This window comes from Schistocerca gregaria, chromosome 5, assembly GCF_023897955.1.
Source record: "Schistocerca gregaria isolate iqSchGreg1 chromosome 5, iqSchGreg1.2, whole genome shotgun sequence".
Taxonomy (NCBI): Eukaryota; Metazoa; Arthropoda; class Insecta; order Orthoptera; family Acrididae; genus Schistocerca; species Schistocerca gregaria.
In genome coordinates, this window is record NC_064924.1 from 326682275 (window position 1) to 326970632 (window position 288358).

General features: G+C 42.4%; 1 protein-coding gene across 1 annotated transcript; it reads right to left on the reverse strand.

The window, feature by feature from the left end:
* Positions 1–17632: 17632 nt before the first annotated feature.
* Positions 17633–218799, reverse strand: LOC126272415 (uncharacterized). The gene is made up of 8 exons (XM_049975254.1): positions 218571–218799; positions 148045–148149; positions 138853–139316; positions 101106–101319; positions 83280–83442; positions 55418–55557; positions 33820–34023; positions 17633–18025 (listed from the first exon to the last, which is right to left on the reverse strand). The coding sequence occupies exons 2-7, from the start codon at positions 148121–148123 to the stop codon at positions 33848–33850; spliced, it is 1236 nt and encodes a 411-aa protein (XP_049831211.1). The 5' UTR covers positions 148124–148149; positions 218571–218799; the 3' UTR covers positions 17633–18025; positions 33820–33847.
* Between the last annotated feature and the right edge of the window lie 69559 nt (positions 218800–288358).

The following is a 288358-nucleotide window of genomic DNA, read 5'->3' on the forward strand; positions in this document are numbered from 1 at the left end:
AACGAAGTGTTAGCTGTGATTAAGTTATGCTCTGTGCAAAATTCTACCAGGGGGCTTCCTCTTTCATTCCTTAGTCCCATTCCATATTCACTCAACACGTTTCCTTCTGTTCCATTTCCTACTGTCGAGTTCCAGTCACCCATGACTATTAAATTTTCGTCTCCCTTCACTGTCTGAATAATTTCTTTTATCTTATCATTCATTTCATTAATATCTTCATCAGTTGCGGAGCTAGTTGGCATATAAACTTGTACTACTGTGGTAGGCGTGGGCTTCATACCTGTCTTGGCCACAATAATGCGTTCACTATGTTGTTTGTAGTAGCTTACCCGCATACCTATTTTCCTATTCCTTATTAAACCTACTCCTGCATTACCCCTGTTTTATTTTGTATTTATAAATCTGTGTTCACCTGACCAGAAGTCTTGTTCCTCCTGCCATCGACTTTCATTAATTCCCATTATATCTAACTTTAACCTATCCATTTCCCTTTTTAAATTTTCTAACCTACCTGCCCGATTAAGGGATCTGACATTCCACGCTCCGAACCGCAGAACGCCAGTTTTCTTTCTCCTGATAACAACGTCATCGGGAGTAGTCCCCGCTCGGAAATTCTAATGGGGGACTATTTTACCTCGGGAATATTTTACCCCAAAAGGCGCTATCATCATTTATCCATTCAGTATAGCTGCATGCCCTCGGGAATAATTATGGCTGTAGTTTCCCCGTGCTTTGAGGCTTTCGCAGTACCAGCACAACATGGCCGTTTTGGCTAGTGTTACAAGGTCAGATCAGTCAATCATCCAGACTGTTGCCGCTGCAACTACTGAAAAGGCTGCTGCCCCTCTTCAGGAACCACACGTTTGTCTGGCGTCTCAACAGATACCACTCTGTTGTGGTTGCACCCATGGCACAGCTATCTATATCTCTGAGGCGCGCAAGCCTTCCAACCAACGGCAAGGTCCATGGTGAAACATAGTATACTCATAAATATATTAAAGTTTTATGGGACTCATGGTATAGCCAACTAATGGATCATGCCATATGTAACCAAAAGAATGCAGAGAGTTGCACTTAGTTATAATTTAACCACCAGAATCCAGGGACTTAATTCTGACTCGGGAGAAATGACTTATGAGGTTTTCCAAGGCTCAATCATAGGTCCACTACTGTTCCTCATACACTACCGTCTAATGTGCAACAAGCTCAGTAGTTGTTTTTGTATATGACACCAGTATTGTAACCACACCCAGTATACATACAGAAATGGACGAAACGATAAACTAAGTTCTTAAAAGTATCATTGATTGGTTATCTGCGAATGGTCTCACCCTGAATTTCACAAACACACATCACATTGAGTTCTGCACATCTAGGGGTACTGCAGGAGTAATAAGTGTAACACATGGTGATGAAATAGTACATTGGATGGAAACTCCATGTTGATGAGAAATTAAATTGAAAAACACACTTTGTAACTCCTAAGAAGACTTAGTTCTGCCACATTTGCACATGGGATCATAGCAAATTTTGGAGTGGGAGAAATCAGTAAGTTGACGGGTTTGGCTAATTATCATTAAGTAAAGTCATATGGAATAATGTTCTGAGGTAACTCATCGTTTCTAAAGAAGGTCTTGAATGCCCGGTGCTCACACGCCACCATCTTGTAGACATCTGATTAAGGAGTTGTGCATTCTGAGTACTGCTTCACAGTATATTTATTCCCTCATGAAGTTAGTTGTAAATAATCCACTACAGTTCAAAAGGAACAATGAGATACATGATGAGAATACTAGAAGGAAAAATGACAACCATTACTAAACATGGAGGTTGCTTTAGCGCAGAAAGTGATGCACAACACTGCAAGAAAAGAATAGAAATGCCACTTACCCAGTGATAAAAAAATGTCTAACACACAGTAAGGCAAATTTTGAAACTAAACTGAAAAAGTTTCTGCTTGACAACTCCTTTTATTAGGTACAAGAATTTCTATGTTTGTAACGAGTTCATTTTGGGGAAAGAAAATAATTATATGGTGATGTTTTGAGTACGAACAGATATGCAAATTATTTTGCAATATGAATGTAAAATGACTCGTTCCACATCATGACAATTTATCGTGCAAAATGATCAGTGGAATATGAAACTAACCTTCTAACTCACTCCAACAGCTGCAGACATTACAGGTGTACGTCCTCGTCCGGTAAATCGACCCAACGTCGTCACAACGCGGCGGCTGCTGCTGCAGTAATAGCAAGCCCTTACATGGTCGACATACCTGGACACTGCAGGGTCACATGCGGCGGCTTTGTGTCACTGTTTCCCTAGTGTTGTAGCGGCTGCATCCTGCCCAGCTGAGGCGAGTGAACTGCCACGGCAATTGCTCCCGGCACGGTCACTATCAGGGCATTCGTTCGACCTCGGTAGTAGCAGTCTGCAGCAGGATGAACGCTGGGGACCTTAGGCGGAAGTCAACACACAGTAGACACAGATTCGAAGTCTAGCTGTGTCGACACCCCAGCTTGGCCTGACGAACTACAGAGGGGCGAGTTCACGTACGCGGCCAACGAAGGGCCGTCGAAACGTCTCGAAACGCCAGATATTGCCCCTGCGCGGGTTGTTGATGGGGAGCCGTTCGCATGGCGTAATTGTTGAACTTGCAGTTTTTCGGCAAGAGTTCGCTTTTCTGCCGCGGGCCCCAGTTCGTGTCCACGTACATATCTTGCGTCTTCGTCATCGTAGAGTGGAGCTTTAGACGGTGTTGGGGTGTGTATTAATATAAATGTTCATGGAATTACGTTGTCCTAATATTATCGTAGCACAAAAGAACTTTCTGTCATATACGAACAGCAGAAAATCCACAGTGAAACTACCACAGTTTGCTGAAACCAGCAACCCCTTCGTAATTTATGATGGTTCTTCTTACAATCGCTCCTGTTTGTACGCTAAGACCTCAGCCACGACCCACTCTTAGTTTTTATTTATAATACAGATTGTTTACGATGTACACAGCGATATATATTGGTGTTGGTTTCTTTCATTTTAACATTACTGTTACAAGTGTCTAATTCCAACATTGATCATTAGACAACCTTCATGTTTTTATTAGGAACATGGTACATTGATAAAGGCATGTAGGCCAACAAATGAAAACTGCTAAATTATGGCAGGTGGTTGCTGTACGTTATACATTTTATGTATAAAGAAACTGCCATTATTGATCAACACCATGAACTTGAGATCTCATGGTGAATATTTTGAGTTTCCGTAGCCTAAGTGAATTGGATCACTCCAAATCTCGTACTGATTTCCAAGCTAAAAATGCATACAAGATGGACACTAGATGAGGTCTTAGTGTATGCAAAGATATCGGCTTGTATTATTGCGTAGGCTTCTGTGGCCAGTTGATATAAAGGTTTTCTGGGTATGGTACCGCGTCGTATTGTATAAAATTACTGCTGGAGAAAACCAACGTTTCGGCTACGGTTGCAGCGGCCTTCTTCTGGGCCTGCTGATGCGTTTTAGCTATGCAGTGTCCTATCGTAGAGGCCTCTTATCAGTCAGACGGCCCAGACAACAAAAAAGCAAAGTGGTCTGCCGACCTTCCTTCTGGAGCTCAAATTGAATATCGCCAGTGAATGTAAGCAGCAACAGACTTTCCGCGTAGACATGAAACTACTTCTTGAAAAGCCATGTGACACAGGTTCACCAATTGAAACTAACGTGACTACGTGTAGCACTCCGCCGAAATCGGCGTTATAACACGACAGCAGAGTCAGACCGGCAGTGGACGGCTCCAGCATCTTTGTAATTGCGTAGGGTAGTATTTCGTTTATTGTTTCCTGTACATTATCTTGTTCTCTTATCTGGTTTTGCCAGCACAAGAATTGTTGTACTTATTGTTGTTCTTCTGTTGGGAAATTAGTGCATGCCAAGAAGGCTCTATGTTTATAATAAAGTGTGCGCAAAGTTCGTTTTTTCCTGCCGACCGTAGGATACTATAGTCAAAGGCGACGAGAATGGGATTTTCATTTTCGGACGGAATGGTCTCCTCACAGGAACTTCTTCAGTCCTTGGTGGAAACTCTAAAACAGATTCAGGCAGCGCTCACACGGTCAGAACATCCCGCCCATTCCCCAGCGTTGCAAGAGGTAGCTAATATAATTGATTCCACTGCAGGGAAACTGAACACTTTGCACGTGGTTTCACTGACGTTTCCGCTTTTTGATAGGTCTGTTGACCCATGGTCAAATTAAGTCAAACGGTTGGAACAATATTTTGTGGCAAGAGGATCCACGAAGAAAATCGAAGTCGGGCATTTTTTTTCCGCAATACTTGGTCAACAGGTGTATACTTCAACAACTGAACCCTGAGCAGTCACCTCGCGATCTCTCGTTTACTCATATCAAGGGCTACTTTTTTGAGTACTTTGACGCACACATACACGTCACCACCAGCCGTCAGTCTTCGTTTTCTTGTCGAAAGTCCCCAAGTCAGACATATAGGGAATAAATTACAAGACTCCACGGTCTCTCCCGCGATTGCAAATTCTGGTGAGCCAACGTTGCCTGCAAGTAGTCTTATGCCTCTTTGTTGATCCGTGATATGCTGGGTTTTATCCCACCAGACGAGGGTCTTCGAGCTGATATTTTGTAGTGACAGACCCGTCCCTATACACTTGTCTGCCGACATTCGTGCGTTTGAACAGTCTCACCGGCTACAGCCGCCGCGTCTTGGCCTGGCTGTTTCCGCGGGTCGCCAGTTGCCTAGGGCCGAGCGGGAGTCCCGTCGGTCCGTTGATACATCCCGAGACAGAAACTCTTTCGTCAATTTTCCATCATGCCCGGACTATTTCCGAACTCACCAGCAATCGGAGTGCCCCCACCTGCGAGCAACGTGCACGGTTTGCAGCCGACCGCGCCATATCGTCGTTGTACGTAAGGCTTAGCAGAAACATCGCATAGATGCCACACTTCCTGCGGACGCACAGGCTCGTCAGCAGTCGTTACCTCAGGACGTGGAAACCACGCATTCCGGACAAGTATTCTCCTTCATTTCCCAACCGGGCCCCCGGTTTCTCCTTATCTTGGATGTCGTGCATACTCCGGTGGTCTTCCAGATTGTGACGGCACCATCTCTTTCTATTGTGGATGGTACCACGTACCGACGCTTGGGCTCGCCAGCTTTGTCTCCGTACACTGGCACCTTGGGTAGTTTCAGTAATCACCCATATAAGTCGACAGCGTTTTTTCAACAAAAATCTCCTACAACGGTCTCTCCTTCCCCGCTCAGTTCCTGGTGATCAGCTGTCCCGGCACTACTGACCGTCTAGGTGTGGACATTTTTGGACGTCTCTGTTTTTGCCAGTGCTCCGTAGCTGACCGAATAGGCAAACACCTTCACCGAGTTGGAATGCAGCCTGTCTTCTATAGTGGTCCCAGGATCCAGGACGTGCCAGTCTCCACTACGGACAAGGTCGACGCATTATACACTGCAGGCGTTTACACGGTGGAATGCGAATATGGAGAGGCACACATCGGCGAGACTGGCAGGCCAATAGCAACGCACATTCGGGAACACGAGCGCTATATTAGTCTAGGGACAAATCTGCAGTGTCAGAACATCAGCAAGATGGCGGAAAAGAAATTAAATTCAGCAAAGCCTGTGTGTTGACCAGGCAGCCGGTTATGACGAAACGCAAAGACAGAAAGGCTGTCAAAGTACCTAAACACCCTAAGAACACGAGTAGAGAGGATGGACTCAGGCTTGCCCTATCTTGTCTGCCAGCGATCAGAGCCCAAAAGACCGCACTGTCAAAAAGAGGTGCGAGCTCTACAGGCGAGTAACTGCCGCCGCGCGGCCTATGTCCAGCACTTCGTAAACAGGACCAACTCCTCATTCGCCGGTGACCACCAATCATGGCACATAATACAATAGCCAATAAACAGAGGTTACACTCTCCCTCCACCATAGTAACCTATTAAAATAAAGTTCCCTCTCCTTCTTCCTTAAGTGACTAATGAAAATAACTATCTTTTTAAAATTATGAGGAACGGCATGTGCAGTAAACAGTAATAACAAAATATATGGGACACTACATAGCTAGAACGTACCAATAGACCCAGAAGAAGGTCGCTGCAACCGTCGCTGAAACGTTGGCTTTCTCCAGTAGTCGTTTTATAGAATATGAAGCGTACCATACCCAGAAAACTTTTATGTCGACATCGGCTTCGTTACGTCAATGACGTACTGCACCTCTAAAGTGAAAGAGGCACTATGCTTTCCAGTTGTCTCTAATTGTGATCACATTGTTCTTGATGGAAACGGCGTCACTCGTACTGTCTGCTTCAGTTAATGTCAAACTGAGGACAGAAGGCGTCATTCAATGCTATGAAATGAAGCATTTTTTCATGTACGATAATATGCCAGCGTGATACTACTTCGAACCAAACCTCCGCTATAAATATGAGAGATAAGTGTGACAGATTGTAAGATTTTCGAGACCTCCATAAAGAACTGACTGCTTCTTTCGGCAGGCATTTACGGTCAATCAGCTCAAGGCATTTGTTCTAGATATCGTTCTGTGACGAAAAAAAAAATTGCACACAACCTCCAAGGACCGTAAGTGGACCGGCAGACTTTCACTACGGATAGCAACGCCATCAGCGGGCCTTGTCACTGATATCCTTTCACACAGAATTATAATGCTACTGCTGTACGGTGACGCAGGGACTGGCATATTTTCAACAATTAAATGAAGGATTCGAGGCAAGCGTTACGCTAAGAAGGGATTCGTGATGGACCGAATCTAAAACTCAGAAGACTGACTAGAAAAAAGTCCGTATACATAGTGGTAAATCGTAATATGACAAATGTTGCTAGCTTTCTGTTGTGGGATCGTCACTTTCCTAAGTTCGATGTTTAACATGCCTATAGAATTTCGGCCTGCGTGTTTTTGCACCTAAATTAACGCTGTTATGCTCTGACGGAAAAATCACAACACCAAATATTAGCTGTTGGTAGATGTGTTTCTACATCTGAAAGGTGATGTCAGTTAAAATTTCACAGTAGTTACATAAGAGTGGCGCTAGATGCGTCACTATGAGGAAGCAAATCAGGTTTGTTTTAAATGCACACCGTATCGGTTGTGAGTGTGGGTTACGTTTGAATTTGGACGTGGTGAGTTGATGTTAGACAAAAATGATTTTATGGCGACAAAGACGCCATTGTCAGTTCCTCACTGAGTTTGAAGTGGGTGGTGTAATGAGGCTACGAGAAGCTGAGTGTTCCTTAGGCGATATTGTAGAAAGACTTGGCAGGAATGTAGCCATTGTACTGCTTGAAGCAGTGGCGCCGGTAATGTACGGTCGCAAGAAGACGCTCCGGACGGCCATAGGCACTACCGATAGGGAAGACCACCTCTTTGCTGTATGGCTCTGCCGCATCGTACTGCGCCTTCAGCAGCAATTTTAGCAGCAGTAGGCACCACAGTCACACCACGAACTGTCATAAATCGGTTACGTAAAGGACAGATCTAAGTCAGATGCCCTGTAGAATACATTCTGCTGACACCAAACCTGCCACCTTTGCTGCTACATCGTATGAAGTGAGAGCTCATGGAGGGTAGAGTGAAGGTCTCTTGTGTTCTCTGACGAAAGCTGTTTCCTCTGCGGTGCCAGTGGTGGCCGTATGTTGCTTATAAGGACGCAGGTTGACGGCCTACAACAACCCAGCGTCTGTGTGTTAGACACGCTGGAAATACACCCTGAGATCTGGTCTGGGATGCGATTTCGTATGTCAGCAGGAGCACTACCGTAGTAATCCCACGCATCCTGACTGGAAATTGTACATCTACCTTGCGATTCGGCCTCTTGTGGGAATAGAAGCTTTCGATGTGGTGCTACAGAAGAATGCTCAAGATTAGATGGGTCGTTCACATAACTATTGATGATGTACTGTATAGAATTGGGGAGATGAGGAATTTGTGGCACGACTTGACTAGAATAAGGGATCGGTTGGTAGAACACGTTCTGAGGCAGGAAGGGACCACCAAATTCGTATTGGAGCGCAGTGCGAAGGATAAAAATCGCACCAATCCAGCCTCTAGACTAAAGACAACTACAACAACATCTACTTCGTAACCACCAGTCGTAATGTTAAGTTTTTCACTGTTATCATTTCTGCTACTTTTTACTACTTTCGACTTTCTTCGATTTAGTCTCGATCCAAATGAGATACTTATTAGACTGTTGATTCCATTCAATAGATCATATAATCCTTCTTCACTTTCACACGGGATAGCAATGACATCAGCGAATCGTATCATTGATATATTTTCACCTTGACTTTTTATCCTGCTCGTGAAACTTTCTTTTATTTGCGTTAGTACTTTTTCGATGTACAGACTGCACAGTAGGGGCGAAAAGATACATCCCTGTCTGACATACCTTCTAATCCAAGTACTTCGTTCTTGGCCGTCCACTCTTATTGTTCCCTGTTAGCTCTTGTACACACTGTATATTACCCGTCTCTCTACCTGCAGTTTACTCCTATTTTTCTCAGAATTTCGAAGATCTTCCACCATTTTATATTGCCGATCGCTTTTTCAAGCTCGACAAATCCTATGAACATGTCTTTACTTTCTATAGTCTTTCTTCCATTACCAACCCCTTCTGTGCCTTTACCTTTCCTGAAGTAAAACAGATAGTCATGTAACACATCCTCAATTTTCTTTTCAAATGGTTCAAATGGCTCTGAGCACTACGCGACTTAACATCTCAAGTCACCAGTCCCCTATAACTTAGAACTAGTTACACCTAACTAACCTAAGGACATCAAACACATCAATGTACGAGGCATGATTCGAACCTGCGACCGTAGCGGTCGCGCAGTTCCAGACTGAAGCGCCTAGAACCGCTCGGCCACATGGGACGACTTTTCTTTTCAAATCTTATGTATATTAGTTCTTGTTAGCTACTTAGATGCATGAGCTGTTAAACTGAGTTTGTGATAATTCTTGCACTTGTCATCTCTTGTAGCCTTGGGAATTATGTGGATGATTTTTTTCTGAAAGTCAGACGGTATGACGCCAGACTCATACTCCAAACCTCTCATAAATTCTGATTCTAACACTGGATCCTCTATCTCTCCTAACTCCATTATTGTTCTTCTTTTATCACATCAGACAAATCTTCCCAGTCATAGACTCCTTCATTGTACGCTTTCCACCTTTCCACTCTCTCCTTTGCTTTTAACTGTGGAATTCCAGTCGCACTCTTAACGCTACCACCCATGCTTTTAATTTCACCGATGTTCGTTTTGATTTTCCTTTATGCTAAGTCGGTCCTTTCGAGAATAATTTATTTTTAGATTTCTTCACATTTTTCATGCAGCCACTTCGTCGTAGTTTCCCTGCACTTTCTATTTATTTCATTTTTCCGTGACTTTTATTTCTGTATTCCTGCATTTCTCTTAACATTTTTGTACTTCCTTCTTTCATCGATTAACTGAAGTATTTCTTTAGTTACTCATCGTTTTTTCTCTATAACGTTCGTTGTTCCATAGGTTTGCCTTTCCAGCTTCTCTGATTGTCCTTTTTAGAGATGTCCTTTCGTCTTCGACTTTACTGCCTACTGAGTTTCACACTTGTCTCGTCATTCATTAGTACTTTCGTATCCCACTCCTTTACATATTGATTCTCCCTGACTAATCTCTTAAACTTCAACCCACTCTCCATCACTACTAGATTGTAATGTGAGCCTACATGTGCTCCAGGGAGGATGAGCCTTACAATCTAGTATCTCGTTTCAGAATCTTTGCCTGACTATGACGTAATCTAAAGGAAATTTTCCTGTATCACCTAGCCTTCTCTAAGTGTGCCTCCTTCTCTTGAATTTCTTGAAAAGAGTATTCGCTACTACTAGCAGAAATTTATTGAAGAACTAAATGAATCTTTCTCCTCTCCCGTCCCTTGTCCCAACCCAATATTCTCTTCTAACCTTTCGTTCTACTCCTTACCCTACGAATGCATCCCAGTCCCCCATGATTATTAGATTTTCATATCTTTTTATGTACTGTATTACCTTTCCAATATCTTGATATACTTTCTCTACGTCTTCATCTTCAGTTTGTGACGAATCCTACTGCCATTATATGATTTTCTGATGCTGCTGATATTATCCTATACTCATCTGACCATAAATCTTTGTCCTTTTAGCATTTCGCTTCACTGACCTCTACTATATTTAGATTGAGCCTTCGGATATCCTTTTTCCGATTTTCTAGCTTGCCTACCAAGCTGGTGACATTTCATGCCCCATCACGTAGAATGTTATCCTATCGTTGATTGTTCAATCTTTTTGTCATGGTCCCTTCCCACTTTGCAATCCCATCCCAGAGATCCGAATGGGGGCTATCTGGAATTTTTTGCTAATAGAGAGGTCATCATGACAATTTTTCAATTACATGCCACATGTCCTGTGGTTACACATGTTATTCATCTTTATTGCTGTGGTTTCCATTGCCTTCTGCATGCTCGTATCGTTGATCATTGCCGATTCTTCCACCTTTAGGAGCAGTTTCACATCCCAAGGAAAAGAGAGCGCCCTGAACCTCTGTCCGCCCTCTTTGACAAGGCCGTTGGAAGAATGAGGGTGACCTTTTATGCCGGAAGTCTTCGGCCACCAATGCTGATTATTAGTCAAAATTTTAGCTGCGGTGGTTTCCGATCCAAGGACTTATGAAGTTTTGATTTCAAATGAAACACGCTACCTCTTTTTTATCTCATTTTGTTAATTACGGTTCGTTGCATTTGTTAAGGCAGACATCCTATGAAACCCATTCAGATTCATCGTTGATCCTTTCTCTAAGTTTTTTTATGAGAGAGGATGGTTAACCCTTCTGATCATACATGCTGAACTACCGTGCCGGCAGATCCCTAGACCACGAGTGAACGCTACACGAGTTATTATTGTACCAGCATTTCACACTTATATCACCTAAACCGTACTTAGTGTGGCCTCTGATCTTGAAATGTTAACCACTTAAATATGTTACGTAGATAAATGTATTCCCGAAGTTTCATTTGTCTACACTGTTTTCTGGTGCTGTGAATTTTTCTGTGAATGTCTATTTCTATTTACTTATTTGGTCATAGTTTGTCTATTCAGTTCGTCACTATCTTCTGATTCTAAACTCTTATTCATTCCTTTCCGTGCTATCTCTCTGGTGAAAGTAAGCGGTTGGGTCCATAACGACGTTCTGAAGTGATGGCTGTGTTGTGGTGTCTCCATTTGGTGTGTTTTGATATTCATGTGTTGTTACAGATCTCTCCTTCTAAGCCTGAAAACCATTTCCTTTGAGTGAGAAAGAATTTCGTAATAAGTTATTTCCAGTCCTGTTCCCTGCATAGTTCCGCCTACATATTTGAACTGAGAGGCTCTCTATATTTTCTCATAATATAGTGCCATTTTACGTGAAGGAATATTTTATATTTTCAAACGGTATTTGTAGTCCTTTCCTCTCTGCCGATTCTTTAATAATTACAATTTGTTTTTTAGTTGTTTAATTGCTCTGACCTAGAATCGCCAGGTCGGCACATAAGCTAAGCAGACTGTCCCAGTTTCACTGATACGTCCCTCGTAATCTCTGATCTTTATTTCTGCTGGTCGAGTTCGTTATTGACAATCAGGAAATACGAAATTTGTTGTAACTTTTTATGTATGTTAAGGATTACTTTTCAAAAGACACAGGTGAAAAGTACTGAAACGTGCAGGCTCCTTTTGATCTTGTTTCCCGACGGGAGTGGTTATCTTTGACGCTGAGTTACGCAGGGGCGGTAGGAGGGTATGAGCGGGGGGGGGGGGGGGGGGGGGGGTGAAGTGAGAGACCAAAAAGAGGGTACAAAGAGTCCAGAGTGTGTGTAAGCAGAAAGTGTGTGCACGGTTGACAGTCGTGTTGTGGTGGCTCGGCCAGGCACGAGGAAGTGGTGAAGAGCAACAACGAGAACAAGCGCGGGAAGCCGGGATTAGATGTCGTGGCGTGGCTGTCGGACTTGATTTTTTGCATGGTTATTGGGATGTAACATCCAGCCTTGGTCGTAGCTACGTCTTTATCAGGATTTCATGCACAATGCTGCCAACTGCCTCTACCGGAAATTTACATGTGTTAATCCATCTGTCTATTTGTCCAGGTTACAGTTGATCAGATGAGTAGTCGCGGCAGTGTATGTGGTTCGCCGCCTTGTGGCAGTTTTAGGTTGATTGTAAAACATGCAATAACAGTTTGTTCTTTTGCATTATTGGAAACACTACAAATTTAAGTGGTGATTGATTCTCCTCGTGCTTGTGTTCTGGTGGAAGTTCTCAGTTTCGGTGAATGCAACACAAGATTTTCGCTTGATTGTCTTTGTGTATTCGTAACTAACATTTGAATGTGAACTGAAGTCAAGCCGTAGAGAGTTCTTCCTTGTGTTTGTGTTCAGGTTTCAATGTGCTTCATAAGGGAAATTAAAATAATTTCCCATAGAACATTTTGGAGAGCAAAGCTGTAAAAATCTTTAGTTATCGTAATCTTAAGAATTATGAGGCTTCCCCATATTGGGCAGCCTTTAAACCTTTATGTGTTTCTTAAGTTGTAAAGGTATTGAGCCGTCTGTGTCATTTTTGGAGTCATTAATGCGAATTGTGCTGTGAATTTAATACCTCTTCCGTCAACTATTTTAATTCACAAACGGCAGTTTCCGCAAAAGGGCTGTTACGTGGATTTTTTGCTTAATTGTAGTTAACGAAATAGGTATGAATTTAAGGTTTAAATTACTTCTGGCTGTTTATGCAACGCCAATTTCAGTATCCAATTTTTTTTGGTAATCTTTACACGACTTTTGTAGTGTGACATGTTTGAAGATTTTAGACTATTTTAGATCTGTGGTTCAAAAAAATAGTATTGGGGCACTGTTTATATCTGAAATGTAATCTTAGTTTTTAGTCTGTTGTAGTAACGATTTGCTTGTAGCCATGATTTTACCCGTCGCTGTGGGTCCTGTGACCAAGCAATGATGACTGCATCCACCAGATTTTGACTGTCTGCGATGGCACCTAATTAAAGTTTCTTATTCTAAATTTGATTCTGTATTCCTCTGGATTAATATTAGAATCGGGAGCTACATAATATAACTATAATTAATGTGTGAGTAAGCATAAAAGAGAAATGTTTATTGAACTTCATTATTTCACTGTGAATAGCGTTATTGTTTACTTGTAGTGTCCTGGCCCACCCACCCAACATTTAATTACACTGACACCAAAGTGACGCACAATTCCAAGCATCTTACGCATTTCTGTTACAACTTCAAAACATTCCCAAATTTCTCCCTTCAGTTTTACCTTCGATTTTCTACCATTTAGACTTACACTAATAACTGCAGATGTTTCGTTTATGACAATCTGAAAGTGAGATTTACGGTCCACTGAGTCACAGACCTCTTTAAGCACTACTTGTTTACCAATTACTTTCTTATTGAATTTTTTTAATTGCCTCGAATTAGTTTCAGAACTAACATTTCATCTCAGACAGGCTTATACTCGTCAGTGTTGTACTCAGATTGTTGCTGTGATCCGTACAGGAGAAACTGAGATGACTCAGCATACGATTCGGGGAGGCCAACCGCCTGAAATCCAGCCCCGCAGGCACGCCACAAAAACTGTCCCCTGCTTGCGGCTCTTGGTCTCGGTGTTACTATTCACTTCCTGGTGCCTCACCGAGCAACCGGGAGAATAGTAATCCCTCTGTAATTAGTACTATCCGTTTTGCATTCATTTTTTGTGGTGTATGTATCAGCACAGTTTTCGAGTCATCCCGAGTTTTCTCCGTATGTCAAGTCTTTTGCAAGATTTATTTCCAAATTCTTGGCACAGTCGACTTCAAGAGTTCTGTAACATCTCCACCTTTACTAGGTGCTTTGATACATTTAATGTTTTGAACCCCTTGTCTCGAAAAAACTGAGAATAAATGTATTTTCAGTACCTGAAAGAAACACACTGTCACTGAGCAATTTACGTGCTCCAAGTCAAAAAGTGATAGCTCATAGCTATATACAGAATGCAGGAATTGGAGAAACTGAAATGTGTTTTTGGCGTTGAAGAGATTGAGGAGGTTTTTATTAGGAAGAAGATCATTAAAACAGCTATACGAAAAGACATAAATGGGAAAAGATTTGCACTTACTAATGACATGTGTGAAACACGCCACACGAAGATCACAAGACGATAATGCATATGAACTATCAATTTCATTTTATTAGTTGTTATCTGGCTACCACTTTAGAACACATTTCTCACAACTAGACACCAGTTTATTGATAACCTCATTTTCGAGTGTTTGGTTCTGTTGACGGACTCACCACCTCATTTCTGCTTCCATCGTCTCATCATTATCACACTGAAGTAATCGAATGAGTTCATTAAGTTTTTCAGAAAGATACAAATTGAATGAGGCCAAGTCGGGACTGTATGGAGGATGTTCCATGGCAGTGAATCAAAGGCGTAGCATTGCTGCAGATGTCATAGCGCTCGTGCGTGGAAGGGCACTTTCATGCTGAAGAAAAAGATACTCTATGTGTGAACGAACTTTGCTCATTCGAGAATCGATTACAAAACGCTGTTTCTCAACCACAGACGTGGTCTAGTTACATACTACCATGTTACACGCTACAGTTTGGAATCCTCTGGCGGCTGAGGGCTGCAAATATATAAACATGAGGAATAGAGATAGGAACTGTTAATAAGTCGCGGATTACCTAAAACGCTTTTAAGAATTTTGACTCATTCGAGAATCGATTACAAAACGCTGTTTCTCAACCACAGACGTGGTCTAGTTACATACTACCATGTTACACGCTACAGTTTGGAATCCTCTGGCGGCTGAGGGCTGCAAATATATAAACATGAGGAATAGAGATAGGAACTGTTAATAAGTCGCGGATTACCTAAAACGCTTTTAAGAATTTTGACATAAAATATTTGGAGACACTGCTTTCCAACATGCCCTAGTATTTATTGTAATATATATCCATAACAGTTAATTAATCAGATAATTAATTTCGGTCAACATGCTGTCCCTCAGGCCTGAGTGAATACAATATACTACATAATTCGTGTCACTGCATGTGTAGAAGGTACAGTCACATTAAGAGTACACTCTCCTCAATCAGCTCATAAAGTAAGAGATTTTCACAATTATTTCGGAAAAACTAATGAAGGAATCTTAGTAATGCTTTTTGCACATTCTTTATTGAAATACAGTGTATCTTCGTCTGACATAATGGATTGCAGGCACACTAAAAAAGAAATTTGGCTGAATTACTCCTTTGCCATGTTTGCAAGGAGTAACTGGAAAATATTTTTTAATTTTAATTTATACGTTATTTACTGCAGGAAACGTGACCAAAGACACACAACAAAACTTAATCATTGTTTCAAACGTCCGCCACTTTATTGTTTTGACGTATTCAAAACACTGTGCTATTACACAGTGCGCAATGTCCTGTATATTAGAAAAATGGTTTTTTCTTTAATTTTGGATATCATTGGCTGACTGAAGGCCTTCCGTCACAGACCCGCCTCATTTTGGAAAAAGGAACTTTAACTCCTCGGATGGGGCGCTTAATGAATATTCATTTTCTTCACAAAATCAGAATACGTTGTCCAAACATCAATACACAATCTATAAGGAGATTTGCGTTTATTGCTTCAATAGTTTTCCTAAAATAGTCGTGAAAATCGCTTACATCGTAGGATAATTGAGGAGATTGTACCATTAATCAGTCACACAAGGTTCCGTCACAAAATCAGAAAAATTTAATACTGTGGATATAATTAGGGACTACAAGTTGACAGTTTCCGTACACGGAGAATACTGCCGCACGAGTTGCAACATGTTCGTAATAATTTTCCACAGCCATCCAGCAAATATTTATTTTATGATATATTCGGTCACGGATCACTTCGTGTCTTGAATGTGTGAACATATGGTGCGTAATGATGTCCACGTACACAAAAATATTTCAATTTTGTGACGAAGCTTGTAAGGCTCATTAATGTGACTGTACCATCTTTATACATAATGACACGAATTATGAAGAACACTGCATTTACTCAGGTCATCGTTGACCGTAATTAATTATCTGGTTAATAAACTTTTGTGGTGCGTGAGCGGATATGTAATAAAATAAATAAAGCTACACATAGAAAGTGTGGAACGTCGATTATCAACAAATAATATATGTTGATAATTTGAACTCAGCGAAACACAAAGTCTACAAGGTATTTAGGAGCTCTGCAGCTTCGGAGTGGTTAGCTTTATGTTAAAGAAACAAGTTAAGTATACGGCTGTAAAAATTTCGGGAACAGTGAACCTGAAATTATATAACGTGGAGTGTTTGGGGCACATTAGGAAATCACTAACACAGAAAGAGATTTAAAATGGACTATTTTACATCCGTCACTTCCAACGGAGAAGGTAACTCGATAACTTACATCACTTTTGCAGAAGTCAGGTAATGCAGGCTGTGACTTGGGCTGTATGATCGGACTAGTTACTGAACTCACCGTAATGTGATGTTCAAAAAGAAAATGGAATTCAAGAGATTAGTTCAGCTTCGGGAACAATTTCGTCTCTCTTAACCGGTTTTGAGTTTTTTGATTGACGAATTAACAAAGTCAGTTTATTCTCATAGCAGGTTGAACGTTTAAAGACATGCAAAAGCCACGAGGACGGAATACACTAGCTTAGGTCAAACTTTTACTGAAACCAAAAAGCTAATGTTGTTTCTAGTGAGAGTCACATAACTATCTATAATTTGTTGTTGCTGAGTAATATTGTGACAGACTGATAATGATAGAAAAATTATCAGATGGTCAAGGAGGAAGAGAAAAGATCGTATTTACGGGAAGGGATACTGTGGTGTCACATTTTCTAAAGCATTTTGGTACAGTTAACTGAACCTTGGATAGAGTAGTAAAATGGAATAAAGTTGTGTACTGTACAATAAGGTAACCGTGGTTTTGTACGTCCATCCTTGTGCTTGGTTGTCTGCGTGACTTTGGGCTTTCACTTACGTTATAAAAGGAAGCACCTGCAGCCGTTGTTTTGATGTTATTTTATTACATTGTATCCGGTTAAGATGACTCAATACGCGATCTTGAAGCCTTGCTGAAGTTATGAAATTCGATCTAATAAACGATTCCATCATTGGCCAACATCTATGAACTGGCTTCCGTAGAATACTGTAACAGTGATGATGTGCCTGGAACCATCAACAACTAACCGACTCTCAGGTGTTCTAAATTTTATGTACTCACCACACCAGTGCACAACACGTAACATACTGCTGAGCTGGACATTTCAATGAAACATGTAGGGGATAGAAACTCTCGCCTGTCTGTTCACAGCATTCTTTCTTGTTCTAAATACAGTGCGGCATCTGTCCGAATAGTACCACAATAAATTACTCAATAATTTCAAGGGCAACTTTGAGGTATACTGTGTGGTATTCGCAAGATTTGAAGAGCTTGTTATGAGAATGACAACCATTATTGCACAGCAAATCGGAACTAAGATTCATACAACCAGGATTACTGTAAAATATGTTGATTTATTATAAATTAGAATCGATTAAAATAGTCTCTTAATCACTATTAGTGACTACTCTGTTAGGTTGTTATTGCGCTATAGACATGCTCTAGTTAGATTCACAGAATTATGAAAAATAACGAAGTATGTTCGATACGCGTGAGGTTAGTCTCTGTTGTACAAAAATATTCGGTGGCGTGCCGGCAACGCCTGTAGTGTGCAGGCATCACTCGTTAATGTCCACCACGATCTGGTCCCGAAGCGTCCTGCGGGCAGCACACACTTTGCAGCACAGTATGGATCCGGGCGCCGATCCAGCCGACATCCACAAGGTGAATATTTTCTCATCTGTTTCACTCCCAACGATGAGCCTGACAGATATGTTCACAGCAACGTCCTAAAAAGGAGAAAAAAATTTAAGTATAATTATGAATACATTACAGCAAATTTAAAGTCACTGCTATCATTAACTACTGGATGTTAATGTAAATGTGGTTAATTGGACTACATATAGGCTAACAATTGCCGTGAAATGAAACGACATTCAAGATTTAGTTTCACATAAATTGTGTATCTGTGGGAACAATAAGGGATTTAACCTTCTCATTGTGAGCGTACGTTATCATTAACAACCAAGGGAACTGTCAGTAAAAGGTGTGTATTTGGCTACATAGCTTTCGCAAATAACATTTTCACTTGCATGTTTAAAGTCTTATGTTGTAACTAGTTCCAACACTTGGTCTCTTCATCTGACACAAGTAAAAACTTAAAATGAGAATACCGAATGTCCATTATTGTACAATAGATAGTGTTCATTAATACGTTCTTCAGCTTAAGCTGAGGCTGAGCTGAACATTCCGTGGTGGATTTTTTCACGTGAACGGAGTTTGTATTATAGCACAGGTAACATACAAGTTTTACTTTAACATCGGTTATATTTCATAGTTGACCCGTTTACGTATTTATAGAATTTTCCCACCAAAGAAACAATCCGCGATGACGTCTCGGCAGCCTCATAATGTTTTTGATACACAAACTAATGCGGGATGTTCACGAAATGCATTCATATAGTCTGATTAAGAAAAGTATGAAACGTTTGTAAGATTGTTTTAGGGTAGGCTGTTCCGGGAAATAACTGTTAAAGAAAACATTGCGCCGTTATGAATTGAAATAGCATTTGTGTTAGCCAATGGACCCGCTGCGCACGAAATTCAAGCAAACTGCCAGAGATGGTATTAACAAACGTGTTCCTCAATTTCTACAAGAGAACCACACAAAAATTGGACATGGATAGTAGTAAGGATCTAACCCGAACCAGCTGCTGAACTCTAGCATCTACGTTGTTGGAACAACTGCCACCAATCGCATATGGCAGACCTCTCATCCTACTTGACTAACGTCAATGATAATTAAATCAGAGGTGGCGTAAAGTACCTAATTTGTTTCTTAACCGTCGTTTCGCTGCACAAACTAACCTGCAAAATACTTAGAAACTCTTTAGACCATTTATGACCACCTGGTATATCGAGTATCAAAAATAATTCACCACGTCACTGGACATAAATATTCGAATCATATTTAGAAACTTAGAAACAAGCCAATCCTCTTACACAAATTATAATCGGCGGCTAAATCAGAGGAGTAAGATATACAATAGGCTCAGTTCCACAGTTTATACAAGCTGTCAAAAAGGAGGCCACGTCCATTAATCCTAACCGCAATGAAAGAAACGGTGTCTGTGCTCATTGACGCAGTGTGCTGGTAGTGGAGGCAGGGCAGGATCAGAGGAATGGTAATTGACAAGAAAATAAAGAAACAAGCAAGGAAGACAGCTTAAGAAGTAATCGTGACTCGAACGTGTTTTTCTGCCTCTCGTTTCCCTAATTATGCCTGCGAGACAAAGTATTTCCATCAGCCGCTGACAGTAAGGGGACTTCGTTGTGATAGTGTCATTTCTACAGCGTCATTTCCGCCTAGTGGTTTCTTAAAGAAATGACTCCCACCGAAGAGATGTCTGTTGGTAACAAGGATTATGTGACAACAGTGGGCTTGGTTCACACTGTTGCAGCCTGAGCAGGTGGTTCATGTTCAACAAGAGAGTTATTGCTGCTGCTTCTATATAGTATAGTAGTTCTGAAGGGCGCAGCAGCGGGTCGGTACTGGCGCAAATAAACTATTTTTCTAAACTTCTCTGATTTTGTTGATTTATGTCGAATGAGGATTGGAATAAGAGTGAGCTAGAGTCCGACAAAGTGTTTGATACAATAATATGTGAAACGGGGAATGGATATCATATCATGCTATCTAACCTCAATTTTCTGCCAACAAACGCCTTCAATGAAACTTACGCATGTTATTTTGAAAAAATATGAAATTGTTTTTTGTGCCAACTACAGCAGAGATAATGAAACAGTGAAGCGATAGAAGACGCTTGCATGAGTAAGAATTTTGAAGAGCACTGACACAGCTTCCCATTAAAATATTGAGCAAAATTTCTGAAAATGTGGTTTCAGAGATGCTTACCCAAACATCGAAACACCTTTGAAGCTATTTATAACAATGTCAGTGACTGTACCAACTTCTGTTCGCTGTTACAGCCAATTTAAGATGACAAAAACTTCTTAATGATGAATACGAGAGAAATCAAGCTGTCAACAGAAAACGAAACAGCCGCTGAAAGCAGACACACTAGGCAGGGATATTTAGTCAACTAGTAATTATGGCCACTATTTTTTTATTCGCAATTAGTAACTTATTCACTATTAATAAATGTTTGGGAAAATGAAATTTGTTCTTTTTTTATTCATTACACTAAAACCAAGTAGCTGATGTGAACAATAAGTTAAAGACTTTGTTTCACTTTTAGGTTCTAAATTACTAACACAATGGTAATTTAATTACTTTTGTGCAAAATTTTATAAGTTCATGTTCGTAATCGTTTTCAATTATGGTAAAATATAGTGCGCCTACTAATACAATTGTAAGATTAGCTTGAACTGCATTGAAAAAAATGTAGAAAAGTAGCTTCATGGCGTGGGACGAGGCGGAACTGTTGTCTGCCAGGGTCGTAGGATCCCCTCGGTATGGCTTTGCGTGAGAGAATATTCGTAAAATCGCAGCTGCGTGAAGCAACTCATATGCATTTCTCGAGCCATTCGGAGTGTGGTCTACATGAAGAAGAATAGATTATGAGGTTTTACCATTACCTCGAAAATAGTACCTGCCAGTCACCACGAAACTTGGTGATTCCGTCGGACGTTCGCTACCTCTGCCCTATTCAATGTTACAGTCATTTTCCCATAATGACCTGACAGAGACCCATAGGTCGAAGAAGTCTGAACTGGGCAGGTAAAGAAACTTTCACCCTAATGTTCGCTTCGTCATAAATCTGGAAATACCAGTCACACAACGACTGCTTCATCAGAGGAAGAGAGAGAAGACAGTGGGTGAATGTCTCAATGGGGCAAAATTTCATAACTCAAAGAAGTTGCGCTTTGACTGTGTCGTGTGCGGAGTCAGCAGGAGCTTTGTCATGGGGCGAAAACACCCCAACTGAACGCTTCGCATGTCTCTTCATCTCAATAGTCTCCTGTAAGGTGTTATAGAGAACTCGGTCTTATATTCCTGTGACTGTGTGTCGGTTACGACCATAATCAGTGAGTTCATCACCATAGCAATTCTTTCCAGAATGAGATTTTCACTCTGCAGTGGAGTGTGCGCTGAATGGGGAAGGTAGGAGACGAGATACTGGCAGAAGTAAAGAAGTGAGTACCGGGCGTGAGTCGTGCTACGGTAGCTCAGATGGTAGAGCACTTGCCCGCGAAAGGCGAAGGTCCCGAGTTCGAGTGTCGGTCGGGCATACAGTTTTAATATGCCAGGAAGTTTCACATCAAGTCTTGCTCAGGTAATGGAGCTTTGCCGTTTTACTCGGAGAGGAACCAACATGTCTTCACTGCTCGCTTTACTCCTTAAGCTCCAGGTCATAGTCATACACCCAACAAGTGTCCATGGCGATGATGTGGCTAAAGAAGATATGAGCACTGCTATGACACAGCCACATTATTCTCGGCTTTTCTGTAAGTGTGATCAGGTGCAGGAACCAGAGGATGCTGATCAGTGAAATTTACAATTCGTGGGAGACTGATTCATAGCTAATTATCAGTGTTCTAATATCACGTCGAATAAGCTGGAAGTGTGGCTTTCTCTTGCGTCTTCCCGATTTTTCACACAGAGATGGTCTTTGTCACTAAGACCTATTTGACCAGTGTGAAAGTGTTTGTGCCATATAATTTACTGTTAAATGTCAACGGCCTTGCCGCAGTGGCAACACCGATTCCCGTCAGATCACCGAGTTAAGCGCTGTCGGGCTGGGCTAGCACTTGAGTGGGTGACCATCCGGTCTGCCGAGCGTTGTTGGCAATTGGGGTGCACTCAGTTCTTGTGGGGCAAACTGAGGAACTACTTGATTGAGAAGTGGAATCTCCGGTCTCGGAAACTGACATAGGGCCGGGAGAGTGGTGTGCTGACCACATGTCCCTCTATATCCATCGAGTGACGCCTGTGGTCTGAGAATGACACGGTGGCCGGTCGATACGTTTGGGCCTTCGTGACCTGTTCGGGAGGAGTTTAGTTAAGTTTTAATCACTGTTGCATATGATGGTGCAGTATAGCTGTACACTTCAACCAGTTAAGCGCGGAATGTATCGACTTTCCTTCATTTGCAGAAAAAGAATTATTGCATAATCCCATTTTAATATAACGTGCTGCACCACTTTGAAATTGCTTCAATACTGGCGAACTATGGTACTGTAGTTCGGGATTTCTACGTATGTCAGTATTAGAGACATGTGCCTGTAAACTAGCATATAATTAATTACTTGATGCTTATCTTTTTGGTCTGAGAATAAAAATTTTGTGATTAATGAATGTGCTTTGTAGGATAATTCAGATCAATGTGACGTTCCCCATTGTGGAAGTGAGTAAAGAAACATGAACCGATGGAAACATTGAAAAGGTGAGGACCGCTTTCTCAGAACTCAATGTGTTGTTGTTGTTGTCTTCAATCCTGAGACTGGTTTGATGCAGCTCTCCATGCTACTCTATCCTGTGCAAGCTTATTCATCTCCCAGTATCTACTGCAACCTACATCCTTCTGAATCTGCTTAGTGTATCAATCTCTTGGTCTCCCTCTACGATTTTTACCCTTCACGCTGCCCTCCAATACTAAATTGGTGATCCCTTGATGCCTCAGAACATGTCCTTCCAAACGATCCCTTCTTCTGGTCAAGTTGTGCCACAAACTTCTCTTCTCTCCAATCCTATTCCATACCTCCTCCTTAGTTATGTGATCTACCCATCTAATCTTCAGCATTCTTCTGTAGCACCACATTTCGAAAGCTTCTATTCTCTTATTGTCCAAACTATTTATCGTCCATGATTCACTTCCATACATGGCTACACTCCATACAAATACTTTCAGAAAAGACCTCCTGATACTTAAATCTATACTCGATGTTAACAAATTTCTCTTCTTCAGAAACGCTTTCCTTGACATTGCCAGTCTAGATTTTATGTCCTCTCTACTTCGACCATCATCAGTTATTCTGCTCCCCAAATAGCAAAACTCCTTTACTACTTTAAGTGTCTCATTTCCTAATCTAATTCCCTCAGCATCACCAGAGTTAATTCGACTACATTAGATTATCCTCGTTATGCTTTTGTTGATGTTCATCTTATATCCTCCTTTCAAGACACTGTCCATTCCATTGAAATGCTTTTCCGAGTCCTTTGCTGTCTCTGACAGAATTACAATGTCATCGGCGAACCTCAAAGTTTTTATTTCTTCTCCATGGATTTTCATACCTACTCGGAACTTTTCTTTTGTTTCCTTTACTGCTTGCTCAATATACAGATTGAATAACATCGGGGAGAGGCTACAACCCTGTCTCACTCCCTTCCTAACTATTGCTTCCCTTTCATACCGCTCGACTCTTATAACTGAAACCTGATTTCTGCACAAATTGGAAAGAGCCTTTCGCTCCCTGTATTTTACCCCTGCCACCTTTAGAATTTGAAAGAGAGTATTCCAGTCAACATTGTCAAAAGCTTTCCCTAAGTATACAAATGCTAGAAACGTAGGTTTGCCTTTCCTTAATCTTTCTTCTAAGATAAGTCGTAAAGTCAGTATTGCCTCACGCGTTCCAGTATTTCTACGGAATCCAAACTGATCTTCCCCGAGATCGGCTTCTACTAGTTTTTCCATTCGTCTGTAAAGAATTCGTGTTAGTATTTTGCAGCTATGGCTTATTAAACTGATTGTTCGTTAATTTTCACATCTGTCAACACCTGCTTTCTTTGGGATTGGAATAATTATATTCTTCTGGAAGTCTGAGGGTATTTTGCCTGTCTCATACATCTTGCTCACCAGATGGTAGAGATTTGTCAGGACTGTCTTTCCCAAGGCCGTCAGTAGTTCTAAAGGAATGTTGTCTACTCCGGGGGCCTTGTTTCGACTCAGGTCTCTCAGTGCTCTGTCAAACTCTTCACGCAGTATCGTATGTCCCATTTCACCTTCATCTACATCCTCTTCCATTTCCATAACATTGTCCTCAAGTACATCGCCGTTGTATAGACCCTCTATATACTCCTTCCACCTTTCTGCTTTCCCTTCTTTGCTTAGAACGGGGTTTCCATCTGAGCTCTTGATGTTCATACAAGTGGTTCTCTTATCTCCAAAGGTCTCTTTAATTTTCCTGTAGGCAGTATCTATCTTACCCTAGTGAGATAAGCTTCTATATCCTTACATTTGTCCTCTAGCCATCCGTGCTTAACCATTTTGCACTTCCTGTCGATCTTATTTTTGAGGCGTTTTTTATTCCTTTTTGCCTGCTTCATTTATTGCATTTTCATATTTTCTCCATTCATTAATTAAATTCAATATTTCTTCTGTTACCCAAGGATTTATACTAGCCCTCGTCTTTTTACCTACTTGATCCTCTGCTGCCTTCACTACTTCATCCCTCAAGGCTACCCTGATACTCTGTCCAACCTCTGGTTCTTTCAGTTTATCCAGGTCCCATCTCCTTAAATTCCCACCTTTTTGCAGTTTCTTCAGTTTTAATCTACAGGTCATAACCAATAGATTGTGGTCAGAGTCCACATCTGCCCATGGAAATATCTTACAATGTAAAACCTGGTTGCTAAATCTCTGTCTTACCATTATATGATCTATCTGATACCTTTTATTATCTCCAGGGTTCTTCCATGTACACAACCTTCTTTCATGATTCTTAAACCAAGTGTTAGCTATGATTGAGTTGTGCTCCGTGAAAAATTCTACCAGGCGGCTTCCTCTTTCATTTCTTATCCCCAATCCATGTCCACCTACTACGTTTCCTTCTCTCCCTTTTCCTACACTCGAATTCCAGTCACCCATGACTATTAAATTTTCATCTCCCTTCAATATCTGAATAATTTCCTTTATTTCATGATACATTTCTTCACTTTCTTCGTCATCTGCTGACCTAGTTTGCATATAAACTTGTACTACTGTAGTAGGTGTGGGCTTCGTATCTATCTTGGTCACAATTATGCGTTCACTATGCTGTTTGTAGTTGCCTACCCTCATTCCTACTTTCCTATTCATTATGAAACCTACTCCCGCATTACCCCTATTTGATGTAGTGCTTATAACCCTGTAGTCACCTGACCATAAGTCTTGTTCCTCCTGCCACCGAACTTCACAAATTCCCACTATATCTAACTTTAACCTATCCATTTCCCTTTTTAAATTTTCTAACCTACCTGCCCGATTAAGGGATCTGACATTCCACGCTCCGATCCGTAGAACGCCAGTTTTCTTTCTCCTGATAACGACATTCTCTTGAGTAGTCCCCGCCCAGAGATCCGAATGGGGGACTATTTTACCTCCGGAATATTTTACCCAAGAGGACGCCAATATCATTTAATCATACAGTAAAGCTGCATGCCCCCGGGAAAAATTACGGCCGTAGTTTCCCCTTGCTTTTAGCCGTTCGCAGTACCAGCACAGCAAGGCCGTTTTGGTTAATGTTGCAAGGCCTGGCCAGTCAATCATCCAGACCGTTGCCCCTGCAACTACTGAAAAGGCTGCTGCCCCTCTTCAGGAACCACACGTTTTTCTGGCCTCTCAACAGATACTCCTCCGTTGTGGTTGCACCTAAGGTTAGGCATTGTAATTGCATAATGTTGAACTTTCACATCAACCCTTGATCCACGTTTTAGCAAAATCCAATTGCTGCTGCGTGTATAAACACTCCAAATCACAAGGCTTTAGCAAAACTCGATATTAACATTTTTACAATTACAGAAAAAGTCGGCAAATGCAATACAACTTCTCTCTACTGTCTCGGCTTTGTTTTCGTAGCAGGCAGTTAACAGTAATGCAGTATATTTATTACCTTAAGCGATGTTACTCATTGTTTTATGAATATACGAGGGTCAGTCAAAAAGTAATGCCTCCTATTTTTTTTCTACGTTTAATTGTCAGGAAATTTAAATGCAATTACATAGGTTGAAAACCACAACATTGAGGATCATTTTGTCATTTTTCAATGTAATCTCCGCCAATCTCTACAGTTTTGGTCCATCTTTGAACAAGGGCATGTATCCCAGCACGGTAAAAATCACAGCTCTGCTTCCTAAGCCATTGACGCACGGATGTTTTGACGGCCTCCTCATCTTCAAAATGAATCCCACGATGAGCTTCTTTTAGTGGCCCGAACAGATGGAAGTCTGATGGTGCCAGGTCAGGGCTGTATGGGGGATGAGGCAAAACTTCCCATCCAATTTTGACAATCTCGTCAGAGGTGTGACGACTGGTGTGTGGTCTTGCATTGTCATGCAAAAGAAGAACATCTGCCATTGATTTTGTTAGGCGAACTCGCTGAAGACGTGCTTTAAGTTTTTTGAGGGTTGTGACGTATTGAACAGAATTTATTGTGCATCCCTGCTCCAAAAAATCAACCAGAATCACACCCTCTGTATCCCAGAAAACTGTTGCCATAACTTTCCCTGCCGATCGCACAGTTTTGAATTTTTTCTTCCTCGGCGAGCTTGTGTGACGCCACTCCATTGACTGCCTCTTTGATTCGGGTTCAAAAAAATGCACCCATGTTTCGTCCCCGGCCTGCCGCTCCGCTTTTCGTCAGTCAACGGTGTTTGCCCTTCAGCTTCCTTACAACGACGAACCCATCGTCTAACAGTGCTGACATCCACTGTCACAACACCATACACCTTCTTCAGTCTTTCATGAATGCGTATGGGCGTTTCACCTTCTGCATTCAAGAATTCAATCACACAACGCTGTCTCAAACGAACATCGATGTCGGCCATCTTACAAACTTCTGCTGTGCTGCCACCTGTTGACACAGAAAGTTACTACTGCAGTGAATTGCAGAAGAAGGTTTGAGGAATGGCGCCAAATTCAAATTTTTCACTTAACTTAATTTTTTTAAGTAGAAAAAAAATGGGAGGCATTACTTTTTGACCGACCCTCGTATACTGGCGGGAATTGTTTTGCAACCAGACTTCATTGTCGTCGAAATACCTGCAGGTGACTTTTAGGCAAATACTCACTTGACGCTAAGTTGTACTTCTACAGAGTACTGCATCCGGAAGCAGAATGGACGATGATACTTGCGAGTTTGAAAATGGTATACAGGTCAACAAAATTTTCGGATGGAAGAAAATACCGATTCAAGAACTTAAAACCATATAAAAGAACCTATCATTAAATGCAGTTTCACATTAAAAAGCTAAAAGAATGAAAGAAAGCGAAGCTGCTGAACTCTGCTACAAAGATGTTTCTCACTTTCATTATCACATGACATCATTAAATAAAATGGTTCAAGATATGTTTCTGTAAAAATTTCTTAATATTTCTTCACTTCAGCGCGGAGTAGTGGACACCCAGAAAGCAAAAACGAAGTAAGTGTGACAGTGAAGTATACTACTAGAAAAAGGTGCGCAGGAATCATGCCTGTTTGTGCTGCCACTTTTCAAGAAGTATCCGACATGTAAAAGGATAGGTTATCCTGTGTATCAAGCAGGTTCCATGGAAGAGGTAGGTTGCCGGAGGAAAGAAGAGGAGGTGACAGAACAGGAAACTATTACAAGGAGATAATTATTGCCATTAAGAAAGACACAGAGAGCCACAATGGATGGGAGAATCTACGAGATGTTATTTGCCTTCAGAGCTACGTCAATAAAATGTCGAAGAAATTCTGCGAAGAAATAAAATACTGAGGAGTCGAACATTGCGCCTTATCAAAAGACGAGCAGATAGTTTTCAAACCTTTCAATCTATCGTTCAGCGCACCTCGTACCGACATCTACTCCAGATATAACTTTTATTTAATGTAAATAAAGACTCAAACATGTCTGCAGAAGAAGAATGAACTATGAACTAGCTACAGATTGCATGAAATTCGTGCAAAGCGGTTTTGTCATATAATGAAGAAAAATAATCCAACTGTAATTAAGATTTGCTTTGAAATGTAGCAAAACCAGCCTATTCCTAAACTATCATTCAGTGAGGTTCGCTATGCCATACAAGTATGGTTACACAATCTGTGCATCACGATCAATACTAAGGAGCAAAAAAAAAAAAAAAGTAAGAAAAGCATCGTGGTCTACAACTGATTGGAGACAGAATCTTCAAGAAGATATAATCAAGATGCTTCAGCTTTCCTGGACTTTCTTTCTGACTTATATAAAAAAAAACTGAATGATGGCACCAGTTCTATACATCTGTTCTCAAGTTCTTGCAGCAGCCAAAATAAAAATAGTTTTATGATCGCGATCCTTACAGCATTCTTGGAAAACAGTACAAAATTGAGTAATGTTCGTCACTTCTTCCCTATTAGTGGATATAGCTACATGCCTCCAGACCGAGTGTTTCTTAGAACTGAAAAATTACACAGAAAAAGAAAGCATCTCGTCTCCTAAAGAATATTATGATATTTTAGAAGAGGATAGTACTCTCAGAATACTAAACAAAGACTGAACGGTATAAAATCTGAAAAATAGTGCACAGAAAATTCCAAAAGCCAAGCTACGATTCAAAACAAAAGCCAGCGTGTCATTTCATATAAAGAGAAAAAAAAACATTGTTACTGTGTTAATAAGTGAAGCGTACTCTAGAGACCTAGAACTAGTTTACATCCTGAGACGAAAGAAACTGTTCCATCCAATAGTAATAACAACAATCCTTTTGGCAAAAGGAATATGGTACGCATAGAAAATAAAAAAGGTTTGCCCCAGGATAAAGTATTTTTAAATTACACATAATGGAAAGAAATTTTACAAAGTCGTTTTAGACGAACAACGTGGAGATATGTGAGGGAAAAATTGACAGTAACAATGTGATTGTAACATGCAACATATTTTCTGTTATTCCCTTTATACTTCATGTAATACTGAGGATGGTCATGTAAACTAAACTAATTACACTCCTGGAAATGGAAAAAAGAACACATAGACACCGGTGTGTCAGAACCACCATACTTGCTCCGGACACTGCGAGAGGGCTGTACAAGCAATGATCACACGCACGGCACAGCGGACACACCAGGAACCGCGGTGTTGGCCGTCGAATGGCGCTAGCTGCGCAGCATTTGTGCACCGCCGCCGTCAGTGTCTGCCAGTTTGCCGTGGCATACGGAGCTCCATCGCAGTCTTTAACACTGGTAGCATGCCGCGACAGCGTGGACGTGAACCGTATGTGCAGTTGACGGACTTTGAGCGAAGGCGTATAGTGGGCATGCGGGAGGCCGGGTGGACGTACCGCCGATTTGCTCAACACGTGGGGCGTGAGGTCTCCACAGTACATCGATGTTGTCGCCAGTGGTCGGCGAAATGTGCACGTGCCCGTCGACCTGGGACCGGACCGCAGGTCTTTTAACTTCGAATTATAATTCCGCTTCTCAAAGTCTTTTTTATTTGTGTCATTTCTTCTTCGACGTACAGATTGAACAGTAGGGTCGAAATATAACATCCCTTTCTTAAACCCTTTTTAATCGGCGGTCTTCGTTCTCGGTCTTCCGCTCTTGTTGTTCCCTCTTTGCTCTTGTACGTGTTATATACACCCGTCTCTCCCAACAGCACCGCGGACGCAGGTTCGAATCCTGGCTCGGGCATGGATGTATGTGATGTCCTTAGGTTAGTTAGGTTTAAGTAGTTCTAAGTTCTAGGGGACTAATGACCTCAGATGTTAAGCCCCATAGTGCTCATAGCCTGCCGGCCGCGGTGGTCTCGCGGTTCTAGGAGCTCAGTCCGGAACCGCGCGACTGCTACGGTCGCAGGTTCGAATCCTGCCTCGCGCATGGATGTGTGTGATGTCCTTAGGTTAGTTAGGTTTAAGTAGTTCTAAGTTCTAGGGGACCGATGACCACAGATGTTAACTCCCATAGTGCTCAGAGCCATTTTTTGCTCATAGCCATTTGAACCATTTTTTCTCCCAATAGCTTACCGTTGATTTCCTCAGAGTTTCGAACATCTTGCACCATTTGATGTTGTCAAAGGCTTTTTACAGGTCGGCAAATCCTACGAACGTGTATTGACCTTTCTTTAGTCTTCCTTCCATTATCAACCGTAACGTCAGAACTGCCTCTCTGGTGCCTTTATCTTTCCAAGACCACACTGATTGTCATCTAGCACATTGTCAATCTTCTTTTCTATTCCTCTGTGTATTATTCTTGTCTACAACATGGATTCATAAGCTGTTAAGTTGATGGTATGATAATTCTCATAGTTGTTGGTTCTTGTACTCATCGAAACTGTGTGAGTGATACACTCCTGGAAATGGAAAAAAGAACACATTGACACCGGTGTGTCAGACCCACCATACTTGCTCCGGACACTGCGAGAGGGTAGTACAAGCAATGATCACACGTACGGCACAGCGGACAAACCAGGAACCGTGGTGTTGGCCGTCGAATGGCGCTAGCTGCGCAGCATTTGTGCACCGCCGCCGTCAGTGTCACCCAGTTTTCCGTGGCATACGGAGCTCCATCGCCGTCTTTAACACTGGTAGCATGCCGCGACAGCGTGGACGTGAACCATATGTGCAGTTGACGGGCATGCGGGAGGCCGGGTGGACGTACCGCCGAATTGCTCAACAAGTTTTGCGTGAGGTCTCCACAGTACATCGATGTTGTCGCCAGTGGTCGGCGGAAGGTGCACGTGCCCGTCGACCTCTGACCGGACCGCAGCGACGTACGGATGCACGCCAAGACCGTAGGATCCTACGCAGTGCCGTAGGGGACCGCACCGCCACTTCCCAGCAAATTAGGGACACTGTTGCTCCTGAGGTATCGGCGAGGACCATTCGCAACCGTCTCCATGAACCTGGGCTACGGTCCCGCACACCGTTAGGCCGTCTTCCGCTCACGCCCCAACATAGTGCAGCCCGCCTCCAGTGGTGTCGCGACAGGCGTGAATAGAGGGACGAATGGAGACGTGTCGTCTTCAGCATGAGAGTCGCTTCTGCCTTGGTGCCAATGATGGTCGTAGGCGTGTTTGGCGCCGTGCAGGTGAGCGCCACAATCAGGACTGCATACGACCGAGGCACACAGGGCCAACACCCGGCGTCATGGTGTGGGGAGCGATCTCCTACAATGGCCGTACACCTCTGGTGATCGTCGAGGGGACACTGAATAGTGCACGGTACATCCAAACCGTCATCGAACCCATCGTTCTACCATTCCTAGACCGGGAAGGGAACGTGCTGTTCCAACAGGACAATGCACGTCCGCATGTATCCCGTGCCACACAACGTGCTCTAGAAGGTGCAAGTCAACTACCCTGGCCAGCAAGATCTCCGGATCTGTCCCCCATTGAGCATGTTTGGGACTGGATGAAGCGTCGTCTCACGCGGTCTGCACGTCCAGCACGAACGCTGGTCCAACTGAGTAGCCAGGTGGAAATGGCATGGCAAGCCGTTCCACAGGACTACATCCAGCATCTCTACGATCGTCTCCATGGGAGAATAGCAGCCTGCATTGCTGCGAAAGGTGGATATACACTGTACTAGTGCCGTCATGGTGCATGCTCTGTTGCCTGTGTCTATGTGCCTGTGGTTCTGTCAGTGTGATCATGTGATGTATCTGACCCCAGGAATGTGTCAATAAAGTTTCCCCTTCCTGTGACAATGAATTCACGGAGTTCTTATTTCAATTTCCAGGAGTGTATGTTAAAATAGTTATCATTGCTATTATTCTATTATGCCACTGTATTTCCTTTACTGTTTAAAAAATGCTACATATAATAATACACTACTGGCCATTCAAATTGCTACACCCAGAAGAAATGTAGATGATAAACGGGTATTCATTGGACAAGTATATTAAACTAGAACTGACGTGTGATTACATTTTCACGCAGTTTGGGTGCATACAACCTGAGAAATCAGTACCCAGAATATCATACCTCTGGCCGTAATAACGGCCTTGATATGCCTGGGCATTGAGTCAAACAGAGCTTGGATGGCGTGTACATGTACAGCTGCCCATGCAGCTTCAAAACGATACCACAGTTCGTCAAGAGTAGTGACTGACGTATTGTGACGATCTAGTTGCTCGTCAAGATTGACCATACGTTTTCATTTCGTGATGATCTGTTGAATGTGCTGTCCACGGCAGCAGTCGAACATTTTCTGTATCCAGAAAGGCCCGTACAGGACCTGCATCATGCGGTCGCGCATTATTCTGCTGAAATGTAGGGTTTCGCAGGGATCGAACGAAGGATGGAGCCACGGGTCGTAACACATCTTAAATGCAGCGCCCCTGTTCAAAGTGCCGTCAATGCGAACGAGAGGTGACCAAGACGTGTAACCAATGGCACCCCATACCATCACGCCGTGTGATACACCAGTATGGCGATGACGAATACACGCTCCAATGTGCGTTCACTCCGATGTCGCCAAACATGGATGCGACCATTACGATGCTGTAAACTGAAACTGGATTCATCAGAAAAAATGACGCTTTGCCGTTCGTGCATTCAGGTTCGTCGTTGAGCACACCATCGCAGGCGCTCCTGAACCCCCCCCCCCCCCCCATTCCATATTCTGCTAACAGTCTTTGGGTGTCGACGAACGCGAGCAGCAGTGTCTCGATGCGATAAACCGCAATCGCGATAGGGTACGCTCCGACCTTTATCAAAATCGGAAACGTGATGGCACACATTTCCCCTCCTTACACGAGGCATCACAACAACGTTTCACCAGGCAACGCCTGTCAACTGCTGTTCGTGTATGAGAAATCGGTTGGAAACTTTCCTTATGTCAGCACCTTGTAGGTATCGCCACCGGCGCCAACCTTGTATGAACGCTCTGAAAAGCTAATCATTTGTATATCAAAGCATCTTCTTCCTCTCGGTTAAATTTCGCGTCTGTAGCAAGTCGTCTTCGTGGTGTAGCAATTTTAATGGCCAGTAGTGTACATGAAAAGATTTAAATTTTACGACAATGAAAGCATATATTAACACTATGGCATATAAAAAATTCGTTCTGGTAAAAGTATACTGCATTAAAGGCGGAAACATATTTAATAACAGCAATAATTATAAGCATTTGTCGACTTTTGACAAAAACTGGAAAAACCAAACGTTAATAAGCTGTTATAAAAACTAAATTTTTATTTATTTCATTTCAACGCTTTACCGATGTCAGTGAGACCTAGTAGTCATGAAAAAATTCAAACGATGAAATATATCTATATAGGAGAATACAGTCGGCCTCAATAGTTGAATGGTCAGTGAGACAGAATGCCATGCTAAAGGATCCTGGTTCGATCCGGTGCTGGATCGGAGATTTTTCTCGGCTTAGGGATAGGGTGTTGTGCTGTCTCCAACATCGTCATTCATTCCCATAGGCACGCACGTCACCGAAGGGGCGTCAACTCAAAAGACTGCCACCAGCCGACAGGTCTACCCGACGGCAGGCTCTAGCCACATGCCATTTCATTTCATTACGTGGAAACCGAACAACTCATTTTAGGAAAAGCAGTACTGTTTCATTTAGCCAGTTTTGAAAGAACTCTCCTCAATTACTCTGCAGGTCCCCGTCTAATTCTCGTTGGAGAGTGGCCCTCACCTAGCTCACACTAAACCCTCGTCTCTGACTGATGTGGCTGCTGAGTGCTTGGAGCTAACCTGTTCATCCGGTCTCTGGCGGCCGCTGTCAGCTGCAGGGGGCGGCGCCGCGGGAGACGGGGCCCAGCGGCGGGGCGTCCCGCCACAGTGGCACCAACCGCACCATCAGCAGTGGCACCAACCACATCACGAGCTGCGGCCAGCGCGCATACCAGTGGCCGCCCGACCACGCGCCATTGTGCTGCACTGCAGCCGGTAGCTCGCCTGCGACCCACACAGTTTCCATGATTACAGAAAATACACGTTTCTCATTTGGACTTACCCTCTCGGTAATTAAAAGTCACCTGTCCCAAGCCATTCTTTTCTCACCTTCCATAAACACAACTTGACCAAATCTACGTGCTTTTATGTTTAAAGACACTAAAGATTTTAGGTGATGTCTACCAGAAGAAGTGCATGAAGCTGTACTCAAACACTGTATCTGATGCTTGGTTTGTACTACAATATGAAGCATGGAGGCTTCTACATTAGACACCTAATAATACTTAGTCCCAAAATATAATACAATGTCATTAATCAACACTGTCAGTTATTCTTTGTTTCAATTTATATTTACAGTCCATTAAGTGATTGCATTTCTATCAAAATATATATAATTAAAATTGAGACAGGTAAATGCTCTCCTAAGTAGTAAATGATGGTGGCACACTAGATCTCACTCTGAACCCTCCTGGCAGATTAAAACAGTGTGCCCGACCGAGACTCGAACTCGGGACCTTTGCCTTCCGCGGGCAAGTGCTCTGCCAACTTTTTTTTATTATCAGATTGACTTGGTATATTTCACGAGAATTCAGACAACCATAGTCAAATCATCATTTAATATTAGCTGCAAAAAGAAAATCAACAAATTAGGTGAAACACAAATAAAACATTTCTTCTGAAGGGGAAGACCAACACGTTACCCCACCCGTATGAATTTTGGATGTATATATATACATGCAAAAGAGAGAGAGAAAAAAAAATTACGAAAAAATACAACAAGGGAGGGGACTCGAGCTCAGGGAAGAAACAGGAATCACAGGGGAACTTAACCAACCCCTTGACGGTTAAACACAAGAAAAAGCATATTCGCAAAAAGCGTTCGGTATTGTGGTAACCGCTGCCATTTCCAATGCGCAGTTGACAGATAATGGTGAAAAACGCGGGGATCTGGGTCATTACCGCCTTCAATGACGTAATGGACATAGTAACCCAAGAGCCAGACAATCGTGTTCGTTTTCGTCTGAGGAAAATAAGAGATGTCCGGATGTAAGAAGATGTCGTCTGGGAATGCGGTTTCAGGCCCTCTAGTAAGAAAAGCTAATTGACGGCGGACCCAGAGCCAATGATCCCGTCCGCAAGCAACTAGCCTGTGAAGTAAGGTGTCAGTTTGATGACATTCCTCACACTGATCAGTCGGACGAAGGCCAATACGAAAAAGACGATCACCAGTAGGTATCAGACGGTAAATGACCTTATACCACGTTGAAACAATCTCCATCGGCAAAATGGGAAGACTAAGATGAGACCAGACCGTTTTCCATGACGTTGACGGGGAAGCCAGTTCAACAGAAGAAGGGAAACATGCTGTACCCCAACGGATTTGTAGCATGTTGGTAGTAATATGCGTCATAGAAAGTATATCAGCACCCAGAATACCGACAAGTACAAAGTATTCACGAATGTGCCGCAATTTAGGATTAATCCGTCCAACATCAACAGGAGGGGTCAGACTGGCCGGCCGGAGGCGGGAAAGTAAACGAGAGGTGACTGAATGCGGAGCCCGCGTACAGGTTAAAACATTGCGGCGGGCAAATAAGATGGACGTCTTCACTTTGATATCTGAAAGACCCAATCCTCCAAGTTTCCGAGGCCTGGCCACAACTTCATACCGGACACGGAAGACATGGCGGCGCCACAGAAATCGACTAGACAGCTGTTTCAGCCTGCGAGCCATCATCGCGGGAAGCGGGAAGACCTGCGCAACGTAGTATATTTTACTGAAGACATAGGTCTCTAAAACCCGTGCCTTGTGAAGGAGGCTAAGGGAACGGCGGTCATGTTCAAGGATCGCCCCGTGAACACGACTCGTAACCTCACGCCAATTTAGTGCCGCCATTTTGATCGGATTACGATCCACTATGATCCCCAAGGTCTTGTGGCGATCGACAACAGTCGCCCAAGGAATGACGACATGATCAAAGCCTCTCAACGGCAGGAACGTGCATTTGCGATCATTAATGCGAGCACCAGCAAGACCACAAAATGAATCCAAGGTATCCTTAAGCCGCGGTATATCCTCGGCATGTCGTACTAAAACCATGACGTCATCGGCGTATGCACGGACTGCAAAAATTTCCCCCAATATATTCCAGCCACGTAAGTGCATGGTGAGATGGCGAAGTAAGGGCTCTAAGGATAGAACAAAAAGTGACATGGATAAGGGGCTTCCCTGGGGTAACCCCCGTCTGATCGATATCCGGGGGGTAGGGTGACCGTTCACAATCACCGAGACACTGATACCGGTAAAAAGATTAGTTAAGACTTGTCGAGCATCATTATTAAAGCCGACAGCGGTGAGCACTCTCGATAAAAAATCATGGCTGACGCGATCGAACGCTTTTTGGAAATCAAGAAAAAGCAAAGCCCCTGGGATATTAGCGGCAGCCGCCACCGAGATTACATCGCGACATTCGAGAACGGAAGTCAGTATCGTGCGTCCAGGCACACAGCTTTGGTGGGCGGCAATAATGGTATCGAGCAGCTTAGAGAGACGGATATTAATTGCTCGAGCGACAAGTTTATAATCAAAGTTAAGGAGAGTAATAGGACGGAGGGAATCAATTGCAGGTCGACCTGTGGATTTCGGGAGGAGGACCATTCTGCCTTCCTGAAAAGGAGCAGGAAGTGAGACTCCCCGCATCACTTCATTTACCATTGACGTTAAGGTGTCACCAATGAGCGGCCAAAATTGAACATAGAAACCCTTAGGAATACCATCTAATCCAGGCGACTTGCGGGACTGCGATCCTGCAACAACATCATATATGTCATCCTTCTGAAAGGGACGCAGAAAGGCGTCGTTTAATTGAGGAGTGACGACGCGAGGCAGCAAGGAGGTAAAGCCGTCAAGAGAGGTTTCCGCCGGGACATGAGTATCGTACAGATCAGTAAAATAGGTGTAAACGAAGTCAGAAATGTCACGGTGAGAGGTGAACACGCGGCCGTCAGCGGTTGTGAGGGAGGCAAGGCACCCACGTTTCCGGCGCGATCGTAAACGGACTAGATGGTAGAGTGACGTCAGTTCCTCTTGTAGAAGGGAACGTGGTTGAGACCTCGTCCGCAGGCCCTCCATTTGAATGCGTTTGAGCTGCAGCAATTTGGCTTTGATGCGCTGTATATCAGTAACCCGGAGGGGAGCATGCGTAGCACTATCGTACAGTTGACGTAAGACAGAATAGTAAAATTCTTGCGTTCGTCGATCTTCTGCCACCTTCGCAGCCCCAAAACGCATGAGAGCCCTACGGATGTGTGGTTTTGCATACAGTGTCCACCATGCCACGATAGACGGGTACCGGTCCATAGTACGAGAACAACGAGTCCAAATGTCCTCCAGGACGATACCAAGGGAGGTATCTTGCAAATACGCGATATTGAGCATCCAAGGAGGACGAAACAATTTTACCGGTTGTCGCTCGTAATTAAACGTAACGGCTACAGCGCAATGATCAGTAAAACAGGCTGGTATCACATCAACAGCCAGAAGTTGCCCACACAAGGAATCGGAAAGGTAAAAGCGATCGAGGCGACTGCTAGACGTGGGAGTAAAGTAGGTATGTCGCACAAGTGTAGGATAGCGAGAAACCCACACGTCACGCAGGTGCAAGGAGCGCACAAGGTCGTCGAGTTCTTTACTGAAATTAAAATTAGGAGACTGATCTACCGGCCGTAGAACACAATTGAAGTCCCCACCTAAAATTATCTTTGACGGGGATTTACGAAGCAGGTAAATGACTTCTTCTTTATAGAAACTCGAGCGTGCGGTAGTACAACCCGAACCAGAAGGGGCATAAAGAAGGAGTAAACTGAGATCATAAAACGTGCACCCGATCCCCCTTCCACTGTCGAGTACTTCGAAATTCATCAACGGAATGCCTTCTCTATAAAACAAGGCAGTGCCCGTAGAAAGTTCGGAAGCGACATTAAAAAACGTCGAGAACCCAGGAATGGAAAACTGGTCGAATAGGACTTCCTGTAAAAAAACAACATCTGCCCCAGACTGATAGATAAACTGTCGCAAAGCAGCGAGCCGAAGCTCAGAACATATTCTGTTAATATTCAGAGTAAGAAATGTATATGCTTGCATGGAACTTCAACCTAGAAAGAAAAACAAAGATCGGTAGAGAGCCGTCAGCTGACGGAGCAGCATACAAGTAATCATACCAGAAACAAGCGCTGAACCACAGAGAGAAAAACTACGAAACAGAACCCTCATCTTCCCACTGCTTTTTCTTCGGCCGTGACGCGGCTCTCCGTGGCTGTTTACGGATTCGACTGCGGCTCCGCGGTGCCGACGCTGCAGCGTTCGGCTGCGTAGGAGCATCATGTAGACATTCCGTGTCAGATTGCGAGAGAGAGGCCTCTACATCCCACTCGTCCGCAGACATGGGTTCACGGTGGGACAGCTGGTGAATAACAACGGGATCCACTGGCTCTGGAGAATCAATCAGTTGTTTGATGGGAGGAGGCTGTGACCCAGAGGGGGCGACAGAAATTCCAGAAGGGGGATGCGAAACAGAGTCAATAGGAGAAGTGTCAGAGAGCACCGGAGAAGACACGTGGCAACCAGAAGCAGGTTCCGTCACGGGCGTCTCCGAAGAGGCTGCCGCGGTAGCAGGAACAACGTCAGATAAGGTGTCAGGGAGCTTCTGCAAAGGCGTGATAGCACCTGTGGCTTCCTCATCCACGATTTCCGACTGAGAAAGAGAGTCCTTTACCGGAGGCCCATCGGAAGGGCGAGCCAATAAGGAAGATTCATCAGCCGCATCATCCTGTGTTCGCCGACGCTTGTTGTGAGAAATCAGCGCGGGAACATCGGAATTAAGGGCAGCAACATCCCTACTCAAGGACAACGGGGGAAAATCACGGCCGTTGTCGGACAACGGATCACTGCGTCCCTCAGTAACAGTGAGCGATTCAGTCCGAGATCCTTGCGGGAGAAGATCAGCTAAAGTCAATTTTTTACGCTGTTCGTATGTAGGTTTTAATACCACCACACGCCGCGGACAATTAGTACGGAAATGACCAGTTTCATTACAATAATAACATGTTCCTTCCTGGCCACTGTACGTGATATGGACCCTATAACCACATACCTGTAGGTGAGAAGGAATAGGTTTTTTGACCACCATTTCCACCGACCGAATACCACTATATACCTGCAAGCGGTGCTGAGCAGACCAGCGTTCCTTTCGAATATGGCGTACGTCCCCATAAGGAAGCAAAACGGACTTCAGAAAAGAGTCGTCAACCTCGGGCGGAAGGTTAAATACCCGAACATTCGTATATATCACTTCTGCATTTGCCAAGAGAACCATACTAGTGGAACCATCACGGTGCGTAAAGGGTACCTGAGAACCATGACGAGAAAGTAGCCTATCAACCTGGAGCGGGTCAAGAAACTTAACAAAAAACACATATAATTCGCTGTCGAAATATGCGGTATGCACCTGATCAGTAGTGACCTTAACTGTATCGACTAACCAGTCATGTATCTCCAAAGAACCGGGCTGGACGTGACGCGTGGATTTGTCAAAGGTAAAACTGACTGTACCTGTACGCGGAACTTTCGTGGGAACCATGGTGGACATCACGGCGAGAGACGACGCCGCGACAGGAAGGGCCGCACGAACACCAAACACCAGCCGACAACCAGCGATGCGACGCGCACGGAGACCAACACGGCACTAAACTGACAGGAGGAAAACACGCTGCGCTACGGTAGAGGCGGAACTAAGAGCACGACCTAGTCGCCCGACGCGCGAAGCGAGAATGAACCATGTCAACTGAGCTACCGAAGTACGACTCAGGCCCGCTACTCACAGCTTTACTTTTGCCAGTACCGTGTCTCCTACCTTCCAAACTTTACAGAAGCTCTCCTGCGAACCTTGCAGAACTAGCACTCCTGAAAGAAAGGATATTGCGGAGACATGGCTTAGCCACATCCTGTATATCTCACTTTGATGCCTTAGTTATACACAAAAGAAATATGCCCTGAATTCAGGTGGTTTAATTCGTTTATAGGATAGTAAAGTAATGCACAAAAAATTTTTCTCCCCTCCTACTGTAGCTGGAATGTTGAAATTTCATGATAATATAGTTTAAAGTTTAATCTACACGTGGTATTTTGTTCTCGTGCAGCTCTGGCAAGAGACGTCTGAACTACGAACAGCCACGACAAACATTTTACTGTCGTGAAGAGTAGCGAACTCTTATTCGATGTTTGTGGGCCAAAAGATATAAGCCGAGTGACTTTCGCGGGTACATGCGTGTCGTGTGCGGGGAAAACTCCATGGACTGTACCATTGTCTCCAGGTGCTGTGCATTCTTCGTAGAGCACCTGAGTGATTCGCCACGTTGTGGGCTGCCGGCGGCCGGATCCGGTAACAGCTGCAAACCCACTGAATGGCGGAGACATTCAGGTAGAACATTTGAAAAAGCGGCATGTGCAACCTAATCGCTGCAGTTCAACATTTCCTATGGTAAAGGTGATGTTCGCTGAATGCCTAAGAACCTGACAGACAATCACAACTAGTGAATGACGACAAGCTTGGATCGCTTAACGTGCTATGTGGCAGAAGGTCATGTCTTACTGAAAGGAATCTCCATTGGTGATGAGCCGTTGGCGCGCCACTACAGGCCTGAAACCAAATAGGCCTCTATGGAATGGGAACATGTTGGTTCCTCAGCACGAAACATCAATTGACTCAATCTATGAGGAAAGTGGTTGTGACAATGTATGGGATATGCATGGTGTGTTATTCTTGGATTTTGTTGAACACAGGAGCATTGTGAATGCTGGGGCCAACATTAAAACTTTTGTTAAGTTGCGTCACACACTTCGTGACAAACTCCACAACATTAATACTGATGGTGTCATACTTCTTCATGACAATTATCAACCACATGTAGCTAAAAAAATGGTTCAAATGGCTCTGAGCACTATAGGACTTAATATCTTAGGTCATCAGTCCCCTAGAACGTAGAACTACTTAAACCTAACTAACCTAAGGACATACATGTAGGAGCCCCTGTTCTTGGGAAAATAGACAAATTCGAGTGGGAGTATTCCAATACAGACCTTGCAGCATAGGATTTTCATCTGCTTGGTCCTGTGAAGAAATTACTGGCCGGACAAAGCTTAGCACAGATGTGGAAACGAAATCAGTAGTCGGTAGACAGCTACACTCCAACCAGACGGACATCTACGAACGGGGCATATTGGGAGAAATATGTTGAGAACGTTGGTGACTGTTTAGAAAAGTAGGAAAAATATGTATATCCATTTGTGATTTTGTTGCTTTGTTACCTATTAAACCTTTTGGTAGTAAAGTTACTATCCAATGTTCCCTTCAAGAATTTAGTTTCATCTTCGATACTTTTCATCAAAAACTTCGCCACTTTTCTTTCTCTCTGTGAAATCAAGGTCAACGGAGAAACGATACACAGGAAAGGTAAATCCGAAGTTTAAATAATATTACACGCGTACAACTTTGTAGAAAAGACATCTAGACTGCACAACAGAATTAAAGGATCAACTTTGTGAAACCCCATAACTCTATCCCATCCGTATGCATAAGTTTTAAATTTGACTCAGAGCTGCGTGCATACTTCCTCAGTAATGGTGCAAAAGCCTGGCGCCCTGCAACGTTCTCCTTCTGCTCGACGACACTTCGTACAGCAAGGTAACGACACATGCGAAGAAACGTCCAGACCTCAGAATATCATGTGACGTGTAATGTGGATTAATGATGTCACATTGGCACCAAATTTCAGCGCTATTCTGCCCAACACCATTGTGGACATGCTCCACATTGGGAATGTTGTCACAGCACATTTTTTTCGCATGTCACATATCCTTTTGACATCTCTCCGATGGACGTCAGAAATGCGACGCCCATGGCTCAAATCACATGATGTCTTTCTTTTTAAGAGTGGCCTTATAAGGTGGCACAAAGGGTGCAAAGGAAACCACCGTAGATGAAACCACTCTTTCCCTTGGAACGTTGATTCCCACACACATGATGTGAAACACAAAGACTTTCCTGACAACCTTTGATAGTGTTGACACTTTCGGATGTTGCAAATCTCATCTGTCGACATTATTGGCTGCAGCCCCCTTGAATGTGGTTGCACCCCTCTGTAAAGCAAATACGACCGCAATTTTTTGTATACAGGGCCATTCTAGATCAATCGACGGTAACTGAGCAGTGCTCCGGTTTCACACCATCCTGTGGCATGATCATGGAGGGGTGCTACAATGAAGGGGTGCTAAGACGACACATGCAAGAATGAAAGGACAAACGTTCTGTCTGAAACCCCTAGTTCGGTGAAACCCTCGGTGGCATCCGTCCATATTATCTTTGCCGTTTTATTTACGGATGTGTCCATGGCGTATCACTCCGTTGTCACTCCAAAGAAGGGTCTGAAACTTGACCAGTGATGAAGCGTAAGGATCCTTTGCTGCTTCTGATCACTTTCAAATGTAGTATAATGGTTTGGATCGGTCCCTAGGGGTTCCACTGTGTACACCAGAGCGTAAATTGAGGTCGTACTTCCGCCAAAGGCGTCAGATCACGTCCAGCGGTGTTGCAGCACTGTGACGGCGGTGCAGAAGGGTTGAATCCTGCATGGGGTGTAAATAGTGCCAAAAGCTGTCAATAACATCTCCCGTCTGTTCATCGTACTGTGAACTGTCGTTAACGACCGCGAAATCTGGAAAAACAAACGCCCCAAGGAAAGGGGTGGTTCAACGACGCCCTTAAGGCCACCCTCTCAAGCATTTTCGTTTAGATTCTGAGCGGCGGTGTGTCGTTTTTTCCTCGGCTACCCATAACAATACAGCTTGATCTCTGCGCTGGACGTAGCGGTTCTGACTCACATCCCAGAAGCGTCATAAGAAAGGGTGAAAAGTGGGTAAGAGTGGGTGGAGGTCCTTGCTATCGTGGGACAGGTCCGCGGTGACAATGGTCAAAACTGTGGTGAAATGGTTTTGCAAATGGGACGTCATTAACCAACTTTACGCGTCACACGAACTTCTGAGCTCTTGCCTTTTTCCTGCATATGTCGACACCTTGCTGTTTGAGGAATCGTCGATCCCGAGAGTGACGACGCAAAGAGCCACGCTTTTGCACCTTTGCGGGGGAGGTTTGCACTCACCTTTGTGGCGAATTTGAAGCTTTTACGGAGTGTCTGAAAAGTAATGTTTTAAATTTACTGCGGAATATATTTTTTAAAAAGTTTGCCAGGGAGTACATGCTCAAATAAAAAATTATTTATGATGTATATGAAGCAAATGTCTTTGAGATTTCCTGATATCCATACTGGCCAAACCGTTTATGATATATGGGAAACAAAAGTAAATTACATCTTAAAGGTATGTAAGATTGGTCAAATCTACGGAGTAAAGTGAATGACACAACTTGATATGTTGAGCTTGGATATCACGTGTAGATTACTCTACTCATGGTGCGGAAATTTACATCAAACGTAGGATTTTTCAAGCTGACAAGAGGACAGAATATTAAAAGGAACTGTGCTTCGAAATACAGAGAGCACATTGATACTATTCACCAGATTATATCTTTTTGACCTGTATACATGAATATGTTGCACTGAGAAAGTATACTAAATTCAAATGGCTCTCAGCACTATGGGACTTAACTTCTAAGGTCATCAGTCCCCTAGAACTTAGAACTACTTAAACCTGACTAACCTAAGGACATCACACACATCCATGCCCGAGGCAGGATTCGAACCTGCGACCGTAGCGGTCGGACGGTTCCAGACTGTAGCGCATAAACCGCTCGGACACAACGGTTGGCTAAAGTATACTAGCAGCGCGAAGTGATAAAATAGGTGATGACGAAATATTACCAACTGCATATTGTTAAATGGCTTACTGTTGCAGACTGTTGCGACCTTCAGGATAGACAGATAGTGTTGTCTGTGAACACAAGCAGAATTAATGTTGAGGTAATTATTGAGCCCAACAATTAACATCACTTCTGTCTGAAGGAGTAACACAAATTTTTACGGTGACGAGAGACTTCATGACCAATGCAGCTTCGCAAGAGATTTAGATAACGCAAATTAGCAGAACACGACATTTTGTGTTTGGCTCACATCATCAGCTGACGACGCAATATGGCTTGACGTAAGTTGCTATCAACATACTGAATGGAAACTTCCAAGTCAAATATCTCAAAACTGAGAATAAATTAAAATGAGAATTCAACTAGGTTACAAACTTTTGCAATGTAAACTCCATTTCGCTTGCGCACCCGGTTGTGCTTTATTAGCTCTGGTGGCTCATTTACCAGACTCTGCCTTCCTCTAAACTAACACTCTTCAAGGACAAGACAACAAAAATAAAAAAGGCATTACCATGCATTCCCAGTTGGTATAACACCTATCACATTCCCATACCGTAACCATTTGATTGAAATGAACAGAGCTCTAAACTGAAATGTAAACAGAGATAAAATGTAAAACTCAATCCAGTGATGGATACGACCAATGTTCTCGTCATGGTTCTTATGGTTCCTGGGATAATGTGTCACAAAACATCGGTGAAATCAATTATTACTGAACGTGACGAAATTAGATGATCAGTTGTATTATAAGCAAGTACAGGTAATATAATAGCTTCTAATAACAAGCTGGTTTACTCTGAACGCTGAATCTATATGTGAATACTAGAAAAATATGCTGGTAGGATACTATGACAACGCTAATTTGTCTGAACGTAGAAGATACCGTAGCAAAGTAGGAAAAAGATTTGGAGTAGGTTGTGTGGGTTTGCTTAACTTCTAATCCAAACGTTTTGAATATTTATTGTGTTAAGGACCCATGGTCTACAGTTTCGATCTTTGATTTGAAATGAAAACGTCCACCATCCGGGATTCGAGTCCAGCCACTTCTTAAATTTGGAACAATACTCCTCGTTGGCGGCCGAAGACCTCTGGTACAAGAAGACGCCCTCATTCTACCAACAGCCTTGTAACAGGGGACACTATGTTGCCATTGGGATGGGAAACTCCACCTAAAAGGCGGAAGAATTAGCAATGAACAACAGTATCATGCTGTATAAGGCAACGGAAACCACTGTCTTAAACACACGTAACGTTATCCACAGAACATGTGGCCTGTAATTGAAAAAGTGTCATGATGATCTTTGCTTTGGCGAAAGATTCAGGATTATTCCCCCAGTCGTATCTGAGGGAGCCAAGAGAGAGGTGACTATGAGAAAAAGATTGAATAACGAACTAAAGGATAATTTCCAACGAGCCGGGGCGTGGAATGTAAGAAGCTTGACCGTGGTAGAGAAACTAGAAAATCTGTTAAGGGAAATGCAAGGGTTCAATCTAGATATAGTTGGGGTCAGTAAAGTGAAATGGAAAGAAGACTTGGATTTCTGCTCAGATGAGCACAGGGTAATATTAGCAGCAGCAAAAATAGTATAAGGGAGGCAGGATTCGTTATGACTAAGAAGATGGGGCAGAGAGTGTGTTACTGTAACCAATTCAGAGATAGGGTTGTTCTTATCAGAATCGATAGCAAATCAACACTGGCAACGATAGTTCAGGTATACATGCCGAGTCAAAAGCTGAAGATGGAGAGATAGATAGAGTATATGAGGACATTAAACTTGAAATGCAGTACGTAAAGGGATCTGAAACTGTCGTAGTCATAGGCGATTGGAATGCGGTTGAAGAGGAAGGCATAGAGGAAAGAATTGCGGAAAAAATATTCACTTGGTACTAGGAAAGAGAGGAGAAAGGATAATTCAGTTCTGCAATAAATTTCAGCTGGTAATAGGAAATATTCTGTTCAAGAATCACAAGAGGAGGAGACATACTTGGAAATTCCCAGAAGGTAGAGGAATATTTTAGTTATATTACATTATGGTCATGCAGAGAATTCAAAAAAAAGATTCTGGAGTTTTAGGTGCCAACTGCCTTGCCACAGTCGTAACACCGGTACTCTTGAGATCACAGAAGCCAAGCGATGTCGAGCTTAGCTTACACTTGTATGGGTGATGTTCCGATGTTCCGAACGCTGTTTGCAAGAGGTGTGCACTCATTCCGCAACCGGTGATGCCTATAGGTTGAGGCTGACATGACGGTAGGTCCGTAACGTAAGGATTTTCCGAGACCTGTTCGGAAGGAGTTTAGTTTTAATAAATTTCAGCTAATAATAGAGAAAATTCTGTTCAATAATCAAAAGGTGAGGAAGTATACTTGGAAAAAGCTGGAAGATACGGGAAGATTCCAGTTAGATTATATCGTCGTCAGACAGAGATCCCGAAACTGGTACTGGACTGTAAGGCGTAGCCTACAGCACTTAATACACTCTGACCACAATTTACTAATGATGAAGAGTAGGCTGAAGTTTAAGAGGTTGGTATGGAATCAGCAATACGCAAAGCAGTGAATTGCAGATGTACTATGGAATGAGGAGTTACCCTTAGTATTCTCTAAGGTTGTAGATACCACACTAAGAAGTACATCAGTAGATAGTACAGTTGAAGAAGAAAGGCCATCTCTAAAAAGGGCAGTCACAGAAGCTCAAGTGAGAAGCATAGGTACAAAGAAGGTAACACCGAAGGCACCATTGGAATGGAACTTCTACCGTTCCATATTTTTCTCATTACATTTCCGCTTCAAGAGGATTAATAGCGAGACGGTTTTTACTCTGCAGAAGTATATCAGTTGGTGACAAGCAGGAGAGAATGGACCAAACGGCGTTTGTTTATTTATTTTTTTATTCAGTTTAGTGTGTGCCACAGTTTGCCGCAGCCTTTCTCTTGTGCGACCCGGGTGGTATGAGTGAGAAATTATGTGAAGAAGCAAACAGCTTTAGTCAGAGGCTGTAGCATTGCATGAGTAGAGTGGTTCTGTGCCAGGGTAGTACAAAACCCAAGCGTGTAAACATTTGGAAAAGACCAAGTGTGCAAATCAGATCAGAGAGGTCGCGGAGGCACGGGTATTTGCTCCGTCAGGATGACGAACCACTCCCTCCCGCTTTTGAACGTGCAGTGGTTAAGCTATTTGGCCGGCAGGAAACTTGTTCCTGGGTAGCGGCTCTGAGCAGACGTTGAAGACTTAGTTCTCGATTTCATGGTAATATTATCAAAGGTATTAGAATGTTTCTAATCTGTACGTTACTAAGGTCCAAATGTCGAAATCAAGTGTGAGAGTACAGCGAAACCCCCATAAGGGAGTTTATTTTCGAGATGTGATTAAATTTCAATAAGAGCTTTACATTTGTACCTCGTCTCGCACGCACCATGGGCCTTCAGCTCATGGTCGTATTATTGCTCCGAACGTAACAGAAGTTAATTCATTTTTTGTATTTTAAAGTGGTGTTTCTTTCACAGTGAGACTTTGGGGAATTTTTTGTTTTCTGATGTGTTTTATTGGTTTACTTGGTTTTCCTCCATGTCGTCGGTTGGAGGAACCACCACATTAGTAAAGTGCGGTTTCGTTCCAAAAATGTACAGTAGCTTCACTACAGTTTCGTGTAGCTCAATTCCGAAATCGTAAATTTGTGCGGAGAATAAGAACTCTGAATCAGGAAATGTGCGCGTGTTCACTTTGGTGCGAAACTCTGTCAACGGTCGTTATTAGAAAGGTGGGACACTTCAACAGATACAACGTACGAATAAATAATTACACGGTAGTGTGTGAATGGAAAATAGGGCCGAAATAAACTTGTGTGTCAGAATTTTTGCATTTCTCTTAGCTACTTCACGTTTGTGCACTAGTGTCAAGGTGATAATTAGTAAATGTTTCTTGTGACTCCCATAACTATTTGATTTCTTTATATTGAAGTGCGTTACATAAAATATAAACTTTAAACTCATGTAGCTGTGAAAACTTCCGATTTTAATGCCTATTGATGAAATGGAGACTTGCATAATTTTTCCCGCCGTCTAATAGTAAACGTTTCTTGTGCCCCGCAGTTACTGTGTTTTAAATACAATGACGTATGATACCAACTATGCACGGTAAACTATTGTACCGAAGACGTTTGCGATTTTATTGAGATTTATTCTGTTGGGATGGAGACTTGCAAAACTACCACGCCACATGATAGTAGATGTTCTTACGCCCCCCGCTCAGTAACGTGGTGTTTGTTGCGGAACGCAGGATTAAACCAAAATTCCCATCACAGTCAAGTGGACCACATACTACCCCCTCTTCGGCTCACGTTTAAGTGAAGTTTGAAATGTTTAGGCAGATGGTCTTCCGCCCTGACCGAGTTCACTTGTAGTGTCTTTTCCTGGATTTTTTATGCGTGACCTATAGTAATTAAATGTAATATCAATAGAATGTATGGGATTAGATAAAGTTGTGTGCCTGCATAAAATTCCACTGAAGCCAGGTCATCGCTCCCCTCTCCCTTTCGATAATTCCGTGGAGAATGTACATCATGTTTATTAGAGAGACCCTTTGTCATGATGCATAAGAATAGGCAGTAACTAGTTCCAATAAATACACGGCAAATTGTTCAAAACGTACAGGTAGTCAATAAATATCAGTTAACCGAGATCCTCTACGGCTTATTTTCCTCCCCTTATCAATAACAGCATAAAGAATAGGTAAAACATAAAGTAGACAAACATCCATAGAAAATGGAAAATAGGAATTAATAAAATATCCCTTAGAGATGACAGACACCCCCCAACAAATTGGTTCCTACCTCAGTAGCATGCTTGGTCAATATATAAATAAAGAAAGCTCTATGCTCCCTATTGAGCCCTGTAGTGGTTATAAAGCTTGCGTTATCCGTTACCTTCAAATTTTTATGGATAAGTTGAACCCACGCGCTAAAGATTATTAATTCCCCAGCAGTAGCTCGCACGGTCCAGTAAGTTTTGTAAACCATTACTACAGAGGCTAACTTGCAAAAGCATAATACATGATAAACGACTGTAAATATCGTACCTGGTAGAATTTTATCAGTACCATCGGTATGCGGGTTTCGCTGCACCGTGGGTAAAAGAAGAAATACGACTGTTGGTCGAAGACAGAAGGAATTCAGGAAATTCAGGACTACAGAAACACCAGCTGCTGAGCAATCAAATCAATAGGAAGTGCTTGAAAACTAAGACGAATTGGCTGCAAGACAAATGTGAAGAAATCAAATAGAAATGATTGTCATAAGGAATTACTCAAGATACATAAAATTCAAAACAACGTTTGGTTTCATTAGACGCTAAAAGGAGAGAGTGAATAGGGGTAAAGAGTGCACTGAAGGCTTCTGTAAGAGGGAGGACTTGTTTGATGTGATTGCAGAAGATACAGGACCCGATAGGAAAGAAATAAGGGACCCAGTATTAAAATCAGAATTTAAAAGAGCAGTGGAAGACATTAGATAAAATAAGTTAGAACGGATGGACAACAATCCATCATACCTTCTAAAATCACTGCAGAGAAGTGCCAATAAAATATCTATTAAAGTTGGTGTGTAGAACGCAAGCGTCTGGCTATATAGCATCCGAATATCAGGAAAATACACTCCTGGAAATTGAAATAAGAACACCGTGAATTCATTGTCCCAGGAAGGGGAAACTTTATTGACACATTCCTGGGGTCAGATACATCACATGATCACACTGACAGAACCACAGGCACATCGACACAGGCAACAGAGCATGCACAATGTCGGCACTAGTACAGTGTATATCCACCTTTCGCAGCAATGCAGGCTGCTATTCTACCATGGAGACGATCGTAGAGATGCTGGATGTAGTCCTGTGGAACGGCTTGCCATGCCATTTCCACCTGGCGCCTCAGTTGGACCAGCGCTCGTGCTGGACGTGCAGACCGCGTGAGACGACGCTTCATCCAGTCCCAAACATGCTCAATGGGGGACAGATCCGGAGATCTTGCTGGCCAGTGTAGTTGACTTACACCTTCTGGAGCACGTTGGGTGGCACGGGATACATGCGGACGTGCATTGTCCTGTTGGAACAGCAAGTTCCCTTGCCGGTCTAGGAATGGTAGAACCATGGGTTCGATGACGGTTTGGATGTACCGTGCACTATTCAGAGTCCCCTCGACGATCACCAGAGGTGTACGGCCAGTGTAGGAGATCGCTCCCCACACAATGATGCCGGGTGTTGGCCCTGTGTGCCTCGGTCGTATGCAGTCCTGATTGTGGCGCTCACCTGCACGGCGCCAAACACGCCTACGACCATCATTGGCACCATGGCAGAAGCGACTCTCATGCTGAAGACGACACGTCTCCATTCGTCCCTCCATTCACGCCTGTCGCGACACCACTGGAGGCGGGCTGCACGATGTTGGGGCGTGAGCGGAAGACGGCCTAACGGTGTGCGGGACCGTAGCCCAGCTTCATGGAGGCGGTTGCGAATGGTCCTCGCCGATACCTCAGGAGCAACAGTGTCCCTAATTTGCTGGGAAGTGGCGGTGCACTCCCCTACGGCAATGCGTAAGATCCTACGGTCTTGGCGTGCATCCGTGCGTCGCTCCGGTCCGGTCCCAGGTCGACGTGCACGTACACCTTCCGCCGACCACTGGCGACAACATCGATGTACCTGTGGAGACCTCACGCAACACGTGTTGAGCAATTCGGCGGTACTTCCACCCGGCCTCCCGCATGCTCACTATACGCCCCCGTTCAAAGTCGGTCAACTGCACATACGGTTCACGTCCACGCTGTCGCGGCATGCTACCAGTGTTAAAGACTGCGATGGAGCTCCGTATGCCACGGAAAACTGGCTGACACTGACGGCGGCGGTGCACAAATGCTGCGCAGCTAGCGCCATTCGACGGCCAACACCGCGGTTCCTGGTTTGTCCGCTGTGCCGTACGTGTGATCATTGCTTGTACAGCCCTCTCGCAATGTCCGGAGCAAGTATGGTGGGTCTGACACACCGGTGTCAATGTGTTCTTTTTTCCATTTCCAGGAGTGTATCACTCACACAGTTTCGAAGAGTACAAGAGCCAACAACTATGAGAATTATCATACCATCAACTTAACAGCTTATGAATCCATGTTGTAGACAAGAATAATACACAGAGGAATGGAAAAGAAGATTGACAATGTGCCAGATGACAATCAGTGTGGTCTTGGAAAGATAAAGGCACCAGAGAGGCAGTTCTGACGTTACGGTTGATAATGGAAGGAAGACTAAAGAAAGGTCAATACACGTTCGTAGGATTTGCCGACCTGTAAAAAGCCTTTGACAACATCAAATGGTGCAAGAAGTTCGAAACTCTGAGGAAAACAACGGTAAGCTATTCGGAGAAAAAATGGTTCAAATGGCTATGAGCAATAAATGGCTCTGAGCACTATGGGAGTTAACATCTGTGGTCATCAGTCCCCTAGAACTTAGAACTACTTAAACCTAACTAACCTAAGGACATCACACACATCCATGCGCGAGGCAGGATTCGAACCTGCGACCGTAGCAGTCGCGCGGTTCCGGACTGAGCGCCTAGAACCGCGAGACCACCGCGGCCGGCAGGCTATGAGCACTATGGGACTTAACATCTGAGGTCATTAGTCCCCTAGAACTTAGAACTACTTAAACCTAACTAACCTAATGACATCACATACATCCATGCCCGAGCCAGGATTCGAACCTGCGTCCGCGGTGCTGTTGGGAGAGACGGGTGTATATAACACGTACAAGAGCAAAGAGGGAACAACAAGAGCGGAAGACCAAGAACGAAGACCGCCGATTAAAAGGGTTTAAGAAAGGGATGTTATATTTCGACCCTACTGTTCAATCTGTACGTCGAAGAAGAAATGACACAAATAAAAGAGACTTTGAGAAGCGGAATTATAATTCGAAGTTAAAGGATGTTAACGAAAAAAATCCCTAATGACAATTCTATCCTGAGTAAAAGTGATTAAGAATTACACTATCAGCTGAATGTGATGAACAGTCTCATTAGTACAGAAAATAGACTGTCAGTTGATCTAAAAAAGGCGAAAGTAATGAGAAGTAGCAGAAAAGAGAACTGTGAGGAACTTAACATCAGAATTGACGGTCACGAATTAAAAGAAGGTAAGGTATTCTACTACCTAAGCACCAAAATAACTAATGGCGGAAGTAACAAGAAGGTCATCGAATACAGACTAACTCTGGCACATAGGGCACTCCTGGTCAAGAGAAATCGACTAGTAGGCCTTATTCTGAGGAAGATATTTCTGAGAATGTACGTTTGGAGCACAGCATTGTTTGATAGTGGAATATGAATTGAGGGAAATACAGAAGAGAAGGGAATGGAAGATTTGAGATGAGTTGCTAGAGATGAATGTTGGAAATTAGTGGGCTGATTCGGTAGGGAATGAGGAAGTTCTGCACAGAATCGGAAAGGAAAGGAATATATAGAAAACACTGAGAAGAAGAAGGCGCACCACGTTGTGCGGCCGCGCGGTTTAAAGAGCCGTGTCACGGATTGCACGGCTCCAAACGCTGGAGGTTTGAGTCCTACTTCGGGCGTAGGCGTGTGTGTTGTTCTTAGCAGAAGTTAGTTTAAGTAGTGTGTAAGTCTACGAGCCAACGACCTCAGCAATTTGGTCCCTTAGGAAATCACACCCATTTTTTTTTTTTAAGAAGTGGCGTGATAGTAAGACATCTTGTAAGAGGGTGCTGTAAAGGATAAAAAACACAGATTAAAACAGGGATTGGAATACATCTGCCAAATAATAGAGCACGTAGGTTGCAAGTGCTGCTCTGAGATGCAGTGGTTGGCACAAGAGAGGGATTCGTGGAGGGGGATCACCAAACCAGTCAGAAACGGACCGCTTAAAAAAAACTTTATTAAGCGTAAAATTTATTGCTGCAGGTTTTTTGATACTTGTGTTCTCCTCGAACAACAATTGGATGCTTATTACTGTAAATTAAGGTGTCATTGAGGATACCTAGGCGCCTCCAGAAGTGTATTAAGCGTCAACCATAGTTGGTACGAATCTATACATACAGGGTAACAGTAGAATACAAGGTCGTTCGAAAAGAAACACCGAGCGAGATGGGGCAGTGGTTAGCACACTGGACTTGCATTCGGGAGGACGACGGTTCAATCCCGTCTCCGGCCATCCTGATTGAGGTTTTCTGTGATTTCCCTAAATCGTTTCAGGCAAATGTCTGGATGGTTCCATTGAAAGGGCACGGCCGATTTCCTTCCACATCCTTCCGTAACCCGAGCTTGCGCTCCGTCTCTAATGACCTCATTGTCGACGGGACGTTAAACACTAATCTCCTCCTCCCTCCTCCTCCTCGAAAAGAAACGAACAGAAGACATAATTACAGAAACCAATACCTGTATGTTAGAAGTATTGACCCTAGCTGTTGAGATACTTGTCTCACTGCGGCACAAGGCGGGTAAAAGGCTGTAGCATGAAATTCCCATGGCTGCGATGTTAACCAGTTCCGCAGGTACAGCTGGACCTCGTCGTAGGAGGTGAATGGTTTTGCGCCTCAGAGCCCTTTTAAGGTGACCAAAAATTGCGGAATTACGAAGAGAGAGGTCCGCACTACATGGAGGGTGGCCGAGAACCTTCCATTTGAATAGTTTGCTGGGTGCCGCGACAGTGTTGGCCGTATAAGGCTTTGCATTGTCATGGAGCAGAGTGACCCCACGGGTGAGATTCCTTGGTCGTTTTGGTTTGATCGCTTGCCGAAGGCTGGTCAAAATTTGCAAGTAGCGCTGGGCATTCACTATTGTCCCGTGCTGCTGGAAGTGAATCTGAAGGGGGCAATCTTGGTCAAAGAAAAACGTCAGCATAACCTTTCCGATTCACCTCGGATGATGACATCCAAGTGTACTCGCGGAACTAGTTAACATCACAGCCCCGGGAATTTCATGCGACAGCCTTTAAATGCCTTGTGTCAGAGTGGGACAAGGTTCTCAACAGCCAGGGTCAATACTTCCAACATACAGGTACTGGTCTCTGTAATTGTGCCTCCGGCTCGTTTCTTTCTGAACACCCCTTATATACGGGACGAAACGTGTGTACTCCATTTAGCACTCGTCCTAATAACGGAAAATGGTAAGTAAGTGTTTCGTAGATTACAGTGGATGCGGTTGTAAATACATCTGTTCTGTTTAGTTTTATCGTATTTTACGATTTTTTCTGGGAAAACGGGTTAAAGTACAAAAAAACATATGACAGAAACTTCTAGAGATTTAAACTAGTTGAAGTATCATCGTTAATGTGCATGTCAACATATTTATTTTAAATACAAGGAAGGTTTCCCTTATTCTTGAGAACTATTAACAGCGAGTAACAGGGTGGAACTAAAAAAGAAATTTTAAGCGGCTGTTTTAATTTTTGTCGTTCATGGGTCACTGATGTTGGAATTCGTTTATGTGCAGTTGCTATCAGGGAAAACTGAAGATGCTACAGAATAAATGACGTTACTGCGTGCTGTGACGTTTTAAGTCATTAGAATGATCACATGCGGTCTTTTCGACGCAAGGGCATATTAAACTATTTCATTTGTTTCGGGAAAAATAATGATTTTGAAATAACACATCGTTATAAGATTTAACCGTTTACTTTCCTTAAAAGTCTGCTGCAAAACGAAATTCTATAATATCAGCGGGGAAATATTAGTGGAAAGAAGTGAACAATGGTTGACTTCAATTTTGCAAGAGGAGTATTTCCCTCAGCTGCTGCGTGGACACAAACATTACAGCTAGAATTGTACTGATTATAATACTGACCAAAAATAATTTTGCATGAAGTTATCAGCCCTGAAAAGCGAGATATTGCAGGATTTCGTGTGTAGAAGTAACTGTACAGGTTATCAATATGACATATGGTATGATAAAATTTGGCGATAGACGCTTCCACTATTCCATTTCTATTACAATTCGGGACGTTAAACACTTATGTTCTCTTCCTCCAGTCCATTACACTCGTATATGCGTAATGGTGACAGAATACATCATTACGAGGTACAGGAACAATAGGCCCAAATGATGTTTACGGATGAATTACGACACATTGCATGCAAATGCGATTCGTATGTCTAGAGAAAATGAGCAACATTTGCATGCGCTCTTTCCTGTCGAATGGGTAGAACGTAATCACCACCAGTCAGTTTCATGGCTCATGTGAGCGGATTTCATACCGCGGACTACGTACGCGACTGTTTGACACGCAGAAACACGAGGCTGCCACAAGCAACAAGCATAGCCTCTTCAACTGACTATCAGCGTATAACATTTTGCAATGTTCTTTTTGACCAAATCATGCTATGGTTCAAGATTTTAGATGACATATAAAATTGGTCAGAGGACATAGAAAATAGGTCTGTTTTCCTAAGAAACAGCTACAGTCGGGGAGGTACCGTTTAGAATGTGGACCGCGACGCTCGTCGAAGCCACGCTGCCGACGTCGCAGGTGTAGTTACCGGAGTGCCTTTTGTGCACCCTGTCGATGCTCAGAGTCGACTGCACGCTGCTCCCGTCTGCAGAGGTCACGTTCGTGCTGCAAGAAAACAGTTCACATAACCATCCTGCTGCAGAGTAGTCAACAGCCGCGAAGTGCAAGCTTGAACATTAAAATCTAGGTGCTAACCAAGCACTAGCGAATTTTGTCAACATCGAAACAACATAAACTCCATTAGCAGAGACTTGCAGTACCAGATGGAATCCCAAAACGACAGATACGCCCGTAACTGGAGAACACGGTGCTGCAGCCATAATATCTCTAATATGGCCAGTGGATGCAGCTCATTTGGTCGAATGAGTCTTGTTTCACACTGCTCGCAACGTCTGGCCAAGTTTACGGCCCAAGACTGAAACGCTGTGGGGGTTCGGTGATGATTTGGGCAGACACACCATGTCATTCAACGGGTCGCGTGGTTATTGTGCAACATACTCATTACTGCCAAAGATTATTTACCATTTTGGCTGATCAGGTACCGGTACATCTCAAGGTACAATATTTGTTCTCCAATTGTGATGATGTTTTCCAAGACGACAAGGTCCACAGCTCGCAAAGGACTAGTTTTGTGAACACGTGGATGAGTTGTCGCATCTCATCTATCTGCCAGGTATCAACATTACTGGGCCTTTGTGGTCCATTTTACAGAGAATAGGAACGTGATCTCTGTCCTTCTCCACCATCGGTATCGGAAATTGTCCCTATTTTCAGGAAGAATAGCATAACATTGCCTTGCTCATGGCGGCTGCAGTGTAACACGTGTTAAGTTCGGCTCGCGAAATTTAGTCGAATTCGAAGGTGTTCTCGCAGGTGGTGTTGTCTAGTACAAGTGGAAATCGTGTAAACAACAGTGTTCTGTGCAGTAGTGCTATTTTTTTCTGTGCTCCGCCAATATCTGCGAGAAAATGGTAAACAGAAGAATCAACAGCAGCGCGTCCAGCAGCGGGGAAGCAGCAGGTGCGGCGGGCCTGCTCCTGGCGGAAGGTGCGGCCGCGGCTCCCGGTATAGCGGAGTTGGTTCGCTCTGAGGTAAACGCTGCGCTTCGCGATAAAAACAATCTCGATCTGATAGCAGGCACCATATCAGATACTGTAACGGCAGCAGTATTGGCCAAAATGCGTGAAACTGTTGAGGCCAATACTGCCGAAATTACAGCACTAAAAAAGTCTGTGTCTGAATACGAGAAAAAGGCACGAGAGTTGGAAGTGAAACTATCTGCCGCAACAGACGAGCTAGAACAGTACCAAAGGCGAAATAGTCTACGACTGTTTGGAGTAGCAGAAAATAAAGAAGAAGACACGGACAACCTGCTTATACAGGTTGCGCGTGAAAAATTAGGCGTCGAAGTGACCAAGGCAGACATTGACAGGAGCCACCGGGTGGGACGAAAACTACCAGGTGCTACCAAACCTCGTCCAATAATTATTAAATTTGTGTCGTACCGAAAAAGGGCTGAGATCTTTACCCAGAAGAAGAAGTTAGCAAGGACAGGGATTACAATAAGGGAAGATCTGACACACGAGCGGCTAAAGATTTTAAACAGTGCCATATCCCATTTCGGTCTTCAGAATGTGTGGACTCAGGATGGCAGAGTAATCATTAAGACTGCAGCTGGAAAGAAGACAGTCACAAACATGACAGAACTAAATAGTATTAAGTGAACCTACTCGAGCCAAAAGTCAAACTTAACACCATTTTCAAATTTTAACAGTCCTATACTCAGATATAGTCTTGTAATTGTATTAACTTTTTAATTATTTGTACCTTCAACTAATTGTTTTTGTAGCTTATTAACTTTTCAATTATTTGTACCTTCAACTAATTGTTTTTGTAACTGTATTAACTTTTTACTATTTTTGTGTCTTTAGCTGTAGCCATTGCTTAGTTTTAGTTACTGCTAATACTTTTTTCATTTTCTCAGTTTATTCTCTTCCATTCTGTAATAGTTCTATTGCAATTATTTGTCTCTCCTTTAGTTCATTAGTCAACCATCTCTTCGGTTTAAATTGTGCATAACAAAAATTACTATCAGTATCACTTTAGCAAATTTCAATTTAATTCTAGCTTCCTACGATACTCTATTAAATATTAAGCTTTCTTCTCTCTGCTGGCAGCATCGGCCTCTTAAATCACTCCTCTTTCCCTTATTTCCACCCTAAGCTGTTTCAAATACTCTAATTACACTTTTCCTCTTACGACATAGGATACTCAGTGACACACAGCTGTCACCATTTTGGTCATATTCTCCCTGCACCGAATACCACTAATCCATTTTCTATAGTCCCGCAACCTCAGGAAATCTCTTGCAGTCGCTTTTCTTTCGGCTCTCGCGGAGTCACAAACAGGGCGCGCAAAATCTCGGACACCCCTGGAATATGTCACTTGGCGGAAACACCGGTCAGTGCCCCTCGCGGCAGGTAGTGCCTAACAAAGGGACAAACCAGTCTGCCACCCTACTCCAGGCTGCTCAGCGGAACGCGTCCGAGCTTTTAGCAGCTCACTGCAACATTCAGTCTTTACCTGCGCATTACGAAGAACTTAGCCTCCTCTTCCACCAACTAAACTACCACGTAATCCTCTTATCCGAAACGTGGTTGAAACCACACATATCCTCTGCATCTATTCATCTCCCAGGGTACACATTTCTTAGGGCAGACAGATCAAAAAAGCGAGGTGGCGGGGTCGGCGCATATATACGAACAGATCTCAAAGCGAAAGTCTTATGTACGTCAAATCCTGCTGAAGAAAAAGAGGCTGAATTCATGTTCATTGAAATAAATATACAAAGTCGGAAATTCTTGACTGGCGTCGTGTACAAGCCGCCAAAAATAAGCTCAATGAGTTCTTTCCAGTCGGAATTATATTCACTTCAGTGTCAATACGAACATGTCATCGTAATGGGTGACTTGAACATAGACCTGCTAAGAGACACTCCCTCCGCAATAAACCTAAGAAGATTGTTTAGTTGCAATAGCATGAACATTCTTCCATTACAACCTACACACCATACGGCGCACAGTCATACTCTTATAGACGTGATCGCCACGAAACAGACTGACAAAGTAAGAGATGTTGGTCAATCATCGGCCCCTGGCCTCTCAGCACATGATGTAATATTCCTGGCCTACTCTGTGCAGCCCCCAAGGATCAAATCGCGTTACATAACTTGTAGGAACATGAAACGTATTGACCTTGACGCTCTAACAGCCGATTGCTCAGAAATCTCATGGCATCAAATAATCAGAGAACCTACAATCGACGGCAAAATTAATGAACTTGGTGATAAACTCACTGCCCTCTATGACAAACATGCACCTGTGCGCACAGTCCGTGTAAGAAAATCTCCTGCTCCATGGCTGACAGCTGAATTACGTCAAATGATGACTAATAGGGATGCTGCCCACAGGCGTTTCAAGGCAGATCCGAAACCCGAACGTTTTGAAGAATATAGAAAGCTACGGAACAGAGTGAAACAATGCATTCGCAATGCCAAAATCAGGCACGCTCGCTCCCTCGTATGCAGCGATCTGACACCCACGACTCTATGGAAGAATCTCCGTAGCTTGGGGGTCGGAAAGGCAAAATCGGAAACTACTTTTCATGTGTCAGCTAACGAATTAAATGAATTCTTCTCTGCACCTCTGAATACCAGCACGGCTGATGATTTCCGTCCACAAGAATCCCCAAACAGGATAACTAACAACGATACCTTTCATCTAAAACATGTAACAACAAATACGGCAAGAAAAGCAATAATGAGAATCTCTTCTGATGCAATAGGCAACGACAGTATCGGTATAACCATGATGAAGAATGTTGCCGATATCTTAGTACCTGTCTTAACTGACATATTTAATTTTTCCCTCGTGAACGGAATATACCCCACTGCATGGAAAAGAAGCATAATTCGACCCATCCCTAAGGTCGAAAACCCGCAACTGCCTAGTGATTACCGACCAATTAGCATACTGCCTGCTGTTTCCAAAGCACTGGAATATATTGTTCATGACCAAATCACTGAACACTTGCATGAATTCAGTCTATATGACAAATTTCAATCCGGTTTCCGTAAACATCACAGCACAAACACTGCTCTAATTAAGGTAACTGATGACCTGAAATATGCCATCGACAATCGAAAGGCAACAATATTGACGCTACTGGACTTCAGCAAAGCTTTTGACACTGTTAACTTTGACATATTACTCAGAAAAATGCAACAGCTTAATTTCTCTGATAGTGCAATGAGATGGTTTGAAAGCTACTTAAAAGACAGACAGCAATGTGTTGTCTGCGCAAATGAAAAATCTTCCTGGAAACATGTTTCTTCAGGAGTGCCACAAGGATCAGTCTTAGGACCACTTTTGTTTTCTTTATATGTCAACGATATTTCGTCGGTTTTGTCCTCCTGTAAACATCATTTCTATGCCGACGACCTCCAGCTCTATCTCAGCGTCAGACCTGAAGACGTAAACACTGCAATCGCTCTGATGAATGATGATCTGTCTTCAGTAGTGACATGGGCGAAAAACCTGGGGCTTAAATTAAATGCAAAAAAGACGCAAGTAATCTTAATAGCCCATCAGAAATTAATAAGTTCAGATTTCCGCGAACGGCTACCTCCTATTCTGCTCGAAGGTACTCCAATACCATATCAGAAAACAGTGAAGAACTTGGGTGTAACTTTGGACGAGCATCTCAACTGGGCGGAGAATACAGTCGCAGTGTGCCGAAAAACGTCTGCTTGTCTCTATGCTCTCAAAAAGTTTCGGAACATATTCCCACAGGACTTGAAACGCCAGCTCGTGCAAGCACTCGTTCTACCGAACCTCCACTATTGTGATGTGATTCAACAAGGCATGAGTAGTGAAAACAAAAGACGGCTAGAGCTAACCATGAATGCCTGTGTGCGTTACACCTGCAACATTCGCCGATATGATCATGTTAGTGCTTCATACTCCGAGCTAGGGTGGCTGCGGCCGGACAAACTGCGTGACTACCACACTCTATGTCTACTTCACCGACTCCTCATCGCGCAAGCACCCCAGTACCTAGCTTCAGAGATTAAAATCCTGTCATACCATCATAATCGAAACACGAGGTCACTCTTATCTGGTATCCTAACTGTGCCCACTCACAAAACAAAAACTTTTGCAAACTCCTTCTCAGTTGCCGCTGTCCGCCTCTGGAACAAACTGCCCCTTACCTTGAGGAAAATTCAATCTCCTGTTGCTTTTAAGAAGAAGTTGAAGCATTTCCTACTATCATCCGCATAAAATTCTCCACAAAATTAATGTGCAAGGCAAATCCTCTCATCTGTCAAATAGCAAAGCTAGTGTCTCCTATCATGCTCCTGAGATGCCTTCCTCTTCATCTATCTCTATTAGACACGCAGTCTCCTTTTCCTTTATATTTTCCTTAATTATGTTTCATCATGTCTCTCTATTCTTCTCCTCGCTTCACCATGAGTCTCCCTCATACTCCCTGCTGCCAGCACTCCTATCTTAAATCTTTCTCTTCAATAATGTATTTTTCGAGGTGTACCTTTCTAATTGTTTATCTCACTTTTTGTATTAGATGTAGTTTAACATGCCTACTGAAACATAAGACTGTAAAATAAGTAGAATGCCTGGTTAGATGTAAGAGAGGGCCTGATGGCCCTAATCTTGCCAGGTTAAATAAATAAATAAATAAATAAAAAAAATAAACTACTTGCGTTTATCTATTCCATGACGAATTGAAGCTGCTTTCAATGCAAACAGTTTTCATGCAGAGAATGTTTTGTGTCTTTGTTTATTCCACAATTGTGTCCCCCCCCCCCCCCCCTGTGCATGGAAATTTTTGCCGATACCCGGGTGAACTAAGGCGAAGAGTGAAAGTCACTGCAATTACATGTGGCTTAGAAACTTGTCTAGATTTTTGAGCACATTCTAGACATTTTTCACATTGTGGACGTCATAAAAATGAAATTCTCATCCCAGCTCGTACCTGGTCATCATTGCAGTGCCATCTATATAGCGGAGGCCTATTATAGTAAGTGGTACATATAAGAACGATGAATTGATTGGCCTAAGAGGGGATGCTATCAGAATGTTACGTAAAGTCTGCCAAGTTTGGGGAGCAAGTGTATATGCTTAAGACGTGAGATCAGCTTCATAAAAAACATAAATCCAGCAAAATGTTCATATATAGTATAATAATTTATGGTCAATTTCTCGGAACATATTATCCTACGAATATACTCATAAAATCATCACATTGGGCTTGAAAGATAAAATCTAGTGTTAACTGTTTATCCTGTGCATTATATAACAAATCCTCCAGTTATAATTGTTGACCAATGTGTGTGTACTTACATGACCTGTAAGTGATAGATTATATACAAAATATAAGATAGAGTGTAAAACATAACAAATATAAGAGCTGTAGTACCAGACGTAATGTAATGATAAACATTAAATAATGCCTGGTCAGAGGTCAGAAGTAGAAGGCAATTGCCTTTCGTGTCTTTCATGATACACCATTAGTCTTACACTCTATTGAGAACCAGAAAATTTAAAGTATTTCTCGCTGTGACATTGCTTTCATGAAAACATTGCCTGCGAAGACGGAATGTTTTGGTATTAGGGACATTCCACTGGTAATAACAAGAAAACTAATTCAAAGATACAAATTGAATCAGCAGTGTTCCACACTTCTCTGTTTGACTCAATAATCGTTAACGATCTTTGTTCGCTTCCGTCTATTACGACATTAACTTTGGCAGAACTTTGGCTCTCAAAAAGGAGATTACGGATACTGCACAGTTTCATATTGGAGGAGAAAGAAACAGGGAGTCGGATCAATACTGTCTATGAATAGTGTTCATGTCCTTAGTAACGAAGGTAAACATGTGCACAGATGTCAAAATACAGCACAAGAAAAATAAATTCGTATTTGGAAGTCTCCAAATAATGCTAAACACGAAAATATTACATTTACTGTAGTGATACAAAATAAAGCAAACTGCTTCGTGTTTGGTGGAGCGTTTTCAGTTATAGCAGGGGGCAATATTGACATCTAAATTCAAACAATTCGGATGTGTCTATATATCTCTTTAATGGGTTTTCGCGAAAAGTGTGCCATAGTCATATAGATCATAATCTTTGTCAAATGCTCTCCATCCACGTATTGAGAAAGCAATAAAACAGATAGAAAAGGTCCGTTGCAATTGATCCGTATCTCGCGTAACATTTATATCATTCCAGTGCTTATTTTACGTCAGATACAGATCTTATTTTGATATCACAGCAAACGCAGATCCGATGGACGTTTTGCCGCTCTTATCGTAAGTCTGAATGTCCTTTTTTAAGGGCTTTAAGTAATTGGTGTGTTGTCTGTTGAAACATTTCCCGCACAGCAACTGTACAGTTTTCGTTTCACAGACGAAAAGCAGGGAACCGATACAGTTACCGAAGTTTTACTTATTGATCTTCAGATGTATCTACCACATGACTTAGTCTTTGCAATTGACTTAGTGTTGCAGTTGTACAGTTTCAAATCTCATAATATGTCCCAAACTAATTGACACAAAATGCTACTACTTCAAGATTGTGCCTTACATTTAAGACGAGAGCTATTTCAAAACTACTGTCGCGATGCACTTGTTACTATATGCAACAAAAAAGCATGATGCCGTAGTCTCACATGAACGACTATTTGCATATATTATACCGGCTGTACATACTTAGAATCTGTAACATGCTGACAGATTTTCTCTGACAGCCACATCATCTATGTGAAGTTGAAACTTACAATTAAGAACAGTGACGATAAACGTGAGGTAGGATATCATTATGAGAGACAATATTTCGCTACGCTTCTGACTGTTGGGATCTTTGTTGAACGCCTGTTGCCAGTAACGTAGCCTGGACAGTTGACGCCAGATACTGTGTCCTCCTGTTCCTGGTAATTCCTGGATCTGATGACCGGACATTGCTAGACAGGCAAACGAACTTGTTGAAAAGGGTGTTCTTTTTGAAGAGAATGAAATGCGCAGATCCTGTTTTCTACCGGAAGAACACATTTCGCTGACAATGCAGATAAGAAAGAGAAATATTTTGGTAATTATATGGATGGTTCCTGCAACGTTTAATTGTCTCTTAATCAACAACAGTAATCATTGTTTGATTACACATTGTTCACTGTATCTCATGTATCTTTCTGTCTCATGCATCCTAGTACTTTAAGCTCTCGTTAGCCATGTCCCATTCCCCAACGACCAGTACTGTCTCCTGATAGGTGTAGAAGTTAGAATTAGCTCTAACCATTAAAAACACTACTGTAAGTCACTCTTCCCTGCAAATTCTTAGACAGTTTGCACGCTCACGGGATGCATGATGTCAGAGGCAGTTTTTTACCAAAGTTAGCTTCAGTAAATGATTGTCGTAGTAGCTCTGCTACCCGGATGCACCATTGGTCCGACTTTATGATTTGATTGTGGTGGAATAGCAGCTCGGGCTTGAAAAATGCTCTGCTGTCCCGAACAGGATGACGAGCTGCTCTATTCATTGTGTCATAGGCCCCTAGCAGTGATAAAATGATAACACATCCTACGTGTTGACGTATATTTTGAACAATCAAGATTCATATTTCGTCCTCACTAGGGGGGGAATAGCTATTTTCATCAGTTGTGATCGTGGACGCCATTATAATAACTCTACGTAATGTACCGTTTAACCACTTTGCTCGAAAGAACATACACTAATGATCCAAAACATGATCACTGCTTATCGCGAGGTTGTGTGCTGTGGTAAGAGAAGTCTATGAGCGGAGTAGAGATGAATGGAGAATCATTCTAGCGACACCCAGTTACGCAAATACTGAAATCCGCCGTTTTAAGTGACTTTGACAAAAGTCAGGTTGTTGTGCCCAGTGCCTGGTAGCGAGAATCTCGTAAACGGCGAACCTGATCGGCTTTTCGGTTGCTACTGTCGTGAGTATGTATTGTAAGTGGCTGAGGAATGCTGCAAGTACGTGTAGGCGACAAGAAGTTGAACGTCCGTAATTCATCACAGAATTAAGGGATCGGAGGCTAGCCTGGTCTCTCAAGCACAACCGGCAGCGGCCTGTGGCAGATCTGACAGGATACTCTGCTGGCGTAAGCACAAGTATTTTGGAACACACCGTCCAGCGCTCAGTTTTCAACATGGTGTTCCCATGTTGATCCAACAACATCGTCAGTTATGATTACAGCGGGCACGGGATCATGAAGATTGGACCGCGGATGAATGGAATCGTGTCGCCTGGTTGGATGCACAATGAAACAAATATTTCAGTTGACCATTCCGTGCATTTTACAGCTCCTTTTCTTGCTCAGAGTCCTCACGCACACTTCCGTTGCCCACAAGGATCTGAATCATTGTCTTCACTGTTTTCTGTCAGCATTCAAGCCCAATATGACTCTCCTTGCTTACGTCCATACAGGATTTCCAACCAGTATGCGTTAAAAATACTAATTATTTCATCACTGAGCTGCTCGACACACATTCTTTTACAATAACAATGCGACTTTCTTTGTGTGCTCACATTGAACACTTAACTTACAGTTTTTCACTCACAACGAGAGGTTAGGGATATAATAAGTTACGAGCTACTGATGGCCTTGATGTAGATGTCCTGCACATAAAATGTCTCAATTACCACACCGCACCGCAGCATTAACAACGCAGAAGTCAAAACCTAATTATTAATTAGGCAGTGAGCCATATTTTAATATTATCAAGCAATTGAACGAACATTTCTAGTCAACGACTGTAAGTGTGGCGGTAGAATTATATATCACCCGGTAAAATGCACTGAAATACAATGTACATGATTTCTTTCAGGTATTGAAATTATGAACGTCCTTGGTTCCGTTATTTCATCATTATACCTCTGAAAAAGTTGAGCGTTTACCTTCCTTGTAGCATTTTTCCATGTATCTTCCTACATTTGTACATATTTTTCTCTTTGAAAGTTATCTGCCACAAGACTCCACGTACGACATTCAATGTCAGTGGTGTTGAGATACGAATGAAAAATGTAGCACATCGTTTTGAAATTATGAAGTAACTTGTTTGCAGGAATGTACCCTAGTGAGAAACCGAATAAAGTAGTTCTGTTTTAAAAGTTTTGGTCTTGTATTTGAGAGTATGAAGCTCTAGTATCCTAGCAGCCATCCTGATATAAATTTCCATTGATTTCCCTATAATAATTCAGCCAAATGCTCAAGAACCGGAACTTGTCCCATCCTTAAACTATTGAATCACATAGAGAATAACACGTCATGCTCAACATTCTTATAAAAATGATCCAGAGATAAATGAAATTTCTGCATTTTATTTCGATGTAACATCTGCTGTGGTAACGACGGTCGATATTTAGAACAGTCCTTCTGAGGCTCAGGTTACAATTATAGGGCAAATGTTAACAAATGTTAACGGTACTATGGGAGAAGTGTGCATTATTTCCGGTGTATTACAGAATTATTCATTAAATTTGTTCTCTGTAGTCTGGCTATCCTCTCTTCTAAGCATAATACAGCACACAAGATAATGTATTCAGTAATGTGGTAATATACCTTTAATACCAAAATGTTTGTCAATGTTGACATAGATAATTCTTTTGTCATCATACCTACAGCAACGTATTACATAGTGAACAACACATTCTTATTATTTAATAACTGTGCGAACATTTCGACACAATGTATGGAATTATAACGGTGTAGTTCATTTCCCCCTGAAGAAATGCAGCAAAATGACTTTCTCATAACCCACTGACGACATGAAGCGCATTTCTCCCATTATTTACTGTACCCTAACGCGTAGTTCGCGAGAATTCTCAGAGCATTAAGCGTTTTGCTACTGTGGCAGAAACGTGAAGTCAGTGTATCGGAAAACGATTGAGTTTATCGCACCTCGTCTAAAGGTGTTTTCAGCATACAGTTACGAAAAAGGTAACCACAAGGCCTTCCATAAGGGAAGAAGAGGACAACAGTATTTCTCCTGTAGATGAGAGCAAGTAGCTGCTGTTTTGAATGGTATGATGTTTGGGAAAAATTGACTACGAGTACTTGTATGTGATACTCACATGTTTATATTTACATTTGTCTCGTCATTAACGGGGTAGAACTGAAATAGTTCAATTTTAAGTGGATCACAAACACTATAAGGTACTACAAAATATCGAGGGGAAGCTGAAAACCATAAAAGGAATATATGTCAATATATTGGACGAAATAGGTATTTTTATTAGTACTGCTCATCTTCATAGATCAAACTTGAACTAAAATACATAGACAAATCTATATCGCTCTCAGAAGCATTTCAGGATCTAAGTAATGTTACTTGGGGATAAAAATCACTCCGATCAATACTTATAAATTTTATGTTGAAATGAAATAAATTATGATATTGGGCAAAATTTGTAATGGAAATGAATTCAATGGTGACAAGTGAAACTTTGTGCCGCACTGAGACTCAAAAACTTATCTCCCGTTTAAGACGAACTGTCCGACAAATCCGGTGAGCAATGTAAATGACGGGAGGGGAGCACTAAGTAAGTAGTACACGACGAGATGTGTGTGTGTGTGTGTGTGTGTGTGTGTGTGTGTGTGTGTGTGTGTGTGTGCACGTGCGTGTGGCTTAATGCTTAATGGCCATGAAATCACTGCAGTCGGATGCACTCTCTCATGGGAATCCTGCTTCGTGCAGCGAGCAATGAGTATGGTGGACAGGAGGCGCTACGTAAGTACTGTGTCACGAGATGGGTATTTGAGTCGAACGGAAACGGCGCTTGGATACCCGATGGGGTCAAGGCGACTACTCGTGTAATTCGGAAAATCGACATTCAGTATCAGCCGGATATAAATTTTAATTTTTAGCGATTGAATTCATTTCTGTTGCAAGTTACGACCGATGTCAGAATTCGTTTCATTTCATCATGTATCTGTGTGTCTACGCGATGAAGAATAGCGTCCATTATTTCTCACATGTCCCAAAGAAAAAGACACGACTCACGCAGAAATTCTATGTGTTTAACAGAGCTATGACTGGGTTTGTACCTCCGAAACGTGTCAACAAGTGGCTTTATTTCCAGTATTTCTTGGAAAATTATTTAGTCACGGAGCACTATGACATAAAACACCAAAACAACTGTCCATTTGTGTCTTCCGAAGCTTTTAAATGTGCAAGAATCATTCAAATATCAACTACAAAAGTTCTAAACCAAAAACGGTAACGAAATGAAATACTTGGTATGTCTCATCAAAACTATTTCATTCACCCATTTTATTGTCGTCGATTCGAGAGACCCACAAACTAAAAATTCTATTAGAACGAAACATATTTATAGTGTGGTGCGAATATAATCACGATTTAGATTTCGTAGATGATAGGTGTCTCTCTCTAGGTGAGTTTAAGTTATTGGCTGATATTCATTTCTAACCAACATAGCTTTCGAAGAAAAGAAGAGTATTGATGATAATGTTTATGGTACAGAAGAATACATTTTAGGACAAAATCCTGTTTGCACTTTTGAACACCAAAGATTAGAAGAAATTAACGCCTACTTATGAAAACTGATGAAGTTTTGTGCCGATAACATACATTTCATTTCTCCACATCGCCTGCCAGTATTTATCGTTCCACCTAAGTCATGGTATATCCTGATTACTGCACACAGAAAATTTTGCACATCAAAGTAAAATTTATTCTGTAAAAAATATTTTCCATTCTGGTTCACTGAGTCATATCGTGAAAGTCATAATCATGCACAGTGTACCTGACAGACATAGTATTCTTTGGCAAACATAACTCACCTTCTTGATTTAGGCTGCATAATAATTATATATAATAATGATGTCTTATTTATGCTTGTGTATAGTAATTTGGCGTTTTATGATTCTTCAAAGCGGAGATCCGGCAGAAAATACGTAAAGACTTATTATAGGTCAAGTGAACATCTTAGAGACTTTGACACCTTAAGCCACAATATACGAAAGCGGCCGCAGTCGAACAAGGAGCCGACCGGAGTGGCGGAACGGTTCTAGGCGCTTGAGTCTGGAACCGCGCGACCGCTGCGGTCGTTAGTTAGGTTCCAGTAGTTCTAAGTTCTAGGGGACAGATGACCTCAGATGTTAAGTCCCATAGTGCTCAGAGCCATTTGAACCATTCGAACAAGGAGGCTGATGGCCAGCGCAGTTTGCACAGCAGAAGTCGGTGCTTCATCAGGTCAACGACTGAGCACATGGGCAATCCCTCCAAGGAGAACAACGACCAGCGCTGTTTGCACATATGTGGTCAATACTCCAGGAACTGTCATCATACACAACTCACATGAGTGACTCATCTCACTATGTGGGGGATTAAGACAGGGCAATGCCCGACCACGCTAGTGTAGGGTGTTGTTGTGGTCTTCAGCCCAGAGACTGGTTTAATGCAGCTCTGCATGCTACTCTATCCTGTGCAAGCTTCTTCATCTCCCAATACTCACTGCAACCTATATCCTTCTGAATCTTCTTAGTGTAATCATCTCTTGGTCTCCCTCTCCGATTTGCACCCCCCATGCTGCCCTCCAATACTAAATTGGTGATCCCTTGATGCCACACAACATGTCCTACAAACCCATCCCATTTTCTAATCAAGGTGTGCCACAAATATCTCTTCTCTCTAATTCTATTCAATACCTCCTCATTAGTTAAGTGATCTACCCATCTAATCTTCAGCATTCTTCTGTAGCACTATATTTCGAAAGCTTTTATTCTCATCTTGTCCAAACTATTTATCGTCCACGTTTCACATTTATAGGCAACGGCCTTGCCGCAATGGATACACCGGTTCCCGTGAGATCACAGCAGTTAAGCGCTGTCCGGCTAGGCTGGCACCTGGATGGGTGACTATCCAGGCCGCCACGTGCTGTTGCCATTTTTCGGGGTGCACTCAGCCTCGTGATGCTAATTGAGGAGCTACTCGACCGAATAGTAGCGGCTCCGGTCAAAGAAAACCATCATAACGACCGGGAGAGCGGTGTGCTGACCACACGCCCCTCCTATCCGCATCCTCAACTGAGGATGACGCGGCGGTCGGGTGGTCCCGATGGGCCATTAGTGGCCTGAAGACGGAGTACTTTTTCACTTCCAAACTTGGCCACACTCTGTACAAATATTTTCAGAAACGACTTCCTGACACTTAAATCAATAGGAGTAAACCAAAGAAAGCCGTCATGTGTGTCGCCATTGGTCACGTTTCTACCCAACATGAGAAACAAGGATCAAGGAACGACGAGTCAGTTGCCACCCTAGAAACTTTGCGACATTGTCGGAAATGCCTGATAAATACATCCTACAAACGGGCATGCGGTTGTCCTTTGAGGGGAGAAAGAAGAGACGAAGAAACGTCGGACCGATGGTAGGCAGCGGAAGCCATACTTTGCTGCAACGACCTAGCCGCTACGCTGCTCGGTATCGCACCAATAGATCAATGGAGAAGATGTCAACGCAGATGTTACCAGAAAGAAGTTCGTGTGGTACTAACCCAGGTGGCTGGTGAGGGCAAAGGGGCTACGTCCTCAGATGGTCACTGTGAACCTAGAAGCTAACGGACTCCGACAGAAGACGCCGAACCTGATTGTCACTGGTTCGATTCCGGAATAGTGCAATCAGCGCCACGCCGTAGCCACTTGTTAATAACGCAACGGTCGAATTCACAAAGTGATGACCGCCCCGCCACCGCAGCGGTTCGCGGGTACGGTACTGAATGGAAGGACACCCCGCCCGGAGCTCCACTGCGACACGAGCCGTCTCCTCATCAGCTGTCACTGGAACCGGCACGCTACGATTCCGCACCGCACCGCTGCCGCGAGGAATTGAGCGAGTTCAAACACAACGTTTCTTTAAAGTGTCTATGTGTCAATAAACGTGTAATAGCGGAACCACCACTGTTTCACCCACACCTCACCCACTGAGCTGAGGAAAGTACCCATTCCACCGGCCATGAAGTGTCGCTTTCCCTCCCGCCACCCGTCTCTCTTTGACATTCAATATCTAGTGTCACAAAACCTCCACCCACTACACTGACTTTAATGACGTTCAACAAGAGCCACAGGAGAAAACATAACAGTAAGAAGACAAATTAGAATTTCGTAACACTGATGCAGACGGAAGTTAAGGATTCAATAATTTTTAGACATGAGGGCTGTAATTGCTACTTGGGACGAGTCGAGCACGTGATTAGAGAGAAAAATTTCGTCACGTCGTCCGGCGTAACAGGCACACCCAAAACTATCCTCCATGTGAATGTGCCCAGCATCAGTTCTGCATATCTAGTCCTGTGAAAATGAGTAAAAAAGCGCTTTACGTAATGAGTTCGCAAATATCGTCATCATTTATCAGCTCCCCTTCGATTTTGGACCTCACGGTTCCTATTAGTAACATGAAGCCCCTACGTGATCTCTTAACACGTGCCTATCATCTGTCATCTTTTCCCTTCCTCTAATCAACTACTTCCCTGTTCGTACCCCAGACTAGTATGTAGAGAAGTATTTTCTTTGTTACATCGTCATTATATTTAATTTTTGTCATTCTTCTGTTCAGATTTTCATCTGATCGAAAATCATCACAGTTTACGGTCTACTTCCATCAAATGCTATCCTCATGATGGACGTTTACTGAATTTTCTCCTCCTAATACGGTATATCTTTAAATCTACCAAACATTATTTTCAGAGTGCCTAGATAGTGACAAGCACCGAATACCTCACAATAATGTATCCGGATATTTGTGATCATTGAGTGTGGATCAGTGAGGTTCTTTATACACACATAAAAAAAAAGTTTTGCGTCACCTCGGTTCCGAGAGTTCCGGAACCTGTACAGAAAATTGGAATAAAGATAAACATAAACACCATCTCCGCCCATTTTATTTTTCACGAAAACCACACGTTCCATGTTGTACCACCATACAGCGAAACCTTCAGATGTGGTTGTCCAGATCGCTGTACACAGTGGTACTTCTAATACCCAGTTGCAAGTCCTCTTCTACTGATACATGCCTGTATCCGTCGTGGCATACTATCCACAAGTTCATCAAGTTCCAGACTGGCCTACTTCTCAACGGCGATTCGGGGTAGATCTCTCAGAGTGACTGGTGGGTCACGTCGTCCATAAACAGCCCTTTTCAATCTATCCCAGGCAAGTTCGATACGGTTCATATTTGGAAAACGTGCAGGCCACACTAGTCAAGCGATGTCGTTATCCTGAAGGAAGTCATTCACTCGATGTGCAGGGTGGGCGCGAGAATTATCGTCCATGAAGACGAATGCTTCTCCAATATTCTGCCGGCATGGTTGCATCGGTCTGAGGATGGCATTCACGTATCGTACAGCCGTTACGGCGCCTTCCATGACCACCAGCGGCGTACGTCGGCCCCACATAATGCCGCCCCAAAACAGCAGGAAACCTCCACCTTGCTGCACTCGTTAGACAGTTTGTCTAAGGCGTTCAGCCTGACCGGGTTGCCTCCAAACACGCCTCCGACGATTATCTTGTTTAAGGCGTATGCGACACTTATCGGTGAAGACAACGTGATGCCAATCCTAAGCGGTCCATGCGGCATGTTGTTGGGCCCATCTCTACCGCGTTGCATGGTGTCGTAGTTGCAAACATGGACCTCGGCATGGACCGCGGGAGAGATGTTAGGCATCGTCCGGCCTATTGCAAACAGTTTGCGTCGTAACGTGACGTCCTGTGGCTGCACGAAAAGCATTATTCACCATGGTGTCGTTGCTGTCAGGTTTCCACAGAGCCATCATCCGTAGGTAGCTGTCATCCGCTGAAGTAGTAGCCCTTGACCGGCCTGAGCGAGGCATGTCATTGACAATTCCTGTCTCTCTGTATCTCCTCCATGTCCGAACAACATAGCTTTGCTTCACTCTGAGATGCCTGGACTCTTCCCTTGTTGAGAGTCATTCCTGGCGCTAAGTAACAATTAGGATGATATCGAACATCGGTATTGAGCGTCTATTCATGGTTGAACTACAGACAATTCGAGCCATGTACCTCCTTCATCGTGGAATGATGGAAATCAACGGCTGTCGAACCCCCTCTAATAGGCACTGCTCATGGATGGTTGTTTATGTTTACATCCTTTGGCGGGTTTAGTGGCATCTCTGAACTTTCATAAGAGTTCTGGAAACCGGGCTGATGCAAACCTTTTTTTGATCTGTGTAGTTTAATGAAGTATTTCCTCCGAAATTAAGTGACTGACTCTTGACCCCATTTCTTTTACTTTTACGCCATTCGAAAAGTTAAAGTTTTTATTATTGATTCTGGCATGACAGTGTTTTGTGTTATTTTGGCGGCATGGGTGTACTCTTTGACTTGGCAGTTCTTTAACTGCTAAGAATTTTCATGCCATGTCTCACAATCGCTTTTCTCATTCCTGAAGTGTACTCCCATATTGCTTCCATACAATGCTGCTGGTCCGGACAGTGCCTTTTCTTTTAAACTTTAAATTAGTTTTCATTTTCTTTAATTTTATGTTTTGATAATTTCTTCGCGAATAATGTTAATTCTCGAGAGTTTACTTATAACATGATAGTGTAATTGCATACATTTAGGCGACAGAAGTCATGGGATAGCGATATGCACTTATACAGATGGCTGCATTATAGGATACACAAGATGTAAGAGGGCACTTCATTAATTCATGTTAAACGATTTCCGACAGAGTTGTGGCTGCAGAGCAGGAATTATCTGACTCTGAAGATCGAATGGTAGTTGAAGCTAGACGCATGGGACATTCCATTTTGGAAATCGTTGGGGAATTCAATATTCCGAAATAGATGGTGTCAAGCTTGTACCGAGAATACGAAACTTCAGGCATTACCTCCCACCGCAGACAACATAGTGAGCAGCAGCCGTAACTTAGCGACCGGGAGTAGCGGCGTTTGACTAGAGTTGCAGTGCTGACAGACAAGAGACACTGCGCGAATTAACCACAGAAATCAACGTGGGGAAAATGTACCCGTGAGGACAGTGGGGCGAACTTTGACTTTAATGGACTGTGGCAGAAGACGATGGACGCGAGTGGCTTCCCTAACAGCTAGACATTGCCTTCAGCGCCTCCACTGGGCTCGTGGCTATATCTGTTACACCCTAGACGACTGGAAAACGTTGGCCTGGTCAGATGATTCCCGAAATGACGTGGTAATAGCTGATTGTAGGTTCCCACAGTGGGGCAGACCACACAAGGCCATGGATCCAATTTGTCAACAAGACACTGTGCAAGTCTGTTGTGGCTTCACAATAGTGTGGGATATGTTTGAATGGAATCGATTGGGTCCTTTGATCTTACAGGACTTATCATTGACTGAAAATAGTTATCGTCGGCTCCTTGGAAATCATTTGCACCTGTTCATGGACTTCATGTTGCAAAACAACTATGGAATTTTTGTGGATGGGAATGTGTCATGTCATCAGCCCACAATTGTTCGCGACTCGATTGAAGAACATTCTCGACACTACGAGCTAATGAATTGGCCAACCAGATTGTTTGATAAGAATCCCGTTAACAATTTGGAAATTTTTGGTAAGGTCTTATGGGACCAAACTACTCAGATCATCGGTCCCTAAGCCTACACAATACTCTATCTAACTTATGCTATGAACAACACCCGCACTCATGTCCGAGGGAGGACTCGAACCCCTGACAGGTGGAGCCTCACGGACCGTGATAAGTCGCCTCAGACTGCTCGGCTACCCCAAACGGCAATCTCGTTAGCATAAACTGGAAATAACCGAGAGGTCAGTTTTCTATACAAAGTCCTGCACTGGCAATACTTTCTCAGTTATGGTTGGCTATGGTGGCAACAAGACTAACAATTGCTGTAGGGCACTTCTAATGGATTATTGAGTCTACGCCACGTCGAGTTGCAGCACTAAGCCGGGCGAAAGGACATCCGAAACGATATTAAGAGGTGTTCCATGACTTGTGTCACCTAAGAGAAGATCTGTGACTATATCTTTAACTAATGTTCTCCTGAAATTTGAACTCCTTTGTTTTCCTTTAGGTATAACATCAGAATTTTTTCCTTCTGTTCTACGTACTTCATGGCTATAAGTTTTCCTTTGGTTTCAGGGTTGTATATCTTACTTCTCCTTTTTTGGACGTTGTTCATTCGTGTTCTGAACAACTGTTCTGAACAACTTCGTATTTTATTTTTTGTAGTAATGTTTTACTGTTGTCTGCCTTGAGCCTATTAGAGCTACTGCCGGTGATTGTTTTCCCAATGCTGCGTTCAAACACAAATGTACAAATAGCTCGATGGTCTGCCATTCACTTTAGTGTCTGACAAAGTGCACGAGTTATGAAACTTCCTGACAGAATAAAAGCTTGTGCCGTACCGAGACTCGAACTCGGGATCCTTGCCTACCGCTCGCTGGCAAGTACTCTACCAACTTTTTTTATCTCCTGATTTCATGGTAGACGCTTTATCCATCTTTTGTTCTTTTTCTTTTTTTACTCAGAAAATTGTACACTATCACACAATGAATTAATCATACACAGTAGTTGTCCCTTTTTTGTTTTTTGTTTCGGGAAGGTCAGGTGGTGGTACACGCCGCACTAGTAGTGGGGTCTCTTCACGGCACTGCCATTGTGTCGAGGCCCAAAGCCCTCACACCCCTTTTTTCATGTCCTCTTTTGGGTCATAGCACTAAGTGTGCAGAAATCTTAACACAAAACTCCCATTCTCCGATCTAAGGAAGACAAAGAAAACTATTCTCTGAGTAGAAACTGAACACAGATAAAACTTAACAATTCTTCTTGAATCACACAAATACTTTGGAAGTCGAACACACGTAATTATGAACATAATGTTTTGGAAAAACTCTTCGTGTAACATAGAAGTTTCGGAAGAAAGGTAATAGTAAATTACAATAAGAACACAAGTGACTTAATTATCTTCTGTTCGTTCTCGTTCAAGGTGTTGTAGTGGTTCCACATATTTAACCGACACCCATTCTTTCAAAAATGACCTTCAGCATGTTGCCGTAGTGCTTCTTGTGGTAGCGATACGTGCTGATTTTTGCTTATTCACACTTCACGTAAGCGCGGAATTCTATCTCCTTGTCCGACCCAGGTTTGTTGACGACATAACTAACATATTTTCCCAGTAACCAGCTAATGGCGTTGGTTTTTAATTTCGGAAAGTATGTCATGTCTGGACTCAGGAGGAGCGATGGCGTAATATATTCCGTCAAGAATCTGGTGAGAAACGCGATTTGTTGCCTGATTCAATACCAGTTATTCACATTGCCGCCACAGGTGAATCTGTGGATGAGGGTATCCACGAGATTGCATTTTCCACAAAGGTGTGTCTGGTTTAAACCGATCCCATATAGTCTCTAGTTAGTGTTGATGACATTGTTAACTGTATTGTACCATGCGGAAATAGCGTCTGTAGATAGCCCGGTATACTTGATCTTCCGCCATACAGCTTTCCAATTACAATTAGGGAAGTTCTTTTCAGTTTTGTTTCTGCCCTCATTTAACTTCCTTTCAAGTATGATGTCGCGCCCTGTGATACGTGTGTTGCTTCATATTTCATCACTAAGATAACTTGCTTCGAGGGAAAAGTTCCTCACATACTGCAGATGGACATTAATCCATCGCACATCAATCGGTGCTTGCAGGCTATGGGGTCTCACAGTCTCAATGAGCTTTGCGATTACACATTGTGGAAGTTCTCTGAGTATATGGAAAGTCTGTTTAAGGAACAGATCAGAGGCTTTATTTCGATTGTCCACCAAACCGAGGCTCCCGTTTCTGATATCCAGTATAACGGTAGTCACACCAACACTGAATATCTCTCCCCGCCATAAATAATTGGTAACAGTGGACATGATCCCTTTCGCTACTAGTTTGGGGATTGGAAATACCTGTGCAGTGAAATACCCTTTAGATAAAATGCAGGAGTTGATGAATCTGACTTTTTGCACCTGGTCCATAGTTAGATGGATGTTCTCCATTACAGCACCATGAACTTTCCTCCCAGTTTCCGACCAGTTGAAAGCAGCCATCCTCATCGGACATTCGGTTATTCCCTAAGTTTATTGTTTCTTGTCTTGTTTTGCCCCGCAGATTCAATATTTTACTTTAGTTTTCATTTGTTGTCGCTCCCGAAGCGACTGTAACTGTCTCCTCCTTATTCCTCATTAGAACACCCACGTCATCAGCATAAGCTCGTATGACAGTTCTCTCACCGCTCAATGTTATGCCTGTTAATCTTCCCTGGACAGTGCGGAGAAAGGGCTCTAAAGAGACGGAAAATAAAAATATAGATAAGGCACTGCCCTGTGGAACCCCTCGCCTTATCTGTATGGGTTTAGATGTTCGACCATTGATTGCTATTTTCGCATTTATACCGGTTGCAATACTTCTTAGCATGTTGAAAATCTGAGGGTGGAAAGTCATTTTGGACAGCGTCGCAAAGAGGTATCTATGACTAACGCGGTCAAAAGCTTTGTTGAAATCTATAAAGATTAAAGCACATTTTTTACTTGTCACTGAGGTAATTGCAATGACTTCTCTGTATGCAGATAGACTTTCGAAAATCGTTCTGGCTGGAGAACAAGATTGATGATGACTCAATATTTTGTTGGAAAAGGCAGAGAGTCTTTTGTTGATAATACGCGAAATTATTTTGTACTCAGAATTTAGTAGCGAAAGAGGCCGAAAATTGTTGAAGTATGTTTTGCCTTCACTCTTAGGAATCCGTACTATTTTACTTTCCTTAAACTCTGCAGGGACTGCTTTTCCGTTCAGAACCTCATTCGCCATGGAAGTGATCTTGTCCCCAATTATAGACCAGTATAGCATAAAACTCCATAGGGAGGCCATCAAGTCCCGGAGGTTTTTTGAGAGGTGAGTTACGCACTGCCTCATGCACTTCATCCTTAGTAATTTGTGACAGGATGTCAGCTTTCTCTGTTCTCGACAATTGCGGACCTAAAATAGTGAGAAAGTCCACGAGAGCTGCATCGTCCACTTTGGTAGGGGCATATAAGTTGTCATAATACCTGGGGACCTCGTCCAGTATTTCTTTCTGGCAGGTGACCCTAGTATCAGTATGCGTCTGGACTTCATCAATAAAAGTTTGACGTCTGTTTTTAACATGCCACACCAAGTGATACAGAGAAGCTGTTTCATCTGCTACTACTGATGTGGCTTCCCATTTAATTTTTAGTCCCTCCATCTGTTGCCGTTTAATGCTTAATAACTTGGCTTTTATTTTTTTGATACCATTCAGACGAATTGCGTCATCATGTGCCTGTTGATATAAGTCTCTTAAATCTTTATAATCAAAACCCATTCAATTCCTCAACTTCCTGTGCCTCGCTACACTATACTGCATGACAACTTTCCGCAGCCTTGGCTTTGCCCTCCTAGTCCACCAGTCAATGACTGTTGCTTGTCTGCTGTGCGGAGACACATAGTCCACGCTACTCTTATTTCCTGTTCCAGTTCTTCGTCAGTTAAAACAGAGATATCCAAATTCCATTGGCCTCTGAATCGACTGGTTGTCTGTACACTTAAATTAAAGCAAGTTAAAAGTGTACTGTGTTCGCTAAAATACAAGGAATGGAGACATTACCTGTGTTTCTCGGGCATCTGAACTCGCTCCATCCCAACATTCAGTTCACCATGGAAGTGGAAAGGGATGGCACCTTACCATTCCTCGATGTTTTAGTCAGGAGGAAAGCGGATGGTACACTGGACACAGCGTCTACCGCAAATCAACTCATACGGAGCTATATTTGCAGGCGACAAGTTGCCATCACCCTGCGCAACACGGTAGTGTCCTACGCTCTTTCGTGCATAGAGCACATGTAGTCTCAGATGCCGACAGTCTACCTGGTGAGCTACAACACCTGAGAACGGTATTCCAACAGAATGACTATTCCAATAGGCAGGTACGTCATGCATTCCGTTCCAAGCAAATTCGAAGCAGGGATGTAAATGAAGATGAGGAGGCACAAACTCCAACAGCGTTCTTGCCCTATCTTGGCGGCATGTCTTCGTGAATAGAAAGAATCCTCAAAAAGCACGATATCAAGTGTGTATTTCGGCCACCAGCAAAATTGAGGAATTTATTGTGCTCAAAGACGATCTTGGCCTTAGGAAACGTGGTGTGTATAAAATCCCATGCCAATGTGGAAAATCTTACATTGGACAGACATGCCGAACCGTGCAAGAACGTTGCGTCGAACACCATCGTCACACACGCCTGCGGCAACCTGATAAATCAGCGGTAGCGGAGCATTACCTGGACACGGGACATCGTATGCTGTACGAACAGACGGAAATTTTATCCCCAGCGTCATCTTTCTGGGCTGTGTTGTTAAGGAGGCCATACATATCCGTACAGCGGACAATCTTATCAACAGGGATGAAGGGTTTCATCTAAGCGCCGCCTGGAATCCAGCACTGGCTGCCATTAAATCGAAAAAAAAAGGGAAACAAGAACTTCCGATCCGTCAAGTGACGAAACGCGCAACTGAGGTTTAGTTCGGACTTTAACCACAGGAGCGTCCGGCAGCACAGTCATTGCCCACAGCGCACGCGCGGATGGCCTTTCTGCGGCTCCCAGCATGGGGCACCAGGAGCGCCGCTTTCCTCCAACTACGAGCGTCTTCCCGCGCGCGCGTATTGCCTGCTCCCGGCATGATAAATTCCGTCGCCAGAACCACCTTGCAGCAGTGATAACAGCAGCTACCACCAGCTGATGATGTCGAGCAGTTGCATCAACGAAATATTGTGCGAGTTACACAATACAATCCGGCGGGAAACCCGAGAAGAGTATTTGCAGCAGATCTGTCGGGAAAGCATGAAAAGTCACTACAGCGGAACACTTTAAACGTTTAATAAAAAAATTGCAAATTTGGTGACACGTAAATTCTATTTAGTCTGCTGCGGGAGTGGCTGGTGAAGTAAGTGAACTCGACTGACGTCGGGTGCTGAAGTTCCCACACATCCTTAAGTTGTAGATCACTTACTAACTTTTTTAACTGTGGCGGGTAGTTGAAATTGGGTTGTTGATATTTCTGGTTTAAAACACAGTTAAAATCGCCACCTAGTATAAGAAAACACGGTTTTTTCCTCAATAAATAAATAAGTTCATCTTGAAAAAAATTCGCACGATCCAATATATGGGAATTTCTTGATGGGGCTTAGAGGTTAAGCAAGGTAACATGGAAAATTTTTATTCTTACAGCTCTTCCTGATTCTAGTCCTTCGGTTTCAGTCACCGAAATGCCTTCCCTTATAAGAATGGCTGTACGTATATTTGCTTCCGTAGAAACATTAACAATTTTAAAAAAGCCTGGGATCCGAAATTCCGTTATGGCAACTTCTTGTAGCAACGCGATATCTTTTCCAGACTCGTACAAGAATTCTTTAAGTGCTGCCAATTTCAAGAGTGACTGTATTTTATTGATGTTAATAGTAGTCATGCTATAAGCTTGCATCACAGACTTACCAGAAGAAGCTATTTGGGATGAGGATCGGTATGATTATAGCAGCAACGTGCTTCTCTACAAGTCACGGTCTTTACCAGCTGTGTGCCCATTATAAGTACCAGCTTCCTAGAAAAAATTTTACTGCTTTTAAACAAAGTGCTTGAAAAGAAAATTATGTCCTGAAATCCTGACAATGCACTGCTGTAAGTCACTGTGGTCTTTCTCTTTCTCCTCATCACTGTCGGCCCTAATGACTTCATATTTAATATTCTTTTTCTTGATGTCTTACTTCTCTGGTGTGGCTCTCGCTTTATGACGCGTGACAGCAAGACCTGGTTTCGGTCGCAGCCTCCGACGGTGGCCGTCTGGCGCAACGGCGGTGGCTTGCGAGTCATCAATATTTGGCTCCGGCGTGTTGTCTGTTGAGTTGTCTTGCTGGCGAGGCGGTATTGCTTGTTTATTTCCTCCTTCGGCGCGGTGTTGCGCTTCGGAGTCATCAGGTTGTTTACTTGGTACTTACTCGTACTGTTTGCACTGTATGGGGTGTGCTCTTGATGCGGGTATTTCAGCTGTGACCTCAGACTCAGGGTCACATTTCTGTGAAAGGTCACTACCAGCTGTGTCACTATCTATTCGTGGCGGTATAATTCCTTGTGCGGGAGTGAGAGCCACGTCGACCTGCATTTCATCTCCTTTTTCCACTTTCAACAGATCATCAGGACTTGGCTTCGGCTTCCTGGCAACGGGTGTTTTACAGGAAGAGCCCTCATCAACATTTTTTTCAGTGTCCTCTAGAGGACGCATTTTAGTGGGAAACTCGCTGTCACGGGGCGGAATTTCACCCTTAATGGAAGTTTTAAAGACGGAAATTCATTAACATTAAGTGCAACATTTGCAGAGGTAGTAACAGGATCCTCGACAGCCGCCGGCTCTTATGTGTTACTTGCTGGCAACAAATCGTTGAGTGTTGATTTCCGGCGTTGCGTAAGGTTATTTTTTTAGCACAAAAACACGCGAGGGCAGTCCTGACAGAGGTGACCAGACTTGTTACATACATGACCTGTAGGGGTTTGCCCTCAGTAAATAACATGCGCCTTTTGCCCGTCAACAAAGATGTGGGAGGGAATGTTTGCCTTCACTTCCATCTCCACGGAGCGAATGCCGTTAAAGCACTGCAGCTTTAAATGCGAAGGCCACATTTCGTTTACTATTTGCCTGACAACCCCATACTTTGAAAGGACGTCTTTAATTTTCGAGCTGTCTTCTTCTATGGGAATATTCAAAACCGTAACATTTATAATTACAGACTCGGAATTCCAGAGTTTTAGAGTACTTTTAGTACGATTTCATAACCAAACAGAATCGTTAAACTTTACAAAAAATGCAGTATTCATAAGAGGCTAGCTGCATGGTATGAACAGATTCAGAATGAAGGCCAATTACCTCGGTAATCCAGTCGTGTATTTCAAGTGCAGAGGGCTGTATTCGACGAGTGTACTTGTCGAAGGTGAAAATCACGGCGTTTTTCTCTCACGGAGTTTGCCACGGTGTTCTGCAGTGAAGAAATTTCGGACAACGCCGAAACCCACGCCGTATTGAATTTTGATACGCAGTCATTACTGAACCTCCGACTACTTAAAAGAATGAAAGAGTTACAGACAAACCTTGCAGGCAGAAACGATCACTGAAAGATGTTTTTGCGTACATTTTTACACTATTAATCCATATTACTTATACATCGCCAACATATGAACACATGTACAGTTTACAGTATTTACATGCGTCCACAATCCATGCATATAAATATTTTATTTTGCCATTTATGTATCTCGGTCACAGTCTTAAATGTTCAATTGTATTCACCAACTGTGGTTTCACTCATTTTAGTAAGTAAGAATTATGCCTCTCAGTTATTTTATTATTTTATACAGCCATGTTTCCAAAATCAAAAGGTGAATTAACGTACACGGCTACAGCTTCCCAGGTTCACCTGTCTGACACATATGCCAGTAGGTCCTTCACTCTTTTTTATGTAATGAGTACTACACTTCATTCTTTTATGTTTAATTGTTTGGGGGTTATTACATGAATATTGACAACGTATCGACATAGCAGCAGTTTCAGTGTTCACTTGTACTTAAATTTTAGTAAATTTCGTATTGTGTAATTCGAAGTATTTCGTGCCAAAGATCTTGCTTAGGAATAGTATAATTTGTAGCTTGCTCTTACCCTTTGTACTTCCTAAGGAAGTCAATTTGCAACAGTGGAGGATTCTACATATTGACGATGCGAACACATACCATTATGAATTTTATCGTCTCTGTCTCTACCTTTGTATGTGTTTCATTTGGCTGATAGGTACATTATGAGAGGAATGAATGTCTCATGGATACCAACGAGCCTTACACTCCAAGTATACTGAAGTATTACGATTTTTTCGTTTCACACATCTCGGTAACTTGTGCCTGAATTGCCATTGTATTCGCCATGGCTACGTCTGCTTGCACATGGCACACACAATAATGCTCCTATAACACTTCCGTCAAATGATATGTATCTACATCTATACCCTGCAAATTAATGTGGAGTATGGCATAAGTTTCTCACCGTTGTATCAGTTATTACGCTTTCCTCTTCCAGTTAAGTATGGACACATTATGCATTCCGACGGACTTGGGCAAATCCAGCTGAACAGTCCGATGTTCCACAAGTCCAGAATTGCTACGGAGTGGCTCCAGGAATACTCCTTTGAGTTTAAACACTTCAGCTGGCCACCAAACTCCCAGACACGACCATTATTGAGCACATCTGGCATACCTTGCAAAGTGCTGTTCAGAAGAGATCTCCACACCATGGTATTGTTGCGGATTTGTGGACAGCGCTGAAGGTTTCATTGTGTCAGTTCCCTCAAGCGCTACTTCAGACATTAATCGAGTCCACGCCACGTCTAGTTGTGGCAGTTCTGCATACTCGAAGGTGACCTACACGATATTAGGCAGTTTCTTTGGCTCCTCAGTGTAGTATGACAAGAAAGCCTAAAACGTTCCACACTAATTTTTTACACCTATGACTAGTGTATGACTGTGGCTCGACGCCATCGAAACCTTTTTACACCTATGACGTATAGTCGACCTGTCATGTACCACCTATACTCGGATGGTGGATGTGTACTTAATGATTAAAGTAAACGCGATACAAGAATGCAGCAGTCCAGCAGCCGTACCAACCTGACGCCGGTGGTGAGCGTGGCGTCGCCGTGCCGCCAGACGACGGCCTCGTGGGGGCCCTGCAGGCGCGTCGCGACGCACGTCAGCTCGACGGCGCTGCCCGCCTTGTAGTAGCGCTCGCTCACCAGGTGGCCCTTCTCGTCCGTCACGCTAACCTCCGGCGCTGCAAAACACACAGAGGCACTTTTCAGACCGCGCCAGCTGGAGTCCAGTGCTCGCAGTGTTGTACCTCATAACGAGGCCGGTTTCACCACCACCCCACACTCTCAATGAGATCAGTAAGTACAGAGATACATGGACCAGAGGGCTCACAGTGTTGAAGCACACAAGGTGGCCACTGTTACCCGTCGCACTTATGTTGGGATCTGTGAGACACAAACAAACATGACACCATGCGTTAGCTCAAAGATGGTACATGCCTTTCTGAAAATCTAGATCACCGGATGGCACTTCAGGTTCGTCGTGCTTGCACGTGTACTGTATCAGGTAATTTTCAGCAGGACTTATAAAGATGGCGTTTCCGTACCTCTACATCATCCTGCTCAAATTCAAATGGCTCTGAACACTATGGGACTTAACTTCTGAGGTGATTAGTCCCCTAGAACTTAGAACTACTTAAACCTGACTAACCGAAGGACATCACACACATCCATGCCCGAGGCAGGATTCGAACCTGCGACCGTAGCGGTAGCGCGGTTCCAGACTGAAGCACCTAGAGCCGTTCGGTCACTCTGGCCGGCTCATCCCGCTCACTGAAAGCCTTTACAACCCATCTGGCTAGTTCACACTGGGCCCTGCAAAACATACATTTCAGCCCGCTTAAAGTATGTTCAAAGAACACATTAAGAGTGAGGTCGTAAGTTCAATCTTTACTAAGGCTCATCTTAAAGTTTGTGCTATAAGTTACGACAGAAAAAGTATAAGCTGATAATGACTCTGCATGTGCATCAGTAGGGCTTTAGGAAACGAGTGTTCAGGAGGTGCAGAAACCAACCTTCTATGAGATGTGTGAACTACACTTCGCAAAATGGACATTGTCAACATTCAAGAATTGTTCAAATCATTAACTTGACCACGGACACCGAATGAAGAATGCTGTCCACAAAGTTGACACAGGTTCGTGTCATCAAGATAGAAGGCGAACTCTTTGGGAGTTACAGACCGTGTAGGCCGTTCTTTTAGGTACCCACTCTAAAAGAATCATGTTGCTGTAACGGGGTGATAAGAATTGATGGAACGTGAAAGCATGCAACCGATTGCGAAATAGTCAGTCTTGTAGCTTATCATGAAACTGGAGGTCTCTTAGGGCGTAGTTGTAGATTGTGTGATAATATGTTTTATAAGCAAGGAAAAACCAAACACGGAGAGGCAGAATCTCTCTGTTCGTTCCAGCTGATAAAAATTTCAATGTCACAGGCTTTTCAGGAGGTGTAGTTTGCTCTAAAGGAATATGGTATTTATACGCGGTCTAGGAGTCAAATAAAAGGAAGTTATTTTATCAGCTGTTGGCCAAAAGCTGTGCTCATACCGGAGTTGTTTCCCTTACACCCGTTTTCCCACTCGCTATGATGTAAATATTCCTTACTGTCTTCGAAAGATCACGCAGCACAGTAAATAACTTTCCAGCCAATTTACTATCCTGATTACCAATCGGCGTAATTTACAATAATGCACTAAGGCATTGATGTAAATCTAATATGCATTTTCTAATCACATACCGATTGTTCGGAGTTGATAGCAAATCCCTTACTCAAGGATAAGATAAGTTTCCTTATATCATCTACAAATTTTCGAGCTGATTCCGCAGTTTGCTGTGCATAGTGAAGTTGACGCTTTGTTTGAAATATCGTTATCTTAAGTCTTCCAACTGTGTACCGCTGTTAGAAGCTGTGTGTGTGTGTGTGTTCAAGTGTGTGTGAAATCCTATGGGACTTAACTGCTAAGGTCATCAGTTCCTAAGCTTGCACACAACTTAACCTAAAGTATCCTAAGGACAAACACACATACCCCCATGCCCGAGGGAGGACTCGAACCTCCGCCGGGACCAGCCACACAGTCAATGACTGCAGCGCCTACAGACCGCTCGGTGTTCCAAGCTCTGCAACCAATCACTAGCTCCCTTGAAATCGTTGTAACCCATGTCCCGAGCGATTTGATGTTAATAATGTACTAGATCACTATCATGAACACGCTGTAAGTTGGATCGAATACCCATGAAACGCGCAAGCCCATTTCTTGCAACAAGTTCACCTGGTCCTCCCCCCACCGCAGAATCTTTGTACATTTCTTATGCACTACACGCTCATATTGCTGCGGACTTACAAGAAATCTGTTCATAATTTCTTTTTACTATACTGCGGATGATATTCCATGTACGTAATTATGTTTAGTAACCGCACCTTGTACAATGATTGTCCTTTGCTATATTTCAATGGAGATGGGATTTGTGGAACCCTGTCCGACAAGGACGATCAACTACATGGCTCTATACCTGTTTCGGCGTACTTTCACTTGTTAAGCACTTATCGTCATAGTAATCCTCATGTGCGTTGTTTGCACAATCGAGCGTATGTTGCACCACACATTTTGTTGAATGTTTGAATAAACGCTAATATTTCACCAGTCACTTATTACTGAGTCCGAGAAATACCTTGGGATCCTTTCTGATGAAATGCTAACTTCGGCAATTGTTGTTGCAGATATAATGCAATTTTCGCCTCCTTTGTTGTTGTCACTGCTCCGCTTTGTATCAATAATACTAGTACTACAGCACTGTTGCGAGTTAATCGTCGACCAGCAGCGTGTTGTGCTCACTATTGGATACCGCCGGTCCGCCACCTGCTGAAATTGCCAGCCCATATTGTGGTTGCATGGTAGACAATATGTGGAGTGTCGAATGCCATAAACATCAGTCGCATTTAGCTACTTCGCACTCAACAGGTTCCTTGATAGTAACCAGATCACCTTTCTGATCAGTAACATTTGCTTCTTGTGCTTGCAATGACGAGATACTTGTAGTATGAAAGAAGTGTACGATACCAGAACTAATTATATAGAACTCTACTGGCTTCATATGGCATGTTTATGACAAAGTTAGCCCGTGTGTTACTCTGAAACAGAAGTGCTTATAGCACGAGCCCGTGTTACTAAGTTTGTATTGTTGTGGCCTTCAGTCCCGAGACTGGTTTGATGGAGCTCTCCATGCTACTCTATCCTGTGCAAGCTTCTTCATCTCCCAGTACTTCCTGCAACCTACATCCTTCTGAATCTGCTGAATGAATTCATCTCTTGGTCTCCCTCTACGATTTTTATCCTCCACACTGCCCTCCAATGCTAAATTTGTGATCCCCTGATACCTCAGAATATTCCCTATCAACCGGTCCCTCCTTCTTGTCAAGCTGTGCCACAAACTCCTCTACTCCCCAATTCTATTCAGTACCTCCTCATTACTTGCGTGATCTACCAATCCAATCTTCTACATTCTTCTACAGCACTACATTTCAAAAGCTCCTATTCGCTTCATGTCTAAACTATTTATCGTACACATTTCACTTCCGTACTTGGCTACATTCCATACAAACACTTTCAGAAACGACTTCCTGACACTTAAATCTATACTCGATGTTAACGAATTTCTCTTCTTTAGAAACGAATTCCTTGCCATTGCCAGTCTACATTTTATATCCTCTCTACTTCGACCATCATCAGTTATCAGTTATTTTGCTCCACAAAGAGCAAAGCTTCTTTACTACTCTATTTGTCTCATTTCCTAATCTAATTCCCTCAGCATCGCCCGACTTAATTCGACAACATTCCAATATCCTCGTTTTGCTTTTGTTTATGTTCATTTTATTTCCTCCTGTGAAGACACTGTCCATTCCTTTCAACTGCTCTTCCAAGTCCTTTGCAGTCTCTGACAGACTTACAATGTAATCGGTGTACCTCAAAGTTTTTATTTCTTCTCCATGGGTTTTAATACCTACTCCGAATTTTTCTTTTGTTTCATGTACTGCTTGCTCAATATACAGATTGAGTAACATCGAGGAAAGCCTACAACCTTGTCTCACACCTTTCCCAACCACTGCTTCCCTTTCGTGCCCCTCGACTCTTATAACTGCCATCTAGTTTCTGTACAAATTGTAAATAGCCTTTCGCTCCCTGTATTTTACACCTGCCACCTTTAGAATTTAAAAGAGAGTATTCTCGTCAATATTGTCAAAAGCTTTCTCTATGTCTACAAATGCTAGAAACGTAGGTTTTCCTTTCCTTAATCTTTCTTCTAAGATAAGTCGTAAGGTCAGTTTTGCCTCAGGTGGTCCATTATTTCTACGGAATCCCAACTGATTTTCCCCGAGGTCTGCTTCTACCAGTTTTCTCCATTCGTCTGTAAAGAATTCGCGTTTGTATTTTGCAATTGTGAGTTATTAAACTGATAATTCGGTAATTTTCACATCTGTCAACACCTGCTTTCTTTGGGATAGGAATTATTACATTCTTCTTAAAGTCTGAGGGTATTTCGCCTGTCTCATACATCGTGCTCACCAGATGGTAGAGTTTTGTCAGGACGGGCTATACCAAGCCCGTAAGTATTTCTAAAGGAATATTGTCCACTCCCGGGGCCTTGTTTCGTCTCAGGTCTTTCAGTGCTCTGTCAAACTCTTCACGCAGTATCGTGCCCCCCATTTCATCTTCATCTACATCCTCTTCCATTTCCATAATATTGTCCTCAAGTACATCGCCCTTTTATAGACTCTCTATATACTCCTTCCACCTTCCTGCTTTCCCTTCTTTGCTCAGAACGGGGTCTCCATCTGAGCTCTTTGAGCTCTTGATATTCATACAAGTGGCTCACTTTTCTCCAAAGGTCTCTTTAATTTTCCTGTAGGTAGTATCTATCTTGCCCCTAGTGAGATAAGCCTCTACGTCCTTACATTTGTCCGCTAGCCATCCCTGCTCAGCCATTTTGCACTTCCTGTCGATCTCATTTTTGAAACGTTTGTATTCGTTTTTGCTGCTTGATTTACTGCATTTTTATATTTTGTCCTTTCATCAGTTCAAGTCAATATTTCTTCTGTGACCCACGGATTTCTACTAGCCCTCGTGTTTTACCTACTTAATCCTCTGCTGCCTGCACTACTTCATCCCTCAGAGCGGCCCATTCTTCTTCTACTGTATTTCTTTCCCCCTTTCCTGTCAATTCTTTCCTTATGCTCTCTCTGAAACTCTGTACAACCTCTGGTTTAGGCAGTTGATACAGATCCCATCTCCTTAAATTGCCACCTTTTTGCATTTTCTTCAGTTTTAATCTACAGTTCATAACCAATAGATTGTGGTCAGAGTCCATATCTGCCCCTGGAAAAGTCTTACAATTTAAAACCGGGTTCGTAAATCACTGTCTTACCATTATATAAACGATCTGAAATCCTCTAGTGTCTCCAGGAACCTTCCATTTATACAACCATCTTTTATGATTCTTGAACCAAGTGTTAGCTATGATTACGTTATGCTCCGTACAAAATTCTACCAGATGGCTTCCTCTTTCATTTCTTACCCCAAATCCATATTCGCCTACTATGTTTCCTTCTCACCCTTTTCCTACTACCGAATTCCAGTCACATATGACTATTAAATTCTCGTCTCCCTTCACTACCTGAATAATTTCTTTTATCTAATCATACATTTCATCAATTTCTTCATCATCTGCAGAGCTAGTTGGCGTATAAACTTGTACTACTGTACTAGGCATTGGTTTCGTGTCTATCTTGGCCACAGTAATTCGTTCACTATGCTGTTAGTAGTAGCTTAGGTGTACTCCTATTTTTTTATTCATTATTAAACCTACTCCTGCATTACCCTTATTTGATTTTGTATTTATAACTCTGCATTCACCTGACCAATAGACTTGTTCCTCCTGCCACCGAACTTCAATAATTCCCAACTATATCTAACTTTAACCTATCTATTTCCCTTTTTCAATTTTCTAACCTACCTGTCCGATTAAGGGATCTGACATTCCACGCTCCGATATGTAGAACGCCAGTTTTCTTCTTCCTGATAACGACGTCCTCTTGAGTAGTCACCTCCTGGAGATCCGAGTGGGGGACTATTTTACCTCCGGAATATATTACCCACGAGGATGCGATCATCATTTAACCATACAGTAAAACGACATGCCCCCGGCAAAAATTACGGCTGTAGTTTCCCCTTGCTTTCAGCTTTTCGCAGTACCAGCACATCAAGGCCCTTTTGGTTAACGTTAGAAGGCCAGTTCAGTCAATCATCCAGACTGTTGCCCCTGCAACTATTGAAAAGGCTGCTGCCCCTCTTCATGAACCACACGTTTGTCTGGCCTCTCAACAGATACCCCGCCGTTGTGGTTGCACCTACGATACGGCCATCTGTATCGCTGAGGCACGCCTCCCCACGAACGGTAATGTCCATTGTTCATGGGGAGTGTTACTATGATCCATGATAAAATAAGGTAAATCAGAGCTCTCACTGATATACATAGGTGTTCGTTCCTTCCGCACAGCGTACGAAATTGGAATAATAGAGAATTGTGAAGGTGGTTTGATGAGCCCTCTGTCAGGCCCTTAAATGTATCCATACAGATGTAGGTGTAGACCCCTGCTTAATAATGTTTTGATCCACTTTTCGATAGTAATACGGCGCCGTAAACGAGTGGCTTGGGTTCGACGCGTCCTTCGTAGGTTCTCGGAAGAGTTTGGCCCCAGGTGGCTACGCACAATTCAGCCAATCCTGTATTTCACGGGCCGGTGGTCTGCGGACGCGCTTTGGCGTCCGATAGCGTTCCTGGCGTCTTTCGTATGACATAGTTCCGGACGTACGTGGCCAAGGTTCAAAGTGTTCTTCGCTATGCTCCAACAACACCTGTGCCACGACTTTGGCTTTAAAAACAGTACAGATATCCTTTTGAAAAAAGTCATGTAGACTCGTAGGTGGTACGCAGAAATGTTCACGTAGTCCACAGCATTACTAGAGCCTTAGATTACTATACAGGTTCCATGGAAACCTAGGCTAATGTCTCCGACAGCAAAATATTGCCCTCATCGACCGGTGTCCGTTGTGTGGTGCAGGGTTCGAGCAACTATACGCCTGGATGACGACATATACCACCTAGTACCAGAAGAAACGTGATATGCCAACCAGATGACACTCCCTCATTGATCCGGGTCCAGTCTTAACCATGAGGTACCTTATGCCATTGTAACTAATGGTATTACTGGGTGAGCATGGGAATACGAAAGGGATTTCGCTGTCGAGGACCATGTACGTTAAGCATATTGTTGCCTACAAGTAGTTTGCTTCAACCACTTCCATAGATGTTGACGACAGTAACACGTCAACAGTCGAACAGCTTTGCTGTTTCCGAGATTCTCATTCCCCTGCACTGGGCCACTGTAATCGCATGCATTAGTTGAATCGGACTTAGGCTTAACAATTGCTAATACAATATAATATATAATACCTGGAAACTAATTCTCAAGTTGTTGAAATACAACTCGCTTGAAAACACATTTGCAGGTTCGAGTTAATAGTCTGTTTGTTGACAGTGCGTCCACGAGACCATCGAGATTTGGATAACCGCATTTATGCCACTGTTGACACTAATTCAAATATCAGTCTAAACATCACTTGCTTGTTACTAAAACATTGTATTTTGTTTATCTGTACGCTTAAATCAGCACTAAACACATCTTCCAGAAAAGATGGTCATGAAGTCTGCAGCAGAACGTAATTGCGATTGCTGGACTGTACGTGTAAGTGGCGACATTGATTCAGTAGCCGAATGCAAACGACTTTTTTGTACTATTTTAAAATCATAGCTGAAAGAAATTCTACGACGACCCAATGTGCTCACCAAAGAGTTTAAGAAGAAAGTATCTTTTAACTGCTTTTAACGCAGCTCTTATTACCACATGTATTTACTCATCAGGATAAGTAATAATCCTCTTATGTATGACTTCTTGGAACTCAGACATTAGTGACAGATAAACCTCTGCTGGTTACGGAATATTGTGGCACTGTCGCCATACTATGACGTCGCCAAGCTTTGAATTGGTCGTTGGCGTGGCTATCGCCTCCACGATCTGTACAATGCGTGTTATCAGCGAGTACGATCGCAGCCAGCTCGCAGGTGTTTGACTAGTGGGACACTCCATCTCTGATTTCGTGGATACATTTGGCGTCTCTCGTGACATCATGCTAAGGCTACACCGGGAACCCCTGTTTCGGTATAAACCACTGCAGCAAAACTCAACTCGGCAGCAACATACAGTGACAGGCATCACGGTACACTGTTATTGCTTGCTATAGCGGACAGACGAATAGTAGGGTACATAAATCATTAGCCATGTAGTTGTTTGGGTTGGGTTGGGTTGTTTTGGGGAAGGAGACCAGACAGCGAGGTCATCGGTCTCATTGGATTAGGGAAGGATTGGGAAGGAAGTCGGCCGTGCCCTTTGAAAACAACCATCCCGGCATTTGCCTGGAGAGATTTAGGGAAATCACGGAAAAATTAAATCAGGATGGTCGGACGTGGAATTGAACCGTTGCACTCCCGAATGCGAGTCCAGTGTCTAACCACTGCGCCACCTCACTCGGTCCATGTAATTGTATTGTATTGCATGTTACCCGGGGGCCTAGAAACGACGGAGAGGCTCTGCCCCGCCGTAGCCGTAGTGGTCCACAACCCCAAGACGACTACCACAGTCCACTTCATCCCCACGCCGTCCCACACCGAACCACTCTTTCAGTGTTGCGGTTCGGCCCCCGTAAGGAACTCCCCTATCCTCCCTCCAGGGAACGTCTCACACGAGACGAGTTGGTTGGCAGAGTAACGGTGGTGTACGCGTACGTGGAGAACTTGTATGCGCAGCAATCGTCGACATAGTGTAGCTGAGGCGGAATAAGGGGAACCAGCCCGCATTCGCCGAGGCAGATGGAAAACCACCTAAAAACCATCCACAGACTCGCCGGTTCACCGGACCTCGACACAAGTCCGCCGGACGGATTCATGTCGGGGACCAGGCGATCCTTCCCACTTCAGACAACCGTGCTTTAGACCGCACAGCTAACTGTGAGGCCCGCCATGCATTTACTGAACAATATATTGTAGAACCAAGTGATAATGTTAGCTAGTATATGTCCAGGGTGTCTCTCCTAACAGTCGTCCTCAGCATTTTCTGCGGTGTTTCAGCAGATATTTGCAATTCAGTTTTCCCATTGAGTAGTTGGAATCGGTCAAAACAAAAAAAACAAATAGTGCTCTTCATGTCTTAGATGCCGACGGAAAGCTGCTGAAACACCAGAGAAAATGCTGCTGACGACTGTTAGGAGGGACACCCTGGAGATATACTAGCTAACATTATCACTTGGTTCGACCCTCACGAACACATTAAATTTAGGAACGTCACTGGAAATCAAAATGAACATCAAATTCTGACGGGAATTGTAGCAGAAAGAGTCGGAAGGCTACTGATAGGGTAACACTGATACAAAATCAGAAACTGGTAGCATCAGCCGCCCCTACTTAACGGAAGAAATCACTAATTGTATCCGAATTGTGAAAGACGGCATAGCTGTTGTGGTACACAATGTACATTTAGAATCGCTAAAACACCTTGACAAAAGAAGTACTGACTGGCTAACCCAAAGTGACTGGAAGCGTTCACTATTTCGTAGCTCTGGGTACACACTGATGTTGCCGCTCTACCAAAACCGGAAAGCCGCCAGACGACCCGAAAATGTTTCAGCCATTATCTTTATTCTGCTATCCGTTCGAGCTATTTGAACCACTCAGAGAAGATAAGCTCATTAGAGAGCAAGACAACTTCCAACCTGGGCGGTTTGAGCAGGCCATATACTGAATCTTACCCTGCATATCCAGGACAGCTTCGAAACTGGTCTTGTCAGCGGTGTTGGCTTTCGTTGACCTGAGAGCGGCCTACTACATGATAAACGTCAGAAAACTTATCTAACAAGTGCACAACACAACGAAAATTGAGGCTTTATGAAGATCACTGCAGAGCTGCTCATCAAAAACAGTAGTCAGCGCTTTTCATGTCCGTGACAAATATGCTAACTAAAAGTTACAGCTCTACCCCTAAATAAATAGGATTTATTCTCCGCAGGGGTCTGACATTCAAGGTACATTGTAACAGTGTTAGAAGGAATCTCTCAGTACGAAATAATATCTTTAAAGAGCCAAAGCACAAGTTGGGGAAGAAGCCCTAATGTGAAATAATATCCTTAAAAAGCCAAAGCACAAGTTGTGGAACAAGCCCTAACGTACTTCGGACTTTGTCTCCAACGCTGTGGTACTCGGTGGGAGAATTTGTTTCCACTGTGTGGTACCAATACTGCCCCTCGAAGCAGGTTAATATTGTTCTTCACCAAAATTAGCGCCAGACGACAAGAAGCTTGACACCATCCCAAGAAGGTCCAGGTTCTGGCCTGATGTGATCCAACTAATATAATCGGACAGGGAGAGGGAAATCCGAAAGGAGCACCGTTTATAGACACCCACTTCATGTGTATGAAACTGTTGTGTGACATCTGCGTAGCAGGAAAGGCTTCATCTCAAGCATCTTCCCCTCACTGAAATCAAAGACCCAGGAGAGGCTTCAACGCCAGCAGGAAACAGCTGAAAGTGATTGGATACCACCGAAAGAGAGCTACCCCAGGAATTACACTGTCACAGTCAACAAGGATATATCTTATTCGACTTGTCCGAAGTAAAACTGCCCCGTTTAACTGAGGCCTCTGTGACAACCAAGATGTGACTTTTGCGTGTGATGTTGAGCACACAATGATCTGTTTCCTTCACTTTCCTGCCTATTGCATCTCCTCTGGCAACGTAACGCAAGAGAATATGGCATCAGTAAGTTCAAAAGTAGTACACTTTGCTGAGGTTCAAAACAAGGCTCTGAGCACTATGGGACTCAACTGCTGTGGTCATCAGTCCCGTAGAACTTAGAACTACTTAAACCTAACTAACCTAAGGACATCACAAACGTCCAAGCCCGAGGCAGGATTCGAACCTGCGACCGTAGCAGTCGCAAGGTTCCGGACTGCGCGCCTAGAACCGCGAGACCACCGCCACCGGCCTTTGCTGAGGCATTACACTTCACTTAAATGGTTGTGACCGATACACTAAGAAGAAAATAGGTGGGTGGTGTTTGCAAGATTCATTTTAGGATAAATACATGCACCACCGATAACTATGTACTCCTTTTCAACAATTGCAGACATTTGAACGGGGACGCATTGTAGGCGTGCAGAAAGCCGGGTGGACGTATGGACTGACTGCTGCTCATGCTGGGCACAATGTATTGGTGACGTGTCGATGCTATCCACAGTGGTCTGCAGCACATTTTCACACTTGTTGACCAACTTTTGAATATCCACGTAGAGAAGATGCACGTTAAGTCCGACACATCGTGTGAACTGTGGTGCCCAACTGAACACCATCCAGGGACGAAATTCTGGAACATGTTCCGTCACCTGTACCATGGGCTATTGGGAAGCATCTGCTAGCAGCAGGAGATTGATATCACATGTTCCTCCGGCCGGCTATAACTGACAACACGAAAATTTCAAGAATGGCTACACTGCTGTCGAGAAAGACTTGAGTGGAGAGTGAGACGGAGCTCCGTCGTCTTCATTTCACAGAGTAGGTTAAGTCTGTATGCGACTGATGAACGTACACGCTTATGGTGTAGATCAGATGAGGCGCCTCTTCCGGTGTGGGTCCTTCCACGACACATAGGTCCCATCCAAGGCTTCATGGCGTGTGTTTGGGGGGGGGAGGGGGAGCATCAGTTACTCCTCTAGGTCATATTTGATTTTCCTGTACAGTAAAGTAACCAGTGTCCGCTGCACTGCACTTACTGTTATTCTGTTGTCAGTGCCATATCGTCTACATCTACGTCTACATACATACTCCGCAAACCACCTGACGGTGGCTGGTGGTATGCATGTTTTTAGCAGAACAATGCACGTCGAGATACGGCTGCTGCTCCGACGCAAAGTGCTCTATGTGATGGGCAAACTGCCTTGGCCAGCAAGATCACCGTATCTCTCTCCAACTGAACACATATGGGACACTGGAGCGGGAACGTACTCGCCCTCCAGGGCCTGCTAAAATCGTTGCTGAACTGCAACAAAAGGCTCAAGATACTTGAGATAATTTGTCGCAGGATGTTGAATTGTTTTCGGAAGTGTTTGATTCATGAACAACACGAAAAGTCTTACCTTTTTTTTCGACAAAGGTGTTGTTTCTTCCAGGGGTGGTAGCTTAGTGTACTAACTAAGTTGCACGTCTTGAATAACTGTCTTATCTCGTACAATTTTTATCAAGTACTCCTTCTATGCACCGTAAATATTATCTCGTTATATACTATCCTTCTTGATGTTGTAATGTTGACAGTCAGCAGCGTTCGTAGCAACACCCCAAAGGTGACCCGTGTTTGCACTACTACATTCTACTATGTGTAAGTTCAGTGGGCTTGTCAGGAGACCATGATGCCTACAGAAAGAAAGGAATAGTACTATCAGTGAGTTCAGTGGATATCTCTAGTTACGAGGTGAGGAGCTACGTCTAGGCAGTGAAGTACGGTACGAACTCGCCATTGGAAAAAAACAGTCGAGCTGCTATAGTCCATCGGTTATAGCCGACTTGTCTCAGTGGACAAACATTAAAAAATTTTGACAGAAATAAATATTAAAATTAAAGTCGTAGTAAGGCCTCTATGGGGCGTTTAATACTTTATAAGTTAAGTTAAATTTGAATAAGGGTGACATATTTATAAAAATTAATAAGAGTCATACAAAATATTGATACAAGACTCGTCACTGGATAGCGAAAGGCTATCAATATTTTCGTAGCCCGCAGATGCTATGGATTGTGAATGAACTATACGACCTCATTAATTATTATTTGTAGTATTAGTAATCAAGATCGCTTGATGTGAAATAATTTATTTTATAACCAGTTTCGACAGTAATTAGCTGTCATATACCGACTCTCAGATTACGCAAAAATGTAACTACACATCAGTCTGGTCTACTACTGAGAACATGCGCAAATAAACAATTTTACGTCATCGACCTTGGCTACTGATGTAAATTATAGCATTATAGCCGGACCGGGACTCTAACCTCGGCCCTTAGCACGTGTCCGCCAAAGGCAATGTTCGCAGATTCGAGTCCTGTCCCAGCACACAGTTTTAATCTGCTAGGAAATATCGTATCGGCGCACACTCCGCCGCAGAGAGGAAATTCATTGTGAAATACGGCGCTCGAATTACATAATTTACCGTAGCTGCGACTTATAACTGCTAATTCCAGTCGACGCTGGCTGTAATCGCCGTATCTAACCACTCACACCAAACGGTTTTCCGCCAACAAAACCGGAACTGATTGCCAGCTGGCGGAAATACGCTTAACCGCCACTTCTGTAAGTAGGCTGTTCAGGTTTTTATGTTGGTAACAACACGTACCGCTCTCTATGAAAATCACTGGCTGTGCTGCGTACAATGTGTGGCTGGTTGTCATTGTTGAAATATTCGCTGTTGTAGTGTTGAGCAGTTGGAGAACATAGCGTAGCGTTGGGCAGTTGGAGGTGAGCCCCAGCAGTGGTGGATGTGGGAAGAGAGATGGCAGAGTTTTGAGAGCGGACGATCTGGACGTGTGTCCGTCAGAAAAACGAAATTTCTAATACTGGATGTCATGAACTGATATACTTTTGAACACTATTAAGGTAAATACATTGTTTGTTCTCTATCAAAGTCTTTCATTTGCTAACTACGCCTATCAGTAGTTAGTGCCTTCAGTAGTTGGAATCCTTTATCTAGCTGGCAGTATTGTCGCTGGCTGTATTGCAGTAGTTCGAGTAACGAAGATTTTTGTGAGGTACGTGATTCATGAAAGGTATAGGTTATTGTTAGTCGCGGACTTCTTTTGTAGGGATTATTGAAAGTCAGATTGCGTTGCGCTAAATATATTTTGTGTCAGTTTAGTGTTGATCAGAATAAGTAAAGAGAGAAATGTGTGAGTACTTTCTGTTCTACTCAGCTGTTAGAAAATCAAATAACGTAAGGGGTTTACCAGCACAGTAATTCTTAATTTTCCAAAGGGGACGTTTGACCTCTACTCTAGTGACTAGCGAAAAGAAAGACATTCACTCCTACAATTGCCGTGAGCACCATCGGTCTTGGAACAAGGGACGACCCGGATATTGAAAAAGAAGAGCCTTTCCTTTGACAAAGGGACTGAAATAACACGAGAAAGAGATGGATATTAGTGACCAGTGGTCCATAAAAATGGAGATCACTGACAGGTTTTTAGCCTGTGACAGTTCTGAAGATGTAAGTAACTTAAACACATCCCTGTTACGATGAAACGTAGTGGAAATAATAACCACCCTTCTTGTTCTGCTCATTTTGCTCTCATTTTCTTTATTTTCCTGCCTTTTTTGCCATCTGTGATGTACCGCTGGCCTGTGCATGGATGCAATGCATTATTCCACGGCACTTATTAGCTCATTCATAGACAGAACAGGGTAATACAAAGAAAAAGCAAATCGTGAAGACGAACCAAGTGAGAAAGATACGTGTGTTTTAATGCAATAAAACGAGAATATGTGTCAGGGAACATGGTATAGATTATCTAATACTGTACTCGTACAGTACGTTGTACATACCCAACTTTGTCGTCCCAGACTTGTTTGACAAATCTGTAATACGTTCTTCAAAAATTACACAAATCTTAAGTTTAAAGTACGTGGAGATGAAAACCTTAACGTGTAACAGGAAAACACAGTTCAAGGACAGATCACTCAGAAAATGTTAGGTCAAAGTCAGCATTCATCCTATTTGTATTTCAAACACGTTTCTTTTCACTGGAGCCGGCCGCTGTGGCCGGGCCGTTCTAGGAGCTTCAGTCCGGAACCGCGCTGCTGTTACGGTCACCGGTTCGAACCCTACCTCGGGCATGGATGTGTGTGATGTCCTTACGTTAGTTAGGTTCAAGTAGTTCCAAGGGGACTGATGACTTCAGATGTTAAGTCCCATAGTGCTTAGAGCCATTTGAACCATTATTTTCTTCACAGCATATCCGCAACTGGTACCCAACGTCAGCGACATAACCTGCTAAAATTATTTATTTCTGGGAAAGAAAGCGCCATCTGGTGTCAGGACATACGTCAAATCTTCATGTGCACATAAAAAAGTGAGTCCACGAAGGTTGCATAATTACGGTTAAAATAGGTAAACTTATTTTAACCTATTTTAACCTTAGTATGCATCCTCTGTGGACTCACATTTTAGTATGCGTCTGTAGATGGGACATACGTGCTGAAACCGGGTAGTGCTTTCCTTTTTTGGAAAAAATAATTTTTATAACTCTGTCGATCATTGACTATTTGTATTTAAAAAATACATGGATGAGAGTCAACATTACGGTCATTGCCAATCGTGGCGATGAATGCTGACTGGTGACGGTGCAGGCCTGTAACGCGGTAAGAAATGTACAAGTATATAAGTGGAGTAGAGATGAATGGCGGTTAGCTCCAGCGCTCGTAAGGACCCCAAAAGAGGATATCTACAGACATATGTATTTTGGAAGCGGCGGAGCTTGCCCGCTATTTACAAGGTACTGCCGTGATAATCTATGGAAAGTAGCTGAAGGTCGGTGAAACCACAAGTAGGCGACTAGATTCGGGACATCCACCCCCGATCATAGATCGTGGAGATCAGAGGCTTGCGAACTCGGCTAAAGGGGGTAAGCTGCGACCTGTGGTAAATCTGACAACAGAGTAAAGGAGATTCGCCCGTGACTCAATGGAAAAGTGCCGTCTGCTCACATGAACACCGCTCCTTTCTTCAATTCAGTAAACTTCAATTCAGTAAACAGTAACAGCCGTACACCGTAAGATATTTTATTTTATTCTGGAAGCAACCAGTTTCTGCCATTCATTTCCCATCCTCAGACCCCATACGCCGCTTTTTTCAAATCAATGAACTTATCGTATCGATCCATAAAACTGGACATCGTGAATTCCAATTGCTATGCAGCTGCTTCATACGAAAGCGTGACATCAACTCACCTTTCTTGTTGAGCCTGCTCAATGGTCGCGTCAGGATACTATGTCATCTAGCCAGACGCCCCCTTGAAATACGCATCGTGACACGATCGTACACAGTAAGGAGAGTGGGATTCTTGTGCAATGGGTGGGGGGAGGACATTTACAAGGGTTCCCATGGTAGCTGTGGTAGTAACCAAATGCATCATGGCACCATGACAGCTGTGGTCTACTTGAGCATTATCGAGGGCTAACTGCCTCCCTCATCATCATCATCATCATCATCATCATCATCATCATCATTACAATCATCAGACTGGGCCTGTCTGGAAATACACCTTACCATCTAGTCCTGTTTGCGGACTGTATTTTTGTGTTCACTCTGGTCCAGCCCTAGCTTCTTTTTTCACCAAACGTCTCCACACTTTTTAAGTATGTATCCCGTGTCTTCCTTTCAGTCCTTTCCTCGGATCCTCATTTCATGTAGCTTCTTGGGAATTCGCTTGTTTTCCATTCTCCTTAAGTCCCACTCCATCTTAACCATAATGTTGCTATCCCACTCAGCAAGGTTTCCTCTGTCACCCTTTCTCTCTCTCTTTCATTCCTCATCCTGTCTGCCCTTGCTAGTCATATCCTACTTCCGAGGAACTTCATTTTCCATGCGTTTAATCTGCTTAGATCTAATTTGTTCATTATCCATGTTTCAGGTGCATAAGTAAGTGCTGAGATGTAGTAACTTGTTCATATTACTCCTTTGATGAACATTCGGGATGTCTGTGTTCTAAATCGGGCTTGTAACACTTCAAGTGAATGCTTCTGCTTATCTGCAACGTCCATTGATCTCTTTCCCATTTCCTCAATTTCCGTCTATCACACTTTCCAAGTACTTGCCACTTTATAGCCTGTTCATCTGTTCACCTTCAGTCCTTATTCCGCTAGTTGGCCTATTATGCACACAGGATCTCACTTTCGTTACATTAAATTTCATTCCATATGTCTCACACCTCTTTCCAAAGCGTCCAGCCGGTCCTGAATCTCCTCCTCGCTGTTTCCCCACATTGTGAAATCATCCGCGAACACCAATGCTTTCATCTTGACCTCTCTAACTTCTGCTATCACCTTTGTCACTAGCTCATTCACGACCAGAGGAGGAGAGATAATAAGGCACTGATCCGTTTCTCACTACTCGTAGGCTGGAACCGATCCGACCTTTTGTTTACCATTTTCACACAGCTCAAATTTACATAGTGCTTCTCCTCTAATTTACTTGTGGTCACTTCCTCCATTCCTTCTCTAGTGTTTCGTAGATATTTCCTCTAGAGACCAGCATCCCGCATGCTTGATATCTTCCTTGTGGGTGGTGGTATGTTGTAGCATGATACCTGTTCTTGGCACAAGGCCAGAATAGTGTTACAGTGGTTTGAGGAACATGATATTGATCTCACGTTGATATCAAGCCTACCAAATTGATCTGATCTATACCCTCCGGAACACATCTGATATGCTATTGCTCGCAGACTCCGTGCTTACAAACTGATGGCTCTTAATTTACGTGATTTGCGTGAACTGTGCGTACACATTTGGTGGCACATCCCTCCAGAATCCATGCTAATGTACGGAGTTCCACCGGTACACCAACACACTATTAAGCAGGTGGTGCCAATGTTTTAGCTCATCAGCATATCTCATGACAGTGTAATTTACGAGACGTGGCAGCCTACCTGTGACGGTGAGATAGATCCGCAGCACCCTCGGCGGGTGCGTGGCCACCTGACACTCGTAGAGTCCCTGGTCGCGCAGGCGCACGTACTCGATGCGCAGCCGCCAGTTGCCGGGGTAACGGAAGCTGAGCGTGACGCGCTGGTCGGCGCTGTACTCCTGCCGGCCCACCGTCAGCAGCTGCAGCGCGTCGTGGCGCCGGTGCAGCCACGACACCTGCCAGCGCAACAGATGGAACAGCCGGCTAAGCTCAGGTTTCCTACACCACATTACGAAATAAAACTGAGAACTTCAGCCGGCCGCGGTAGTCTCGCGGTTAAGGCGCTCAGTCCGGAACCGCGTGACTGCCACGGTCGCAGGTTCGAATCCTGCCTCGGGCATGGATGTGTGTGATGTCCTTAGGTTAGTTAGGTTTAAGTACACTCCTGGAAATTGAAAAAAGAACACATTGACACCGGTGTGTCAGACCCACCATACTTGCTCCGGACACTGCGAGAGGGCTGTACAAGCAATGATCACACGCACGGCACAGCGGACACACCAGGAACCGCGGTGTTGGCCGTCGAATGGCGCTAGCTGCGCAGCATTTGTGCACCGCTGCCGTCAGTGTCAGCCAGTTTGCCGTGGCATACGGAGCTCCATCGCAGTCTTTAACACTGGTAGCATGCCGCGACAGTGTGGACGTGAACCGTATGTGCAGTTGATGGACTTTGAGCGAGGGCGTATAGTGGGCATGCAGGAGGCCGGATGGACGTACCGCCGAATTGCTCAACACGTGGGGCGTGAGGTCTCCACAGTACATCGATGTTGTCGCCAGTGGTCGGCGGAAGGTGCACGTGCCCGTCGACCTGGGACCGGACCGCAGCGACGCACGGATGCACGCCAAGACCGTAGGATCCTACGCAGTGCCGTAGGGGACCGCAAAGCCACTTCCCAGCAAATTAGGGACACTGTTGCTCCTGGGGTATTGGCGAGGACCATTCGCAACCGTCTCCATGAAGCTGGGCTACGGTCCCGCACACCGTTAAGCCGTCTTCCGCTCATGCCCCAACATCGTGCAGCCCGCCTCCAGTGGTGTCGCGACAGGCGTGAATGGAGGGACGAATGGAGACGTGTCGTCTTCAGCGATGAGAGTCGCTTCTGCCTTGGTGCCAATGATGGTCGTATGCGTATTTGGCGCCGTGCAGGTGAGCGCCACAATCAGGACTGCACACGACCGAGGCACACAGGGCCAACACCCGGCATCATGGTGTGGGGAGCGATCTCCTACACTGGTCGTACACCTCTGGTGATCGTCGAGGCGATACTGAATAGTGCACGGTACATCCAAACCGTCATCGAACCCATCGTTCTACCATTCCTAGACCGGCAAGGGAACTTGCTATTCCAACAGGACAATGCACGTCCGCATGTATCCCGTGCCACCCAACGTGCTCTAGAAGGTGTAAGTCAACTACCCTGGCCAGCAAGATCTCCGGATCTGTCCCCCATTGAGCATGTTTGGGACTGGATGAAGCGTCGTCTCACGCGGTCTGCAGATCCAGCACGAACGCTGGTCCAACTGAGGCGCCAGGTGGAAATGGCATGGCAAGCCGTTCCACAGGACTACATCCAGCATCTCTACGATCGTCTCCATGGGAGAATAGCAGCCTGCATTGCTGCGAAAGGTGGATATACACTGTACTAGTGCCGACATGGTGCATGCTCTGTTGCCTGTGTCTATGTGCCTGTGGTTCTGTCAGTGTGATCATGTGATGTATCTGACCCCAGGAATGTGTCAATAAAGTTTCCCCTTCCTGAGACAATGAATTCACGGTGTTCTTATTTCAATTTCCAGGAGTGTAGTTCTATGTTCTAGGGGACTGATGACCATAGATGTTAAGTCCCATAGTGCTCAGAACCATTTGAACCTTTGAGAACTTCAGACATTAACACATAACATTATTAACTTTGCACATTTGATAAGGTCAATGGGCGAAATACTGGTTATCCCCTCAGAAGGTCGCACTGGTTGATTTGGTGAGCTGTGGATGCTGCGTAAGTAGTATCAGGTGGTCATGTGAATCTCCTTCACTGACTCAAGCTACGGCAGTTCAGTGCTCCGTACGACAGACAGTCTACAAAACCATCGAGAACATCGAATTTGCTACAACAGCTGGAGACAAGAAGAATCGTATTCCAGTTAAGTCTGTCGCTGCTCAAGCCCTGCTGGACGGTCCTGCTGTTTTCTGCAGTTGCAGACTTAATTTTAGTTTAGATATAAATGATTCTTTTGGTCATGGCAACGGATGGTTTACCGTAGCAATTGTACGTGGAGGTACAGGAGTACCCAATGTACCTGGACTTGAAAGTTTTGTTGACAGAGACATTATTGCATTTCGTACCTATCATTTGGCTGAACTGGCAAAAAGGATTTTGGTAAATCAGCATATGTATCGCCTTCTTCTTTGTCGTTATATACTCGCAACAGGAGGAAAATATCTGTAAATGAGTCTGTATTTATTTGGGTTAAAGGAAAACGTGTATGTGAATATGTAAAGTTTGTTGGTGATTGTACTCTATATTTTCATAAATAAAGTATCTATTTTCAAACTGATTTGTAGCGTAGCTGAGAACCGGACAAGTGTACATCTAGAAACGGGGGGCTCAAGGATGCAACAGCATGCCACGCCACAAAGGCGACTGACGCAATCCGCCGAGCGGCTTACGCAATCTTGGCAGCGCGCCTGTGTTGAATCAGCGCAGACAGAAGTGATCGTGTTCCGACATACCCATAATCCTAATGTAAATTAAGTTACTTGATACGTTGGTGCATCATCGTGGACTGATTAACGCCGCTAGCAGAAGCAGTGATGCAGTCGCAGCTATGTAACACGGTGTAGGCGCGGTCGTGGTATGGAGGACAGCTGAAAGAGGTGAACACAAGCAAGACACCAGGTCCGGATGCAGTCCTAATTCGGTTTTACAGAGAGTACTCTAGGGCACTGGTCCCTAATCTAGCTTGCTTCTATCACAAATCTCTTGGCCAGCATAAAGTCGCAAATGATTGGGAAGAACCGCAGTTATCTCCTGTATAGAAGAAGGGAAAAAGCACAAGCCCGAAAAATTTCAGAGCAGAATACTTAACATCGGTGTTCTGCTGAATTCTTGAACATATCCTCAGAATATAATAAATTTCCTATGATTCGATCAGGGTGGTGTTAGAAAGTATCGCTCGTGCGAAACTCAGCTTGCCTTTTTCTCACATGATATCCTGCGAAACTATGGATGAACGGCAACAGCCAGATTCCATATTCCATGATTTCCCGAAAGCGTTCGTTACGGTACGCCACTGGAGGCTCTTAAAGAAGGTACAAAACATACGAAACAGGTTATCAGATACGTGAGTGACTCGAAGACTTCGTAACTTATGGAACACCGTCGTTTTTCTCTGTATTCGTGAAGTTTGAGGGGGATAGGGTGAGCAGCAATGTGCGAGTCTGCTGATGTTTCTGTGGTGTATGGCATGGCGTCGTCGTTGAGCGACTGTTGGAGGATATAATTTTTGCATTTAATGTGATCAATGGCAGTTTGTTTTAAATGCAGGAAAAATTAAGGTAATGTCTGTGCGTATTAAAAATAATCCTCTAATATTCCAAAGCAGATTGCGGCATTAGTAGTGTGCTGCTTGACACAGTCAGAGACTAAGTATTGAGGGGTGACTTGGCAAAGCGATATGAAATTAAAGAGCACGTTAGGAAGGTATTAGGGAAGGTTAATAGTCCATTTCGTTTTATTGGGAGAATTTTAGAACAATGAGCTTCATCGGTAAACGAGAAAGCGTATGAAGCAATAGTGCGATCCATTCTTGAGTACTTCCAGAATGTTCGGAATTCCTACCCAGTCGGACTAATGGAAGACATCGTAGAATTCAGAGGCGGACAGTTAGATTTATTACTGGTAGATTCGATCAACATTTCGAGTATTACAGAGTTGCTTCGTGAACTCAAATGGAAATCAATGGATGGATGTCGACCTTCTTTTTGTGGAACACTGTTGAGAAAATCGAGAGAACCGAGATTTAGGGGTTAAATCCGCAACAGTCAACAAAGTGACATCGCCAAAATAACAATGTAATGAGTATCACATTGATGTATGGCTTACACTGTAATGTAATCTTATTGCATATTATTCATAGAGGCAACTGTCAGACACAAAGCATTGTCAGCCTGAAGTCTTCCAGTTTGTGCCAATTCTGTTGTAAGGAGTATAACAATCGGGTGGGTTAGAGACAGTAAGTATTGAACAACCAATTAATTTGTGAGCCGTGTTGCGGCTCGATTTGACTCTGGCCCCGATCAGAGATACTCCACATCATTGCTGCACGTATCTTGTCTCCGGTTGCCGTGTGAACACCGGGAGATGTGGCTGTGTGTACTTAGCGCTGGTCTGCCCTATGCAGACGGAGAATCGAACGCTTTTCGTTTAGGATACCGGGGCGGCAGCTGGTGGATGAAAAGATAGCTGGACAGCAACACACAGCTAGCAGCGCCTCTTCCTTGATGTGGAACGAACTATTGCCTGGACGATTAAATGGGAGTTCCTAGTCCAAGCAACCCCTGAGTGCGCTGTAGGTTATGGCACTGCTCATCCACTGTCGCTGCCAAGAGGTTGCTTGGTACTATTACATACTGGGATTCTGCCGACGTAATTGAAACTGATGATCATCTGCCTCTGGGAAAATCCTGTTACTGTGTTCAGACACGCGTGTTCTTGCAACGGCCTGCCTGTGATCTGATATTTATTTTATCCATGTCACTCTGCTTCCCCAGTGAAATAGTGTATACATTTTAAGGTTGGCAAGCGATTAGTTGTCACCTCCTTTTGACTCTTTTATGGCAATATCTCTTTCAAATAGGTGGAAGCAGCACGGTGCCATTTCGGCACTTCGTACAGAAGCCACTTCATTCACCAATTTGGTTCATGCGTTTATTATAATTAAGTTTTCTCACTGTCTAATGGTGTATCAGAAGCTTCACTATTTTTTTACTCAATGTGAAGTAATGCTTTCGGAGTATTAAATTTTGTCTGGTTAAATAACTTTGTGTAAATTCATATTGAACATTGAAAGATTTACTGACGGCCATTTTCGTTAAATCTAGATTTTCTTAATTCTATCTTTTGTTTTAGCGGAAACCAATCTAACATAAAGACAGTAATAACGGAGATCAGTCCATTCGTCCGGTGATTTAATTATTGTTAATGGGTAGTTAATTCAATATAGGTGTTAAAATAGTATCAAACTTCCTTTGAGAAAAAGGAGAAAGGAGATAGGGAACAAAACGACTTTGAGATATAAATGTGTTACAGCTTATCAAAAATATTACTTTTCTGAGTAACCAGCCTTTGCTACTGGCTGCCCAGGACTAAACATTAGAGTTTCAACTTGTTCACAGTGTGGATGAAGCAAGTGCAGCTGCAGAGGGGAGTAGTGCAGAGGAAGGATGTTTTAAAAACGTCTACCCTCAATTTGGATAAACAGCTTTGCGATCTGAGAAGGAGATGTAGGTAGCACAATTCATGGGCAGGGAATTCTGCATTATCTTATAGAAGGAAAAAATTGGCTACTGAAAATAAGCGGTACCTATTCTCTCTTTGACTGATTAGTTAATGGTTAAATAAAACCTACAACAAGTAAGTATCACTTACCTCTTGTTGCTTTTGAAATTAAACTTTTGAGACGACGTTCTCTTTCATTCTAGTTACGTTAGACATAATAGCTAATACTTGAATTAAGTCGTGGGTACTGGCCTCACAAGAGTTGGAACCACTACACTAGATCGTACACATAAATTAGAAACAGTAACGGACCTTTGTCACTCCCCTGCTGTACTCAGGAAATTCCCTTTACATCTACTGATTACTTGCATCAAGGAACAGTGAATGAAGTCACAGATCTTGTCCCACACTGGGTACGTTCGTATTTAGTTCACTAAACGAAAGCGGGGAACTGTATCGAACGCTTTTAGAGCTGTCAGCTGTTGACTTCACTATAAAACGTTTTTACTTACACGAGTGTCCTTTATCGTTGCTTTCATTTCATAATACTGAACCTGAAATCAACAACATTGTCTGCTGAATAGAACAGTAAACGAAACTACTGTAAGAAAAATCGTTTATCGACTAAAAATTAGCTAAATATGTTTACTCCCCATTACTGTAATCGTACGAGACGTATTCGGAAAGTACGTTCCGATTAGGCATGAATTGGAAACCACTGTGACAAAACGACGGAACTTTGCACAGATGTGTTGAGCAGTGTCTTTAGTGTGCCTGTCGGTGGCTTCACGTCACTTTTTTCAGTTCAGAAAGCGAAGTGATGAATAAAACAACAGTGTCTCATGTGATGCATGTGGATCTGGTGAGAGATTTCGCCTGAAGCTACGCAGCCCACATAATATAAATGTCATGCGTTTCTTTCTTCAAGACAATTTTCAGCCGCAATCTGCAGGGGCAATAAAGGCGCTCCAGCAGCGTTTTCGATGGGAAATGTTTTATTACCCGCAATATTGCCCATAACAGGCTCCCTCCGTTGTTCATCTCTGCTCACATGAACCGCTGGCTACGAAGACGACATTTGGCACAAACAACGAAAGGCAGACGATCGAAGGGAACTGGTGGAAAGCACACAGGGCTGCTTTCTGTGACGAGGGTACTTGAAAGTTTGTACAAAGCCACGACAAATGTTTAAGTTGGAGCGACAAGTATTTAGAGAGGTAGCTGGAAGGTGTAGCTAACTGTTCGGAACAAAAAAAATGTTTGATTGTCACTATGGTTTTCTTTTCGCGACCGATCAGACGTTACTTTCCGAACAGCCCTCGTACCTTACGCTGACGCAGAACGCGAGCGAGCTAGCTGATCTAAATCTGATAAATATATGAAGTTCGTCCTAAGAGTACCTTCAGTTACGGCTACACTCTCTGCTATTAGCATCCTACAGTGCCCAAGTTCACGTGACTCTTATAATAAGGTAAACATGCACCTGCGAAGCTTTAGCTTTCTTAAAGACGTTCATTATCTATTCGACTTGTGATTTTCAAGACAGCATAACGCGTGGGGAAGTAGAAATATGTCCTCAAATTTAGGTAATGATGTAAACGCGGGCTTCCGCGGCCATTGTAGAAGTCTAAAACCTTTTTGAGGCCATCAGATCGCATTGTCAATATCTAATATTTTTCTACTTCTCGGCAACTGTTGCAAGTGGCCTTTATCAATTAGCTAAATACCTTGAGGAAGGTATTTGCAACAATGCGATACGACACATCGTTGACGACATGTGGATGATCGTGTCTGATAGAGAGTCATCTTGGATAGCCTATTGATAAGGCGACAACACTCGATTAACAGGAAACGAGCTTTCGAATCACGGTCCAGCACAAATTTTCATTTTCGTCATTGCATTACACAACTGATGGTGGTCCAAATTCGCAACTGCCGATACATTTCATGTATTTGCCACAGTTGTCAAGAGTCAGAAAATTTTACGTATTGACAATGCCATTACATATCCTGTAGTATTTTATTTGCCTTAAACAACCGGCTTTAAGGGCTTGTCCTCTGATATGAACCCCTCAGAAGCAACGAAAACTGAGCTTCCCCTCCCCTGTCACCGCTGGTGGACAAAAGCTTAGAGTTCCTGCTCTCGTATATGAATGGTGTTCTCTCAGCGGACTGACGCGATTACTCGTGAAACGATGTTTCTTGTAATGTAATAACCTCCACCGACATTTTCGTATCGACAGTTCATCGTATAGTCACCACTTACAATGTTTTCTTTGTAAAGCTTGTCAGACTAATGATATCGTGATTATGGTAATAACGTTTCCCCTTTCTGACTTCTACAGCAATTTTTTGTCTCAAGGGTAGGGTGAAACGTATGCATAAACAATAAAATTATAGAACAGAGGACGTTACATTTAATAATGAAAGATGTGCTAATCAGCGATGTGCCCTATTTACGACAAATGATACCTAGCAAATGCTTACTGACTCATTTATTTGGAAGTAGAGACGTAATTTAGCAAGACGTTCATACACATTTTTATTGCGAGGAAATTCACGTGAACACTAGCATGATATTTCTTTATCTGGCTGTGCGCTCATCCTATAACGACTGTAGAAAGTAATTCAACAATTATTACTTTCCTGGTAAGTCAACAGGTTCGTAACTGATGGGACAGACTAAGACACTGATTGCATGAGATACGGAAGTATATTTTTGGTAAATACTAAGGAATTAGGTGGAAGTAGAAACAGTATGGTGATAAGTATGGGGATACACAACACGTGGAGAGTTGTTCAGTAAATAAAATATTCGGTGTATAAGTGCAAATGTCTTGTATACGGTACGAGGAGGTAGAATCAATAATTAATGAAACGATCTGTCAGATAATTAAAGTATACTGAGATGCTATTTAATGATAATATGCATGTGACCAAATAATTATTTTCGTGGGCTTCTTTCAGTAAGCAATGACTTTCGACAGAGTAAGAAGAGGAGCATAACCTAATTGTGATATATCAACGAATGCAGCTATTCGACGATGGCAGATCTCCCCTCCAACAAAACCGCAGCAGCAATAAATGCATATAAAAACTATTTTCTTACTAGAAGCTGTGTACACTAACAGTAACTTTTCGACATAATCCACATGATGGTTGAGGCAATTGTATTAACTGTCGGCCACCAATAAATAGAAATGATCCTTGACGTTGCTTAAGGCCACTCGTGCTGTTGGAAGGGTTGCCGTTACAGCTATGTATTTACGTAAAGAAAAGACGGAAATCAGGTTGGAACTGTCTGGTGGACGATCAAAAATGTCCGACATAAACTGCTGAAATAACCGTTGGGTGGCACTAGTACTGCGAGAAAGGACATTGTCAGGAATCAGAACTATTCCAGAAGTCACATGCAGCACCAAAGTTCATTTTTCATTCTTCGATGAATTTCTGTTAAGGTGGTCCCTTCTGCTTGCAGGTAATGGGTAACACTTTTCAATTCGCACTTCACGGGCGCATGGGCGAATCAGTTGAGGTGGCGACGTTTGTGGCTGCAGCTCGGCGCATACTGATGTCTTGAACTGTGCAGTTAACAGGGCGTGTGGTGCCGGAGCTACGTAGCCGTCTACTGTGCACACCACCCACACGCCGCTGGTGTAGCGTTTCTGCTTTCGCAAAAATGAGCTGATATGCTTCAACATTCTACGTAACTCTCCGAAACACCACAAAACTCTAAAAGTTTAAGTTCAGTCTGCAACTGCCAGGAAGAAACCTTACGTTTGCAAAAACAGACATAATGTCTTATGGGATAACAACAATCAGTGATTTTATAATGTTACTTAAAAACCGACTTGATTGCAAATTTTTTATTCATATGACCGGTTTCGGTTCATTCAGAACCATCTTCAGATCTGATATTTCCTTAAAAACCGTCTTGATTGCAAATTTTTTATTCATATGACCGGTTTCGGTTCATTCAGAACCATCTTCAGATCTGATATTTCCTTAAAAACCGTCTTGATTGCAAATTTTTTATTCATATGACCGGTTTCGGTTCATTCAGAACCATATTCAGATCTGATTTTATGTGACGTAGCATGTGAAAATTGCTGGATTTGGACTGGTTACTCCTGTAACTGAAATATCAGATCTGAAGATGCTTCTGAATGAACCGAAACCGGTCATATGAATAAAAAATTTGCAATCAAGACGGTTTTTAAGTAACATTATAGAAACCTTACGTGTTGCATATATGCAAAAGACATCAATTCTGCGTCAAACGACGGAGACCATTTGTCTAACTTACAAGTTAGAAAAGTCTATTTTTCGAAGAAAACACTTCTCAGCTGTGTTTAAATATGTTCTATTTTTACTTTCCAACGTCGGTGAAAGGTGTTTCTTTGCTCAAGATCAGAGCATCACGCATTCAAAATGTAATTGTTACCTTTCTCTGGAAAGATGTTGTCACAACACACTGCAAAAAAATATTTTCTACTCCTTTCTTCTGCTGGTTATTTAAATTGTCTTAATTCTGTTTGCTAGAGTAAACATTTTGTCTAGCTTATATTACTTTCCACTATCAAATCAAAGTAAAAGAGTGAGTTTATTATATCTTCCTTACACGATTCTGTATATTCCGTAAGTGTTTCAATTACGGACTTGGATACGGAAATCATGAAGTAATAACTGAGTTCCCATATTTCGGAAAAGAATGGTTTCCAATTACTTTACAATGCAATTATAAGAGACCTGATATGAATGGAAATGAAATTCCGATTCTACATGCACAGTTAGCGGTAGACAGCGATATAATTTCGTCGACAGTACTTCGGTGGTACTATGATCGACAGCTAACACCAATATTCTGAATTTCACCACAAGAACATGTTTACATAAACTAGAGAGTATAGATAGTGATGTTCACATCCAATTCCGAAGTTAAATAGTTCTTGTTCTTCGTTCCTAGTAATATTCATCATGTCCCTCCACCTGTGTTACTGGAGAGAAGCGAATTGGGTCATGTAGTGGCCCAACGGTTCAGTGGCCCGTTAAGGGTGTGTAATTAACACTGAAGTGTTTACAAAGGGGAAAAAGGACTTTCCTGGGTAGCGTGCTGTAAAAGAACGGTATATTTCCCACCATTTTGTTTCTACTTTGAAGAACTTCCCGAAACAATGTAATTCCACTCCTTGTGAAGGGGGTCGGGCACTCCACGATAATGGCAGGGCAATTATGTACGAGGGAGGGGGTGGGGTCAGGGCGGGAGTGAGTGAGCCAGAAGCCGGGCACACAGTTTAATTTGCTCCCTCGTCCCCGGCAGCCCGCCGTGTTTTGTCTGCGCACGTCGCCCGGCGCTCCCCTCCTCTCGCACGCATTGTCTCAGGCCACTCTCGCGTGCTCCTCGGCGCATCTTGTTAACACAATGCGCAATGAATAACTCGTCACTATGGTTGCTGCGGAGGCCCAGTTTGTCTAACTAGGGGCAAAGTGAACACGTGCTAACGGCGGCTCAGTGCAGCATCAAACAGCGAGACGCTTCCTGTTAAAAAGGAGGCAAATGTAGCCAACCAGAATCTTCTTTCCGTCTACACCCTGCAAGCCACTGACTAGTGTAAGGCTGCTATTATTAGCCGATTATGTCCCATCGTCTCCATTTGATTACAGTTACATCTCTTATTTTTACAACAATTAATTTCGTCATCTTACAATACTGAATGGGTCGGTAACAATGAAGAGCTAAATCGGACAAACTGAAATTGAAAAGTTACTTCATTTCATCAGAAATATCTGTTGAACTTCTGCTTCAATAATAGATGTGGCTATGGCCTCCCGTCGGGCAGATCGGTCATCTGTTGCAAGTGGTTTTAGTTGACGCCACTTCGGCGACTTGCGTGTCGTTGAGGATGAAATGATGATGAATACAGCACCCCGTCCTCGAATGGATCAATTATCCGACCCAGCATGGAATCGAACCCGGACCTCTCGCATGGTATTTAGCGGCGCTAATCACTTCTCCATCTTTCTGCCTCCTTCTCACTCTCTCCAATTTGTTCGTCATTATTCTCGGCACTTGCTCTGGGCTGACGTCACAGGACATCCCCTCAAGTTCGTCGTTAAATACAGCGTGTTTCAAAACGAACATACCTGTTATAAGGCGTTGTAGCATTTATTACGTTCAACTTACAATTGTAAATAATAAACCAAATGAAAGACAAACTCAAACAGTTTTGTTTGTATAGCTGTGCGTAATGGGAAGAGTATGGACTGACAAAGAGTGACTGAAAAACGTGTTGAACGAGTGCTCGTCATTCACACTGAGCCCCAAGAAATACCGCCGCAGAAAGCTTGTGGACCGGTATTTTCGGTGAATCAACTGTAACTGATGTGTCTTATCTTGATGTGCTACACTTACGGCTCGTGACTCAATGGCAGGAAACGGAACAACACATCTTTATTTGGGAGCAAGATGGGTGCCGCCTCACGGGCAAAAATCGGTAAGCGACTGGTTAAACGAAGTTATATCTGACAGGTAGATTTGGCGCAAAGGACCGGTTGACACGGCATTTTATGCAAAACCTCCACGTTCACACACGATCTGAAGGGATCATGTGTATGTGCCTCCGATACCAGCTGATCTATCCGATTTTAGAAACAGTGTTGTTGCAACAGCTACTCCTGACACATTGATCAAGGCTTCAGAACAACTCGCCTATCGACTCGATGTGTGATCGGTGTTCACACTGAATAATTGTAAGAAAAACTGTTCGTGTTTCTCTTTCATTTGGTGTAATATTTATAATTGTAAGCTGAATGTAACATGTGTTACAAAGCATTAAAACCCATATATTCTTTTTTAAACATCTTGTACTTTACTCAGCTTTTTTTTTATTACAAAGAGCAGCCAGTCCTCGGACCGATCACGATGAGCCACCGTGCCAGAATCACTTGGCTCTGGAGTCGTGCTCTGCTTCAGTTTATACTCCGCAAACCACTCTGAAGTGCTCTGCAAGCTGTACTTTGCACTGTGCTAGTTATTAGACCTTTCTCCAGTTCCTTTTACGTGTGGAGCGCAGGAACAAAGATTGTTTAAGCGGCCCTTTCGCGCTCTAATTAGTCTAATCTATTCGTGAGGAGTGGCCAGCGAAGTGTGGTAGGACGGCTGTTACTATCTGTATACGTGTATGATCTGGCAGACAAGGTAACCAGCAATCTGCGGTAGTTTGCGGATGATGCTGTGGTGTACTGGAATATGCCGAAGATGAGTCACTGCAGCATGATACAACATATATAAATGTGATGGATGGCAGCTGGCTCAAAATATAGAGAACTGTAAGATAGTTACGTCGTTTAAATATTTGGGCCTTAAGTAGCAGAGCGATATGAAACGGAACGATCGTGTGAGGACTTTCGTAGGGAAGGCGAGTAATCGACTTCGGCCTGTTAGGAGAATATTAAGAGAGTGTGGTTCATCTGTAAAGGAGTCTGCGTATAGGACGCCAGTGCGCGACCTATACTTGAGATCTGGTGGAGTGTTTGGGTTCCCCGGCACATCGGGTTAAAGTAAGTCGTCGCAGCAAGTCAGAGGCGGGGTGCTAGATTTGTTACCGGTACATTCCAACAGCAAGCAGCTGTTATGGAGATGCTTCCGGAATCCCTGGAGGGAAGACAACGTTCTTTTCGTGGAACACTATTGCGATAATTTGTGTTGTTGTTGTGGTCTTCGGTCCTGAGACTGGTTTTATGCACCTCTCCATGCTGCTCTATCCTGTGCAAGCTTCTTCATCTCCCACTACTTACTGCAACCCACATCTTTCTGAATCTGCTTAGTGTAGTCATCTCTTGGTCTTCCTCTACGATTTTTACCTTCCACGCTGCCCTCCAATGCTATATTTGTGATCCCTTGATGCCTCAGAACATGTCCTACTAACCGGTCCCTTCTTTTTGTCAAGTTGTGCCACATACTCCTCTTCTCCCCAATTCTATTCAATACTTCATCATTAGTTACGTGATCTACACATCTAATCTTCAGCATTCTTCTGTAGCACCACATTTCGAAAGCTTCTATTCTCTTCTTGTCCAAACTATTTATCGTCCACGTTTCACTTCCATACATGGCTACACTCCATACAAATATTTTCAGAAACGACTTCCTGACACTTAAATCTATACTCGATGTTAACAAATTTCTCTTCTTCAGAAACGCTTTCCTAGCCATTGCCAGTATACATTTTATATCCTCTATACTTCGACCATCATCAGTTATTTTGCTCTCCAAGTAGCAAAACTCCTATACTACTTTAAGTGTCTCATTTCCTCATCTAATAGCCTAACCATCACCCGACATTATTCGACTACATTCCACTTTCCTCGTTTTGCTTTTGCTGATGTTCATCTTATATCCTCCTTTCAAGACTCTGTCCATTCCCTTCAACTGCTCTTCCAATCCTTTGCCGTCTCTGACAGAATTACAATGTCATCGGCGAAACTCAAAGTTTTTACTTCTTCTCCATGAATTTTAATACCTACTCCAAATTTTTCTTTTGTTTCCTTTACTGTTTGCTCAATATACTGATTGAATAACATCGGGGAGAGGCTACAAACCTGTCTCACTCCTTTCCCAACCACTGCTTCCCTTTCATGTCCCTCGACTCTTATGACTGCCATCTGGTTTCTGTACAAATTGTAAATAGCCTTTCGCTCCCTGTATTTTCCCCATGCCACCTTTACAATTTGAAAGAGAGTATTCCAGTCAACATTGTCAAAAGCTTTCTCCAAGTCTACAAGTGCTAGAAACGTAGGTTTGCCTTTTCTTAATCTTTCTTCTAAGATAAGTCGTAAGGTCAGTATTGCGTCACGTGTTCCAACATTTCTACGGAATCCAAACTGATCCTCCCCAAGGTCCGGATCTACCAGTTTTTCCATTCGTCTGCAAAGAATTCGCTTTAGTATTTTGCAGCTGTGACTTATTAAACTGATAGTTCGGTAATTTTCACATCTGTCAGCACCTGCTTTCTTTGGGATTGGTATTATTATATTCTTCTTGAAGTCTGAGGGTATTTCGCCTGTCTCATACATCTTGCTCACCAGCTGGTACAGTTTTGTTATGACTGGCTCTCCCAAGGCCGTCAGTAGCTCTAATGGAATGTTGTCTACTCCGGGGGCCTTGTTTCGACTCAGGTCTTTCAGTGCTCTGTCAAACTCATCACGCAGTATCGTAACTCCCATTTCGTCTTCATCTACATCCTCTTCCATTTCCATAATATTGTTCTCAAGTACATCGCCCTTGTATAAACCTTCTATATACTCCTTCCACCTTTCTGCTCTCCCTTCTTTGGTTAGAACTGGGTTTCCATCTGAGCTCTTGATATTCATCCAAGTTGTTCTCTTTTCTTCAAAGGTCTCTTTAATTTTCTGTAGGCAGTATCTATCTCTCCCCTGGTGAGATAAGCCTCTATATCCTTACATTTGTCCAGTAGCCATCCCTGCTTAGCCATTTTGCACTTCCTGTCGATCTCATTTTCGAGACGTCTGTATTCCTTTTTGCCTGCTTCATTTACTGCATTTTTGTATTTTCTCCATTCATTAATTAAGTTCAATATTTCTTCTGTTACCCAAGGTTTTCTACGAGCCCTCGTCTTTTTACCTACTTGATCGTCTGCTGCCTTCACTACTTCATTCCTCAGAGCTTGCGATAATTTAGAGAACCGGAACTGTATGCTGACTGCATAACGACGTACTCCGCTAACATACATTTCACGTAAGGTCCACGAGACTACGGTAAATTAGGCATCTTACGGAGGCATAAAGGCCACCGATTTCCCCTGGCTCTGTCTGCGGGTGTAACAGGAAAGGAAACGGCTAGCAGTGGTACAGGGCACCCTCCGCCACACGCCGTACAGTGCTTGCGTAGTAGATGTGTAGATATAGATGTTGTCTACCAATTCCTGAGGAGCACATTCTTGGGGGTTGTAGTAGTTTCCCAGATCCATCACTTTAAAGTTGTTTCCTGAAACTTATTAAATAGGCTTTCGCCATCTTGAAGAGTCTGTCATCTACGTTACGAGGGCTATTCGGAAAGTAAGGAATGATACATCGCGAAATTGAAACCACATTGAAAATTAAAACTGTTTTATTTGCCACGGTTAGCAACACTTTCCAGCTACTTCTCTACACAGTCGTCGCTCAGACCTAGTCATCTGTCGTAGAGTTGTACCAACTTTTCGATTCCTTCGTTATGGAAGTCAGCCGCCAGTGCTTTTCGACAAGTATTGTAAGTAGGCTGTTTAGGATTTTTTATTGGTAACGCCGCCGCCACGTAGCGCTCAGTATGAAAATCACTGGCTGTGCTGTGCGCAGTCTGTGTTTAGTTTGCATTGTTGTCTGCCATTGTAGTGTTGAGGAGCGGCAGCTGGATGCTAATAGCGCGTAGCGTTGCGCAGTTGGAGGTGAGCCGCCAGCAGTGGTGGACGTGGGGAGAGAGATGGCGGAGTTTTGAAATTTGTAAGAATTGGTGTCACGAACTGATATATATATATATATATTATGACTATTAAGGTAAATACATTGTTTGTTCTTTATTAAAATCTTTCATTTGCTAACTATGCCTAGCTGTAGTTAGTGCCTTCAGTAGTTTGAATCTTTTATTTAGCTGGCAGTAGTGGCGCTCGCTGTATTGCAGTGGCTTGAGTAACGAAGATTTTTGTGAGGTAAGTGATTTGTGAAACGTATAGGATAATGTTAGTCAGGGCCATTCTCTTGTAGGGATTACTGAAAGTCAGATTGCGTTGCGCTAAAAATATTGTGTGTCAGTTTAAGCACAGTCTTGTATAAATTTTCAAAGGGGACGTTTCATAGAGACCATTCGTGTATAATTGCTCAAAGAGGACGTTTCACATAGACCAGTCTTGTATAAATTGTTCTAAGGGGACGTTTCAGTATCTACTCTGGACTACAGCTCGTTGTCTGTGTCAAAATATTGTCTTCTTATCCAGCCAATTGCTGGATGTATTGTGGGTGATCAAATACTTCCCATCGAAAACGCTGCAGGAGCATCTTCATTGCCCCTGCAGATTGCACCGGGAATTGTCGTGTAGAACGAACCGCATGACAGTTTTGTTATGTGGATTCCATAGCTTCGGGCGAAATCTTTCGCGAGGCCTTCATACTTGGTTGGAGACGCTAATTTGTAGCCATCTTTACGTTCTCACTGCGAGCTCAGAACTGAAGAGATGGACATGATGCGATCGACAGGCATGCTAGACATAGTGCCCAACGCATCTGTGAAAAGCTTCATCAGATTTTCACTGAATTTCCCATTTCGCGAACGACCGTTCCTTACTTTCCGAGTAATCCTCGTATTTCCACATGAACATGGCGCTCTGCCATCACTGGTACAAATCTCTTCTAATTCGTGCTCCCCCTCTGTGTACGGGCTACGTTCAGTCTACATCTACATGACTACTCTGCAATTCACATTTAAGTGCTTGGCAGAGGGTTCATCGAACCACAATCATACTATCTCTCTACTATTCCACTCCCGAACAGCGAGCGGGAAAAACGAACACCTAAACCTTTCTGTTCGAGCTCTGATTTCTCTTATTTTATTTTGATGATCATTCCTACCTATGTAGGTTGGGCTCAACAAAATATTTTCTCATTCGGAAGACAGAGTTGGTGACTGAAATTTCGTAAAAAGGTCTCGCCGCGACGAAAAACGTCTATGCTGTAATGACTTCCATCCCAACTCGTGTATCATATCTGCCACACTCTCTCCCCTATAACGCGATAATACAAAACGAGCTGCCCTTCTTTGCACCCTCTCGATGTCCTCCGTCAATCCCGCCTGGTAAGGATCCCACACCGCGCAGCAATATTCTAACAGAGGACGAACGAGTGTAGTGTAAGCTGTCTCTTTAGTGGACTTGTTGCATCTTCTAAGTGTCCTGCCAATGAAACGCAACCTTTGTCTCGCCTTCACGACAATATTATCTATGTGGTCCTTCCAACTGAAGTTGTTCGTAATTTTAACACCCAGGTACTTAGTTGAATTGACAGCCTTGAGAATTGTACTATTTATCGAGTAATCGAATTCCAACGGATTTCTTTTGGAACTCATGTGGATCATCTCACACTTTTCGTTATTTAGCGTCAACTGCCACCTGACACACCATACAGTAATCTTTTCTAAATCGCTTTGCAGCTGATACTGGTCTTCGGATGACCTTACTAGACGGTAAATTACAGCATCATCTGCGAACAGTCTAAGAGAACTGCTCAGATTGTCACCCAGGTCATTTATATAGATCAGGAACAGTAGAGGTTCCAGGACGCTTCCCTGGGGAACACCTGATATCACATCAGTTTTACTCGATGATTTGCCGTCTATTACTACGAACTGCGACCTTCCTGACAGGAAATCACGAATCCAGTCGCACAACTGTGACGATATCCCATAGCTCCGCAGTTTGATTAAAAGTCGCTTGTGAGGAACGGTGTCAAAAGCTTTCCGGAAATCTAGAAATACGGAATCAACTTGAGATCCCCTGTCGATAGCGGCCATTACTTCGTGCGAATATAGAGCTAGCTGCGTTGCACAAGAGCGATGTTTTCTGAAGCCATGCTGATTACATGTCAATAGATCGTTCCCTTCGAGGTGATTCATAATGTTTGAATACAGTATATGCTCCCAAACCCTACTGCAAACCGACGTCAATGATATAGGTCTGTAGTTAAATGGATTACTCCTACTACCCTTCTTGAACACTGGAGCGACCTGCGCAATTTTCCAATCTATAGGTACAGATCTATCGGTGAGCGAGCGGTTGTATATGAGTGCTAAGTAGGGAGCTACAGTATCAGTGTAATCTGAAAGGAACCTAATCGGTATACAATCTGGACCTGAAGACTTACCCGTATCCCCTGTAAATTTTCTTTCGCAATGGTAACACGCAGTATTCTGGGAATAGGTCGCACTCACGCTTAAAGACTGTATTTTCCTAGCATTCTACGAAGGATCAAAACTGTCAAATCAGCGGATTTATACGCGTTATCGATTCCCACTGCGACTTATTGATATTGTACTTATCAGATGCTACGTTTTTCGATTTGTGAACTGAATTTTACATTTGTGATCATTCAAAGCTAGGTGTCAACCGTTACAGTGCTTTGACACCTTATCAAGACCTTACTAAATTTTTTCATCATTTTTGCAGACTGCACTCCGCTATACATGACTAAAACATATGTGGGAAGTCTGAGGTTCTTATTAATATTGTCTGCAACGTCATTAATGTACAACATTAGCTGTAAGGGACCCAAAACACTTTCATGGAGCACACTTGAAGAAACGTTTGCAACTGTCTACAACTCTCCATCCAAGATAATACGTTGTTTCCTGCCTACCAACTTGGTACGCTTTCAGTTTGTAGTAATAATTTGATTATAGTGGCCTTAAGTGTTTTTCAGACATTAACGGAAGCAACACAATATTTTACATCAGACGAAATTAATACTGACATACTAGCGCTACCGCACGACGTTGATATTCTAATTGATGACATCTCATTACTTTCGTCTTTCTTCAGTAGGCTATCAGTCCATATTCTTTAACCATTAGACTGTTCATTCCAATCAAAAGATCCTCTTATTCTTCTTCGCATTCACTTAAGACAGCAACGTCATCAGTGAATCAGGTCACTGATATCCATTCATCTTGAATTTTAATCCCACTCTTGAACCATTCTTTTATTTCCGTTATTGCTTCCTCGATGGATAATTTGAACATCAGGGACGGAAGACTACATCCTGTCGTACACCCTACGTAATTCGAGAACTTCGTTCTTTGTCATCCCACCTTATTTCTCCCTCTTGTTTCTTGTAAATAATATATATTACCAGACTCTTCCTATAGCTTACTCCTATTTTTCTGAGAATTCCAAACATGTAGCACAATTTTTCATTACCCAACTTATTTTCTAGGTCGAGTAATTGAGAAATGGTTTGAGCGTTTCTTGATTTCTCTTCAGTCTTGCTTCCACTAAAGCGCAAATTTAGAACTGTTGTATTTACCGTTCCTGAAGATAGACTAACAGTTATCTGACAGATTCTCACATTTCTTTTCTATACTTCTATATATTATTTTTGTCAGTAGCTTGTATTCATGAGCTGTTAAGCTAATTTCACGTTAGTTCTCGCACTTTCGGAGTTCTGTGGATGATATATATTCCGGATATATATACTCGTTCGGGTTTTAGAAATTCGATGGTTTGTTATCTACCTCTTCTCCCGCATAAAGTCTCCAGCCTTCCCGAGACCTTTGAAATTAAGGCTATATTTTTGTCACGTCATCAACATCTCCTCCCTCTCATAAAGGTGTTTCACAGTCGAATTCCCACTGCAGTCTTAATGTCATCACCCGCTCTTTTAATTTCTCCTGTGATTGTTTTAACTTTTCTATGTGTAGAGTCAGTCCTCAGAGAAATCGTGTCTTCTTCTATTTCTTCGCATCTTTCCTGCACACACTTCAGCTTGGCTGCCTTTCGCTTTCAACTTATTTCATTCCTAATGGATTTATATTGCTATGTTCTTGTCCTACACTGAACGGTTTTGGGCTTTCCTTATTTGCCAATCAAATGAAGAATTTATTCAGTGAAAAAAGATTTCTTTGCAGTTACCTTCTTGTACCAACTATTGTTCTGCAATATCCGTGACTGCCCTTTTTGGATATATCTACACCCTTTCAACAGAACTGTGTTCTGTGGTGTTCCTTATCGTAGTATCCACATCCTTATCGATCTCCAAACGCGTCTCATCATTCTTCAGAACCTCAGTACCACACGTCCTTCCACGCTAATTCTTCCCACACACGTTTACTGTATTTTCCTAGAACCAGTAATTCTTCTATCAGCTTTCCCTAATACTGATTTTACGTCTCCATGCATGTCGCATCTACGAATTGTCCCAACTACTTATGAGATATGATGTGCTGAGTTGTATACCACCCGACCTGTCATCAGATGCCATCAGGAGCTTCCTGTTCGTTACAGGCATCAACTGCCGTTAATCGACATTGAAACAGAGCTGTCGTAGATTAAAGCTATCAAAAAATTTCTCGAAAGCTTTCTGCAATTCCTACGATCATCCAACGACGATTCTTTCTAATATACAAATCCATCGTCAGCGATCAGTGGTATAATCGTGTGATCCTGTCTGATGAATCCTTTATGTATACGGAAATCATGGGAGGTCCTGCTGCACTGAACTGGGGCACACCTTCTGGTACTTTGGGTCTGTGAAACTTTCGCTGTATACTATAGCATACCGGTTTGTATTAGGCAAATATTCCTCGGGCCAACATTCCCGTATTTGCGGAGCTATTGACCATTGTGGCATTGAAAGTTTCCGTTTCACGACAAGACATTAGAAGTGTTTCCAAAAGTAATGTGAATCCTCCTTAATAATTTCTTCCCCACGATTAATAAACGTCGTGGTGTCGTGGTAACTACAGACATCTAACAGATTTTATTTGAATATCGTAGGTTAACATCTGCACAATTTAATTCTGCAAAGTTGTGCTTAATTCTCCTGTACTGCAGGCTGAGTTTTCATATTATCGTTTCTTATTATATTAACGCGTATTTTTAAATGATAATAAATAATTGATTGAATAATTCATGCAAAGTTAACCGTGCCGTTATTCTTATTGTATAAAATAGTTTTGGAAAATAGAAATAATGAATCTTTTCTCCTTTATGTATGTTAAAAGCCACTGCTGATTTTTCTCAGGCTGCTATCACCAACAATAGCATGCGTATACCAACGTGAAGACATCCGTCTACTCACGATAGATCGAAATCCTTTTCTACTATTACGCGATAATATATTCAAGCAATTATTAATTATTTTTCTGAGGGGCTAGACGTTCCAGGATAGCTGCCTATGGGCAATGGCAGCGTAGCATTTATTGATAGTGTTATTAATAAGCCGCGCGGGATTAGCCGAGCGGTCTACGGCGTTGCAGTCATGGACTGTGCGGCTGGTCCCGGCGGAGGGTCGAGTCCTCGCTCGGGAATGGGTGTCTGTATTTGTCCGTAGGGTAATTTAGGTTAAGTAGTGTGTAAGCTCAGGGACTGATGACCTTAGCAGTTAAGTCGCATAAGATTTCACACACAGACACGTTATTAATAAAAACTTTACCTCTGACCTATTATGAATTGAAAAATGTAGCAGTACGACATTTTCAGATTATAAATTCTTATACTTTTAGTATTATATGATTGTTGGAAGAACTTATATAATTTTTCTCATTAATGGCAAAACAGCAATGAGCCTATACAGAAAGGCCAGGGAAACATTTAATTATGACGTACTGAATCATATACAGGATAGGTACTAGCTACTCCAAAAAAAATTTCACTACAAATATTAATCTGACATGCAATACACAAAGTTATATTTGTACCACAAATATTTCTATCAGTTACAAGCCGTGAAAACTTAACGTTCGTCAGTGAGGATCGCAGAATCGAGGAGGCACCGAAACAAAAACCACTTGCTCTTCTTCTAAAAAAAAAAAAAAATTAAAAAAGATAATAATATTTGTAATTCTGATAGCACAGATAACTCTTGTCCACTGTTAAGTCTCTGCAGGTTCTTTCTACTATTTTTTACCGGAGGTATTGCTATAATATTTAGATTTTTCCGATTTCCATTCAGGAGGAACCAATTTACACTCTTGTTAACTTGTGTTTGTAAACACAACTTGTGGTTCTTCCCTACATCGTTCTTACGGTTCTTATATTTTCATCTTCTGTTCATATGATCGAGGCAACTAAGGCTTCTTCACCTCTTCTTTCGTTCTCCATGTTACACAAATTTTCCAATTAACTGACAACAATTTAGAATATGTTTAGTACCTGCCCAAAAATCTCCCCGTATTCACTGCACAGTAAATTAAGTGAGCTGTGCTGAGGTGATAATTAGTACGCGGCGATCTGAGCCTTTACTTAGCCAGTTCGATGGTCTTTGGTCTCTCGCTGTGGAGGAAGGAGGAGTAGAGCAAGCGAGCTTGAGGCGATTGAAGCTGGCAAGCTGGAGAGGGTTGTTAGTGGTGTCCGGCGAAGCGTACGTGGTTCTTGGAGAGCAACTGGTACTATTGCTGGCGCACGGATTCTCTGCTGCAAGCCTCATAAGCCGCCGTTTACACTTCAAGACGTGCTGTTATGGACGTGACGTGCTTGGCGAAGCTAGCCCTGTCCTGGCCGTGTTAAATCGTGTGGTTTCAGGGTTTCTCCAGCAGAAGTCAGCGCGATTCGGCGAGACCTGTGGATCGTGCTCCGTGATGCCTTCATTATGGGATTTTGCTAAACACTGGCTCAACAGTGAGTTTTCTGGTTTTCCGGTGGAGGACAGAACCACGTCCTGCCTCTTCCCCTTTATGTGTGAACAACATTCGTAATGTTCGCCAGAAACTTGACTTGGTTGTTTGCAATGTGCTTGAAGCAGCTTGTTGCTTCTCTTCCGCTTGGTTTTCAACTTCATTTGTACTGTCTTCCCGCATTTTGCATGTAACTGGTGATTATTTGAAGAGACTGCTGGTATTTGCTCAGCTCCCTTCCATATGGAAATTTTCTTGTCTGTTTAAAGTATCTACATTTTTTTTTTAATTTTGGGACCCTGTTTCTAAGTAAAAATTCAAACTGTTGTTTCGTTTTGATTTTTATTTTGAGGTCTTGTTGCCTATTGTGTCTCATTTCCCAATCTAATTCCCTCAGCATCACTCGACTTAATTCGACTACATTCCATTATCCTCGTTTTGCTTTTGTTGACGTTCATTTTATATCCTCCTTTCAAGACACTGTCCATTCCGTTCAACTGCTCTTGCAAGTCCTTTGCTGTCTCTGGCAGAGTTACAATGTCATCGGCGAACCTCAAAGTTTTTATTTCTTCACCATGGATTTTAATACCTACTCCGAATTTTTCTTTCGTTTCCTTCACTGCTTGCTCAATATACAGATTGAATAGCATCGGGGAGAGACTACAACCCTGTCTCACTCCCTTCCCAACCACTGCTTCCCTTTCATGTCCCTCAACTCTTATAACTGCCATCTGGTTTCTGTACAAATTGTAAATAGCCTTTCGCTCCCTGTATTTTACCCCCGCCACCTTTAGAATTTGAATGAGAATATCCCAGTCACATTGTCAAAAGCTTTCTCTAAGTGTATAAATGCTAGAAACGTAGGTTTGCCTTTCCTTAATCTTTCTTCTATGATAAGTCGTAAGGTCAGTATTGCCTCACGTGTTCCACTATTTCGACGGAATCCTGACTGATCTTCCCCGAGGTCGGCTTCTACTAGTTTTTCCATTCGACTGTAAAGAATTCGAGTTAGTATTTTGAAGCTGTGGCTTATTAAACTGATTGTTCGGTATTTTTCACATCTGTCAACCCCTGCTTTCTTTGGGATTGGAATTATTATATTCTTCTTGAAGTCTGAGGGTATTTCGCCTGTTCCATACATCTTGCTCACCAGATGGTACAGTTTTGTCAGGACTGGCTCTCCCAAGGCCGTCAGTAGTTCCAATGGAATGCTGTCTACTCCGGGGGCCTTGTTTCGATTCAGGTCTTTCAGTGCTCTGTCAAACTCTTCACGCAGTACCATATCTCCCATTTCATCTTCATCTCCATCCTCTTTCATTTCCATAATATTGTCCTGAAGTACATCGCCCTTGTATAGACCCTCCATATACTCCTTCCACCTTTCTGCTTTCCGTTCTTTGCTTAGAACTGGGTTTCCATCTGAGCTCTTGATGTTCATACAAGTAGTTCTCTTTTCTCCAAGGGTCTCTTTAATTTTCCTGTAGGCAGTATCTATCTTGCCCCTAGTGAGATAAGCCTCTACATCCTTACATTTGTCCTCTAGCCTTCCCTGCTTAGCCATTTTGCACTTCCTAAGCCATTCATATAAGAAGAGTTACTGTACTTTTTGAGTTGTGGATATTAGTTTGAAAGAGGCCTTTCCTTTTCTCAAGATTGTAGCAATACTTGTTTTCATTTAAAGTGTAAATAACCTTTCATTCTGGGAAACTCCTGTGTTTACATCAGCTTAAATGTTGTTTTCAGAGCTGGGCCACAGGCTTTAGTCTTGTTTTCCCATTTCACTGTTTAAGAGTGTGTTTGCTGTAAACGCTGTAGTGGTCAAATTACTCTCGCTTCCCTTGTTGTAGCCGGGGACTGGGGCCCGATGTGTACGTCTGGGGTCATTTGTGCCAACAGCGTGCTTGTGAACCGATCTGGTTTCGGGCTTGTAAGTTGTAATTTATTATTTAATGTTTATATTATTCCGTTATCCTTTTAATATCCAATGCCGCCTCTCAAGCACACTGTGTGTACATACTCTGCATATTTGAATTTTTTTTTCCAAACGATCTTCAGATTGGAAACATTTCCTGATCATTCATTGTAGTTCACAATCATTTGCACAGTTGCGACGGCGAACGTCATTAAAATATCAATTCAGTGATGATATTTTAAGCCAGGAGAGATGTTCCGAGTACAGGTTTTAGGGTAATAGACGACAGATCGTTTACACAGAAACAAAACTAGAAGGATAATGTGCAGTAAACGTTTTATAATTCAAAACTCATTAGGAACAGAGCATTTTTCTTTTTAAATTTAGAATCTTAGCCTCATTTCCTGTAATATTTCTGCCCACTTCGGAAAACTGACCACCCATAACACACAGTAAAATGGTCATGTGAAGTACGGCAAATACGTCCTAAGACTGTAACAGGTATTATGAAATTTTTAGCATTTGTCATCCAAATGTTTCACCGACGTTGCCGGAGATCTTGTCATGGTTTTATTCACTGTTCGTCGTTTCTGTAGGGGCATTAGTACCGAAGATACGTGAGATCATTTAAACAGCTTGACACTGCTTGCGGACTTCGATAAAACTACAGTACTACTTAGGTTATGTATAGATTGCTGGAGGGTACGACGTTTGAAAAGACATCGTATGGTTAAAAAATATGTGCAGAGATTGGAGAAACCAACGAAATATGTTCATATCTTATTCGACACCACGCATGTCGGAAGCATACGAACAGCTACAATGATATAGGAGACGTTCTGTTTGCAGAAGTGGTTGTGATGCGAATATACGAACATCAATAGTGAACATGAACAATGATTCATACATAACTCGTCTGATCCACAGATTGTTACTTAGAAGGATGCGTTATAGACAAATTAAGGAATGGTGCTCGTACAGTGGATATAAACCGATTTATCTGTATTTTATACAGTCAGCTCGCAGCGGGCGTTATGGAGCACATTACAAAGTTTGTACCAAACCTCTTCCACATATTGTTGCTGTTTTTTTCACTACGAGGTCTGCTTTGATGCAGCTCCCCTGGTCAGTGTATCCTGTGTTGTTCCCATTATCTGCTCATAACTGATGCAGCAAACGTCTGCTTGAACGTCCTCTCTCCGATCAAGCCTTTGTGTCCCTATACGATTTCTGTTCTCCACCCACTTTCTCAATTATTAATTTAACTATACCGACATTCCTGGCGATGTATCATGTCTGCCTATGTTCCTTTAATCCGTTCTATCACAAAACATCTCTTTTCTTTGTCCTACTTACGAGGAGAATACAACAAGTCTTCCCAACAGATGACCCAGAATGCAGTGAAAGAGGGGTCGAAATCATCTAACATGTGCCTCGGTTTTTCGTAGATGGCCGTAACCGAGAAAATATCGATCAACGTTTTCGAGATACTTTATGTGCCTTTACGCGCATTTCAAGTCTAACGGAAGCGGTGGTACTGTGGCTAGCGTCACGACCCCAGACGTTTGACCCCCCCCCCCCCCCCCCCCATGCTCGAAACCCGGCTCCTCTAACATTTATCTACTCTCATGTCAAGGAGGTTACTAAACTAATGCACTTTGGAACAACGATGTTCTTATTCGTCTACTAAATGTCTGTCAGGTGGCTGATTATTATTTTAATTGTTGTCAATGAAATTCGTGTAGTGTATCCTGATTCGTAATCAAATGCAAGCGGCCAGTTTTCGGAAAGATGATCCGTTTCCCATGTTTTTCAACGAAATTACTGTCAACGCGCGAAATCTTGAACAATGTTAACGACTTTTCTTTCTCTACTAATATTCATAGGAAGAAATGGTTCAGGTAATTCAAGCACCATGGGACTTAACATCTGAGGTCATGAGTTCCCTAGACTTACGACTACTTAAGCCTAACTAACCTAAGGACATCACACACATCCATGCCCGAGGCAGGATTCGAACCTGCGACCGCAGCAGCAGCGCGGTTCCTGACTGAAGCGCCTCGAATCGCTAGGTCACAGCGGCCGGCTAGGAAGAAATTTCACTGTGCCAAACTTGCTTTCGCGCGATCCTCATAGTGTTCGGACCCTCTACATTTCGAATGTTTCTACGCTCGGTACCATCCAAGGGAATGCACGAAATCGTGCTAAAGAATAAACATAAGAATATAATGTAAGAATGAACATAAGAATTGATATGAGAGAAATATAAGAATATGTGAATTCAAAAAGTACCATAACACATATATATCAGGATTCCAATAAATATATGATACTTCTCGGAAAACCCACTTGTAACATTACAATTAATGTAATGCCTGTGATTCCTCTAATTTAATGAAATACGTTCGCTGAGTAATCTTCTACGGACATTGGTAGATCAATGAAGAAAAATTTTGAAACATCGAATCTGGAGCACAGGGCGCATAATTGTGAAGACACGACGTTAGCCACGGTACCGAGCTACAGTTGAAGTTATCGTGACAAAAAAAAAGCATGTAAATTACGGCGGAAATTTTGTCCGCCATTTTATCATAAATTGCCATCTATGGATAAGCCGATACACATCTTCGCTTATTTTGACTCCTGTTTCACTTAGCACAGTTTCTGGGACATTAGGTGATGGTACGTGCCGTGTTCTCTTCTTTCGTACGAACTCATAAAGCAAGCAAAAAGCCTATAATAGCCCTGACATCGGCAGTCGGGACAGTAGCCCAGCACGAGACGAGGACCCATTCCATCGGCCAATACCCTGCCAGCTCATCAGCGTCAGCAGAGACACCCCTTCGACAAGAATCTCATCACGCGGACCCCCGCCGCGTGACCGACTGACCCACTGGTTACTCCACTCCAGTCCATCGACGCCACTCCTGACGTAAGTACGTGACCTCGATAAAGCAGTCTTCCGCAACTGGGAGCACATGGAAACTCGATTAAAACAACGAGGACCTGACCTCCAGCGTCGCCACATCTCGGCCGTCCGTAACGGCGTGCTGGGGTCCGAAGAGCACACAATTTCACGTTCAGTCCCCCTCTTTGAGATGTGCTGAACCACGTCTGTTCACGTTCGTCAACATGGCGCTCTACCAACTGATTGGCTACCTTCTTCGCCCGCACCACCGCCATACTCCAGCACAAAACCTCTCTCGCACTCAAGCGCCGCAAAAGAAACATTACACACCCCTTCTTTAGTTAATTATTATTTTTTATTTTCACGTCAAGTTCCGTAGAACCAAATTGAGGAGCAAATTTCCAAGGTCATGGAACGTAGCAGTACATGAAATTACAACACAAAAGTAATAACAGATGAAAATAAAATATTCATGAACACGAAAAAAAAAACAAGCCATAGGGTTATGTACACGCGTTCGACAATCTAACATAAGAATCAACTTAATTTTTCAAGGAACTCTTCAACAGTAGAAAAGGAGTGACCGATGTGAAAACTCTTTAGTTTGAATTTGAAAGCTCTAATCGGCAGCAAGACAAGCGGCGCAGTAATATCAGATTGGACTCGAGTTCTGCATGAAGGCGTTTCTGTTAAATGTTCGATAGATTTAACAAAATTGCAATATGGAGCTGTTCATCTTTCCTTAATGTGATGTTGTGATACATCTGTAAAGACTTCTTTGGTGGAGACGGTTTAAACCCTAATCTTTCATTCTTCTTTCTATCTAATCTTGAGCATTCACTAGTGGCATGCCGTTTCGGATGCCTCCATTCTCTTTTTGCTTGTATCGTTTAACGTCCATACTTCACTTCCAAGTAATACTACTCTACAGATTACTTCAGAATACACTTTCTCACACTTGTATTGATATTAAATAATATATTTAGTTGAGGGGTGCTCTACTACGCTCGTGAAAAGGACATGAGTGTGGAGAAGCTCAAAAACGGTTCAAATGGCTCTGAGCACTATGCGACTTAACTTCTGAGGTCATCAGTCGCCTAGAACTTAGAACTAATTAAACCTAACTAACCTAAGGACATCACACACATCCGTGCCCGACGCAGGATTCCATACTGTAGCGCCTAGGAACGCACGGCCTCTTCGGCCGGCGTGCAGAAGTAGCAGTAAGAACACATTTATTTAGTTACCAGTTGGCATAGTTTGCGAGACTAGAGCGGAATCTTTTTGTAATAGGATAATAATCATGAGACACTTTCCTTGTTACAGGCCACATCTTCCGTGGATACACTTTACGTGATCTCCATTGCCTTCTGCTTCCTCATTCTGTCTATCATTGCTGAGTCTAACGCCTTTTAGTGGTAATTTCACCCCAAGCGAAAGGGAGTGCCCTTAACCTCTGTCCACTGCTGCGCAGCCTTTGAATAAGCCGTTGGGGGATAGAGGTTGCCTCCTTAAGCCGAAAGTCTGCTGACGCCATTTCTGAAGATTTTGTTCAAAATTTAAACAGTGGTGGGGTTTCGCATCCGGGACCGAGGACGTTTCGATCACCAGTCAAAGACGCTACCCCTAGACAATATGTAACAGTTTGACATGTCTTTGGAACGCAACTGGATCGTTTCCATTTCCTTTCAGTAGGGCGCAGCAGCTGGCAACGTAGAGGGTCGAACAAGATGAAAATATTGACCGATCGATGTTGGATCTAAACTGTCCAAACAGGAAGCAGGAATCGGCAGTGGGGAGGAAAGCGACAAGGCTGTGGTGTTATGGATGATCGAAATAACATAATAACAGATGCTGGAGGTAGCGACTTACAGTGACTGGCATACTGTTTAATCTTCCAGTGTGATAATCCCGCTACAGTCTGGAAATGTGGTACCGCTACGGTCGCCGGTTCGAATCCTGCCTCGGGCATGGAAGTGCGTGATGTCCTTAGGTTAGTTAGGTTTACGTAGTTCTAATTTCTGGGCGACTGATGACCTCAGAAGTTAAATCCCATAGTGCTCAGAGCCATTTGAACCATTTTTGTGTTGGTCCGACGAGAAAGTAGTGATATTGTTCATGGTGTGAAAGTATTGTTCCTATTTGACTGTTTCGACTTTTCCAGAGTTCTGTTTGTAACTTTTTAATGTATAGTTGAATTATACTAAATGAAAAGCGCCTTATTTCTGTGTGATAATTTCAGCTACGGAATGATGACGTTTCCAGACGTACATCAATCCTGTTGATGTGGAAAGAATAACAATGAAAGAAAGATTACGTCTGTATCAACAGTGACTGTAACAACGTTATTTAGTATCGAGGCTACAGTGAATTTTGGTGTCCAACATAGTGTGACTAGTTTTATAACGAAAAATAAAAAAATACCTTCTATATGCAATAGTACAGTTCCTACACTAAAAACAAGAAGTAAATATTCTCAGAGGTGGCCAATGTGCTTTCTTCAGTTAATGGCGATTGCCTATAGAGGGAGAGGGAGAGAACTGAATTCAATTTATTGTGGTAGAACTCAGCTCTTGTGTTTGGGTACCACACAGTGAGGTTGACTTTTGTTGTCGTCATCGTTGAATTTTTCCATTGCCCACAGTTACACCTAGTCACAGTTTAAAGACACACACACCTTCATTCTTTCCTCCACACAATCTTGTAGCGTGAAGCTTCGTATTGTTAACCAAAGACAAGATCAAAAGAAAACAATTTTCTGAAATTATATACGATTGCATACCAGCCATATTCCTTGTTAAATTGTGTTTTAACCATTTAATATCAATGTATTTGATTTCTTGTATGTCATACCATCGTGTCAGGCAGCCGTTCTTCGTGCAATACAGCTATTATAAAGTTTCAAATTAATTTCAACATTTCCACAACTTTTCTACAATGTGAACGAGGAGTGGTGATGTACTGCTACTGTTTGACGGTGTTGTGAAACATTTCATTTGTATCATTGCATCGATAAACTAGCAATTAAATAATATGTTGATGTGTGTTTTAAAACTTGATTCACACAAGCATTGAGGCACATCAGCTGAAGGACGCATAGCTTGGGAGCCAGTCTCTCTGACATTTCTCCACACGGTAGTTACTCACAGTCAGTACATAATATTGCTAAACCACAGTCGGATCGTCAGTTTCGTAATCACTTAAAAAAAACAAATGTCATGTACAATTACAATCGTCGGATACGCATAAGTGCCTCATGTGAGGTATGTTAAATATTAATGACAATACTTTTCCTTTTTGGAAATCGTTTTCCATTCCCATGAGTCACAATTAAGTATTACACACCTATTCCAAACACTTTAGCTGACAGGGAAACACTTTCAGGTGTTAACTGTTGTTGTTGTTGTTGTCTTCAGTCCTGAGACTTGTTTGATGCAGCTCTCAATGCTACTCTATCCTGTGCAAGCTTCTTCATCTCCCAGTACCTACTGCAACCTATATCCTCCTGAACTTGCTTAGTGTATTCATCTCTTGGTCTCCGATTTTTACCCTCCACGCTGCCCTCCAATACTAAATTGGTGATCCCTTGATGTCTCAGAACATGTCCTACCAACCGATCCCTTCTTCTGGTCTCTAAGTCTACAAATGCTAGAAACGTAGGTTTGCCTTTCCTTAATCTTTCTTCTAAGATAAGTCGTAAGGTCAGTGTTGCCTCACGTGTTCCAGTATTTCCTGTAGGCAGTATCTATCTTACCCCTAGTGAGTTAAGCCTCTACATCCTTACATTTGTCCTCTAGCCATGCCTGCTTAGCCATTTTGCACTTCCTGTCGATCTCATTTTTGAGACGTATGTATTCCTTTTTGCCTGCTTCATTTACTGAATTTTAATATTGTCTCCTTTCATCAATTGCATTCAATATTTCTTCTGTTACCGAAGGATTTCTACTAGCCCTCGTCTTTTTACCTACTTGATCCTCTGCTGCCTTCACTACTTCATCCCTCAAAGCTACCCATTCTTCTTCTACTGTATTTCTTTCCCCATTTCTGTCAATTGTTCCCTTATGGTCTCCCTGAAACTCTGTATAACCTCTGATTCTTTCAGTTTATCCAGGTCCCATCTCCTGAAATTCCCACCTTTTTGCAGTTTCTTCAGTTTTAATCTACAGTTCATAACCAATATATTGCGGTCAGAGTCCACATCTGCCCCTGGAAAAGTCTTATAATTTAAAACCTGGTTCCTAAATCACTGTCTTACAATTATATAATCTATCTGAAATCCTCTAGTGTCTCCAGGAACCTTCCATTTATACAACCATCTTTCATGATTCTTGAACCAAGTGTTAGCTATGATTGAGTTATGCTCTGTGCAAAATTCTACCAGATGGTTTCCTCTTTCATTTCTTACCCCAAATCCATATTCACCTACAACGTTTCCTTCTCTCCCTTTTCCTACACTCGAATTCCAGTCACCCACGACTATTAAATTTTCGTCTCCCTTCACTATCTGAATATTTTTTTATTTCATCATACATTTCATCAATTTCTTAATTATCTGCAGAGCTAGTTGACATATAAACTTGTACTACTGTAGTAGGTTTGGGCTTCGTATCTATCTTGGCCACAATAATGCGTTCACTATGCTGTTTGTAGTAGCTTACCCGCATTCCTATTTTCCCATTCATTATTAAACCTACTACTGCATTACCCCTATTTGATTTTGTACACAGCCTTCTTTTATGATACTTGAACCAAGTGTAGCTACGATTAAGTTGTGTTCTGCGCAAAATTCTACCAGACGGCTTAGACAAATTTTAAATGACAGTGCTAATAAACTTCTATGTTATTTGATTTTCAAACAGCTGAGCAAAACTGAACGTACTCAGAGATTTCTCTCTTCACATATTCTGGTCATCACTAAACTGACACGCAATATTTTTAGCGCAACGCAATCTGACTTTCAATAATCCCTACAAAAGAGTGCCCCTACTAGCAATAACCTATACCTTTCATGAATCACTTGCCTCCCAAAAATCTTTGTTACTCGAACTACTGCAATAGAGCGAGCGCCAATCCTGCCAGCCAAATAAAGGATTCTAACTACTGAAGGCACTAACTACTGATAGGCTTAGTTAGCAAATGACAACATACAACGTATTTACCTTAATTGTGTTCAAAAGTAATCATATCAATTCATGACAGTCATTTTTACAAATTTAATTTTTTTGGCAGACACACGTCCATATCGTCCGCTTATAGCATCCTCTCAAAACTCTGGCATCTCTCTCTCCTCATCCGCCACTGGTGGCAGCTGACCTCCAACTACCCAACGCTATGCGCTGTTCACATCCAGCTGTCCAACACTACAATAGCGAATATTCCAACAATGCCAACCAGCCACAGACCACACAGCACAGCCAGTGATATTCATACAGAGCGCTACGTGGGGTTACCAACATAAAAACCTAAACAGCCCACTTACAATATCTTCACACAGATGGACCTGAACTTTTAAGTATTACTTCGTGTTGACCTTTAGATGTTGTGGCAACATGCAGTTAACACACTGAACATAATCTCCCCATTTTCCCACGCCTGACGAGCTTTTTTACGGTCTTGGCAGTCCAGAATGCTTCCAATGATACAACTGAGATTCGTTTCACCGTTGGATTCCTGAACCCGTTTCATCAACTGTTAGTACGCGCTTCAACACTTCTGTATCGTTGTTGACTTCGTGTAACGACTACTGAGCAACCCGCATCCGCTGCTGTTAAAATATTTTGGAAAAAGTTTTGTCGTCACACGTTTCTTACCCAAAACATTCAAAAAAGTTTCATCGAGAGACATAATATCTGTTGAAGAAACGCAAAGGAGGGCTCATTTTAAATTAATGCAACTGTCAAAAGGTGTGATAATAGTCCAATCCATGGGACAGAGATTAATCAGGGCCTCATCGCAAAAAGGACGTTCAAATCTGTCCGATCTTTCGCGTGCTGGCCAGCTGTTCGCAGTTGTAGCTCCTGTAACGCTGGAACGTGCTGACACTCTCTTTCGAGGTGATCGACGTGTCGCAGTCAAACAACTCGATGTTCAGCCGGACGTCCCTGTTGGTAATGTTGACACACTCGTCCACCAGTTGGGGTCCTCACAGTACGTGGACGACAGGGAGGTTATTGATGCAGCAGGACATCGGCTCGGACGTCGACCAGCAGAGTGGTACCGTGTGGACATGCAGGCCCTCACAGCGAGGTGGCATAAGACCATTACATTGAAAGATTATGTAGAAAAATTGCGTTCTTTAATCAAAAGAATGCAGAATAAAGTGATGGATAGGAATCGTCAATAAAACTATCCCCCTTTGAGTAAAATAAATGTATTGCATTACACACTGAACGACCCTCGTAAGTGAAGAAAAAGAGCTGTTAGCGCATGCATAGTTTTAATGTGTCATTTGGAAAATTTTAGTGGCTGTCATACAAGCATTTTCGTTGGAAGTAACTGTAGTGTGACGTCACTGACGCTTTCCAAGCGAGACGCGCTAGTGCCGCAGTGTCTTTTGTGTCTGAGTCGCTGCCGCAGTGTCTTTTGTGTCTGAGTCGCTATCGTAGTCTCAGCGGTTTTGCGGCGTATCGGTAGCGTCAGTGACGAAACTTTAAATTTTACGCTACACGTTGAACTCTATCTTAATTCATCATTCGTGGGTGGTACGTGTTCGCAGACCGCTTTAACTTTAACTTTCGGTGAGTGTTAAGATACCGAAGCGACGTGAAACGCTACGCTTTGCAGTGTGCCACGATGTGGTGCAGCGAATTGAATTGTAAAGCCAGTTTAAATTAATTTTCAGTAAATTAGAAGCGCTAATGAGAAACTAAATAAACACTACTGGACAGTTTTATTACCGTATCACAAGCGTTGATTGAAATTTAATTTTATGTCCATCCTCTTTCGGACACTGAAACCGAACTATCACCTGCGATGGCTGCTACGAGGGTTAGCTGATGTACTGGTAGTTTTACTGCATGCACTTGTGCAGAATTGTCCAAGTAAAAACAGTTTTTATTTTATGTCTTTCATTGCGAAGCCCTTTTTCGGCAAATAAATATAGTCTCAGAATGAGATTTTCACTCTGCAGCGGAATGTTCGCTGATATGAGGCTTCCTGGCAGATTAAAACTGTGTGCCGGACCGAGATTCGAACTCGGAAACTTTGATATTCGCGGGCAAGTGCTCTACCATCTGAGCTACCCAAGCACGACTCACGGTCCGTCCTGCCAGTACCTCGTCTCCTACCTTCAAAATTTTACAGAAGCTCTCCTACGAACCATGCAGAACTAGCACTCCTGAAGGAGAGGATATTGCGGAGTCATGGCTTAGCCACAGCCTACAGGATGTTTGCAGAATGTGATTTTCACTCTGCAGCGGAGTGTGCGCTGATATGAAACTTCCTGGAAGATTAAAACTACAAAGTCAAAGGTCCTTAGTTCGAGTTTCGGTCCGGCACACAGTTTTAATTTGATAGGAAGCTGAATATTGTCTCGTGTTCCTTGTCACCTTCAGTTACATAACTATCTTTTTTATATTATTAGTGAAAGGTGCCATATCTTTCTATTTTCACCGATTGTTAGAAAACGCACAAGAAATGTAACCATGATGGGCAAACGTTCACAGAGATTGAGCTCACAATTGCCTGAACTCACTTATCTGCCAATATAATCAGCGATCTCTCAGTTGGTCGGTGATCATTTGTTTCATGTGTTCCGCTGTTTAACCGGTTAATGTGCAGAAACGTCCAGGCCACTTGTCATCTTCATTATCTCCACTAACTTCTTTGAAATGCTTACAGCACTTGTGAGCCATTGTATTACTCACAGCAAACTCAACAAATTCTAAAATTTTGCTGCATTTTCTTTCGCAATTTAAATACTGGTTCTCTCAGTTAGTTAACACTTGATTTTTTGTAGCGCCATCAGTAATCTGTTTGGACAGAAAAATTATGGGATTTCATGTTTGCCTATTATGCAAATCAATGTTTTTCATAAATGCCTAAGCATGTTTGAACATCTTCGTGCCATTATCAGTGGCTACTGCTATTTACTTATGTAAAATGTAGATACACTTGTTCTAAAGAAATTATTGATTATAATAATTAAAGTCTGTCATAGGTGTTACCTCAATGTTCTGCTTTAGTTTGTTGGTCTTAAGAAGCAAGGAGGGCGATTTGTGGTAACAAATTAGACAAGATAAACTTCATTGACAAGATCGTTCATAATAATCTTTATTCTGGATAACCATTTTCGGTAATCAGGTTATCATGTTCAAATGTGGAAACCATTTATAAATCCATGTGTAAATATATAAATGATTTCCAGATCTGAAGACTTAAGACTGATTACCGAAACCGGTTATGGAGGATAAAGTTTATTATTAGGATCTTGTGGAAGTAATAATTCCTTTAATTTCATTTTTCTGCATTGCTTCGTTCTGTAGGGACCTATTTACACTTGTGTATATCAGATGAGTGTACTAATGTAAAGAGTGTCCTACTGAAGCCAACAATGGAAAGAAGTAATCTAACAATCACTACAGACACAAACTGCTATTAGGTCCAATTTCATTACAACAAGTATTACTTAAATAATATTTACATTCTAGTCAACTCAATCGAAGTGTCCACTGATGATGGCACATAAGTGCTGAAACATGTTGTATGTGTAATAGGCGGATCTGAAATGCAGTAATTCTCGGAGACAGTTTTATGTAAAATAAATATTCGCCTGTAGTACCACAACACATTTAACCCTTCTAAGAGCTGGTGACGAGTATATATTCGACAAGATTAACTCTCTACAGCTACTGTTCAGAGATGGTTAGCAGCACATGGGAAAAATAGAGACAATCTGGTTAATACAACGCATGAAGTGAAAAATTTTCATTACACAAGTATCCTGTGTATGCGTCGTTGACTAAAACTTATTTGAAAGTTGTGTGAAGGGTATAAGTGCAGATTTTTTGTACATTGTACGTTCACATATATACACACATCCGTCTGTTCCGTTGTTCTTTGTCTGCATTGAATAGTCTTGCAATAGTCACGTTAAAAAGTTTACAGCTTGATTTTTGTATATGTCCATCCTTCTGACTAAGGTTTGAAAAATTTAGGCCGTTAACTTATGTTATAAAGTGGCACACCTGCAGCCGTCGTTGCGATGTTATTTATTATGTACGTACCAGTTTGGGTGATTCTATACACCATCTTCAGGCCTTAACTGAATGGGTGAACTCCAATCATATACGCGATCCCATGAGTGTCCAGCAATTATTAACGGTCTGTGTAGACTACTGTAACAGCACTCTTATGTGTGCTACCATCAAGTACCAATTACTAACTGTTGGTAGTTGATGGTTGCAAACACAATATGGTTGTTACAGTAGTCTGCGTAAACCAGTTCGTATATGTTGACCACTGATGGAATAGTGTATACTATTGGAATTCGTCACCTCCACGCCAAAGAAGCCCTGAAGGTGATATGCTGAATCACCTAAAATTGTAGGTACATAATAAACTACAGGTTGCAGGTGTTCCATTCTACTGCTGATGTTTTCTGGATGGCCACAACTGTAGCACTAAGTGGACTGCATCAGCCCGTGTATACTAACCGTTCTGCTCCCCAAAGGAAAATAAAAATGCATGGCTTGCTCTTACCACATTTACCTGTAGGTACTAACCAACCTAAAGATAAACTGCTACTAATTGTCATAATTATTAGCTGGAAATGAAGTAAGTAATGGTTTAGTCCTCCATCCTCAGTCAGTAATAAAATATCTCCACTTATACCCGTTGCAGACTGTATATTTGAGCATTACGTGGTCTTAACTGTATTTTTGCAGGGATTATAACACTCATTTGTTGAACTAAGCTCCCACCTAACTAAGAGCCTGGCAGTAGAAGTGTCTTGCTTCAAGTAGTTAGTAGTGTCTAGGTATAAGCAATTAGCTAAGTGAGGCAGTGTCTGTGGCTCACCGTCTTGCCCTGGAGGAGGCCAATCCTGCAGTCGAGGACGACGGTCTGGCCGACGCGCGCCGTCACGTTGTGTGGCCCCTCCCCGTCCTCGAAGTAAGGCCCGTAGCGCCGGCCGTCGCCCGCGGCGTGCACGTGGTAGTGCGAGTGCTGCGGCTGCTGCTGCGGCTGCTGGGGCCGCCACGTGCCGCCTGACATCGTGGTCGACGTCGTCGTCGCCGCGGTCGTCGTCGTCGGCGGCGGCGTCGTCGATTCGGCGAGTAAGGCCGTCGGTGCCGCAGCGAGCGTCGGTGGGTCGCTGCTGCCGGGTGTGGCGTCCAGCAGGGTGGCCTCACTGGACGCCGCCTCGCTGGACACCGCCGACGAAACTGTCGCGTCTGGCGTCGACGCCCTCGACGGCGCACCCGAGGGGACGGTAGACGCCCCGTCGCTTAGCACCGCATTCCTTGGGGTTGAGGCCGTGTTTTCTGTAAAAGTAGCAACTTTTAAACTTAGTTTGTCAGTTCTATGTAAGTAAAATTTATGATATTAACAGTAATAAAATTCGCATATGATTTGCACTGACTCACTGTTTATGTACCTGTGCACTGGACTGCTAATTCGCCCGAGCGTCTCTTGCGCCATTCCTTAGTGCTCACTAACGAGACATGAAAAGAGCTGGGCAAAACTGATGTTAATACTGTGAATAGTGCCTTATCATAATCTCTTTCCCACGTCAGCTCCTATTCCTTTGCTGAAGGAGAGTGATCCTAAAACACTCTATATTGCCTCTCTCTATCTGTTTTCGACTTCAGTCCCAATTTCCCTGGTACCTCTGAACAAATCCACGATATACGTACTTTTATTTCCTGTGAACTTACAGCGATCTCCTTGAGAGCGAGGTCGCAAAAGGCCAATGATTTTTACGGAATTCCAGGGCCCACATATTGTTTACCATGCGAACACAATATAGGCTGCTAGTGGCAACACGGGGCTGGACTGGTGTTATCCAGTAGCGAGCACACCGTGAGGCTACATGGTTCAAATGGCCCTCACCACTACGGAACTTAACATCTGAGGCCAATAGTCCCCTGTCCGCCCCCGGCAGCTGAGGGGCCAGCGCGACAGAATGCCAATCCTAACGGCCCAGGTTCGATTCCCGGCTAGGTGGGACATTTTCTCCCCTCAGGAACTGGGTGTTGTGTTGTCATAATCATCATTATTTCATCCCCATCGACGCGCAAGTCGCCGAAGTGGCGTAAAATCGAAAGACTTGCACCAGGCGAGCGGTCTACCCGACGGGAGGCCCTAGTCACACGACATTTTTTTTTACTAGTCCCCTAGAACTTGGAACTACTTAAACCTAACTAACCTAAGGACATCGCATACATCCATTCCCGAAGCAGGATTCGAACCTGCAACCGTAGAGGTCGCGCGTTTCCAGACTGAACTGCCTAGAACCGCTCTTCCACAGCGGCCGGCAACTGCTTAGTAGACGAGTAACTCACAACACTGCTAGTGGTGCTTAGACAAAGGAGAGCTATAAACAAAGCAAACATTGCGTTATAACTACAATAATAGTTGACATTTCGTCAGAAAGGAATCCAAGTAATTTTGCAGAGCGAGAAAGGAGTGGCCGATGAAATGTTAGTTTTTATACAAGACTAGTCGCTGGAATCTGTGGCGTCTCATAACTCGAATGTGTGGGCAATCTACATCAGGAATACAATGACGACAATAATTGCTTAACAAGTGAAAGTGATACTGGAATAGGTGTCGAACTATGTAGCTCATCATCTTCGTTGGACACGTAGTCACAAATCCGTTTTTTCGGTACATATAAAATACCTTCATCGGAAGTAAAAAATCTAAAATTACATCATGCAATGGAGATTAAAAAAACAATTGAGCAAAGGCATCGTCAATAATTAAGACATCTTCTCCATTTGTACAACATGACTATGGGCACAGGGTCAAAGCGAACAATTTAGCACCATTGCTTCGCCTATGAACTATTGATGACGCCTCTGGCTCAACGGTTTTATTAATCTCCATTGCATGATGTAATTTTAGATTTCTTACTTCTGATGAAGGTATATTTATATGTATCGAAACCTTGGTCAAGAATTTTAATAAATTTTTATCCTGCAACTGTTTTTGGCTGTCATCCTTTGTCGTGAAGAATAGTTGTCCAAGGACCGGATGATAAACATAATGATCTACATGGAAGATCATCTGCAGCATAGTACAAAGACATTTATGAGCAGATTTTGAATAAGTCTTAAGCAATATAACCTTGTAGTACTTAAGAAAAACTCTGAATACTTAAGGGATGACAAGGCGCACTTGTTACAAAAACTGGCGTTAGCGCGTTTCAAGAATGCTCGATACAATTTACAGGATGTGCATGATAGTGACCTACTACGTTATGCACATCAAATGGCGCGACATAGAGCACAATGATTTCTAGGAAAACAGCGGATGGCTGCCTAACATCAAACAGTGCTACAGAACTGGTTGATATATGATGATGAGACTGCAAACAGAACTTTTGTTTGGCGAAGCACTTCAAACTGCAGGATCATCCCGAAACCTTGTAGTTGAGATAAAAGGAACTTGTCCCATCGTTCGGTAAGTAATTTGCTTACAGCTCCGACCAGTCGAGATTTGAAGAGGAAATGCGTGTGAAAGGAACCAAGGAAACTAGAGTTACCAGAAGAGTTGTGTCAGTATCAACTAACATCAGTGCTTTAATGCATTCGTATACAATTATGTCAACTGGCTGGAAAGTTACTTATTATGCTGCGAGAAGTAGGATGTGCTCTGTTCTCTACGATTCTCTCCCGTATGCGTGATCCTGCAAGAGAAGTGGGGAATATTTACGTCACAGCAAGCAAGAATGGGAAGATGGGACTAAGGGAACTACTTTTGGCTGGTCAAAATAACTTGCTTTAGCATTCGGTTGCGTGCCACAACTTTCAGTTACCATAACTTCGTTAAACCAATACGAACCTATAGGCATTACTTAAGAGGAGATACATGGCTGAACGTCGTGACAGGTTTGTAGCTCCCAAGCATTTCGCCTTCGATCTTGATGAGGCGAACCTCTGTAATCTCTGAGACGCGCCGTTTTTCAAATGGTTCAAATGGCTCTGAACACTATGCGACTTAACTTCTGAGGTCATCAGTCGCCCAGAACTTAAAACTAATTAAATCTAACTAACCTAAGGACATCACACACATCCATGCCCGAGACGGGATTCGAACCTGCGACCGTAGCGGTTGCTCGATTCCAGACTGTAGCGCCTAGAACCGCACGGCCACTCCGGCCGGCCGAGCCGTTTTTCGTTCGCTGCTCATGGTGCCCATTAATGGTTCGTTTTGAGCGTTTCTTGAATGTCGAAGATATTCATTTTGTTAGGTGTAATACTTACATCCCATAGAACGCTGGTCTCTGTCGAGGTGGCGCAGTGGTTAGCACACTGGACTCGCATTCGCGAGGACGACGGTTCAATCCCGCGTCCAGCCATCCTGATTTAGGTTTTCCTTGATTTCCCTAAATCTCTCCAGGCAAATGCCGGGATGGTTCCTCTGAAAGGGCATGGCCGACTTCTTTCCCCGTCCTTCCCTAAACCGATGAGACCGATGACCTCGATGTTTGGTCTCTTCCTCCCAACAACCCAACCCAACCACAACCCCCCTGATCTCTGCACCTCCGGGACACTCATTTTCTGTGGCCTCGATGATACACGCGGTTAGCCATTAGCAGCTAATATTTTTTCCTGTTAACACAACACTTTCAAATTATCCTTATAAAAGATTTGACTTGTGACTCCGAACTCAAGGGGTTCCTTGTTAGTGTACGTAAAAAAATTAACGCGCCATATCCCCCCCCCCCCCCCATGTGTCACCTTCAACACGGAAGCGCACACACACACACACACACGCACACACAGAGAGAGAGAGAGAGAGAGAGAGAGAGAGAGAGAGACAGAGACAGAGAGAGGGAGGGAGGGAGGGAGGGAGCGAGAAATACAGACTGCCAGAGAAGCTAACAGGAACAAACAAGCTGATATTTTTAGGGGCTATTTTTCAATCATTAACATCAAAATGCAGTGGTAGACAAAGTGCGTACGGTACAACAATGTGCGTTTTTGATCACTTACCAAAAAAAGCCGATGTTTCAGCTGCTTTTGCAATGGACTTCCTCTGGATCTACCACTAAAAACATTTTTCTTGAATTTGCCTTAACATGCTTAGCTATTTATTTAAATAACTAATAGAATCTGCAGCCAGTATAAAATCAAAGAAGGATATACACTATGTGATCAAAAGTATCCAGCCCCCCCCCCCCCAAAACATACGTTTTTCATATTAGGTTGCTTGTGCTGCCACCTACTCCAGGTACTCCATATTTTCGACCTCTGTAATCATTAGACACCGTGGGAGAACAGAATGGGGAGTTCCACGGAACTCACGGACTTCGAACATGGTCAAGTGACTGGTTGTCACTGGTGTCATACGTCTACGGGAGATTTCCGCACTCCTAAACATCCCTAGGCTCACTGTTTCCGATGCGATAGTGAAGTGGAAACGTGAAGGGACACATACAGCACAAAAATGTACAGGCCGACCTCGTCTGTTGACTGATAGAGACTACCGACAGGTGAAGGGGTTTGTAATGTGTAATAGGCAGACATCTACCCAGAACATCACACAAGAATCTTAAACTGCATAATGATTCACTACAAGTACTATGACAAATAGGCGGGAGGTGAGAAAACCTGGATTTCATGGTCGAGCGACTGCTCATAAGCCACACATCACACCGGTAAATGCCAAACGAAGCTCGCTTGGCGTAAGGAGCGTAGACATTGGTCGATTGAATAGCGGAAAACGTTGTGAGGTCTGACGAATCACCGTACACAAGGTGGCGATCCATTGGTAGCGTATGTGTATGGACAATGCCTGGTGAACGCCATCTTCCACCGTGTGTATTGCCAACAATAAAATGGGGAGGCGGTGGTTTTATGGTATGGCCGTGATTTTCATGGAGGGGACTTGCATCCCTTGTTGTTTTGCGTGGCACTCTCGCAGCAGAGGCCTGCATTGATGTTTAAGCATCTTCTTGCTCCCCATTTTTAATGAGCAATTTGAGGATGGCGATTGCATCTTTCGACACTATCGAGCACCTTTTCGTAATGCACGGCCTGTAGCGGAGTTGTTGCACGACAATAACATCCCTGTAATGGACTGGCCTGCACAGAGCCCTGACCTGAATCCTGGGATGTTTTGGAACACCGACTTCGTGCCAGGCCTCACCGACCGACATCGACACCTCTCCTCAGTGCAGCACTTCGTGAAGAATGAGATGCTATTCCCCAAGAAACCTTGCAGCACCTGACTGAACGTATGCCTGCTAGAGTGGACGCTCTCATCAAGGCTAAGGGTGGGCCAAGACCATGTTAATTCCAGCATTAGCGATGGAGATCACCACGAACTTATAACTTATTTTCAGCCAGGTTTCCCGATACTTTTGATCACATGTTGTAGTTCCCAACAGGCTATCTGGTTAAAACAGACACTATATTTGTGACAGACATGTCTCTGTTCGTATTTAAATGATATAAGGGTAATTATTTTCCGTATTGTTGAACTATACGGCTGGATGTGAAGCCTCTCCTTATACTCGTATTTAAACAATATGATGGTAATTATAGTGTATAGCTCTGAACATGTCTAACTATTATTTTAAAAATTGTATGCATTTTTATTCTACTTTATATTGCAAAATAAATGAGAAAACTCTGCGGTATCCTGTTACTGGATCATAACTGGAAGGTATTTGGCCTCCTGACTAGTTTAATAAATTCGACCTTTACAGCAGTGATACCTCTCTTCCATCTGAATAGTTAGTGACTATATGCTTTCTGTAATTAGGTGAGTTGTGCGTAGAGATGTGGTGCCAAATCTCTCCAGCGACCTACTAAGGCCTCATTACTGCCATGCCACGACGCGTCGAAGGTGTTATTCGTACCAAAGGTGACATAACGGCTATTAGGTAGGTGATCGTAGCGTTGTGGCTGATAAGTGTACGCCATCGAACGGCTCGGGTGGAATACGACAGAGAAATGGCAAGAGAAGGAGAGATAGGAAGGAAGGAAGGAAGAAAGAAAGGTAAGGAGCTGCTGGTTATTCCACTTTACATACAATGTACATTTTCTACCAGCACAACGCCACCGCAAAATATGTGTCAACGCCTTAAATTTAAGGAAATGGTTTCAGTTCATGTTGATGTCTGATAATTTGGAATTCATTGTTTGTTCATCTTTTTGTCGGTAGTGTGTTATGTGACAAAGGAAATAATTTCGTGTTTGCCCTCCTTTGCTCGCGCGGATTACATTCGCCATCAACATGATTCTAAGCCACAATTTTTTCTGACTGGGCTGGATTGAGCTAGTGCCATTAACAGTACCTTTCCGTCAACTCTCTGTCTGTTAGCGGAAGCCTTTGTTAGCTTCAGTTACGCAATTCCCATTGTTTATGAAACACCATTGTGTCGGGACCGGTGGCCGTCGCAGTCTGTTCCCTTTAATCCCCCAAACCAACCAACCAACCACTACTGTGTCCTGGAGGACCCTGGTCGTCCGCGCGACCTCTGTTGTTACGTTCTGAAACAAAGTAATGCGCCGAGCGGGGTAGGGCGTGTTGTCCTTAGTGTAAGTTAGTTTCAGTTAGATTAAGTAGTGTGAAAGCTTAAGGACCAATGACATCAGCTGTTTGGTCGCATAAGACCTTGCCGCAAGTTTCCAAGTCTATGTTACTTTACTGCTTTCCTACTTTCAGTTCATCGCTCACGGGCGTTAATGCAGACTTACTGTAACTGATTGCAGTTAATTTTCTTTTCGCCTAGTATTCACTTCAGTTTTAGTTTGTGGAAAAAACCTCAAAGGCATAAAAACATCACGGACAGAGTTTGGTAGAGCTCCTGATGTATGACTGGGTTGTTCCATGAGTTGAGCGCTGAAGAACTTGAAAGTGATATTGTTGTCTCATAGAACAAGGACTGTGCATATGAAACCGGTCATGAATCGGGAACAGAACAAGGAGTATAAGAAAATGATATATTTGAATTACAGGAGGAAGCAATTCAAGAGGCCGCATTTTTAGAGGAAAATGGAATAGCTAAATGGAGAGAAAGTAAATATCGTATCAATGTCAGAACAAGACCGTGTAATATTCTTACGTATTTACCTGAAACCGTCACAATATCTACTAATATTTTCTTCAACTAAGTTCTTGGGAACTTTTCTATGGAAAGGGAAGCTAAGGAAACATATACAATAGAGATCAACCAATTCAGGTTTCTCTTAAGGTGTCTGACGTTTAACAACATACATGATTGTTCGCAGAGACAGAGTGACAAGCTATTTGCTACGAGAAAGGTGCTACGACTATTTACGAACTACTGCCAACAATATTTCACACCTAGTGGATACATTACTACTGACGAACAACTTTTGGCGTTCAGAACAAACTGCCCATTCGAGCAATATATTCCCCGCAAAGTGGTGCTAAGTATGGACTAAAAGTGTTTCCTTTGATTGATGCCGGCCGCTGAGGCCGAGCGGTTCTAGGCGCTACAGTCCGGAACCACGCTGCTGCTGTGCTCGCAGTTTCGAATCCTGCCTCGGGCATGGATGTGTGTGATGTCTTTAGGTTAGTTAGGTTTAAGTAGTTCTAAGTGTAGGGGACTGATGGCTTCAAATGTTAAGTCCCATAATGCTTGGAGACATTTGAACTTTTGTTGGTGTAAAAACGGCTTACTCAGTTTAGAAGAGAGAGAGAGAGAGAGAGAATGTTCAGGAAGAATTTCTGCCCAAAAAAAAAAGAAATATAAGGAAGGGAGCGAGAATCATTTATCTTCAGGTTTCAACGTGATTGTACAATAACGTCATACAGTCCGAAGAAAAATAGGACAGTGTTGGTGCTATTAAGCATGCTTTTCGGCGATGCTATGGACTCTTCAACACAAGAACAAAAGAAACCTGAAATGTTTACTTTGAGTAACACGTCAAAAGTGGGGACAGATCTTTTTCGATCAGCTATATAAGAAAAACAACGCGTCATGTAACACAAGAAGGTGACCTGTAGTACTATTTTACAGTAATAAAAATACTGCATCTATAAATTCTTTATTCATATTATAAACACCACTGCAGGGCTTCAAATCAAGCTGTAAATGAAATTGATCTGATAGAAAAAAGTCAGCTCGGAGCTAATAAAGTTAAAATTGAGCAACGTTCACTCATTGAATGCCTTTAGATTAATTAAAAATCCTAAAATCATACATATACACCATCCAAAGCATCCAATAGACAGTATGTTGCGGGATGACACCTGTCATCCGCTCGGGGAACCGTGACGGGAATTATCACGTGACTAACGGAGTGTTAAGAACAATTCTACAATCTCCACAGTATTTACTTGTTTGCCCGCAAAGTTGAACCGTTTTTGTTCATATAGTGCTATCGTATCACTGGGCTCTTTCGTTCGGGATACCAAGAGGTGAGTGTCAAAGGAAAAAATTTAGCAGTAGTAGAGATGCAATAGTGTTTTAATTTTTTTCCTAAATATGTACTATTTTTGTAAAGTACCCTGAGTTAAAACCAATAACTCATGCGCCACATCACTGGTTTTCTTTGTTGCATTGTGGATTCAGGTATGAACTACAGCAATCATTAAGGAAATTATGAAGACATTTCTATTCAGGTTAACGAAATGGTGAAGTAGTGACAAATGAGGATTTATTTGTGTCATAGCTATTAGACTTCAGTCGAAATTTCTCTACTTGGCTTCTAAAAATATATTAAATATTCCTCAAAGAAGTTCGCTTAGAAACAGAACATGCAATAGAAAAATACAGTCAGTCTTCTCTTTTCAGCTGCCTGTAGAATTCAGTACAACTTTCTTTAGTAACTTCTATATGCTTCAATTGTACACAAGAGATTTGTCTCGAATTCTGTTACTACTATGTGGAATTGATGGACCTAGAGTTTCTTCCAAACACATTTTTACTTCTTATGAGACTGGTGGAAGTTTCATAATTACGTTACACAGGCCAGGTACAGTATTAATTTCTGGGCATTTTGAAATGTCTGTTGGAGAAATAGTTGGAGTGTTGCATCAAGAAGTGATGCTACTGTGCAGACTTACCAGCATGTGGTGTCATGGCGGAGCAGAGCAGCAGCGCGCATGCGCAGCGCAGCGCCATGGCGGACCTCAGCCCGCGCATGTGCACTGAGCCATAGCGCCGGGACCCTGCGGACAAGTTCTGTTGTTAGAGTCAGTTTAGCCGTAGCACATGTAGCGTATGATCCTGGCCCTGCGTTATCAGGGATCTTGCATATCGTTGCCCACTTTCTCTCGGAGAAATTATGGCGATAAGGAAAAATGTGAAATAAAATAGATTGTGCACAGTGAAATGTTTAAATGTGACTCATCAATTTTAAACCTGTTCTTTCTCCCAGTACGAAAAGAAAAACACATGGAAAAATGAAAATGTCAGTTAATATCACTAACACTGAACATACACAGTATGAACCGGTGTAACATTTTTTATAGACACTAATAAAACATTCGGTTGCAAGAGAAGGAGTTTATCTCGTCTACAAGATAACGCATAAATAATAATGCCATTACGTGCTCATGATTATGCACTATTTTTCAAGCAAAAGGAAAAATACCATGGAAGGAGTATACATTCGTTCGTTTGAGAAACAAACTCGTTGTATTCTACATTATAAAACCTCATCTTACCTATTACACATGTTGGTCTTCCCTTTGTCTGTTCTGCGCACTTGAGACATACTATAGCGGACTGAGTTTGTTTCATTAAAAGTGGCAACGAAACCTGCCTACAAGAGGTTAAGTTTGATTATTCATAGTCCCACTAAAAGACGGAAACCAGTAAGAGGAAAAAACAGTACACTTCTGAAGTATAAAATTATTCATTTTAATTCAGGTTAGTAATGGTCTAGTTCAGTTAATGAGATTTTTAATATTCTGTCTTATGTTTCTTGCACTAATTGTATAGCCACTAAGAGTGTGGTTAAACAGGATATTTGCTCATCACGTGACGAAGCATACCTGTAAAATTTTGAAGGCTACTGTAATGTTTTGTCACTTCTGATGCGTGTGTGGGTTCGATATAGTCCACTGAAAGTTGCTGATTAGGATCCCAGCTTCCACAGCTGTACACAATGCAGAGGAGGCTTTCTAAACTTTTGTGTTGATATGATAAACATAATTTCCTGTTTGCGAAAGCAGGTAAAATGAGCAGCCCTTGCCGTCCGATAGCAAAATGAAGACATTCTAAGAACCAAAGAGTCCGTAACACAACAAATGTGTAATAACACAGTTGAGATGTTTGGTATTAATAATTAAATTAGTGACAATTTATTTGTGGTGTTCATCATGATCACGAGGGGCGAGCAGCAAGTAATGCAGCATATTCATTTTCTGGAAGCAGGTTGCTTTTATTTACTTTTACAATACACCGTGTTATTCTCCTCTCTTCTGCCTACAGAACCCTATTTTTTTCCAAATGATATTTGTGACGGCGTTTCTCCACCTTACTGTGAGAGCATGTATGCCCGCGTGATACCACTCTACAGGCGCATCAGGAGCCGGCCCATCATCCAAGTAGTACTTCGTACAGAGTGTGTCCTCCGTTGGGCCAAACAGATGGAAATCGGCGGATCCTTCACTGCTCTTTATGGTTCTCTAATATGAGACGAGGAACCAAGCTGGCACGCAGCTTTGAGTACCCTTATTGGTGGACGAGTGTTCAGCACTACCAGCAGAGACGTACAGTTGTGCAGCGGGGTGTTTGACTATGATCCGTCGATCAGCCCAAATGAAAGTGTTCACACGTTCCAACATTGCAGCAGGCATAACAGCAGCTGGTCGGTATGTGGGAGACGGGGCATGTTTCCGCGATCTTGTTTCGACGATGACAGACGCCTCGCCAAACGAACCACAGTGCTCAACAGTGGCGGTTTCCGTCAGGGCTCTCGCGTAATCCTACTGGCGCCACTTGTGCGTGAGTTCCATCGACTCTGGCCCTCGTCGTATAATTTTTTCCGGGTTTATGTGTTACCGCTCAGTCGCTCGGTGACAGCCGAACTGTGCGGATCGCATGCGGAGCTGCGGGGGTACATGTGGTACTGCATCGAGCCACAGGGACCTGCTTCCGGGTTACGTCTCGAGGGTGCGCAAAGCTTTCAATCTTTGGCATACCGAGGAATCAGGAGCGACCAACTGCCTTTTTGTTAAAATAAAGTTTGGCGCTCAGAAAGACCATCTGAGAGCAAGGCCACCTGAGGAAGCCTTGAGAGCGGAACTGTTGTGTCTTTTAGCCGCTTTGGAATGTCGTGCACTAGTGGTGGCTTGGGGTCGCAGCGGTCTACCGCTCTCGACAAAAGGCACGTCTTATTGTTGCCTCGGGCCGCGTCGCCGGCCGTTTTGAGCATCCCAGCTGCCGCAGAGCCAGGCTGTGCTGCCCCAAAGGTTAGGGAAATTGTGGGTCAGGACCTGGAAGCCGGCCGCGGAACCAGTGAAAAGGTTTCCGGGGCCGCCGTCCAGACCTCCGCGTCCACCAGCGCAATAAGACCACCACTGCAACCGAGTAACGTAACGGTGCCAACGATTGTTGTAACTGGCACTCCCCTGGCACCAGCCCCCTTCGCCGCTCCAGTCTTTTCTACAAATACACCTATTGCTGTAATGCATAAAACACCAACATAATTATACATAGTCAGTACTTGCGATCCCACCCCTTCTCCCCTTGTCCAATTACGCTCCTGCTTGCCAATGCCACGAACAACAACCTCCCAAATTACCTAGCATCCCTGAGTAAAGGCAGGCAGTAAAGGCGAGTAGACAATCTTTCAGCCGATCGAAATCCTCCCCAAACCCACCGCCTCGACCCAACCCTCAACCTGTTTGTGGTAAGCGTACTGTAAGACAATCAGTACACACACGATCAGTTTATTTGACTTGTCGCTCTAACGAAGTAGGCGAGTGTCAGCAATATGTCTCGTGGTATTACCGTGGCGTGTTTATCTTCTGCCGTTAGGGCAGACGATAGAAATGCCACTTGCACGCTTAAACTAGCAGATTGACAGTAACCAACTTTAAACAGAACTTGATTAATTTTCACACACATTTATTAAAATAATAACAAGCATAAAAATACCTTAACATGGTACTGGGTGCTATTTACAATTGACAGTCTGAAGTTCCTTTGATCTTGGTACATTAATCTTATTCTCACATATCTCTTATACTTGCTAAAAGTGTCTATACATTTATTTTCATGGCTATGCACAGGAATATGGTAATCTTATTAGGCGCAGATTAAAACTTGACTATAGACTAGTACAGACTAATGCAGTCTGGTACAGACTGGTGTAGACAAATGCAGACAAATGCAGACTGACTAATCGGAGGTCTGTACACTTGTAATAACTCCTCACGCGTTCATGTATCACTGCGCGAGTGTGATCCACAAGGAGAAAAGGTTCTACAGTAGCAGCAATCTCGTTGGCTGCGTTACAAATTGACACGCGGATCGGCGGAAGCAGAATTTGGTCCATCTCTAAGGCAGCGCCATCTCGTAGTGCGGAGGTGGACGAGCACTGCGCCTGTGCTGTTGTGCTTAGCGGGGCGCGCTCTAGTGGGAAAGTTGTGTATGCACTGACTATGAGGAACTATGTTCACACCAAGATCCAAATACCTAAAATCCCCCCTCCCTCCCCCCCACACGCACACAGGTCCACTTCATCCAAACCGCAGCGTGCAAAGAAGCAGCGCAAGGATGGACACACCAAAAGCAAGAAGAGGTCCACCACCCAGCACCTGTTGTCGCCCTGGGAGGGAACCATCGCCATGAAAGGGAACTGCACAACCGGGCAGGATCGGGACGGTTTCGTGTTGGCGAGGAAAACCTTTCTGCAGGCCGAAGTTTCCAGTGGCCCGCTGAGTAGAACCCACCCTGAACAGGTTGCCTAATAACCCATAGGAAACACAAAACAACACAACAGCAACACAAACACAGGAACAAGTCACCCACCATCTCTCTTCGATTGTCATGGATTTTCAACGAAATCACGAGGAACTTTTCCGAATTGTTAAGAACAGAAATCGGGGGAGACAATTTCAAGGCAAAACATGCTGGTGGTGATGAGATAAAAATAACTCTACACACACTGGAAGACTACAATGCAGTGAAGACACTTTTTACCAGCAAGAACGTAACCCACTACACATTCCCTGCAACAAATACACTTATGAAAATCATTGTTATCAGAGATATCCCAAGACGACTGCCCCAAACACAGATCTGACTGCCCAGGAATTCGTTGTCAGGGCTGTCCAGCTGAAGGGCACAGTCGAAAGTAAGTGGCCTTTTTTTCAGAAACATTGCTGAATATTCCCAAGAACAAAAGGCAGATGAAAATGATCCTGGCTGTGCCTACCACCACCGGGCCACAGCGCTTCAGAAACAAGTTGGTGCAGTGCTTCAGGTGTCAGGGACTGAAACATATCGCCGCACACTGCACCATGGCAGTAAGATGCGGGAAGTGGGCCGATGCCCAAGACATGAGGTCCTGTACACTCAAACCCATGGACCAACAAGTAAGGTGAGTGATGTGTGGCAAAAAGCACATAGCGAGTTACGAAGGTTGTAAGGTCCATAAAGGACACATACAGCAGCCAAAAGGAGCAAAGGCCGGCCCCCAAACACAAAAACAAAACACCAGCACCATCTCTAGACACACAAAGAAACCTAACACATCAACACACGCAGACAAGAGTTGGGTTAAACCAAGACCTGACACTCCGAGGGCAGCATACGCTGCAGTGGTTTCTCCACGAAGAAGCCACGAAAGTGTAGCCCCGTCACCAGAACATCAACCACAAACACAATAGCAACACCAGGTAAGGCAAAACAACAACGACCAGGTCTGCAATAGAGAATGATCTAGGGAACCTGTACCACAAGCTGCCACAGAGTGTGCAAACCTTTCCCCGGCAGTTACCCAACCCCTCCTCGTATCAGCTATTAGGCATAATTGTCCAGACCATGAACCTTGTCATCGAGATGACGAAGGAAGTCAGGGAGGCCCAGAGACAAAACAAAGCTGATCCTTGTTGCCATTCGAGCAGCAGTCAAGTAATCGCTCCACTCTGTGACTTACTCAGTAACAGCAAAACCACATCATGGATAGATGACCAAATATCCAAGGCCTGACTAAGTGATCCTTTAACGCAGATGGCATTGTTAATCAAGTGGTCGAACTCAGAGAATTCAGGAAGGAATTCTCAATCGACATACGCATGATGGCGGAAACCTACCTCAAGCCAGGAATCAAGGTGACAGTTCCCAATAACAATAGTTACCGTGTAGATACTCCAACCCAAGGCTTAGGGGTGGCCATATACATAAAAAGAGGTACCCACACCACCAGATATACGTACAAGCGACCAATGAAATTGAAGCAGTGGCAGTAGAAGTAACTATTGCCACAGGACCTCTAACAGTAGCTGCAATCTACCGACCCCCAAACGACGAGACCGATGAGGGATATATAGGAGCTTTAGTCCAAATTGAGCGCAAACTAATCGGAGGCGACTTCAGTGCCAAGAACCCACGCTGTAAGTCTAGAATAACCTCCAAAGTAGGCGCCAAACTGCAACTAGCACAACCACCACTTTGAAACATGAGGTCCAGGCGCGCGCCCACTCACTTTCCTAAAAATGGACGTATGTCCGACGTAGATATCGCTCGCGCTCCGCCACCTCTGCCGAAACAGTAGAACAAACGCTACAAGACCTAACAGGTATCATCCTACAGGCAGAGGAAGATGTCACCCCCCCCCCCCCCCACCACCACCACCAAGGGACGGGATGCCACAGCACATACAGCTCCTGGAGCATTTATTATTTCAAATACGATACAAAAATGGAGTAGCAAAGCAGTGGAAGGACACAAGAGGTCAGGCCATCAGGAGGCTGCTCAGTCGTCTACAGTTGAAGCTGAAGGCAGCGCTCAGTGAGCTCAGAAATCTGCAATGGCAAAATCACCTCTCAGCCCTAAAAATAGACGATCACATACTCTGGCAAGCTACCAGACAATTCGCTAAAAGACGCGCTACAATGCTGCCCCTGCACGGCGAGCGGGGGATGGTCTACAGCCCTGCTGATGAGGCCAACGCCCTCGCCGATACCTTCGAGCAGCAATTCCAGGCCGATGACCCCCAGGACGATGAGCGTGAAGAGGTAGTTAGTTCACTGTCAAATGCCTGTCTTCCTCAATGCTGAGGAAAACCCAGAGAAGATCTCCCACTTTTCGCCGCCGAAGACGTGGCAAAAGTAATTAGTTTCCGTCCAACAAAAAAGGCGCCAGGATACGACACTGTCACCAATCAGTTAGTTAAAATCCTCCTGCACATGGTGATCACACACCACAAGAACGTATTCAACGAGATTACTCGTTCTCACGAGTTCCCAGCTTGCTGGAAACTTGCGGAAGTGGTTACGATCCACATATCAAGGGATGGCCCTCTATTCCCGCAGCAATACAGACCGATTAGCCTCTTGCCAAGTCTCAGCAACATCTATGAGCGGCTCCTGCTAATACCCATACAGGAACATATTACCAGAGAACAATTTCTTCCTTATCTACAATTCGTATTTCGGCACATGTTTCAAAGTGGCGGTTGCACTAGTTGCAATTTGGCGCCTACTCTGGAGGTTATTTTAGAGTTACAGTGTGGGTTATTGGCATTGAAGTCGCCTCCGATTAGGAGTTTGCGCTCAATTTGGACTGAAGCTGCTATATTTCCCTCATCGATCTCGTCATTTGGTTGGTTGGTTGTTTGAGGATTAAGGGACCAAACAGCAATGTCATCAGTCCCTTGTTTCAAATGTGGTCCATTCCGCTAATGTGACATCTCACGAAAGTCAGAACAATACAAGGGAAAAGGCTAATAACGTAAAAAGGCAGTGATGTTGTCAACGGCAAAAACAAAATTAGTGGAATAAGCAAGAGAACAAACCCAACGCCATGCTGAAGCAGTACAGGCAAGAACGCCTGTGACTTAAAAGGTGCAACCGCTAGAATGTACGAGTAGAAGTATGTATGGGAAAAAGGAGACTAACCAATCCTTAAAAAAATGTGGGGAAAAACAGAGTAAAGGGGGAAGAAAAGAGGATCTCTGTCAGAGAGGTGAGTCGGGAACCTCCAAACACGGCTTACAGTGGGAGACACTCACCGTACTGCCCCAACACGAGAGAGAGATTAAAAACCTTAAAACTGAGAATAAAAACCACTTTCCCAGAGGAAACCGAGAACTAGAGAGACTATCTGGGAATCGTCAGCCAACATCAAAGGTAAGGTGTGGGGGAGTCTGTACTTAGCACGCAGAGTCTAAAGAAGGGGACAGTCAACCAAAATGTGGGCGACTGACTGGAAGGATCCACAACCACAAAGCTGGGGTGGCTCATCACGCAAAAGAAAACCATGGGTCAGCCTGGTATGGCCAATGTGGAGGCGACACAGTGTGGTCGAGTCCTTTCAGGAGAGGCAAAAGGAAGAACGCCACGGGCCTGGTGTCACCTTAATTGCACGAAGTTTATTAGACAGAGGAGTAGCCTCGCAAGAATTGGCCCAAGACTGTGCGAAGTCGGATTAGATGTGAAGCCGTAAATCCGCTGAAGGAGGGGTTACAGAAAACGGGGGGTAAGTGACTGCTTCCCCAGCCAAACGATCAGCGAGCTCATTACCCAGGATACCCACATGGCCACATACCCAAAGGAAGTCAATGGAACAGGCAGCACGGTGAATAGCAGTGAGATGGTCATGGATGGCAGAGATCAAGGGATGAAGCGAAAAACACCGGTCAATAGGAAGAAGGCCACTCATCGAGTCTGTACATAACAAAACGCGGTTGTGTTGGGACTGTCTAATAAAGGTAAGGGCCTGGGAAATTGCCATCAATTCTGCAGTAAACACCCCACATGTAGATGGCAGCAGATGATTTTCTGTTCCAGCAGAGGACGTGAAGGCATACCCCACATGATCAGTAGATTTAGAGCCATCAGTGTAAAAAACAACAGCATCCCGAAACTCCCACAAAATTTGGCGGAAAAAGGAACGGAACACCATGGGGGGGGGGGGGGGGATGGGATCTTTCGGACCTCGGCAGAGGTCCATCCGAATTCGAGGCCGAGGAACTAATCAAGGGAGGAGGGGTGTAGGGGAGGGAGCGAGGAAGACAGGGAAAAGAAGGAAGCTGAAAATCATGGCAAAGAGACGCAAGACGGAGCCCAACTGCTAAACCCCCCGATGGCGGGAGTCGGATGGTCTGGGAACAGGATAGAATCGGAAGGATGAGTGGGATAGGAAAGGATAGCGAGTGCATAACACACCAGAAGCTGGGACCGCCGAACAGAAAGAGGGGGGGGGGGAATCCCAGCTTCAACCAGGAGACTACCAGCAGGGCTAGTAGGGAGGGCACCGGTGGCCAAACGGATACCACAATGGTGGACTGGATCCAGCACGTGCAGTGTGGAAGGAGCAGCTCTATGATAAACTTGACAACCATAGTCCAAGCGAGGCAGAACTAAAGCATGATAAAGGTGGAGACGGAGGGAACGGTCCGCACCTCAAGAGGAGTGCGCAAGGAAGCGAAGGACATTGAGTTTACGGAAACATCCTTCTTCCAGAAGTCTGTATTGGGCAGCCAAGTGAGCTTGTTGTCGAAAAGAAGACCCAGCAAACGAAACTCTGGGACCATAGGGAATCGTTGTGCATAGAGGTAGAACTCTGGATCAGGGTGGATCGTAGTACGACGACAGAAGTGGACCACTCGCCATTTTGAAAGAAAGAATTGAAACCCGTGTGAGAGGGTCCATGCAGAGGCACGCCGTATAGCTCCCTGTAGCTGCCGTTCTGCAGATGCCATCGAGGAGGAACTAACCCAAATGCAGAAATCAGCCACATACAGAGCAGGGGTGACCAAAGGACCGACAGAGGCCACAAGTCCATCGATAGCAATGAGGAAAAGAACAACACTCAAGGCAGAACCCTGTTGGATGCCCGTCTCCTGGGTCTGTCGAGAACTAAAAATAGTACCAACTCGAAGTCTGAATGACCGATGGAACCGGATTAGCGGATAAAAATAGGGAGTGGGCCCCGAAGACCCCACTGATGAAGGGTAAGTAAGATGTGATGGAGCCAAGCCGTGTCATAGGCCTTGCGAAAGTCAAAAAACACTGTAACCAAATGGCGGCGCTGGGAAAAAGCCTGCCGAACTGCGGATTCCAAGCGAAGTAAATGATCGATAGGAGACCGTCCCTCTCGAAAGTCACACTGGTAAAGGGACAATAGATCACGAGATTTGAGGACCCAATTGAGCCGATGGCTTACCATCCGTTCAAGTAGCTTACAAACAATATTGGTCAAATTAATCGGCCGATAGCTGTCAACAGATAGGGGGTTCTTACCAGGCTTAAGGACAGGAACCATGATACTAGCACTCCACTGAGAAGGGAAGTCACCCTGGAGCCAGATACGGTTAAACACCCGAAGAAGATGTTGCCATTGTGGAGCACTGAGATGCAGAAGCAGTTGGTTATGAATGGAATCAGGGCCAGGGGCCGTATCATGAGGAGAAGATAGAGCAGAAGGAAATTCCCATTCAGTAAAAGGTTCGTTGTAAGATTCTGACTCACAAGGGGTAAAACATAAGGTAGAAGGTGCAGCCCGCTGTTTCTGGTGAAGGAAAGCAGCTGGATAGGAGGCTGATGCTGATGACACTGCAAAATGGGTCGCAAGACGTTCTGCAAGAACTAATGGGCCTGTACAATGGGAGGTGAAAGCCTGGGAGGGTGGACTGTCGATGGAACCCTTGGAGTGAGCGAAGTGCAGCCCATACCCATGACAGAGGAACAGTAGAACCAAGGGAAGGAACGAATCGTTCCCAACATATCCGCTTGCTCTGTTTGATTAAATAACGGGCTTTAGCGCGAAGGCGTTTAAAGTTAGTAAGGCTGGCTGTGGAATGGTGCCTCTTAAAGTGTTGCAAAGCTCGACGGCGATCACAGATGGCAATGCCAATGGCTGTACTCCGCCGTGGGACTTGCCGGCGACGAAATGGTCCAGATAAGCGCGGGACAGCAAGGCTAGCAGCGCGAACAATCGCGTCAGACACTTCACGGAGGTCGTCATCAATACAACCCGACATAGAGGGAGAAAACACGACCTGTGCAGTGTATAGAGGCCAATCGGCGCGTTGGAAGGACCAACGAAGTAACCTGTTCATCGGGGAGCGGGAAGGGAGCGAGATAATCAATGGGAAATGGTCGCTATCACAAAGGTCGTCGTGTGGCGACCAGTGTAAAGAAGGGAGGAGAGAGGGAGAAGAAAGAGAAAGATCAATGGCAGAAAAGGTACCATGACCGGCACTGAAATGAGTAGGGGAGCCATCATTAAGAAGGCACAAGTCGTGGTCTGCAATAAACTGGTCTATGAGAAGACCTCGTCTAGATGGAAAGGCACTTCCCTTACAAGGGATGATGAGCATTAAAATCCCCAAGGAGGAGGAAAGGAGGAGGAAGTTGCTGAAGAAGAGCAGTAAAGGCAGCAGGTATAAGAGTCCTGTCAGGAGGGAGATAAAGTTGGCAACCCGTGACCGCAGAGTCTAGGTGGACCCTAACAGCAACCGCTTCCAGTGTAGTTTGAAGAGGAATGCATGTGCTTGCAATGTCTGTACGGACCAACGTACAAACGCCACCAGAAGCCCGCAGGGGTCCGACCCGATTTCGACAGAAAACACGGAACCCACGGAGGGTCGGTGAGTGAGCATCAGTAAAATGAGATTCCTGGTGAACCACACTAACTGCAAAGTAAGACGAAAGAAGGGATTTCAATTCCGGAAGGTGACGATAGTATCCATGACAATTCCATTGTAGAACCACAGAACGATGATTTAAATGGGGGCTGAATACGCGAAAGCCAGTCATAGCTCCAGGTCCCCATCTGTCGCCGACAAGGAGGGGGCGAGATCCATGAACGACAGGTCAGAATCCGGTTGTGAAGTCAGGGATGGGACCTCCGGTGACACCAGAGGCTCTTTTTCCCGGGATTTCTTCTTTTCAGGCTGCGATCGAGGAGGGCTGTGTGGCATAAAGGAGCCAGCTGCAGCAAGACCAGGAACAGAAAGAGACCGGGCGACCTGGGGGCCGACAGACCGCGGGTCTCGTGTTAGTCACGTGGCAGCAGTCCTTTGTCCTGGAAGGTGCCGGGTAGGGGCATCCCGGGAGAGGCGCCCTTGACCGGCAGACGAAGAAGGAGTGGGACACTTCTCCAGCTGGGGAGGGGAAGCAGCGCCCAGAGGAAACAGATCTGCAGGGAAGGGGGGAGGAGAGAGGTCTGGGTTGCGGGTAAGGAAGGGGGAGGAAGGGGTGACGATGTAACCAAGGCGTAACTAGATGTCAAGGACACAGGGTGAAGACATGTATACTTCTCATGGGCCTCTGTGTAGATTAAACGATCGAGGCACTTATACTCCTGTATCTTCTTTTCCTTCTTATATACTGGGCAATCTGGTGAACGTGGAGAATGACTGCCATAACAATTTACACACACAGGAGGGGAACACAGGGACTCCCCTCATGGAGTGGACGTCCACAGTAACCACAGAGAGGGGCCTGTGAACAGCAGGAAGACATGCATCCAAAACACAACCACTTAAAACACCTCGTAGGAGGTGGGACGTAAGACTTGATATCACATCGATAAACCATAATCTTAACTTTCTCAGGGAGGGTATCCCCTAAAAAGACCAGGATAAAGGCACCAGTATCAATGCTATTGTCTTTAGGGCCCTTCTGAACAAGCCGAACAAAGTGAACACCCCGCCGTCCGAGATTGTCCCGAAGTTCCTCATCAGTTTGAATGATGAGGTCCCTGTGAAAAATCACGCCTTGTACCATATTTAGGGACTGGTGGGGGGTAATGGACACAGAAATTGTGCCAAGATGGGTACAGGCATGAAGGGCTGCAGATTGGGCAGCTGAAGCAGTATTGATCAGCAACGAACCTGACCGCATGTTGCTCAGGGAGTCCACTTCGCCAAACTTGTCTTCAATGTGTTCCACAAAGAATAAAGGTTTGGTATTGGTGAAAGTATCTCCATCAGTCCTAGTGCAAACTAGATAACGGGGTAAAGGTTTCGCCCCTAGTCAATGGGCCTCACCCTCTTCCCAGGGAAGGGAACGACGAAGGGGCAAGAGAAGCAGCACTTGAAGAATCAGTTCCACGCAGAGAGATGGCAGCAAAAGAATGGCCAGAGTTCTGGACCCATATGCGTTTCAATTACATAGCGTCCGCCCTGATACCACCCACTCCAATCAGGGGCTCTCCTCATGGGCGCCACCCAGCCAGAGCAAGGGCCATCTGGCACAGCGGCCATTGCCGTGAGTTCCGATGCTCCAGGATGACGAGCAACCACTCCAAGACATGCATGAGGAGGTCACAGCTCAGGTATCAGAAGTGTGATCCCTGTGTGTTCAGGGGGCTCAACCAAAAGGGTAAACAGCTACCCCACCACATGGGCTGGCTACCGTGCTGTCTATGCACCCTACCATCAGACAATGACGTGAAAGAAAAGGTGGAATGTACTAGGAGGGCGCACGCCAGAGACACTAGGTGAGGTGCTCTTCCCCAAATGGCTCACACTACAGAGAAGAAATTTTGTAATGGAGGTTAAACCCCAGAGGGGGACCAGGGAATGTCAAAAGCAGGAGATGATTACACAACAAAGCCGAATTGTAAAACCAACAGAACCAGGAGGATAGTGGGGGAACAACATAAGCAAGGACACCAAGATAGGGAGAGGAGAGGGCAATAGGAAAGGAGCAAGGAGGGGAAAGAAGGGGAACGGAAAGGAAATGCAGCCCTGGAGAGAAAGAAGGCTGCAATAACTCGGGGCCCGTGCTCGCCACGCACGTATACACAAAAGAGTTGTGGACTTCCTGGGGGGTCGTCATTTGAGGGGTCAGCAGATTGCAGCTACTGTTAGAGGTCTAGTGGCAATAGTTACTTCTACTGCCACTGCTTCAATTTCATTGGTCGATTGTATGTATATATGGTGGTGTGGGTATCTCTTTTTATGTATATGGCCACCCCTAAGCCTTGGGTTGGACTAGCCACACGGTAACTATTGTTATTGGAAACTGTCACCTTGATTACTGGCTTGAGGTAGGTTTCCGTCATCATGCGTATGTCTATTGAGAATTCCTTCCTGAATTCTCTGAGTTTGACCACTTGATTAACAATGCCATCTTCCCCACAACAGATCATGAGAGTGGCTGAAGCAGCCACAGAGGGCTTCAAAAGGCCTTAGATGACACAGAAACTTGGGCTCATCACTGGATAATCTCCATCAACTCTGAGACCACGCAGGCTATGCTGATCACCTGGCTCGGAAAGTGAGGACCTCTTCAACGTCCATCCCCCTCCCCACCCTTCCACCTTCACTTAACGTAACCCAACCCTGCTGGCGCAGAACCGCCAAGTATCTTGGCGTAAAATTTGACTCTCGTATGACGTGGAAACCCCACATAGACGAGGTCCACAGGAAGGTCTGTGCCAGAAACCCATCCTGTACCCAGTCTACAGCACAACTGGCTCCCTTCACTGCTCTGTAGGAGTGAATGTTTATCAGGCCCTTTCACAGCCAGTAACGGAGTATAAATGCCCTGTCTGGGGATAAGCAGCGGAGCAGCATCTGGTCAAACTCTAGAGATTGCAGAACCGCGCTCTAAGGAGGGCACTGCGTCTACCCTGGGATTCCCCACCGACGATCTGCATGCCGCAGCTGAAATCCCATTCATGAAAGAGCGTTTCCTAGAACTGGCTTCTAAGAGAGCTCTTTCAGATCCGGAAATGACTTCATATGCTTCTAGGTCGGTATGACACGTACTGCGACAAGCGCAAACGCCCAATGACGATCTTTGGCGACTAAACCGAAGGGAAAATCCCTATATCAAATCCCTAATCCTGTTCCCTCCCCCACAACGTCAATCATCTTGCCAATCTCAGGCAAGTACCAGACAAACACAGAACAGTCATCCTATTACGGAGACACCCAAAAATCACAGAAATAATCACACGGAGTAAAAGCCAAAAAGCTACAAACTCCTCAACACGTTTCCCCAAACAGGGGAAAGTAACAGATGAGACTGAGAGAGTGTGTTATCTCTGGGGATATCTGTGGTGGCAAGTAGTGTGTCGGACGTGGAGCTGGACGAGTGTACCCGAGTACCTGGCTTCCTGGAAATTGCAGCGAGTTAACATCATTGACCGTTGGACTATGGGTACCGCGTTTTCCTTCAGCGTTTACCGTTGCTACCGGTGAATTTAGTGGGCATGAGCGGCTCTCGTCACATGCAACCTGGATAGGACGTGCATCCGTGAATTGTGCTGTGCTAAATGCGCCGCGATGTGTCCAACCACTTGTTAGAAACCACGAGCAACATGGCAGTATCAACCGGTGCCTACCTGGAGTCATTAAGCTATTGGACCCCTTGGTATTTGTTTCAAAATTTTGTATGAAGACTGTTTAGCAGGTACTGCACTTAAAAGTTGTTGATTTATCCCGGTGCGAGCAGGGCCAGGAATCAAGTTTCCTTATGCCTCGGTTACCGCTTTGGGGATGTGTGTCTCAATCTGGAGGTTTCTGCATACTTTGCAATGTTAATCTTGTACTTGAAACCATGGTTTGTTATTATTGAGTATTTGATACTACCGAATCTAATTTCTATTTATTGTAGACAACTTGGACCTCCCTGTGGGAGGTATTGGATTTGGCTTCTTACTGAAGTTGTGTGCACTCAACCTAAGTGTACGCACGTGTGGATAAAGTGAGTACTCGTGTTTGCACACTCTCTTACTCCGTTTTGAGGAGTCCTTTGGGCTGTAGTAGTGTGTACCGTAGTTACAGTGTCTATTGGCCCCTAAGAGGCCCAAGTAAACATAAACTTAGATTTTTTGAATTTTCCTGGAATTATTATTTAATTATTCTTTTACGTTTCCTTGTACATTGCTGCTTGTTATTGTTGGGCAGGTTGACTTGCAATGTTATGAGCGGACCGCTATCATACTGAAGTTTTAATAGTTGAATTTTCAATTGCACGTTTAAGTATTACTGTGTGTGTTAATGTTCTGGCGAAGATGATGGGTACGAAACTCATCGAAACGTTGCGACAAGACGACGCCACCACTCGGCTGATAACCCGAGAAGATTTCATCAATGGAATACGCCGAGAAAGACTGCAATCGCATATGTGTTAATGTTATCAAACTTGTTTTGATGTTTGTTGTTTGGTATATGTTGACAGCCTTTCATGGGCAGCAGTTGACACGTTGCAGCTGGTTCGGTCCAGGGGCACGTTTTCCTTCTGTTTCCGTAGCTTTCCCGCCATCGCAAGAGTTCTAAGCGTTGTCAGGTCACACACGATTAAGTTGATCTCCCGTTCCAGCCTCACGACGGGTGGCACCAGCCACACGGCATTTCCATTATATCACAAATATTGTTTTACCGTCTATTCGTGTCTACATTACCACCAATATCCCAATGAAAGATGGAAACAACTTGCAAGATTTCCATCACATCTGTGATTGTCTTATGGACGATTGTATTGTCATTGTGTTGACACCCAGTTCGAGAATGTTCTGCCGCACAGGCGATATATACAGGGTGAGTCAGGAGGAAGGTTACACACTTTGAGCGGTGATAATATTAGTGATTTGAACAAAAAACTTCAAGTGGGAGTATGCCCTATTCCGAATGGTTTCCGGGATAGAACACATTTAATATAACTCTTGTACGTTTTTCTAGAGTAACTCGAAAACCGCATCCTCCAGCGAAACGTGCTGCATTACAAAATTAAATTACATTAAATTTCCTACAAAAAAATCTTGTATTCTTTTTTCTCTAGAATTAATGCTTTGTGCGAAAAGAGCGCCAGAATGTTGAAAAACTCGCTCGTTTCGCATGCGCTGTAGCTTACGTAGTTTTTGTAATTCAATTTGAGGTCGTTTCCCGACATGATAGCCCACAAGTGTCCCGTATCAAATTGTTGGTCTCAACTTGCTACCTCAATATGCAAGGTCTACTTGTTTTGCCTGGTCAGGCAGACAGGAAATACGAAGGGCGTTCAATAAGTAACGCAACACTTCTTTTGTCGGTCAGATTCGCTAGCAAAATTGTGAAATTTGTATCGGTGTATCGTCGTATAATACCGCTTCAGCCTCTGGAGTTTCATGAAATTTTTTGCAGGTGGTCGTTGCAAACGTAGCTTTCAAAATGGCTTACAGAGCTTCAGACGAGCACTACAAGGCCTTCCATTCGCCTTGTTGTGTTTGATAACAGGTCATCCAAATTGATGTTCACTGTGTACTCGTATGTAAACTTCTGTTGATCGTTTTTAAAATGTGTCACCGAGTTTTGGTAACTACAGAACAGGGGACTAACTACAACTGTTCAATACACGACCAGTTTGGTGCAGAGTTTCAGTTCATAATCCAGGGATATCCGATGTGCGAGAGATCTAAAAGCAACATAAGCAGCAGATAACAGAGATAGAAGTGTCGGAATAGCTATTGTGGACGCTATGATAATAATAAAATAACCGCAGGTATTTTTGTGACGACCCTCTTTAATGACGCGTTCAGAAAATATCACCATCAAATTAAACTAATCTCAATATATTTTCGAAACGCGTAATTGGTAAGTGTCCACAAAAATACCTGAGGCTATTTTAGTATTGTCATGGCGTCCATAACATCTTTTCCTATAATACTATCTACTATCAACATGAGCGCACACTTCACTCGTGAATTTACATCGCAGCAAATATCCTGTTCTCGATGTCCTTTCTTCCACCAGCATTTAGTAGATAATATATTTCTTGGAGAAATAATGCAGATTGCGAATTTCATTCGGGAGTGATCTACTTGTTCCAAGGTTGTGCTGGAAATAGAGATATTTTTCTTTGAATTGCTCATTGCATCGTGTTAGTAAAGATTCTTGCAAATATGTAGCCGACGAACAGAGTTCAGAGATTAACTAAATATCATCGAAATAGAGGTTCTCCTACAGAGTGAATGCAATGTCCAGCACACTGCGAGTGTTAGCTGAAGCGACTCATGTCCTTTGTTCGATAAAAGTTCAAATGGTATTTCTCTTGGTTCAAACCTGCACTGCTATTAAACCACGCAGCCACTGACTGCCTCGCAATTACTTCAAATCAAAATGAAGCCACTGTCAGTCAGTTACGATTTTCAGCAATTGTTTATGGGAAGCAGAAGGACGAACAGATGCGTCTTTCCTCAGGCTTTATCACACACCTCAGCACTGTGCATCACTCATCGAGTTGGTGTGTTTAGCGATTTCTGCTTTGATGTTAAGTGTTTGTAACTGCAGTGACGGCCTAGAACAGTTGCAGAGCGTACGTCGTTGTGACTTACGACACCAAATTCAGGCATCAAAGTGCCTGCAATGAGAATTCACTTCCTTCATAGCTGAAGCTCTCAGAAGAGTAAAATAAGCAATAAACTTCATACATTTTGTTTTTACAACCTAATCCCAATGTGTTTTTGCAGCGGACCTATTTCTAGGTAAATCCATTACACAATCAGCTCTCCAAGATCAGCAACTTCTCTCATCAGAACAATCGTCAAACCTATCTCTACTGAACGTTTATCACCATGTCAGGGTGTGTGTATGGCGATTGCCCGGTGAACGTCATCTGCCGGCTTGTGTGGTGCCAACAGTAAAATTCGGAGGCCGTGGTGTTACGGTGTGGTCGTGTTTTCAATGGAGGAGGCATGCACCCCTTGTTGTTTTGCCTGGCACTGTCACAGCACAGGCCTACATTGATGTTTGAAACACCTTCTTGCTTCTCACTGTTGAAGAGCAATTAGGGGATGCTGACTCCGTCTTTCAACACGATCGAGTACCTATTCGTAATGCACGGCCTGTGGCGTAGTGGTCACACGACAGTAACATCCCTGTAATGGACTGGCCTGCACGGAGTCCGGACCTGAATCGTACAGAACACGTTTGTGATGTTTTGGAACGCCAACTTCGTGCCGGGCCTCACCGAGCGATATCGATACCTCTCCCCAGTGCAGCACTCCGTGAAGAATGGGCTGCCATTCCCCAATAAACCTGCGAGAGTGGAAGCCTTCATCAAGGCTAAGGGTGAGCCAACACCATACTGAATTCCAGCACTTCCGATGGAGGACGCCACGAATTTGTACGTCATTTTCAGCAGGATATCCGGGTACTTTTGCTTGCATAGTGTACGTTAATAGGATTGTCGACCTAGAAAAAGTGTTCGACACTGTCAACTAGAGCAACATGTTGGAAATCATAATGTAAATAGGGGTAAGCTATAAGGAGAGATAGGTAATACAGAATATGTACAAGAAAGAAGAGGGAATAATAACAGTGGAAGATAAGGATCTAAATGCTTGCATTAAAAATGGTGTAAGACAGGAATGTAGTCTTTCGCCCCTACTGTTCAGTTTATACACTGAAGAATCATTGTTTGAAATGAAAGAACAGTTTTGGGGTGAAAGGATATCAATGATATGATTCGATGATGACATTACTATCGTCAGGGAGAGTAAAGCAGAATTACATGGTCTGTTGAATGAACAATCTAATGTATACACAATAGGCGTTGACGGTAAATTGAAGACAGACAAAATTAATGAGATGTAGCAAAAACGAGAAAAGCGAGAAACTTAACAACGCAATTGATGGGTCACAAAGTAGATTATGTTAATGGACTCTGCTACATGGGTAGCAAAATAGCCTGTGGCAGACGAACAAGGACGACCGGCCAAGAGAAGTCTACTAGTAGCAAACATAGGCTTCAGGTGAAGAATAGATTTCCGACAATGTTCCTTTGGAGCACAGCATTTTCTGGTAGTGAAACCGGAAGAGAGTGGAAGCATCTGAGATGTGGTGTTATAGACGAATACTGAAAATTAGGTGGACTGACGAGGCATAGAATGATGTGATCCTGTGCAGAATCGGAGAGGAAAGAATACCTTGAAAACACTGACGAGAAGGAGACCAAGATGATGGGGCATCTATAAGATTTCAGGGAATAACTTTCATCGTACTAGAGGTAGCTTCACAGGGTAAACACTACTGAGGCGGACAGAGACTGAATACATCCAGAAAATAATTGAGGACGTAGGTTACAAGTGCTATTCTGAAATGAAGACGTTGGGACGGGAGAGGATTTCTTGGCGGGCTGCATCAAACCAGGAAGAGAGAGAGAGAGAGAGAGAGAGAGAGAGAGAGAGAGAGAGAGAGAGAGAGAGAGAGAGAGAGAGAGAGAGAGCAGGGGGGGGGGGGGGGAGGAGAGAAAAAATAAAGCACAAGGAATAAACAGTAGTCCTGCAATGAAGCCACAGCCCTGGCCTCCTCTGAATGTCCGTGCTTTTCAGAAGCGCTGCTCAGTAACACCCGGAATACTGAGAACTCTGTGTTTTTTACTATTTTTGTGAATACTCGCATATATCGATAAAACGAATAACACTTGAGCCGGATTTGCGACTGCTGTAGTGAGTGGGTGCGTAAAATTCCACTTCAAAAATATTTTGTTTATAATGCGAAACATTATTTGCCGAAGCACCATATAAAATGCGCCTGACAATTGGTGTATGTGCCGAAATTTTTATATGTAATATGTATGTACTTACACAAATCAGTATGCGGATGTTTCTTCTCTGCATCGAACAGTATTCCCACAAACACGCCACAAACTTTACGACCTGATTTTTCTGCATGGTCGTAACTACACTGGCAATACAGACAGTCCATTTTGTATCCACGTGTCGAGCCGCGGGGGTAGTCACACGGTCGTGGGCCCCTTGCCACGGTTCGCACGGCTCCCTCCATCGGAGGTTCGAGTCCTCCCTCGGGCATGGGTGTGTTTGTTGTCCTTTCCGTAAGTTAGTTTAATTTAGATTAAGTAGTGTTTAGGCCTTTGGACCAAGGACCCATAGGAACTTACCACAAATTTCCAGGTAGTACCACGTGTCAACACGTAAATACCTGACCTGTATTAAACGTGGACACGGAAACTAAAGTACTGATTTTTAATATTAATTATACGTATTAATCGTAATTATATGAAACTTATCTAAATCAAAATATACGTTGCTATAGATGTCCATACAGTAAAAACAATGTGTGTATGTAGCCGTTGAGAGTGATAAAAGGAAGTAGATGTTTTCATATTCACAACTCTGATGGTACCTTCTGTAACAAATATTAAAATTTCCAGTACGTGATCAACAGATTCATTGATGGATAATTGAAATGTACACTGAAGATGATTCAACACAATTTTGAGAGCTACAATTGGAATTGGATGAACTTACAGTGCAGGTTTGTGATGAATCGTATTTCGCATCAAATGTTACTGTATATGAAGCAGTAATAATGGAAAAGTTAATTTGTCAGCGTTAACGGAAAATTTATTTTTCAGCGCTCTTATCAAGGTCCTACTTCAAATGCGTCAAGAACTAAAGAGATATTAATGACTTACTTCAATAATGCTAAAATGCAGGATTTGCTGCAGTCACTTCTTAGTCCAAAACTTCAGACACAGTTTTATGTGGATTGTGACGCTTTAAGAACAATACTTTTGCATTATACGTCAGGTCCAATGACTTCTACGTATGGTCGATTATTATGTTATACGCAGTTATGTTTTTATGGCACCGACACTGCAGTTCGGTATAGACTAAATGAACAATCAAATCACTTGTGCAGTACTGATAACAACGATATAGATGTCATTGCTATTGAATTAGAACGTTCTAATCATTTTGTGCGGTTTTTCGCTGTGATGAAATATTACTGCGCAAGGGTGGAAAATGAAAACACAAAATTTTTTATGATTATTACGATTAATAAAATGGCAGACCTCCAGCGTGAGATCATGTAGTTCAGACTGATGTGGCGACTATTTTTACCACAGCAGCATTCGGAAGAAATACGGTGTGTTCTTAATAAACACTGGTACAGTAAAGTCATCTTGGTTTTAGATTCCTCACTAGATCCAATATCCTAACCGTTGCTATTTCCTGACGGAGACACTGGGTGGCGCGCTAATTTGTTCCATAATACACCAAATCCATCCTCTTTGAGACCGTCTAGAAATTTACTTTCTTGCAATATGCATGCTATCGCTTTTCATTTATAGATTTTTTCAGCCTTTTACATCGTTCACAAAAATTATTTCTGCGGTTCATTGTTGATATGCATGTGCTGAGTAGATCGAATTTCGACCACAGGCGATACTAGTAACTATTAATGGCTAGCTCGTCGTGATTATAAGTGGTCTCATACAACCAAGTTCTTTGCAAACATGACTTGTTATTGTAATCACTGAAATAACATCATATAGCCTCTCAACCCTTGAAATTTCGCTCCGTTTCCTCCCCAAGTTCAGGGTTTTTAAATCTACGAGTATTTGGTAGGCAGTGTACAATAACATATATTTCTGCGAGTATGTCTCGCAGCGGCATTTGAGGCAATAGCTTATATATTTGCAAGGCACTTCCAGTAAATTTGTCTTATAATTGCGATTTTGTAATGTTTCTTGTAAAGTGCTGAGAAGGGAGAGTAGTTTGAGCGAATGTTATGGATTGTGTAATGTTAAACTTATTGATTTTTATCGGGTATATGGGAGAAACTCGTGTAAATCATGCAATTAGAGACTTTGAAACGATTAATTTGTATTTCACTTCAGCAACTTTTGTCGGTTGCAGAAATTCACTCTTGCCCTTGGCAGTCTGCATTTTACATCCTCTTTACTGCCATCCTCAGCTATTTTGCTGCCCAAATAGCAAAACTTATCGTCTTCTTTTAGTGTCTCATTTCCAAATGTAATCCCCTCACAATCGTCTGATTTAATTCTACTGAATTCCATTATCCCTTTTTATATTTTTTTGACTTTCAACTTACGATCTTATTTCAAGACACTGTTAATTCCACGTGAAGCTTTTAGTCCAAGTCCTTTATTCTCTATAACAGAATTATACTTTATCAATACTAAGCATATATAATGATATTAATCTGATAATGTTTCATTATTTTCATTTTCCAATTTTGATAGGTCTTCAAAAACCAGAATCTGAATTTCACTGTAAATGAAGAACAGTAATTTAAGTCTTCATGAAATCAATACTTAATTTTAAAAGTACATACTACTTTAACCATGACTAAGGTAAGTGCGATAAAAATATTGAATTTAAGAGCTGAAAACTGTGCATTTCAAGCTTATTAACATAAGTCCAGTGTAAATATTGAATGAAAACAGAACAGTTGAAGCTTGACATATGCTACAGCCTGAACTGTCAAGTTCCAGCATGTTATTAGATCACGTAGTATACAGCAGTCACTCAGATTCTAATGACGCAGGTTTTCAACAAATGTAGTAGGAAATTATAAGAGCCTGTAATCATGTATGGAAGTCGTTGCCGGTTTAATCTAGAGAAAGAATTTCTGCAGATTGTTCGGAGAATGTATATTTCTCGTCTGCATGTCATTTCCAATTGTGATATAGTGCAGAAATGAGGGAGCAAGTTCTAACTTTGCTTTTGATACATGCAAGACGAGATACATAAATGAGGTTGCAGAAATCATTGTCACAGTTCACTGGAAGTCTTGTAATAATTTATTTAACGCTTGATCTATTGCAGTTAATAATGTTACAAAAGCTGTGATAGCTCCATTTCATTACTGGGTGTAGATGTGTTTAGCGTCGGGGCTCCTTCGCTCACCTAGTGGCTGATTTAATGTAGCAACAGAAAGGCGTGTATGACACTTTCATAGCAAATATATATTGCCAGGAATTAAATAATTTTTAGTTATGTGATGTTTTTCAAATGATACGTATGGAAGGAAACGGTAAAAACCACTGACATACACCATGATAAGGTAACGACATGCAGAGAGTGAAATATATGACTTTGAATAACACTAATAGATTTGGTTAAGCTGATAAAGTGAAGTCGTATAGGATGGTGGTCTCGGAAACGCCGAGGGACATGTTCAGCCTTCTAATTCGAAAGGGTTTTCCTACCCTTCACTCACACTAACATCTTTCTGTCGCGAAGTATTGCGAATTTGGTGTTAAGTGTCTCTGATATGAGTAGATCGCTACAATGGGCGTTTGTGTAGTGTTATCTTCTGTTTGCGTTGTATGATGATGAGAGAACGTGCAGGGTGAAACGTGGTGTCGGCACATGACCTACTCCTCTAGAATAACAGCAAGGTGCCCGCAAAGCTTAACGCCCGCATTCAACGGACGGATCATCCCTACAGCGTGACAGGCCCTCACTTCATGAGACAATGCGGAGATCTTAGGAATTTCATCCAGAACATTGGCGTAATGTCTGGTGATCAAGAAGTTTACGCCCCTAGGCTTTGCCGGAAAAGGGAAAATCGCCAAAAGCGCGTGGTTAACTGCGCTGTTACCCATCCAAGTACCTGCCATGTACTGGGCTACGTAACTTTGGTGACATGACCTGAACGGATGTGTGAGGCATAGCCATCGGCTCTTTACCTGATACAGATGTATCTTTACATCATGGTGTGTGTTGTAGGAAATCCGCTGCTGAAGAGGAAACAATTTCGTTGATTTCTCGTACTTAAATTACATTACCCCTAAAAACATTCACAGCACAGCCGAAAACATGTCTTAATTAATTACGATTTCTCACTGTATTTATTTTATTAAGAAACTACGGTGAATAAATGTCGCTATACAAGGTCATTTCATAGTGAAAACTACGACAAACAACCTGCCGCAGCTTCGCACGGTAGCAGTTTATTTCTACTACCGGACGAACTGTCATACGTAGCGGTAATATATTACACACATAGTCCTTCCGCATTAATCAGTCTTTTTGTTAGTCACAACTGTACCATAAGTCCTACGGTAGTTCCCGAGATTAACATTCACAAAAAATAGGAAAAGTGTGTGAAATCTGTGACTTAACTGCTGAGGTCGTCAGTCCCTAAGCTTACACACTAGTTAACCTAAATTATCCTAAGGACAAACACACACACCCATGCCCAAGGGAGGACTCGAGCCTGCGCCAGGACCAACCGCACAGTCGATGACTGCAGCGCCTGAGACTGCTCCGCTTATCCCGCGCGGCCTATCATTCACATACAGACAGAGAAACGCAGCGGGGGACTTCAGTTTATATTACGTATGGAATTGGTGTTTTAAATGCGATAGCCACCCTGCAATTAATGGAGGATAATTGACTCAGATGCAACAAAGTACCTTTCTATGGGAGTGAACAAATAAACATAATAACGTGAAAATATCGTAGTTCCCCTCAGATAGCACGTTATTTGAACAAGATGCTTAATTCGCCACAAGTGATCGAAGTATTCCTGACTGAAGATTTCAGTTTTGCATAAAGCTATTTACTTCTGTCGTAGGAGAACGTAATGGCTCGCAATTGTCAGTCTACGCTTACAAGTGTTAGGGTACCGTATATGTGCTGTATATTTTGTTCGGTAAGAACGTACCAAAGTCAAACTACGTAACCGACAAATCCAGCTAATTTAAATTAATTCCCAGCTACAAATGAGAGTAGAAGTACGGTTAACGTCGCGTCTGACTGTCCTATCTAAATACTAAATTTGCATTATATTTTCTTGTTCTGGAGGAGTGTTTAAATGCCTAAGTGCGTAGTTGCTAAGTTGCTACTCCTACTGACTGCATATTGAGCAAAGAACACGTGAGACTGACTGAGTGTCTGGCCATTACCGATGACTGCAGTCATCTTCAAAGGACAAGCACTTTCACTATGACAGAGAATGGTGGAGTCCCTCAGAATTTGGGAGAGTATACTGCACACAGCCTCCAACAACTAGAACAGTCCCATTCTGACATACATGGATTCATGACGTTGTCTCCATTCCCGTACACACCCTTCCTGTCGATACAATCAGAAACGAGGCTCAACCGAGCAGGCAACATGCTCTCAGTCAGCAACAGCCCAGTGTTAGTGTTGACGGGCCCAGGCGAGGCGTAAATCATCAAGGATTCACGATTGGGCCTTCGGCTCCGGAAGCCCATATCGATGATGTTTCGTTGATTGGTTCGCACGCTGACACTTGTTGATGGCCCAAGATTGAAATCTGCGAAAGATTTGCACTTCAGTCACATTGAACGATTCTCTTCAGTCGTCGTTGGTCCCTTTCTAGAGGAATCTTTTTCCGGCTGCTGCGATGTCGGAGACTTGATGTTTTACAGATTTTAAGATATTGACGGTAAACTCGTGAAATGGTCGTACGGAAAATCTCCACTCCATCGCTATCTCAGAGATGCTGTGTCCCATCGCTCATGCGCAGACTATAACACCAGTCCCAAACTCACTTGCCCGCATCTCGTGGTTGTGCGGTAGCATTCTCGTTTCCGACGCCGGGTTCGATGCCCGGCGGGGTCAGGGATTTTCTCTGCCTCGTGATGGCTGGGTTTTGTGTGCTGTCCTTAAGTTAGTTAGGTTTAAGTAGTTCTAAGTTCTAGGGGACTGATGACCATAGATGTTAAGTCCCATAGTGCTCAGAGCCGTTTGAACCAAACTCACTTAAATCTTGATAACCGGACGTTGTAGCAGCATTAACCGATCTAACTACTCCCCCAGACACTTCTTGTCTTATATACGCTTTGCTAACCGCAGCGCCTGTTTACATGTCACTGTATAGGCGTACACATGCCTGTAACAGTTTGCTTTGCCGCTTCAGTGTATATCGTTTGTTACAGTAGTTACAAATACGATAGACACGATCTTAAATGATCAACATTCGTGTACCAGGACATTCTGTTTTCTACATTCTACATTCAACCCATCCCACTTACACCGCCCGTCTGACAGCACCACAGGGAAGTGACTGGTGTAGAAGGTGAGGGAGCCAGCTGACCGCGGTGGGAAAGCGACTGACGTACGAGCCACTGAGGTGGGAAACCGAAACAGATAGCAAAAAGGGTGCTGGTTCCTTCGTTGATGAACTACGTTTCATGAGGATTCTTCCCATGAATCTCGGTGTGGTGTCTGGCACTTTCGCGTTCCATGAACAGACTCCTAGGTGTTTTATGGAAGTAACTGGTTCCAGCGATCGTTCTGCAGTTTTGCAGCCATACAATAAAACGTGTTTCTGACTTTATATTCGTAACACATTTCTTTTTCTTTATGCTGAAAGTCAACTGCCATTCCCTGCACGAAGCGTCGATCCTCTGCACCTCTTCCCTTATTTCGCTGTAATTTTCTAGAGTCCCGACTTCTCCTGCACAACAGCATCATCCACTCGAAACTTCCAGGTTTATCTACTAGGTGATTTGTGGAAAGGAAGTGCCCTATACAACTCACCTGCAACCATTCGAAAGTTACACTACTGGCCATTAAAATTGTCACACTACGAAGATGACGTGCTATAGACGCGAAATTTAACCGACAGGAAGAAGATACTGTGATGTGAAATGATTCGATTTTCAGAGCATTCACACAATGTTGGCACCGGTGGTGACATCTACAATGTGCTGACATGAGGAAAGTTTCCAACCGATTTCTCATACACAAACAACAGTTGACCGGCGTTGCCTGGTGAAACGTTATTGTGATGCCTCGTGTAAGGAGGAGACATGCGTACCATCACGTTTCCGACTTTGATAAAGGTCGGATTGTAGCCTATCGCGATTGCGGTGTATCGTATCGCGACATTGCTGTTCGCGTTGGTCGAGATCCCATGACTGTTAGCAGAATATGGAATCGGTGGGTTGCGGAGGGTAATACGGAACGACGTGCTGGATCCCAACGGCCTCGTATCACTAGCAGTCGATATGACAAGTATCTTAACCGCATGGCTGTAACGGATCGTGCAGCCACGTCTCGATCCCTGAGTCAACAGATGGGGACGTTTGCAAGACAACAACCATCTGCATGAACAGTTAGACGACGTTTGCAGTAGCATGGACTATCATCTCGGAGACCATGACTGCGGTTACCCTTGACACTGCATCACAGACAGGAGTATCTGCGATGCTGTACTCAACGACGAACCTGGATGCACGAATGGAAAAACGTCATTTTTTCGGATGAATCCAGGTTCTGTTTACAGCAGCATGATGGTCGCATCCCTGTTTGGTGACATCGCGGTACCCACATTGGAAGCGTGTATTCGTCATCGCCATACTGGCGTATCACCTGGCGTGACGGTATGGGGAGCTATTGGTTACAGGTCTCGATCACCTCTTGTTCGCATTGACGGCACTTTCAACGGTGGACGTTACATTTCAGATGTGTTACGTCTCGTGGCTCTACCCTTCATTCGCTCCCTGATAAAACCCTACATTTCAGCAGGATAATGCCCGACCGCATGTTGCAGGTCCTGTATGGGACTTTCTGGATACTGAAAATGTTGGATTGCTGCCCTGGCCAGCACATTCTCCAGATCTCTCACCAATTGAAAACATGTGGTCAATGGCGGCCGAGCAACTGGCTCGTCACAATACAACAGTCACTACTCTAGATGAACTGTGGTATCGTATTGAAACTGCATGGGCAGCTGTACCTGTAGGCGCCATCCAAACTGTGTTTAACTCAATACCTAGGTGTATCAAGGCCGTTATTACGGTCAGAGGTGGTTGTTCTGGGTAATGATTTCTCAGGATCTATGCACCCGAATTGAGTTAAAATGTAATCACATGTCAGTTCTAGTATAATATATTTTTCCAAGGAATACCCATTTATAATCTGCATTTCTTCGTGATGTAGCAGTTTTAATGGCCAGTAGTGTGCTTTTACGTCTGAAGACTCCTCTCCGTTTAGAGTGACCTGTTGTGTTCTGTCACACGATAGTTCTTACGCTTGTATTTTGTTCAATAGTCGGCAGCGAAGAACTGTCTCAAATGCCTTTCGGGAGCCATTGTATCCGCCTGACGTCTGGATCTACAGATTTCTGCGTCTCGTTCTAGAGAGCTAAAACAAAGTCTTAGTGTGAAGAGCTTAATCAGGATTGGGGCTATAAACTAGTACTAGAGAAAGTGCATATAGAAACTAAACCTACGAGGACATTCTGTGACATTAATACAGGAGGCATAAAAAAACAAAACAAATGTATTCAGCTGTGGTGAATATGGTCCCTGACTGCAACTTCTGGAGAAAGTCAGGATTTTTACAGAAGGTAATTGCCGCAGTGGCATCCACAGGAACTGTTTAAATGTAGTACATCGCTGGAGGTGTGGTTCTCGTGTCTGAATAATCATGCTACGTCCGCTGTGGCATCAGCAGTGACGCCAGTTTTAGCGACGAGGTCTTCCTTTTTTCCATAACGGTTTCATACACCACACACGTGAGGTCATGAGACATGGTTGGCCAGGCCACCCGACTTCCCAAAGGTGGCTCTCATATGATTCCACAATTCTGAAACTGGTTGGCGCCCCATCGTGCCAGAAGGACATCCTTTGACTAACACTCAAGAAGTATCTTCCAGCTGTTTTTGTAACACATGTTCCACAAATATGCCATATCACCGTCCATTGCGGCGGAATGGAAGAATGAGTGGTCCCAACAACCTCAACACGAGGTCGCTTACCACGCCGATTCACATTGTGAACTGTAAAAAACGCCTCGTCGGTGTACAGGACTTCGGCCATAAATAAGGGATGCAAGGCAGTCTCTGTGATCCTTAAGCGCTGGGGAAAATCTTCAGGTGTCAGTGCCACCACGTGCTGAGGATGGAAATGATGAAGTTAAAATAAAATTAAAAGGAAGGTCAGCGTTAGCAGTAATACTGATGTTTTATTGATAGCAAAATCGATTTTCGAGCACATAGTGGTCATCTTCAGTGCTGGAAGCTGTGGTGTACAAATTAAACTGTCACTCGTATCAAGTAATCAATAACCAAAACTGAGAAGCGATCACAATAATGAAGCTGCTGTTCAGGTAACACATTCCAAAAACCTATATCTGACGTCAAGGACGCATGTAATACGTCGTGTACTTGTACATGGAATGTCCACAGGCCGCAGAATTTCATCTTCCATTTCGGGAGGTCGCTTTGTTAATTACATCCTCTATAATGGATACGTGCAAGGAAAGTGCCTGTTTCACGTAGTAGGCAATGTACGCGTGAGGTAATGTAGACGCCTGAATGTTTCGTGTTGTGGAACACATCGGGTCGGAAAGTGCTGTCGACACTCTCTCAGTGCAGCTCGTGCATTAACAGACCGTATACCAGATACATTTCAGCTTGCGTAAATCGTTACATGTTCACTGTTGTTGTCTGAAAGCGGTAAATGTGAATGAATGGACGTGTTCCCATGTAGACCTAGGAGCCAACCATTCGTACGCAGAACAATTTTGAATGTCAGAACACATTTCTAGTCAGCGACTGCGACACAAAGGCTTACGTCAGCACCATTAACCAAATGTTCCCTGGCATTACAAGTTGTCTTCAGACATCATATGTTTCATATTGATATGTACTGAAAGTAGTAAATGAGTTTTGCTATTTGGGAAGCAAAATAACTGATGGTGGTCGAAGTAAAGAGGATATAAAATGTAGACTGGCAATGGCAAGGAAAGCGTTTCTGAAGAAGAGAAATTTGCTAACATCGAGTATAGATTTAAATTCAGGAAGTCTTTTCTGAAAGTATTTTTTTGGAGTTTAGCCATGTATGAAAGTGAAACATGGACGATAAATAATTTAGTCAAGAAGAGAACAGAAGCTTTCGAATTGTGATGCTACAGAACAATGTTGAAGATTAGATGGGTAGATCACGTAACTAATGAGATGGCAATGAATACAATTGGGGAGAACGAAGATTTGTGGAACAACTTGACTAGAATAAGGGATAAATTGGTAGGACACGTTTTGAGACATCAAGGTGAAACAAATTTAGTGCTGTACGGATGCTTGGAGGGTAAGAATCATAGAGGCAGACCAGCAGATGAATACGCTAAGCAGATTCAAAATGATGTAGGTGGCAGTAGTTACTTGGAGGTGAAGAAGGTTGCACAGCAACGATGTAGTATGGAGAGCTGCATCAAACCAGTCTCTGGACTGAAGACCACTACAATATATATGTTTTCATTTTCCGTACCTCCTGTATTAATTTGAACGAATAGTTTCGGTGCATCTTGTACATTCTGCTTTCTTCCTCGCACCCCACACCCTGCAAGAACGGACACCAACATCGGCTTCAGCATCTTATCGGCTCCGAAGAGATCGCCATAAAAAGTCAGATCCATGTAATCGGCATAATCGTGTTTATAATAACATCGTTGCTGCGCGGGATTAGCCGAGCGGTCTCAAAGGCGCTGCAGTCACGGACTGTGCGGCTGGTCCCGGCGGAGGTTCGAGTCCTCCTCCCTCGGGCATGGGGGTGTGTTTTTGTCCTTAGGATAATTTAGGTTAAGTAATGTGTAAGATTAGGGACTGATGACCTTAGCAGGTAAGTCCCATAAGATTTCACACAAATTTGAACACAGTTTAGAGCTTTTAATTGCATTCTTACGTTAACAAACAGTAGGATGAAGAGCCCCATATGGGGGAATGACTTGACAATTAAAAATACTGCTTTACTTTGAAAGCTTTCGTCATTATGCCTGCTTCGAAACCATTCCTAAAGACTAGCGTTGTTAATTCTTGTAATCTTGTTACAGGTATTCTTCGTAAGTGACGTAATATTACCTACAAGTGTGCTCTTGTAAGTTTACGTGGGTGACTTGAAAACTGTTAACGAATGCGTCCATTGTGATGACTTTACGAAAGATGCGGAAGTGTTTGTACCTTATCGCAACGAACGTATTAATTAACAGCGATTCAAGTCACCCAGCACATTTCCAGGCAATGATACTTCGATTAGACGAAAGGAAACAGGAACTAACAGTGCCGCAAGATTTAGCGGTTTGGAATGGTTTCAATGGAAGTATAATAATGAATATGTAGGAGAGGAAATCAGAGATTATAATAACTGTAAATAAAATTGTACTGTAAAAACTGCAAGGGATAGGTGTACCATATTACCTTATACTGGCTCAATTTCAGAGAAAATTGCACGGGTATTTAGAAATTCTAATGTAGGTATTAGCTTCCACACTGGCAAAATCTTAAAAAGTTCGGACATGTAACAAATTAAATGCAGAACGTGTCCCAAGTATTATAGCGGAGACACGACTGATGAGCACGAGGTCGCTTACCACGCCGATTCACATGTGCCCAGATTTGTGAACTGTAAAAAAAAAAACCTCGTCGGTGTACAGGACTTCGGCATAAATAAGGGGTGAAAGGCAGTCCCTGTGATCCTTACGGGTGGGGGGAAATCTTCAGGTGGTAGTGCCACCGCGCGCTGAGGATGGAAATGATGAGGTTAAAGTAGAATTAAAAGGAAGGTCAGCGTGGTGGGACGGCCTTCGAGACAATCTTTAAAGAGCGCACTAGGCAGACTGGTAATACCTTTGCTTTTTGCAAGCACATAATGGAAGACAGACACGGGGTAGGGGGCTATCCGTCATCACTTTTAATGCTTCACGCATTACGTAAGGAGAAGGCAGTAAATACACCCGAAGACATGGAAATACACGGTCACTTCCAGACTCAGCGTAATGATATTCTGAAGGAACAGGCAGGGTTAGTTAACAGAAAATTTCTTGAAAATTTCGCCTTGCTACTTGGTGCCACTGAGCATGCAAGAGAAATTGATGAACTTTTTGAATCGAATTTCGTATACTACGTTCGTATATGGTGGTGATAACACACGGACGCCAAATGGTGACTTTCGTTTAAAGGTTATTATGGCTTTCGTGACAACAGTCTCAAATATCTCGACTTTTACAGAACCGTCGGATACTTTAATTTTTTATTTATGCTAAGGCCCCGTTTTGTTAGTACTCACTTGTTGGGTCGAGCATTATAGGTAATGCTTAGAATGTGATATTTTATGAAACATTTAAAAGATGTGGTCATGCTACAGAAGCACTTGACAATGGCCTTAGTGCTGAAATTTCTGCCGTATGATTAACAACGGGGGAAAATAATGTCACTCAGACTGAATGTGTCAGGTTTGGTCGAGTAACAATTGAGCTGCCGTTTGATTCCTCTTGGCTTCTTGTTCTTCAATGTACCGTCGTTTTCACGCGAGAGTCGTCAGCAACTGTCATGAACATCAGAACGCGTCCAGACTAAATACGAACTGATAGTTTGCCGGGCTTTGAAGCAGCAGCTTAACATGTTGCCAGAGCGTTTTATTTCCATTTTATGTTATTTCATGATGTTTACTTGTTACTGCCGTTGTCCTTAACAACTGTAAATCAATCCGTTAGGTTACAAGATTTCAATGTATCGATCGTAGTTGTGAGAGATTGTATAAGAGTTGGGGATGAAAGTCGATAGTCGGAATCTACTCGTTGGGTTTGTCGCCGCAAAGCTGTTGAAATGAAGAAAATGACGTAGGATCTAGAATAATATGGACAGCTGAAGAACAATAATTAACAGTGAATAATTGTGAGCTGTGGCGTTTAAACGAATGGACAAGAACAGTTTCTAGGGAGTTATGGACGGAGGTCCTGTACCATCAGTTAAAACAATACGTGAAACGTATTAATATGAATAGCACGAGGACGGTAGTCACCGCTGAATATGCTGTGCTGTTATCTAACTAAATGGAATAGACAATTTCGTGAGCTGGACGGAAGGACAGTGCACGCGCAATTATGGTTCGTAATTACCTGTGTAACGTTCGTGCACTGCAGTATTAAAACAATGAAAATAAAAGTAAGAGAACAGCAGTCAGAGTATTAAGGATAACGGATATGGAGTCATTTTCAAAATCAAGACCGCAATTATCATCATGAAACACAAATTCAACCGCAACATAAGCTACAGCCAACAGAAACGATTTATGAGACAGATTGTTTGCGAAAGCAGGCACTCAAACAGAAATTGTGTATTTATTTATCATTATTATTCTCCTGTTTAATGAAGAGTTTATGAGCACCGAAGGTTTCTTAATTAACAACATTCGCTCTATCTCTGACTACACACTGATGAGCCAAAACATTGTGACCACTTGCTTAATAGGATGTTTGTCCGTCTTGGAAACAAAATACAAAACTGATTCTGAGTAGGGAATCAACAGCTTGTTGGCAGCTTTGTGGAGGTATGCGGTATTAGACGTCTAAGCACAGATCATGCAATTCGGATAAATAACGAGCCGGGATTGGCGCACGCGCAGACGGCACTCGATAGCCGCCCAGGCGGGTTCCATAGCATTTACATCATGCGAATTCGGTCACTGCAACATCAACATGAGTTCACTACAATGCTCAAATCCTTGTCGTACGCTTCTGGCTCCGACGCACAGACCAACAGACGAAATATTACATAGCGTCGTGGAAGACATCCAGCATTAAGGGATGCAGGTGGTTCGCAGCAGTCACCGTGTCTTTCACTACTACCACAGGAGCCATTGAAGCGCAGAAAAATGAATCTTATAGCATAATACAGCTCCCACCTGCCCGCGTCCGTGGCGCCTGCACGTTTCGAGTCGCCGTTCACCTCGATGCTGGCTTTTGTGGTCACGATCATCGATCTAGTGCACCAAAAGTGTGGTACATGCGAAGAGCCAAGACGTGTCCATTGATCGACGGTCGAATCGCGTTGGTTCCGCGCCCACTGAAATCGTAACTGACAATGTCGTTGTGTCAACATGTGAACACGTAAGGGTGGTCAGCTGTGGAGCTGCTTGTTGAACAACGTACAATGAACGATGTGCTCCGAAAGACTTGCGAGTGCACCAGCATTGTGATCTTTGGGCAGAGATGCCATAGATCGCCATGTATCCTACTTCACAGAGTAGACGAGCCTCCGAACTCCAAGTTCTGTGAAGATTCTTGAACGTCCAACCATTTAGCTCCTAGTGATAGTTTACTTCCCTTTTCTCTCTTTCCTTAGATGCTTACGACAGTAGTACGTGAACATTCGACCAGTTTAGCCGTTTCCGAGACACTTGTTCACAGACTCTGCGTAATAATAGTCTGCCCTTGATCAAAGTTGCTTATCTAAATGGATTTCCGTTCCATATTTGCAGCCCATATCGTCCCTAGAGTGATCCCCCGTCCATGTCAGCTAAGCTTAGACGCTTTTGTTACCGAGTGACGTGCCCACAACGCCACCAGGAGGCATCCGACGTCGCGGTGGGCTGTGATCACAATCTTCTGATTGATCAGAATTTACTAATGGATATTACTGAAACCGAAGCGAGAAGTAAGAGTTCCGCCTTCTGTTCCAGGATGGGCCAGTCGGTGCCGACCGAACTCCTTGTCACATTCTGCCAATGTCATCAGATCGGGTATGAAGGGGGGGGGGGGGCTGAAGGTGGGGAGGGGGGGGTTCATGCGGTCAGTACACCGCTCTCACGGTCATTGCCAGGATTATTGATATTGGACCAACTGACTTACGGAGAGTTTCTGTTCATATCATCAGACCGCTCTCACGCTCATTTACAGGATTATTGATCTAGGACCAACTGACTCACGGAGAGTTTCCGTTCATTTCATCAGAGACTCAGTAAATCACTCTAATCAAGATTCAAATAGCTGAAAGCATCTTAATTTAGCATTAGGTTAGTCATGTTTAGTGGGATCACAAGTTTTTCTCGTAGGAGCAACTTTGCTTAAACAACACTATTAAATTTACACTTACTAGAAAGGAGTATTTTGAAATTGGATTTTAAATACAACATGAAAATTACTCATCGGAATTAGTAAAGTGCCAACAAGGGTAGTAAGATGTAAGAAGAAATATTGAATGCTTTAGTGCTTAACGTCACTACACTGAATGCGATCTAGTAAATCATAGTAATAAACAAATTCTGCTATTGTCAGAATACTCTATCAACGTAACAGTACCTTCAAACAGTTAGCTTTAATTGTTTCTCCATATCTGTACACTTTTACTATATTCTTATGTACCTTAAAGCTTACTACTAGTTCTTTTAATTGTTATTATACACTGAGAGCATATGTTAACGAGTGTATGACTGTATATGTTCTACGCTGTTTAAGGGGAACATGCTAAGGAAGAAAACAACTTGTTTCTATCCTAACGCTTTATTAAAGAGAAGGTAGTGGATGATGTTAGTACCGAACATTAGTAGTTGTTTAGCAAGATTTTGTACAAGGCTGAGTCAGTGATATAGCACGAAGTAGCAGACGTTATAACATACTCACCGTTTGACTTTCGTCGGCCGGTGTGGCCGTGCGGTTCTAGGCGCTTCAGTCTGGAACCGCGTGACCGCTGCGGTCGCAGGTTGGAATCCTGCCTCGGGCATGGATGTGTGTGATGTCCTTAGGTTAGTTAGGTTTAAGTCGTTCTATGTTCTAGAGGGTCTGATGACCACTGATGTTAAGTCCCGTAGTGTTCAGAGCCATTTCAACCATTTTTGAACGTTTGACTTTCCAAACATCTCCTTGATTTCCTTTACCATGCACTCGGATTTAAAAACGTAGGGACTGGATGTGAAACTATCTCTCTCCTTTCTATACTGCTGCATTCCTTTAATTTTATTTGATTCTTAACATGAAGCACGGATAATGTAAAAATTGTTTATAATATTTCGAACCCTACGTTTCGTGCTTTATTGCTTAAAAATTCCAAGAACTTACAAGGAACCTGTTAAGTCTGAGCTCGCAGAAGGCAAATGATATTGGCACCATTCGACGCCCCACAATTGGTCTACCATGCAACCACCATATTAACTGTTAATAGGCCGGCCGCGGTGGTCTCGCGGTTCTAGGCGCGCAATCCGAATCCTGCCTCGGGCATGGATGCGTGTGATGTCCTTAGGTTAGTTAGGTTTAAGTAGTTCTAAGTTCTAGGGGACTAATGACCACAGCAGTTGAGCCCCATAGTGCTCAGAGCCATTTTGAACTGTTAATGGCATTCAAGGGGAGGAACTGGAGGTGTCCAGTGGTGAGCACAGCGTTAAGCAACAGAGCTCAGGACAACTGCTTAGACGACGAGTAACTCTTAACAGTTCTACAGTGCTAGTGATGTTAAAAGAAATCAGAGCAGTGGCAAAGACAAACAAAGCTAACTCAGTATTAATCTGTCGGGAAGTTTATCTGCCGCAAAGTGAAAATCTCATTCTGAAAGCAAACATTAAATCATGTCTACAACAACAGTTTCCGTAATTGATACTTCGTCAGAAAACAGCCAAGGAAATGTCGCAGAGTGTGAAAAAAATATCAGACGAAATATTAGCCTTTCTGCAAGATGAGTCAGTGGTATGTATGGTGTCGCATATGCTCGACTAGGTGGACAATGCACATTTAGGCGTACAGTAGTGACAATACGTGCTAAACAAGTGAAAGTTATACTGAAACAGGTGTCGAGTCACGTACTTCGTCAGCCATGTTTGACAGGGAGCCACAAATATACTCTCTAGTAACGGTTGTCGTTGTTCTAGCAACTGGTACTAAAAATAGATGCGTACATGGAAGATTATCTACAGCATAGTAAAGAAATAATATGAACAGATTTTTGTGTTAGCAGAAGAGCCAACACCGTGTTACGAGTGGAGGCCGAAATGCACGCGTTTTAGCTCACGCAGGCTGGCATGAGAAGGGAAGAACTATACTGACGTGAGGTCTGGAACATGACAAGAAATGAGAATTCAGAAAGCGGACGTAATTAGTTTGATACTTAACTTTAATCCATTAATGATGAATGTCGCTCTTGACGGTACATGATTCACAATATTATCTATTCAGAATACATTCTTGAAGATAGTAACAATAGTAAATGAATATGGCGCCTTCCTGGGTGGTAAATGACGTAGCTGAAGGCTATGCTAAACTGTCGTCTCTCCAAATGAGAGCGCATGTAGACAGTGAACCATCGCTAGCAAAGTCTGCTGTACGACTGTGGCGAGTGCTAGGGAGTGGCATGTGGCGGCGCTCGGTCTGTAATCACTGGTAGTGGCGACACGCGGGTCTGACGTATACTAACGGACTGCGGCCGATTTAAAGGCTACCGCCTAGCAAGTGTGGTGTCTGGCGGTGACACCAAACAGATTTTGAATACGTCCGCAGCTTCAAGACCGTGTAGTTCATAAGAAAAACTACTGATACACAAGGGAGGACAAGGCGCACTTATTACAAGAACTGGTGTTTGCTCGATACAATTTACATGATATTCATGATAGTGACCTACTACATTATGCACATCAAACGGCGCGCGACGTAGATCACAGTGATTTCAAGGCAAGCCGTGGATGACAGCATAACTTCAAACAGTGCTATGGAATTGGAAGACACAGATAACGAAGTTTTATACTAAGCGTCAACTTACCGATGCACAGCAAGCAGCGGAATCGGCGTGAGAATCTGTAGATGAGATAAGCAAATTTATCTCAAGGTTCAGGAAGGAATTGGTTTCCAACTCCGACAAATCAGGATCTGAAGAGGAAATACGTATGAAACGAACCTTGTATCTTAGAGGTACCAATCGAGTTGTAGTAAGGTCAAACAACATCACTGCCTTAACACATTTATATACACTTACGTTGACTGTTAATCTGGATGGTGAACTGGCTAGAAAGCTATTTATCGTGCTGCTACAGGTCAGGGGGGCTCTATACCCTGTGATCCTTTCTCGTGTGCGTAATGTTGCGAGGACAGCAGGGAAAATTTACGTCACAGGAAGCAAGAGTGGATAAATACGCGTAAGAATACTACTACTCTGGTCCGAGTACTGCTTTTGGCCAATAATTGGTCAAAATTACTTGATTTTGCTTAATCCTGGTCTTCGAATAGAAATCGTACTCCTTTGTAGTAAACTATAGCTCCTGATAAGTGTGTGATATTGCAGTTCTTACCACCTACAACCATTGGACAAATTAGGCCTCTTGATGTTTGTTTTCCTCGTGCCCATAAGACAGTTATGCCTTAAAGGATAGCCAGTTTCACGATAAGGTGTAAGGCAGACGGTTCATCAGTTCTCATCACCCTCTTACACCAATATGGTTCTATATCCATTCTCTAAGAGTGGATACCTAGCTGAACATCTTGCACCATTTGTAACTGCCATTGAGCTTTCCTTCGATCATGATGATAAGAAACTTTCTGACCAATGTTACGCCCCGCTCTTCTCTGGCGTTCATGGTGGAAATAAGAGGTTAGTTTCCAAATATTATTGAATGTCGACAATGTCCATTTTGTGAAATGCAATGCTTGGACACTTATTTTCTGTCGTCCTCCTGATCCACATAGTGAGTTATTAGCAGCAAATGTTTTTTCTGTCATAATTGTTAGCACAACTCTTTCAAATCAGCCTTCCTAACGACTGAACTTGCGACTTCGCACTCCGGGGTTCCTTGTTAGTCCGTTCAATACTGTCAAAAATTATTTTTAAAAGTTAAAACAGGAAGGAATACGGATTTGCCTTTCTTCTGTCTATCAAATCAGTTTTCATTTACGTGTTCACTATATTTCTTCCGCACAAGAGGTTCTTTTCCAACGAACCATCACAGTTTTCCTAGTGTACACGAGCATGGGAAACAGATTGAAAAAAAGACGAAAGAAAAAGTAGGTATTCAGTATGTTACGAGAGCGGATATATAAAAATGGGGAAGCAGAATCAAGTAATTCCATATGGAGAAGAAGGAAGACTACTAGGAGAACGTAGTCTGGACGAAGGAACTAGAAGCATACCTCTTGGTAAAATTCTGTGCAGGTCACGGTTTAACAAGTGCACATCCTTGGTTTAGGAACTACAAAACAAGTTTCTGTATGCATGGAACAGACCTTTTGACACCGGAAAGTTTAGATTATAGTAGATAATACAAAAATGCAGCTGATAAAACTGATACATAGGAATACGTAATGGAATATTATAAGTCTAACAAAACTGACAGGAAGTACCGAGTGGTAAAGGCTGTAGATAAATATCTCAGAGCTGAAGAAGCATACATGGCTATGGGTAAAGGGGATGCCAGTCATAGGGAAATTAAAGAAACGTTCGGAGGAAAGTTAACCAGCTATATCGACAAGAAGAGCTAACTGGGAAACATCTAACTAGACCCCATATTATAAGAAGAAAAAAAAGCACACTTTCAAGACATCAGGTCTAGCAATCGATCTCGCATGAAAATTTGGACTATAGTTCTAAAGGTAAGCACTTTTGACCTACTGAATGTACAAACTTTGAACTTCGCGAGCACCGGATGATCGTCACTAGCTCCGCCACACTGCGGCAGGCTAATGCTCGAACCTGAAGTACTGTAGGGCCCACGGCGGAATGAGTAAGTGCATCGTATTCATACCGTCGATGAACAAGAACATTGCTTTACTCACTGTGTCCAATGCGCTGTTTCTAGCCTGTAGTTGGTCCCAGAGGTCTTTTAAAATTATCATTTGTGTGCAGTGTAAAGACGTAGCGGAGCGCTATTGAAATATTAACATCACTGTGGTACATTATTTTCTTTAGATTCAAGATCTGATGTCGTTAAAGTGAACTGCATTTGCCGAAGTTGCCCTATTCTTCAATGCGATTGGCATGATTAGGCTGTAAATAGAAAATTGTAAACTCTATTTCCTAATAATTCTTTATTTTATGAGGCTTATTCATTTTTATTACCGGACATGCACATTTAAGTTCGTCAGAATGATTTGCCAGGTGCTCCTTTCGTGCGAAACAACGTGTTCTCCATCTAGATTTCAAAACATGTTCGGCGGAAGTGACCCCTCCTCTTCCATTGCTGTTAACAGGTCCAGTTCATGATGTTTGCATATAAAATGGCAAACCAGTAACAAGCAAAAATGGAAGGCTCGAAGGTTTAAGAAATACTCTGATGCGCTATATAAAAGAAAGCAACTTGATGACAGTACAGTAAAATGGGAGGAGGAAGTGGGTGATGAAATGGGTGAAGTTAAACCGCGAGAAGAATCGGAGCAGTTAAATACCAAGTGTAGACAAAATTCTTCCAGAATTGTTATCAACCTTGCGCGAACCAACCAAGAGAAAATTTTTCCAGGTAGTACGCAGAATACACAGCACAAGCAAAATCTTCAAGAAGTGTGTAATAATCTCAGTATTAAAGAAGACAGATATTGTCAGGTGAATGTGTTATTGAAATATCACTTTCATAAGTCACCGTTTGAAAATACTAACACCAATCTTACGTAAAGGAGTGGCAGACCTGGCAGAAACCGATTAGGCCGAGGGTTACCGGAAGCTACAAAATCAGGTAATACTCTACTAAATGCAAGAAATATCTCTCCGATTTCACAGTTCAGATCTGTTCTAATTATTTCTGTACTTAATTGTAATCGATAGAGATATCCCTTTCACTCCCTCAGAGGGATTTGACCAATACTATATGAGAGCTTAGGCTAGAGAGAATGAATTGAGACATGTCACTTCACAGTGTACAGCAACACAAAGACTTTACTAAGACACATGAAAAACATACATAATTCTTATAGTCATCGTCCTACAAAAACATCCGAACGGCGGAACATTCGGCTACTTCAGATGGTTCAAATGGCTCTAAGCACTATGGGACTTAACATCTGAGGTCATCAGTCCCCTAGAACTTAGAACTATTGAAAACTAACTAATCTAAGGACATCACATACATCCATGTCCGACTCACGATTCGAACCTGCAACCGAAGTAGCAGCGCGGTTCGCACTGAAGCGCCTAGAACCACTCGCCTAGTTCATCATAACTTATCGTTCTACGTTACTGGAACTTGTCTGTGTTACCATTACATCTTTCTGATGAGTTTTTCCGTATCCTGAGAGTCTGATTATTATGCACTTGTTTCATCAACTCCATCAATGTCACAATCCCAAATATGTTTCCTACATCCGCTCCAAGAGCTATCTGACAGCTGCAATCCCTACTCATATTACAAACATCTGTTATTATAACCTTCTTTGTATTAAATACTCGACTACCGACAAAGTTCTACTAAACAGCCGTAACGTTATTTCCTTGCCAACTGAAAAAGAAATTAATTTAGGAAATGGGTCGTTGCTCCCGTTGACAAATGAGTTCAACTTCAGTATTGCTAGACAAAGTTTTATAGAGATTCTAATTCCTAGCTTCAGTTTTCTCGTTCTCCCCTTATTTTATTTTTATAAGCTTAAATTTTTTATTGCTATAGTTGAAATAAGACTCTGACTATAGTTATCAGAATATCGTGGGTATAGTTTCAGACATTGTTTTTAATTTAAACTTAAAATTAGGATGTCTAAACTGTAAGACCTAAGAGAGTGCTTAAGGTTGCTAAATTTATCAGGGCTAAAATGCTATTAAAGACAATGCAGTGAAGACCAAAGATTAAAAATTGAATCTACTGTTGGCGTCGTATGGGTAGTTGGATCATAAGCAGTGCTCGGAGAAGATTTTCCATACTGCAAGGCTACTACAATGACTCATCAAGTACCTGTCAGTCAGTGACAACTTACTGAATAAAGCAATGGAAGAAAGCATACTATCCGCATCACGTTCTGGAATGCTACCTTTTATAAGTACATAGAACTGTTTATTTCTACAATGGTTTACATCAGTTTACAGCTTGAACATTTACCTATTTTTCGACATAATCACCATTTCTGTAATAGCATTTTTGTAGACGCTGTGGCAGTTTTTGTATGCCCAAGTCATACCAGCTTGCCGCCAGCTCCGCGCCGTTGGCCAATAAGGAGCCACCATTGGCGTGATTGTTTCTTGGTCTCAGGTGTAAAGTGGTATGCCCAGGTTTCGTCACCCGTGACAACTGAGTCCAGAAAGTTGTCCTGTTCGGGTGCAAGGCGGTGAAGAAATGCGCGGGAAGCATCAGCTCGTTGCCGCATGTGGTCCTCAGAATGCGTGGCACACATCTTGCGCACACTTTCCGGTATTTCAATGCTTCCGTTAATTCTATAACAGGCGCATCGGGAAACCTCTGGGACCAACGTGCAGAGATCATCCAGGTTGATCACCGATCTTCACGAAAGCTTTGCTCAACCTTCAACACTGTCTCCTCAGAAATTGAAGGTCTCCCGCTCCTTTGTACGTCGTGAATTTCGGTCCGATCAGCTGCAAACTCTGTACACCACTTACGAATATTTTTGTCATCCATGCACGACTCACGGTTGTCGATGGATTTCAATCGGTACAGTGCCCTTTGCGTTCAAAAACCGAATAACTGGGCGCAATTCCCACTTGGCGGTAACATACCACGGGAGCTACATTCTCAACGGCTGCCAAACGAAGACTCAGCGCCTCAGCGTGGCGTGTGCATGTTTACACATAGCGTGTGAAGCACTTTTCATAACAGTGTGACCAACTGCCACAAAAACAGAGTTCTGTACTTTTTTTTAAAGAAATAGGAAACGTTACTTTTGGGATTACCCTAGTACTTCGTTGAAATAATGTGTTATTTCCAAAATGCTGTTTGCGAAAGGTTACTTCGCGACGACATCACACTATCGCTCCTGATGTGTACATTATCGCCAGGGTTTAAAGCACAGTACCGAGCTGTTCGCAGCGCAAACCACGATCCATGTATACCAGCACTGGAAGTTTGCGCGCTGCAAAACGCCCGTCCGCCTACTGAGTGTGGAACAGAGCTTCGTATGGGCAGATGAAACGCTTCCACCGAACAGCTTGGTGCTGAACCACATGGCATTCACTCACACTTCAATTTTCACTGTTGTTGGTAGGGGTGAAACGTAAAGTTGCTTCGAGAGCTGATACAGTAGGTGGAGCCATCGCTGCAATCATCCAACATGTATCCCAGATGTATATTATGATTTGTAAACATTAGTGTGCGTGTCCCATGTAAGTTAAACCATATTAATTCAGCACATAGAGTTCAAACGGCTTAGTTTACTGTACTTGTCAGTTCATTTAAGCTCTACGTATATTAGCAGAAGTTAAATTATGGAGCCTGTCGATTTCACATTACAGCACTGTACGTCGAATTTCTTACTGCTATTCTCTTTTTGCAGTGAATCTTATTCTCTAACGAAATTTATGAAGTTACACTTCTCTGGGTGTACTTAATATAACAGTCAAGGTTTACCAAACTCATCGCAGATAAGCTGCACTAGACGTGACCAACCATTGAAATTTGGAAATTTGTGGTAAGGTCTTATGGGTCATCGGTCCATAAGCTTACGCTCTACTTAATCTAACTTAAACTAACTTAATCTAAGGACTACACTCACACCAACGCCCGAGGGAGGACTAGAACCTCCGACGGGGAGATCAATCATTGATTTGATTTTGAAGTTTGTCTAGGTTTGATTGTTCAGGTGACACAATTATATTTAGCTAAGTTAATTTATAACCGCGCCACTTAGCGAAAGAAGTATTTTATTTGATGCACATACACCAGCGACTTTGTAGCTGATGGTCAAAATTTTGCTCGATTCGACGTTCCTTAGCCTGTCCTGACCATATTCAAAAAATGGTTCAAACCTAACCCAAGGACATCACACACACCCATGCCCGAGGCAGGATTCGAACCTGCGACCGTAGCAGTCCCGCGGTTCCGGACTGCAGCGCCAGAACCGCACGGCCACCACGGCCGGCTGACCACATTGCCAGGCTGTTTTTGTCCACCATATCCAGGATTTTACTTCCTCAATAATCTAAATTATTAAATGCCACCGCAAACCCACGATAGCTCGCCGCTTCTGGGATTCGGAGATGTACACCGGGCCTGAATAATCAGCACGGAGGATTAAGGAAAGGACCGGGGCGCCGGCCAGCATAGATGTGGTTTTCAGGCGGTTTAACAAATCCTACTAGGTGAATACTGCGCTGGTACCCTCGTCTCACCTTAGTTACACCTTTCGCAAAAATTTTGAACAGATTCTCACAGTAGCACAGTGGATAACGATAGATACTACAGACAGACAGGGTATACAAATACAGTGTCGCAGGAATGGGACGGGGAGAGGGGGGAGGGAGGGAGGTACAGGAAGGAGATCGGGCCCCTGTACTTCGAAACATTGGTGCATCGTGCAAGACCGATACCAGACTTTGATAACCTGCCCCATGAGCTGACCTACCTACGGAGAGTATTCAGGAACAATGGTTGCAAATGGTTCAAATGGCTCCGAACACTATGGGACTTAACTCCTGAGATCATCAGTCCCCTAGAAGTTACAACTACTTAAACCTAACTAACCTAAGGACATCACACACATCCATGTCCGAGGCAAGATTCGAACCTGCGACCGTAGCGGTCACGTGTTTCCAGACTGTAGCGCTTAGAACCGCTCGGCCACTCCGGCCGGAAAGGGGCTGTAACGTCCATGAAACACACGACGTGACTTCAAGCAAGAATCACAGTAAGACCACCGACGAGGAGCAGGAAAAAGAAAGTTCTTGTCATTATGTTGCTCCGTGCGGGGCGAGATAAACAGCCTGTTGAAACGACACAAGATCAGATTGAATCTTCAGGCCTCCGACAAAAATCGCTCATTTATTGGGACCAATTAAAGATACATTAAGTTTCAGAACACCACTGTTGTATAAGGCACATGGCGAGTGCGGCCAGACTTGCGTAGGACAAACAGTACGCATTCTGGAACATCACAGGAAGGAGCAGGATAAGTTTTATCGCCAACGCTACCCCGAGAAAACCGCTTTAGCTGCGAGTGCTTTAGAGAATGGTGACATGAAAAAATTTGACAAAACTGCGTTCGTGGCTCGCACTAACGACATCGGGGGGACTGTGTAATTAAACAAGCCATGGAAATAAAAATGATAACACACTACACAGAGACGGCGGCCTGCAACTCAATACGGAATGGGACCCAACGTTGGGGGGTTGAAGCGGGCGCAATGGACGCAGAGTCCACGTATCCTCATGTCGTTCGTGTAATTGCAATCATCTTACGCGGTTGGAAACTCGATACCATTTTATACAATGTTACCACTCCGAGACTCTGGATTCCTACACTGCCAAGTCTACACCTCGTGATGATACGTAATAAATGTCAGGAAAAAGAGAGAAGAGGAATATCAGATAGAACTGAAAGTTAGAAATACACATTTACAATTAGACATCTGATACCAACAAAGAAAAATCCGCCATGCTACAGCACCTCTGCAAAGAGGAAAGTATTAATCTAATACAGACGACCTGAAAAAACTTATTTCGGATACTTACCAGCAGTCCAGTGGTCTCGACCGTATACAGAGAATCTGTATTATCAGTGGTTTAATTTTTATGCGTTTGTAGCATGTCATGCCTAGACTTCCTACGCGTATTGCTGTCGCTCACCGTAACCTCGCCGCTGCGTTTTCGTACGTCTTGGATTTCGACAAATTCCGGGGACTTTTGGAGCCACCATCACGCCTGTATCTTGGGAGGAGTGGAAGGGAGATCTCGACCTTCAACAACCACGAAATCATTACAAAGCAGTTTCTCGTGGAAGAGCTTAGAGACGCAAGTTCACTTATGATTGCGTAATCAAACGCCTGTTCGACTCCTACAGCTGCCCACGGCTGAGCAACGCTTCACACCCAGAACTAATCTTTCACCCTGGTTCCAAGCCTCCTGGAAACTTCTTGTCACATTAAAACTTTTTGCCGGACCAGGGTTTAAGGGTGTGTAGCATGCGTTAATCCAACGTCCAGATGAGGTAAATAACGATATCTCAATTAGGAGAATGTCAGCTTCAAAATGGGTTTCAGTTTTCGCTTAACAATGAAGGGCAACATCTTCGGCAGGATAAAGTGCAGTGGGCGTTCTTTATCTTTCTTACGTCATGGACCCAATATTTATTTAATTATGCTTTCAAGACCTCCCTTATAGGAGGACGAAGAATAATCCTTATTTTCCTACAAAACGGCTTGTTTCTTCACAAGCCTGTTTTAATTTCCTGAAATATTAAGCTACCACGATAATTTTTTCCCAGTGTCTTACTTTTCTATAAGATAAATTGTTTCAGAGAAGAATTATAGGTCACTTAAAGAGTTTGTACATTGAGGAAAAATAAAAAAAAATGAAGCTGCTATTACGTAACACAATAGATCGTGTTGTTTACTATGAGATGATGTAATGCAGAGGGTTGGGTGAAGTCACTGCCTTGATGTTCATTGTAGGATGTGAGCCATACGAGTTCATGTCAATCCTATTTTCCGATGTAATTGCAATCTTTGGCTGAGAGCCATGACAGGAGAGATACAGGGTGTGTGTGGATGGTGCAGGTGGTGTTAGATGACAGTGTTCGAGCCGCCAGAGTCAGTAAAGGAGTGACAGCTCGGCCAGGCACCAGGAAGCGACCAGGAAGCAAGTGCGGCGAGCTAGGGCCAGACGTGGCATGGCTACGGGAGAATGTTTTAGCTGGTTGGCTATCCAGGATCTTGTAGCGAGTTATCTGCGCGGTTACTGGAATGTACCGTGCGCCCCTGTTCCTTGCAACGCCTTCCCCTGCACTTCATGTACTTTGATGTCAACTGCCTGTACCGGAAATGTGCATGTATTAATTCACCTGGCTGTTTGTCAAAAGTACATGTATGATCGGATGAGTGGTTTTGTTGTCTGTGAAATGTGGTGCTAAATCTTTTATGTGCTTGTCGGTGTGTGACTCCAGTTGGGATTTATTATGAAACATGTAGAAGCAGTTTATTCTATTGCGTTATGGAAAACACTACAAATTTAAATGGTGGCTGATTCCGCTCATGTTGGTGTCTGGCGGAAGTTTTCAGTTTGGGTAAATGCAACGCAGAGCATTTGCATAGCAGCCTTTGCATGTTTGATGTTTCGTAATTAACTTTTGAATATGAACTGAGTCCCAGATGCTGAGCGAACGTTGTTAGTGTTTAACTTATGAAAGTCAATCACTCTTGTGGACGTTGAACAGCAGCTGATATTATAAGCAATGGAAGTGGAACACCACTGTTTTAAAAATATTTATTATTCAGGTCACTAATTTCAAAGCTTCATTTGAGTCATATTCGGGTTCTACTATCAACCAAATAGTTCCTGTGATGCGATAGCTAATTACTGGAAGTACTTATACAGTTGACAGCAGGACCTGAAAATGTTAAATGTAGCGTTGAAACTAGTAATCTGAATAATAAATACTTTTAAAATAAGGCTGTTGTTTTCCAGTTACATAACGCTCTTAGTGTTCGTCTGCAGGTTTCATTTTGCTTCGTAAGACCAAGTAAAACATATTTTCTGATAGCATTTTGGAAACCAAAGAGCATTCTGCTTTTTGATAGTTAATCTCAAGTACTACATAGCTTCCTCAAACTGGGCACAGTGATTAGGACACCTTGTCACCTTGTTGCGTGAAGAGGTTTATGTATTTCTCAAGTTGTAAAGCAGCTGTGCAGTTTGAATCACATTTTTGGAATCATCATAGTGCGTTGTATGTGGGCTGAACACCCGTTTCTTTATGTAGTTTAATACACAAACTTCTGTTGCCACTGAATGGCCATTATACGGCAATATTTTATTTGATTGTGGTTAACCAAATATATATAAATTTCGGAGTACTGCTGGCCGTTGTTGTTATTAGGCCTCAAGCAGGTAATATTAATTGTAACAAGTGTCTACGATCAGTGCTGTTTAAACCAGATGCCTTCTGGAAGTATATTGGAATTTTCTTAAAAGGATCGAATATTTCAAGATTTGAACTATTTCAGCCGTTTATGTTCAGCCAAGCTCAGTATCCAACTTTTAAAATAAAATTAGATGATCATTGTTGATTTATAGTTTTAGTGTCTTACAACTTTGGTTCAAAAAGAAATTTGTTGGGGCTATGTTTATTTTATAAATGTAATTTTAGAGTTTAGTTCGTTGAAGTTATTTGACTAATTGCAGTTCTACCATTGCCTATGGATCCAACTGAGAGTCTGGACCCGCCGATATATGATTATCACCGTTGGCGCCTTTTAAATGCTCTTGTTAAGAAATTGATATTGTATTTCTTGGAAACGCTTTAGAATCAACATTTAAACAGTTTTATTAAGAATTATTTGTGAAATACTCCCTTAAAATTAATGCTATTGAACTTGGACATAAAGCTGAGAATGGTGTTTGGAATATTACTTCCGTTCACTCGTTGACGCGCGCCCACCGACCCTGTAGCTATTTATGCTGACGCAAAAGGGGCAGACCACGTTTCATGTGGTGGAAACACAGTAATCCTGAGATCCACACACAACCCTTGACACTTGCTCTGTACATTAATTCTGCTTACTTGAATTTATAAATAAATTTGCCTCTGATTTCAAGGATGATGATGGCCATTTACAGCACACTACTGCCTTTTCGGCCTGAGCTACGAAAAGATATACACTCCTTTAAAATTTATTTAAAGAGTTTTACATATTATGCTTTATATGATAACAATAAATTTGTGTATGTTTTTAATGTTTCGGTTTCAACGAGCAGGTGTTGCGGCAACACGGCCGCTATAACTTGACGAGGATCGGACCATAGCCGCACCGGTCAAAGCGATGCCTTTAGGCGACGCCAAAAGACTTCGAAAAGATTTCGCCCTTTTGTTTGCATTATGAAGGGCGTAAAACAAGGAAGCTGTTGTTGGGGCCCCTTCTGTTTAATCTATACATTGTAGGAGTAATTACAGAAATAAAAGAAAGAAAGGAGGGTTAAAATTCCGGGTGATAGTGTATCAATGATAAGATTCTCTGATTTGCCATTCTTAGTAAAAGTAAAGAAGAATTACAGGTCTGTTAAATTAAACTAATGCGTACAGATAACGGACTGAGAAGAAAGAGGAAAATGACAAAAGTAACGAGAGGCTGCAGAAATGAGAAAGCGATAATCTTAATATCATGATTACGAAGCTGACGAATTTCAGGAATTCAGCTACCTTGGAAGCAAAATAGGACGTGATGGACGAAGAAAGGAAGACACAAAAAGCAGATTAGCTAATACAAAGAAGGGATTCCTGGCCAATAGAAGTTAGCAGTGTCAAACACAGGCTATAATTTGAGGTTGAAATTTCTGAGAATGTACGTTTTGAACATATCTTTGTTTGGCCGTGAGTCATAGACAGTGGGATGACCGGAAAAGAGGTGAATCGAAGCCTTTTGAGATGCGGAGCTACAGAAGACTGTTGAAAACTTGGTAGACTGATAAAATAAGGAATTCGGAGGTTCTCCACAGAATCCAAAGAAAAAGAAACCCTGGAAAAGCACTGAGAAGAAGAAGTAAATAACCACCACGTCAACATACCTGAAGACTGTCGTCTGCTCATTTCTCTCCTGAAATACTGAAGTTATTTTGACACACTTTGACGACCACCTATTTTTTGTATGGTGGAAAATGTTATTAAATGACTGACGGAATAGCCATGGGTTCGCCACTGTCACCAGACATAGCTAACTTCTTCATGGAGAATTTCGAAGAACGAGCGTTGAACAGTGCTCCCTTACGTCCATCCTGCTTCTTCAGGTATGTTGACGATACATTTTTAATCTGGCCACATGGCAATGAGGCACTGCAGCAGTTTGTTGATCAATTGAATGGTATACATTAGAACATACGATTTTCAGTGGAGGTGGAGAAGGATGGGAAGTTACCCTTCTTAGATGTGCTGGTGGAGCGAAAATCAGATGGACGTCTCGGACAGTCTGTGTACAGAAAACCAAGCGCATACAGATTTATATCTAAACGAGCGTAGTTTTCACCAACCAGCTCAGAAGAGAGCTATGCTGAATACCTTCGTACATAGAACAAGGACTATTTCGGACAAGGATCATCTCAGCCCCGAGATTAACCATCCGACGATGGTATTCAGAAAAAATGGATATTCCGATCGTGATATCAGATCAACTCTGGCGAAGAAACCTAGGAAGGTCGCTGTTCGAACAGATGAAGAGGACCAACACATCGCGCAGCTACCATTCTGGGGTGCGACGACCAGCAATATCGGCAGAGTCAATAGCCGGCAGGGAATCAGACCAGTCTTCCGGCCACCCAGGAAGATTAAGGATATGTTGCGACCCGTGAAAGATAATCTCGGTCTGAGAGTACAGGGAATTTACAGCATTCCTTCCGAGTGTGGCAAAAATTGTGTGCGCCAGTCTATAACAACTGTTGCCGATCGCTGGTTCAAAATGGTTCAAATGACTCTGAGCACTATGGGACTTAACATCTATGGTCATCAGTCCCCTAGAACTTAGAACTACTTAAACCGAACTAACTTAAGGACATCGCACAACACGCAGCCATCACAAGGCAGAGAAAATCCCTGACCCAGCCGGGAATCGAACCCGGGAACCCGCGCGTGGGAAGCGAGAACGCTACCGCACGACCACGAGATGAGGGCGCCAATCGCTGTGTGGAACATCATCGTCACCTGAAAAACAGGTATCTAGATAAATCAGCGGTGGCTGAGCACAGTTAGTTAAATAAACATAAGATTTTATTCGATGCATGCTCACGCTTCGAGCTATTGGGACTCTGTCATCAGGGAAGCAGTTGAAATTAGACACTGTGAAAATAATTTCAACAGAAACTCCGGTTATGCACTCAGCAATGCATTGAAGCGTGCAGTTGATAAAGAAAGAGCGCATAGGGAGACGTCTCACATTCCTCGCAGTTCTCCACCTGTTACGATGGATGGCGCTGCAAGCGACGCTGTATAAAGCGCAAACAAAATCTATGGATATAGAGGCCGCCACCTCGGTACGCGCAGTTTTCACCGTGACATCATCCAGCCAATGAGAAGCCGTCCACTGCTTATAGAAGCGGAAGCCTCACACGTCCACGACCCCTTCCCCCACCTTCTCCTTTTCCTTGAACACGTCTGCACCCTCTATATTGTCCGCCACCTGGATCCCCCTCACTCCCTGGTTTCTCCAGTCCTCTCAACCCACAACCAGTTGCCGCGTCTTTACCGTTGTGTCCCACCCTCTCTCCATCTCCACACCCTCCATCTCCTTTCCCAACACAACTTCCACCGTCTATCCCTCCTTGATGATGAGCTTCTCCCTGACATCTACCCTTGTACCAACTCTAACCCCTTCTTCCTGCCTCCTCCTCTGAGCTCCCTTTCCTCCTCCTCCTTCCTCCTGAGCGACTTCCCCCTCCTACTCCCCCTCCCCATCCATCTCTTATGCCTCCTTCCAGTGTCTCTGCACTCCCTCCTGCCCTGTCTTCCCTCTTCTTCTCCTGCCCAAAGTCTCTCCTGCCTCTTCGTGAACCCACTGATGCCCCTCCTCTCTTCATCCCGCCGCTTCCCCACCTGCCCCTTTCTCTCCCCTCCTTTTCCATACTCTCTGACCTTTTCCCTCGGCAGATCCCACCTAGCACTTTTATTGTTCGTCGTGTGCTCCAAGTGGGTTTTAAGTGTGTGTTCCGGAGTGTTTTTACTACTGTGGTCGACTTTTAACCTGTGCCTGCACATTCAGTGTCTTCTCTGTGTTTTAAGAATCGCCAATTGTGTTTTTTAACTTTCTGGTGACTTTTTTTAACTGTCTGCCATGAACGTCTCCATGTCACTGTACATTTTACCTCCATTTTCTCCCCTTACTCTTTTTTTTTATGTTCCCCTTTTTGATCTCCTTATGTATGTATCATTTTATTCTTGTTTTAGTTGTAGTGTCACTCAGCTGAAGAGCGGTGGATTGTGCCGTGGACAGCCCTCCCCTACCCATATGGGGCAGGGGAATGAATCCACAATAGAGAAAAAAAAAATCACGCCCATGACAGTCAGTTTTACCCCTGACGACGATGACAGAGTTTGTCATGGACAGCTTGGGATATTATCCAAATTTGACGCGGCAAGTAAACGGAGAACTTTTATGTAATATTGACTGTTTATAGTTAGTATAATCGCAACAGGAATAGCGTTAATTTTTTCTGTAACCTCTGATGCTGGTTGTGGTGATTTGTACGTTAATCAACATCATGTATTTTGAACCGTATTGTTGTACTTTCTCAAAGTACGGTTTCTCCTTCTGTAATAAGTAATACAGATAAGCTAGAGTGTTTCAGCAGCACAACGTAGTTACTACACAGATTCAACGTTGATTGTTCATTAAAATAATAGATTAATGATATTTTTCGAAAGCTCTGCCTCATTTAAACATAGTGCATCAGTAAAGCTCAAATCGGTAATCACAAAATGGGTAAGGTAGTAGATAAGAACAAAACGTAATGATCACAGTATACGTTAGTTGTATCAGTAGCAAAATCCCATTGCACAACCATTGCTCGCTGGGTAACACGCCATTTGCAAGACAACATAAGAACAACAATGTTTGAGTGAATGAAACTGTTAGGGTAGACAAGAAAAATTTGCTTACGTAATATATAACTAACTCTGCCGCTGGATTTGCGATTGCCTACCTCTAGTTTTAAAGTGAAAAAACTCTTAATTTAATGTTAGCTTAAAATGTGAATAACTGACCTCATGAAACACATAAGAAAGAGAAAAACAAGCCACAAATACGTACACCATGCGTCTCAGTGTTTAGTGGATCACGTCGTAGTATGTCACGGACAAACGTCTAATATATTACACGACTAGTCGGTAGTGGAAAGAGTTATCGCCCTCTTTCCACTGTTAAAAACAATTTGTACACATTAGCTGTATCAAGTACACAACAGCGTACGTAATAAAACCCACAGAACGTATACTCGCCGTCGGCTACATTCTTCACAACAAACCTCTCAAAATATGCCCGATGGTTTACTTATTTGCCAAATGTCAAAATAACTAGAGGCAAAAAGGGAATAAAACCAGTTAACTATCAAGCTATGATGTCAGACTAAGATGCAAAAATATAATTTTTTTACGTAATAGTTTCTTCAAAATAAAATATGGTCGACTGCGTAGAGGGGAACACTTGTGATGCCCAGATCCGTCGGCTCTGAGAGTTCCTTACCTTAGGCGGTAAAAACGGAGCTCTTACAGCATCACTTTGTTGTCCGTCCGCCAGTTTGTCTGTCTATCCCTCTGGCTGACTTTTCAAAACTGTTTTTCTCAGGAACGGGTAGATGTTAACAGATGAAATTTGTCACATTTTAAGGTATACGGTCCACAGGCAGTGTAAAGAAGTGAATCTTCTGAATCATAGCAATCCAAAGATACGGCCATTTATGTCACATATTTTGATACTCCCAATCTCAGTCATAAAAACCCGTAGTGTGCCCACTGTTGACCTAGAATCGTGAAATTTGCTTTTCCGTAACAACCAAAGAAAAAAAAATCTGAGAATTTGTAAGTAGGCTGTTTAGGTTTTCTTATTGGTAACGCCACGTAGCGCTCTGTATGAAAATCGCTGGCTGTGCCGTGTGCAGTCTGTGGGTGGTTTGCATTGTTGTCTGCCACTGTAGTGTTGGGCAGTGGCAACTGGATGCTAACAGCGCGTAGCGTTGCGCAGTTGGAGGTGAGCTGCCAGCAATGGTGGACGTGGGTAGAGAGATGGCGGAGTTTTGAAATTTGTAAGAATTGGTGTCATGAACTGCTATATATATTATGACTATTAAGGTAAATACATTGTTTGTTCTCTATTAAAATCTTTCATTCGCTAACTATGCCTATCAGTAGTTAGTGCCTGCAGTAGTTTGAATCTTTTATTTAGCTGGCAGTAGTGGCGCTCGCTGTATTGCAATAGCTTGAGTAACGAAGATTTTTGTGAGGTAAGTGATTTGTGAAACGTATAGGATAATGTTAGTCAGGGCCATTCTCTTGTAGGGATTACTGAAAGTCAGATTGCGTTGCGTAAAAAAAAAAAAAAAAATTGTGTGTCAGTTTAAGCACAGTCACGTTTAATTTTTCTAAGGGGACGTTGCAAATTCTTAATTTGTAATTATATCAAAAGAAGCGGTTTTTTTGTCCTCCTTTGTCCGTCCGTCCGTTTAGGCCCTTTCTCTTTTGAACAGTTAGAAGTATCAAGTTGACATTCAGACCCCATATTAAGGATCATAGTCCGTCCTTGACATAAAAAAGGGAAGCTTCTGGGACGAAGATATGAAAAGATATTATTACCCATGTTTCTGCAGGTGTATGTGCTGTCAGTAAGTATTCTGCACAGTTATTTTTTTCATTTTTCAATGGCTGAAAAATATGTTAGAAAAAGCTCTTTTACGGAATGGTCACCAAATATAACTCACTTATATCGACATACCTTCAGTTAGTCAGCTCTTCAAAGTTATAGGCCGAAGCAGAAAGTTTCTAAGAAATCCGCAAAAATGGTTTTCCATTTACAAACCAAAATAACTCTGTGACCAGGTCAGGTGTAATGCATGTACTTGTAAATTCCACGACAAATGGCAGCATTATGCAAGAACACACTGCCACAGAGGTATTGGTTCCATATTAACCAGGATTATAGTATTTAAAAATAAACAAAAAGCGAAGTCACCTGACCAAAAACTAGAAGAAATTTGGTTGGTCGTTGGAAGTATAGTGTAAGTTCAAAACGCAGTAATGAAAGGAAGCCCTGCGGCGACAAAATTTTAGCTTTCGAATAAAGTAAATAAAATCGTTTATAAAGATTCTTGGTCCTAGCAACTACTGTGAAAATAAATGATTACTATTCGTAAATATGTACAAAATCATTTAGTGATCTTGTAAATATTAAAGTCGGCAGAGTGGACTGAATGAGCTTTGTTAAATACAGATTTTGCGTTATTGGTGTATTGAAAACTAGCATGATACAGCAAAAAACATAATCATAGGAAGTAGACTAGTGCAGCTAGCAGTAGACAAAAGGTTTTAGCACATTATGTACATTTGATTATTGAGATACTGGTTTAACCATTACATGTTATCAAAAGTGTATTGCGTTTTAGCTGTTTAAGGGCAAAGCATTTTGAGCGCAACTGAGTAGTATCAGTCGGTTGGAGAAGTAGGGTACATCTGTGCTGTATGCTGTATTCGGTTTGTATTGCGTTAGCTGTGAGATTACTGAACGAAGCTATTAGAAATATTAACCCCTACGTTGCCCAACTCAGCGCGACATAGGGGCTAGGGAAATTTGAAGCCAATGCTGTCTTTGCTGCCTGAGCGATGCAAGGAATACGCAGAAAAGCAAAGAAACTTGTACGCCCGACTAATATCGTGTAGGGCCCCCGCGACCACGCAAATCTGCCACTACACGACGTGGCATGAACTCCACTAAAATCTGAAGTAGTGTTGGGGTAACAGTCACCATGAATCCTGCAGGGCAGTTCTTAAATCGGTAAGAGTATGAGTGGGTGGAGATTTCTCGTGAGCAGCACGTTTCAAGGCATTCCAGATATGTTCAATGTTTACGTCTGGGGAGTTTCGTTGCCTGTGGAAGTGCCTGAACTCAGAAGAGTGTTCCTGGAGCCACTCTGTAGCAATTCTGAACGTGTGGACCGTTGTATTCTCCAGCTGGAATGCATAATGTACATCATTGGATGCAGGTGACCAGACAGGATACTGACGTACATGTCACCTGTCACAGTCGTATCTAGACGTATGAGGGGTCGAATATCACTAGGACGGCACACGCCTCACACCCTACGGAGTCTCCACTATCTGGAACAATCCTCTGCTGACGTAGAGGGACCATGGATTCATGAGGTTGTCTCCGTACCTGTACACGTCCATCTGCTCGGTACAATTAGTGGCTCGTCCGACCGGACAACATGTTTCCAGTCATCACCAGTCTATTGTTGCTGTTGGCGGCGCAGACGAGGTGTAAATCTTTGTGTCGGCAAGTCATGAAGGGGACACGAGTGGGCCTTTTGCTCCGAAAGCCGATATGGATAACGTTCGGTTGAATGGTTCGCACGCTGACACTTGTTGATGGCCCAGCATTGAAATATGCATCAATTTGCAAAATGGTAGCACTTCTGTCACGCTGAACGATTCACCTGAGTCGCCGTTGGTCCCTTTCTAGCAGAAGCTTTTGCCGGCCATAGGGATGTCGGAGATGTGATGTTTTAACGGATTTCTGATATTCACGGTACACTAATGGAATGGTCGTACGGGAAAATCCCCGCTTATCGCTACCTCAGAGATGCTGTGTCCCATCGTGCGTGCGCCGACTATAACACCACTATCGAACTCACTTACATTTTGATAATCTGTCATTGTAGTGACAGTAACCGATGCAACAACTGCGCCAGACACTTGTTGTCTCATATAGGCGTTGCCGACCGCAGAGCCGTATTCTGCCTATTTACACATCTCTTTATATGATTACTCATGCCTATACCAGTTTCTTGGAGCTTCAGTGTATATTTCTTTTAAATTCTCTTTAATTAGCTTTCCCACTCCCGGATTTGATGAGATTAACAAAGAAGTGTATACTTCTTTTTCATGTTGAACGAGCGAGGAACGGTGCAACACGGTCGTGAATATGTCATTAGGAGCGGTCCATCGCCGCACAGGTCACAGCGACATCCTTAGCCGACGGCCAGAGACCGCAAGAAGGTACCACCGTTTTGTTCCAAGTCTATGCACCAATTATATTTTGAAACGTAAAAGTAGAAATTATCAATAACTTTGTGAAATTTCAGTCTTAATGCTATAGCTGAAAAGAAAGACCATTCATTTGAAAGACTGTATGATTGTGTTCACGAGACACTTCAATTAATTGTGATGTATCTTTATGATAATGACTAAACATTAATATTTTGTTGCCAGAGTGCTCAGATTAAACTAGTAAACTAGACTGGCTGAAAAGGACATTACTGTGTCTTATGTGAAGCAGCGTTAAAGAAGGCTTATTGAAACGGATGATTTCTCATAATATGGAAGAGTGAGGCAGTACTATATATGAAAGATTTGGCTTGCACGAGAATTATTAACTTGCGAAGTATTTGAAATTTTAATACCTGAATGACAGGAAAGGTATTAAATTACTGAAAAAAATCTAACAGATCTGAAGTGAGAGATAATTATGTCATTATTTGGCAATATTGCAAGGAACTAGTAGAGAATAAAAGTATCTTTACGTGACGCCATAGCAACGCAACAAGATTACGTGGCTGTTATCATACGTCGTGCCAATGCAAACCCTATCTGATAATTAACTATAAAATGATTCCGAAAAGAATTTGCAGGTAAAGTGGCATCATAGTGGTATTTACTATCGAATCAAACACTTGTATATACAGAAGAATTACGATGTACGTGGTTTGGCAAACGAAGGCCAAATAAAACGAAGAGGTGTGGAGGGTAACGTGGGATACTAAAATTTGCAAAAATTCGTAACGTGTAATTCAGTGCAAACAAGAATTAGTATATGATGTAGTTGTATCTAATCTGAGAAAGTGCTGGGCAAGATAAAGTGGAAATACTGAGAACTGTCTCCTTAATATACGATACAAGAAATTTAAGGTACTTAAACCTTCGATTTCAAGGATTCCAAGTTTCAACCTCGGCTTTTTCATATTAATTACCCATCACACCTTGATGATTGTGGATGCTAAAGAAAAAAGGAGGATAATACATCATTATTTTATCGCGTTAACTTCTCTAACAGTTTTAAATGATAAAATTACAATCATTCGTTTTATAACATATGCATTTGTTGTGGGGAAAGGACACTGAGCCGTTAGCGCATACAACTGCGATCTGGAGATTTCGCTTTCGATTCCTTGCACAACCAAAGATTTCTTTCTGCGTCAGTTGATCAGAGATTGTGGCACTTATCATACTGAGATCAACTGAGGAATAACGTAAGTGACTTGTAGCCGTTACAACGTTCAGAAAGCTCAGAGATGTTGGAAGAGCTGTTTGCTAGTCACATGCCCCTCACTGCTGTACGAAACGACTTCATTAGCAGAGCCTAACACGACGGTCGGCTATAACTGCGTGATCGTAGCATTGTCTCTATTCAGAAGAGGAGCAGTGGGTAGCCAGTCGATATGTCTCAGCAAATTTCACAAACCAACAAATGAAAATAAACGTTTCACGACGGCACTATAGTGGTTTCGTTCATTTGTGTCGTTCATGCTGCTAGTAAGGGGAATCCGTAGCCAAGTTCCCGAGTAATCATTCTTGACATCGTCTAGGCCTTCACTGGGATACGGCATCATAACTTGTCATAGACTAACTGCAATGCAGATCAGTCATCAGAATTACGCTTAAACCTTTCCAAAACGGATTTGGTAATTTCCTACCTTGAGCGTCTTTGACCTACTTTTAACACCCGCGGGTCCTGTGGCTCCGTTTTCTATGAAGAACTACTTAATCACTTGTTCATATCAAATAATGTGATCTTGAATTACTCAGGAATCTCAAAACGATGTATTTCAGTCTCAAAATGTTAAATTTCTGCAAAGTAAAACCGAATTAGACAGTCGTAAAATGTCAAATGTTGAGTTTTATCATAGCTGTAAACTTCGTTTATCCTGTACTACAAAGTTCTCGATATTGGCATTGAGTTCCTATTTTCAGTTTGAATATCCGATGCATTGCATTCTTTCACAAAAACATATTGAATTATTGCACGATCCTTGCCTGAAACAATTTTTAATAAATATGTCGAACAGACTGCGTACGAATTTTATCAAGGAACTGTATACTGAATGCGAAAATTTTAAGATTTTGTTTATACCTACCTAAGTAAACATTCGTCACAGCAACAATCAAGTCACATCAAGGCAACTAGACACAAGTGATGCCACATAGGCTACCATATTTTTACTGCTATTTAGGCGTATTTTGGAAAAGTAAGTAATCCATTCTCGCGAATTACAACAGTAGATTTACATACAATTGACATTTTGGTTCCACGGTTCTTATCCGAAGGTGGCAGATAACGGCTGACACCGGTAAATGCATATTAATTCGGAACTCATTTTCAATATGTTACCATTTCTGCCTAATAAGCACGATTATGGAATTCAGAGATTGTAATTCTAATGTATTAATATGAAAAAACATTCGGTGACCAATACTGCATCCTCTTAAATTATAAATGTTCATTGGAACTGGTTTTCAACCTAATAGAGCATATGCTGTAAGATTGTAAGCATGGAGACGCGCTTGTTGTTAAACCAGTAACCAAATTTTCAAAACATAGTTTCTACATTCACAGGACTGTTATCGACAGAGACAAGCTGGTCTAGTTAGCTGACAAGACTGCAACCCAAAGAATGAAGGAGAGCTTCACTTGGATTCGTAATTACTACCCATTCTCAGACTGTAAAACTATGAAGTTTGCTGTCTCAAGTGGACTTGAGTTTGTACAGAAATCGCTTGCAGTAAAGCAGTGTAATTTATTACTTGCCAGGAAACACTGTTGTCGTTCTATGCAGTTTGATGAGGTGTACGGAGATCTGCGGGTACACATAAAAAATGAGAGCTCTGTCGGTAGTAGCCAAACTTCCAGTGCCGTGTTCGTACCCGCGTAGGTGGAAGAACACTGACCATATAACTTGTGTCGACAAAGTTTTTTCCTTACAGCCTTCTAGTCTTCTCCACATTATTTTTCATTCTCATATATTATTGATTAAACACAGTGTACCTTAGTATGGACTGCCATTGAAATGTCATTCCTAGACGATGTGGAGGGTAATTAAGACAGTCTCCCCGTCTTCACTCTCACGGAAACTGAGCGTTAACGAAGCTGAGCAACATAGTTCTTTTCTGGAATATGTTGTGCGTTTTGACATAACAGGCCTACCTCTGAGGTTGAGAAGCAACGAAATATGGATGGAATGCTGTGGGTCCTATACTGCCTACTTACAATTAGCATATTCTTTATGCTTAACAAATATTTAATCTCTTCAGATTAATATTACCTACGTTATTGCAGGCTCTTGCCGTGTTAGTAGTGAGGGAATAAGTGAGCGCGTACTAGAAACAATAGTTTATTAGAACTTAATGTTTGCTTGTTTGCGACTCAATAGTGCCCTGTGAAATTCGATGAAAACAAAGGAATGTATTTGGTAAGCAGTGAACCGCTTCATTATTTCTTACAGTCACAATAATCTTTATTATATGATTAGTACACAGAGAGAATACGACGAAGTATATTTGTTATCAGAAAATGTATTAAGCTACAAAAGTAAATAAAGGCGTTAGTATGGATATGAAAATTTGAAGTTATATTTATTGCGAAGAGTGTGAAACCAGTTTTCTTTTTTTTTTTTGTTTTTTGAGAAAATTTTATCCCATTACAGAAATTGATGAACAGTTTGAATGGAAAAGAAAGAAAGTTAAAACAACAAAAAATGCTTTACTCCCAGAATATTTAGAAACTTAAACTACTCGCTGCACAGTACGACACGCACTATATTCGGCATACACTCTCACGTTATAATCGGGCATGGATTCCATTTGGCCGAATTAGAACGAAGTGACCGTAAAATTGCTTAGTGACCGTCTGTTCTGATCTAGCTATGAAATGGTTCAAGTTCAATATTTATCGGACGTTCAATTAGAGCTTTTATTGATATATGATGTACCAATACCATAAACTACAAATCTGTATTCATTTATTCATAAAGTCTGAGTGTAAATGATGAAAAGTACCAAATGGAATTAGTACGTATGTCCAATGCTAAAGAATGCGATAATCTCAAAGTAAGAGAAATGGTGACACGACTAAAACAGTGTTTCCTACCACAAGAAATGTTGGAGGTATGAAAAAGTAAAAAGAAAAGAGACCACATATTCCGAGGGAACAAAGCACTGGAGGACGAAACGAAAATTATAACACAAATGTCATGTCTTTAATTCTCCGTAATGACTGTTTTGGGATAAGATACGAAATAATAATCTATAGCACTTGAAGTATAAAAGAAAGAGGCTCGTTTTCCACAAAGTCCTTCCACTAAAACAAATAAGGTATAAACCGATATGAGAGACAACGTTACTGGAAATTGGCTGCTACTTAAAAGTGCGCCGTTCATATACCATAAGGGCAACAGACTAAAAGAAAATATTCATGACGTATTTCCGGGAAACAACGACGAAAAATCATTTGAAGCTCAAAAAAGAATCATTGAATATAGCAGATTAACTCATTGCCATGTGATAAAAACACCAAGTAAATAGTAGAATATCAGTGAACATGACAATAGCAAGAGTGTGGCGAAACGCAAGATTAAAGAATTATTCGTAACATGTCAACACGAGGAAGTACTAGAATTCTAAAGCAGCACTTCAGAGGTATGAAAGCACAAGGAAGAACAAACAGAAGACAGAAGATGTAAAGAAGTCCAGAAATTACAGTTTCATCAATTACACAATAGACATACAAGACCATCGACAAAGAATACCCAAGCCCCTATCATAAGTGAATATAAAAACAGTTTGATTACATGAAACTATAGATTTGTTTAGGGATCAGAAATTTTTAAAAGGTCGGGTCTATATTTTGAAAAAGTCTTCGGAGAATGTGAAAACAGATGACTCGAATACACCACGAATACAAGCAACTAGGCGGTGACTCTAATCACATGAGGAAAACTAAGAATTTACAGAACGATTAGTTCACTACACTCTGCAGCTTTGAAAAATTTCGTTAAATTAGTAAATCGTACTCTGTACGAGGAACTACACTATAGTTTGTACTTAGTATGTTAATTGGAAGGTCGATAAAATTTAAAATGTCATTATTGCACCGATTATAAAACTGATGTACCTAAAAGTAAAAGAGATGAATGAGGATGAAGTAAATAATAATGAAGAGAAGAAAGGTTCTTGGAGATGGTTTTTTAAAAGAAAATATCAGGGGTAAATATATTTTATGTGCCTTAGGATAATGATGACTGAATGTCGTCAGGTTTGATCGAATGACATGTAATAAAATGTAACGACTCCAAAACCCTATCAGGCCATAATCTGTTACATTTGCCGCAAGCAGTTTAGTTGGCTATATGAAAGCAAAGGAAAGATTATTTGTTCAGACTACAGATCGTGTCTTAATTTTTGTGTTTTTGTTTGTTTGCAAAGTTCCAAATTTCTTAGACAAAAGCTTCCAGGCAGTAGCGTCTAATATGTATAACACAAATTTCAGAAGAATTGAGATGTGTTACATCAAGCTCCAACTTATTTGAGCATGAATATGAAGAGAAAAATTGAAAAGCTAGCTAGAACTTTGTGGTTTTTTCCACCGGCGACTTCCTGTACCGAAGAAAATCATTGCAACTCTTGTTATATTAACAGCAGTCCGCAGTAGTGGTCATTTCAGAATTAATTCAGGTTCGTTCATAAATGAAGAAATAATTAAAATGATAGGCTTCGGTGCCAAAGATCTTCATTCCATCAGGTAGGTGCAAGTTCAGTGTTTCGGTCCTATAATATCAACTTGTCTGCGTATATGAGTATCCCATTCCAAAGGAGGAACATTCAGCTATACACATCATAAATCGCTCGCATCGCAGTTTCCGTTATCTCAGCCCATAGTGGCGACGCCTCTTATGATTTTGATTCTAATGATAAATATATGAACAACTACAATTCTCAGAGGCTGAAGACGTTTATGCTTTGCCAGACTTTTGGAAAACGTTGGTCCATTTGATGATGTACTACGGACAGTCGCTGGGTGGGTAACTGCCTCTAGTTCGTTATGAATTAAGGTTACTATAGTTTTCAAAACCAACAAATTTATCCATGAAGATAAACTGATTGACTGAAGAACGATACTGGTCATAAGTTCAAACGAATGATCTGATCGGCAATAAAGGAAAATCCTGTAAGACATTAATCTTAAGGAAAGGAAGATGGAATAGTCAGACATCAATCTGCAGAAGCGACAAAATTAATAATTATGCAAAATTCATCCATGGATTTTAAAATTTTGTTACTTCAATTTGATGTTCTTATTTTCGTTTCATTATGTCTAGTTTCATGGCACGAGTCTTCCTGATATTTGGGAAAACCCCGAAACATGCATATTTCCCGCCGAAAAGTAATGCACATTTGGAAAATTTAAGATGCAGGTAAGGGATATCAAACTACATAGTGGTGATAATCTATGAGAATACCATTAAAATAGTTCATAGTTACAGTGGTAAACTGATATGTTGCTAAATTATGGGCAAATACTTTGGCCATATTTATATAAGCACTTGTCGAATCACACTTACTGGCAGAATTAAGTAAACGTTAATCGGACGAAGACTTGGGAGACGATTCTCACGCGCTACCGTACAACTGAAGTAATGATGATTGTGAAAATCCATCGCATAAAAGCTAAGCAGGGATACATAATGAGTCTCTACAGCATACGAACGGACAGGCTGATACCGTGACGTATGTTTGTAAATATTGTTAATTCTATACATCTCCGACTCTGATTGTTGATGGACCTGAAACACGTGTAGGTCCTGGTAGTAAAATATTCCTTTTATGAAGATGATGTATTACACAACCCCTTGTGGAAAATTCCGTAGCGTGTTTGCCATCGTTTTTGACAAGAACCCATGACACCACAGCAGCAAAGGTTGGATTGTGAAACTGTAAGCGACCTTCATGTTTCACTAATCGTATAAGTTGTTGCATCTGATGGAAATATCCTAAATTGTACAAAAATATCCGTGGGTGCTAACAAAGTGACATCCCTCACTTCACGATGTTTTCGTAGGGAATTAGGAGTGGTGTCTGAGATCTGATGCTCTTATAATCTTAACGCGACTGAGAGAATAACAATGCATAGATTGTCAGTGAGCATTTTACTTGAGACGATAATCACAGTACTCAAGCTGAATGTGCCGGTCATAACTGGAAGTTGGAGTACAAGCATGCATCTACAGGTATATATGCTTATAGCGTGTTGTAGAGTGAAGGACCTGTCTAAATTATGTATATAGAGGTCAGGGGAAGATATATGTTTACTTGTCAAACATGAAAATAATCTAAGAAAAAATTAGATTAAAAAGGAACACGCGGGAGTAGTCAGGTTCATATCGCCTGTTGGGAATACTTAATTAGATTTATTTAATAAACTGAGGCAAACGAAGCGATCCGAGTGACCGCCATTGTGCAAAGGTGGGAATCTTTCTTTGAATATATACATGTTCACGTACTTTAAGAACAAGCTCCGAAACCATCACAAAAATATAGTAGAAAGTACAGAAATCATATTTTTTCGAAACCGATTCTCAAATTCGGAATCTGAAGTCGAAGTTATTCTTACAAGAAATCTAATGGCATACTGTATATATCCTCGTCACTGAAATGATTATCATCTGAATGGTAACCGTACGACCCAACGAAAATATATTGAAATTATGTCTACTCATCTCTACAACTGGATCTGACAGATGTTATTACAAAGATAAAATCAGAATAGTCAACTTAATGCAAAACTAAAAAAGACCCAAAATCTAAAACAAGATACTTTTAATTTCAATGACGATTACAGTTTTCACGTCTCATCGACGATGTGGTAATCGGATACGGAGTATAAACTCGGTTTAGAGAGGGTCCAGAGAGATATTTGCGATATCCTTTACAAAGAAACCATCCCGACATTTGCCGTGAGATGTTAAGGGAAGCCATGGAAATTCCAAATATGAATCGTGTGACGGGGATTTGAAACGTCGTCCCTTCGAATTCGAGTGCAATATATTAACGCGAAGAACCACTTTTCAGTTTGTTTGCTCATCAACATCTCTATATTGACTATTTAAAGGAGCCCTCTGGACTTTACAATCTTTTTCGGTCTTTAGCTATGCGTATCCGTGTTGTTCCAGCATGGTACCTGATCTTATCCACCCATACTCTACTCCTTTGTTTCTCGATCCGTGGGAATCCAGCAAAGAACTGCTTCAGCTATCGTCCACTCACTTCTTTAAGTGTTCCGCCCATCTTAATTCTACTTTCACTACATTAACAACTACATCTTCTCCTCCAATCTCTTCACTTATAAATTTGCTAGTTTTCATGTATCCTGAAATAATTTCCCTTTACTAGCTGAGTGACTCTCGTATTTTCAATGATTTAAGTCCATGTCGAATGGAAATTATGCAGTTACCAAACAGAGCACATAAATAACTCTATGTAAAACAGAGACAGATTGAAAAAACGTTCGTGAAACACATGACGCACATGAAGCAAGGTGGACCTTCTTTTTAAAATATCAAACTAGAATTTTTCTACTCATTGAAGGGCCAAGTAATGTCGTAACTTTTACTCGGACCATCCAAAAACGTCTGTCTGCGATACTGAAAATCTGGAATTTAGATCCATAAGACACACTCTACTAGAGATTTACGAACCGCCTCGCAGATTCCGAGATTATACGTAGTCATCAATCTGATACCTTTAAGACGGCGTCATTAGTAAAACAGTAGACATATCAGTATCTCTATTTTCACAAAAGCGAACCGATTAAAGTGAATCAGTTACAGATATGAAAATTATTATTTTTTACCCCAATTTAAGCAGAATAATTTGAGCAAACACCCACTTTGATAAGAAACTAAACGAGATCTGACCCCAAACCTACGTCTAAGTGGATGGTAACCCACTGAGATACAAGAAAATGCGGTTCTGAAAGTATGTAAAAATGCTAAAAAAATGTATCATTCTTTCATTGTTTACAGCACGTTACTAATAAAATCATATTGCTAGGTAGGTCAGTACTGAACGTTTCTGGGGCTCTTACTATGTGTAATTCTAAATAAGAAAAAATGTGGCTACTTATGTGTCACTGGGCTACAAGTTTGTCGTATAGCGGCTACATGCAAAGAGTTGGGTAACAGCCTATGAAATTTGTATTCAGGCGTGACTGCACGCCGGGCATATTTAGATGGTCTTCTTGTTGTCGTTGTTGTGGTTTGCACTTCAGAGACTGGTTTGATGCAGCTCTCCATGCTACCCTACCCTATGCAAGCTTCTTCATCTCGAAGTACCGACTTCAACCTACATCCTTTTGAATATGCTTAGTGCATTCATCTCTTGGTCTCCCTCTACAATTTTTACCCTCCACGCCACCCTCCAGTACTAAATTGGTGATCCCTTGATGCCTCAGAACATGTGCTGCCAACCGATCCCATCTTACAGGCAAGTTGTACCACAAATTCCTCTTCTCCGCAATTCTATTTGGTACCTCCTCATCAGTTATGTAATTTATCCATGTCATCATCAGAATTCTTCTGTAGCAGCACATTTCGAAAGTTTCTATTCTCTTCTTGTCTAAACTATTTATCGTCCATGTTTCACTTCCATACATAGTTATGCACCATACAAATACCATCAGAGAAGACTTCCTGACAGTTAAATGTATACTTGATGTTAACTAAGCTCTCTTCTTCAGAAACGCTTTCCTTACACTAGCAGTCTACATTTTATATCCTCTCTACTTCGACCATCATGACTTATTTTTGCTCCCCAAATAACAAAACTCATCTAGTCCCTTAAGTGTCTCATTTCCTAATCTAACTCCATTAGCATCAGACGATCTTACATAAGAGTAAAAAACTACTTGCTTTAAGAACAGAATTAAGAATCTAATTGACAGCAAGCTGTTTCTCGCATGTGTCTATCTGGTGAACTACATACACAACAGTTTTCAAAAAGAAAAAAGGGAAAAAAAGGAAAAGGTTAGTTGCGAGTAGATTCCCCCACTGAGAGATTCATACAAATTTGATTATATATATAGACATTTCATCCAATCAGCGAATCGAGGGTTGCGACGGAATTTTCCTGTTGTCGACATTGGAACTGGGTAGATACCGGTCCCAGAGATTCCAAGGCTTTTGATGATGTTGTAATTTTGCTTTTGAAGTCGGATAACAAAAGATAATGGATATATTTTTTCATGTGATAGAATTATAAATTCACAATTTTCGAATGTTTCCTTTGCTCGTACACTGAAACCTTTCTTCTTGTCAAATTTCACGGTCTAGGCCAATGGGAAATATGGTATAGTCTTTTATGAGAGACTTAACGATAGTAAAAATACGGGACATAAATGACTACATCTTTTGATTGCTTTGACGCAGAACCTAACGTTTTTTATGACATCAAGGGACCATAGACGTTAGTACATGACATAAATTTCAACTTTATACGTCCATCCATTTCTTCATAAAAGGGGGCTTAACAGAAAGACTGATAGGCAGTCAGTAGAATAACAAGAAGCAGAAATCTTTTTGTCTTGTGATATAATCCTGACTCAACAGTTTTGGGTGTTTTTCTTCGGTTTTACTACGAAATCTTGCTTCTTGGGAAATTTCATGATTACATAGCAATCGGAAGTATCCTATAGGTTTTCATGAGTGAGTTTCTGAGTATCAAAATATATGACATAAATGGCCGGATCATCTCACTGAATTGACTTAAAAGCTTCAAGATTTCCATTTAAAAGGGAGTGTAGACCTTAACATGTGACGTAAATTTCAACTTGATACGTGTACTCGTTCCTGAAAGAAAGAGTCTTGTCAGTCGAACATACAGACAGACAGACAACGAAGTGACCCTATAAGAAGGGCTCCATTTTTTTCCCATTGAGGTGGGGAACCGTAATTATTCACCTGAATAGAAAAGGTGGCTTCCAAATTAAGGTGTACTATATTCATGCATTTTAGGCTTTTACTTAGGAGTTTAAACATTCACCCCTTTCAGGCCTTAAGCGATTTTTAATGAAGAGTTATGAAGATCTGTTTTCTAGTAGTAGACGGAATTCTTGAGCAGTTGTCTACCGGATGATGGATGGTATTCTCACACTGTTGTAGCTGTCTCTATCCTGAGAATATTACTTCGTAAAATAAACAGTCATTTAATCACCAAAATTATGATTCACTGTATAAAAAGTCGCAATAAACTGTTCGCCCGAAGTGTTTGTAAACATTACTTTCCTTTTAACCATTCGCCATGCATTAAATTTACCGCTGGTCTAATCCACAGAGCTGAATGCGGTATTTGTGCGTGGCTAGGCGGAAATGATTAGCAAACAAAATAAGAAATACTCATTCTTTTCAACTTCCTCCAGTGTGCAAGTTTCATGGGATTAATCATATTTTAGTTTCTAAAGACGTACTACAACACCCACTATTTTCTACCTTCTCACCTCATATCTCACCTCATATCAGGTGCCAAAATATGCCCAGCACCTCAAGTAGTCAGACTGCGTCGCAATTACCATCAAAAATATTATATGCTTTCGAAAGATTCCTTCTTAACAATTGCTAGAAAGAGAAAACTGCTACTTAATTTCAGTCTTCAGTCATGAAATTATTAAGGATACTTGTTGTGGCTCACTAAACGTAAGATCAGTATTTTAAAAAGGCTAAAGAGATTGAAAGATTGAGTAACTAATTACTTTCCACTGGTAGGCCACTGCTTTGCTATTTTTTTTACAGTTCAAGAGTGTTTAATCACATTCGTTTCCAATTATTTTAGCGAGGACTCGGATAACCTCACAGCTGGTCGCCCTTAATCGACAAACAGACACACATAGGTTCATAGTTAGCCTTCAAGCCTTCACTGAAGGATATTTCTTGTTTGTGCTACCTCTCGGGGAAGGGAAATGTGTGTTATATCTCAATAAAAAAAAGCTTTAGAAATGGGAAAAACTCTTTTAATTTGCATCAGATATAGACACTGAACCGATCAATGGAAAACCGACATAAAAAGAGCTATGACAAACCACTATTTAATGAACAGGGTGAACGTGAACCTCCTCGACGCAGTTTGGAAGTTACTTCAGGGACATTTTCCTGTATTTCGGTGTAAGAGATCACGGTGCTTCCTGAAAGAGAATATAGTTGTCTCTTTTCAGTTTGTTAACCCAGTTAGATTTTGTCCCCTTAACAATAACTTCCAAACAATGAAAATGTCTGTAGTACGCAAACACCATAACATGAAAAGATCCGGTTTCTTGTAATTGTCTTTATAAAGGCGGAATAGTTATTTAACGTTGCAGCCGTCGCTACGGAGACATCTCGGTGTTAGTATCGCTGTGCTACTTTTCCATGAGATTCTTATCGCCCACCGGTCCGTTAGTACACCTGTCAAGACTACTGTGTACCAGTGTTAACTTACAACTGCTGTTTCCGGAAAAACGGAATGAGACAGATCCCAGCAGTAGTTAATGCAAGATTGACGGCGAAGAATAACGCGAGCAGTATTGTTGGCAACATGAAGTACGTGAGTGCACGAAAAAAGTTTGTTACAATCCATCGCATATAACCGACATTTACGCCATTGTCGAGATATTTTCAATGCACAGCAAAGATAAAGTGGGGTAAAAAATGAAACATATTATTAGTATGTACCGAGCCATCGAAATCCCTTGATGAGTTATTCCAACTTACTGCTAAATTATCCCTTAGAAACACTGATATCCTCTCGGTGAAGTCTGTTATCGCTGTATATTGATGAAATCTGATATGGATTGAATAAAGTGTAAATCGTTAAAAAGTGGTGACTGCTGGTTTCTGACTTTCAGCCAACAAATGGTAAATGTGATCAAGTAAGTTTAAGATAGTTTAAGAAATTATTTACAAGCGGTATTGCTGCAAATGAATATTTTACGTTTATTGCGCATGCGCTAGGTCCCAAGTAACCATCCAGTACCTTAAAGAATTCATTACAATGGTTGTGACCCCTCTCTTGAGAGGCGGGGGAGAATCCAGCTGTATTTACAATCATATGTTTGTTCTGTTCTCTCACCTTGTTGGATTACAAAGGCATATCCGAGAGCAGAAGATCAACTGGCACATAAATGATGCTGTTAACTTATTAACTGCATAAAAGAACTATTACCAAAGAATATCTGGACAAGCTCTGAAGTTCTGTCGGTACAGTTCAGATGCACCCTATGTACAGGGTGTCTAAAAATTTTTCATCAGATTGAAACAAGTGATAGTCAGCCGACAACCGGTTATATTGAGGTGGGGAACCAATGGTCGGAAATGTATATTTATTGTGTTACGGACACACAGCGTACATCGCATAACAATAAAAAAGCCCGCAATAAATATTCAAAGCGACGAACGCCAGTCTCGCAACGACATGTATTGCAACGGCGAATGCTTTTCTGCCGCGGTGTCTCAAAGTTTCAGGTGTCTGTTGGACCAGGACACGAGCCACTCTGACCCCAGTAGAAACGGATGAAGATTCCAGGGATCTCCGGCAGATATATTGATACTGGCGGTCGTCGTTTTCAAGAATTACTACGAGCTATGCTGCTGTTTTGCGGTGTACGCTGTGTATGTCCAAAAAACAGTGGAATTGCATTCCCGACCATTGGTTACCTATCTCAATATCATCGGCTCTGAAGTCATCATTTGTTTCAATATGACACAAAACGTTTGAAATACACTATAATGACTAGTAAAGAAGTGCATCACCTTCCTCAGGTTGTATTAGTACGGGCAGAATTAATGAACAGCTAGCGTCAGATCATTTCTGTAGACTTCAACATTACTACAATGGGGATTCCATTTGTCCGTAGGACAGTCGCTTATTCTATCGCAGGAGAGTCATTCAATGCAGTAATCACCGAAGAAGTAGAAGCTATGTTCATTTCTATAATTTATCGCAATGGAGTTATTGCTGCAGCACTGCGTACCATGGATTGAAAGTGGTAAGGGAAAAACAAAGCTGAGGCGATCCCGGACTGCAGGGGTGCGCGCTTAATACGCGAACCACAGCAGGCGGCAGTACTCACTGTGAGCTAGTGTTGCGTGGCCGTCGCCGGTCGTCGGCTCCTCACCGGCGGCACGGTGCGATGGTCGTGGAGGCGCCGCTGGGTGTCGGGACGCGCGGCCGCCCTGCGCCGACTGAGCGCCGCGCCACGACGCCCGCAGACGGCCGCGCGCCGTCGACGTCGTCGTCTTCGGCGCCGCCACGCCGCGCCGCGCCACGGCTCCCGTTCCGCCGGCTCCGCTTACGTCCCGCGTTCTGCACGGCAGCGCCGCCGGCTCTGGCGGCCGTCCGGCGTACTGCGGCTCGCGGGCCGATACCGCTACCGTGCTGCCGTCTAGGCGCTACCAGACCTTTGCGTCGGGTATCTGTGTTCCGGATACCAATCTGTAAAGTGTGCTTCAGCAGAGTTGTCAGATAAAATCGTGTGCACACATAACCAGTTGGGTCTGATAATTGTACCTAAGTCGGCTATTTACAATTTGTACATAAACCAGATGGTAGTTACAAGAGTAGAGGGACTTGAAAGGAAAGCAGTGGTTGGGAAGGGAGCGAGACAGGGTTGTAGCCTCTCCCCGATGCTATTCAATCTGTATATTGAGCAAGCAGTAAAGAAAACAAAAGAAAAGTTCTGGGCAGGTATTAAAATCCATGGAGAAGAAATGAAAACTTTGACGTTTGCCGATGACGTTGTAATTCTGTCAGAGACAGCAAATGACTTGGAGGGGCGGTTGAACGAAATGGACAGTGTCTTGAAAGGAGGATATAAGATGAACGTCAACAAAAGCAAAACGAGTATAATAGAATGTAGACGAATTAAGTCGGTTGATGCTGAGAGAATTAGATTAGGAAATGAGACACTTGAAGTAGTAAAGGACTTTTGCTATTTGGGATGCAAAATAATTGATGGTGGTCGAAGTAGAGAGGATATAAAATGTAGACTGGCAACGGCAAGGAAATCGTTTCTGAAGAAGAAAAATTTGTTGACATCGAGTATAGATTTCATGACAGGAAGTCGTTTCTGAAAGCATTTGTATGGAGTGTAGCCATGTATGGAAGTGAAAAACCAAGCGAGGTGGCGCAGTGATAGCACACTGGACTCGCATTCGCGAGGACGACGGTTCAGTCCCGCCTCCGGCCATCCTGATTTACGTTTTCCGTGATTTCCCTAAATCGTTTCGGGCAAATTGCGGGATGGTTCCTTTGAAAGGGCACGGCCGATTTCCTTCCCAATCCTTCCCTAACCCGAGTTTGCGATCCGTCTCTAATGACCTCGTTGTCGACTGGACGTTAAACACTCACCACCACCTATGGAAGTGAAAGGTTGACGATAAATAGTTTAGACAAGAAGAGAATAGAAGCTTTCGAAATGTGGTGCTACAGAAGAATGGTAAAGATTAGAAGGGTAGATCACCTAACTAATGAAGTATTGAATAAAATTGGGGAGAAGAGGAGCTTATGGCACAACTTCACTTGAAGAAGGGATCGGTTGGTAGGGCATTTTCTGAGACATCGAGGGATCACTAATTTAGTATTGGATGGCAGCGTGGAGGGTAAAAATCGTAGAGGAAGATCAGGAGATGAGTACAGTAAGCAGATTCAGAAGGATGTAGGCTGCAGTAGGTACTGGGAGATGAAGAATGTGGCACAGGATAGAGTAGCATGGAGAGCTGCATCAAACCAGTCTCAGGACTCAAGACCACAACAAGTCGGCGCCACAAATCCTGCTGAGTGGAAAAACTGTATCAATGTGAAATTAAAACGTCATTCACGATGAAAAGCAACAACACCATTATTTTCACTCAGAATGTAAAAAGATTAGCAATAATACCCAAGACTTGAAGAAAGTTAAATATTTTTAACCTACTGTCGAAAAAGAAAAATACAGTTAGTTGACTCAAATTTTAGAAGTTTGAAACTACATGAGCAACGCTTTAACTGTCCACGTGTGTGACAGATGGCTAGAAATTCATAAAAACTCGAAATTACGTAAAACAAAAATTTCTCCTAAGTTAAGGCCTTAGGAAAATAAATTAGCAGTATTAAGAAAGGAGGAAAGCAATCTTTAGGATCAAGCACTTGAAAAAAAGCACAGAAAAGTTCGTAAAATTAAAAGAGTTCTAAAATTTGAAAACACTTAGCTCATTCATTTATATGACCTTGTCGTGTCTATTCTTTCGGGTACCTCCGAAACAACAGACTTCACTCATTCATACGACTGATTCGCTTCGTTGGGCGATGAATCCACCACCTTCAGTGCACTTGCGGGAATGTCAAAGCAGTGAGCGTGAATGACATGGATGGGGACTACGGACACGTTTCGCTAGTTGGGAATCTGGATTGGCCAAGAGGCTTGTCGAGATGGCACCGGAACTACACTCATGCTCATAAATTAAGGATAATGCTTATACATGGTGAAACAACGCTCTGGTGGACGGTTTGCGGGCTTAAATCACCTCGAGGTATGACTATACGGTACATTTGACCTCCTGTTGTCTCACGGTGGCGCTGGCTGCAGTCCATATATGCAGACATGTGTTGGTGCATGTCAGAGTACGGTGCAGTGAATAAGTGTGGAGGCGTTTTCAAACGTGCTAATGGGGACTGTGTGTTGAAAATGGCTCAAAGACCACATGTTGATGGCGTTATGAGAGGTAGAACACTAGGGAGACTGGGGGCTGGTCGAACACAGCAGGTCGTAGCATGGACCCTCCGTGTGCCACAAAGTGTGATCTCAAGATTACGGCAACGATTCCAGCGGACTGGAAACGTGTCCAGGCGCTACAGCATGGGGTATCCACAGTCTACAACACCACAAGAAGACCGATATCTCACCATCAGTGCCCGCAGACAGTCACGGAGTACTGCAGGTAGCCTTGCTCGGGACCTTACCGCAGACACTGGAACATTTGTCTCCAGACACACTGTGTACAGACGACTGATTGGACATGTTTTATTGGCCTGGAGACATGCAAGGTGTGTTCCACTGACCCCTGGTCACAGGAGTGCCCGAAAAGCCTGGTGTCAAGAACACAGTGGTCCCAGGTTATGTTCACGGACAAGTCCTGGTACACTCTGAACAGTGATTTCCGCCCGGTTTTTACCTTGCGTGAACCAGGAACCAGATACAATCCCCTTAATGTTCTAGAAAGGGACCTGAATGGAGTTCGTGGTTTGATGCTGTGATGTGGGATTATCATTGGTGCACGTACAATCTTGCATGTCTTTGACGAACTGTAACATGTCAGGTGTATCAGGACGTCATTTTGCGCCAGTATGTCCGACTTTTAAGGGGTGCAGTGGGTCCCATCTTCCTCCTGGTGGATGATAACGCACCGCCTCACCGAGCTGCCATCGTGGAGGGGTACCTTGAAACAAAATATATCAGGCGAATGGTGGTGGCCTGCCTGTTCTTTAGACCAAACCCATATCGAGCACGTTTGGGATGCTCTCGGTAGACGCATCGCTGCACATCTTCAAACCCCTACGGCACTTCAGGAGCTCCGACAGTCACTGGTGCAAGAGTGAGAGGCTATACCCCAGCAGCTGCTCGACCACCTGATCCTGAGTACGCCAACCCATTTTGCGGCCTGTGTAAGCGTGCATGGTGATCATATCCCATATTGATGTCGGGGTACACGCGCAGGAAACAGTGGCGTTTTGTAGCACATGTGTTTCGGGACTGTTTTCTCAACTTATGACCAATACCATGGACTTACACATCTGCGTCGTGTGTGTTCCCTATGTGTCAATGCTATTAGCGTCAATTTTGTGTAGTGCCACGTTGTGAGGGACCACATTCTGCAATTATCCTTAATTTATGAGCATGAGTGTAGATGAACGCAGTGTGCGGAGGGCGCAGTGGTTAAAGCAACAGACAGGTAAGCAAGAGATCCTGGCTTCGAATCCCCGTCCTCAACAAATTTTCACTCGTCGCCGCTGATTCCGCAAAAAGTCCCGAAGCAGCTGATATCAATAGTCCCTTCCCTTTACCTTCATTTGTCCCCACTTAACCTTCAATTCGTATAATACCTAACTCCTTCTTTGGCCATGACAACAGGGCAGCCAAAGGAAACTAAATGCAGAATAAGCGCATCCCAAGCTACCTGAAATGATGGCTAACACTTCTAATACATCTGCTGCCTGTGGACAAACATCGTGAAGCTGGTCTAAACTGGCCGGTAGCACTGAATGCCAGCCGTGGTTGCAAAACGAAATCAATTTCTGAGGTAGCTCAAAACACAGCAAAGCTTCTAAATAATAAGAGTATCCTCGAGCCAACCTGTAATGCAGACAAAAGACGATTGGTTAAGTTGTAGCAGTTATTTAAACCCAGACTCGATACAAAATATAGAACAGAACGGCCAGGTTTCAAGAAAGGCAATTAAAGCAAGCTACCAATAATGGAATAACCTCTAATATTAACAATTACTGTGAAATTGTTAATTAAATACCTTTATGGGTGAATTCAGAGGATATGTATCAATTATTGTTGGCCTAAGTACAAGCTGCACCTTAAATTAGCTGTTAATGGCAGTTATTAGCAGATAATGAGCGTCACAGTACGGCACCTTAAAAACTTGTTGCGTTAGCGGCACAGTAAAATGATGAGAGCGATTTCATATAAAAGATAATAACACACCCTCTGTTGGCTTGCTAATCAAAAGGCAGGTACTCTAAGAACACCTCTAGCAATATTTGCGCTGTGGACTGGCATAAGCTTACGGGGAACCTCAGCCATAGAAACTGAAATAAGGTGCATTTAAATAAATGGTTCAGATGGCTCTGAGCACTATGGGTCTTCACATCTAGGGTCATCAGTCCCCTAGAACTTAGAACTACTTAAACCTAACTAACCTAAGGATATCACACACATCCATGCCCGAGGCAGGATTCGAACCTGCGACCGTAGCAGTCACGCGGTTACGGACTGAAGCGCATAGAACCGCTCGGCCACCGCGGCCAACGGCATATAAATAGCTAAAGAAACCTAGAGATGAGCTACTTTTAATACCAAAACTGTTTAAAGCTTTAAACCAGCATTTCTTCTCTCAATACACGAGCAGATACAAACAAACACATGCCCAAAGCGTCAGCCGCCTCAATCACACCGTGCCCCAGCACGCAAAGACTCTTAGCGAAGCTCGAAAGAAAATAACTAAAAGTCACTAAAGTTTTAACATATGAAAAAAATTGTAGAACACAGTTTACTGTCAATATCATAGAAAGAGCGCCTTTCTTATGAAGATCAAGTTTATGTCACCTCAGCTGGCAGCTTAAATAACAGTTACAAATATATCAGCTAGTTTTCGTCCCTTTTCTTTGTATTTTTTTTAAAGAGGGGGAGGGGGGTAAGAGTCTTAGAATATATCGATGCTCCAACCTCATACAACAGTTTCAAGGCACATTCTAAATCACGCAACGAACAGCGCCACATGTAAAAGTAGAAACAGTTGCTAAGCAAGGAGTGAGAGATTAACAACGTATAATTCGCCAACTTCCCGATACGAAACACTTCGCATTCGAGCTAGCCAAGAATTAAATTACTAACACCGAGGCAAAGGTGGAACCAAACCACCGTCCACAACATGGCAGCGCTCAATAAGGCGCTGCGGTGGGAACAGCATGTACCCTGCCATAATACACTACGGCCAACCAAATGCCAAACCAAACCGACCGGCTTCGCGTCCGTCTACTTTCTCACCAGCCGCCTGTACTCGCTACAACAATCCAGCCGCCTACTTGCGTCATTTGGCCGACTCAGAACACTCAGAAACCAAAGAGCGCGTCTCTTGGCGAAAACAGGGTCGATATGAGACCCCATGGCTGAACCTTAGACTAGGTTTCCTTCTCATCAGACGTACTGGTGCCGAAAATGACTAACTACATTTCATACAAGTATAATAAAAAGCTAAAAGTAACAAATAAAAGCTAATCTGCGTGGTTCTCAAGACGCAAACGGATTTCTGTCTGGACTGCAAATAGATTGCAGCCTTTCTTCGCCACGACATTGGAAGGGGGAGGGTGCACAACCCGTCACCCTGACTGTCTTCCACCCTATAGGTTCTCCTTGCTTACAGCCGGTCGCAGATCATTCTACCATCCAAGCTGCTGCCTCCCTTTCTTCTGACTGGTTTGATGCGGCCCGCCACGAATTCCTCTCCTGTGCCAACCTCTTCAGCCCACAGAAGCACTTGCAACATACGTAATCAATAATTTTATGGATGCATTCCAATCTCTGTCATCTTCTACAGTTTTTACCCTCTAGAACTCCCTCTAGTACGATGGAAGTCATTCCCTTGATGTCTTGACAGACGGCCTGTCATCCTGTTACTTCTTCTTGTCACCGTTTTCTGTGAACACCTTTCCTCAATGATTCTTACCTTATCATGCCACCTAATTTTCAACATTCATCTGTAGCGCCACATCTCAAAAGCTTTGATTCTCTTCTGTTCCGGTTTTCCTACAGTCCATGTTTCACTACCATACAACGCTGTGCTGAAAATGTACATTCTCAGAACAGTCTTCCACAAATTAAGGTCTATATTTGATACTAGTCGACTTATCTAGGCCTGGAATGCCCTCTCTGCCAGTGCTACTCTGCTTTTGGTGTACTCCTTGCTCCGTCCGTCATTGGTTATTTTGCGGCCTATGTAGTAGAATTACTTTACGTCATCTACTTCGTGACCGTCAATTCTGATGTTAAGTTTCTCGCTTTTCTCATTTCTGCTGCTTCTTACTACTTTCGGTTTACTCTCTTTCCATAATCTGTACTCATTAGACTGTTTATTTCTTTCAGCAGATCTTGTACGAGTAATCCTTCTCCACTTTCACTCAGGATACCAATGTCACCAGCGAATCGTATGACTGATATCCTTTCATTTTGAATTTAAATCTCTCTCCTAAACCTTCCTTAGCCTTTCATCAATCTTTCTTCGATGTACAGATTGAACAGTAAGGGAGAAATGCTAAACCCTTGTCTTACACCATTTTAAATCCGAGCACTTCTTTTTTGGTCGACCACTCTTAATGTTCCCTCTTGCTTCTTGCAGATATTGCGCATTACTCGTCGCTCCCTACAGTTTATCGCTATTTTTCTCAGAATTTCCATCTTGCAACATTTTAAATTGTCGAACGCTTTTTTCGGGTCGACAAATCCTGAGAACGTGTCTTGATTTTTCTTTAGTTCCGTCTTCATCCAACACATGCCCAGTTTCCTTTTCAATTCTTCTGTATATTATTCATCTCAACAGCTTGGATGTGTGGGCTGCTAAGCTGATTGTGTGATAATTCTCGCACTTATCAGCTCCTGCAGTCTTGGGAATTGTGTGGACTATATTTTTCCGGAACGCAAATTGTATGTTCCTAGGCTCACACGATCTATGAACCAACGTGAATAGTCGTTTTGTTGCCACTTTTCCCTATTATTTCAGATATTCTGATGGAATATTAGCTATCGCTTCTGCCCTATCTCATCTTAAGTGCTCCAAAACTCTTTTAAAATCTGCATCTCTCTAAAGCGACTGTATCTTTTTCTGTCACATCAGACAAATCTTCCCCCTCATACAGGCCTTCAGTTCACTCTTTCCACCACTCCGCTCTCTCCCTGCATTTAACAGTAGAATTCTCGTTGCACTTTTAGAGTTACCATTGACACCGGAGCCTGTTTGACTTCACTATATGCTGGGTCAGTCCTTCGGACAATCATGCCTTTTTCGACTCCTTCACATTTCTCATGCTGCCATTTCGTCTTCGCTTCCCCAAAGTTCTATTTATTTAATTACTCAGTGACTTGTATTGCTCTATTCCTAATTTTCCCTGAACATTTTTGTACTTTCTTCGTTAAGCGATGAACTGAAGTATTTCTTTTGTTACCCATGGTTTCTCTGTAGTTAACATATTTTTCTTTCTAACTTCTGTGATTGCCCTTTTTAGAGATGTACAGTCATCTTCAGCTATACGGCCTACTGAGCTATTCATTAGTGTTGTAACTATAGCCTTAGAAAACTTCAAGAGTATCTTGGCATTCCTTAATACTGCCACTTATTTGCATATTGATTCTTCCTAACTAATCTCTTAAACTTCAGCCAACTCTTCATCACTACTACATCGTGATCTGCGTCTGTATCTGCTCATCGGTAAGCCTTACAATCCGCCATCTGATTTCGGAATCTCTGCCTGATCGTGATGGAATTCCGTATCTCCCTGCCTTTTCCAAGTATACCTCCTCATCTTTTGACTCTTGAACAGATTATTCTCTATTACTAGCTTAAATTTCCTATAGAAATCCATTAGTCTTTCTCCTCTTTCTTTCCTTGTCCCAAGCTCATAGTCTCCTGTAACCATTTCTTCTACTCCTTCCCCTACAACTGCGTTCCAGTTCCCCATGACAATTGGATTTTCATCTTCCTTTACGTACCGTATTACCCTTGCGGTTTCCTCATATACTATCTCTATCGCGTTAGCTTCCGCTTTCGATGTCGCCCTGTATACCTCAACGACCGCCCTCGGTGTTGGTTTGCTGTCGATTCTGATGTAAGAACCATCCTATCACTGAACTGTTCACACTAACACACTCTCTGCTCTACCCTTCTATTCATAAGGATTCCTACTCCCGTTATAGCGTCTTCTGCTGCTGTTGATATTACCCTATACTCACCTGACCAGAAAACCTTTTCTTCATTCCATTGCGTTTTACTGACCCCCTACTAATGTAGACTGAGCCTTTGCATTTAACTTTTCAGTTTTTTTAACTCCCCTACCACGTTCAAGTTTCTAACGTTCCACGCCCCGACTCGTAGGGCGTTATCCTTTCGTTGATTTTTCTGTCTTTTTGTAACAGTCACCTCCCCTTTTGCAGTCACCTCCCCTTTTGCAGTCCCCTCCCGGAGATCCAAATGAGGGACTATTCCAGAATCTTTTGCCAATGGTGAGATCATCATGATAATTTTTCATTTACAAGGCACATGTCTTGTCGACACACCTCATGTGTCTTTAATGCAGTGGTTTCCATTGCCTTCTGAATCCTCATTTCATTGAAAATTGGTGCTTCTTCCGCCTTTAGTGGCATCTCGCCACCCAAAGAACAAGAGAGTGCCCTGAACCTCTGTCCACTTCTCCGCCCTGTTTGACAAGGCATTTGGCACGATGAGGATGATTTCTTATGCAGGAGGTCTTCGGCAGCCAATGAGATTAAAATGCGAAATTTAACTGGTGGCGGATATAGAACGTGGGACTATGGATGTGTTGATTACTAATCGAAGACGCTACTCCTACCCTTGCACTACTGAAAACGCTGCTGCCACTCTCCCGGAAAAAAATTGTCTTGCCTCTCAATATTTAATACTCTTTTGTGGTTTCATATACGCTACGGGTATCTGTGTCGTTGAGACACGGAGACCACCACACCATGGCGAAGTCCAATGTCCATATTTCAAACGAATTTGGGAATTCTGATCAGTACAAGCCTGTTTTGAAAAGTTGTAGAATTGAAATAAATCCCAAATACGTCTTTTAGATAGAAATTCTTTTTTAATCTATGTGGTTGTTGTTTACTTATAAAGTGAAATATATAGGGTTGCCAACTTTTGTAATTTTACATTTTCATACAGAAACTTACAGAAACTATTTTGTTCATTGTAGACAAATTTCGAAAATGTGTAACTCGAAAGTACTCAATTAAATCTCATAGTCAACTAAAAGATATAAATAGTGTGTTTTATTATCAAGTTGGGAACACCTCTACGGAAGAGAAAGTGATATCATAGCTTTTGGTTAATTCAAAGTTGTATCGAAAAGTGTAGGGCAGTCAATCCATAAATTTTGTAGAAAACTTTGTGGAAAAATTTTGTTCATAAAATCAAGTAATCTGTTAGCAGTTTTTCAGATGGCTGTTTTATGTAATTACTGAACGTCGCAGATGCTTGTCAACGGCACCAATTAAAGGTTTATGAAACTTATAATGATATAAATTAATGAAGATATGAGAGTTAAACAAATTTCTATGAATCTTGTGACTGAGATAGTGCGACATGCCGACGGGACAAATGATGATTGGTACCGACGAATTACATTATACCCATGGCAAACCTATGACTGGTCTGAGTTTGGCGAATGCCGGAACAGCTTTATCTATCATCATGTGTACTGCCATCTGTGAATGAACGGGGAGGTTTTGTTACAGTATGAGGATATTCTCTATGTGTAGCGTCTAGTCTGCTTATTGCTCTCAGGAAACACTAAGCGCGGAAGCAAAACAGCTCATTTTGTATCATTGTGTAACGCATATAGTGGAGGAACAGTTCGTAGATGATGACTGTGTTAGCATAACAGTGAACATTGGCATGAAGCGACGTATTGAAGCAATGGTTTTGGAACTATCCTCCCCAGAGTGGTGACGTGAGCTCAATGGAACACTTTTGCGATGAGTTGAAAAGTCAACTTATGTAAGAGCTGTTGAAGAATGGGCTGCCATTACTCCACTACATTCAGGCACTTCACTGACAGCCTCCCCAGCAGAGTTCAAAACGTCATGAAGTCGAAGGATGGACACACCACTTACTTATCTTCACTAATAGGTGAGCGTACAGTTTTGATCATATAATGTGTATTCCTCTTCTTTTTTTTTTTATTTTCAACTCGTGTTGTACAACCCTTTCAGTGAAATTCACCAACACACTGGTAGTAGGAAAGAAGGAATCTCAAATTGTAATCTTGCCAAGATCAATTATCGTCATATCACTGTTATCACTTTTTACTCCCTGTACCTACCTGCAGGTCAAGACTGACGTAGGATTTTATCCAAGGAATAACTGAGGACGCAGGGTGAAAGAGGAGTTCGTGGCAATCCTCATGACACCAATGACAAGACTGATGACTAAGAAAAACCGAAACATAAAGCGACCTATGACCCATTGAAGAATCAGACTCTTACTCCAAATACTAGTGGGATAGTATGTTATATAAAAAATGAGTGCAGTTTATCAAGGGCTTGCGGGAGGCACATGAGATGCAACTTGAAGGTGGCATCCAGGGTAACTGTTCACCTTTGTTGGTCTCTACACTCTTTCGCTGACTCAGCGGCGCATTTGTAGAAATGGTGGGGATCACACAGCAAAGACAGGCAAGTTCGAGGTACGGCATCACGTTCACGTTTCATCATCTGTGATTAGAATCGACTTACTTGTTTCTAGCCTCGAAGTCACCACAGCCTCGGTAAATCTGAAGGAGTAAACCGCTCTGCAAAATCACTAGAACCGAGTAGAGTGTGAAGTTATCTACAAAAAATGATGTATGGGGAACTGGAGAACTAATACGCAAAACAATAGATTATTAAACACTATTTTGTACATGATTACCGAAGAATGTTATTATTTGATGTTATTTTGAATTCCTGAAAGTTATCTTCTGTTTGAAGTTTGTCAGCTAATTTTCATAATTCGCGTAATATTCTTGGCCACCCGATGCAAGGAAGTAGCAAACAGACTACCACTCTTATCAAAACGACGAGGAGAATCAATAAGTAATGCATCACATTTTGCTGTGGGACTTTGCAGAATATTCCTTCTTCATGAAGTTCCGACAGATGGCAGAACTATATTTAGCTTTCAAAATGGTGTCGGTAAGGGAGGTTAGTTCCAATCACAGAGCTGTCAGTGTGTTCCTTTTGGGGGAAACCCAGAACATCGCAGATATTCGTAGGCGCTTGCAGAATATCAACAGAGATACGGCCGTAAACAAAAGCCCGGTGAGTAGTTGGGCGAGGCGTCTATCGTCATCGCAACAAGGTCGCGCAAACCTGCCCGATCTCCTGAGTGACGACCGGGCCTCACGAATCTAAAGAAATTACTTCAGTGCATTCTCGCCACAAAAATGCAAACGAACTTCTCCTTCTCCACGACAACGCAAGGACTCCCACACTCTGTACACCCGAGAGGAGCGCAGAAAACTTTATTGGACTGTTCCTCCTCATTCACCCTACAGCCCCGATCTCGCACCTTGCAACCTCCATTTTTTGGCGCAACGAAGGATACAGTCCTCGGGTCAATGGGGAGGTTATTGATGCAGCAAGAATTTGGCACCGAAGTCGACCAGTGGAATGGTACTATGCTGACATACACACCCTCCCAGAACGTGGCGTAAGGCTGTCGCATTGAACGGAGATTATGATGAAAAATAAATCTTTGTAGCCAAATAGTGGGTAATAATATGCTGTACTGTGATCTTGAATAAAAGCAAGATGCTACTAGAAAAAAAATGTGTTGCATTAATTACTGAAATCTACTTCTAATTGCACAAGTTTAGAAATCCGATACTATTGTACAGTAAATAGTTAGTTGAGTACTTGACGACTGTCTGTTGGTTGAGGAAATACTATTTTTAGCATCCGTAGATTGATTTTCGGCAACCACAATTTTACAGTTCGCATAGTGTTTGCAAGCACGAAGGGTACCGAAATAAAGGTACTAGGAGTATTCGCAGAAATCTATAGTGTACCCTGTTTCTAGGCGACAGACGAGCTACGAATTTGACCTCGGAACTTAAATTGTTACACAACAAACACCTGAAAATATCAAATAAATTCGGCTTCTGGGAATGTCATCCTATTTAATATGTACTGACCCTTTTAAAAGTCCTGTTATGCGAGAGTTACCGACTCAGTCGATAAAGGTTTATTGTCTGCTTTATCCACCCCATTAGACTTTATTGCTATTTTATACGACTAATACCGGTTTTTAACAAGGCGTAATGTCATCGAGAGAGATATCTGGAAGACTTATGAAACAAACTCTCTCCCAAAATTTATGTAATGTGCTCCAAATCCTCATCGTGCAGCCATTTGGGGAGACTCTGGAGCACTCAATTTCGATTACTGTCGCCAACCTGAAAGAGGAATGTCGTTTGTTATCCAGCAGTATCATTTTATGGAGGGTGCCGTGAACTGCATTAAACTGGACTCAGCAAACACTTGAATTTCTTATTATGTCAGAAGTCAGTATCACGAAATGTTTACGCACGTTACGCACGCAACGTTCTACACAGTCGTTGTGTTTGTCATAGCAAGTATGGTAAAAGAAGGTATATTACAAACCTTGTAAGGCGATGTCTGTGCAATAGCATGAGAAAAATCATCTAACGCACTAGATATGATACCGTTGACTAGCGTTACATAAATGAGGGTGTTTTTATGTTGATAGGGGACATACGAAACAGTTGCTTTCGAGCAGCTGCAGTTACTTCCATATTGACATTATAAATCTGAAAATATGTCAGATTAATACCAACATATTTTAGACTATGGCCCAGAACCACCAATAGGTACAATTGTTTCACGTAAATGTGATAGTTCGAAGATGAAGGTTAAGCGCGCCTTTGCAGAAGGAGAAAAATGAGAAATATTTTCTCTCAACGGGCCTTAGTTACTTGGTTATCATGATGGAACACTTCAGATGTTCCGTGTGGAAGTTTTCCGTACTAATGCAGTTGACTGGTATTAGCATGTAGCAGTGAGAAAACTGCATCGTTTAAAGGGTGTATGCAAAGGTTTTGTTTGTATTAAGGAAACACAATTTGTAGTTGTGTATTATGAAGTTTGAGTGATTTCGGAATATTGTGTAAGAGGAAGAAGGCTACTTGGGCAGTGTTGTTTGGCCAAATAGATTTAATAGTTCGGAACATTAAAATAGCATACTGTGCAATTGTTCACCAAACAGTAGATCTATATATTTAGCAGTCTAATTTGGCTGATTGTATCTACAGATACGGCGAAATGCACAGTGCCTCATCGCATTTAACAAGCATTCATCTTGAGCGTCATTTTCTCTCGAAGAGGAAACGAACAGTGGACGCTCAAGTAACAGTTTCCCGTAGTTAGGAAAATCTCGACGGTAGTAGTAGCCATTCTGTGCAATACTGCTATGGAACTACAGTTTATTCGACTGGGACTGTAAAAAGTCACGTCACCACACATTCTTGAGCAATATTGCTTAGCCTAAAAGATTAAATAGGTTAGAACAGTAAAATAGTATAAAGGGTACCTGTTTTTGTGTTAAGTGAAGTAAGTGTACCAGATGACAGTGGAGGAGTATAATTGGGGTGACTGTATCTAGAAAACAATGAGTTGCACAGTGCGTCAACGCATTCAGGCACATCCGTCGTAAACACCATCCACTATCAACGAAGAAACAATGAACTTTAATTCTAGTCCGACTGTTCAAAACCTCGTTGGCGGCACACGTACGTTCTTAAGGAGGAGTGTGATTTTGTTTTCTCCAGGTCTTCAGATATACCACGACAGCTGCCCCAAATACAGACTTTAGAAACGCAGGGACACTGATATTATTGTTGTTCCTGTTGTGATCTTCAGTTCAAAGAGTGGTTTGATACAGCTCTCCATTCTATCCTGAGCAAGCCTCTTCATCTCCGAGTAACTACTGCAACCTACATGCTTCTGAATCTGCTTAGTGTGTTCATCCCTTGATCTCCCTCTACGATTTTTACCCCCCTTCGTTTCATTCCAGTGATCCTGTGATACCTCAGAACGTCTCCTAACAACTGATCCCTCCTTCTAGAGAAGTTGTGCCACAAATTCCTCTTCTCCACAATTATATTCAGTATCTCGTCATTAGTTACATGATGTATCCATCTAATATTGATGTTCTTCTGTAGCATCATATTTCGAAACCTTCTATTTTCTTGTTGCCTAAACAATTTATCGTCCACGTTTAACTTCTTTACATGGTTTAACTTCCATACATGGTTACACTCCGCACAAATACTTTCATAAAAGACTATAAATTTATACTTGATGTTAACAAATATATCTTCTCAGAAACGCTTTCCTTGCCATATCCAGTCAACATTTTATATCCTCTCTACTTCGACCATCATCAGTTATTTTGCTTCCCAGACAGCAAAACTCATCTACTACTTCAAGTGTCTCATTTCCTAATCTAATTTCCTCGGCATCACTTGGTTTAATTCAGCTACATTACATTTTCCTCATTTGCTTTTGCTGATGTTCATCTTACATATTCCTTTCAAGCAAGGCACCGTCCACTAGATTGAACTGTTCTTTCCATTGCTTTGCGGTCCCTGAAAGAAATATAATGTCATCGGCAAACCTAAAGATTTTTATTTATTCTTCCTGAATTTTTTTCCCACCTCAATTTTTTTTGTTTCCTTTTCTTCTTGTTCAATGTACAGATTTAATAACATCGATGATCGACTACAACCCAGTCTCACTCCCCACTCAACCATTGCATCCCTTTGTGGCCTTTGACTCATGTAACTGCTTTCTGGTTTCTGTAAAAATTGTAAATAGCCTTGCACTCTCTGTATTCTATCCCTGCCATCTTCATAATTTGAAAGAGAATATTCGAGTCATTATTGTTAAAAGCCTTCTCTATGTCTACAAACGCTAGAAAGGTAGGTTTGCTTTCGTTAACCTATCCTCTGAGGTAAGTAATAGTGTCAGTATTGTCTCGCGTGTTCCAATGTTCCAACGGAATACAGCTGCTCTTCACTGAGATCGGCTTCTACCACATTTTTCATACATCTGTAAATAATTCGTGTTGGTGTTTTCAACTGTGACTTATTAAACTGATAGTACCCTAATTCCCACACCTACCTGCATTTGCTTCCTTTGGAACTGGAATTATTATATTCTTCTTGATGTCTGAGGATATTTCAACTGTCTCATACATCTTGCCCACCATATGGAAGAGCTTGGTCAAAGCTGGCTCTCTCAAGGCTATCAGTAGTTCTAACGGAATTTTGTCTAATCCCAGGGCCTTATTTCTACTTCGGTTTTCTCAGTTCTCTGTCAAATTCTTCACGCAGTATCATATCTCCCATCTCATCATCATCTAAATCCTCTTCCATTTCCATAATATTACCCTCAAGTACATCACGCTTGTATAGACCCTCTATATACTCCTTCCACCTTTCGGCTTTCTCTTTCTTGCTTAGGACCGGTTTACCATTTCAGCTCCTGATATTCATGCAAGGGATTCCATTTTGTACAATGGTCTCTTTAATTTTTCAGTGTGTGGCATCTATCTTAACCGTAGTGATATATTTTTCTACAGCCTTGCATTTGTCCTCTATCCATCCCCGCTTAGTCATTACGCAGTACTTGTCGATCACATACTTGTTACGTTTGTGTTCCTTTTCATGAGCTTTTTTTTTAATTTTCGCCTTTCATCAATTACATTCAATATCTCTTGTGTTACTGAAGGGTTTCTACTACCCCTTGTCTGTTTACCTACTTGATCCTCTGATGCCATCTAATGTATTCCTATCCTCTGTTTTTGTTCAATCGTTCTCTAATTCTCACACTGAAACTCTCTAGAAACTCTAGGTCTTTCATTTTATCCATGTCTGATCTCTGTAAATTCCTACTTTTCTGTAGTTTCTTAAGTTTTAAACTATAGTACATAGACATTAAATTGTGGTCAGAGTCCACATCTGCCTAAGGAAATGTCTTACAATTTAAATCACGGTTCCTATGTCTCTGTCTTACCATTATATAATCAAACTGAAAGCTTCCAGTGTCTCCAGGTCCCTCCCACGTATACAATCTTATTTCATGATTCTTAAATCAAATGTTGTCTATGATTAAGTGATACCCTGTGCAAAATTTCTTTTCTCTCATCATACTTTTTTTAAACTTTTTTTGATCATTTGCGGAGCCAGTTCGCATATAACCTTTTACTACTGCTGTAGGCGTTGTCTTCATGTCTACAATAATGTTTTCAATATACTGTTCGTAGTAGCTTATTTGCAGTCCTACTTTTTCATTCTTTGTTAAACTTACTCCAGTATAACCCCTATATGATTTTGTATATATAATCATGAAGCCACCTGAGCAGAAGTCTTGATTCCTCCTGCCACCGAACTTCACTATTTCCTACTATATCAGACTCCAACTTATCCATTTTCAAATTTTCTAAAATTCATGCCCAGTTAAGGATCTGACATTCCACACTCTGGTCCTTAGAGTGCTAGGGACCCTCATAGATATATGTAAATGTTAAACAGTCACATGCTGAATGAACATTGGACACTCGCATACCAATCTCCTGTAATTAGGAGTATCTCAGTGGTGGTGGCAGTCATTCGGTGCAGTGTTGATGACAGGGCAAGATACAGTCCACTACCATATTATAATTTTGTTATGTTTGTGTCAAGTCAGAAGTACCACTTAATTTTTTTTGGAATTCGTAGCGTCTATGGTGCCAAAAATGACATTGTTGTCATGTGTTTATGTTAAAGAAGTGCCAAAAATGCTTAGTGATTCCTTAAATAAAACACAGAAAACATATCGGTCTATGTAAACAGGATAAAGTATGTATAATATGCGGTCATACGCTTTCTATGTATCTCAACTTCTAGTTTTCATGGTCGGATGCTACAACTTATTATTTCGAGAAAGTGGTAGAACACCTACGCTGAGAATGTTCCACAGTAATTAACTGTAGCCTTAGATATTATACCAGCTACAGTCCTCATAAAGCACATTTTAATGTGACATGTTCCAATTTGACTTGATGTTGCGTTTCTCTTGCTCTGGACTTCATGTGTCAGATCTTTCAGTTCAAGGATACTGGTTTCAGTCACTAAAAATATGTCATTGTTTGACATGCTATTCGACAAGCTTCCATCTGTCAGCATAAAATATACATATATAATACGCGCTTTTCGGTATAGTATTGTCCACCATAAATATAATGGCTGACAAATCGTAGGCTTTTTATCTTTCATCATGAATGTAGAGGATCTCCTCTTCAAGTAACATAGTTTGTGTGTCCATTGTTTCTAAAAGCGCCCACACAGCCTCCACCCAGCTCGTTGAGCTGTTACTATAAACAATTGGTAAACATAGCATTCGTGTGGAGTAAACGAAATCACTTTTCTAGTGTGGTGTATGCTATGGATCCCAAACACACCAACAGCCTAACAGATGATTTTAGTAACTGAGACTTCTGGTATAAAAAGAAGGACAGGGTCTACTGATAAGTAGAAGGAACTTTATTTGTTGCCATGTATCTTCCTTCGTATCAGAGAAAAATTATAATAACTATCTGTCTATTAAAATGGAGGATATGTGTCTACCTAGTTTCACTAGTGTCCCTACTCTCAGCATTACTTTAGTGTAGTTCGACATTACTACAACACTATCATGGACTGCCAGCAATAAATTAGCAGTGTGGCATTCGTGATGTAAGCTGGACTGCAATCTACAAATTCTACGAATTCGGCAGAGGCCCACACATCGATACCTTTGAGTTCACAGAAAATCGATTTGATGTCTGATTATGTCAATATCCAGCAGCCGGTAATTATGATGAGGGAAAATAGCAGTGAATGGTAACTAACATGTAACTATCTCATAAGTTGCAGCACTCCCTGTTTTACTGTGTAACAAATTTTGCTTCATTTCCTTAATCAGTTCCACACAAACATTAGTCCCCCCTCCCTTTGTAACTCTCTCTATCATTATTTACCACTTTCCCCTTTGCAATCTAACTAATATACATGTTTGCTGTGGTCCATACAAATCACAAACTTCGAAATTAATGTCTTTAGATTAGAGATTTGTCGAGTCTAAGATCCATATTAACTGTCAATACTTTCTTTCTTAAAGCTCATTTTGAAACGTGAATGTAGGCAGACAAGAAGCTGTGTGGCTATTCCACTGTCATAGCTCTGAGGATACTTATCGTAATTGGTTCAAATGGCTCTGTGCACTGTGGGACTTAACTGCTGTGGTCATCAGTCCCCTAGAACGTAGAATTACTTAAACCTAACTAACCTAAGGACATCACAAACATCCATGCCCAAGGCAGGATTCGAACCTGGGACCGTAGCGGCCGCGCGGTTCCAGACTGTAGCGTGTAGAACTGCTTGGCCACTCCTGCTGACACACTTATCTATTGTGTGACTCGGTGTGGTAACTGTTCCTACTCACACACTAATTCTCATGCAACTTGAAAACAGGTGTTACTTTCTAGATAACACATGTATATCGACTTAGTAATACTATCTGTTAATTTACTGATGTCATCTCTTTCTTTGGGTGCATATATTGCCTTCCATGATTTATCCATTAGATTCGAAAACAGCACTATGTAAACCTGCAATTGTTAAGTTAAAAAGGATTTCATTGATGATGATGTAGTTTGTCAATACATTTGGAAAAATAAGGTAATAACATTTAGCGAACATTCTGGAAATTCCATCTAGCTCTCACACGTGGAGCTGTGTTGATGCTATTGTTTAATGTGATAGACTGCAGTGGGCCCATAGCTACAACAGTTGTATAGTCTCTATCTAGGTCCTTTGTGGTCTAGGAACAAAATTAGAAGAATGATTAGTTAGAGGAGATCATGGAATGAGTAAATTAAACATGAAGAAAATGAGTAACTTGAAATATAAGAAATTATAGTAAGTGTGCTGAAGAGTCATGTTTTGGTAAAAAATTAGCAGCAACAGCACGTAAAGGAATAATGTACCGAAAAAATTTTGGACTACAGTTAGAAATCGATGATAAGGACTTAAACTTGAGTGCATGTTATAAAAGAATTATATACATAAGAATGGTTTTGCACTCTACCTCTTCGTATCTATTTTTTATTTTGACAACGATTTACTTTTATCTATAATTCAATTCACATACACTGGTATTAATTATTTACTTAATCTGAAGGGTAATGAAATATTTATTTTTATGATTATTTTAAGCAACAGCTAAAGTGTCCTTTACTTTGTCAAGCAAACATATACATATTTAATTTTATCTCGAAGTTGTTCTTCTATTAATTTAATATAGCTTCCTTTTTGTTTATATTATAACTATCACCATTGTTCATAATCTCTTCTTATCATTTTGTTATTGTTAGTAGTTATTGAGGTACATTCCACTGTGACATTTTTCTTTTGTCATAACTGGGACCACCTAACCAAGTTTTATTAATTATGTTGTTGCTATCTTTTGTTGCGATTCAGTAAGATTTTTTAATGGTCATACTTTTTGAGGAGATATCAGTATTTCGCTAAATATTCTTTCTTTAACTTAAAACTCTTGTATGTTAATCCATTTAACTACAACTTATTCTGTATGTCGATTAAATATCTGATGATAATAATTTTTATCTTCAAAATTCATGTTACTCTTTATTTTATTCTCTTCTTGTGATTTAAAATTTGTTTAGATAATTCTTCAATAAGACAACTATTAGCTCTATTTTTCATGTAGTAATATTCAAATTTATTATCACTATGTTCTCCAGTATTACATATGGAGAATCGAGATGTACTGTGATTTTTGGTTGTTCCACCATTTTTTGTAATACTTCTTTTTGAAGTACTCTTTTGTAATAGTTTTGTTCTAAAAACGTGAATGTACTACTGTATTTTTGACGTCTTTTATTAATCTTATTTAACATTATATATTTTCCCTTATTTCTTCAAGCTCAAAAGCAAGTTTTAGTTTTTATCATCTTCTAAATTTAATTTATATACAGAGTTTATTACTGTTTCTTGACGTTTATATTGTAATGCATATTTTATAAACATCTATCAACTTTTTTGGCAAATAATATTTTCTAACTTATTTCGAATGTTTTCAACAACATATATTTACTGATTCTCTAAAATTATAAACAGCCTATTTCTTTTGAGCAGAAGTATTTGGTTTTAAAGTTTCCATTTCACATAGAATATAATCATATTCTATAGCTAAAAGATTATTACATTTTATTGAAGATAACAACTTTTTTTTAAAAAGTGAACGTAATTTCTCTTATTTGTTTATACAAATTCAAGGGCTAAACAATTAGTGTCTCAAATATCATTTGTTATTGGTACAGTTTCTCGTTTAAGCAATGGATAAAAAGATATTTTACTACACTCACAAATTTTGCCTGTAGTTATCATTGTTAATGATTGCAGGTACATTTGACATATTTTCTAATTCAGCTTATGCACAATCCATTTATTAATATTTTTTAAAGTATTTGTTTCTTTATTTTTCTGCATCTATAACTTCTTCTTTTTTATAAGATGAAATTAAACTGTATAAACCTCATAAACTATCACTATGTCACAAATGGAACACTGATACAAAAACTGTTGAGTAAATTTGTTTTTTTAATGCCTATGTTCAGAATCTTACTATGTCCTCAGATTAGAAGTTCCAGTCAATTATGACAGTCTTCAGATCTGCAGCAAACATAGGAAAACACAAATACAACTCTTGCATTGTTTATGGTTTAAAACAATAAATAGGCCATGAGGAAATGTATTACTGATATATATGTGGAAATTATGAACTTTAAGTGATATGAGGAATGCCTGTTTTAAATATATGCCATAGTGGCATCACTAACTGAGCAACAAAATAAGCATGAGCTTCATCATATACAAATAAAATATGGTATGTGCTACTCATCTTGTGAACAGCAATTACTGTTCAAAACAAAGTGCCATATAGTAGTCAAAAATATTTCTGTTGCAAGTACACCAGATATCATTACTGTAAGCATACATATATTTTTCGATGATATAAGTGCACAATCCAAAACAAAAAGAAGAATGCAGGCAATAAAGTCTCTAGCGGTCTTACCAGGTGTATAAGTCATTACAGAAATAAAATGTTATAAATAAAAACGCTAAAAAAGTTTAATTGCTGAAAAGAAAGTAGTATATTTATAAAAATCCTGATATGCTCTCTTGACGAATTTAAGTAGAAAATATAGTGACTTACAAAAGAACACGAATACAGATCTCATACAATAATATAAAACTGATAAGACAAATATCGAAAAAGGAAAAAGAATGAAAAGTGACTGCAGTAGAAAATCAGGATCCTCCATTGGCATGGCTGACAGAATGCCACATGGGTGAGAAAGGTTACAGGAACTTAATAACCAGGTGGTCCCTCATACCCTGTGACATGCTGTTCGCAGAAGAGAATCATATAACATCACACTAATCCATTATCAGGATAATCTAGTTAAGGAAATAGAGTATATAAATGGAAAAGTGACAACAAAACACAAGAGTTATTTGCTCAATGGAAGAAAATAAAGTAAGTATGTCAATGACGCCACATTAGATAAAGAGATAGGCATTCAGTGATTAAAGTATAATTTGTGAAACAGTGCAAAATGGTCATTGGGTACAAAATCGCCCTGCCTATTCAGGACTTTCGTTGGATCTTTTTTCTTACTCTATAAATTTCGAGTTATTCTAACAAGCTCTGTTTTACTTTCTAAATTTCAAGCTCTTCTAGATAGTTAAGAGCACAGCCTTTTTGCACCCTGTGGAGAACATGCACATTATTCTCAATGCTCCCTGCAGAATGACCAGTTTGTGATACATGCCATCGTAAAGTACTTTTGATATGTGGCTGTTAATTCACCTTAAACCTTATGTTAAGAAAACAGCCAGTTGGGGAGATATTTTACTTATCCCATTTATTACCATTGACTATGTATATTCCAAAACCATACACACTTTTCAGTTTATCTTTTACTCGTACTTGAGGGTTTTGTTTACTTGGTAGCAACAACTAACATTACATTTTCTGTAACATTGCTCTACTTGCTGGGACACTTCGCCACAAAATTTTCGTGTCGATTGTTTCATTCGTTGCTTATTGGTTCTATTTTCTGGATGAGTCTGTGCCATTCTAAGGGTGCAAGAAACCTGCTACAGAAAAGCCATTATCTGCTGCAATTTGCTGAATATGCTGAGTTCTATATGTATGTCACTTTCAGCATATTGTGAATGGAGGAGTCAGTGAAGAATACCTTTTCATATCTTGTGAAGTGGCATATATTGGCTGCCATGATACATCCATACACCTAAGTTTTCTGAAAATAGAAAGCTTTTGTTTATTGTTGTGAAGTGGCATATATTGGCTGCCATGATACTATCCATACAACTAAGTATTCTGAAAATCGAAAGGTTTTGTTTATTGTTAATTTCCTTAATATTAAGGTTAAAGTAATTAACAGTTTTTAAGTGTGTTCCCTTTTTCAGATTCTACATAAAAGGTACTTTTGTTTGCATGCCGCCTATTCTTGGGCAGTTGCGTTGGCTTCACTGGTATCACCCTCAATCACTTGCCAAGAACCGTTTGTAGTAAATCCGTTTCCTTTTAACTGTGGAAAAAATTACACTCTAAACTTTTCATAAAGTACCTCCTAAACTGTTACACATCCAGAGCACATATTTTGTTAATGTACTAGTATTTTGTCACTGATGGTGATAAAATTTTAAGCTAAATTCAAATAAACAAGTTCAGTTATTTCTGTACACTTGTCAGATTGAATATTACATCTAATAAATTCAATACTGTTTTCATTGCTGTATTACCACAACGGTTTTTTATGTCAAAGGATATTAATCTCGAATTATTTGGTGGATGTGAAAATGGGATTACATTTGCAAGCTCAGAACTTCATTACCTAAAATATAATTACCAAGCATTTAAAGTGATTTAAGTTCATTACTAGTTTATAGCATGTTGATGATACATTGTTTAGAATCAGATGAACCAATTTACACCTTTATGAATCTTAAGATCTAAGCTTGGGAATATAACATTCATCATCATAAGATATTTCCTTTCATAATCATTAAGAATAAATTGGAAGCTGTTTAAGTTCTAAGGAAACCAGTCTAATACATCTCAGTAAGATATTTTTCTGTTAAATGGAAGCAATTACAGTGAAAAGTGTAAATGTATAGAACTGTGAAGTTAGTAGGTAATTTTAATTTACAAAATATATAAATAGTGGTTATTGCAGAATATGTAAACCACATTTCGATGAATACTATAAACAAACAAAAATAAATTATTCTATGTGTATGTGGAAAAAATATTTATGTATTTTCTAATAATAATAATTTGGAACGAAATTTGAGTGATGAGCATTACAAAATATTATTATCGATGAAAAATGATGATAATGAATATGAACTTCATAGTAAAAAATAATGATTGAATTGTAATTGAATATTTATATCATTTATTCTAAATATATCTCACAAACAAAAAATTTATCTCAATGTAAAAAAATGTGGTGAAGAATAAGTGAAAAACAAAATCTGTTTGAATCAGATGAAATTTAATGAAGTCATCTTGAACTGAAATATATTTTTAATTTATATCTAATAATATTTGATATGTTTTACCACTGACATTTTCCTTTTGTGTAATAAAAATATTTTATTACAAATAAAGAAAATGATGTGGTGCCAAAATTTCATACTACAATTTCATTTTATCTTGAACTCAATGAAATATACATTTGTCTTGAACTCAACTAAGTTTACTTATTTCCTGATTCTACTTATTTTTTATTTTTAACAAATTTGCTAGAATGTAATCACAAATATTGTATATTTTCATTGTCGCTATTTTCCATTTCACTTATAAAGATTTCTGCTAAAAATAATTGCAGAATTGGGACAGTTTCTCAAATTTACTGTTGTTTTAAATGAAGAAATGTAACTAAACATAATAAAGAAGGGGTGTTAATTGTATTTATAATAAAAGATCACAGAATGAAGATAACAATAGGTAAACAATAATCTTAGTTTCAAATTGAAAACAATGACGAAATGTTTATCAATTTAGAAAGTAAGTACTTTATAGAAATATTTAAATTTTCCGCTGATGGATTTCAGGAACAAAGAAAGTACAGCTAATCAATATCTATTTAATAAAGCATTTCAGAACACATTACAAACTGTAAATATAGAAAAAATCTCCTTCTACTTGATCCAATTTTCTTTTTGAAAACATAGAGATAGAACATTATAGATATACTGAGACAAAACTATAATTACTTAATCCATCAATACCTAAGTTTATGCTTTTTTGTGAATTTGAGGTGAAATCATTAGATTGTGAAAATCAGGAATGATAGATATATACTTAAATATTAAAACACGGGAAAGAGATTATAATGTTAATGCTGGAATTAGAAATCGAGGAATTGGTAGGTGCTCAGATTGAATTATTGGATTACAGTTCACTAATAATAAATATATTCCATTACAAAGATCATAATACACTGAATTGACAAAAACTAATCAAAATAAAACAGCTTGTATTACTGTTAATGATGTAAACTATTTATCTGTGGTATGTAGAATATACACTCCTGGAAACGGAAAAAAGAACACATTGACACCGGTGTGTCACACCCACCATACTTGCTCCAGACACTGCAAGAGGGCTGTACAAGCAATGATCACACACACGGCACAGCGGACACACCAGGAACCGCGGTGTTGGCCGTCGAATGGCGCTAGCTGCGCAGCATTTGTGCACCGCCGCCGTCAGTGTCAGCCAGTTTGCCGTGGCATACGGAGCTCCATCGCAGTCTTTAACACTAGTAGCATGCCGCGACAGCGTGTACGTGAACCGTATGTACAGTTGACGGACTTTGAGCGAGGGCGTATAGTGGGCATGCGGGAGGCCGTCTGGACGTACCGCCGAATTGCTCAACACGTGGGGCGTGAGGTCTCCACAGTACATCGATGTTGTCGCCAGTGGTCGGCGGAAGGTGCACGTGCCCATCGACCTGGGACTGGACCGCAGCGACGTATGGATGCACGCCAAGACCGTAGGATCCTACGCAGTGCTGTAGGGGACCGCACCGCCACTTCCCAGCAAATTAGGGACACTGTTGCTTCTGGTATATCGGCGAGGACCATTCGCAACCGTCTCCATGAAGCTGGGCTACGGTCCCGCACACCGTTAGGCCGTCTTCCGCTCACGCCCCAACATCGTGCAGCCCGCCTCCAGTGGTGTCGCGACAGGCGTGAATGGAGGTCTTCAGCGATGAGAGTCGCTTCTGCCTTGGTGCCAATGATGGTCGTATGTGTGTTTGGCGCCGTGCAGGTGAGCGCCACAATCAGGACTGCATACGACCGAGGCACACAGGGCCAACACCCGCCATCATGGTGTGGGGAGCGATCTCCTACACTGGCCGTACACCTCTGGTGCTCGTCGAGGGGACACTGAATAGTGCACGGTACATGCAAACCGTCATCGAACCCATCGTTCTACCATTCCTAGACCGGCAATGGAACTTGCTGTTCCAACAGGACAATGCACGTCCGCATGTATCCCGTGCCACCCAACGTGCTCTAGAAGGTGTAAGTCAACTACCATGGCCAGCAAGATCTCCGGGGACTGGATGTTTGGGACTGGATGAAGCGTCGTCTCACACGGTCTGCACATCCAGCACGAACGCTGATCCAATTGAGGTGCCAGGTGGAAATGGCATGGCAAGCCGTTCCACAGGACTACATCCAGCATCTCTATGATCGTCTCCATGGGAGAATAGCAGCCTGCATTGCTGCGAAAGGTGGATATACACTGTACCAGTGCCGACATTGTGCATGCTCTGTTGCCTGTGTCTATGTGCCTGTGGTTCTGTCAGTGTGATCATGTGATGTATCTGACCCCAGGAATGTGTCAATAAAGTTTCCCCTTCCTGAGACAATGAATTCACGGTGTTCTTATTTCAATTTCCAGGAGTGTATATTACACACTGTTCACAAAATCCAGGAGTTTCAGAATATGAGTATGTAGGACTATGTATCGATCAGAAGTTTAACAGTCTCAAATTTCCATTTCTATTGAAGATCTTTAAAAAAAAACAACAAAGCTTATTGTATCTATTAAAATGTATTCATTTGATGGAAAACTTAAAATATTTCCATTGGAAATAACTCAATCAACGAAAATATTCATATTCAAATATTATATTTTAGAGACTCTAGAATTTCACAGTATTGTGGGATGCAAAACATCTCAAAGTTAGTTGCAGTTCAGTTACACTTGAATATAGTAGCAAAATCCATGTATGAAATCTTTTAATGCATTTACATACCAAAAAAAAATTTTCTCATTCAAAATTTTTCAGTCAATGGACCATTAAAAGTTTAATTGTCACTTAAAATTTCATCGAAAAGTTCAAAAAATTTGCAACATTCAATTACTTTCCCTTTTATTGTATGCTGCTTTTGAAACGTTCTTTACATATGTTTAGTTTTTAGCCTAATCCAAAACAACCATATTCAACGAAATATCAGATACATCAACCAAATGGTTTTAGTTAATACATTAAATACGCAAATGGACATTAAAAAAATCGAGATGTGTGCTAAGACCCAATTCCTATAAAAATTTATAGAATTTATTAAGAAAAGAGATAAAGTTAACAGCAATTTGTAGTCTGAAAGTGAAGGAATGAATCCATTACCATCTGACAACTACTGAGGAAAAATAAACAAAAATATTTTTATTACATGGATGCCATTTTTATTAACAACTTTAGAGTTTGTCATCGTAATCGTTTAGTTTGCAAAATAGTTAAACCAGATATGTAATAAATGTAATTTACAACTAAAACATCCAAGTTTTGATCGTAATTATTTATGTAATTAATCAAAATACGATTCTTACTTGTTTATAAAAGAATACAGCTACCATGAAGATGTGGATGTTATTCAATTTATGAAAATAGATATATTACTTTTGATAAAAACACAAAAAATCTGAAATTGACATTTTCTGATACTTTTACATTAAGGACTTAAAATTCTGATAAACTTCCATCAAATTTGAGAAATTATCAAATGAGATATATAGCAAAATTTTTGCAAAAAATTTAATAAAGGAGCACGGAGTTTATACTTAGATTATATATATAGCAGGAAAAAATTTTCAGAGGCAGATCTTCCATTAAAGGAAAAATTCTATAATAAAATAAATGAATATAGCATTAGTGATTATGATTATAAAAAGCAAGATTAATTTGGCGAAAATAAAATATAAAAATATGGGAGAACATAATGGTTTATATCCAAAAACTAAAGTATTAGAACATTTTAGAAGATTTAGTGTAAAGTCTTATGATTTAGAGACACAATGATATATTACAGTTCCCAGTTTAAGTTGTGGTTTGATGTTAAAAAATACAAAAGAAATATATTTCAATTCCCAAATGCTTATGACATGATCGTAATGATTGTAAAAGGAATTGGAGGCAGTATTTCGCAATGTTGTGGAAGATATGTCTAAACAAATAATATTTATTTCAAAGATTAGGGTTCAACTTAGCAATAAAATTATAAAAATATTCACAGGGTGGCGCACGGAATGCGTTAACTTTTTTTTAAATATAAGCTTCATTGAAACTTCCTGGCAGATTATAGCTGTGTGCCGGACCGAGACTTGAACTTGGGGCCTTTGCCTTTCGCAGGCAAGAGCTCACGAAAGGCAAAGGTCCCAAGTTCGAGTCCCGGTCCGGCATACAGTCTTAATCTTCCAGGAAGTATCATATCAGCGCACATTCCTCTGCAGAGTGAAAATTTCATTCAATAACCTTTATTGTCAATGCAGTCTGAAAGGAACATATACTCCAACGAAGAGTGGTCCATGGAGATTTGTTCTAACTCACCACATGCTCAATATGTCCACCATTTCGTTTCTTAACTTCCTTCAAACGAACATTGAAGTTAGTGATAACCCTACGGCACATGTCTTCCGGAATTTCACTGCAAGCTTGAAGAATGAGTCTTCTGAGCTCCATTAAATCATGTCGACGTTTCGGGAAAAAAATTTTCCTTTATGTACCCCCAAAGAAAGAAGTCACATGGATCGAGGCCTGGACTATTGTGGAACCAATTTTGTCCGTCACTGAAGCACCATGGAAACCTGAGTGAAATGATCCACATGTCGAAATGCTCATGTAAAAACTCCAGCATAGTGTTTGCAGTATGTGGCCTTGCTCCATCTTGCGTAAACCATTGAGTGTTGCAGGGCAAGGCAGTAGCAAGAAGCTTTAGAATGAAGCTGTTGCGAGGAATTCTCAAATAACGTTCGCTGTTCACAGTTTCTTCAAAGAAAAAGGGTTCAGTAAGTCTGTGACTGGAAATTGCGGCCCACACTGTCATCCTCATAGCATAAATGTTGTCGTTCAGGAAGCACCTGTGGCTTTTCAGTGTCCCAAAAGTGTACATTTTGTTTGTTAACCACAACGTCTAAATGAAAATGCCCCTCGTCTGAAAACCAAACGTTGTCGACAGTTTCTTCCCTATCCTCCACCCACTGGCAAACAGTAGTCTCTGCTGCTTGTGTTCTTCAATGAGCTTCTTGTATGCGTACATATGGAGGTCACTTTTAAGAATGTGTTGAACGGAATGTCTCGATATTCCCAGTTGCACTGCTGCCTTTCTACACGATTTCCCACGACTTCTCTGTACAGCAAATCATACCACTTCAATATTTTCCAGCGAACAAAGAGGCTTAGGACGAGTTCGCTTCGCTTCCAATACTGTTCCTTCCTGTACAAATTTATCACACAACCTGTGGGTGGTCTTCTTGCAAGGGACCCATCATGTGTTAAACTGTTGTCGAAAAGGGCTCTGAGTGGCAACAGGGCTTTTCGTTTCATGAAAAAGTAACACAATTTGCCGATCGTTGCTGTGTCGTCAGTCTTTCATTGTCAGCCATTGCTGCTCACTAGTCTCCTAGCGGAAGTATCGTGAACTACACTTCATTTCCTAACACATTTGTTTTTCCAAGCTCTGCTGATACTGCTGTAGAGATCCCAGCGGCATATCTAATGTGTGTCGTAAATTGTGAAAGAAACAATTGGTAACACATTTCGTGGGCCACCATGTAGATGCAAATAATTTATATCGACTGGCTAACAATAAATATTTGCTATATAATGTATTTGAATTGCATAATCCAAATAATTTTGATTTTGAAAATATAAGTGTATATTAAATAATTTTGAATATATATATATATATATATATATATATATATATATATATATATATATTTGAAACATATTTTGAATGTAAGAAATAGATTATATGGTATGTATCAAGATTTACCATTACCTCCCGAAAATAAAATTGTTTGTTGAACTAAAGAAAAAGCTATTAACCACATTCAACGACAGATCACTAATTAAATCTTAAACAATATTTGTCCCTTGGAATGAAGATGACAAAAATACATATTTCCTAAATTTAAACAATGTGATTCATTAGAAAAATATATAGAGTTGAATACAGAAAGCAGAACTGAAGCAACAAATGATTTTGAAAAAGATTTCTACAAGTTAATGAAAAATCTAGTATCCAGAATAACAATATATAATATAAGAATCTGAGTGGATGTAGATTAATTTCAAATCGAAACAAATGTGAAAACTTATAGCAGAAACAAACTTTCAAAATAAGAATACTACTTAATGAGAACCATGCTGCAGTTCATGTGAATAAGACAAACATTATGTCGAGAACGCCGATTTTCGTTGGAAGGAGTATACTTCATTTGTCAAAAGTATTTATGTATAATTTTCACTAAATGGTAAGGAATCAAAATGTAGTAGCAGTAGCTGTATTAATCCATATTTCCCTTTTTACAAGGTTATAGGACATGACAAATTATTTACAATTTTAGAGCAATTTAAAATAAGCTAATCCATATGCATATACATTTACAGACTTCTAGTTAGGGACAATCATTATATTGACTCCTGGTATACAACATATTGTTACAAATAACGTATTAAATAATGTAATGCCACTGTGTTCACTCATATCTCTCTGTCAGTCACTGCAAACACTATACATAAGTTGTTTCATAACACTTCACTCACTACATACACAAACACACACACACTGGTGATCTCTGGTCCATTTTCTGTACCACAACTTCACCTTTGCTGTCCTAAAAAGTGAGTCAGTGTCCCTGTCTAATGAGTGAGATGTTGAGCTCAGAAAGAGGTAGAGGTGTTAGTACTCTACAATGCACAGCTTGGGGTTAAATGTTTCTAGAAAAGGAATAAAGAAGGAAAAAACATACTGTGAATGTTTTTTGTGGATTGTTGGATGTTTTATAATGATTGCTATTATTTATTTGTATAACATTTTTTTTACCAAACCGCTACACTGTTTCATATAAGTAATCCTTCAGTGTATAAAATGTATTACACAGCAGGTATTTTTTATCTGCCTTTTTAATTAATTTCTGGGATATGTTATATCCAAATAGGATGAACATCATACCTGGAATGAAGTGATGCACAGTCGTGTTGGAAAATCATGTCAGTAACATCCTTCATGCGTGGCACAACTTTTGTGTTGTTTCTAAATTATGCCAGTTTTGGGCCTAGGCAATGACTATTGACATATAAATCAGTGTTTGTACTTAAAATGGCCTAAGGCCAAAATCTGGATTGTAGAACAATAAAATAAGAACTGTTACATTCAAATGGCGGCAATATCATTCAAAAAATGAAATGTGGCCTTATATGAAAAAGAACACTTTTGAGATATTCATCATACTTCTCAATCTCAACCGGTATGGCAACACCAAACTCCTAACGGGCACTGAAACCCGTTGTTGTAGGGATAGCAAGATCTCGACTTTGTATGTGCAGAAGAGAGGTTTTTTTTTTTTTTTTTTTAAATCTAGGATAAGGTGCCCTGATATCTTCAGAATCCGCAAATCACGTGAGGCGCTGTGGATTGACTTCTTGGAACCTCTCACGAAGCGGATTCTTACGAAGTGGTCTCCCTCAATGACTTGTCTGTGCTCTACATTCAGGCCTGCTTGTTCTAGAGAGTTCACAGAAACAACGTGTTTCCTTAAACGTTGCATACCACCTCTTGTTGCTTCTAACATCTGGTGATCGTCTGTGGTGAGCCATCGTGGAACTGGACAGTATATGGTGACTGTTTCTCGTGAAACCAGAGGACACAATGGGCTTTCTCGTGGTTCGAGTACGTGTTGTTTGCAACTGGTGTTAGAATCCGTAGCGACTCTGTCAGTGTGACAAAAAAAGCAACAGTGAGTATGTATTTACAAGAAAATGACACTATTTACCTACGTGCCATATTCTACGCCTTATCACGGTTTGTAATTAAGAAAAGACTTCTGGAACAACAGGTATTTCTTGCTCCAACATGTATCTGGATCAGTCTGTCTGTGGACCAAACTCAGGCACTAAGGTAGCGTGCTGTACTGAGCCATGCTGGTGGATCACCTACGTGAGCTTAACATGTCGATTACTTTTTTTTATTTTTGTGACGTATGTGAAACGACCCCGGAAGCAGTGGTCGGCGGAATGAGTGCGGCTACCGCGGCGGCGTGGCGCGTGGGCGAGCCGGCACTTCCGACGTCCACTTCGGTTTCCGCGGCGGAAGCGACAGCAACGCGGCATGTTGCTGCGCCCAGTTGAAAACAATCGAAAATTAAATGCGGAGCCTGGCTGCGCCGCGTCGCTCCTGCCCGTTTCATCTCCGACAATGGAGCGCGCGTTTGTCCGAAACCGCCGACCGCGGGCGCGCCCGCTGGTCCGTTATACTACAGCCCGGAAGACGGCGGGTGAACGTTCAGAATTTGAAATATAGCGCCATAAAAGCCAAAACTGATGAACTATGCTCGTGGAAATTGCACAATGGTTTTTCATATTTCACGGCCGAAAGAACAGGCGCATTAAAGTTACAAAAGCTTTTTAATAAGCACTTTTGAGAAATGTGTTTGTAAACTGTCAGTCGCAAGCGAACACAGCTGAAAGCACTCACTCAGCACTGTTATGATCATTGTTTCACATTTTAATTTACGATAGGTAATGTAGTTCTGTTATGGGGTATCGATCAGAACGAAAGCTTCTGCATGAATTTTGTTCTAATTATATTTGGTTTTTAACACTATCATGTAGTTCCTGGCCCTTTCTAGGATCATGTCAGTAACTGTCACGATTGCACAATAACTACTTTTCAATATCAGTGCGCTGCTTTCCACGTGAGTGGAATGGAATCTACTGAATTTGCAACACAGGCAAAACAGTGAAGTGAAAAGCAGTGATAACTTGAATAATCGGCTTAAAATTGTGAATGTAAATTTAGGTCTCACATATGCAGGTTGTAATGTTGTGTTTAATATTACTTAGCTTCATCGGATTTTAGTCTACAATTGCTGAAATCATACTCAAAGAAATACGTACGGGAAAATTGCTGGTAGGTACAGATGTCAGAGTAACCAAGGTTGGAATTCCGGTCCAAGAAATACTTTTAATGTGCCAGGAAGACTCATGTCAATACACACATCGATGCAGAATGAAAAACAAACATTGTGAAACCATTTCTCTTTTGCCCTCGTTTATAGATGACGGTTTCAATATTTTGAACCCAACAAAAATACTTCCAGCATTCACCTTCTTTGTTGCATCCCAACACGTTTTGAACACTTTGCTCCATCCTCGAGTGATATCAAAACCATACACAACTGCCTTGGAGTATTAATAACCGATGTCTATATATCAAGCTCGTTCCCACAATGGTGCAAATTATTGGTGACAGTTAATTTATAATGTAGTAGGTATCTAAATACAGGTCTATTCTCAGGCACCATAAGAACTTCGTCGATGATATGTTCTCTGTTGAGCGGAAAAGTAAATTTTCTTACTTAGTAACTAACGCGAAAACCAGAACGATGTAGAAAGGTACAAATACTGATAAGAACACAAAAAAATAATCTAGTGTATCGGAAAAACATTTCAGTCCAGAAGAGAAGAAATTGGCTGTACTAACGGGGGTTAAATCCTACTCTCAATAATCGTTTGATTAACACATTGCTGTGTGGTTTACAGTCCGAGAAGAACTGAGGCAAACTTCACCAAACATCCATAATTATGGTTTACACGTGTCCTTGGGAGCTAAATTTGGTGTAAATAAAATTCTTCAGGATATGAGACACATTGTCAGTATATAAAATTCTGCAACTTTTCGGTCACTGTTGGAAGTGTTCTTCTGCAGAGTGTTTTGTTGGCTGACAACAAGTCAGTGAAACACCCTGAGGAATTGAATTTACTCATTTTGAGATATCAGAAGGAGCGATCTGTTTACTTGCTAAAAATATTCAAAGCCAAAATCTCATAATTATTTCTTTACTTAAAACATGTGACAACTTGGCGTGAGGTCCAGCTTAAAATGAACGCGTTTCGTAACAATCAGATTTTTGAAGACCTGAAGATGACAGCAAAATTTGTCGAAATTGGCTGCTTTAAATAAGGACACATAATTGCGATTTAGTTTTGAATGTTTTTAGAACCTGAGGAAAGTCATTTGTAACAGTGAGCGAACTGTCGGGGAATTTTACGTATCGACATTGCTTAGAAATATACTGATGAAATTTACTGAGAGTGACGTCTCATACACAATGTAGGTTAGCGTGGGGATTCATGTAACCTATGAAAACCAGAACCGAAGCTAACTCAATGAAAACGTTACGTCCACAAACAACGTGAGCACAAATCAGTAACGAAAAACAAACCTTGAATCCGCCTTACACAGGAACAAAGAATCTAAATAAAAGTTCGGTCCAGAAAGCGGTATCGTCTAGGCTGGAATCGTATATGGACCCGTAGGATACACGACGAGTACCACTGTATTGTGAGCGGTGATTGTTTGGGAACCGAATGGGAACAAGAGTTATTCCTTGGTTCAGGTGGCGTCCTGCTGTCCTGCGTATTTCGTCCTGTGCACTACAACAAATTACATGTGCCTGTCACTTTCGTCTTTTCTTACCGCGAATGCGGAACAAGCAAAGAGCCACAGCTATGCCCCGCTGCATCAAGGCAGAACACAGAAGTTCTAATTGTCCACAACATGGTATCCTCTACTGATCACCATGTGCAGAAACAGCATGTAGGTCATTGTTGTGAGGCGGAAAGAAAGTTACTAGCGAGTCGGCTACGGCTCTCAATGAATTGACCAGTCAAAATTTAGTTCAGGAATGCAACGGCTTTAGTTGAACTAAACAATGTGGCAGGTGCACCTCTAAACCACTGACAACCTATACAATAAAAGTTCCGCTAGAGTGCCTCACATAATAAAGTTCACACAGTTAAAAGTATTGGTGCCGGCTGCTGTGGCCAAGTGATTCTAGGAGCTTCAGTCTGGAATCGCGCGACTGCTGCGGTCGCAGGTTCGAATCCTCCCTCGGTCATGGATGTATGTGATGTCCTTAGGTTAGTTAGGTTTAAGTAGTTCTAAGTTCAAGGGGACTGATGACCTCAGGTGTTAAGTCCCATAGTGCTCAGAGCCATTTGAACCATTTGAAAAATATTGATAATTTATCTTAAAATGTTATGTAAGTTATTGTATACACAATCTGCATTATCATCTTCACAGAGACATGGTAAGTTAATATTTACGTAATCGACGCACAAATACGATGTTACACTCGCGGCCTTGCCTACATCGAACGGTGCAGCCTCGGCGACGGCGCAGTCACAACTTTCTCCAGTCAGTATTACCAACTCTCCAAATCGAAATGAGTTAATTGTGTGTACAAAAAGAATCCATAAAAGAGCTGAAGTAAAGTACGGTGTGTTATGCGCAGTTTTATTTTCGCGACAATTATGCTGTGTAACAGACAGGAATCTGCTAGATATTCAAGTAACACAAATATTAAACTGTGAATTTCTAACATTATCTGAAATTTATATTCTAGATAGTACGGAAACAATAGCTCTACAATGTAAAAGTTCAAAACGGATGATATGTGCAACTATATAGTTAATTTAAACACTAATTGCCGCGAGGGGTAGCCGCGTGGCCTGAGGCGCCTTGTCACGGTCCGTGTGGCTCCCCCCGTCGGAGGTTCGAGTCCTCCCTCGGGCATGGGTGTGTGTATCTTCTCCACAGCGTAGGTTTTTTCAAGTTAGATTAAGTAGTGTGTAGGATGAGGAACCGATGACGTCAGCAGTTTGGTCCCTTAAGACCTTACAACAAATTTACGAACTTCGAAAGATTAATTTCTGTCCATGAAACCTGTATTTAGTACTGTTTCATTCAAACCGTCAGTGCATTGTAGTGAGGTTGACACCTTAGCAAAGTATTGCATTGAATAGACGTTCACTGTTCTTGTCTTCAATACAGTCGCTGGCATGTTCTTTGTTGCAACAATGGCTCGTACGATTCCAGAATTACTCGTGTAAAATAGTCTGCTTTGGTTAGAACAACGTTCTTCACTGTTATGAACTTGCGATACTTCAATGACGTCAGCTATTCTGCCACATCGTTTCCGGTAACTCTCTCAACTGTTTTATATTTTGTAGTTAAGTTTCTTGTCTTGTGTTTGTATGTACTAACAAGCCCAGAATACACACCAATACAGCTGTGGTTTGCTTTTTTGTGCTTTTTAATTTGATCTAATAATATATATTCTTTGGATATTAAAGCGTGTTTTGATATCCAACTTCAACCTGAAAACAATTTTCCTTCACGTTCTACGTATTGTAAGGAACGTGGAAGGCCAAATGATAGTGAAAAAGGCAATACTTTCGGACCCCAGTTAAACCACTCACTTTCCGGTTAACATGTTTAAAAGAAGCCAGAATTAGCTTGGAATAAGCTGATTTGACCACACTGCCTCTAGCAAACGACTACTACAGTCAACGCGAAACACTCGGCAGTCATTGTTGGCGAGCAAACTTCTCCTTCGTCTATATTACAAAATAATATATTACTAACATGAAACCATTACTGACAAGATTCCGGACAAGTCGTATGACAGCTTACTGTTGAAGTTCTATGGGATAGCTGCCGATCAAATCTGGGTATAGATATTCAAGGAATGTAAATAAGTAAAGGAATTCGTGTACCTCTACCTCTTACGTCGTAAATGAGTTGACACTCTACTTTTCAGTTACAAAATGAGATTTGATAGTCAGTGCTATGTCCCTAAGAGCCAGAAATGATAAAATGAGGGCACATATCCCTGCCAACTTCCCACTTACATCAGTTGGCTTGGGAACTATGCTTGCTCCTGTTTGAACTTCCATAGATGAAACAAGAGGATAGGTCTCAGTAAGCTCCCCGTAGTACATTGATAAAGTCTCGGCTTAGTGGGCTTATCGGGCTGTTATGAGACTTTGTCACCTGCCCCACAGGTAATATAAATTCAGAACCGGAACAATTAATGGACACCGAGGAATGAAATACATATCAGTACCAGCGATTGTAAGTATTTAATTAACGTAATTTACATTATATTTGGAACTGTATAGTTGATATAAGTATGTAGCCGCTATGGAATTACACTGGGATGAGCTGCTAGCACTTGGGCGAGTATCGAGGGCGAGTAGATGGACTGGATTACCACCCCTCAGGGGAATTCTTAGAAGAATGTGCCGACAGAGGGGTAGTCAGTGCCACTCTGCTAACCAGATTTTTCTTTGAGATGCCGCAACATGAGGCCAGGTGTCAAAAAGGCAACGTAGATACGTTCTGCTGTGACATAAGACCACCAGCAACAGCAGTTTCTATGACTCGACAGCAAATGTTCTTATACTCGAAAGTGGAAAGAGGAGAAATTTGTTTAATCAATGTCCAGGAAAGGCACAATTGTGAAAAAAATTTATAAATCTGTAATTGCAACACACCAGCCGCCATAAGAAAGGGCAGGTAGAAAATAGAGTCAGAGCCTGGGGACATCTATGTAAGCGTGGGATGCCGTTGAATGCTGGGTTCACAAAATCTAGATACACCTTCAGAGAAGGTACGACAGTGCACTTATCGATACGCGCTGCTGCTGCCACTCACGGGCAAGTAAGGCAGGAAGTTAGTGACGGTAGTAAATGGAATAAGAAAACGAGGCGGCAGTACTGTAATAGGAATGACAGACAATATATGGGATAAACGCGAGCTGTGAATTGCTCAAGTAGCACTTCTACTATTACTTACGACTAGGAACTGTTGGCAGAATTAAAAAAAAAAACATAAAATAATCAGTGACCACACCAGTACCTGCGAACTAGCTTCGTTATTCCTACTACAACATGTGAAAGCAGTGTTGTACCACTTTTCTTTGAGTATTTTTTTTTGGGGGGGGGGGGGAGGGGAGGCGAAGTAGGCAGAGGTCATTTTACGAAGCCTGACCGCAATGTCTCCGTTGCTAAACAGGAAGAAATGGAGGGGTTAAACGGCCGTAGGTGAGTACTCATTTACCTATTCACAACAAAAATCCGCCTTTTCCATGACGTATCCTGTCACCAAGATTTTGAAAGAAGTACTAGTACTACTTAATAAAAGAAAGAAAACCCTCAAAGCAACTTTCCTGTAACACGCATATGTGCCGTCGATACCCCACGAAGGCCGCCACCCCATCTTCATGGCATTTTTTCTCGTAATCTGTTACGTCTTCCACGTGTGTGTGTATCAGATTCATTTCCTGCAATGAATGATACAGCTGCGGGGCAGATCATAGAAGACGCTCCGCAAGAGGTTCGGTAAGTATTGGTTATATTTAGCGTTCTTCACAATAGCACAATGACGATCGTTTAAATATTTCCAGTGATCGATGAGACGTATGACACCACCTCCAAACAAATAATGAATAGTAAGACCTCTGATCCACGTGGCGGCTTATATTCCGTCTTCTGGTAACAAACAGTATCCGCGTAGAGGAGAGTGCGTGACTGAAGCAGGTGACATCCGTAAAATGAGATTCAAAATTTTACGCAAGAAATACAAGATCGTTTCCGCCTGCCCAAAATGTAGCCTGTGTTCGTCTGTATCACGAACATCGCGGTTCACACATGAAGGCGAATCGGCAACATGGACTCTCTTGAGCCTCTCTCGAGTAATAGGTTTTTTTTCACCGTTGTGTATCACGTTGAACGTACGTCACAATCTAGCGTTACCGCGTTGACAACGCTCCATACTACCTTAAAATGCACGGTAGGATCTTTCAAGCCGACGACATTAGGAGGCTGGCGGCAAATTAGGGTGCGATAGATGTCACCGGCCGTTCGTAAGCGAGACATAGTGTTAACGAACTGTAAGTAGCTATACTCCAGATGAAACGTTCCAAAATAAAGACAGGCATCGGTATCTCAGTGAGCACGACCAGATGGTAAAGGGAAGACGAACCAGAGTATCCGTGAGATGTGGTCCATGAAGTAGACACTAAGCAGATTGAAACTTCCTGGCAGATTAAAACTGTGTTCTGGACCGAGACTCGAACTCGGGACCTTTGCTTTTCGCAGGCAAACGCTAGAATGGTAGAGCACTTGCCCGAGAAAAGCAAAGGTTCCGAGTTCGAGTCTCGGTCTAGCACACAGGGAGTTTCATATCAACGCACACTCCGCTGCAGAGCGAAAATCTCATTCCACTAAGCAGATTGTATCGCACAGTCTGCGTGGGGCGACGCAGGTATCATTCCAGCGCCAACACTCAAGACCAACGACTTTTGTGCATTTTCATGGCTACCCGATGCTTCACCATGAGTGGCTAACCAATCCAGAGCTTTGCGAATATTACAATCCTGACGAAGGGCTGACATCAGATCATCTGTATACACAGTACCCTAAAAACAGATAATACGGAGAGGCAGTTGTCGCGAACCGCACAGAAACGTTTTCAATTCTAATGCTTATAGTATCTTTGATAAGAGGCATGTCTGTCTAACAGAGCGGCGAATCTGTCGGGTATTCGACAGCCTGCCACTGATCAGCACTTTGGACATTACGCCACTTAGGAGACGGAATAGTACCTCGACGAAAGCGCCCGGACATCGCATATTGTAAATAACAAAATACGCTATGAAATGCTGGTCTAAAGTCTATCGCAACCAGCTCTCTCTGTACACGACGCACCTTAGAGAAGTCACTCAGGATCCTGTAGCGTCATGGGACGGCGAGGATGTTACGCGTCGCACCCATCGATGCCTGATCTGTTGGTTGACACGAGACATCGTACGCCGAATTAGCGCAGCCATGAGGAATGTGGAGATTTTTATAACACAGTTCAACGAACTTAGTGGTCGGTAGTCTGTAACACGTAATTCTCCGCCAAGTTCAGGGGCTGCGATGACGACTCCATCCACAATGGCAGCCGGAAGTTGCACCTCTGGCATCACGAGTTCTTGACATACAGCCGTCAAATAGGGTACGAATGTCCTCCACAATGACCTACAATATTCCCGGGGTAACCCATCCGGTCCTAGTGTCTTATTGGGCACCCCTTTTCGTACGGCATCCACTGTTTCTGACAGTTACTGACACTATTTTGGAGTAACCGTATCATCAACATACTAGCGACAGCACCGATGATCTCTGGATCAAATCCCTTCTCCGCATAGAGGTGAGAATAATCGATTATCTATGCATTGATTATGTCTCTTTGAGTGACATGACGTGCGTTATCTTCTGTCATCACCTCATGGATCAAAGACCTATGTCTGCATCTTCGTTCCGTGGATATATGTACAGGGAGGGTTGTTATTTGGCGATTGGAACCGTTTGACGTGTACGAACGATCGTCCCTTCCAAGTGTCGACACGTCAGCGTCACAGCCTTCTAACTTCTGACATCGGCAGCGTTAGGGTGATCTGTAGTATTGTGAACATAAAAATAAATATTCAACTCACGGGATCATTAAAATAATTTATTTACGTAGCTAACAGGTTACGAAGATTCTCGAATGAGAATAAATGATTCTAGTGATTCAGGAAGTTAATTTATTCAGTGTTCATGTCACAATCTTCGCTTTCACTCGGTTGACAGTCACCTGGCTGTCCGGTTATGGGGGCGTAACTGAGGACGGTGTAGTAGAACGCCCCCATACCGTAGCTTCCATGCTTAACGTCTTCAAGGTGCGGCGAAGTCTCGACTTGGCACAGTCCATCCACCACTGTAAAGCTGATTTATACGCTCCTCTTCTTAGTCACAGCCTCCACGTGTCGCACACTGCAGCTTCATATTCTTGTGAGGCCAGGCGACCATGTTGAATTTCCATGGGCTGCGGTTTCCCTACAACCTTTGGTCTCCAAGTGTGATGGTACAGATACACTGAAGCGACAAACTAACTGGTGTAGGCATGCCTACTCAGAGATATTTAAACCGTCAGAATACGGCACTTCGGGCGGCGACGCCTACGTAAAACAACAAATGTCGGACTTAAATCGGTTACTGCTGCCACAATAGAAGGTTATTAAGATTTAAGTAAGATTGGACGTAGTGTTAAATATAGGGCCCGAGTGATGGGACACAATATTTCCAAGGTAGCAATTGGGATTTTCCCGTGCGACCATTTCACGATTGTAGGTCAATATCAGGAACCCAGTAAAACATCACATCTCCGACATTGCTGTGGCGAGAGAAAGATCTTGCAAGGAGGGGACCAACGACGACTGAAAAGAATCGTTCAACGTGACAGAAATGCAACCCTTCTTCAAATTGATGCAGAGTTCAGTGCTTGGCCAAGTGTCAGCATGCGAACCATTCAACGAAGCATCATCGATATGGGCTTCCAAATCCTTAATGACTGCACGACACAAAGCTTTACGCCTCGCCTGGGCCAGTCAACAACGACATGTTGCCTGGTCGGACGAGTCTCGTTTTTAAATTGAATCGAGCGGATGGATTTGTACGGGTATAGAGACAGCCTCATGAATTCACAGACCCTGCACGTCGGCAGGGGACTGTTTACGTTCGTGGAAGCTTTGTAAAGGTGTGGCGCTTGTGCAGTTGGAATGATATGGGACTCCTCAAGCGTCTAGATATGACACCGACAGGTGATACGTACGTAAGCATCCTGTCTGAGCACCTGCATGTATTCGTGTGCAATATACATTTCGACGGACTTGGGCAATTCTAGCAGGACAATGCGACATACCACACATCAAGAATTGCTACAGAGTGGCTCCAGGAAGACTATTCTTAGTTTAAAATCTTCCGATGGTCACCAAACTCCACAGATATCAACATTATTTAACATATCTGGAAGGACTTACAAAGTGCTCTTCAGAAGAGACTTCCACCACTTCGTAATCATACGGATTTATGGACAGCCCTACAAGACTCATGATGTCAGTTCACTGCAGCACTCCTTCAGACATCAGTCGAGTTCATGTCACATCGTGTTGCGGCACTTCCGCGCACCAGCGTGGGCCCTACATGATATTAGACAGGTGTACCAGTTTATTTGAATCTTCAATCTATAAGCAGTGGGCCAATAAACGCCGCCGGCCACAGCTCCGTTCCCTGAGGGAGAAACAGGTATACTTCTCGTCATTCTGCTAGACGAAAGCTCCTTGACGTGTGTGATGGTTCAAATGACTCTGAGCACTGTGGGACTTAGCATCTGAGGTCATTAGTCCCCTTGAACTTAGAACTACTTCAACCTAACTAATCTAAGGACATTACACACATCCATGCCTAAGATAGGATTCGACCCTGCGCGGTTCCGGACTGAAGAGCCTGGAACCGCTCGGCCACAACGGCCGGTGACGTGCGTGAAATTCGGCCTGTCAGCATAGATGATGTCCCAAGTGTTTACGAGACTGAGTTTGCGAATGAGAGAGCCTATTGCTGGGCATTGTGAATGGTGTGGAATTTGGTTGTTGGGAGATTGTGTACAATGAAAATTGCTTCCGATGACCATATAATATATTCTGAATTACCATAATTGCGTTAATTCCTCAGCAAAGGATGGGGAACGTTCATGGCTCTTGCTGGCACCCGACCGTGCGTGAACCTTGGGAGAAATATCCCTAGGACAGTAAGCGCCATACCCTTGGCATTTAATAGGAAACGTACATCAGTGACTACTAAACCTACTTTGAGAAGAAATGCGATGACACTACCCGTATCCGACGCTTGAGATATACATGTCGAGTACCGGGTATAGAAATACAGCCAAGAACGTATAGCTGTTCCAATGAGGCCACCTCATTGTTGGACGCATAACGTGTGTCGCATAACAATGACTGCTTCGCGTGACCGGGTGGTGTTGGCGTTGATAGTCGCGAAACGATGTGACTGTGGTTCGCTTGTAAGGCAGTGGCAGTCGTCGGTGTGAGCCGTTGCGACGACTTTTTTAACCCCAAACCCACCTTGTCGTCTTTACTATCATGCCGTCTGCGGAAGACTGCAGCTGGTGTAACTTCCCCTCTTCTATAAGTGCTATATCCACCGAAGAGTCGTCTTCCTTGTTTTGTTTCCTGGAGGCTCCGACAATGTTCCATCGTCCCCTCCATCTCAGAACCGATGTCCAGGGAAGAAGAATCCATCGTCTCAGTGTCGAAAGGGGGAGCAGTGACGGTCGACGCCGTCTTGAAAGGTGGTGGGTCACGACACGACCGAGATCACTACGGTCGTCTGTTGTGTCGGCAAGATACAGTCATCAGACGCCGTTCGCCGGCGTTTCTTGTACTTCCGGGGTGAACTCTGCTTCCGGACGTGCGTCTTCCTGTCAGAAAGTGTGTACATTCGACTCCTCTGCGCCTTCCAAGAGGAAAGCTTGGCTGGGCAAGCCTCGTGCACCTATAACCATCCGCTCGTTGTCTTAGGAGACATATCCCTGCAGCAGCAGTTGCTGTTCGGGGCCATCTGTCGGGTGGTATGTGCCTAGTTAATAACGTGTCCGTCTGTCTGCGGTGGTAACTCATCCCGATCCCCACCGAAAAACATTGAAGGTGTTGTCATTTGTGCGTTCTTAATGGATAGAATCGAAATAAGAACATATTGTATCGCTTCTGCTCAAGCAATCAGGGTGATCGGCCTCTGAAAACAATCGGAACGAACACGACACTACTGTCCACAACCTGAACATGTGTGTACTTCACTATCGTATGTGATAACTGAACTTCAACCGGCGAACGAACATGCTTCGTGTTTTCGGGCTGTCATACTCCAGTGAATACGGGATACGTTGTAGAAGTCCGCCACTTCTCTGCTACATGACTCATGACAGTCCCGTACGGCTTAAGGGCGGAGATGACGAAATTGGCGACATCTTCGAAAGGTAGCTCGAAAACCCTGTTCAATGGTAACAGCTGCGACATGCGCATCAGAGGTCCTAAACTGTAGCTTACCAGCAGCGCCGGTCATCATCTTCGTGCACACGTCTTTGTTCATCATCTTAAAATTAACGGCACTAGGCCGTGATTGAAAATGTGTGGATCTGGACGTTGCTCATCACGAAAGAAATTTTCTACTTCATATGCTCCCGGTCGTGTAGAGTCATTATTTTTTTTTTGTCATCAGTCTACTGACTGGTTTGATGCGGCCCGCCACGAATTCCTCCCCTGTGCTAACCTCTTCATCTCAGAGTAGCACTTGCAACCTACGTCCTAAACTATTTGCTTGACATTCCAATCTCTGTCTTTTTCTACAGTTTTTGCCCTCTACAGCTCCCTCTAGTACCATGGAAGTCATTCCCTCGTGTCTTAGCAGATGTCCTATCATCCTGTCCCATCTCCTTATCAGTGTTGTCCACATATTCCTTTCCTCTCCGATTCTGCGTAGAACCTCCTCATTCCTTACCTCATCAGTCCACCTAATTTTCAACATTCGTCGATAGCACCTCATCTCAAATGCTTCGATTCTCTTCTGTTCCGGTTTTCCCACAGTCCATGTTTCACTACCATACAATGCTGTACTCCAGACGTACAACCTCACAAATTTCATCCTCAAATTAAGGCCGGTATTTGATATTAGTAGACTTCTCTTGGTCAGAAATGCCTTTTTTTACATAGCGAGTCTGCTTTTGATGTCTTCCTTGCTCCGTCCGTCATTGGTTATTTTACTGCATAGGTAGCAGAATTCCTTAACTTCATTGACTTCGTGACCATCAATCCTGATGTTAAGTTTCTCGCTGTTCCCATTTCTACTACTTCTCATTACCTTCGTCTTTCTCCGATTTACTCTCAAACCATACTGTGTACTCATTAGACTGTTCATTCCTTTCAGCATATCATTTAATTCTTCTTCACTTTCACTCACGATAGCAATGTCATCAGCGAATCGTATCATTGATATCCTTTCACCTTGTATTTTAATTCCACTCCTGAACCTTTCTTTTATTTCCATCATTGCTTCCTCGATGTACAGATTGAAGAGTAGGGGCGAAAGGCTGCAGCCTTGTCTTACACCCTTCTTAATACGAACACTTCGTTCTTGATCGTCCACTCTTATTATTCCCTCTTGGTTTTTGTACATATTGTATATGACCCGTCTCTCCCTATAGCTTACCCCCACTTTTTTCAGTATTTCTAACAGCTTGCACCATTTTATATTGTCATACTGGAACATAATGTTGGTAGCGTTCATCCTATGGGAGTTCCCCATATTACTTGAACGAACTTGTAGTAAACGACTCGGCCTACCGAAAGCAAACAAGCTCGCACATGCTACTAGGCCGCCGCGACGGTTAAGAACACGTTCTCGCCGCTCCGTCGCCGACCACGAACTCCAACTCAGCTACGAAAGTACGACACACGACCCATCCTCACAGTGCCTCATCTCCTACCTTAAGAAGTTCACAGAAGTCCTGTGAAACTTGTGAAACTAACACTCCTTGAAGGAAGGATACTGCGGAGGTAAGGATTAGCCACTGCGTGAGGGATTTTTCCCAAATGAATTTTTCACTCTGCGGTATGATGCGATAATACGAAACTTTCTTTCAGATTAAAACAGTGTGCTGGACCATGTGTTCTTTGGGCGGGTTTTGGGTAGTGGTTGGATACCTTAGTTGATAACATAAGACTAAAAGCTCCCGAGTTCGAGTCTTGGTCCAGCATACAGATTTAATCTGCTAGGATGTTCCTGGACAGCTACTGCCAACAAGGTTTGTTATTACCATTTAAGAAGAGTAACTTTAAGAAGATCAACTATTGACAGAATTTAAGAAAATAATAAATGAATAAAACAACATGTGCCCACTTGAGATGGAAAAATAGCCACCTGCGTAAATGTAGTTTAGTGTACAGCTAACAAATTTTCAGAGTGCAGATATGATTACTACTGTTACTGACACATCAAGACCCCTGTAAATAGTGAAGAATGGATAGTACACACCCTCGAAGGTACTCAAAGACTTGAGTGCTCCAAAAAATCAATACCATTATTCATACTCTGAAATATTACTGAATTCCGTCTGTCAATGGGACAATCATATGGTAATGGTAGCAAAACCAAAATAGAAATTAGACTTAAGAACATCAGACTAAACGAAGGGCCAACGTAACTAGTTTCTTAATTATCTTCTTTAGTGTGGCTTATTAACAACACAGAGGTTTCAGTGGTAAGCCACCTATCTGTTGCCGTACGGAAATTGCTAATGATATGCTAAATCCCGGTCCCGAGTCCATGGATATACATAATGAACAGACGGGATTATAGGATGGCCTTCCTGTTACAAACGAGCCACAGAAGCACTATGAAATTTACGAACTATACAAGCACAGAACAGACCAACTTGAGGTTAAGAGACCGCTTGTCCACACAAAGTACAAGAAAGAACAATTAAATAATTTTTCAAGTCACAAAAGTGACTTAAATTGCATGCAGTTTTGCCATTTTGTACACGGTCGACACTGAACACGACCCGCCTTCGCCCAGCGTCTCCATTGACACCGAAACATTACTATTAATCTGTAGGAAATTGCTTAACACACAACCTGTCATAACTAGTCCACTGATTCTCCTGTGCTTGTGACAGGTTTTTGGGTAACAAGGGCAACGAGCACAGTGATGGACAGATCACGCACCGATCTAACAGCCGTAAAAATAAAATGTTCACCGTAATTTCTGAGAACCGATGAGGAAATCAACAACAGCGCCAAATAACCAGCACCTCTGGCCAGCGGAAACTTTTGCAGTACCTCTGTAGTTATGGAACCAACTGGCCGTAATTCTTAGGCAACCATTACAACCTATAATTAGAACTCAATGACAGGTAACAAAACCGCCTCCAATAACTGACACCAGTTTCCCTCAAATATTCAAATGCTTAGCACAAGTGAAGGTCCAGCCGTCACGTCAGAACGAAATTTACCACCAGGCTATATTTACTGGACAAACAGGAACAACAGGCATATCGTAAGAGTATAGACCAGAGTTTCAAGTAAAGCTACTGCCCAAGCCAACCGCCGTCCCGAAGACGCACCCGATGGTATCAGCAGCTCACTGCCCGCTCGAACCTCACTGCCCTTAAAACCGTAAGTCACACCAGGCAATCTTCCCTCTCGTGGCGGATCCACCACCCGTTCCACTGCCACAACCACCGGTGCTGCCGACCCGACGCATCAATCGATAGAGGACGGTAAGAAAAACATACTAAGCACAGGATATATACGAGAAAATTTCCTTAATTGCACTAGTACATATTGGAAACTTAGAGCGGTACTTTAGACGCAACATCGCTATTTTCTCGTCGTCAGTTTCTTACCAACGAATAGCGACGAAAATAGATATGACTGGTGAAACCTAAGGATTTTCGTATATATTCACCCGTAAATAAAACATGATGTTGTCACCTACCTTATCACAGTGATTCTCTTCAACATGTACATACAAAGATGAAAACCGCAATAAAATCAACACTGTCCCCAGTACAGAGAACATAGTTGACAATACAGTTCCAAGTAGCGTACAGTGAGCGCAGAACTCATTAAATGTCGTATGGCTAAGATATACAAATTTAGTACTCGGGATACAAATTAGGGGCCAGTGCAATACAGGCAAGTGTAACATATACGAACTATTGAAGGAGAGTAAATCTGAAAGACTAAGGCTGAGTGACCTACTGTACGAACGTTCATTCGATAGGGCGAATAATGGACAACTACATACCGATGGCTAACCGGCGTTATCTCCTGCAACGCCACATTACGATGTTGGCCCACAACGAGATACCAGAGGAGTGGGGGTGCCTTGTCACTAGAAGCTAAGTGGCAACTCTAGTGGTTATCAGACAACAGCCTATATATGATGAAATGCTCTGTAAGTCATGGAAGCAACAAGTAGCACAAATAGGTATCCCCTGCCATTAGCGACCCAATCACCTTTTCTCACCATACCCTAAGCAAGCACTCTCTCCCGCATTGACAGAAAACAGCGGTCGACTTCTGGCTATGTTTTGAAATTAAATACAGACATTATGAGTGTCATATTGCGGTGTGCAGAAGCGGTAAGCACTTGTGTCGTGTCACGAACGCGTCAGGAAATATGTTGAACGGAACTTTTCTTCCTCTGTACCTACAGTGCTTAATGGTGTAAGATCGTGAAATAATAGCAGTGTTGACAGTGGTGCCTTACTTCCTCTACCGCACAGATGCCTTCCCATTAATTTGGCCTAATGTCCATTTACATACTTACTCATAAAAACATTTTGTACTTCTTCGTTTCGCTTTGTCTACCGACGTAATCAGTACCTTTGGAGTATACCAATGGTATACGACCAATAAGGACTGGCACCTTTACCACATACAGTGCAACAAAATGAACAACAATTCTGCCCTCTTACACGAAGTCATCTGCCATTTTTTCTATAAGTAATGCCTTAAAAAATGGTAAAAGTCATATACGCTTGGTAAATATGGCACTTGAGCCGTAAAGGAAACAACGAAAACCCGTGGCCGAGCTCGAATCAGTGCAGAACAAGGGCGCAGCAGCGTACGCACGGCGGGGTCGTAATATTTTAGGCGAAGTGTGTTATGCGTTAGTGAGGGCCGCACTTTTCAATGTTTTACGGGGCAGTAAAATACCGCGCCGGCCGCGCAATTGATGGCGGCGGCGTGCGCGCGCACGCTCGCCGAATATTCGGCCCGGCTTTATGCCGGCCCTGAAATATTCAGGCCGGCCGGGCGCGGCTTTAAAACGGCGCTTTTATTAGCGCAGGTTCCACGACTGGGCATCAACGCACGGCTGACACGTATGGCGCTCCGTGACGTCTGTAATCGAGCAGCACAGTGTCGTTAGCGAATGCTGTGTTTTGCTCCCTAGGGTGCGAACTGTTCTTCTGCATCCGCGGCTACATCAAGATCAATATCCATACACTGGAAACCCCTATGAAGTGCATATGTTACGTTTCGTTGGCAGAGACTATGCTTCGTGTATACTTCTATGCGCGGAATAATCAGTCTATTCCTCTATTTCGGTGCTTACGGCTCTGCAGTAGATGCTCTGATTCCTCACTTGTTCGCTCAGTTTCTCCCGCCACTCAACTGTGTTTATTGTTTATTTTTTATTTATTTGCTTCGATTGGTCAGGAACAACGGCACCATCTTCACGCAATATAGCACGTGTGCGGTGCAATGCCGTAGTTGTTTTGAAACAAATGGCAAGTCAATAAAATAAGACACAATAAATACAGCTGTGTTGAGGAACAACAACATTTCCAGCCGTAATAAGAGCCGGAATTCGACGACACAGGGATTCCACTGCATTTCGTTTTCGTCATGCCACATCCAGCTGATGCTCACTGTTGCTTCAATCGTCTACAGCTACCAAGCTGAGTACTACATTTAACACGCTGTTCAAAATATTCCGAACCCTATTCTGTGGATGTACATTTTGAGACTTAGAGTGCCATTCTGTGACCGAGAGGGTGTTTGTCTAAGCAGGGACATGCGTATCCAGCTAGGTGACATGACATTCTCATTTCGGATGACCGAAGCGTCTAAATCAGACAGCAGCACAATGATGTAGAAGAGAGAGAGCAACTCTTGGTCATCTAGGAGGTATCGACATCCTGCTTCATACTGAAATGTCAATCTGAATTAGTAGTATTGTGGAGGTCGATGACTACGGGCATCATTTGTAAACACCACCGTAGAGTGTCGGTAGCTGGGCGTCGTTCGACGAGACGGCTGCGAGCGCCACCACAGAAACAGTCTGCAATTTCGTTGTCATTTCAAACTGTCGCTTTAGGAAGCCGGCGAATTGTTATGTTGGAACGTGTGTATGAAAATTTCTTTATTCCTTTACTGATGACTAGTTTCAACTGTATGACGAGCCATCTTCTCACGACTTAAAATTATTATTTAATTAAGTTTGCGTCAGCCACCAGGCATTGTACATCGCCATAATCTGTCGAGCAGTTCTCAAGTACACACTAAATTAAGTCGGCATGTTTACATTATTTACAGGTCAGCCATATATACATATCCGTTGTTCACATTGCCCAACTTGCGTGCCAATAATTCCATTGATTTCTATTGATCTGAAGACGGCTCATCAATGAGACGAAACCAGTAATCGATGAGGGAATTTTAGCAACCTTTACCTAGTACTTTCTGCTATAGATTTTAATATCCAAATACTCACAGCGTTTACTACTTTAATCTTGCTACAGCCCACCACAGGATGGGTGTGACTCTACCGAGAAAATCCGCTGTTTCAGGCGTTGCTGATGCCCAGCACGGACTACAACGTCAGACAGGTGTGGCCTTCGTGTGGTAACCTTTCCACCAGCGCCGCTTCCGCATCCTCAGTGGCTCCTGTAGACCTTTCGCACTGCGGCGGTGCACTCCTCTCTCCACCTCTCTCCGTTGTTGGAAGGTGGCAGAGCGCCTACGAAGCATGCAGTGACCCACTTCCCCTGCTGCTACCATGGGCAAGCATTAGCCTCCTGTAACAGCTGCACTAGGACTGAAAAGCTTCTGGACAGGATTCCAGGGAATGGATGCGAACTGCGATCCTCGATCGGCATCCATATGGTGGCCAGGCGACATAGCCTCTGGGGTGCTGACAGTAGTGAGTTCAGTTTAAATTGCTAAGCTATGTATACCATTCCGAGCGGCACATGTTTGGCCTGTTCTGTGCTTTTTGGCATATTCTTTAAACACTTCAACAGTCACTGTTGAGGAAAGGCTTGTGACACCTAACTGCTTCATTGCTGCTGCGTTAGCTGTTTCCACATATCGCCAGGTTGGCCAGCCTTGCTACATTGCAACGGCTATATTGTACAGTGTGCTCTATTGAGAGTGACCGGGCCAAATATCTCACGATATAAGCATCAAACGGAAAAACTACAAAGAACGAAACTCGTCTAGCTTGCAGGGGGAAACCAGATAGCGCTGTGGGTGGCCCTAAGTCAAATGGATATCATCTGCGTTTCTTTAAATAGGAACCCCAATTTTTATTACATATTCTTGTAGTGCGTAAAAAAATATGAATGTTTTAGTGGGACCACTTTTTTCGCTTTATGATAGATGGCATTGTAATAGTCACAAACGTATAAGTACGTTATATCACATAACATTCCGCAAGTGCGGGCTGTATTTGCTTCGTGATACGTTACCCGTGTTAAAATGGACCGTTTACCAATTGCGGAAAAGGTCGATACCGTGTTGATGTATGGCTATTGTGATCAAAATGCCCAACGGGCCAACGGGCGTGTGCTACGTGTGCTGCTCGGTATCCTGGACGACATCATCTAAGTGTCCGGACCGTTCGCCGGATAGCTATGTTCTTTAAGGAAACAGGAAGTGTTCAGCCACATGTGAATCGTCAGCCACGACCTGCAACAAATGATGATGCCCAAGTAGGTGTTTTAGCTGCTGTTGCGGCTAATCCGCACATCAGTAGCACACAAATTGCGCTAGAATCGGGAATCTCAAAAACGTCGGTGTTGAGAATGCTACATCAACATCGATTGCACCCGTACCATATTTCTATGCACCAGGAATTGCATGGTGACGACTTTGAACGTGGTGTACAGTTCTGCCACTGGGCACAAGAGAAATTATGGGACGATGACAGATTTTTTGCACGCGTTCTATTTAGCGACGAAGTGTCATTCACCAACAATGGTGACATAAGCCGGCATAGTATGCACTATTGGGCAATGGAAAATCCACGATGACTGCGAGAAATGGAACATCAGCTACCTTGGCTGGTTAACGTATGGTGCGGCATTATGGGACGAAGGATAACTGGCCCCCATTTTATCGGTGGCAATCTAAATGATGCAGTGTATTCTGAATTCCTACGTAATGTTCTTTCGATGTTAGTACAAGATGTTTCACTGCATGACAAAATGGCGATGTACTTCCAACATGATGGATGTCCGGCACACAGCTCGCATGCGGTTGAAGCGGTATTGAATATGATATTTCATGACAGGTGGATTGAACGTCGAACCACCACACTATAGCCCGCACATTCATCGGATCTGACGTCACCGGATTTCTTTCTGTGGTGAAAGTCGAAGAATATTTGCTATTGTGATCCACCGACAACGCCTGACAACATGCGTCAGCGCATTGTCAATGCATGTGCGATCATTACGGAGGGCGAACTACTTGCTGTTGAGAGGAATGTCGTTACACGTATTGCCAAATTGCATTGAAGTTGACGGACATCATTTTGAGCATTTATTGCATTATTGTTGTATTTACAGGTAATCACGCTGTTACAGAATGCGTTCTCAGAAATGGTAAGTTCATAAAAGTACATGTATCACATTGGAACAACCGAAATAAAATGTTCAAACGTACCTACGTTCTGTATTTTAATTTAAGAAAACCTATTTGTTACCAACTGTTCATCTAAAATTGTGAGCCATATGTTTGCGACTTTTACAGCGCCATCTATCACAAAGCGAAAAAAGTGGTCCAACTAAATCATTCATATCTCTTTACGTGCTACACGCAAATGAAATAAAAATTGGGGGTTCCTATTTAAAAAAACGCTGTTGATAACCGTTTGACCTATGGCAGCGCCATCTAGCGGGCCAAACATAGCTCCATTTGGTTTCCCCTTTCAAGCTAGACAAGTCTCGTTCTTTGTAGTTCATTCGTTTGACTCTTATTTCGTGAGATATTTGGCGCTGTCACGATCAATGGACCACCCTGCTCGCCTGCTGTTGGCGCTGCTGCATTCCCCTTCTGATTCCGTGCATTTATGACAAATATGATCGGCGTGGTACAGTATGGTACGCTAACACCCCAAATGATCACCATAGATCGTGAATTACACCCTACACCCTGTGCGCTGGTTAAAAACCTTCTTGTTCGGTCAGTGGAGTCGTCGCCTTACTTGATGTGAATTGGAGGCAAAATTATGATTCATAGGATCAAACTTCACACCTCCAGTTATCTACTTTACGTTTCTGTGTTTTTTGGGCCCATTGTATAAATGCAGAGTTATATGCTTTTTCTAACATCCCATCCCCTCAATCTGTATACAACGAAGCTGGCGATCAGGCAAGGAAAATGCGTGTTGTGTGTTATTATTCACCAAATTTGCACTACAAAATCATTGAAATAACAACAACAAAAAGTGTTTCATCTATCATTCGTTCTGGCTTACTGCTCGTTGTCTTCTTGTTACATGATGATTCAAACACGTTTATTCAACTTTCTCATCAGTTATTAACATCAGATCAGCTGTCCACTACTCGGTTTGAGATGAGTGGGGTAATATTTTTACAGAGAAGTTTATCAGAGAGCGGATGACGTACTATCTTTGCACGTAAAAATTTAAAACCAGACTCACCGAACTGGCATACTACACCCATATTTGTAATTTTCAATTGCCTGCGAGAAATTTCACTAAACAGAAGCTGCTTGCTTAAAATAATGTTATGCCCACCATATTAATTTCGCGAAAGCATTGTTATCAGAATTCTCAAAATTTTGGTTACAGAGATATACTATAGTTTGTGCATATCTTTCTCAGTTTTGCTAAACATCATTCAGGAACCCGAAAAAATCTTTTCACCATTAACTTTAAAAGCAAATTATTTCGGCAAAAGAAATTGTTCACTCAAAAGTAGGAAAAATAAGATTTCAATCGAGGTGTGTCAAGGCTAATACAAATAAATTTCAGTCATAGTAATATATTAAGGAATAGTTTTCGTTATTAGTATAAGCTAAAAATAAATGTTGTACATGTCTGTAGCTCGAACGCAATGCTCCTATTAGTTACATCATATGCTGAATGAAATAATCCTTACGTATTGACCTCTGGCGGCTGTAATCTTGGTGGCATCGCTGTCCACTGGCGCCTCCTACTGCTAAGGTTACCGATGTCGATTCGTTTGTGTGTCGCTTGCTAAGGTCATTGGTCGAGGTGTGTATGTTGTTGATTTAGCGAGGCATAGACAGTGAGTGCGCTAGACGGCATGTGGGTGGCTAGATGTCGCTTATGGGGATTCCGCGTGTAAGGATCATGTCTCGAGAAGCCGCGAAAGGTTAAATCGGTCGGGGGCGAGCCTGGCCGCCTCGCGCAAGGATTGTTAGCAGCGGGCTGGGCGAAGACCTACGGGTATCGCGTGCTACCTTGTCGGCCAATTCCCGGCCTACTCTACAAGCATAAGTTTTACGGCACCTCGAAGACCGCCTGTAATGGTTGGAGGAAATAAAACACTCGTCAGAAACCTCCCAGTCACCGCTCTTTCACATCCGAGTGGGTGTTTTCTTATTTTTGACTCCTTGAAACTGTAAGACCTTGTCTGTGTTGTACGCAATTAGAACTGTTGTATTAACGCTCCTACTAATGACTGAGTGCATAGTCATCAATCAGTGTTACTAATCGCAATTTGCGTTCCTGGCCATACATCGTACTAGTGTACTTCAATGAAGGGAATTAAATTTTAACCTAAACTGTGTGAGTGGCAAAGCAATCTTGGTACATGTGTATGCTCGAGTTATTGCATCAGCAGGCACTGATATTTCCGCTTTTGAACAACAGTAATTTTAAGGAGTGTTAAACTTACAACGAGTTTCGGTAGCTCCCTGTGCGATTAGTTCACTTTTTCTACTTCTTAGGCAATCTTGCGTGTAGCAGAGTGTGGCTGATGAAGCATTCTGGGTCAATGACCCACGGGTCCGTGGATAGTAGTAGCAGAGCGTGGTTGTGGAAGCATTCTGGGTCAATAACCAAGAGGCTCGTGGATCGTAATCTCGCTCTGCTGCCAATTAATGCCTCACAGTCAAGCTTGGGATAAATCTAAGAAAAACACATGGGAGGTGGACCCACATATTTCGTCATTCGTTGTTTCAAGTAATACACTTCATTACGTAACAAAAATTTTATCACGGCAATTAAAAAACATTTAACAGGCGCAATGAATTAAAAACATTTTTTTAACTATTATAACTTTAAGAGCAGGGCTTGAAATATGAAGTATACAGTTCATAAAAACAAGAAAAGTCATACCAACTGGTCGAGGCTGCAAGTAGGATCAACAAGCATTTTTATCGACCAAATGAATTAGAATGACAGCCATTAAATGTACTAACGTTTGGGAACCTTAGATAACCTTTACAAAATCGTGTAACATTCTTCCGAAAACAGGAAGGATCACAAGCCCCGCCACTGACTGTAGCTGTCGGAAGGCCGCTTAGCAATGGTGTAAGACTAAATAAAAAAAAGCCCTGAAGCAATAAAATACAGAATCCCTCAAAAACGGGCAAACTGCAAAGGTATAAAATTTAATTATCGCAACCTGTTCACTCCAACTGAACACTGAAAATGACCTTTAATAAATGTATAGTGGCCCGAAATTCAAGATACGTTTCGCGTACATGCAACTGAACTGAACTTCCAACTGTCCGAATCCAGTGGAAACTTTGACAATAACGTTTAATAAATATACAGTTGCCCAAAATTCAAGATAAGTAGGGAGTACATGCCACTAAAATGTATTTACAACTAGTACAAAAAGCAGAAACGTTGACAATAACCTTTAATAAATATACAGTTACCCAAAATTCAATGTAGCTGGGTGCTATAGCAGACAGTTATCACATACAACAAGGAACGAGCAGCCCAATGATACAATAAGTGCAAGTAGCGAACGACTGTAGACCAAGGTAAATTTTGACAGTTTACATTGAGAAGAAACAGGTTTTAAACTTAACGTGCTGAGAAGCAGCGATAAGAGTGCAAGGTCTAAAGGAGCAATTAAAGTTGCACAATGAGGAGGAATCTCATGCTTGGCAAACACCCCTTAATCCTCCTGAGCTTATTAAATTCACGAAATAGAGCAGACCACTAGTTCCCGCTTAATGGTGACACTACAGCGTAGCACGCATCAGATAATTAACTTTACGTAAATTCAGCCAACACGATCGCTGGCCAACCTAGACGCCGTGTGAGGACGAAGTACCGCTCCGGTAGAAAGCAAATACGCTTCTCCTCCGGACTCAGGGAACAATATAGCGTCGTTAACCACCAACGTTACCCTGCCACCACACATCAAAAGGGAACAGTAATCTGCCGAAATAAGTCTAGAAACAAGAGTGTCTAAAGAGTAGAAAATATGAACTAATGGCACAACGGCTAGCGATAGAGGTAACAAGTTTAACACTCCTTTAAATTATTATTATTCAGAAGCGAAAATATCAGCGCCTGCTGATGCAATTACTCGAGCATACACATGTACCAAGATTGTGTTGCCTCCCATACAGACTTTGCTACAATTTAATTCCCTTTATGGAAGATATAACAGGGAACATTCGTACACATGTACGACATATGGCCTGGAAAAAAAATTCGGGTTAGTAACAGCGACCGATAATCATGCTCTCAGTCACTCGTAGACGCGTTAATATGACAGGTCCATTACCATATAGCACAGATATGCTCTTACATTACCATGTAGTTTAAAATAAGAATAAAACACGTCACACTACTTAGGTGTGAAGGCGCCGTGACTTGTAGGTTTCCAGCCACGGTGTTATAGCCTCCAATCCTTACAGGTTGTCGTCGAATTGCCGTAAAATTTAAGCTTGCAGAACAGGCCGGGAATTTGGCAAGCATGTTTCACACCGCGTGCGACGGTCTTCCAGCAGCCAGCCGCTACCAATCCTTAAGCGAGTCGGCCCAGGCTTTCCCCCGACCCACTTAACCTTTCGCTGCTTCTCGAGACCCGCGCCGGACACCTGGAGTCCCCGAAAGCGACTTCTGGCCAGCCACGTGCCGTGTAGTCCACACACTCTGTAGGCCGCGCCAAACCAACAACACACAGACCTCGACCAAAGATCTTGGCCAGCGACACACGATCGAATTGATTATCAGCAACCTAAGTAGTAGGTGATGCCAGTCGAATTTCATGCCACGAAGATTAGAACCGTCAAGGATCGTATATGCTCACATGCATAATTCTCATATTAGTTTGTATCGAGACTTTTATGAATATTGGTATCGACTATTGCACTAATGGAAATTTACCTATCCCCTTAGCAGTTACGGACTTTCCACGCTGTGAGCAACGATTGCGTGCAAGGTGCCAGACTTCAAATGTTAATTGTATTGATTTCGCTTGCAAAGTTCATGTGAAACTGGTAAATATCCGTTTCAGGTCCGGCCCATTCAAGACCCGTGGATTTTTTTCAGCCGAATGACGAGCAGGCTACGGGCGGGGCTAGTGAATCCCATCTATTGCGGCCCTTCGGCGTGTTCGCGGGAGCGCTAAACGATATAAGGCAGGTTTACCAGCTTATTTGGCTATTCATTGTATAAATACAGCCTAAGAGGCAGTTGAATACACATTTCACACGAAGCTATCCTGTCAGCATCAGTCAAATGCCGGCATACGTTGCGCCTCGGATGACGTCAGAGCTAGGCACCTAAGAAACGCGTTTTCGGTAAAAGTAGGAAGTGAACTCGCGAGGACCTTACACCGTCCTGGATCGCTTACATTCCATCGTAATAACTGTTTATGTGCTGCCCGTAGTGTTGACAAAACCACGTGCAAGTAGCGGTATTACTTTCCACTTCTAAGGAGATCTATTAAGTTTGGTGATTACAAGTCATGGCGATAGATCATTTTACATGTAACTTATTTCAGAAGCCGCCTATGCCTTGCTAATAGTGCTGTTCCTGATAGAGAAATTATTATTATTATCAGAAATATTAATAAATTTTTGTGTGCGAACATTCACTGACTATATTAATCAACTAAAACTCATAACTTTTATTTATAGTGATAGTTCCCTGGTCCTGCTGAGTAAATAGCAAGTAGGAACATTTTCTTTCACTGAGTACGAAGTGCAATGTGGACTTACAGACAGGAAATTATGGTCTGCATATTCTCCATGGCTTACTGGCTGACCGCAAAAATAGATTCCAGGGTCTCGTAAACGGCGTAGCTCTTTATACACTAATTTACCGCCGGCCGGGGTGGCCGAGGGGTTCTAGGTGCTACAGTCTGGAACCGCGCGACCACTACGGTCGCAGGTTCGAATCCTGCCTCGGGCATGGATGTGTGTGATGTCCTTAGGTTACTTAGGTTTAAGTAGTTCTGTGTTCTAGGGGACTGATGACCTAAGGAGTTAAGTCTCATAGTGCTCAGAGCCATATGAACCATTTGAACTAATTTACCTGCCGCCCCATCCATGTGGCGTCTCAGAGCTTTGGCTGTTTTGAGACATTTGTTCATGATGTGAAAACAGTGAAACCCGACCTAACAATACCGTGGCTACTCTTTAATCTAATTGTAATTCTTTGGCACTGTGCCACGGCTTAAACCTATCTTAACGAATTAAGTAGTACCTGTTAACTGTTTTCCTTGAGCGTCACATTCTCCATGTTACTGGAGTTAACGGTTCATCATTCGGGCCTTTACAGAACACCATAGCGGTATCTAACTCCCACATTATGGAAACAAGTAGGGGAAGGTCGAACTAAAGATCGGTGGGATTACGAGTGCAAGTTTTGTGTTGCTACTTGCATATTTTGCTGACCTATATTATTGAGATCTCTAACTTCCGTCTATCGACTACCCTTTCCGCTTCGGAAAGCTGCTGCTATGGAACCATGGCGCTGACGTCTTCCAGAATGTTCATTTTCATGCCCATCTCATGTAAGATTGGAAGGCTGTCTGGGTCAAGAGTGGGTTCTCTGTCGAAGGTGGGGGATACGGACAGCAGCAGAGGCTGGTCCTGGTGAACACAGAACAACGCTTTATTATTTCTCTACTAATTGCTACAGTTTAGGCAGCCTTCTACTTGTGCTCCCTTCTCTAATGCGGTCCTTAGTTCCTCCGTAATATTTCGCAGGTGCAGCAGTTGACATATGCAGGGGTGGGGGAGCATGGACTCGCTGCTCAGGAGACAGAGCGGTGCGCTGGCTTCTCTGGTACGCAATGGCAGGATTTGGGTGGCAGCGCTGTTGTCACAGGCGACGACCAGTTCCTCTCTAATGCTGAAGGTCGCCTCCTTCCAGTGGCACGGAGACAGCGTTGCCTGGAGTCAAGTCTGGACCGACGGTGAGGACCAGAAGTGGGCGGATGACGTGGTGTTGCCTGTCCAGGCTGGGCAGACAGGCAGAGGTCCCTTTGCGGACCGGTGGCGGTAGAGTTCACTGCAAGGATTTCCAGCTCACACAAGGCACTGCCGTACCCGAACGTGATGTACTTGGCGGGGCTAGCGCTTAAATGCGTTTTCCAGTGCCGAATTCGTGGAAGGGCAGCGTTTGTGGGCCAAGGCGAACCATCTGGATGAGGACAATGCGTAATCGTCGTACTTGACACCAAAGACGGTGTCACAGAATCTTGATGCTACTGAGGGATGCTGATGCAGCAGGCGTGACAGCCAGCTGCAGTTTATGTCCGTCACTTATGGCCCGGTTCGGCACTTGTGATGCGAAGACACGGGAGCCGATCGCGCAGTTCAGTGACCAGGTCGGCTTTCTAGTTTCGGCCTCATGGTAGTCCTGAGCTCTGACTTCCGCTTCAATTTCTCCTACTGTTTTGTTCCGTTATACTACATACAGTGGAAACCTAGAAAAGGACATGAATTAGTTGTATAATGTGATGCTTTTCTTAGCCAGCCGCTCTTGCCGAGCGATTCTAGGCGCTTCAGTCCGGAACCGCGCTGCTGCTACGGTCGCATGTTTGAATCCTGCATGGATGTGTGCGATGTCCTTAGGTTAGTTATATTGAAGTAGTTCTAAGCCTAGGGGACTGATGACCTCAGATGTTAAGTCCCATAGTGCTTAGAGCCACTGTTTTTGCTTTTTTAGGGTTGTGACTGAGCCGTGGCGCTCGTTACTGGCGCGCCAGTCTCTTGGATGTCCATTATCGATCCTTCGATGTTTCTTATCTTTTCCTCCCTTGTTGTTTTCCCCATTCGTGGGGCGCGTGGCAGTTGACGTTTGCTCGGGCTATTTGGTGAGACGCCGCGAGGTACGATGTGGGAAGCAACCACCTATATGTGGAGTTGGATGTACGCGGTCTGTCGGTTCAGGATGGAGGATATGTGTTGGCTGGCTGGCTGCCTGTCTGCTCTCCTGATTTTGCTCGCCGTGCCTTGCGACTGCCTAGCCTGGATTGCTGCCTGGGGTATACTACAAGAGCCATACCGGACGTAAAGCACAAGTTAAGCAGCCTTGCGTTTCTTTAAAGAAAAGGAGCAAATGTATAAGACTTTTTGTAACCAATTTTGGTGGTCTCTTAAGTGTGGCCTTAGCGTTTGCACTGCCTTTGGGGAGATCTATCTCTTTAAGATTAAATAGTTGGGGTTCCCTGTCCTTTATAATATTTTGGGGGTTTTATTTGAATGTTCTCTTTGGGGTTCCTTCCTTGTGCTTGGTTAAATGTTTACTAGTATAGCGGGAAGTGACTCCTGGTTAAAACTCTGAGAAGGTGTTTGATGTTACTGCCGCCTCCGGCATTCGTCTTTTGAATTAAGTGTTGTCATCCCTTCGAGCGACCTGCTGTCACTCCTCGTTAATTAATACTGGTTAGTTTCGAATTGGCCATTTGAATTAATATTTTGGAGTGCAGTATAGCACTAAGGCACGCTCATTGTATGCCACCTTGTGCCCCGGTCTAGTACCTTAATTTTCAGTGGCACGAGTTAGCTCCACTACCGGTTTCACTGATCTGCTCCCTCCAAAATCTTGTCTTGTATAAGTTTGCCCCATGTGTGTCTGGAAACACAGAGATGAGCTCTAGTGTGACTTCAGTGCTAGTACGTTAATGGAATCTTCATTGTGGCTTGGTTTCCGCTGAAGAGTTTGAGTGGAGCTTAGTGTTTTTGATTTGTTATTCATTCAATTGCTGTAAGTTTGTTTATTTGATGGGGAGCAAGACATTTAAACACTGTTGGTATTAACTCCCCTAGTTGCTGGGTGTTGCTAATTCGTACCAAATGGCCTATTACTAATTCAGTGGCAAGGCTGTTGAGTAGTTGGTTACTGTCAGCAGAAATTCACGCTATTTATTTGTTGCCTATTTTGTTAAAGTATCTGTGGCGTGAATCAATCACTGGCTACGTGTTCGAGCTGAATTGATGTAAACCTTACATTGCCTCCTTAAAATTTGTTGCCAGCAGAAACCCTTACGAGAACTAAGTTTTCTCTCTGCTTATGTTCTCCTTTACTGGGAACAATATTTCAAGTGGTTAAATTTTGTCTTAAAATGTGTATTTCTCTGATGTAATGAACGAGTGATAAAAGAAAAAAACAAAAGGGCCTGGTCCTTCCTACTGTTTCCGGTTTGTAACACGTATCAGTGACTAAATCTTGTGTTGTTTCTTAATAGTTCACCACTTCAAGTCGCTCCATAGATCCGATTAAAGATTGATAAGCACAGGGAAGAATCGCTTTTAATGGAGTCGATGAATGTCGGTGACGTCTGCGTTAGGGTACGGTAGGGAGGCTACGGCTGCTGTGACATTTCTGTTCACAGCGTTACACAGCAGTTAATCGCAGGTACAGCGGCGCAGCTTGTTTGCAGCCGGCAAGCAGTGTTAGGCCCGGGCAGGCGGCCGTCTGTCAGCTTTGCCGCAACCGGTGTCCGCTAATTGGACTCGCCTGTAGGCGCCTGAGCAGTGTGACGTGTCGCGTCAGTGACCGACTGGCCGCCGCGGTCAACCTCTGGCGGCCCTCCCCCCCACCTTTCCGCTCCCCCAACCCCACACTGTACGACCCCCGCAGCCACAAGGCGAGACTCGTCTAGCCACTTGCAGCCTTCTGGCTTTGATTAGCCGGGACACAGGCATCACTTGGTTTGTACAAATGTGTATCGGAGCGACTCTCACCAACGTACTGCCGTTTGTGACGAATAGCGAATTAATGTTCTGACAGCTGTGTGTTTACCTTTAATGCGTGGCTCTCATCTAAGACAAGTCTTTGTTTAACTTGTTACCAAAATTGTCGAAAAATACTCATAAGGTACTCTTAAAACTTTTACACGATAGTGGTAGAAGTATTCTTACGGACATGAAACGTTGTTAGCAAAATTCTCCAAATTTCTTCACCAATTTAATCCAAATCTCTACTCAATACTCTAACAAAGATTTGGATGCACACAGGCTATGCATTTTCAGTATATAGAATGCATTAACGTAAATATGTATATAACATATAATTCGATTCAAAAGTAACTATACAAACTTCGTGGGTGTAATGTACGCACCAGAACAAGAGTAAAATTTTAAATAACACGGTATTTTGTCAGAAATTGCTTTTAATTCCGAGATGTGGAGTAGAGCAGGGATCACATATGCAACACAAACAACAACAATCAATTCTTCTCAGAAAGCAAACACACAAAGGGACACGAAATTCAACGTAAGTATGTACCGTACAGGTACCCCAGAACATGTTCAAAATGATGTTTGTGTAGACGAAGACAGTGACGTGATCTACGCATTGCGGTCTCGACGCCTCGGAGTATTGAAGACTACATTCATTTCGTTATACACAGCTGCAGAGCCACTACCAGTTCGCCACTGTAGCTGTGCTACATTCTCATGTACAACACCATACGTGAGCCCCTTCAGACGATCCCAACGGTAAAAGCCAAGCAGGTTGAGATACGGAGTTCTCCCGGGCCGAGCAATCGGTCCCTCATGATCTGTACAAGTGTCGTGAAAAGCACCTCTGAGATATTCTCTGGCCTCCCCGATGAACAGTATAGGAGCATCGTCGACAAAGCTACAAAAGCCGATATGCAGGCGAACAAGACATGCCAAATGCCTGCACTAACCCATGACGTAAAGTCTACAACAAATAACATGCTACACACAAATTGGAAATAAATCAAAATCAGACAAAACTTTATTGCGCATTTTACTCTTATTTCGATGCGAACATTACACCCACGAAATGTGTGCAGTTACTTTTGAATCACACTATAGGTCAGGGAAAGGCAGTTAGCGTAAATCTTAAAAAGTTATCTAGTAAAAACAGACAGAAATAGGCTGTATTTGTTTTAAAACCACAACGTACAGATTTTCCGTGAAAACTGCCCGAAGGAAGATATTTTGCTCTGCTGTGAATATTTGCGGTTTCGTTCTCTCTCTGACAGTCATTTTTAACTAGGTAAATAGGCTTGTAAACCATTAGATACATTGTTTCTCACGTGTATATTCTTTCCACTGATGTACAATTGTATACAAAAATTGTATGCAAAACAATGTGATGTTATGTTTGCTTCCCCGCCCTCGGTATTCCAGTAAACAGGAAAATGTATTTGTGCCTCATTGGCTTGTGACTAAAATACCATTACATAATCTGAATCGTTCGAATCCTTCCCATGCGCCGATTAAACTATGCAAAATACTGTCAGACCACTTTATACCAATGATCCAAAAAGATTTAGCCATTCATTTGAAGCTACTCAAATTTCCAGTGAAAAAGTGGGAAGGGAGGGGCTCAAATGCACGTAGACGGAGGGAGAAAGTAATAGATGGCTACAAATAACCGGGAGAAAGTGAGAGAGAGCGGGGTAGAAGGTAAATAGAAAGAGGAGAGGGGGAGACGTTGCACGGATGGAGGGGGTAAGAAGTAGGGTATGGACAAAGAGATGGGGCGGAGGACATGCACAGGAAGACAGGGAGACATATATCCAATTTGCCAACCATTTCTGTGCAGAACATGCTTCTTCATTTCTCCATAATACAGTCAACTTCATCCAGCTGGACAGTAATCAAGCTTTGGCTTCGCTCTATAATTTGACAGTATGGCACTCCTATCCATTGTAAAATTACCTACTCCGTAATTGCTTGATGTTTACCATCAGCCTATCTCAGTTTTTTGCAAAAGTATGCCATCAATGTTTTCACTCTCGGGGTACAGGTAGCACCTCTTATTTAGTTATCCGATCAACCGTGTAACGTGCAACGTTATTCTGTAACATCACAGCTCAATATTTTCTGTTCACGCATCTGTACTCTTTATATTCAATGTCCCACTTCTCTACAAGGCTAAAATCATACAGGAAAGACTTCCTAGCTCTCGAATATATATTCCACGGTAACGGACTTCTCATTCACAAAATGTTACTTACCGTTTATTTTTGAGTCTCAGTTTCGCAATTTTTGACACTGCAACTAGTTTCAGTGTCCCAGGATCATCTTAACATCTAAAACCATAGTAAAACTAAATATGTTCCGTCCATTATTAAAAAAAATACAGAAGTGGCAGTTGTTGAAAAAAGTGATAGTACCCTTGAAATGATAGCACAGCGGGTGAGGGGAACTGTAGGGTGGTGTTACAAACAAACAGGTACCAACATAACAACGATCATATACTTTGCTCTCAACACAATGTTCATACCGCACAATCTGCCAAATACCTAATACATTTACATAAACTTCAATCAACACTTTCACGCAAGTTAAGATCTTAACAGATTACACTTAAAAAAATTCTAAATGTTCCTTGCTATATACTTCTTCCTTCTTTTGTATTAAACTGGAGGACACTCTTCACTAAAGCAGAAATTCAAATTTTACAATGTGTCTCAACGATATATGTGCAGTGATAAAAACTGAGATACATGAAAGCTGAAATCCTCAAACAACCGAAAGTAAAGTAATAACACCCAATATGTCACAAAACATTCAAGGGCTGCCTCACGCCACAGTATACAGCCCCTGTCTCTCACAATAAGGTGATATTACCCCAACATTTTCTCAGAAATCCATATGATCACAGCCACGGATGAAGCAGATCATTATAAGCATTAAAATATCTTACCTTAATTGCCATCATCGTGGCAGACAATGTCAATTAACAGTACCAACATGGAACTAACTACAGGTCTTTAGCACTGCGTCGTACAGTTATAATTTAGTTAAGCTTCAACTAGAACGCTGAATATTAGAAGAGTAAGACTACTTGGAAATACAATATACTTACCAAGCCTGACGCGTCACAAATTTTGGGATTTCATCTGGACAACATTATATCGTCCGAACAACATATGTGTTAAGAAACGTAAGATCATCAAGGCAGATATATACGTATAACCTATTACATATAGCCTAAGTAGGCTGGTCAAATGAATTACGGTAACGGAATCAGTTATCTTGACAAAGTCATACGAACAAGTAACCGAGTATATAGAATCTTTTTTTTTAAAAAAAAAACCTGCCCCTTAGCCCGCATGGACAGTAATATACAATGATTCCAGTGGCTCGTACTAGTACGGCGATTTGCGGGGATGAGTCTCCTCGAAACTCGCGACAACCTTTACATGTCTATAAACCGACGTAAGGAAGCTTTCCAAAACCTTACATACGTGGAACAGGCACAACCTTTGAAATAAGTCTGAAAAACATACTGTACTACATAATAAAGCTCGTAAGACAGCGTTTTGTGAACACCTTCTAACATCAAGACGCTCTGCTGGAACCATTGGTAGGCATTCGGAAATACCCCATAACAAACTTAATTGTCACCTTGTGACAGAGTTGGAAGGAGCGGAAGTTTCTGCACACCGTTAACCAGAGCCTGGTAATATATTAAATCAGTAGAATGACTGCATTAACAGACCACTTTTTTAAATACTGGTAAGTCCTCCTCTGGTCTTCGAGCTCGACTCAACGCTCGTATGAACAACGGCTTCACTCACCATGAGAGGTATTGTATTGTATTGTATCGTATGTTAACCGGGGACCTAGAAATGACGGAGAGGATCCGTCCCCGCCGCAGCCGCAATGGTCCACAACCCCACGACGACTGCCGCAGTCCACTTCACCCTTCCGCCGCCCCACACCGAACCCATGGTTATTGTGCGGTTCGGCCCCCGGTAGAACCCCCGGGAACGTCTCACACCAGACGAGTGTAACCCCTATGTTTCGATGGTAGACTAATGGTGGTGTGCGCGCACGTTGAGAACTTGTTTGCGCTGCAATCGCCGACATAGTGTAAATGAGACGGAATAAGGGGAACCAGCCCGCATTCCCCTAGGCAGATGGAAAACCGCCTAAAAACCATCCACATTTTATTCATTCATACAAGCTCACTTTTATCATTTTAGTATTCTACACGTTTCACATTTTATGTTGCCATTATTCTACACTCTTAAGATCTTTGTCACAATTTTTGCATAATTTTACTTTTTACAGTTTGAGCATAAATTTTGAGGTGTTTGCACGAGTTTCTACAATGTTTTACAGAACATAAAACTGTTACGATCTCTCCCACCAACAGTTTCCCGCCACCACCACCCCTATCTGCTTTCTTTCTATCTTCCACTTTCTTCGTCTCTCTCCCTCCTACCATCAGTCACTTATTTAAACGTCGATCATAGTTGTGTACCACAGGGTACTGATGGGTAGCTCCGAAACAGACACGACAAATTGCTCACAAAGTTAGGTAGGAAAAGTAATCAATTATTTGGCACAAATTTCAATTTTTTGTAAATTAAGATGCAGTATGCGAGGTGTGACAGTAAAGTAATGAGACTGATGTGAAAAAAAGTTGCTTTCCGTTTTAGTCAAGTTTAGTGTTGTTTCCTTCAAAGTGGTAGTACTGAAATTAGTATTGATGTTAAAAATTGCTGTACTGAAAGAGCAGTAAGGAATGGCACATTATCGTGATGCAGAACCACATTATCAGCAATTTTGGCATGGACACGAAGAACTCTTTTACGTAGGCTTTCTAAAATTTCTTTGCAGTAATATTGGTTAACTGTTCGTCAAGGAGGCACCCAGTCTTTATGAACTATTCCCTGGGATTCAAAGAGGCAAACAAACATGCATTTCACTTTTGACTTTGCCATGCTAGCTTTTTTCGGTCTGGGTGATCCTTTAGAGCTCCATTACGAACTTTGGCTTTTTGTCTCTGGATCGTACTGAAAAAACCAAGTTTCATCACCAGTGATAACACAAATCAACAATTCTTAATTGATTTCCGTTTGCTCTAACAGATCGGCTACCACATTTTCCCCTGTTTCTCGCTGTTGTTATGTGAGATTTTTGGGGACCATTATTGCACAAACGTTTCTCATACCAAGATATTCAGTTATTATTAGATGAAACGTTTCTCGATTGATGTTCAGTTCTTCTGTAATCATTTTCATGGATAGTCTTCAATCAGATCGTACGAGTTCACGCACCCTGGCCAAGTTGACATCCGTTGGTGAGGTTGATGGTCGTCCACTGCGGTCTTCATCTTCAACATTCGTTCTGCCTTTACTAATCACTTTATGCAAAACAAAAATCTTGAGCTCTTGACATAACATCGTCTCCAAAAGCCGTATGGAGCTTACCGTAAGTTGTTGCACTTTCACCCAATTTAACGCAAAAATAAATGGCATACTGTTGCGCAATATTATGCTGTTCCATTTCTGTGACGAGAGACATAAACATGTGTTAACTTATTACTGCACAACTCACGACTGAGCAACTGCATCGGTGTGCCGCTTCGGCTATAAGCCGCACATAGACCAAGGTCAAAGCAAGCCGGCAGGGTTGCCACATCTTGCAAAGAAAATCAGTCTCATTACTATATTGTCGCACCTTGTTTGAAAAGGTTTACTTTTACTCAGATTTTAAGCTGATCCAGCGATATCAAAAGTAGTCATACAGCCAAAAAAAGGGCAATTGGATATGAAAAACTATATTAATTTTTTGTCAATATAATTAATGAATTCTCCCAGACAAATATGTCAGCTGTAATGAGCTTTCTCATGTTCAGGAAAACTTCTCTAAATATCATAAGTCTATGTTTATACCCTCCCTCTACCACTTAATTTCCGCCTTCAACTATGTAACTTCTTGTCCTTGAACTTTAATTCCACCCCAAATTTGTCCATCCTTTCCTTTATTGCTTTCGTAGTAAAATTATTGAATTACACAGGATAGAGTTCTAGCCCTTCTCGTTCAGTTACCAACTATTGCCTACACTCATGGTTCTCGCTTGTTATTACTGCCTTGTCGTTTTTGTAAATGTAATATTTAATTTTTTTGGCATGTATATTTTTTCCACATGTCAAAAGACACTAAATTCTCCTAAACGGTCCAAGATATCGAAATAAGACTTTTGTGTGAACGATACTGGAATTTGACTGTAGAGTTATTTTAACCTCCTCCCTCTAAAGTAACTCATTCTCTTAGATACATGTTGACATAAACTGTCATATATGCAGCCACAGTTCTACACAACAAAGAGCTAGAATAGCTCACTTCTCGCCTGTCAGTAGGGGATCCTACATACCTGTAATGATTTCCTAAACTTTAAGTGTGGTAAATAGGTTCCAGACTCATTCGTAATAAATATCAAGAGTTAGTTTTCACCAGTATATCATTATGATACATTCATCAATGATTTTAGAATTCATGCGGTCTTATTGATCATTTATTGGGATAAAATTAATGTCTGGTAGTCATTATTTCATAATCTGCTGGAGCCACGCTGGATAAGGTCAAATATCTCTGTTATACTACTTGTTAAGCACATCGTCAAGGCCTATACGTCCTAATATCGTGAGGAAATAACTATGAATTGACCTCATGTTAAAGAACGAAATAGTGCATGTGAAGCTGATGGCCAAGATGAGATAATTTGTCTGGGATCTTTGGACGACGTAACACGAAAAAACATTGTACAGCTTCATTTGTAATAGCAGTAAATGAGAAGTATACGATGAAGGAAATATCTTTAAAGAGTGAGCCCTGTATTAACACAATCGGACATTAAACAGTTAAAATAATATGTAAGTAGGTAAGTATCAGAAAATTTCAGGAAATGTACTGACAGAAATGTTCGCCGAACACGTAAACTGCCTATCCATAAGAAATAAACTAAGTGGACATAGAAAGCGCCACAGTAATTTGCCCTACTGAAAATATCCTTTTTATATGAATAATGACGGAGGAAAATATTAGTATAACACAATATGACTTCATGAATAAAATAACGGACGAAAAATTGTTTTGCGTTCCGGGTAAAATACCATCTGTGCTGCTAAATTCTCCGTGATAATGTTGTTTAGGAAGTGAACTGACACTACATCTGGTAAGTCTGATACGTACACATCATAGGCAGACCATGTACGATGCACATGCTTCACTCACGGCAATAACACAGTACACTTTCCAACAAAGAACGGGATAAAGCTGAACAATTGTAGAAAATTGTGTGGAACAGGGCATATTAGGTGCTGGTCCGGTGATCTTAAAGAGAACTTACCCGATGGAACCTGAATGAAATCTGTTAAGAGTGAGGCAAGCAAGCTCACGCTACTATTAAGTCTGTAAGACGTGAAAAGTAATTCTGATTGCGGTAATGATCGTGCTCGAGGCATAAGATCAAAATTAAAATTTCTGAACAGTGTATAACAGTACAGCCTCTTGGCTCCCCTAAAACAATCGTCATATGTTGTTCTTGTTGTTGTGGTCTTCAGTCCTGAGACTGGTTTGATGCAGCCAACCGTACACTGTAGTTGAGACCACCACACAAACGGCTGCTTTTCCATTAATGTAATGATCAGAATGCTTGTACTACTGATGAACTGCGTTGCACTGCCTTCAGTGAGAATTGGCAATTCCGCATTATCCCAGGTGTCCATCGTCGGCGTGTATGGCAGCGACTAGGTATGAGGTCCCACTCTTCCAATATTTTCGAGAGGCACAGAGGTGTAGCTCCTAGCGTCATGATGTGGTGAGTCACCAGGTACGTCTTCGTTTCATGATTGGTAGCGATTCAGGGAAATCTGACGGAATGGACACAGTGTGTCCTCATATGTCGCCTCTCAAACGAATATAACGAGATGGAA

Excerpts from the sequence above, each read along its gene's own strand:
- LOC126272415 (XM_049975254.1), bottom strand. The coding sequence starts at position 148,123 with ATGCGCGGGCTGAGGTCCGCCATGGCGCTGCGCTGCGCATGCGCGCTG. Across the intron at positions 139,317-148,044 it reads CGCCATGACACCACATGCTG|AAAACACGGCCTCAACCCCA; the intron begins GTAAGTCTGCAC and ends CTACTTTTACAG. Across the intron at positions 101,320-138,852 it reads GCCTCCTCCAGGGCAAGACG|GTGTCGTGGCTGCACCGGCG; the intron begins GTGAGCCACAGA and ends TTGCGCTGGCAG.